Source organism: Ambystoma mexicanum, chromosome 5p (genome assembly GCF_040938575.1).
Source record: "Ambystoma mexicanum isolate Mex_15411 chromosome 5p, UKY_AmexF1_1, whole genome shotgun sequence".
Taxonomy (NCBI): Eukaryota; Metazoa; Chordata; class Amphibia; order Caudata; family Ambystomatidae; genus Ambystoma; species Ambystoma mexicanum.
The window spans coordinates 274,166,807-274,455,164 of NC_090930.1; the positions used below are offsets into that span (position 1 = coordinate 274,166,807).

At 45.8% G+C, this 288,358-nt stretch overlaps 1 protein-coding gene across 1 annotated transcript; it reads right to left on the reverse strand.

The window, feature by feature from the left end:
* Positions 1–39,353: 39,353 nt before the first annotated feature.
* LOC138480898 (putative defense protein Hdd11-like) lies at positions 39,354–183,441 on the reverse strand. The gene is made up of 5 exons (XM_069612692.1): positions 183,185–183,441; positions 115,872–115,984; positions 74,050–74,165; positions 49,642–49,706; positions 39,354–40,693 (listed from the first exon to the last, which is right to left on the reverse strand). Exons 1-5 carry the CDS (start codon positions 183,381–183,383, stop codon positions 40,569–40,571), a joined length of 618 nt encoding a protein of 205 aa, XP_069468793.1. The 5' UTR covers positions 183,384–183,441; the 3' UTR covers positions 39,354–40,568.
* Positions 183,442–288,358: the final 104,917 nt, after the last annotated feature.

The window sequence follows — 288,358 nt, forward strand, 5'->3', positions numbered from 1 at the left end:
AGTGCAAAACCATGCTCACTGTGGATGCCAGTGAGGTGGGGTTAGGTGCAGTTTTGGAGCAATGGAGTGATGGGGAATCCAGACCAATGGCTTTTGCATCCAGGACTTTGAGAGAGGCCGAAAGCAGATATTCTGTGATTGAGCGGGAGGCTTTGGCGGTGACCTGGGCGTCAAAAAACTTTAGAACGTTCCTATGGGGCATTCCATATGTGGTCAGGACAGATCACAAGCCTTTGGTGCATGTGTTCACTACTCGGGGTGCGGTGGCCGTATCTCCAAGGATAGCCAGGTGGTCTGTGGAGTTGCAGGAGTACAACTTTGCTATGGAGTATTTGCCTGGGAGACAAAATGTTGTTGCCGACTGCTATTCACGGTTGCCTACCTCAGAGCCAGTGAATTTTCAAGGTGATGGTGTGGGAGAAGAGGAGGAGTTTCAGATTGTATGTGTCATTCCCGCCATTGATAAGTCTGTTTGGACCACAGAGAGCGAAAGAGATGTTGAACTGTGTTGGGTCAGAGAGGGTCTTAGCAAGGGTTGGGAGGTGGTAAAGGATAGACCAGAGGGTAAAGGTTACTCTCAGGATTTGGATGAGTTGGCGGTTGGTCCCTGGGGTGTGTCTAGAGGCGTGAAATTGGCTCCACCTGTTAGCTTGAGGGATAGGATCATGGCATTGGCCCATGAGGGGCATTTAGGATGATCTTTGACCAAGAGGAGGTTGCAGGAGGAGTATTGGTGGCCTTCCATGGATCGTGGCGTTGAGTTGGCAGTGAAGGATTGTCATGCGTGCGCCATGAGCGACAAGAGTAAGGTGGTTCGCCCTCAGCCTGTCCATGCGGTTGACATTCCCAGGGAAGTGTGGTCAAAGGTAGTCCTGGACATCATGGGTCCCTTTGAATGTTTGCAGCCGGAGTGCAGGCTTTTGTTGTTGCTAGTGGATTACACATCCAGATGGGTGGAAGTGGCGGCGTTTGGCAGGGTGACAACGGAGTGTGTCATAGCTTTCCTAAAAAAAAGTATTTGATAGGGAGGGGATACCTGCCAGTCTGGTCACTGATAATGGTGTCCAATTTACCTCCAGACTTATGAGGGAATTTTTGTGGCAGTGTGGTGTAGAACACCATCACACTGCTATGTACAATCCAAGTGCCAATGGCCTGGTGGAAAGAGTAAATGGTATGATTAAGAATGCGTTTCAGTTGGCTCTGGCCAATGGGCTCGAATGGCAGGAGGTGGTTTCAGAGTATTTGTCAGCCTATCGTAGGACTCCCTCTGTGAGCACGGGTAGGACACCCTTTGAATTGATGAGGGGAAGGAAACCGGGAACAACTTTGAGGTCTCTGGCATTGGGTGATGGTGATCCGTGTGAGTTGGACCTTGATGGTGTCCAACGGAAAATGTTGGCACGTCAGGGGGCTGTAAGGTTGTCCCAAAAGGATAGGAAGGAGTTGCAGGTCAAGGTGGGTGATGTTGTTTGTGTAAAAAATCCCAGATTTGTCCAGAAAAGTGGTAGCGCATTTTTACCTGCTAAGAGAGTTGTCAAATGAGGCAAAGGGTATGTGCAGTTGGAGTACGGCTCAAAATGGAGTAAGAGACGGGTGGTGGTTCTCGAAGAGAGTAGAACGAGTACGGTGATGTTGGGTGGCAATAATGATGTGGGTGATGCGTTAGACTTTGCACCTGAGAGAAAGGATGATCGCATGGTGGAGGAGAATGGTGGACGGACAAGAGAGTTTGCTCCTGAACATGTTACGGAGGGTCAGGATTTGGATGGAGATGTGAGCGAGGTGGATGTGCATATGAGCAAGGGAGGTAACTTGTCTGGGGAAGATGGTGTAGGTGTGGGGCATCCTGTCAGACGCTGTGGGCCTGCCATCAAACTCAGAGATTATGTGCATTAGTGTTTACCACCTTTGGTGGGTAACCATGTGGTGATGAGCAACCATGCGTATGTATTATTAATTGCATTTATTTGCTGTGTTATTGTGAGGCCTGCTTAAGCAACCTTGACAGTCGTTCTCCTTTTCTAAATGTTTTCTGCTCTAATGCTTGTCATTATTTAATGTTATAGTACCTTATGTTGTTTGTGGAGTAAGGGGAGAAGATATGTTGTATCTTGTATTATGGCGCGTGTGGAATGTTGTTCCATGTTCATGGATCAACATTCCCCACAGGCCAGTTCGTTTGCCTTTTCGGTGCCTGGTGGCGGCTTACCTGCTCTGGGTCCAGAATAAAGCTGTAAACTCCTTTACCGTGCCTCAGTTTACTTCACACCCCTTATTTGCTCCAGTGGAGCTTGACATGATATGGCCGTTGCCAGAGGTGTTGCTAGGTCTGGAAAAGATCAGGGGCTAAGCTAATGTCGGGACTGGCAGGATACAGGGATAGCTATAGCCTTTTGGTTGTAGCCCAAGTTTCTATCCGGGGCTACAACCAAAAGACCCAGATCTATAGACCCCTCAGCGCCCCCCCAGCAACGCTTCTGGCCTTTGCGCAAGGGCAGGGTTGCAAATGGCAGAAAAGGCACATCCCTGTGGGACATTCTTCCTTCAGGAGTACGTGTAACTGATGTCACAAAATGATGCGCTCAGTGAGTGGAAGCTGGTCTGTATGGGCTGCCCATGGAGACCAGCTTTCACTCGCTTCCTTCTCTTTCACCAAGTGGGGTAATATCATTGTGTTCTCCCAATGAGATAGTTTGTTTCAGTCTATGAATGCATGTACTTTATTCGGGGCTTTGTTAAATGTCCATATTTCATAGGGCAGTCAGACATGACATCGTGGACGGGCATCAGTGTTCTGTCTGTATGAAGTTGTGCGGTTCACAATGCTCATTTTTACATTGTTTTAAAAGCAGTGTTTTATTCAATGCATAGTACATTAGACAGGGTGGTTTCAGATGTTTTAGAATAATGTAAAGTGTGCATGATTTTTAGCAACTCCTCTTTTGCTGCATTGGTGACATATGCCTTTTGCTCAGCGCATGCGAGAACAACTTATCCCAAGCATCTCAAAATGCTCCTCAGAAATTAGGTCACTGAAACGTCCTGTCTCTATTACCATTGGGAATGAACCTTGTGCATTGCCCCATTTCTATTGTTATGTTAGTGGGCCACAACCCATGTGAGTTGAAGTAGGCATGGCCTCCGGGCACGCGCCATTTCGCATTTGATTGAATAAATGATAGCACGTCTAATTGCCAGGTTCCGCATCTTCATTCGACTCCTGCTTGATTACTTCGCCATAGTTCACTGTTTGTTGGAATATAATGTTGTTTGATCTGCTCCCTGTTCATGTACTTACCTGAAGATTTAACCCAGTAAAGACTTATCAAACCCACGTACGGCTCCACCTGTATATTTTACTCTAAAGCATAGACTTAACATTGGCGACGAGGATTTGTCTTTGGGAACGTCTACTGGAGAGAGTGAGCAGCTGAAGGAAGAAACGCTGTACTACCTCCTCTTTGATAGCTGCCTTGATATTGGGCCGTGGAGTGTGCGGTCCAGGCGGTCGCGCTTTTTGCATGGTCCGTGTGGCGCTGAGTTGGTCCTGGCGAGCTTGTCCAGCCGGGCAGCATGAGGGTGACGGTTGGAGCGGAGATCTCCATCTGCGGCTACTCCCTCTGTCTTAATGATGATGTCAGGAGAATGCTGGCGGTATTGGCGATGGTGGCCAGGCGTAGTTTGTACATGCCGGCATTCCAGGACCCGGCACGGCAGCGTGGTCACCGCATCACAAAGAGATTTATGAAGGTTTGAAAAAATGGACCTTCCAACATGAGATCAACGTGCCCTAGTTCCGTGTCTCAGACGGAAACACAATGTTGGACGATGAACGTTCTGGCAGCCAGTGGGCTGGATAAAGGATTGATTGATGTACTGCATTCATGAGGAATTTTTACCTACCGGAGTTTCCAGGCTGTGCTTTATCGTATGTTTTCTTCTGTGGAATTTGCCGACAAGCTTGAAAAAAAAGACGTCATACAGTGCTTTAAGTGGGGTAAGAAATTGAGGGGGGGGCCCTCGTTTGGGGGGCGTGGCTTCCATTGTGGGCGTGGCCTAAAAGTGCACAAATCATAGTAAGGTGCGCAAACAAATATATAAATGTTTTTGAGCATTTATATATTTGTATGCGTACTACTATGGTTTGTGTATTTTTCAAGCCTTCTTTCATAAACATAGCAATGTTACATATTTCTATGTTTATAAAAGGTGGTTTGAAAGTGCACAAACCATAGTAAATTACGCACACGTGTGTGCTTACCTTACTATGGTTTGTGTACTTTTCAAGCTACCTTTTATAAAACATAGACACTTGTAACATGTTTCTATGTTTATAAAAGATGGCTTGCAACGTACACAATTTAAGCCATCTTTTATAAAGCTTTGAGGACGGATAAACCCAAGGTGGCTTTGTCTGTCAACAAAGCTTTATAAAAGATGCCTTGAATTGTGTACGTTTCAAGCCGTCTGTTATAAACATAGAAATATTTCTACGTTTCTAAAAGATGTCTTGAAACGTAGACAATTCAAGGCATCTTTTATAAAGCTTTGCCTACGGAGAAAGGCGCCTCGGGCTCCAAGATCTCTATCACAGAGCCCGAGGCGTCTTTCACCCTCTGTGAACCCGCGGGCTCCGTGATCTAATCTGCATATTAGATCATGGAGCCCGCGGGTTCACTGAGGCTCAGTGACCTGGCAAATGCAAACAAAGGGGCTAACTTCTTCTGATCACCCCTCAGATGAGGGGTCATCAGAGGAAGTTACAGTGACTGACGGAAGTGCCAGCCTTCACAGCGTTACTGTGACTGGCTGGCACTTCTGTCAGCTCCCTAATGTTAAACTGGCGGGCGCATCTCCTGTCGCGGCTGTGGCCGGTGGGATAATGCGTCCTGCCATGGCGTGGTGGGACCCGGGGGCCCCGGCAGGGCCACGGCTCAGCCCCACTTTTTGGAGACTTGCGGGGCCCGGCCCCGGCAGGCCCCGGCCCACTTAAAGCACTGAAGTCATATCAAATACTCATGTTGGTGCTAGATCCAATACAAAGACACGTTGCAGAGTCATGTGGATTTTCGCCGATGACAATGTTTATAAGGAAGTTAAACGGCGAATCTGGACATGAAGTGATGTGCCACGACTTACTGGAAGAACTGCATATTAAGCCCAAGTACTGGGGAGTTATTTCTGGGTGTCGCTGTGCTTTTGGCAACTGTTCTGGTCAATCCATGAATGGATTGAGTATTTGGCACTGCTGATGATGATTTTGTTTTTGCAACTTTGCTGTATTGATGTAATGCATTCCAGAATTAATTGTTGTGGGTGTGCTTAACCTTGCATTTTTTCCTAGGAACTTTACCAAGAGAACTCTGGGGACTTTAATGCTTGGGTTTGCGAGGCGTTTATTCATACATTGCATTTTTTCCCATTTTTAAGTCTGATTCGTTCTATTGGTATGTTATGGGAAGGGCAGAGTCATTTACTAATTCATGGTTAGCATGCAGATTATTAGTGGCAGTGTCTGTTTTTTTTTGGTAAGTTGTTGGACATAGTCTTGGTACATTAAGTGCCAGTACTCTGGCATATTAGATGCCATTGATTGGGCATAGGTTGTGCCACAGTTTGCATATTAGATGTCATTGGTTTGGCATAGGGTCCCACAGTTTGCGTATGAGATGCCACTGATTTGGCATAGGAGTTACACAGTTTACATTTAGATGCTATTGGTCTGGTGTATGTTGTGCACATGGACGCCACTGGTTCCGGCGTGTGAAGTACATTGGAGGTGTACAAGAGATGCTTTTGGTCTGGCATAGAATGTGCACTAGAGGTGCATGTGAGATGTCTTGGTCCGCCATAGGATGTGCATTAGAGGTGCATGTGAGATGTCTTTGATTAGTAGCTACTTTGGCATACTAGATGCCATTATGGATATGTGCTTAGGTGAAATGTTTTGTTGCCCATACCAATAGTAATATATTGTGTTTTGAGCAGGACAGCTGCTGTTTTACTCAAAGGTATGAATCCACTAAAGAAAAGTAAATGTAAATGTAAATGCATGTGATGTATTGTATGTTCAATCAATGATTTTTTCCACAGGTAGACACAGATGAAATGTATGTTTAACCAATTAATTTTTTCCATGTGTACACACAGTATCTCTCTGCAGGCTTAAACTATGGTTCTAATTCGGGTGTATATTTTCTTGTAAAAATCACCATGTTTAATGCTGAATTCGAGACTGTGTGGCATGTGTGAAGAGTGGCTGGTTATGTGCTGGTGTGTCATGGACAGTGGTCAGCTTTGTGATTAGTGGGTGGAAAATGTTGATGGGGATAGTCCCGTCAGCTGTATTTTTTGTAGGAATTGTTAGTCCTGGCATTTGTGCTAGGTTCGGAAGGTGTTTGTGCACACCTTGTAGTTGGAGGTTTGATGATAAGAGTGTTTGGCATGTTATATGGTGGTCATGGTTGACTGGAGAATGAGGGCTGGTTCCCTGTACTTGATGTCTGTGGTGGGCCCGCTGCAGAGTTGATGCATGTTTATGTTTGGTGCTTAGCTGTTATTAAGCTAGTCTAAGGAATGGTGAGGTCAGCAATTTATTGCTCTGAGCAGTAGCTTGGTTTGTAAGAGTTTGCAATGAGGAGGATTTGACCTGTGTGCTCAGTATTATCTTAGTTCAGAGCAATTGTGCATCTTCTCCTAGTGTTCTTATCCTGCTGTTGTCTGGTTATGTATAGGGGGAAGATGTGTTAAGTTTTGATCTGCTCCCTGTCCATGGTGGGTATGCTTAGGTCATGTCCAGAGTGTTGTTGTGGAATGTTTGGACTGAACTGTGCATGAGTGTTCCAAGAACGGCAGTTGGGACCTGGAACTGAATGGACAAGGGGGCCGCTGGATGTCTCTCCCTGCCTATGCTATTTACTTAATTGTCCTCATGTATTTACCTGAAGATTTAACCCAGTAAAGACTTATAAAACCCACGTATGGCTCCACCTGTATATTTTACTCTAAAACATAGACTTAACATATAACAGTCACCTGTCCCGTGTGTGATGACGACAAGAAAAACTGCTCTGACTGATCCCCGTTTCCTCTAACCCCGCAGATGCAGCAGCGACGTGCGCTTCTAACGGCACCAGCAGCCCTGGAGCCGGCGGTGGCAGTGCTGGCGGCTCCGGCACCTCCGGCGGTTCCGGCACCTCCGGTGGCGAGAAGATCACACGGAAATCAGACATGATCCTGCTCCTGGCCGCAACCCTGCTCTTTCTGCTTTCCCCCCTACAGGAAATGTTCTAATCTTTACCCAGAAGGGTGTCTGACCCGAATTCACTCACGTGACTTCGATCACGTCATCACGGCTTTCCGTGCCTCATGACTGAGCACGTGATCATCACGCCTGGCTTATTTTAAAGAAATGGTGCTGCAAACACACTCAGTGGTTCTATGAATATGGTTTACCTTTAACTGGTCGAAACACATTTTGCCGCGTTATTGTTTTTCAGATTTGTTTTTTACTGCAAATGCAAAAGGGGGACCCGTCCCCTGTATACCGTTTAACAAACCCTTGCCCCTTGTTATCTATATACCCAATCCCAACCCACCATCTATCCTTTTTACCGTAAGAAATGCAGCAAAATATGTTTCAACCAGTTCTAGTCGAATGCATTGGCGAATACCCATTCAGTGACCTGCATCCCCACCCTGGATAACCAAACGCTACCCATGATGCGCAGCTGGCCCCAGCAACGCTCATCAACGGGGAAGTGGTGGCCAGCCAACACCATCAGCCGTGCTCACGGAGGGCCAACCGGCGGAAACGACGAGATGATGAATATGGGCTCTGAAACCTTACTGCATGAACCCCCCGTGGCGAGCATAGTTAGGAGATGCTGGCCCAAAAGCCCAACCCGTTTGACAGTCTTCAGGAGCGCCTAGTCATGAAGCGCTATACATTCGCTGTGTCAATGAATTAAGTGGCAAGGAGGGCCCGGTCTATTGGATGGGTTGGGTGGCCGGTGAACAGATTTAAAGAAAACCTGACTGCCTAATATCAAAGGTAGGCGTGAAGACAGATAAGTGCTGGGTTATTTTGTGAAATAGGAAAAGAACTCCCTGACATGTTTGCGACGACAACCAAATGAAGAGAGATTTAGAAACATGCACTTAATGTACAAAGAGTGCCATCTGCAAACGCATATGTAGATAGTATGAATATATAATAATTACATTGCACCCGTTTAGCTAAGTCTACACTCAACAAATATCATCAGAAAAATATAGCATACAAATCCCTCTTGACTGGCCCATCATCCTCCATTTGATAAACAATAGAAGTACAAAGTGACTTATTATTCATGTGTTAGTGCGAGGGTCTATGTTTTTGCAGTTACTTGAGCAGCCCCTGAAGCAGGAGATGCTTTCAGTGTGGATGTCTTCAAGACAGGTCCCTTGTGCATGTTGTCATGACACACAGATCACAGACCTGCATTTCCACATGTGTGGATTACATTCTCATCAGTAATCAGGAGAACTCAATGTCTTCTTGTCTGCCATCTCACAGTCTCCAGATAGCAAGCTTCAGGTTTCTGGAGACTGTGTGCTTCTTTTGTTTGCCGCTGTGGCATGGATAGACATCACAGCAGAATGCTATTGTCATTTTTCATAATGCAATCTACTTAATGCAAGGTTTGGGCTCATGGATCCACCTAATTCTAAAATCTAGCTAGACTGACAAAACAGGCCAATGTTCTCCATTAAATTTGATTCAGGGTAACTTTTTTCTTATACACATTTGCTGTGGATTCTTGAAAGCCTGGCTGGATATTGTATTTGGTGTGTTGACGAGCCCAGCCCTAGCCTCTATACCAATCACAATTCATTTTTCTCTATTATCGCCCCACATTTCACTTGGGACTGCAACTTCAAAACGCTCAGTTAACAACCGTTATTCAGTGCAAAATCATCTATGATGCCAAATTAAGGACTGACTGAATGGCAACTTCAACGTAGAAGAAAAGCGATAGGAAAAGTGAGAGACCCATCTAGAAAGTGAAACTTCCTGTTTAAAGCTGACTTGCAGCCTTGAAAGCGAGCAGCCAACAATATGATCTAGCCTCATATCTATGACATCATATGCTGTATCGCGTAGCATGGATGATTCCACTGCATGCAGAAAGGGGTGGTCAGCCGTCGCCCCTAAACAGGCCAATAGGTTAGAGCGTACACATTCTAAGGCAGGAGTTTGGCGCTGGTTCCTTGCCATGTGCGGGCAGCGGTTCGGAGCCCTCTTCCCATCACGCTGGCTTTTTAGATCACGGGCCTCCAGACCACGTGGTGACTCAGCGTATCAGCTATGTTATTTGCTGCTCAGGTTGGTGAGGAGAAAACTCCAAGAAACCCATAGTTGGATTTCAACGTAGATGACAGGCATGGTCTGGACTACAAATAAAAGCTCTTTGTGTGCACAAGGTCCAGGTGATGCTTACATTGCTTAACTCAAATCAAATTAATACAAGAATGATTAGAATCATATTGAATTTGTCAAACCTTTCGAAATCTGGTGGTGGGAGGGTGGTTAGAAATCAAGTTGAAAAGTGACCAATTTGCCTCTTTCAAACCATAGACCGAAATTGGTTCTAAGCAGGGTTAAACGCTCAAAACTGAAAAATGTCTGATTCATTGCGAGTTTTGTCTTTGAATGTTTTTAATGGATTGCCTCAAATTCAATGTATTCCAGTTTGCACACGCCTCATTTGGATATTCATTTTTTTCCATTAAGAAACCAAGGCACCGGTGGATATAGCCTGGGATAAAAATAAGACCCCATATAATAGCAGTATACAGAGTGAGGCAGACTACGTGATCCCTACTCAAGACTAGTGCAGGCGTACTCAACTTGCAGCCCTCCATATGTTTTGGCCTACAACTCCCATCAGCCCTGGGGTGCAGAGCAATAAAAGGTGAGAGATTATGGTAGCGTAACCAAAACATCCGGAGAGCTTCAGGTTGCCTCCCCCTGGACTAGACAACTTGAGCAACAGATTGCAAAGGCAGCTACTAACCTGCCTAGGACAACTGTGCCGGCCTATGAAAGTCACTGCAATATCACCGCCTTCCAGAGCTTTCCATGATGCCAGAGGGTTTCCATCAAGTGGCCGCCATTCTGGCAGGGCTGTGACCCTTCTAAAAAGATCTAAAGAACTGATTTGTCTGAGCCCAGCCAGTAAACCTAAAACAGGCAGAGATCTCGACGCTTATGTTATGTTCGTGAAATCTTGACCTATTTAATTGTTTTTCTTCTAATATGTCGCTATGAGCCTCCTTTGCTGCTTCAACTTGTCATTTTATTCCCTGTTATTTTCCTTGAATAGCGAAATAAAGCAAACATGTGCTTTGTGCAACCCAGTATTTTGTAGAAGCGAGTTTGTGTGTATTCTGGCAAACGATGGCACCTATAGGGAAACATATTATAATAAACAGAAGCAAGTTGTCAAGACAAGAGAATTTGTGTCTACGTATACAATTTTGCTGCAACACAGCTATGGTTCACCCCAACACGATTGATATGTTTCTTCCAACTTAAGTGGCAACAATGGCAGAAAATACACAGAGCGTTTTTTTTTAATAAAAAAAGAGAGCACGGAGAAAAACGTGTTGGCCACTTACTTTATGCTTTTTTCATTTAGCCTTCATTTTCCAGGGCATGTTGTTATTTTCATATCTGCAAGATGTTTGTAGCAGTTTAACTGCAGTATTTATTAAAACAGGGCGGCCGAATCTGAAAGAAATGTTAACTGTGTGCAATGTGGAGCAAAGTGCCACATAGACGCAGTGTGTGCACGTGGTGACTCACAAAGATAGTGTTTGAAAACGACATGGCACTGTCTCATTAATAGTCAAGCAAAATAACCGCAGTGTGCTTGTGGGCAGACTGCGCTCTATACACGCAAAGTGCGCATTGCAAAACAGTGGCAATCAAAACATTTAGCACTTCTTATCATCATGTAAAGAACATGGTCTCCAACACACATATTGGGCAATTGCAGAAATCACCCAATACATATAAGAAGTTACAGCAAACAGAGGATAAAGCAAGACACCAATCACCTACAGCGTAGCACGTGTGCAGATTGCAAACAAGAGGCGGCAACTCAACGACAAGCACGCATTCATGCTGAGAAAACACACACATGAACATAAGGTATAAGCTCCACATAGCGGGGATCAACACTGCAGAGAGTGCAGCCACAACTTAAGACATATTGCAATGGCCGTGAACATGCACGACCTGTCTTAGCAGGTGCCCCGCCCAAACAGCCACATTGCCCATTTTCCCCTTGCCCCTTTTCCTGGCAGGCCTCTTTGACTGACCCGTGCCCTGTTGGGATTGCAGCAGGCACTTTTTCCGCATAGATGGGGAGAGGAAGGAAGAGGATGGAATGGACCGGCGGAACAGCAAGAGGTAAGGGGTGGGGCTGAGGGAGAAGTTGGGGCGGGATGGTCACAGGGTACAGATAGATGGGGGACGTGCACTCCTCTGTTGGAAATGAGTGGGGCCTCGTGAGCGATCAGGGACTGAAGGGTGTCTCCGCACAAGAGATGGGAGTAGATGGGGAAAGGAACAAGGGGGTGAATTATTTATTTATTTATGACATGTATATAATGCGCAAACCTATACTTATTCATACTTATTGAAGAGTCATGTTTTTACCAATTTTTGGAATACATGATACGATTGCTCATTTCTGATGCTCATCAGAGCGGTGTTCCAGAGGTTGTGTGCGGTGACCCCAAAACTACAGCCACCAGCCTTTTTGTTTCTGAAGTGGGGGGGGGGTGACCAAGGGGATGCTGGCGTTAGATTTTAGGACTCTAACTACATATTTCTGGGTGAGTGTGTCGTTGAGGTCAGTGGGTGCTGCTTTATAGATTCATTTGTGTGCGAGGGAGACCGTTTTGAACTCGATACGTGCTTTTACTGGCAGCCAGTGTACCTCTTTTTGATGGCAGAGATGTGGTTATTACGCTTGACCCCGAGCACAGCACAGAGCGCTTTATTCTGCAGTTGCTGCAGTTTAGCTAGGTTAGTGGCCGAGGTGCCCATAAGGTGCACATTGCAGTAGTCCAATTTAGAAAGTATTAGCGCACGGGTGAAGCAGTTGGCTGGTGTTAAAAATTGTCTGCTCAGTCAGATGAGCCGAGATGTGTAGGCCGTGGAAGATGACAGCGCATTTCTGTGTTTCGGCATGGTCAGTACGGCTTCAAGATTTACCCCCAGGGTTTTTACTTGTTTCAGGACTGGGATGGTGGTACCATCTATGCAGATGGGTGAGAAGGAGGGGTCTAGGTTATTGGTGGGAGCTGTGGGGTGTCCTCCACACAAGAGCCAAGTTAGGGAGGGGAGCATGGAAATACAACATGTCCTGCAGCTCCAAAACTGGGCCTGGGAAATCCGGTCTGAAAAAAGTGGCCTGCATGAAATTTTCATGGAATCCCAAACAGAAAGTAAATGGTCTCCCGAGACCTCAAGAACAACCACCCTGAATATCATCCCAACTGCGACGGCCCCCAAAAATCATGTAGCCATGATGAACCTGCTTCCTGCTGCCATACAAGGGTGTGACCTGCCAACACAGCCCCCTTGTCAGTCACAGCAATGTGTGAGCATGTGTACCTTCACAGATGCCTGGAGGAGGTGCCTGAATGCCACGCCTTTGGTAGGTGTGGGGCAGGCACTTGTCAGGGCAGAACCGACGGGCCCTATGCACCCTGCCAGAAAAAGTAAACCATGCAAACATTCAAGCAGCCAGCCCTGTCCAGAGACCATGGGTAGTTGGTCACAACAACTCAAGACCAGGTCAAGAAATCCCACACAACGCACACAATTGATAACAAAAGCACTAAGCACACTGACCTACCTACGACACAGGTGTGTGAATGCAAAACACTTGGCAAATAAAACAGCACGTGCTGAACATCAACCTTGAAAGATTGAACCATACAACAGCACCAGCCCACGCACTGCAATATGCATATCAGCCACTCACCAATGGCCTTAACGATCAGCACTCAGTAAGCCATCACTCAGCAACCTACAGCAGGCCAACAACAGAAGTGATGTAACATCTATGGGAAGAGATGTTGAACTCGCCAAGGACAACTTGTAACCAAAGTACAACCGCACACACAATAAATTGACATGTACATCAGCATGGAATGTACCAACTGAACATCAGTCATCTCATGGAGTCATCACCTGCCAGCAGTGCACGCTACGCTGTAATGCAGTTGGTGGGCAAGACGAATGTGAAAACTGTAAGGACCAAGTTGCATCTATCTGAAAGACCGCGCATTCTTTGACTGTGAAGCCTATTTTTTTCAGCGCCATTTCTGTCAACAAGCGGCCTAAATAATAGAAGGTCAGTACATATGCTACATAACTGGTGTTAACTCTATAAATTAGGACATCTATTTTTCAAATTATAAAACCTGATTATACTTATCAATAGGTTTGAAAAGCGGCCTCAAAAGAAACAAATGTTGAGAAATCCACGACAATTACATGGCGGTTGCCTCAAGACGTTGGCCAATTGAAAAAGCAGAACACAAATAGTTCGCCGTGTAATGCAACCCACGAAAAGGACGTGATTTCCTACTCTCCTCATTAAAGAAACTAAGCTTTAGTCCAACCACAAGTGAATATAAAGGTCAGTGAATAAAGGGAAAGAAGGGGGTAACAAAAGCGCCCTAGACACATGAACTTTTACCAAAAGAGCTTTTAACCGTGTACCTGTCCAGACCAGGCATTAACGCAAATTTTTCATTTTTATTCTTTACAGCACTTGAAACACTGTGAAAAAACAGGGGATTTGTGTGTTTGAACTTTGTTGTCAACCTGAAAAAGAATATACTGTCCTGAAGAGGGCTACAACTAAAACAGCAGAACACCAGGAATGGTGTTGATGTAATCTGTGTGCCGAAACATATGTAGACATCCTGCAGACATTTAAATCAATGTGTCTTTTTTGCAGCACTAGTACTCCTTATGCTGTGCATTCACAGTATGTTTCACCCGAAAGGCAAGATAATCAATATTTTGAAGACAATCAAAATTTTTGAATACAGTTTTTTAAGGTGATCTGTTACAACTGTCACTATACTAACCTTAGACACCACTAGTAGAAGATGTGTTTTTGCTGGACTTTTTAGCATTTGTGTTTCCTAATTATGAATTCTTTTTAAGTGTGTGAGGTGCCTTGTGGAAAGCACCCACCTTATAGCCATGTGTAAAAAATGTATTGATTAAAAATGTGTTTTCACTTTGTTTACTCTTTGGAAAAAATGTTGTGTTCTATGTGAATCCTAGATAGATGAAATAGATAATCTATCAATATTCTTTTTCCTTGTTCATGATCTATTTCCAAGGTGGACAAAAAGAGGGGTAATTGAGCTTTCTCGTGCGTGTTTGTTGACAATTTAAAATTAGTCCCTACATTAGCTCAATCCCCCTTTCTTACGCCCATTCCCTGCACAGACTCCTGCACGCTGTATTCAATGGTACACCCTCTTTTACCACCGCCGTTTCACCATGGGCTGGTTCAGCGCAGCCAGTTCGGCGCATCGGGTGATTTGGCGCACCCATTTTGGCGCAGGAGCCTTTCTGGCGTAGGCGATTTGGCGCGAGGGACGTTTGGACGTGGCTGACATTGCAGCCACGTCTAAACTCCCTCACGCCAAATTAAAAAGCATAACTATTTGCAAATGCAGCACCTCAAGAGGTACTGTCCCTGATAGCGTGTTACATTTGCAACGAATGATCCCTGCACTTATCGCACATCACAACATGTTAAACCTTTAAGGCAGGCGACTAAAGATTCGATGACAAGGGGGCATGGCAGCGGGATTAGGAGCCAAACTCCCTGCCTGTCATGCCAGGGCACAGAACAACGGAGTCATGTCGAATTACAGGAGGTGGGGATATTTCAAGAAATTCCACACATGGGAGGGGGTGCTTTGTCCGTAACCCTGAGAAGAGCAGGAGCAATTTCTGCTTTGAGGCCGCCCTTTCTGCCCGAGGCTTCTCTAATTTAAAGCGATGTATTGGCCTGGCGGGTGCATGCGAGATGCGCCTGGTCCTCCCATTAGGGTAGGTGGCGTGTCACTCACTTCTGGCACAGGCAACTGGAGATGGGCACAGTTTAAGCAATGACAACTGTTGTTGATGTGTTGCGGATGCTTATGCAGCAGGCGGTACCTGGGCGCAGGGGTTGCACTTTCTTGCGAGTGAGCAGCATGACATCAATGTGCCGTGGCAACCGCTCTGCAGTAACTCAATCAAGGGCGAAACAATGCACGCTGTTATTCCGAGCTGCTGCTGCTAGACACGCAATTGAGTGCTCAAAATGCATTTGCAGAATTGTACATTTTCGGCATCCCTCGCGCCACAACATACCAGCGGCATAACGGTCCCGCGCCAAAATGTCTGCTGCACCAAAGCGATCACGCCAAATCGGCCCGTGGCGAACTGGCCACTCCAATACGTCCTGCTCCGGTTGATCTACCTGCAAATATTTCAATATTTGAGAGCAAGTTGTGAGGTGGCTGTTGACCCTGGGGTCAATCGATCCCTGCTTTCTGGGATTTACAAGGAGCAGCTGGTGGGAAGAACAAATACAGACACACACACAGGGCCTCATTCCGAGATTGGTGGTAGTCATGGCGCTATTTGCGCCATGACTGCCGCCAATAACGGGACCGAGTCCGGTGTGGTGCCATGGGGACTTACCGGTCTAGTCCGACCCTGGCAGGACAGGTAAATCCACATTGCACCAACCATTCCCCATTCCCATTTGAGCCCCTATAGGGCTCAATGGGAATGGGGAAGGCGCTATTTACGGGCCTGCTATTGGCAGGCCCGTAATTAGCGGCATGGTCCCCTAACGGGACCCGTAAGGGACGTGTGGTCCGACCAGGCATCATATGCCAGGTAAAGCCTCAAATACTGCAGTACTGTCATATACTCACAGTAAGCACTTCAAATACCTTTTACAGTCATTATACGAAAGGCATATTTTTAATATTTTAACATATCATCCATTTTCTGCAATCATGAGCCATACGTGCCCTGAAATGCATGAGTAATTTGATGTCATGCCAGTTCATGCCCCACAGAGCCGGTATAGTCAGGAAATGCACGTTACAGCCTCATATGTCTACGTGACTCCGTCATATGGTAAATGCAGCCGCAAATGATACTGATGCCAGTGATTGCCTCATATGGCCAATGTAGTCATGAATGGAAAGTACTCCCTGACCGGTTCTGGTGCCCCCATCATTGCAGCTACAAGGTGGAGATGGTTGTGGGCCATCCTAGTGGGGCACCGACATCTTCCCTCAGGATAAGGCTCACCATTCAGAAGTCTGCATGCTCGTGGAGACCCGCGCTGCGGTGGCGAAATGTGTCAATCTGAAATGGATGTGGAAGGCTCACCGAGCCTGAGGATCACGCAGGCATATGTCAGTGAGGTGTGCAGCTTGAAGGGTGGGTACAGGGACAATTGGAAGGAAACCGCAAGTGCATGGAGGAAGCGTCTGGTGAACCCATAGAGTAAGACTCACATTTAGGAGTGCTGGGCCCAAAGTTAAAGCACTGCTGTCCAGAGCGGACTGTCCAATGCAGAGTGTGGCACTAACGTTTTACTAGGTGCGCCAAGGTATGTGGTATTTGGCCAGGGTAATCTGCCCTCCCTGGGTCTTGTCTATGGAAAGGACCCTAGAAGACCAGGGGGGCAGAATCTGCCCCATGAATGTTGTTGTGTAGGCCCCCTCAGAATATGCATAACAAGAGATCAGAGATCTAAGATAGAGAGCCTCACCATGCAGTGGCCCTATGCCCCCACTGTGGGTCTCATTGCGCTGCCATCAAGGCATGAACGCGGCTGTGCAGAGGGGGGGATGTAGCAGGGTTTACCAACCTATTGATCAAACTAACAACGGCAGGAGGATGCCGATGACTCGTGGGGAGCGGGAGAGGGGAGGACTGCAAGCGCGACTATGAATTAGTTGTAAGTGGTGGAATAGACCTGCGGCACAACATCTTGGGAATTTTACATCTGTTGAACTATCACTAGAGATACCATTGTGGGTTTAAATTCACTGCCATTTGTGCCTTCTGTACTAATTTCAAGATTCGTGCCATATGCTTCATCTGCCTAGGACTTTAGCCACCATTTAGAAACATGAATGGCCAGCTTAAATGTCCTTGCCATGGAACTCTGAATGGTTGCCCACTTCTGTTAACATCCCATTCTTTTATTGCAGCTTGTCTAATGTACCCTCTCCTTTTGAGCTGGTCTGTGGGAGTAGTATAGGGTGTTCCCCATCCGGCCCGCCAGGCTGGACAAGAGAAAATACATGCTTTTAGCCAACATGCCTATAGATTAGACCAGCCCGTTATGAAATGCTGGACGTCATTTCAGTATCAAGATAACTGGGTAAAAACGCTCCATTTTGTTGTCGGGGACTGACTCTTGAGGGTTGGATCAGATAAACAATAGACACGAATGAGTCAAGGCTACACCTCCCTTAAACACATAGGTAGTGCTAACAACCTACAGAAGGCTAATGTCTATTTTCCTCAGCCATTCGTGATCGAAACTGACAAGCTTGATTACTGTTAAAGCAAAATGTATTCTAAATTAATAATGTTTCTGCATTGAAAGCAATATAAGACAATAATCAAAACAATTAGATGAAGTTGTCATTCACAACACAAGAACATATGACAATTTTATCTCTAAAAGGGTGAGGTTAGTAACTAAAAGTGATTGTATGTGCTGCAAATAGTCACAGCACATTTCATCTGTCGACACTTTTGCGTGTTTCACCGAATGAATTCTGGTTTGCACAGTTTGAAATATCCTCCGAACTTTCCTCAGGACACTGGTGCTACAGGCAGTGTAAAGTGTTAGCTCTAATAGATTTCTCCCACGATTTTGACAGTATAGATCGAGATCTATTATGGGGCAAATTGAAGACGTGGGAATGCCCCGAAAATCTGTTAGCTGCTATTCAAGAGCTCCATACTGGAACTAGTATTCAAATCCCTTTAGACCAAAAGGGTATCTTGTCTGAGGCAATCAACACCTATTGTGGAGTAAAGCAGGGTTGCCCACTGGCCGCAGTTATATTCAACCTATTTCTATCCGACATTGGAAGAACCATTAACAGCATTCAATCTTTCTCGCCGAGAATAAAAGGATCCCAAAAAAGTTGGATGTTATATGCAGATGATTTAATACTACTGGACACCACACCAATAGGCCTGCAGCGAAAGATGGACGCTCTAGACCTGTATGTAAGAGAAAATGGTCTACAAATCAATAAAAGAAAAGTGAGATGTTGACCCTGCAAAACCTGAAAACACTCAAGCAGAAACAATTCAAATGGTACTTAGGGAAAGAATGCCTCAGCAATGTGACAAACACAAGATACCTGGGCATGCAAATTAACGCAAATCTGAACGACAGCCCTTGGGAAGAAATCGCCAAAACAAAATGCCGACAATTTGCATGCCAAGCGAGTGTCTTACACAAGATGCATGGAAAATTTTCCATTAAACCAGTAAGGAATTTCTACTGCCAAAAGGTAGTGCCGGCCCTAATATTCGGTGCGGAAAAGGCATTTGGATGCTCTTCTGATGTATGATCAACCATGGAGAATATTTCCTGGCTAAGAGTCCTGCAATTACCGAAAGGAACAGCTACTGCCTGCATCAGACATGAATTAAATCTAATTTCAATCAATGCATGTGTCAACTGGAACCTTCTGAGTCTGTTCCGGAAGGTGACAATAAAGAAAGTGGCCCAGCAGTTTGAAATATTGCATAACCCAGGCAATGGAAACTCTGAGCGTCTTCTGTCACTCTGGAACAAACGCTGCGAGGAAATCTTGGAGTTTTACGACATAGATCTAAAAACTCTACACGACAATCCAAAGCTAGCTAAAACCAAAGTCTGGAGATTAGATTAGATTCTGACTGGGAGCCAAAGAAACTCTAACATCTTGATGAAAGACGCTCCGAAGGAACCCAGAAACTTAAATACTTTGCTGAATCATATCGATCTGTATCCTGACAACATCAGCAGTCTTCTGTTTATAAAATTTCGTTTACATGTCGTCAAAACCAAGGAGTGGCTAAGAGAACTACGCAAAGCAGAAGCCATCACTGCAGAGTGTAGATTCTGCAAACAAGAGGAAGAAACTTTAAAACATCTGACACTGTTCTGTAAGGGCCTGTGCCCACAAAGATCACTGACTCTGGGGCCACAGTTAAAGAAATATCAAACCCCAAGTGCGGAGGACTGGTGGCAAGCTCAGTTTGACTGCCGAGAGAGACAACTAAATTATGCATTGATCCAATTTTTGTACCTGTTGGAAAAACTGCTTGTTTAAAAACAAAAAACAGGGGATCTTTCTCTGACAGAGCACAACGTTTGGTAATTCATGCTGATGGTATAATAAGGAGCTTGATGCTTTGGTGTTAATGGGATTGTCCTATGCACGCGATTTGAAAACTCGTGTGTACAAATATAATGTGGAAATGCTGAATGATGAACTTGTCTTCTGTTCTTTTTAAAGGCTAATTTAGCCCAAAATAAATAAATAAATAAATAAATAAATAAAGTTGTTATCAAACACGTTTTTTTGAATTCAGGACAATAATAATTGTGTAAGTAGCTATGTTACAATGTATACATTTTGTGTGGATCTGAGTCTGTGTTTGTGTTTGTGTGTTTGCGTGTGCACGCATCTCTGTGTCTGCAGTTTGCTTATTGTATGTTACATGTCTTATGTGCAACACTTCATTATATACTGTTCAAAGCAGTTATTTATATGCACTTTTGCACAAGTAGGAAACTAACCTTTTTATGCAGTATATAGCAATTAATGTGGATAACTCAGAGACAGAAGTGAGTACCACTAGTTATTCTGTCCCGTCTGCAGCCCGTTTTACCTGACAGGTTTCTTGTAAGAGTTTCTGCCTCAATCCCTGCAAAACGGGGACCCCAGCTCCTGACTTCTTACTTCACTCTGGCCTTCTTCCATTCCCTCTCACCCTGCTACCTCTTCTGCAGCCAGAAACCTTGGAGTCATCTTTGACTCCTCTCTCTCCTTCCTTCCACACACTCAGGACATTTTTCAAAGGAATTCTACCTTTTTTCACATTCCCCCAGAAAACTCAATGTAACCCGAGTCCTGGTTCTCTCTAGGCTAGACTATTGCAATAGCCTCCTCCTGAATCTACCTTCTTCCACTCTACGACCCATCCAGCTAATCAAGAATAGGGCAGCAAGACTTAGCCTTAGCCTTGGCCTCGAGCCCACGGACTGCATCTCTCCTGCTCTAAAAAGTCTTCACTGGCTGCTGGTTGCTCCACAGATTAAATTCAAATCCCTCTGTATCATCCACAAGGCTGTCTCGGACCAGAGACCACACTATCTGTAACTCTCCCTTAGTAAATATTCCCCCGCTAGACCTCTGAGTCCTCTCGCACCAACTATTTTTGTGTGAAGCGTTTCCCTAAACAGAGGTGAGGAGGTCGATCGCTTTCCTCAGCTGGCTCCCTTCTTTTGAGCAGCCTCCCCCTCCCTCTTTGTCTTGAGCAGGACTTTCTTAAATTCCGGAAGCTCCTGAAGACTTTCCTCTTTACCTTCTCCTTCCCCCTTCTCTCCTCTGCTAATCTCACAGTTGCTTGTTTGGTGTTCAGGGCCCTTATGCATCCTCGGAGCCCTGACCTCCCACACTGAAATGACCCCAGCTTCTGTCTATCCCCAGCACTTACCTTACCTTACATTGCACTTCACCTTTTGCTCGCCCATGGGCACCCCAGCGCCCATCCCATTCCCCCTCTCTTCTGCACTTGCATGTTCTGAACACTCATAAGGCATAGTAGGTTCCTCCTCTCCCACCCATTGTATTTAATGTTTCTTTATGTATTTTCATTGTTTTGCATCCCCTTGTCCCCGCCCTGTTGCCCTGTGGGCGCATTGAAACAGTATTTACTTCCTGTATAAGTGCCTAACAAGCGGACAATAAATAAATACGATTTCTTTTGCATTTTCAGGTTCTTTTAAGATGTGTTTTGGTGCTTCACATATCCACTTTCTTAAACACCTGTGTCTGCAGTGAAAGCACACATAAATATATCTCCTACCCACGTTTCCTGCCCTGGTTGGTTATAGTGGAGCTCTTGACGCCAAATTGCCTAGCCTTCACCCTCTCCACCTCCTGTTGTTAGCCCCCTGCTCCATTGTATCTCTGCTCCCCTCATGATTTGTAAAGTTCTACGTTGATTCCTGAAGCTAGGTCAACGCTCAAGAAATACCCTATTAATGATGATAATAATAGACCTGTATGCTGGTGGAAAATGGAAGATGGTATGGTAGATGTGGTCTACCCGGTGAATTGGAGACAGTGAAGTAGTGGCTTCTTCACCTGAATGTAACTTCTCAAACTGAGATCATCAAAAATTAGTCAGTTACGTTTGCACTATAAAATAAACAACCTTAATCATTGTATTTGTATTTTTATTGTGCTTTATATAGCGCCTTTTTCCAAAGCGCTTTACATAAGAAGATCAACGGTACATAAAATTAGCAGTGCAAATCATGGTTCAGATACTGCCGGTAACAATCAATCAGGGTACTTAAGCAGGTGAGTTTTTAAAGAGGAACGGAACAAAGAGTAAGAAGTAATAGAACGAAGAGACAGAGGGAGCATGTTCCAGTGAAGAGGAGCGAGGAGCTGAAAATAACAAAAGCAGGATTAAGCACAGGGAGAACGGGCAACGGTCAGCCTAAAAAGACCCAAAGAACAGAGAGTACGAGAAGAGAATAAAATGAAAGAAGAGATGCAAGATAGTCAGGGGCAAGTCCATAAAGAGATTTAAAAACTATGCAAAGAAAATTGTATTTAAGTTGAGAGTAGAAAGACAAACAACCAAATGAGGTGAGAGAAGAAGAGATCGAGTCACGATAAGAAAGAAGACAGAGTGAATGAATAGACGAATGATAGATTGATTTAAGAGGAGCGAGACGTGAACAAGGAAGACAAAAGAACGTGACAGAACAATAGAAAAGTCGAGAAAAAATTAACGAGGAGATAAGAAGTTTCGTAGCATGAAAAGTGAGAAAAGGGTGGACTCTACTAATATTGTAGCAATGAAATCGACAGGCACAGGTTGTAAGAGAGATATGGTGGGCAAAGGAAAGGTTAGCATCGAAGTAGAGACCAAGATTACGAGCAGTGGAAAAGATGGATAGGCTGGAGGGAGGAAAATAAATAAATGGGGGAGGAGACTGTGATAAGAGAGTGTTATCGGGAAGGAATAAGACTTCAGTCTTTCCGGTGTTCAAAGTAAGAAAATGGGAGGACATCTAGGATTTAATGGCAGAAAGACAAATTGAGAGAGCAGAATGAATGTCAGGTGTAAAAGAGTTAAAGGATAGAAAGAGCTGGGTATCATCAGCATAGAAGTGGTGTGATAGTCCAAAAGAAGAAATTATAGGAACAAGAAAAGAAGTATATAAGGAGAATAGAAAAGGACCAAGCACTGACCCTTGAGAAACACCACAATCAAGGGGAAAAAGTGAAGAGGTGTTAGCACCACAGGAGACAGCAAAAGTGTGGTTGAATAAATAAGGTGAAAACCACGATAGAACAGAACCACGAAAGCCAAATGAGGAGAGAGAATCCAGATGCAAAGAGTGATCCACAGTGTCAAAAACAGCAGATAAGTCAAAAAGAATTAGAACAGAGAAGTGTTTAGAATAACGAGCTGTGAGAAGAGAGGTAAGCACATAAGTCAGGGCTGTTTCAGTGGAGTGACAGGAACGAAAGCCAGGCTGAGTGGGAGGAAGAAGAGATAGAACAGACACGTCTGTTGAGTTTTGTGAATAAACAAGACGCTCAAGGAGTTTGGATAAATAAAATGGTAAGAGAGATATAGGACGAAAGTTTGAAACAAGAAGGGGATTGGCTGTAGGTTTTTTTTAGGATAGGTATAATGATCGCATGTTTGAAAGCAGAGGGAAAAGTAGAAGTGGAGAGATAGATGTTGAAAAAGAGGCAAGAAAGGATACCAAAGGAAGATAGATTTTGGGAATGAGTAAAGAAGGAATAGAGTCAGTAGGGGCAGCAGTGGGGTGAGCTTTAGCCAAGAGAAGAGCCACCTCAGAACCATGGCTCTACCATGTCAGTCTTTGCCAAGCATTAGATGGCAATACCTGGGCGACTGAGTCTGCATTTGACAACAATCACAGCTCTGGGGCTTGTGAAGCTGTAGCTCCCGTGTGATAACTACAAATGGTATATGATGATATGATGATGATGATATGATATGTTTATCATCATATGCGCCTATGCACAACGTGTTTCAAAGCGCTTCAAGGCAAGGGAGGGAACAAGGGAAAATACAATGACATTCTTACATGCCATGAACAGAGTAAGGATGTGAAATTAACTATCGTACTCGGCCTGACGACATTCCAGATAGTGCATGAGCTAAGACATAGATAAGGAAGGGAGCGGGAAGGAAATGGAAACAGACAGGTGACTACCGTTCTAGGCCTGACGACATTTCTGTTAGAGCCGGAGAAAAACAAAAGGTGATGGAGAGGGGTGCAGAAGGGGAGGGGGGAACAAAACAAGCGACTATTGTACTAGGCCTGACAACATGAGGCTTAACTTGTTAAAGGATGGCACTACATGAGATATGAGGTTGCACCTAGCATTATATAGCAGTGTCTGGCATGCGAGACAGTAGTTAGCATAGTATGGCTAGCCCTGGCATGTGAAGCTTTAACAGATATAAAATGCTGGACTGGCATAAGAAAGCAGTGTAATGGTGCTGCTGGGTATGCCCCTGGCATATCATGACTGTACCCATTGCATACAGGGACAACACCGTAGTTAGTATATGGTTGAAAGGTAGATAATTGTTTTAGTACTATTTGCAATTTTCTTAATCATATATAGGCACTCCTATATTGACTGCTAATGTTTATATAATTCTGGCTGTGTTTTTCATGGTTTTTCAACAATTTTCAGTCTCTGTTTATCTGTGCTCAGCCATTGTTTCCCTCAAAATCGTGTGTTTTTTCAGTGTAGAGAAAAATGTATTTTTTACATGAACATTATGTACAATTCTCTTGAAGCAGCAAATCCCAGATTATTCTGATGCAGGAAATGTTACTTCCCCATAGTCTTATACTTGTAGTCCTGAATGTATAATGGAAAATAAACTACCCATACAAAAATCCAAAGATTCTAACAAGGATGTGATGGGCTCCAGTTGTCAGGCATGGGGCAAAATAAGAGCTCAAATTAATTGTGCAGTGTACCTTAAGACATGCACTTCCCAAACTTAAAATAAATCATGGCGTACAGGAGAGGAGGGGGGAGGCAAATGAGGGACAGAGGCAGGCTTATCTGTATATTCATTTTCAAAGCTGCATGCTGGACAGAGAACTAAAGTTTGCATATTTACTAAATGGATGGTTCGTTCAATAGTTTCTTGAACTATAATGTTATATAGATATAGAGAAGGATATTTAATTATATGGGAATTAGGGATTCCAAATCACAGGCATAACTGCTTTTTTAACCAAACTTTGCAATCACATTTTGCAGAAATTGTTGCATTCTGGAAATAGAAGTATGTATTCCTTGGTCAATTTCTCCAATTGAACTTGACTGGACTAGTGTTTGATGGAGGGTCATTGGAATGGAAGCCACCATTTGATCAAGTAATGCATTTGGTTCTTCTCTGAAAAGTGGTTAACTGACGTTTGTCAGCCCCCTACCTTGGCAAACCGATAATTAACTCAAAATTTATCTTTTTTTAAATTCATGGTCAACAAAATAAATAATTATTTAGTGGAACATATAACATAGCCTATTTCAGTTTGGATCATCTTCAGGTATTAACATGTCTGGAAATTAGCAAAAGGTAGCAGTGCTGATCTTGCTTTTAATTTTCAATTTAATACAGGAATGAATATGTAGAATGGTCAGTGCTGCCATCTAGTGGACATGTTCGGTTTAACCCTTCGAAGGGCAGTTTTGGGGGGCCACCGAGATTGGCTACAGCCTCATCATACACTTATTGTAGTGTTGGTTGTACTTTTGCAATGTCCCTTCCTTTGATGTCACCTGGGCACAGGGTCATGTGCAGTCACTCCCTGTGATGTTATCGGGTACATGATGTGAAATCTGCTACCCCTGGAGATTTAGTGAACTGACCTCCCTGGCTACACCACTGCTCCCTTTACACAATTGCCATACTCTGTTGATATGTAGTGAAATGAATTCAATGTGGTGCAATAACCATCAGCTTCATTCATCTTCACATGGAAGCAAAGGCCTATTTCCCTTGGTATCTGGTCATTGCATCGACTGCCAAATCATCGAATGCCATATCATTGAAAAAAATGCATCGAGAAAAAGCATTGAATGCATTTTTTTAAATGGTAAAGGGTTTCGTTTAATTATAATGGGTTTTAAAGGTTAAAAAAGGGGAGCATGTGGGGAAACAACCCCTAACATTTTTTTTAAATGCATTCAATGCTTTTTTTTCGATGCATTTTTTTCAACGGTCTGGCATCCGACGTTGGCAGTCGATGCAATGACTAGAAACCTTTTTCTTAGCAACATCAGTCTTTAAGTACTAGCTTTCCCCTCTTCTCCCTTCTGCAGAGAACATGGCTAACACTAGTGCTACTACTTCCTTTGTGGAAATGATCACGTGTTTGCTTATGTTCACGCATTGCTTCATTTCTTATTCCATGGCTATGTGATGTGAGATACATCTCACAAACTGACATTCTGAAGGCAAAAAACCCTCCTTTTCTGGTTTCTGTTGCTGCAGGTTACGTTTCTCCTTATATCTTTTTGTACCAGCCAGCAAAAGGGTCTTCACATGGATGCCAGCCATTGCAAAATAAATATGAACACATCCAACCCACCAGGGCCCTCCTGGCCCCCGAAACAATGCAACGCAAGTATCATTACAGAGAGTATCTGCCCAACAACCCCTAATGCAAGTTACATTGCAGTGCGGTCATTGCTGGGAATGGGCAGCTTTCACCACATCCAGAATCCTTCCCGGATACCGGAACCATGGAAACCACGTGCCCACAAAGCTACCACACAGCACTGCAACCGCACAGTGACCAGCTGTACCATTGCTCAGAGGTGAACCTCTGAGCTCAACTGCACATTCATTGACGCAAGGCCGGGATTGGGTGGGCATCGGTCTCCTCTCACCCAGCGAGCCCTGGTGCATTTGGTCCAAGCAGCCAGGTGCTGGGCTGGCCCCTGCATATAACCGCTGCTGCGAGCTCTGCAACAGCCATGGTCAGGGCCGGTCTTTGTGTCAGGCAGCTCAGGCAGCTGCCTGACGTCAGGCAGCCTCTAGGGGGCGCTGCATGGCGGCGCTCTGCATCAGTGCAAGCCAGTGCAAGCCAGGCCAGGCTGGCCACACACCAGCCAGGCCTTGATTTTGACAACTGTCACCTTAGGAGGAGCAGTGAGCACTGCTTCAGGCTGCAGCATTTGCCCTCAGGCAGGGCAGGGCAGCAGCAATTGACAATAAATTAGCAACATGTTTGTTGCTTTTTCACTTCCCCCCGGCTGGGCCCCGGTGGCGCTGGCGCCAGCCAGGCCCATGGGCGCACGTGCGGCATGCCCTCAGCAGGCTACGTGTGCGTGCGCACTGATAGCTTGATGATTGGGGCTGGCCTGGCTGGCTTTGTCACCTACCATTTGGAAAACAGGAGTGAGTGGATAGGATGCATGCATCATGTATAGCACAATATCAGGTAAGTCAAGTGTACTGTGTTTGGGGGCGAGGGCGACTATACTACATGTTAGATGTTGATGCAGCAACAGGCTCATCCCATCCCGATTCCTTGTGAGCAGCAGCAGCACCAAGCCACGAGACACAGGTCCAGGGTGCTGCTGCTGCATACATGGAACAACATGCCCAAGACCACGCAATCATGCGATGCATAATACATGAAACTGTCAACTTCAAGTGTGTGTGTGTCCACACGTCCGCACATGTATGGCGTGCTTACACATCTTGTCCATGTGATACGTAACATGGACAAGATGTGCAAACACGCCACACATGTGCCGATGTGTGAACACACAAGTTGACAGTTTCATGCATACGTGCAGCGTGATTGCGTCTGGCTACATCGAAGCAGAGTTCTTCCAGTGTTTCTGCCCCCGTTTCGGATAACACCTTTGGCAGTGGGCAGTACGGCGGGGCGGCCCCGTCGCCCTGTTATCAATCTGTGATGGCATGCCATGAACTTAATTGCTGGGCCCGGTCCCATTGAACAAGCACGAGCAGAGCTGGAAAGTGGCACGGGAGACTGGAGGGAGGGCGAGCTGGGCAGGATTATAACCATGTATGAAATATGGTGATGAAGAAAAGTGGGGGCAACAGGAGGAGGACAGGTGGGTGCATGATTGCAGAGTATTGCAGGGACAGCCTGGGCAGAGAGGTGGGTGCATTGCAGGAGGCGGAGAGGTGGTGCATTTGTGAGTATTGCAGGGTCAGACTGCGGCTTCCTGCTTACTATAAATACGTAAATACAAATGAAGGTCTACTGGCTAGGGTGTTTCGCCAGCCTCCGGATTTCCCCAGCATGCATTGCCTGCCATATCCCGCTGTGCTGAAATCTCTCATTTGAGAGCGTGCTGAGTTTCTTCACGGCTCGGCGTGCGGTGGTCAGGTGGTGCAGCAGGGAACTCTTTCGGGCCCAGGCTCTGCGCTTTCAGTGATAGGAAGTCTGCGGCATCCCCTTCCTGCTCGGGGGTCTTCTGCTTAGTTTGCAGCAGGGTCAGCTAGTGTCTCGACTCTCGCCAGATCTAGGAACGTCATCTTCGTCGCCTCTCATCCCCTTCTGGACTCCTCTCTTTTCTCAGCTCGGGGTCTCTGCGGGGTCTCATTCCGTTTCCACTCCGAGGATGTTTCTCCTCACCCCAGTGTTCCTCCAAGCTCTTGCCTGGTTCTCAGAATGAAAAGTTCCTGCCGGGGACAGGTGATGCTGGAAGGCCCGGGCTCTGTGCTGAAGAGGGACGGCTGGCTGTGGCTCATGTTCACTTTGGAAAAGAAACATGTCCAGTTTAGTCAGGCAATAACTTGTCATTATCATGCAAGCATGCCCCTCCAGCACCAGTCTTACAAAGCTTGTTTTTTTACCCTAGGCTTTGCACTTGAAAAAGCACATTTCAGGCACGAAACGTGTATCAGCCAAGACCTTACAAATACAAAGTTTTAGAAGCAAATCTGGAAGGAAAATCAACCAATAAGAAGTGCCCTTGCCTAAAGCAAACCAATACTAGTCATGGCATAGGAGGTACGCCAAGTATCTATTCCTCCAACAATCAATTCAAAGAAATGTTTTGGATTACGTGATGATTTAAAAGCTGGTAAGATAGCTCGGTGGGTTGAGCCCTTGCTGCTGCGATCTGTGTGTGATCCACAGGTAGCAAGGTTCGAATCCCGTCAAGGCCACCTCACCCATCATCCCTTTGAGGTAGATAAATACCAACTTAGGTTGGGAGGACGATTATGTATTTAACTATGTTCTATGAACAGCATTCAGGTATAATCGCTATGTAAATAACAAATCATAACTAAAATGTTCACAGATTACTACTTTAAAATCAACCACACAGAAGAAGACCTCTCAACAATAAACATCCCTTGCACTGACCAGAACACCTCTGGCAAAACATGCAAGTCGAGCAGGTATATAGCGTGGGCCATATTCACCTGCACTTTCTCATCTACACTAAAAATTCACAGCCACTTGTGCCATTAGCACAGACATTGCCCGAGCTGCAGTATATTCAAAAACATATCCAAAAAAGGGTCCTACATGCACCCAGCGAGTAGTAGACATTGGTGCAGTGTATCTTCCAAGGATCCCCACATCCCCTTCCCGAGAGTTGATTTAGTCTACGGTTCCTCGTCTAGCACTGGGTGGGTAGTTGACACAGAATCCCTATTCTTATTGGGGATTTATATATCGCAACCCTAGCAACAGAGCACTGTACATGTCGTTGAGGTTAACATGCGAGCTAAGGAGGGTTTACAATATGTGCAATTATATGATATGATGTGATGCTGAAAGGGAAGGCCCCTACGTTGCACCTAGGTATTGAATGAAGAGTAAGATCCGACGTGAACTGCAAGAAGCCATCTATATTCATATTAAAGAACACAGCAGTGAGTGCTGCCCACAGCTCCCTTCCCCTTAGTGGCACTCACACCGCAATACCACCAAATGGTCAGGCTTTCATTTCTTATAACCTAGAATAGATGCTGGAGCGCGTGTGAGAGTCCTGGGCTTGCGAGACATATATACACTCTGCTGCTGGCTACCGAGGCTCAAGAGGCACAAAGACAACCTCCTGCAGTGATGCACAAGAACCACCACTAATCTACTTGTTGGAGGGGATCCTGCTTCTGTGCCAGATACCCAGGTTTCTAGGTCTTTTCTATGAGTGCTAAGCTGTGCCCTGTGCAGACACAGGTGCATACAGTTCCCTCCCGCCCCCCCAGCCAGCCCCCAGTTGCGTGCACTCCCCTACACGCACTACAAGCTATAGGAATCCTGCTTGCATCCCTTATACGCATGTGAAAGCCCGGCCTAGTACACAGCCAGCCTTTCTTTAACGAACTCTGGCCATCTCTACCCGCTGCAGTGCCATGGTTCCTGCTTCCATTATCCATCCCGTATACCCGGAGCTGTGGAGCAATGGTAAGAGACCATGGATTCAACTGTCGGCACCCAGATAAGGTAGAATGTACCCCCTGCCCCAGGCTGTGGAGGCTTTTGCTTCCATCCCATGCAGACAGAGTGCTGCAGCATGTGTGAGAGGTAGACTGCTCCAACACACACACCCTGCATGGACACTGCAGCCTCTCACTGGAACACAAACCCTTCCACCCGCTCTTTCCTTTCATCTCTCCCCTACGTCCTGTTTCCATCCCATGTACCCAGATAGTATGGGAGGAGCAGGGACAGCAGGGGGCTGGGGGCTGCCCTGTGAACCGCGAGAGAGCCCGGGACTGCTGCTGCTGATGAGAGTTGGGTCTCTTCTGCTTTGAAGCCAGGAGAAGGAGTGCCTCTTCCTGGATCTGTGATGTCAGGGAGACCTCGGCTCTCTATAACACCCCGCCACTCAGCAGAAGCAGGCAAACAGGGGAGGGGCGGTGAGGGGAGATAAAGGGGATACAAGAGGAGAGGGAGGGGGAGAGCAATAGGAATGGAAGGAAAGGCTGGAGAACAGAGTGAGAGAAAGGGGTTAGAGAAAATCGAAAGAGGACAACGGAAGGGGGGAGTGCAATAGGAGAAGCAGAGGGGGGGACAGAAGGGTGAGGAAATAAGAAGTGAAAGCACGAGGGAAAATGGGTGAGGGCTGAAGTGAACAGAAGAGAGATCATCATGGGGGTGGGGAGGACGCGAAGAATTCAGGGTAGGTAAATGGCACAATGGGGTTAAGTGAGAGTGGGCAAAAGCACAGGGTGCGAACAAGGGGAAAGGGGGACAGTGGAGGAAGGAACTAATGAGCAGAAGGAGATGACAAGAGGAGGCAGGTAGAGGGTAGACAGGAAAGGGGTGGCAAGGAGAACAGTGTGTAATTGCATCCACGCACCCCATGGATTTTTATGTGATTAAAATATATACCACACACGGTTGTCATTTGCACTGGATCCAGGTGCAGTAACCGATATGAACGATATGAAAGAGAGAGGTGGGGGGAGAGGGAAAATGCAAGCTAACTTTGCTGATGCCTTCCTAGGTAAACTAAGCAGCTCTGTGTCTTTGTGTGGGTTTCTAGGTGTTTTGCGTCAACAGTGACAAGCTGTTTGTGTCAGTTAAGTAAACTTTTATATCGCACTACATACCAGGGACCAGCCTCTAAGCGCAGCACCAGGAGTTCTAACCCATGAACGCGGTAAGATTGCATTTCAGAGACCATCACTGCAATGCCGCCTGACCTATGAACGCAATAGCTTTGCTGAATGTTTTTGAAATGTGTTAGAGTTCGGAAATTGCAAACATGTGCAGGTCCCCAGGAACAGGAGTGCAACTTTAGGGTTATTCATTTGATTTTTGAAAAGACAACCTTAAATTGAACCAGTAATGAGTTGTGGCCGAGGACTACTGCTTGCGTCCATGGAACAGGGCAATCTAGCACATGGACTGAGAGTAGCAGGGCTGAAGTCGAGGGTACACGTAGGGGAACGGAGTCCACCCACTTTTTTCAGAGGGTAGATTCAGCCACCCCCCCCCCCCCCCAGCTAAAATGAGAAACTTTGAATTTCATCTTTGAATTTATGCATTAAAGCCAACCGTGGGGATCGGACCACAGTCATCAGGTTTGTAGGCCGGACACTTCACCACAATGCATTATATAACCTGATGAAAAATAACAAACAGCTAAAAGTGAAATGTCCCATTTCGGTACTGCAAGTTCCCGGGAAAACATTTGTATTGGTTCTTGGAGTTTGAAACGGGCACACCTTTTAACGTTTTCAAAAACACTATTAGAAGAAAATATCCTCTCTTGGTTTTGTGTGTGTTGATTTTATGAAAAAGCAAATGCCATTCGTCCTGCGCAATTTGGGTAGTTATGCAAAGCCAATTTAATGAAATTATTATGTTATTTTATGTTACTTGGTATTTCTATAGTGCCTTATGTATCATTGGTATGATCTCAAAGAGCTGGTATCCGACGATGTGCTTCAATTCGCAAGGGAAAGTCAAGAAAAGTTGCTTTTTGAACACATAATACAGGTAATATTCTAAGACTGACACCTACTGTCACGTGTATGCATTTTCTATTGAATTTGCATTCCTATCTGGATTTTAACGAAGTGCCCTATTTACAAAATTTGTAACACATTTTTTGGTTGTCCTTTTTAGGGATCGGAATGTGGGGGGCGCCAACGATGCTTCCCGCCTGGGGTGCAATCTGGTGTAAAACTGGCCCTGGTAGCAGATGAATGAAGTCAACTGTTGGGGTTTTCTACCCCATGATGGCGACAGACTATACTTTGTGTAACGGGGGACTGCCACCACAGGCGTTGCCTGTGGCGCCTAACTGCTTCCCCTGGGCAGAGACGGGTACCTCTGTGGCAGGGATGGAAATCTACAGCATCCCTGTAAAACACAACACACTAACATCTTCTGCCCTCAGCTTTGCGATGAAAACAACTCTATGTTTATATTTTCATCTCATGCTGGCATTGTGATTTATCTATCATTCCTTCCCTCATTCCTTCTTCCTTTCTTCCTTTCTTCCTTTCTTTCTTTTCTCTTTCTTTCTTTCCTTCTGTACACGTAGCTCTCCCATTCTTCTTTCCCATAAAAACAGCTGCCAATTCCCAATAACACCTTGATGAAGATGTCTGATTTTTGCTTGTGCAATACCTCCTAGTTTGCTGCCCTGGGGTTGTACCTGTTTCCTCAGTGGCTCTTGTCCCTCTCCCAGCATACCGCCTAGAAAAAGCACCTAGATACCATTACAGAGTCCTAACTGAGAACCCTGGCTTCAATATACATATGACATTAGCCTTGAGCCATAGCACAGCTCTGACCTTCATCAGATCACTGTCCAAGTCACCATCTATTGTTTTCCTACAGCTCACGTCTCTCAGGGCCCTTAATGAGAGGCTGCTGGTAATGCTGGGGTCTGGCGGGAGTATGTCTGCCTGACAGGCACAATGTACTGCAGTGGTGGGCCAATCCCTTGTGTACCGGGACGGGAGTCTGTCCGAATGTGGCCCAAGTCATGAAACCCCCTCTGCAGTCGGGAATGCAGGCTACTTTCAACCAGTTGCCCGCATTCCCTAATGGTCATGATTGATGCACGAGGCAGTTTGGTCTCCAGCTCTGTCTTTCCTTCAGTCTTGATTAGCTTGGCATGTTCTCTCTCTGCGTGTTGTTTTTTTGGGTCATCCAGTAGGCCCAGCGCACATTGGAGAGTGTCTCTGCACTGAGACATTTTCTGGGGGGGACTGAAAGAGTGGAATTGGGAATTCTTTAGAATTGGCGTGCTCTTGGGAAAAGTGCACGTGTAGTATGGGACAGTTTCCATGGACAATGTGAGAGTGACATGGGGACATGTTCTGGAGGTCCCACGCATGTGGTATTGGGCAAGTGTGTGAAGGACAATGTGAACGTAGCACGGCAATACTCTTGGCATTGCTATTGTGGCATGGGGTAATGCTCTGGGATAACGTGACCGACATCAATGTAAACTGCTGCGTGGGAAATGGCCTGGGGCAATGTGGAAGCTAGCATCATAATACACTTCATTGGGGCAATACTAGCAAGGTGACGTGGCAATATGCTTAAATGTAGCAAATCTAATATGACCGTGTTTGAGGACAATGTAGAAGCCGGCGCTGTAATGTGCTTAGTTGGATCAGCACAGGGTGGTACTGTGGAAATTGGCATGGCAATGCGATCATGATCCGAGGCGGGGGCCCTATATTGTAACTCATTTCTCCTGAAGGATAACATGCTCATTCAGACCTGGCTGGCGTGATTAACTCTGCATATCTTCTATGAACACTCATAATTACTAACAATACATAGTTCTTTCAACTTCAGATGGATGAAAGGCTAACTCAATGCTATTCACATTCTAACCTATGACCTGCAGGTTACACACCGGTCATTGCAACAACTCCATTCAAATCTGAGATCTCAAACAGAAGAATTGAATATGCTGGCTTAACTGGATATTATTCACAGATGCACAGAACTCCATTTTCTCTGGTTATCCGCTTCTCCTGGCTCATTCAACACCTTCCTCCTTCCATCACCACTAACTCCTTTCCTGCAGTCTTCAAAGTCTTTTGTCAACACTTTATTTCTAGGAATCAATCTAAATCATCTCCAACCTACCTGACTAAATTTAACATGGGAAAGAACTACAAGTCCCAGAATTCAAAGGTAAAAAACAGGACTCCATGACCACCTTACTCGTGACAAGGGGAAAAGTGAGAGTTCTGCAGATTCCTTTGGCAGGGCTGGCACGCAAGGGTTAACAGTTGCATCGCAGCAAACACCCCAATAGCACCATAGATTTTGAGGATCCATGAACCTTCATAGCATACTGAGCAACCCCTACATTTGAAACAGTAAAGGAAAAGCGTACTCGGCTAGACGCAGTGAAGTACTCTTCTAGCAAGGGGCCCCATTCCCAGGGAAACCGAACAAATAGTCATTTCTGACTGTAAAGCACCTCTAAATGCCCTCGTGGCAAGGAGTGGAGCTAACATGTGCGTGACATGCAAAGGGCCAGACAAGGTTGTCTGTTTTAAGAACATGGATTGACTCACCCACATAGGATAGGGCTGTGGCGAGGAAAATTAATAAAGATCAAATTGTTACTTAAGCAGAGTAACACAAAGATCCAAATACATTCTCATTTATCCATACAGAATTGCAATTGCAAGGAAAATAATTACAGAGAGGGTATGTGTGTTAGCTTTGTGGATCAGTTCACTTCTTAGAGGATGAAACGCGTTCTTGCTCCCAGGAAAACAACTACCACACCTTGTTTGTCCAAACACTTTATTAAACAATGCAGTTTGAATAATTGATTCAAGCCAAGTACCTAGAAATGCATCCAAAAAAATACCTACCATTACAAGAGTGCTATCATATCTTGCTTCATTTCTCTGGACTTCTAGCTGAAGAGCTGTTGGCAAATGAATGCAGAAAGTAGGAAATGTCCCTAAGGAGGGATGGAATCTGGGGTCTGCAAAAAGGTGAAAGGGTCATTCTTATTTTCGATTCTCCTGTCAATTTCTTCTGACATACCCTTAAGATATGATGGGTATCTTTCAGTCCCCTGCATTTATAATACACATTTTACACCTGATCAATGTGCAATGTGGTCAGAGATGGGGGAGGAGGGGTGTATAGAATGAAGGCAGAACCTTGGAAAATGCAGATGAGGTGAAGGGTCCCATTAAATTCAACGCCACACATGACGTTTCCCTGCAGATCTGCACAGATGTCATTATGTAGAAATAAACAGCAAGCCACCATATAGAAGACTCAAGCCATTGAAATAACTTGCCCACAGGCTGAGGTGGCTCCTGCGCTTTTCGTGACTGTGGTTTTCTTTTAAGTTTTATAAGTGATTTAAAGAACACAGCCAATAATATTGATGAGAAACTGTTTTAACCTCTTTATTTGACGTTCTATAAATGGATGCTCTTTTCCTAGACAATGGAGCCAGAGTAGACGGGTTGAAGAAACACTGGTTTGCGGCACAGTGTTTTAGGTTTCACTGCATTCATATGTTATTAGTTTTATTATTAGTTTAAGTATATGTTGCAACTCTATAGTGAATATTTTCCTAGGTTTTGCACTATATGTCAAGAAAGAGTTAGCACAAAGGGAATCATTTGTTAGAAAAAAATTATTTAAAAAACTCATTTACATTTCTGAACCGGCAATACTAGCCAGCACAAAGACAATCAATCATACGTTTGTAAAATGTTTCAAAGCAAATTCATTGAAAGTTCATTAAAATGTAGGGTGATTCGATGGCACAACAACAACTGCCACGGCGGTGCAGTGGGGCAGAGATGGAGGCAGGTTTCTCCACGAGGGGCGTGTCACCATATCATAACACTGAGGTGCCACAGGACGGCCATATTCACTTCAGACAATGGAATTCATTATTTTTTTATTTTTTTTATTGTGTTAACTGAATGAACAGTTTTTACAAAAAGAAGAAAAAAATCCCCTTTTTTTTTTCCAAGTTAGATTTCCAGTTGCTTATCAAAGCATATTAGTTCTCCGGTCTGGAAAAAAATGCTGGTAATTTTGGCACACGCATTTTTTCTGGACCGGGGAAACACAAGTTTGCCGTTGGGAGCAGTGATCTACCGGTAGGCCTGACGTCTACCAGGCCCCTTCCGGCAAATAAATGCCAGAATCACCAGCATCAGTACTACCAGTGCCGGGAATTCCAGCAATCCCAGTCATGGTGTCCTATGGGATACCATGGAACGGGAACTTAAGGGTGTCTCTGCCGCCCATAATAGCCCAGTAATACCAGGATATCCGGCAGTGGAAACGCGAAGGCAGTTTGGCTGGTCTCCTGGGGATATTATGGGGAATTACCAGCGGGATACCAGCAAAACTGTAACGAGGGCCAATGGGTACAATAGAATTGGAAGAATAGAGTAAACACATAGGGACTGATTACAAGTTTGGTATAGTCATAAAACAGTATTTTTGAAAAACCGATGTTTTACCGTACTACAAATTTAAAACTTGAAACTCCTCATCTCCACTGGATGTTGTGCGGCTCAAATAACCACCACACAAACACCTTATCGCAAGAAGTAATTCTAAATCCCCATGGAGTCCCATGCAATTCCAAGAGGGGGAATAGCGTTCTGGTCTGCATAACTGAGAATCATGTGCCCCCGCAAGGTTTCTGCATGCTTGCTGCATGTGGTGAACTGAAACTGCAATAACAGAACAGGTGAGGAACATATAAGATCTTAATAAGTATGAAAAAGCCCCCCTCTGAATTAAGAAGAAATACAAGAACAAATCGATGATGTAAAAAAGGAGTTTTGAGGCATATGCTGGCCTCCCAGAAATTAAAAAAGTACTAACCAGTACAATCTGTTGTTTACCATTCCATAGACTTTTAGTTGGCATTAATTTAAATTAAATGTGTATACCACTTAATATGAATCTTTCGGTTTTACCCAGCAAAACAGATGGAAAGATTTGGAACAAAATTAACAATACTGTCAAAGTCTGATCTGAGCTGAATTCAAATTGGCCGGTAATTAAAAGGTGGGTGAAATGCCTAATTGTATTCCTGTAAAATTCTCACAAAAAAAAAAGAAAAAGAAAAGATTCCTAAGATGGGGGCCTAGGACGGGGAAAGCTGGGGGAAATGTATGCCAAATGTGTAACATGACTACCTCTTGCGAGAATCTCATGCTAGGAGGGCGTTGATCCAAAGTGTTCACCAATTTTTGTAAGATCCCACAACTCTCTCCATTATTGCTGGACTTTCTTCTCTTCTATCTAATGCTTTGAGACTTCACCCCAATTCCTAGAATGCAGCATTTTCAAGTTTTCTATTGCGTAAATGGTTATATCTTAAACTGAATACCTGTGAGTCAACCGCCCAACTTCTCACAATTCTCTATATTCCGCCACTTTATACCTCTCTCAAATCTGTCTCTGTTCCTCCACTCTCACTCTTGGGCTGTCTTCCATTCACAAGCTTCATTCTTTTCCAAACCTTAATTATTTTCATTTACCCTTGACACAACCGTTGTAGTTGTGTCTTTTATTAAGTGTTTCCTGAGCAGATGCGGTGCAACCGTTAACATAAAAGACAGACTTGGAGGATTTTAGTCTGTTTTATATGCAAAACCTATCAGACGAGCAGTCCCATCACAGGTGTGTCCCATCACCCTCAACTTTACCATTGTTTGTTCAAAATTCTTACATTACATTTATAACTATTTAAAAACATAGGTTGCTCAAACCTGATAAATTACTTTTAAGCCTGCACTAACTTTCTACAAGTAAACAAAGTTATTTAAAACGTTTTAGCAAACAATTTCAGCTTTTCAAAACTCCCAAATGTCTTGTCTAACTTTAAAAAAGCTGTATGTTTCATTGTAAAGTGCCCATTTTGTAATAACTAATAAATAACCTTTATGACATGTTAAGAAATAAAATCAATGTTTAAAAGTTGATTAAACTTTTTTAGCAAACAATTAAACTTTTCAAAACTTTATAAAAATACGTTTAGAGGTTTAACAAAGTTTTCTCATTTTAATGTAATTAACTTTATTCCGAAGTGTAAAATATTGTGGATGACTTCATGACACTAGCCAGTGAAAGAAAATCTTCTTTGACCAGAAAAACGCCCACCTACAGGAAGAACTCTTTCCATGGAAAATGGCTTTTTCTTCCTAGGATTGAAAAGTGGCAACACTTTGTGGTGGTTGCATTTTGGTGAGATATTGTGCCCACCCCTAATTCAAAGAACCTGCCCTAATCTCCAAAGAATGGTCCTCAAATTGCACTCCTTGTCATCACAAGTGGGTTCTTGCCTCTTCATTGAAATGTATGCATATCAGTTTACCACTTTTTGCTTTGATCAAATTAAAATTGATGCATACTATTTTTGAACATTGGATTATAAATGTCCAGTAAAAATGTGGATGTTCTATTAGTTAAAAAAAATACAAACTACAACCATAAACCAATAGCCAACATTAGACACCAATAAAAACATTTAAAATGCAACCGGATCAATGTGCCGGTTAAAGGACATGAAAAAGCCACTGTAACCAACCAGAAAAAGTTGTAATTACAACTAAATCAATTTCTAACAAAAAATAAATTAAATGGAAACCATTAGTAACAGGTGAACTGGCATTTCACCAGTATGGACGGAAAATAAATGCATTTGGGTATGGGGTTAATCCAGGTGAGCCTTGCTAATGATCTCAGCACAGAAATTGGATGGAACTATTGAAACTTCTTGACAAACATATCTTCTCTCAGTGAAAAGTGAGGTGTGGACAGAAGTACTTGAAGGCTGTTTACCCAGAGCTGTCCACTACGAGTGAGGTGGCTCTGTTTCATCAGGTAAATATAAATATGTTACTTAACCACTTTGGGGTCAGATAGAGATAGCAAACCTTTCCTTCACTTTTGCTGCTAACAAAATGACAATGGGCCTCATTACCAGTAGGGCGGTAAGGGATACCGGGCACCGTTAAGGAGACCGGTGCCGGTAATCCTTTACCGCCCTACTACGAGTTCCCTTAGCGGGTCCCTCCTTCAACACCTGGTTTTACCAGGCGTTATGGACGGGACCCGCTAAGGGACTTCAGAGCTAATAACGGTAGCGCAAATTGCGGTACCGTTATTAGCTACTTCCCCATTTCCATTGAGCCATATGGGGACTAAAATGGGAATGGGGAATGGTTTTTTCAATGGGGACTTACCGGTCCCGCAAAGGTCGGACTACACAGGTAAGTCCCCATTGAACGAGAGCATTGCCCGTACCGTTATTGGAGGCAGTCATGGCGCAAATAGCGCCATGACTACCTCCAATCTCGGAATGAGGCACAATAACTCAGAACTTGGCAATTTGTAATAGTCTGTTTGATAAATAAGAGGAACAGCGCCCTGTCTAACCACTAATGAACCTGATCCATATTGGAAGCATTACCAAAACGATGGTCATCAAATGGAATTGCCCGTTTTTATTTTTATTTTAAATGCGTTCATTTTGGCTCTTTCAATCCTTGATTGACAGACCTGGACAAATAATTTGTATTTCAATTTATTTTTTCTTTTGCACACCTAAACATTCTACTGGAGAGTGGCCTTTTAAACACAAACGAGATGAGTAAAATATGTTTAATTTTATGTTATTACTGACTCGTGGTCCAGCATAGAGGCTCCATTTTCCCCTCTTCCAATGGTTCCTTCTCAAAGCCGAACCAATCCTGGAAAAGGGGCTGATGCATTTTGACTAACAGAAAATGGCAAATGGCAAGGTCGGTGCAGCTCTTCATAAACTAGAGTTATGGACATATTCTCAATAGCATACTATAACATGAGAACCATCCCAACAAATCCCCTTTCCATTTCCATGAAGAAGAAGCGGTAGTGGAGTGTGATAGGGGGAGGTGAAGTGGTGGTGAAGTACGACACGTGGCCTTCAAGAAGAGGAATGGCCTGCAGAGCGCATGTAAGGTTCGGGAGGTAAGTGGGGTTCGGGTGCTGAATGGCAAAAAGGGGAATGCAGAAGAAGTGTGGAGGACAGAGTGACACCCAGGGAAGTGAGGGAAATTCCACCCAAAAAAGTACACAGCAAGCTGTGAAGGACAGAGCCGGCAGCAGCAGGACGCTTGATGTCCAGGTGATGATCTGAAGGGCCTGCAACCTACAGCAGCTAGTGGAGGCCCCCAAACAGGAGAAGCAGATGTGCAGCCAGCAGCAGCCGAACGACTGATGTCCAGGTGATGATCTGAAGGCCATGCATACTACAGCAGCAGCTAGTGGAGGGCCCCAAACAGGAGAAGCAGATGTGTAGCCAGCAGCAGCAGAACGCTTGATGTCCAGGTGATGGACTGAAGGCCCTGCATACTACAGCAGCTAGAGGAGGCCCCCAAACAGGAGAAGCGGATGTGCAGCCAGCAGCAGAACGCTTGATATCCAGGTGATGTTCTGGAGGCCGTGCATACTACAGCGGCTAGTGGAGGCCCTTACACAGGAGAAGCAGATGTGCAGCCAGCAGCAGCAGAACGCTTGATGTCCAGGTGATGGACTGAAGGCCCTGCATACTACAGCAGCTAGAGGAGGCCCCCAAACAGGAGAAGCAGATGTGCAGCCAGCAGCAGCAGAACGCTTGATATCCAGGTGATGTTCTGGCGGCCGTACATACTACAGCGGCTAGTGGAGGCCCTTACACAGGAGAAGCAGATGTGCAGCCAGCAGCAGCAGAACGCTTGATGTCCAGGTGATGGTCTGAAGGCCTGAGCTGCCCGAATTGACTGAACGACATGTAGCTGTTGCATCTGTTTAGGAAAAAAGATCTCAGGTCATTGCAGCCTTTACTGTAAACCTAGCAAACAAGGCAGCTGGGATCATCATAAAGGCATAATATTCACATGTAATTTCAGACAGTGGCGCTCAAGCAATTAGTGCCTCGAGATGGTTGGCTCCATATGTGACATCTTACACATATGTGTTTTATTACTAAGTATACATGATGCAGCACATGCTTGAGGCCTCATTTTGAGTATTGTGGTAACCGTATTTAAATGACCTTATTTTATGAGTTGAGATCACACATGATATTTACATTATAGGGTACAAAGTACTGACTGGGCTAAATAACTAATTTTCCATAGGAGATACTTCTATGTTCCACATGCAAATACCTCAAGTAATCCCAACTCATGATATGGTATTATTTCAAAAATGCTACATTTGTTTTCTTTTCATGATACCTTTAGACTCGCAATATATTGATCTAAAACGTCTGGTTGAGGCATCACTGAACCTGGATGGATTTATCAGTCAAAGACCAGACCAAAGAAGTCCCATTGCAAGGCTGTAAAGGCACACATGGGAAATGCATTCGTGAACCACCTCTGATCCACAGAGTGGCTGGATACCAGCCCTACAGCCAATTCTACTGCCGATGCCAGCATCTGCACTAGTTATTTGCTGGCCTTACCCATATTGTGCAAATATAACGTCCATTAAGTCTTTGAGCCTCATTCTGAGTTGGCCGGTCCAGAAACAACCGTGCCGGTAAGCTTACCGGCACCGTTGTTTCTGGACCGGCAAACTATGGGTTTGCCTGTCGGAGCCGCTGTGCCAGACAGGCTGACCCTGCTGGGCACAGCAGTCACGGCAGGCAAACCGTCACGGAAACACCCGCACTGTTAACAACGGCGCCAGTGCTTCAGTGTCCCCATTCCCATAGAGTCCTATGGGACACTATGGGAATGGGGATTAACAAATTTTCCGGTGCCTGACTTCCCGGCCACCGGACTTGGATTAGCCGGTGGCACCGGTAATTCTTTAGGGGTCTGACAGCAACCCACCAGTAGCACGGACAGGGTCACCACTGGACCCGTAATGAGGCCCAAATCTCTTGTACAGGATAAGAAGCAGAGTAATAAACTCTGAGGTAAACTAGCTGTAATGGAAACTATAAAACCGTGCACCTTTCTCCAGCATAGGAGCTACAGCACTGCGTAGCGCACCCAAGCAGAATATTACTGACGCAAGGCCCACTATATGTAGTATACACATACTCCGGGAGGCAGTAGCGCTCATTGCACATTTTCAGAGCAAGAAGTTGACTGTATTAGTGCCTATTAGCTTCCGGTCTGTTTCCTCAGACAAGAAGGGAATTGACAGCAGCAAGATAGTTCCCTAATATGATAATAGAGCCACCCTGCACAGTCCACAGAGTGATGGTCATGTGGACATTTTATTACTGCGCATTACTGGACAGAGGAGGTCCAAGTGAGCGGGAACAACAGGAACTGAGTACCACTACTTGTATTCTTTAATGTCAATAGTTCTACTACTTTTTACAACCATCCCAGAGTTGTTTTGCAAATGAGTGTAATACCTGATTTTACTTAATAGGTGCCTTAAAACGGATCCCTTCAATTTGGTTCCTGCTGAGCGGTTAAGCAGCAAAACAACGTGCGCAGCCTTGTTAAGGTCTGCTTTATAGCTTCAGTTTGGGTATAGCAAGACGCGCAGGGAGGTCTTGCTCTGCCTAAAGAGAAGAACTTTTAACAACATTGATGGCCAAAGCAAAGCTTATTTCGCAATTCAATGTATCTTTTTGATATTGATGTATTTCCCCTTTACATTTGTGCAGACTCAATAGTGTGTGCAAATATTGTTCACATAAACAAAAGTACTCCTGGACCACTTTGGGATCTGATTGTGATCTCCGCTAGTATTTCCCAAAGCCTCTACAAAGGAAGAGGGACAGATATGACATATTTTGTTACATTAATGAGTCAGGACTTCCCTTCCGCCCCTTGCATTTAGTTTCTTGGAAAGCACTGTTTGTTGGCTTAAGGAATGCACCTGCTACCTTTCAGGGGTTGGTTGACCATGTCCTGAATATGCTAGATGAATTCTGCATGTCTCACCCGGATGGCATTGCAGTCTTTAGCCCCACTTGGGAAACACACCTTACAATAGTATTGCTGGCCCTTCGACAGCCCCGCTTGACCATAACGGCCACCAAATGCCAGGTTGGTCATGGTTCAGTGACCTACCTAGGGTACATGGCTGGTGAGGGCAAGATTCAGCCTCCACCCAGCAAAGTACAGGTTTTACAAGACTGGAAGACCCATATCACCCAAACCCAGGTGACGGCTTTTCTAGGCCTTGCTGGGTATTACAGGAATTTCATGGCAAACTATGGCACCATAGCTGTCCCTTTAATTGCACTCACAACTCCCAAGAAACCTAAAAGGGTTACTTGGATTGGGGAGCATAAGAAGGCCTTTCAGGGCTTGAAGGATTTCCTATGCCAGGCAACTGTTCTCATGGCACGCTAATCCAAGATTCTTTTTTGAACAGACTGATGCTTTTGCATTGTAATAGGGGCAGTCCCCTCTCAGATGACAAATGCAGGGAACACCCTACATGTTTTAGCAGCCGTCAGCTGTCAGGACAGGCAGTTAAGGTGCAGTAATCAATGTGAGAAAAGACAAGAGAAAAAAAGAGAAATTTCATATTATGAAAAGAGAGATGGGGGCAAGCACGAATAGTGTTGAAAAGTGCATAACAGCAAGAACGAGCAGTAGAAAAGTTGTGAAGTGAGAAGGATCAAAAGTAACTTCCAAGTTACGTGCGGATGGTGTAAAAGGAAGGGCCGGGCAATGTACCCAGCGGCTGCATCGGTGAAACGGTCAAGAAGGAGCCCTTCAGACCCTGAGGAGCAGGAGCATAGGCAGCAGATGGTAGCGGCAGAAGTGTTTGTGCTGCAGATGGTAAACTGCACAGTCAGGAGCAACAACACTGGTGTCCAGGGCACTTCCTATGTAGCCGTCATGTGACAGTCACGTGACTGCTCAGTTCATCCAGGAGGGCAGGGCCAGGCAATTTAACCAGCGGCTGGGGCAGCGAAATGGACAAGAAGGAACCCTTCAGACCCATGGGAGCAGAAGCATAGGCAGTAGATGAAAGTGGCAGAAGGGCAGCAGAGTTTGTGTTGCAGATGGTAAGCTGCACATTCAGGAGCGACTAAGAGAGCAGACTTTATCTCACATGGAAATCAAGCCGCAGAGGCGGAAGCAAAATGAGTTGCATGTTCTGAAGTTATAAAGAATTTTGATACGCCTGATGTGAATGAAAGAATGGTGGTGATGATGAGTGTGAATGACAGTTTTAAGAGTTTGTCTAAAACGCAAGAGATGAAAATTCAAGAGGAAGCACCACAGTATGAGAAAGATCTGTGGACAGGGAGGGGGTGTTCTTTAACTCCTTCTGAAACATTGTGGCAACAGGAAAGCACTGGTAAACCTGTGATGCCTGTAGCCTTATTAAGGGTGGCGTTCGAAGAGCTGCACTACCCTGCACATGTCACTAGAGAAAGCCTCACAGCAGCTATTGCTGAGGACTAGTTTGTTCCAAACCTGTTGGAACACGTTGCATTTTATGTAGTAAACTGCATCGTATGTCAAAAGATTTGTGCTGGGCACACGCTTTATACAGTTAGAGGAGTTATCCCGCAACCCAATGGTCCTTTTCAGCATCTACACATTGACTATGTCGATATGCTGCAGGTCTGTAATGGATGAATATATATGATAGTGGTGGTATGTCCCTTTTCAAGATGGATTGAAGCTGGTCTGTGTACGCATCCAGATTCCACCAGCACAGCAAAGCTTTTAGTATGAGAGGTGTTTCCTAGATGGGGAATATGTGAAGTATTAAGATCAGATAATGGCCCTCATTTTGTCAACGAAGTCTTTGAGTAAATAAGCTTGTTGCTTAGTATAAGCACAAGTTCTCATCGGCTTATCAGCCACAAGTCAATGGGGTCTGTGAGAGACTCAACAACCTGCTTAGAGAAAGGATAGCTAAATTGAAGCTTACATTGAAGAACAGATGGTTACATTGCTTGCCTTTTGCGCTGTATGCATTGAGAAATCAGCCAGGCTCTGACCACCATCTTACGCCCCATGAAATAGTGACAGGACGGCGAATGAGGAGACCCCTCACTCCTATGTAGCGGTCATGTGACAGTCACGTGATTGTTCAGTTCATCCAGGGGTGCAGGGCCAGGCAATGTAACCAGTGGCTGGGGCAGCGAAATGGACAAGAAGGAGCCCTCAGACCCATGGGAACAGAAGCATAGGCAGCAGATGAAAGTGGCAGAAGGGCAGCAGAGTTTGTGTTGCAGATAGTAAGCTGCACATTCAGGAGCGACAACGCTGGTTCCTCGGTCACTTCCTATGTAGCAGTCATGGTGAAATAAACCTTTTACAACGTTTTTCTGTTGCAATATTGTTGTTGAGGTCACAATGTGTCCAGGATGGGCTGGTGGCAGTGGATATATTTTTTACAATATATTTTTTTAAATTGAATTTTGCTGCATAATGCAATTCAGAATACCATATACACTGAAATGGCCATACCACTAAATGTTCACCTGTCCTTTGTCCATTTTATGCCATGGCCTTCTTCCTGCCCTCTTTCCAGGAACTGCCATATATGCGCAGCCCTTTCACAGGCAAAGCCTCTGCTTTCCGGGGCAAAGTGGTGGTATGTGTGTGGCCGGAAGTGGGGGCTAGGTCTGCCTGGACCCAGTTCGCATCCAAGTCAAGAGTGTCTATTGCTGTGCAGATGTGCTGGCCAGAGGCTGTCAATGATTAGACATTCCCTGCCAGTTTGAATGGTGCAGATCCCTACCAGTGTTGAGCTTGGGTTTAACGCCAGTCCAAATTGTGGATGAAAGGAGGACTCATGCATCCTATCGACAGGTTATTGTTGGAGCCAAGACCCCTATGAAGAAGTGTGGCTTGCTGACGACCCGAGGACGACCGTTGCAGCTGACCAGTCAGGTCCCGGTGAAGCCCTGCTCCTCAGCCCTGATCTCAAGAAGGCCTTCATCAGTGCTTTGGCCCCTGGACTGTTGGGGACAACCTGGCCCGAGCCGTGGTCAAGGATGAATGCCTGCTAAGCCTTCTAAAGTGTCCCTGGACCACCTGGTGTACTGGCCATCACTTTCCTGGGCTACCTTGCTGCAGCCATCACTGTTCCAAGTGCATCATTGGACCTCTGCGGATCCTGCAGTTTCAGCCTTCCTGACCAAAAAGAAGCTGTGCAGGGCCTGCTCCATCATTTGCATCACAAGATCCACTGAGGTTGCCCAATCTGTGGAGGTCTTCATCTTGTCATGGCAAGGGTGTCTAGCTGTCCATTCTCCAGAACTGTCTAATCATAGCCTGGAGCCACAGACTAACCAGGCCCAAACCAGACACTGAAAGTGACCTCTGTACTAGCTGCACCTGGGTCTTTCCCGACCAGACAAAGCCTAGCAGTAAGTGGGCCCAAATAATTCAGAAACCCCTGAAGTTGTTGCGGAAGGTATCGGAGTAAGGGGGTGAGTTTACATACCTATTCCTATACCGCGCAAAGGGCTGCATGGGTGTAAAGTCCTAACCCTAGCTCACCTTTGCCTGACTAAGGTCGGAGGTGGTCTAGTCAAGGATCAACCCCTGGGTCATCCCTGGAGTGGTGGGATTGTAGGAGGAACTTCACGTAACTTTTTATTCACCTTCTGGAGCATTTACTCACAACCGTTGGATTTGACAACTCCCGTTTAATCCAGTAGTAATTCTACCTGAGAAGTACACACTGTAGAACTTAAACCTTTTGGGCACTAGACCTCAATCCTCAGCAAGCTGGACATATTACCAATGTACTGACTTGTTTCTAACTGGCCCTACATTTCTAGTTGCTCTGTTTCTCACTTACCTTACCATCCAAAGTTATTTAAAGTGTTGCTCTTAACATTGACTAACTATTGCATAACGGTTTCCAGTGTAAAGTGTAAATGCATATATCTGTATAATAGTAGTTGTGTGACTATACTTACCTGGGGTTTGCGTTGCTTGATGTATATTCAGAGGCCAAATAAATAATTGTATATTTGTGTACATCTTCTGCCTCACTTGAAGTATTGGTGAGCTCTGTGTGTGTCTAATTGTTGCCTTAGACCACTCCTGAGTCTAAGCCTTACTGCTCTGCTACCAAACGTTCATTGGGTTTGGCTAGACATCAGTATCTTTACTATTCCCCATAATAGGTTGGCATCTCAGAATCCACCCCCAGGGTTAATTATGAAAATCAGTCTTATTGACTTATCATAACACATTTACAAAGGGCAAGGGCATTCCCACAAAGGGTGCCTGTAGAATAGCACAAAGATAAGAACAAGTGGGGAGCCAGTTTATGAGGGTGTAAAAGAAGTGGGACATTTATCACGAACAAAAGAAAACAGAACAATTTATCTAAGATAACAGGTGACTTTCAATGGTAACATTACCTAAAAGGGGCAAGAGTTCTAAACTAAAGAGTACTATGCAAATATGCCAAATTACATCATTAAGCATTGTTAGAGGGAGTGGTGGGGTCACGCAGGGGAAAATGGGGGAGAGGGCAGGGGAAGCTCTCTCTTTAGCAAATAAGTGAGGTTTTGATGGGATCCATAATTGGGCTGGTTTTGATTCGGATGGGCTGCGGGTTCCAGTGAAGCAGCGTGAGTAGAGAGAGAGAGAGAGTGGAAGCAACAGGAACCACAGGGAGGGCATGTGACAGTGAGGTTGAGTGCACAGGAGGATCAGAGGGATCAAAATGGTGAGAAAACAGAGATACAATTCCAACAGATAGTGAGGAGTAAAACCTTTGATAGCTTTGAATACTAGGAAAAGGAACTTGAAAAGGGAAAGGGCATTCATGGAGAGCCAACAAGTATATTGTTGGTAGGTAGAAATAGGGGAGGATTTGGGTAGGTTGTAGAGAGTGAGGGTAACAAAGTTGATTACTTTGTCCAAGGGCGGAAGGAGAAGAGAATAAGGCCAAGGAGTACACTTGAACAATAGGTAAGTTTGCTAAGCATTAGGACAGAGATTAGAGTTTTTTTAGACTGGTTAGTAAGAAAGGGATCCATTTTTTGGAATGTCAAGGAGGTTAATACAGGTAGCAGTGACAGTGGTAGTGATTACTTGTTGCAGTCGAAGTTCGCTATCAAAGAGGACACCAAGATTGTGAGCCTTGGGCAACAGAGCAAGAAGGTCAGGAAGTAAGGAGATAGGAGGGCAAGGATGACATTGGAAGCTGCGAGAAATAAGTCCTCCATTTGTTCAGAGTTCAGCATGAGGTGGCAGACGGCCAGCTAGTGACAAATTACAAATAGACAGTCCTTACACATTCTGAGATGGTTTGGGTGAAGGATGGAAAGGAGGAAGAAATTGTACTCATCAGCAAAAAGGTAACAGTGAAAGCCAAAGGACAAGATATGTCTTCCTATGGTAGAGGTATAAAGGGTGAAGAGCAGAGGTCCAAGGACAGGTCCTCGATGGACACAGACCGGGAGAGTGGTGGGGTCAAAGGTTTGTAAGTTCCAGGAGATTTCAAAGGATCAAACTTCCAGGTAAGAGGTGATTCAAACAAGAGCAGATTTGTGAATCCCAAGGTCCTGGAGAGTGAGGAGGAGAGAGGAGTGGTCGACAGTGTCAAAAGTGGCAGAGAGGTACAAACGGAACAGTAAAGAAGAGAGTTTGGAGTAGTGAGCATCAGAGAGAAAAATGGAGACATGCATGGGTGCAGTCTCGGAGGAGTGTTACTATGCAAGCCCGATTGAAGTGGATCTCCAAGGCCATTATCCTCAAGATAGTTAGTGATCCGGTTAAAAAGCACTCGCTCAAGGACCTTTGAATAATGGCAAAGAAGGGAAACTGGACAATAATTTGGTGGAATGTCTGGGCCAGCAGATGGTTTCTTCAATAGGGGTAAGACAGTTGCACATTTCAAGGAGGCAGCGAACAGCCCAGCAGAGAGAGAGAAGTTTAAGTGCTGAGAGAGATAAGGGCAAGCAAGTCAGACCAAGTCTTTGACCATTTGGGGAGCAAAAGGGTCGATACAATCCCAAGATGCGTTGGCTCTATGAAGGATGTCTGCTAATTTAATAGGAGAGGTAGGGGAGAAGTAATCAAGATTAGAAGAGGTAGGGAGGAGAGGTGGTGGACAGAAGGATGATTGGGGAGAGAGGAGTCATAATGTGAAGAGATTTTAGAGGAAAGGTAGTGAGCAAAGTCATTAGCTGAAAGAGAGGAGGTGATGGATATTGGCTTGGAAGGTGCAAGAAACTCTTGGAGGATAGACACATGTTTGTAGGGTTGATTGCAAAGGGAGGAGTTTGGGTTTGTAGAGTAGGAGGATTTGGGAGGGTCCACTGCAGTGGTGAGGGCAGCAGGGGAATTTCTATAGACTACGAGTAAGGTAGGGGGCCGTAATTCCTGCTAGCATCGTAGGTGACGGCCCTTGTTTGTTTATAGGTTCTGCATTTCAGAGGTGATACAAGGATGAGAATGAGGACAGGGACAGAAAGGTGTAAATGTGTGAGGATATTGTTGGTCAAATGGAGTAATAAGTGCATATGAAAGTCAGAAAGAGCACAGGTAATGAGAGGTATGAATAGGGGGGAGAGAAATGGTAGAGGCCCGTCGGCGATGGTTTGCACTTTATAAATACCAATACAATAGGACAATTGCAGCATTATTCGGAAGCAAAAAGACACTGAGTAAATGGGGGCCTGCATCTTACCACCCCAAGCACCGGCGAAAAGCCAGCAGCTGGTACTTGGGAACAGTCTCGAGGGTCCTGCAAGAAACATACTGTTACACTGTGAGATGCGCCCCCATGTTTACTCTTCTTTACAATGGAACAATACATTCATAAATGAGCTCACCTTTCCAGAGAACTGCAGATTGAACGTTAAGCCAGTATATAGCACGAGCCTGTGCAATGGTCGCCCTGAAAAGGAACAAACAGAGCATCAGCTGTCAGCTGGCATTCATTGGAGTGTTACCCTGGACCTCAAGTATGGTACCAGCTGCTAACCCGAGCTTGAGCATGGTACCACTAGAACACTGAAGGCTAGTCAATGAGATTGCAGAACGATGGGCCAAGACAGATTAAACTAGCTCAGCGATTGCATTGTGAGAGCACTTTAAAAGCAAAGCACTGTAAATGTTGCAGTCACGTGTCATTTAATTGCACCAAATCCATTGCACTTCCTGCCTCACACACCACACTAAATATTAAAGTCCATACATGTTTTGAAATATTACATACACCTTGGCTAACAGCAATATCAACTTTCCTTTGTAACACTGCATGCATATCAAAGTGTGGCATGACCAATGGAAACTATGACAAAAAAAGCCCTTCACTTAATTTAGAATCAGAGAATACCTTAGATCCCGACAGTGTTTATTAGAAATCTGCCTTACAAGCTGGCAAAGTTGGAAGCTAAATAAGATATTGTATGTAGAGATATAAGTGTTTCTAGTGTCAACACGTCACACAGGCCGGGATAATGTGTATGAAATTGGCTTTGCCATGACGAACCCTGTACATTCTTTTAGGCGCACGCCACAAGCAAGCACTGTGCATCTGAACTGTATGTTCTAAGATATATGGGAAATACAGAAACTCCCAAAAGGAACAGCATAAGTGACAGGAGAGTGTCCTCTCAGACAGCGACATGTAGAAGCGACAAAGACACACAACATTTAAACTTGAAAGGATATCTATTCAAAGATCAAGATGGACAGAACACAGCGCTTCAGATAAAAGTCTAACTTAAGGAAATTACCCTTTGAGAACGCATCCCAAAAGGTCAATGTTACCATGCAGAGCAACAACCAAGTCCACTTCCAAAAGGCATCAGTTTTACCACGGTGCAATATCCTGGTATTAGGATCAAAGGGTATGTGATGTAATTTCCTTCAGTGCAATCAAGGGAGGGGTTTCAGAGGATGCATGTTGGTACTACCGCTAACCCTGGCATTTAAGTCAACAGATGTCCCCAACTGCTAGGCATCCTGAGTTATAACCAGGCCTTTTGCACAGCACCTTCATAACTGCTGAAAAACTGCTGTAGGCAGAGAATTACTTGGCATTAGGATGAGGGAAAGTATGTTGCGAATCTACAGTCTGCTAAAGCTAAATTCGTTTTGCCAGCAGTGGGGCTACACTTTTAAAAGGTCCCTCTGCCGATTGTTAACTAATAAAGTGGAAAGCAAATCTGTTCCAGAAGTGGAAGTAGACTGGAAATTGGCCACACCAGGAAGGTGCCCTAAAAAGATATTGCTGCCAGAGCTTAAAACGAAGTTAGTCCAAAGTTTGCAATGGACTTTTTTGGAATAAAATGGGAATCCATATAAAGATAAATAAACAAACTGTAATTGTTAATTGGTAACTTCATGAATATGGTGCCAGAGCTGCTGTCCCTCTTAAGCTAGCGACAGTGCTTAAGTCAAGAACAACTTTATCTTTTTAAATCAGCCAAAAAACGAATTTGAGGACAATGCGTAAACCCCCACTTCGGCTTTCCACTTTGGCCTACAGATGAAAGTGGCATCAGCTGTAGGCTTCTGCCTTTAAAGGTGCACCAACAACATTTGTGGCCTCATTATAAGTTGGTGGTGCTACTACAGGTTTGCCCTGGGGGTTGACTGATTTCCCTCCAGCCAAGAGCTGTATGCAAATCAGGCCCCCACTGGCAAAGAACAGTCGGTATTACCGGCACCGTAATACCAGCAATTACCCCCATGGAGTCCTATGGGGCATAACCGCTATTGCCGGCACCTGCAATATCCCGGTAACCCTTCCTCTAATCCTAACCGTAACCATACCCTAACTGCAACTCTAACACTTTGCTCAAACCACTAGGCTGATCCTAACCCCTATACTAACCCAACATCACTAGCAATCCCCAACTTCCTTATATCTTTCTTTAACACTTACCCAGACCATTACTCTATTAGCCTTACCATCACCCCTACCGTAACACTTACCCTGACACTTAAACCACCCTAACAACTAACCAAACCACAATCTCACCAGCCGTGCAGCAACTACCCTGATGCTAACACTTACCCTAATTCTAACCAAAATATTTACCCTAACACTAACCCCTAGCCTCACCCTAACCCCTACCATAGCCCTAAACCAGGAAATCACAAGCCTGCACCTTCCTTAACCCTAACAATTACCCTAGCAGCACAATGTTGGCTACTTTTTAGCTGCATTTCATGACCACGGGCGTATTTTCACCACATTGCTTTCACTGAGTACATTTGCTGGCAACATTTTCACTTGATACCGTTGAACTCCACTGAAGGCGGGGAATTACTTGGCATTACCTTTATTGACACTCTCATCAATGCACATTCCCCCTGTGCAGGGTGAGCTTTGCTAACAAGGGTTTTACAGAAATGCTTGTTTACTTCCTTAAACAGCAGACCGATTTTATTTTTCTATTCATGTGATCAATTTCTAAAGCTAGGGACAGTGTTAAAGTAAAGAGAAAACGGTATCTTATCAAAAGAGAGATATTGGGGCTCATTACAACGTTGCCGGTCCGGAAGCAACGGTGCTGTACCGGCAAAGTACAAGTCTGGTGGGCAGGTGCCATCCCGCCTGGCAGGTCTGACTTGCCGGGCGGACCGGCACCTGCCAACAGACTTCCTCGGAAGCACTGGCACTGTTATTACCAGTGCCAGTGTTTGTGGTCCCCATTCCCATAGAGTCCTTTGGGAATGGGAAACAACATATTACCGGCACCTAGCTCCCGGTCCGCCGCGACTTGTAATGTCCCGGTGGTACCGTGAAGCTAGGTGGCGGTAACTGTTTACGGGTCCAGCAGCTACCTGCCGGTTTTACCGGCGCGGTTACTGCCGGACCCGTAATGAGCCCCATAGTGATTCATGAAGGAATTTAATTACACAGCAAAAAAACATATTTGCTGACAAACATTTTGCCTCCCACCTTTCCTATCCACTTCAGCCAAAAGGGACATCGGCTGAAGGCTTCTGCCTTAGAAGGTGCTCTCATAACACATGGGCCTAGTTCCACCCTGGAACATTATTGTACTCTTAGGGCGGATTCCGACACCTCACCCGGGTGGATAGGCTTGCTGCATCAGGCCCATTTGATCCGGGACACAGTGGGGAGGGGAGGACCAGGGAAGTCAAGAGGCCAGAAACCTAAAGGAAGACAACTTTGTTCAATCCAGGTTTTCCTGCACCTCACTTTCTTCTTATCCCCCCACATCCGAGTTCCTGCAAAGCAAGATCTCTGCATATGGCACAGCAGAGGAGGGAAAATCTGTAACAGCGACATGGATTGGCCTTTCACAGAATGCTCGTATAAGGGCCAATCGTCTATTAGGATTTAACTATAGGTGGGTGTGAACCCCCAATTTGGTGAAACATCGTTTCAACTCATCTTACAATAGAAGAAGGATGCAGAGAGAACTCTTGTTGGAGATACAGCTGCTCAAAATCACTTTGTATATCTTGAAGACAGAATTTTCAGGAGAGCTGGCACCTCTATCTCTAACCATTTCTGGGGACAAGTGAAATGACTGCTGGGAGGAATGCTTGGATCTTTCTGAAGACTGCTGGTCCCAGGAAGGACTACCCAGGACTGTGGCCAAGACCAAGCAAACATTTCTGATGTATTTCTCTGGACTGGGAAAAGCATGGCACGCATAATTTCTCTTCAAGGAGCCTAGTGAAAGGACTCAAAGCATGCTTCAAGCCATATGTGCTCTGGCAATATTGGTTGCAGAATCCAGCATTTCCTGATTCGAGCTGATTGAGCCAACTATATCGAGCTGCTGATGCAAGCAGACTGTCCGATCACCTGTGCTTCAAGCTACAATTTGCCAGTTTGAGCCGGCCAGAGATTCGAATCGGGCCGTGAAGATGAAGCTACTCACAGCTGACTCTGTGCTTTTGAGACCAATGTGCCGAATTCACTACTTATTCACCTTCCAACAACCAGTTATAATAATAATAATTATTCTTTTATAACACGCTTAATACCAGGGACCAGTTTCTACGCGTGAGCCCAGGATTCGTATCTGTGTTGCTATGCATTTTCTTGCTTCCAAGACAAACGTGTTGCCCCTGAGCTATCCTCGAGACCAGTCAAGTCACTGCCACCTGCAAATGGACATTGCTGAGCTCCTCGACATTCCCATGCCCAGCACTACACGCACCGGTTCTTGAATCTAGTTGAGCCACTCACCGCTCTGAACCTCAACTGGCACCATTGAAAAAGCCCTAAAAAGACCAATATGAAACCCCTGCAAAAGACTAATGTAGATTTGTGAATAAACTAGAGGCCCCTAAAACAGCTTCCTCTCTGCCCTGACCCTAAACAAAGTTGGGAGACCATTATCTACTCTAAAAAGACATTATGAGAGTAATCATTATACATTTGTGCATTTCTTCTTGTTTTTCTACTGGGGTGGGATTGTTTAGTGTTTGAGGCACTCATTTTATGGTGGTAATATTGTGCTATTGTTGTTTGGATGCTTCAATACGGGCTAACACATCCCAAAGAGTATTGTCTATCCTTGCTCCCACGCTGCCTTAAGAGTAGAATGAGGCATACATAGAATTTAGAGGCCTGTTTTTGCCTTCCTGGCCGGATCCCATGTGTGCTAGCAATGCTCGGCGGGGAATAAGGCTTAGAAGCTATAGCTCTCTCCTGTGCTATAAATGCAGAGTAGTCATTTCATCACTCAGGTGAAGTTGCTCAAGATATCATAGATGATGAAAGTGAAGGCCTGAAACAGTATATACAGAATGGGTTGGAGCACATTAGGAGCCAGAGGAAAGGTCCCTGAAAGCAGACCTGTCTCCCAAAGCTATTTGGTTGTTTGTGTCCCAGGTCGGCTTTGGAGTTTTTCCTCAACAATGACCTCCCAGATTCATGCGTGACAATGGATTCAAGAAGACCCCAGGCCACTGACTACTGCCTGATGCAGAATGCAGGAGGCAGTCAAAGCTAAAGTGCCTCTGTCTGATACTACAGGGCTGGCCACATCGTTGGGGGGCACAGGAGAAGAAAGAGACACAAGCATCTGCCCGTGGATGAAGAGATGATCTGGCACTCTAATGGGTTCTGAAAGTTCCACAAGAGTTGGCAGTCAGAGGTCAGTATAGGAGAGATATTACTGAGCTCTGGGAGGCCAACTAGAGCAGAGGGCATGCCAAATGACCTACTTACAACTTCAAGGTCGACTATCTGACTTTGGAGAGGAATCTAGACAACCCCTCTGAACATCAAAGGAAAACCACCTATGACTAGAGACCAAGGAGAGTCAAGCACACTGATACTGCTGGGCCTATCAGCAGCTTTTGACTCTATTGACCCCTACAGGTTTGATCAATCACTTTGCCAAATATTTCGTCCCACCTCCCTCCCTAACAAGCCCCAACAAGTCAGGAGAGTTCCCCTCGCTACCGGCAAACAAGACCATTGTAAAGATACCGGTGGGGGGTGTCTGTACTTCTGCTCTCTATATGGTAGAGGAGAGGCACAGAGGACCCCAGCCAAGACTCTCTATAAGGTAGCAATGGACGAGCAATCAAGGCCTAGCTTCTCAGGAGGTGATGCAGGCTGGTTCTTAAGTACAGTGTAGTCCCCAAGCCCCCACAAAGGAATGTCCACACACTGTATTACTGAAAACACAGTCTTTATATAATTAATATTCAAAGGTATGTACACTATCACAATAACACACTTTGTACTCAGAAATCAACAATGGCAAATATATACAATTCTAAAGTGGCACCACCAATATTATCAGATCTCATTAAAGTGCATCAACTATACTGTCAGCATGTCACACAGATCAATAACAAGGAAACCAGCAGTAGAGAAAGGAGGAAAAGCAAGATGGTTGAAACAATAGACAGATTACTGGCCTCTACCGTTAAGCACAGTTCTGTGTGGAGATCCCCCACACCTGGGCAACCTGTAAAATAAAGATATAGCACAAGCCCAGTCCATATATTGATCAATAAGTCTTACTTTATCCTATAATGTTTTTAACCCCCCAATGTACCTGGTGGAGCAGAGTTCTTCGAAGAAAGGTTGATGGATCCTTCTTGTGTGACTCCCTTTAAAGCAGGAGCCACGGATCGTCGAGAGGCGTCGAAGAGGGCGAACTTGGCGTCAACGGTGTTGATGAGAAGTTCAAGGGTGCCGAGACCACAGTGTCGATCCAGGCAGTGCTCTTCGGCGACGTCCTGCCAGGATGAGGTGTGCGGGGCACCTCGGTGATTGATTGTTCAGGACCGCAAATAGTTTCTGAAGAACTGTGGCCCAGCAAGGGCGTCGAGTCGTCAGAGTCTTTGTGGCCTTCAGGTGGCGGGAAACCCACCGGCGGATTCTCCTCGGCGCGTCTGCGTCCTCGACTTTCTCCGGCGGGATAAAGCGGTCGTCGGGGCAGACAAGGGAGTCCTTCGATTCAGTACTTAGGCAAAGGAGCGGGCGGTTCCGATCGTCGGCGGCATGGCGTCAAGCGGTCCCCTCTTCTGGGGCAACACAACTTCGATGGGCCTCCAGCGGTTACACAAACCTGCGAACCCTGGTCGTCGGCAATGGACTTCGACGGCGGCGATGTCCGGGTGCTTCACTCCGTTCTCCTCGGCGGTCCCGTCTCCGGTCGGCAGCCTTTCGAGGGTCTGACTTCCAGGGAGCTTCGGCGAAGGTTAGCGGTGCTCGATGGTCCCTCGGAGCACGGGAAGAGGGTGCCTTACCAGGTCCTCTCTCGGATCAGTCTTCGACGAATTCGGCAGCTTTCAGATCAGGTCGAAACAAATGCAACAGCAAGTCTTATTCTTCCAGCTGGGCATCGAGGATCAGCAGTTCCAGTTACTCTTCAAATGTACACACAGCTTCTGAACAATTTCCAGCGGTGAGAGGTCCCCAGATATACTATTCTGTCTCTCATCCACACTGCTGGGTCACTCTCAGCAGCCAATCATACAGAAGGGCATTCATGCAGTCAATCAGCCAATCAGACAAACAGTGCATTCAGGCCATCCTCCTCCCTCTCAGACACTCACAACAAGGAATGTGGATTGGGACAAGTACCCAGCCATTCAACACTACACACTGCATTAAGGCCAGTTTCGGGCAGGGCTGTCTCAGTCTTTGTCTCTCATGCCAGAAACCAGACAGCCACAACAAGAAGTGCATATTGGTCACACACTCCATTCACCCAGGTCCCACCCACAGGGTGTACCCACAACATACAGTCACTGGGAAGACTCCAGCCAGTCTAGACTGGACTTCACAACAACACCATATACGGAACTTCCACCCAACAGCCAGTCAGGGGGAAGGGACAGAGTCAGGGCATCCCAGGACTTTGGGAAAACAAGGTAACAGGCAATAGAAAGCAAGAGGCCACAGGGGCCATCTTGTTTTCCATCAGTGAGAAAAAAGTTTGTTTATGCCTACACCTCTTTGCGCCAATTTCCTTATGTGGTGACATAAACTCACAGAGCCAAATTTCTTCATAAGAATATTTCTTAATTTATTCAGTGTATGTTCCGCCCTTAATGGATGACACGTGTTTCGGCGTGTAACTAGCGCCTTTTTCAAATCCGGGCTGCCTTGCTTATTAAAGTTGAAGTCCCCCTTCCGGGAAATATTTTTTAGTCGAATTAAGTAACCGTGGTCCTAGGGTTCAATCCCTCCTGCAAATTCTCCTGCTTACGCCTCACGCGTCGAGGGTCCCCTCAGGAATCAACTGATTCCAATGGCAGGGCCTGGGTATCCCACGATGGAGGATACTCAGAGCACCTGTCAAATTCAGCATGGAGCTGCCACCAGCCCATACCCTGCTCTGCGGGCCACCCACAGGTGCCCAAAATCATACACTAGCGGCACAGAGTTGTACCCCCACCCATGGGTGCCATAAGGGTATCTCATGGGGCTGTACACCAAACCAAAAACAGGAAGAGCTGCACTACCAGGAGTCCCACATGGACTCCTGTGCAGAAACAATACAGAACACAATGAAAAAGGACTACAGGACAAGGACAGGGAGGCCCTGTCCCTCCAATGCATTTCCAGCATCACAACCATCACCTGCATTGTGCCACAAGGAGTCATTCTTTTCTTCTTAACATTATTTGGCACTGCTCGCCCGTCTTGTAGGTACCAAATATCACCAGGAGACACTGTGCTCTGCATCAAAGTGACGCAGCAGGGGCACACTAGTGCCTTGCAAACGTCTTATCTCAAGTAGCCTTCTCATGGGCTCTGCAGTCATTTCACTTCTAGCTTGCACGCAGCCCCCTTACCAGTAGGGAAAGTAGGACACTTGGACACTTGCCTCGGCGTCTTCTACCACCCAAGCCTGACAAGAGGGAATCTCTACTCCTTACACTTTTCTCCAAATATTGAACAAAAAAATGAACTGCTTCTTGCAGTGGTAACATCCATATTGAACTACTGCAACGAATTGCCATTGGATGCACCAAAAACACACTGTCAAACCCTCCAAGGGCCAACATCAATAACACAGGCAGGGATTATATTCGACTTGAGATGGCGCCCGCTTTGAAATCCATCAACTGGCTCTCAATAAGTGAATGCACCCATTTCTGTCTAGTCCATTCATGGCAGAAAACCCGGAAAATCTCCATAAATCCCTCAACGTGTAAATCTCCTCCAACTTTACCAACCAATCAGGAACCGCGGATCTGTTATCTGAGTAAAATCATTTCCAGAAATCCGATTTGCCTTTGTATGACACATTTCATTTTACATAATTGCTTCAATTTGGGCTACTTATTGTTTATTAGTTGTATGAGGTGTTCACTGGCTCTGGTTTTATCGGTGGTGGTGAGTTCTATGTCAGGTAGCGCAGCACTTCTTTGAATGACAGCATGTCTGGGGATGACAGTGATTGACAAGAGATGTGCAATGCAATTAGGTCAGGACCACCGGTGTCCCCTTTGACACTATATATATATATATATATATGTATATATATATATGCCCCCGGGTCTTTTCAGATTTGGCAAATGCGTGGCAAATGCCACAAATTAATCATCTGTTGTCATTAGATGGAGAGAAGCAGGGGCAATAATTTGGGATATATACAGTATTGCATTATAAACAAGTTGTGACGTGTATCCTGCAGGGTGGAAAGCAGCAATAGGCAAAAAGGATAGAGTGTATGCTTTAAGAGGAAGGGTGATCGAACCGCACAGAATCGTGGGTGGGCAAATATGTGCCCTCCTTTTGTGGCAATCTTTGACAGCAGTCCATCATTTGTTCTGCTGCCGCATGCCCAGGTAATGCAGCAGTGTGCGGCACTACTGAGCATCAGAAAAGTAAGAGGTGAGGAGGTTGGGGAGATGCGGGTGTGTTGGGAAGTACCAGGGGCCAATAGTTGGTAGGCAGCTGTGGGAAGTGAAACCATCCATTTAGTAACGGCTTGAGGAGAGAGGCAGGCAGGGCGGGCGGGGTGATGGGATTTGTGACTGGAGAACGAAACGGGTTATGAAGAGTGGAGCTCACCATTCAAAAAATGGCACGAAGGGAGAGGTGGGCTGGGTAAAGGGGTGATGGGATTTGAGGAGCAGCATTAGGGGGTTTGGGTAGTGGACTGCATAAGGGAAGCAAAGCACTAGGGAAGGAAGGAGTGCATCAGTGAATGGGCTCACTGAGGGGAGGATCAGTGATTGGGATTCAGTGGTTGGGGGTCAGTGATGAGAAGCATCAGTGGGGTGGGATTGGGCTAGGCGACTGTTAAGGTGGATTTCTAATAGATTCTAGGAAACCACCCTAGTTCTGATGAACAGGGAGCTTTGAGAGGTTAACTAAAACCTATTTCTGACTTATTTCTCTTCTTCCCAATCTTTCTAAACTACATGAACGTCTTGTCTGATCTCAGGTCTACACTTTTGTAATGGATAACTCTATTCTTCCTTGTTCCAGTCTGGATTTCGTCCTCACCATTCAACTGAAACTGCTCTTTTTTCTGCATGTGACTCACTGCTTTCTGCTGAGATTGACGCAGTGGATGATATCCTACTTTTATCTTCTCTCTTTTCTTTTGGTTTCTCTGGTTCTGTTTTATCTTGGTATTATCCCCATCTATCCACCTGTAGATACCCTGCATATTGGGCTGGGTCTTCTTCTGATACTTTACCTCTTCTCACTGTGTTCTTCAAGGCTCTGTCTTAGGCCCTTTTCTTTACACTTCTCTTGCTGCTAATATTTCATCTTTTGGGCTATTGCATCACTAATATGCAGATGATACACAACATTTTCTGTCGTCCTCTTCTTTCTTGCCTTCTATCCATGACAATCTTATTTCCTGTCTCTTAGCCATTAAAGCCTGGATGTCTGAACATTTTCTTGTTTTAAATGTGACCAAAACCAAAGTTCTTTTTTTCCCTGCTAACGCTATTCACCCTCCCCCCTTCTTTTGTCCCTTTTCCTCCTTCTCTACTACCCATCTCGAGCACCGCTCAAAACCTTGGTCTATATCTTGATAATGATTTATCTTTTTCGCATCACATTTCCACCATCTCCCGTTCTTGTCGCTATCATCACTTTAATATTTGTAATTCTCATCCCGTTCTTACTTTAACACCACAAAAGTTTTGATCTCCTCACTTATTTTCTCACGCCTATTCTTTTGCTCTACCACACTCTTTGGTCTTCCTGTTTCTCGCTTAGCTACTTTAAAGTCTGACTTCAATGCTTCTATTCACCTTCTGTATTCACTCTTCTCGTGACTCTATTTCACTGTACCTATCTTCTCTTGGCTGGCTTTCTTTCCATTATCACCTCAAATTAATTTTTCTCTGTATTGTTTTTAAATCTCTTTAAGGCCTTGCGCCTTCTTATCTTTTGCCTCTTGTCTCTTTTTATCTTCCCTCTCATTCTCTTCGCTCTAAGTCTTTATTTTTGTTATCAGTCTCACTCCCCCTGTGCTCAATCACAATTTCGCTCTTTTTCTTTGCTTGCCCCACTCCACTGGAATGCTCCCCCCTTTCTTCTTTCTATTACTTCTTCCTCTCTTTTTCCCACTGCTCTTAAGAGCCATCTCCTCTGCTCTTGATATAGATTTTGTAAATTTCGTACAGCCTAAAAAGCTAATTTAATTATATTGTAAGTGTGTTCTGTGCAGCGCTTTGGAGTAAAGTGCAATATAAATGTAAAACAAATACAAAAATACAAATAAAACCAATCAAGGTAGAGTGGAGAGAGGTCAAGGCTTAGTCTGAGGAGAGTGTAAGCATGGTCAGGGGCCCTCAATGAGTACACACAGTATGACACACAATTATAAAATTTGGGCAGTCAGTTATAAACATATAATTATTTATTTAAGGCCCCATGGATACACTGAAAAATGAATCTAGTAGGTAGTATAATCACACAACACTCCATAATCCAAATATCTACAATCACCATAGGTTCACTTAATAAACATCAGATAACTTAATCAAGAAAAGAAGGTAAGTATGTTAGGTGCAGTAAATGATGGGGACCAATCACAAGAATAATATTCTAAATTGAGAAGTCCAAATCATAAGATGAATAGGGCCTTGTGCCCAAAAGTCACAGGGTTTCTCACCATTATGAGTTCTCTTTAGAAAGGATGCAATGAGCTTGGGGTGGGGCCTCATCATGACACTGCCCACCGCAATTAGTGTTATCGCAATTCGGTCCTGTGAAATTTGAACTGGACTGAGAGTTGCCGGGGGGGGGGGCGGGATAAATTCCCATTCCCATTGGTTCCATTGCAAATAGCGCTGAAAATGACCAAAACATTGTGATATTTACCTCCAACTTAATGCTGGGGGTAAAACTCCCATTTTCCACCCAACTCGTGATTGGGCAGAGCAGTAATGTGGCAGTAATAGCATTATCACTGCATTAACCACTCCGCACAACTTGTGATGAGGCCCAAACTCTTTTAAACGTTCCACAACAATTTACCAACAAAATGGTAAGTGTTTGCCATGCTTCCATACTCAAGGCAGAATACCCAACCCTGGTTTGACGACGAATGGATCGGAATGGTGATAGGAGACTAAGGGACTTTTTCCCAATGTTATCCTACGGAGGACAGATGGGGGAAGGGGGTATGCACACTGATGCTTAAACAACCCCCTGATTCCGGTTTTCCTCAATGTTTTTGCTGATCATCTGGATGTTGTTGGGGGCTTGATCTTCTGCTATTGGTTCCAGTGGGAGGTGCCCAGGAGTTGCAGATTCTTCCGTTCCGCTGGTAATGCAAGATGCAACCCCTGTCTGTGAAGGAATGCAGAATCCAATGATGCAGGAATTCTTAGGACACTTTATGGGATGAGGAAGGCAAGTTCCTGCGACGATCACTGTTTGTAGACAACAAATGGAGTCTTTCCAGTCATGTTCACAGCTGCTACTGCACGACCGGTTCCCTTGAAGGTGAGAAGCTGAAATTCAGGGAAAACTCAACTTGTGGTTGTGATGCTGGAAATGCATCTGAGGGACAGGGCCTCTGAATCCTTGTCCTATTACTGTTTTTATCGTGTGTTCTGTCATGTTTTCTGCCCAGGAGTCCATTTGGGACTCCTGGCAGTGCAGCTCTCTTTTGGTTTGGTGAACAGACCCATGGGATACCCTTATGGCACCCATGGGTGGGGGGGTACAACCCTGTGCCCCTAGTGTATGTTTTTGGGCACCTGTGGGTGGCCCACAGAGCAGGGTATGGGCTGGTGGCAGCTCCATGCTGAACTTGACAGGTGCTCTGGGTGTCCTCCATTTTGGGATACCCAGGCCCTGCCATTGGGATCAGTTGATTCCTGATAGAAAACAAGATGGCCCCTGTGGCCTCTTGCTTTCTATTGCCTGTTGTCTTGTTTTTCCCAAAGTCCTGGGAAGCCCTGACTCTGTCCCTTCCCCCTGACTGGCTGTTGGGTGGAAGTTCCATGTATGGTATTGTGGTGAAGGCCCAGCTAGACTGGCTGGAGCCTTCCCAGTGTCTGTATGTTGTGGGTACCTCCTGTGGGTGGGCCCTGGGTGAATGGAGTGTGTGACCAATATACACTTCTTGTTGTGGTTGTCTGGTTTCTGGCATGTGAGACAAAGACTGAGACAGCCCTGCCCGAAACTGGCCTGAATGCAGTGTGTAGTGTTGAATGGCTGGGTACTTGTCCCAATCCACATTCCTTGTTGTGAGTGTCTGGAAGGGAGGAGTGTGGCCTGAATGCACTGTGTGCCTGATTGGCTGACTGACTGCATGAATGCCCTGCAGTATGATTGGCTGCTGAGTGTGTGCCAGCAGCGTGGATGAGAGTGAGGATAGTATATCTGGGGACCTCTCACCACTGGAAGAGTGTTCAGTTCAGAAGGGACCTTTGGTTGAGAAGCGACCATTGTGCTCCTACAGCAGCCAGGGAGCTGAGTCTCCACTCTACGGGTAACTGGAACTGCTGATCCTCGACGTCCAGCTGGAAGAAGAAGACTTGCTGTGGCATTTGCTTCGACCGATCTGAAGGCTGTCGAATTCGTCGAGGGCTGACCCGAGAGAGGACCTGGTAAGGCGCCCTCTTCCCGTGCTCCGAGGGACCATCGAGCACCGCTCCATCTTCGCCGAAGCGCCCTGGAAGACAGATCCTCGAAAGGCTGTCGACCCGAGACGGGACCGCCGAGGAGATCGAAGTGAAGCACCCGGACATCGACGCCGTCGAAGTCCATTGCCGTCGACCAGGGTTCGCAGGTTTGTGGAACCGCTGGAGGCCCGTCGAAGTTGTGTTGCCCAGCCGTGGGAACCACTTGACGCCGTGCCGCCGACGATCGGAGCCGTCCGCTCCATTGCCTAAGAACATTCAATCGAAGGACTCTCTCGACCGCATCGTCGACCGCTTATCCTGCCGGAGAAAGTCGAGGACGACCAACGCGCCGAGGAGAAACCTGCCGGTGGGTTTCCCGCCACCCGACGACCTCAAAGACTCGGACGACTCGACGCCCTTGCTGGGCTCCCGTCTCTACAATCTTTGCGGTCCAGAACTATTGTCATCGAGGTGCCCCGCACACCTCCGCCTTGCAGGACGCCGACGCCCCGACGCCGACGAGCACCGCTCGGACGAAGCTGCCGCCTCTTCGACATCGTTCCACCTCGTTTGTCGACGGACGTTCGACGCCCCGTGCCTCCCGCTTGAAAGGGAAGGCATTCAAGAAGGGCCGTCGATTCCCCGTCGCCGAACAGCGAGTCCCTCGACGCTTGTCGACGCCTTTTCGAGGAACTCGACTCCACCAGGTACATTGGGGGGGTAAAAACATTATAGGGGAAAATAAGACTTGCAGAGCAATATATGGACTGGGCTTGAGCTATATCTTTCCTTACAGGTTGCCCAGGTGGGGGGATCTCCACACAGAACTGTGCCTAGTGGTAGGGGTCAGTATTCTGCCTATTGCTGAACCATCTTATTTTCTCTCCTCTCTCTATTGCTGGTTTCACTCTACTGGTCTGTGTGACATTGTACAGTATTGTTCATGCACTTCAATAAGATCTAGGGTGGTACCACTTTAGGATTGTAAATATTTGTCATTGTAGATTTTGCCGGAGTACAAAGTGAGTTATCATGATGAATGTACATAACCTTAACTATTGATTATATAAAGACTGTGTTCTAACCAATACAGAGTGTGGATATTCCTTTGTGGGGGCTTGGGGATACACTGTGCTTAAGAACCAGCCTGCATCACCTCCTGAGAAGCTAGGCCTTGATTGCTCGACCATTGCTACCGAATAGAGAATCTTGGCTGGGGTCTCCTGTGCCTCTCCTCCACCATATAGGGAGCGGAAGTACAGACACCCCCCACCGGTCGGTGAGATCCGTTCTCTCACACTGGTGGCAGCGGTGGGATGCTTATGGTTTTAAGAATCAGTGTATAACCGTGCCACTTACAAAGGATATTTGCCCTTTATTGAATTAAGGTTTAGTTGTGTACAAGGTAACTGCATTACAAACAATGGAGTCTATTGCGAATGGCAAATTAACTCGGATGAGCTTGGAGGCTCTCCAGAGTGCTTGTGAAGCTAGGGAGTTAGACTTTGTGGATAAGTCTAGGGCTGAGCTGATAGCTGCCCTGGTGGACTACCAGACTGATAGTGAAACTCTTGATGAGGGGGGGAATGCAACCAATGAAGACTCTGCCCCTGGGGTTTCAGCTGAATCTGTTTCTGGGAATGCCGCCATTCCTGCTGTCTCTATTCCAAACTCCAGCAATTCCTTAGAGCTTGAGTTATTAAGGATGAAATTGGCCTTTGAATATCGCAAGTTGGAAATAGATGCTGAGCTTAAGAAAGAGGAGTTGGCTCAACAAGTGGAGCTCAAGAATAGGGATCTTGAACTCAAAAATAAGGACCTTGAACTCAAGAGCCAGGACACTGAATGTCAGAGGATCCAGCTAGAGAAAGCTAGAGTGGAGACTTCAGCTAGATCCAGTGAGAGTGTCAGGTCCCCAGCCACCAAGTTTATGAAAGATTTGGTTGGTGTATTTGTGGAGGGTTCGGATATCCTCCAATGGATTGAAGCGTTTGAAATGGCTTGTGAGATTCATGATGTGGATAAAAGAGATTGGGTGAAGTGTTTGTTAAGCAGAGTGCCTCCAACCGGGTATGACTGTATTCTAAAGCTGAGTGTGGAAGAAAGGGGTCAGTACGAGTGTATGAAGTCTGCTTTGATTGCCAAGTTCGGCAAGACACCTACCCAATACCTTAGAAGGTTCAGGGATTTTAAGAAAAAGGAGAATATGTCTTGGGTTGACTGGGTGAGTGCTGCGCACATGAACATGATGGGGTGGATCGATGGATACAAGGTTAAGACTTTTGTTGAATTGTCCCATCTCTTGTTTTTTGAGCATTTCTCTGAAGCCTGTTCACCAGAGCTGCGTCAGTATGTGGCTGACCAGAACATTTTGGACCCCTTTAAGCTGGCTAGGTTGGCTGACAAGTGGGTCTCCCACCGGGTGTCCCCTAAGGACTCCAGTGGGAAGGACAAGGACAAAGAGAAGGGGGCCTCTCAGAAAGCTGAGGAGTCCCCCAAGCAATCACAGTCGGGTAAACCAAAACCTTCCTCTCCTAAGACCCAAAAATCTAGTGGGGATAAGTCATCTGGGGGTGGGAATAAGAGTAGTGGTCCACCTGCTGCAAAGCAGGCTCCCAGTGGTTCCAGTACCGTACCCCGCACTCCTGGCGCTTGTTGGGACTGTGGGGCTCTGGATCACAAAAGGGGTGACCCCAAGTGTAAAGGTAAGGCACTTGGAGTACAGGCTGTCAGCCTGACCTACCCTTACCCCGTGTCTGAGGTGGAGGCCACTGTCCTCCCCTCCTCTGCCGGTATCACATTTGGTGCTCCGGTGGAGATTTCCTTAGTGTCCCTTGGGGCCTGGGACCAGTACGCAGAAGTACTGGCGACTATCCCACAGAACACCCGTAGATTTTTGAGAAGTGTCCTCTTGAATGGCCAGCCTTCTACTGGTTTGAGAGACACTGGGGCAAGCATGACAGTGGTGGACAGGACCCTGCTCAGGCCAGAGGACTATGAAGGTGCTCCTCTGCAAACCACCAGGTTAGCTGGTGGGCCTCCCAAATTATCCCCTGTAGCCTTAGTCACACTCATGATTGGCGACAAGACAGCGAAGCTTCCTGTCCTGGTTCAGGACAATGTCCCTGCTAACATTTTGTTAGGGAATGATCTAGTAGAGTTGGGGTTGATCTCGGATGGTCTTCCCATGACTGCTGCTGCCGTCACTAGATCACAGGTGACATCGGGACCGGCTGTGGGTCAGATACCCGAGCCAAAGGCAAGGCCTAAGGCAAGAAGGCGGAAGACCAAGAAGGCCACCTCTGTGGAGGGAGCCCCTTCTCTTCCTGCTGCACCCATTGGGATCCATGCTCAGGACGGGCTGGGTCCAGTGGGAAACCCCAACTCAACTCCTTTGGGAGAAAAGGCAGAAGACTCTCCTGTGGGAGAGGCTCTTAACCCGGAGGATCATCCCGACCTTCAATGCTTGTTAGCTGAAGGGGGACCCTCCCGGGCGGACTTCTGTAAGGGGCAGAGAGAGTGCCACTCTCTCGAGGGACTGAGGAAACAGGCCCTGGCCCAGGCACAAGGAGAGGTGCCTAGGAATTTCCGGATTTATTGGGAGGGTGAGCTCCTTGTTAGTGAGCCCACTAATCCTGAACCTGGTGCCCGCAAGAGGTTGGTGGTACCCCAGGTTTACAGGCCCTTCCTACTGCAGTTGGCGCATGAGGTGCCCTTGGCTAGTCATCTTGGGACCAAGAAGACTAAGCAGAGGCTCTCTGCCCATTTCTACTGGCCACGGATGGGAGTAGAAGTGGAGTCCCACTGCAGGACCTGCCCAACTTGTCAGTTGTCTGGCAAGACTGGAGGCAGTGTCATTGCCCCACTGCAGCCGTTGCCAATGGTTGGCACCCCATTTGAGAGGGTGGGCATCGACATCGTCGGTCCACTTGACCCTCCCACTTCAGGTGGACATCGGTTCATCCTGGTCTTGGTAGATCATGCCACCAGGTACCCTGAGGCGATACCCCTTCGGACGGTTACGGCCAAGGTGGTTGCCAGGGCTCTCCTGGGCATTTTCACCCGTGTTGGATTCCCCAAGGAAGTTGTCTCTGACAGAGGATCCAACTTCATGTCGAGTTACATGAAAACCATGTGGAAAGAGTGCGGGGTAACCTACAAGTTCTCCACCTCTTACCACCCCCAGACCAATGGTCTGGTTGAGAGATTTAACAAAACTCTCAAGGGCATGCTAGGTGCTTTGGAAGAGCCCCTAAGGAGGAAATGGGATCTCCTCCTGCCATGCCTGCTGTTTGCTTACAGAGAGGTACCTCAAGAGGGTGTTGGTTTCAGCCCCTTTGAGTTACTCTTTGGACATCCCGTGAGGGGGCCCCTCGCCTTGATCCGAGAAGGCTGGGAAGCCACCCCTCCAGGTCCCGCCAAGCAAGTGGGGGACTACGTGTTAGGCCTCAGGCGGAGGATGACACAGATGATGGGTCAGGCAACAGCAAATCTCAAGGCCAGCCAGGAATTGAATAAGTACTGGCATGACCTTAAAGCCTCGCAAGTGGATTGGACTCCGGGACAGGAAGTCCTTGTGATGGAGCCTACAAAGCCTAGGGCTTTGGCCGACAAATGGACTGGACCCTTCAGGATAATCTCCAAGATGGGCGAAGTCAATTATCTGGTTGACATGGGTGCCTCTGGGGTAGCCCCTCAGGTATTCCATGTCAACAGGCTCAAGCCTTTCCACAGGCGAGCAGAGGTCTCATGTCTCTTGCTAGCTTCAGGGCAAGAAGAGGATGAGAGTGAGCCCCTTCCTGATTTGCTGCATAGCAACCCTCAGGATGGCTCAGTGGAGGGAGTACATCTCTCTCCAGATTTGACAACAGAGCAACAGAGGGCCTGTAGGGCTTTGCTCCAACAGTACGCCTCTCTGTTTTCACTGACACCAGGCCTTACACCGTGGTGTAAGCACGAAATTGACACTGGTGACAGTGTGCCTGTCAAAAACAGGAGCTATCGGATGTCAGATACCGTCAAAAACCACATCCAGGCTGAGGTCGCCAAGATGTTGGATCTGGGTGTTATTGAACCCTCAACCAGTCCCTGGTCCAGTCCAGTGGTCCTTGTCCCTAAGGCAAGTTCCCAGGCGGGTACCAAGGATTGGAGGTTCTGTGTGGACTACCGAGGAGTCAATGCCGTCACCAAAACTGACGCGCACCCATTGCCCAGGGCTGATGAGCTTGTGGACACTATAGGTGCTGCCAAATTTGTGAGCACCTTTGACCTTACCTCAGGCTATTGGCAAATAGCTCTGACGGACCATGCCAAGGAAAAGACGGCATTCTCCACACCTGAGGGACTCTACCAGTTTAGGGTCATGCCCTTTGGGTTGAAGAATGCCCCTGCCACCTTCCAGAGATTGGTCAACCATGCGCTCAGTGGGCTGGAAGCCTTTTGTGTGGCTTACTTAGACGACATTGCCGTCTACAGTTCCACCTGGGAAGAGCATTTGACACATCTGGATAAGGTGTTGCAGGCCTTGAAAAGGGCTAACCTCACTATCAAGGCCACCAAGTGCCAGATAGCTCAGGGGAAAGTTACCTATCTTGGTCATGAGGTAGGAGGGGGTCAAATCCAACCTCTCTCCAGTAAAGTACAGGATGTACAGAACTGGGAGACTCCCACTACTCAAACCCAGGTGAGAGCCTTTTTGGGCCTCACTGGGTACTATCGCAATTTCATGGCAGACTATGGAACCATAGCTGCACCCCTGACAGCTCTAACATCACCCAAACAGCCTAGGAAGGTTAATTGGACTGAAGACTGTCAGAGGGCCTTTGATGGCTTGAAAGAAAGTCTGTGTAGGGCACCTGTGTTGAGTGCGCCTGACTACAGCCGACCCTTTATCGTCCAGACGGATGCCTGCGACACCGGAATTGGAGCTGTCTTGTCCCAGTTAGATGACAAAGGGAGAGAACACCCTATCATATTCATCAGTAGACAACTCAAGGGTAGAGAACTCAGGTGGGCTACTGTTGAAAAGGAGTGTTTTAGCATAGTTTGGAGCCTTAGGCGTTTTAGGCCCTACCTTACGGGGTCTACCTTCAAGGTCCAAACAGATCATAAGCCCCTGAAGTGGCTTATGCAGATGAAGGGTGAGAACCCGAAATTGCTCAGGTGGTCCATTAGCCTGCAAGGGCTAGACTTCACCATAGAGCACAGACCAGGGAAGAGTCACGATAATGCAGATGGCCTTTCCAGAAGGTATGTTGACCGTCTGGATGAGGGTGTCTATCCCGTGGGAGATTAGACACCCTCCACCTCAGTCTGGGGGGGGGGCGACTGTGATGCTGGAAATGCATCTGAGGGACAGGGCCTCTGAATCCTTGTCCTATTACTGTTTTTATCGTGTGTTCTGTCATGTTTTCTGCCCAGGAGTCCATTTGGGACTCCTGGCAGTGCAGCTCTCTTTTGGTTTGGTGAACAGACCCATGGGATACCCTTATGGCACCCATGGGTGGGGGGGTACAACCCTGTGCCCCTAGTGTATGTTTTTGGGCACCTGTGGGTGGCCCACAGAGCAGGGTATGGGCTGGTGGCAGCTCCATGCTGAACTTGACAGGTGCTCTGGGTGTCCTCCATTTTGGGATACCCAGGCCCTGCCATTGGGATCTGTTGATTCCTGATAGAAAACAAGATGGCCCCTGTGGCCTCTTGCTTTCTATTGCCTGTTGTCTTGTTTTTCCCAAAGTCCTGGGAAGCCCTGACTCTGTCCCTTCCCCCTGACTGGCTGTTGGGTGGAAGTTCCATGTATGGTATTGTGGTGAAGGCCCAGCTAGACTGGCTGGAGCCTTCCCAGTGTCTGTATGTTGTGGGTACCTCCTGTGGGTGGGACCTGGGTGAATGGAGTGTGTGACCAATATACACTTCTTGTTGTGGTTGTCTGGTTTCTGGCATGTGAGACAAAGACTGAGACAGCCCTGCCCGAAACTGGCCTGAATGCAGTGTGTAGTGTTGAATGGCTGGGTACTTGTCCCAATCCACATTCCTTGTTGTGAGTGTCTGGAAGGGAGGAGTGTGGCCTGAATGCACTGTGTGCCTGATTGGCTGACTGACTGCATGAATGCCCTGCAGTATGATTGGCTGCTGAGTGTGTGCCAGCAGCGTGGATGAGAGTGAGGATAGTATATCTGGGGACCTCTCACCACTGGAAGAGTGTTCAGTTCAGAAGGGACCTTTGGTTGAGAAGCGACCATTGTGCTCCTACAGCAGCCAGGGAGCGGAGTCTCCACTCTACGAGTAACTGGAACTGCTGATCCTCGACGTCCAGCTGGAAGAAGAAGACTTGCTGTGGCATTTGCTTCGACCGATCCGAAGGCTGTCGAATTCGTCGAGGGCTGACCCGAGAGAGGACCTGGTAAGGCGCCCTCTTCCCGTGCTCCGAGGGACCATCGAGCACCGCTCCATCTTCGCCGAAGCGCCCTGGAAGACAGATCCTCGAAAGGCTGTCGACCCGAGACGGGACTGCCGAGGAGATCGAAGTGAAGCACCCGGACATCGACGCCGTCGAAGTCCATTGCCGTCGACCAGGGTTCGCAGGTTTGTGGAACCGCTGGAGGCCCGTCGAAGTTGTGTTGCCCAGCCGTGGGAATCACTTGACGCCGTGCCGCCGACGATCGGAGCCGTCCGCTCCATTGCCTAAGAACATTCAATCGAAGGACTCTCTCGACCGCATCGTCGACCGCTTATCCTGCCGGAGAAAGTCGAGGACGACCAACGCGCCGAGGAGAAACCTGCCGGTGGGTTTCCCGCCACCCGATGACCTCAAAGACTCGGACGACTCGACGCCCTTGCTGGGCTCCCGTCTCTACAATCTTTGCGGTCCAGAACTATTGTCATCGAGGTGCCCCGCACACCTCCGCCTTGCAGGACGCCGACGCCCCGACGCCGACGAGCACCGCTCGGACGAAGCTGCCGCCTCTTCGACATCGTTCCACCTCGTTTGTCGACGGACGTTCGACGCCCCGTGCCTCCCGCTTGAAAGGGAAGGCATTCAAGAAGGGCCGTCGATTCCCCGTCGCCGAACAGCGAGTCCCTCGACGCTTGTCGACGCCTTTTCGAGGAACTCGACTCCACCAGGTACATTGGGGGGGTAAAAACATTATAGGGGAAAATAAGACTTGCAGAGCAATATATGGACTGGGCTTGAGCTATATCTTTCCTTACAGGTTGCCCAGGTGGGGGGATCTCCACACAGAACTGTGCCTAGTGGTAGGGGTCAGTATTCTGCCTATTGCTGAACCATCTTATTTTCTCTCCTCTCTCTATTGCTGGTTTCACTCTACTGGTCTGTGTGACATTGTACAGTATTGTTCATGCACTTCAATAAGATCTAGGGTGGTACCACTTTAGGATTGTAAATATTTGTCATTGTAGATTTTGCCGGAGTACAAAGTGAGTTATCATGATGAATGTACATAACCTTAACTATTGATTATATAAAGACTGTGTTCTAACCAATACAGAGTGTGGATATTCCTTTGTGGGGGCTTGGGGATACACTGTACTTAAGAACCAGCCTGCATCACCTCCTGAGAAGCTAGGCCTTGATTGCTCGACCATTGCTACCGAATAGAGAATCTTGGCTGGGGTCTCCTGTGCCTCTCCTCCACCATATAGGGAGCGGAAGTACAGACACCCCCCACCGGTCGTTGAGATCCGTTCTCTCACAGTGGTTACCACTAAATTTACAGACTTCAATTTGGAATAGTGATGGTTCTGGGGAGGCAGCCTACGAGAGAGCTGGTCAGTGTACCTGGCAGTCCAGGGACACTTCCAAAGGCTCAGAAGGGCAGGATCCTCGAGGAGGCATCAAGTCTAATTGGTCCCACTAGTCCAAGGGCTGAAGCACCACTCAGGGTCTTTGGAGATCAGGCAGAGGAGCAGGGATTCACCGGGCCGGACACAGGAAGGGATGCTGGGCCACTGCAGGCGTCGTCTTCGGATCTTCAGCATGCTGCACTTCTTCAAGAGATTCTTTGCTCCTATATAGATCCCACCTAGATCTCCCCAATAGCTGCAGAGGTCTTCCTTTTATCCAAGATTCAAGCTGGACGCAACTGCAAGCCAATTAATGGTAAGGATCTGCACCATTCAAACCACCAATAGTTGTCCAATCAGGGCCAGCTATGGGTTTCACATCCGACCCCAGTAGCAGACTCTCTGGCACCAAGGATGTGGACTTGAACTAGATAGCCCCATCTCCCTTCCTGGCCCACACACACAATGGCTCCCTAGCCTGTGAGTGCTGCAGCTTTACAGTGCACAATCTTATAACGACTTTCATGATGTGGGCAGGCAGAAAACCAAACTACACTATTGCCAAAGAACAAGCAAAAATCTCATGGCACTGCATTGTAGGGCTTTAGACACTTTTAGTAACCATAGGCGGTAAATGCGAAAGTGTGCATAAAAACTAATGCAAAAACTGTAAAAATGTAACTGCAGCCACCAGCTTATCATATATATATATTTTTTTTTCTCCTTTTTTGAAAATATATATATATATATAAAAAAGTAAACATAAAGCCTCTGTGTAAAAGGCTAGGGTGATACAAAAGTATCCCCCTAGCCCTGCATTGTAAGATGCTGTGTGCAATATTAAAAATACAAGAATTCAAAAGGCAAACAGTACTGATAGTCTGTAAGACTGATCAGATTCCCCATAACAGGGGAGCAAAAGGCAAGGGTAGTGAAACTGAAGGCTTTGCTTCCCTTCAAAAAGTCATGACAGGATCAAAAACAGAGCAAAAAGAATGGGGTTTCATACAATATTATGTAGGAAAAGTTGCAAAAAAGAAAATCTTTCCTAACAGCAACACATTTATAGATGCCATGCCTGCCTCCTGCTGAAAGTAGCTGCAAGCCTATCTCCCACTTCTCAGGAATCAGACTGACTACGTTGCCAGATGTACACTGCGGGCCAGTACAGTACTTTAGCTGACAGCACCTAAACAATTGCCAAATCGTTTGGCTCCGTCAGTGCTTGTATTCGTTCTTTCTAATATTTATGTAGGGATGAGAACTGAATGACAAGCACAGTCCCCCTCAGAACTCCATGGTCCCTTGGTAACCATTGGCAATAGACGTTCTGTTTCTAGCCTTAGGGCTTCCTGAATGAAGAGAAGGGGTTGAGGGGCCTGAGTCCCAAATAGCCAAGTGTAGACTAGAATGAAACATTCAGATCCCCCATCCTAACAGTATACAGAATAGTTTCATGAGAAGACGTCTTGTGGGGGACTGCTAGCCTTTGCCAGAAACACTACCTCTGAAGAGAGGAGACAATCCTCAGCAATTACATTAGAGCAAGGAGTTATGGATATTTCAAAGGTGTGGAGTGCCTAATGCAAGTGAATAGACCTTTATACAATACCAGCAACATTTAAAACAAGCACGTGATCCCTACGAATGTGCATGTGCAGACCAATAGATTCCAGAGATGTCATATCAGGAGTCATACACAAAATCCCCCCAAACGGTTGCAGGATCTCTTAAAGTTTAGGGAGATAACAACCAAGAAGCATCTGGTAATTAGGTTTTCTTCTGCAAAGCATAGTCATGGGGGCCTTAATCCAGAGCGTAAAGATGACAAATTCTCCAAAATGAACCTGCATATTCATAAAAACATCTGCATCAATTACACCAATGTATGTTTTCCTACTCCGAGAAACACTTACTTGAACATGATGACGTTTGGACAATTGGAATCCGGAGGAAGCCAGGTGTAGGTTGTGGAATTTGTCTTCACGTTCGTGTTGGCGTGAGTAATCGCACCTCTTACGTTTAGTGGACACTAAGAGAAAATATGTTGCTTATAAGATTGCGGTATATAGAAGAAGTCCTTTTTTGTCATAAAAGTACCTGTGCAAATACTGTTGCCTTACTACCAAGCAAACATCCCATTTTAAAGAGAGAAGAAAATGTAATTTACTTTTCAAAGTACAGATACATGCGTGCAGGAAGCAACGAATCAAGAAAACTCAGCATCGAAATATAATCCCATTCTGCCTGTTTATGTTTTTCAACGAAATCTGTGTTCTTTTACTAATTGAGACATTATATAGTTCCAATTCCAGGGAATAGGCCCTTGAGAATAATTTCTTGAGTGTAGCTAAAAGTTGAGGCTCTTGGTGGTGGCCCTGGTGCTTCAGAGGCATGAATAGCGACACAACATATTTTTAGATTCTGGGTTCAATGCGCTAAGCTTTGTTACTGGAGTAAACGAAAGAGAGAAGATAGTGCGGTCATGGCCACTTAGCAGGGCATCAGGGGTGCTTCCCCTGAAGTAGGTATTGCAGCCCTTGATTTGCTGACAAAAGGCTTTGTTAATTGAGTAAATGCATATGTGCACAGATCTCTGCAGGTGCCGGCTACCCAGATCTGGTGATCAGTGCGTACCAAGACATGGGCAACAAGAGGTTGTGACGTTATGGCTCCCTCTGTATACCCAGCAGAGTGTTCCATTGCTTGGTATCAGGCAGCAGGTCAACTGTCGCATACTGTGTGCCAGGCTCCACTGATGATGTATCGGAAGGGCCTGGTTCTGATGTCACCGGAGAAGGAAGAGCAAAGAGTCTGCTGGGTGGGTCATTCATCGTTGAGTAAAACATTCCCCAGAAGTAGCGCAAAGATAATTCTAAACTGTAAATCCCAGACTCCTACAAAGAACACAAGCAGTGGCGGCCAAATGGACAGCCACATGGATGGACATACCAACTAACCACAGGATTGAAGGCCTGAATAACAAACATACTGACAGATGTATAAACAGTCATTTTTTCTTACCCATGTTAATCTGCCACACATTTCACTGGGACCGCACTGTATTTGATGAATAGGTTTTAGGAGGGAGTGTTCAAGTCGGGGTCCGGTCCATGGGAACAGGAGGGCATTTGGGCCATGCTATTGTTTTCAGACAGGCCAAGAAAGTGCACTTTTGAGGACTTACAAATAAATGAAGGTGGTGTGAGACAGGCATGGTATTAAGAGATGACACAGACAAATGGATAGATTTGGAAAACCTTTATTTCTGGTGGTCAGGATGGAATAATACCTATCTTTACTTAACTCTAAGGAGGGAAGGTTCCCTAATGAAAAGAAAACTAAGGGAAGTCTAAGAAAACTACTGCCTGTGCCAAAACGTATGCCTGCCCTCACTTCAACAAAGTAATCGGGTGTGTGGGATTTGGCCAACTTAACAGTGTTCAAAACAAAGTCAATGTGAAAATGGTGCTCTTCCAAAGCCCCCTTCCGCAAGTTGAAGACACAGAGGTTAAGAAAGTTGCACAAGTTCTTAGGATTCACTTGGCAAAAATCACAGTACCTTTCCTTATCTGGATTTACTTTTTCACAGGGTCTCTCAGGCTTCCCTTGTCTTGAGCTTGGACCCTCCTGGTTAACCTTCAATATGCCAATGTTAAAGGTTACTTTATTTTCAAACACAAAAGTATATTTCGCAACAGTTCCTTTGGAAAATATCACTCTTATCTTATTGCTTGCGGGACTCCCTTCCACAAGCAAAACCAAGTCCTTCTGACTTTCAACTTCAGTAGCTCAAATGAGACCTTAATTCACAACGGTTCCTTTGGAAAATATAACTCTTCACTTCTTGCTTACGAGACTCCCTTCCCCGTGCAAAACCAAGTCCTTCTTATACTTAGGCCTCCCCTGGTCATGGCGCAGTTCGCAGACCACACAATCCACCCATTACAGGTTGTCTCACAGTGTATTAGGGTGGGGTCTCTTCGGCTCTCCTTGATCAGCCTCCTGCCTGCGGCCACCCCAATGCTTTTCAACACTCTTGGTGAACTGATGAACAGTTTTGCTCTTACTTCAATTTTCATGTAGCCTTCTTTTTTCTACTGCCACTTTGCACTTTACATCAATTTTAATCCCGCTCCCCTCCCAACGATGAGCTCCTGTCAGGATTTCTATTTTGCTCCGTTTTCAGCCACACACAGCTCCCCTGCCATCGCAGCGCTTTCCTTTGCTTCCACAGAGACTTTCAAATATATATATACTTATACGTGACAAATCTGTGATACTGTTTCTTTCCAAATTAATATTGTCCTCTTATTAGTGGTATCCTTTTCGCATTGTTCATTGGTTAAACTGGCTACTGAAGACTTTCAATGAAGCGTACTTTCACTCGTGCTTCACTCTGATAGAATGTATACCATCTTTTCTTTACCGGCAAAGGAGTTAACAGCCTCCTTCAGTTTTCCTTTCGTGACAGTCCTTTTGTCTGAGGTCAGGGTCTTCCCCCTACCCCTCTGACCCTCCTGGGCTATTATTCTTACACAGGGGGGCGAGCATTGACTGGGCAGCATGCAACAAGGGATAAGCATGCCCCTCAGCTTCCTCCTGCAGACACCTCCGGCTCCATGGAGCCAAGCTTTCCTCGGGTTCACCAACAGCCCTCAGCATTTCGGCAACCCGTTCTCCTTGGACTGGTTCCTGGTTCTGCTGCAATATGCCCTCCAACTCACGCTCTTTGGAAAGTATGTGTGTTCCTTTTATATCTAAATGGTTAACGGCTGCAAGTGGGCATAGATGAAGCCTGTCTGGCCTCGTTAGTGAGACATGTCCATTGTGAATGTTGGTGTGCCTGGATCTGCATCTTCCTCATCCCAGTACCATAGTGGTGTCTTTCATGGGAAATCTGTACTCCTCTTGATTTCCTCTTCGTCTCAGTATTTGAATAGTGTTTAGGGAAAGGAGTAGTGTTTGCTTGAATATACCCTATAAAGACTGTGGGGGGGGGGGGGTTGGAAAGGTCATTATCAGGAAGGGGGATACCATGTCTCCGCCTCAGATGCCCTCTTTCCAATCCCCAAGGACACCTCCACTCAGGTGGTCCTCCCTCACTTGTTCACCCCCAGGGTCCGGATCCAAAAGCAATGGCACTTCCCCGGCCACCTGAACAGAGGATCCCAGGGGAGTAAATGTGAGTGTAGCCTCAGGTTTCTCGTGGTATGTGCCCTGTGAGGTCTGAGTCTGTGTTTGTTCCATATGAACTTGAATTGGTGGACTAAATGGCATTCTGTGGGCCTGGTGCAATGGGGCCCCGTGTCTGGCGATACCCTGGGCATTTGACACAGATGCCAATGCAATGCTGTCTTTGCAGTTTAGAGCACAACATTGAGCCTCAGTCCTGAATGCTTTGCACTATTTGGATTTGGTTTTTTATGTCCATATAAATGAGGAAGTAGCAATTCAAGAATGTGAGTTTGTTGGTTTCATGTCGGTGTTTCTGAGGCAATAGAATATTTTCCAGCATGGAAATTAAACTGGCTGTTCCCTGGGATGCCCTGTTTATAAAAATGGATAAGGAGAGCTTGGAGATGTAACAGAAGGGCATTGTAATTTTGACTTTTGTGTACAAGAAATTAAGCTTCCATCAGTTAATGTGATACTAGAGTAGGCACCACTCAGTGGAGGGTTGTTCTCGATCGGAGCCATCAATAACAAGTGGAGTGTCCATAGATGAAGTCTTCCAAGGGATATGGGAAAAAAGCAATAGGGAGTTCTGCTTCCCCAATCATTCAAAATGTGAGAAATTCCTGATGGTGACCTTGTAGGTCCTGCAAGCTGGGATCATGGCCCCCATCACGTCATATATGCTTTCATTTTTTCCTCTGATGTGCACCTTCTGCATGTCGCAATTATTTCACGTCCCTTGGAGCCTGAGAATGATCAGACAAATATGGAATATGGGTTCTCACAACTTGTCTGGGTCGCAAAGGCCATCTGTTTGCATTACCATCAGGTGTGTTCTGGTAGCTCCTTAAAATTGACACAGTCCATGACTGAGGGATCTGCACCATCTTCTTTAACTTTCCCTTAAATCGTTCCACTGCACTTGTTACTTAAATCTACATCCACACAGCATCCAAAGTAATTTGCCAACAGCTTAATGCCAGGCCCATTGAACAGGACACCATCGTCAGACTTCACAATGTTGGCACCCCACATGCTGAAATGATGTTGTCTTGTGCTGGCATGGCAGACACAGCTGCTGTGCAGGAGATGACGTGAAGTTCGGAGCACCCTGGAATATTCATCGATGTCCACTCATATGCATAATGCTGTAGCTAGCAGCCTATAGAAATCAATAGCAGCTTCTTCCCATAGACCTTGCCAGAATGCTGACATTTGGAAGGGCTCATGCTTAACCTGCTGCATAACACTTGACAGGTCCGGTATAATTTGAGAGTCTTGTCAACTTGATTCTCGTGTGTCGCAATCCACACCTTTTGCCTCATCAAGCACTTTGTTGCCACAATTCCACGCGGTCTTTCATGAGGCACATCGACCAGGCATCAACATAATTTGGTCTCTCAGCAAAAGACCATTTAAAGTGGTCAATAAACGAGACGTAATCAACTTCAAAATGTTCATCTCTTGAATATTTACATCAGGCATACTACTCCCCATTTTGTAAGTGTGGAGCCATCTCTACATGCGTAACAGAGGCATATTTAGTCGGAGAGTGGGGTATTGCTTGGATATTTCAGTCAGTTCCTCCAGTGAGGTAGTGTGATGTCTCCTATTGTGAACAACGTATCTGATGTGCTCCCCTGCCACAGATGGCACACTCTCGGAATTTCTTGGGGGACGTGCAGGAAATAATCAGCAGGGTTGTGGGGTTGCCCAGCCTGGAGCATACCTTACCATTCAATCCATGAGGACATTTTCAAACACGAATTTCAGTAAATGGTGGGGCGTGCCTGGTGACCCACCACAGTAGTAAATGCTTTGCCATACAAAAACAAAGGTTTTTGACAAAGTAATACAGAAAGAGGGAGAATTCACACGTATTTGAAGAAATATGGTCAGCATTCAATGAACCGTATGGTCTCTTCGGTTTGTTCTGAGTCGTGTGCTGTTCTGTTTTTGAGTATGATGTGGCAACTTCGTTTTTTTGTATGAGTTCAGTGTTTGTTTGTCTGGTACATGTTTGATTCTGTGGATTGTGCTCATCTGTAGCTCGGGTATTTTAAAACTCCATTTGACTATGTTTTAGATAGAGTTGGAAGTTTGACATGGCTTTTGTTTTTCCTTCTTAAACCAGAACTATGTTAACTATATTGATCTATGTTATATCTATGAACTGGTTTATGGTACTTTGAAAGACTATGAGTTGTATACATCGTTATTACATTGGTTACAGCACTTGCTGTAAACGGAAGTTATAAATACAAATTTATTTAAAAAAAAAAGGTTGATGATCAGATGCACAGAAAATCACTAGGCACCCCTTTTTTGCTTGGGAGTATACTCTTTCTGTGTCTGTCAGATTCCTCTTGGCATGGGAGACATTCTTCCTTGGTGTGTTCTGGACTTCACACTCTTCAAGCCGTGCTAAAATCACCCCAAACTCACGGCCTGGAACAACAATTCATTCAGTGCACAATTCAAAGTAAGCATTGTATTCAGCTAACATAATCTTTTGCTTTATGTTTAGCTGGCCAGACACAGTCTGCACCTAATTTCATGACGAGGGAAGCTAGCATAAGGGTGAGCGTCTGGTCAACCTCACCAGCACCCTGCCATCTGGCAGTTTTTCGCCACATGATGCTGAGAGGTGGTGATGTCCCTTTAAGTAGTACAAGTACAAAACCAAAGGTAAAACCATGTGCTCCCTTACAGGAGATGAGATTACCAGAAACCATCATAATAACTCCCTCCCAATTTGACATAGTCCCAGATGAGCATAATAATTCAGCTGAAAAGGAAATTGAAATCTGAAAGTATTCTCCTACCTGCTCCCCTGGGATCTTCCATTCGGTGGCCAGGGAACGGCCATCACTTTTGGATCCCGACCCTGGGGGTGAACAAGCGAGGGAGGATCACCCAAGTGGAGGGTCAAGGGGGATTGGGAGGAGAATGCCTAAAGGCAAGACATGGTATTCCCCCTTTCCCAATTGTACAACAGCACACTCTCCCTCAGCCTTTATGGGGTATTTTCAGTCTCATTACACCCCACCCCCATTTCCAACATGTACTGGGACGAGGAAGAGGCAACCGAGAGCTATGCAGATTACCCATAGGAACAACACTGTAAAGGGAGAGGCCTACTACATTCCACCACTAGGCTGTCCCGTTAATAGAGTCAGACAAGGTCAAGCAGAGGACATTAATCATACACACCTGACTCCACTTGACTCCCAGTTAGGGTATAAAAGGTGTGGTTCTGCCAAGAGAAATGAGCAAGCTGGGGTTGCTGGATAGACAGTGGAAGCCAGGAGACAGGCGGCTGCAGCTGTTGGAGCCTGGAGGATCTGGAGGAGAAACGAACGCCAGGACGCTGACCCAGTGTGTAGAAAGGGCTGCATTGTGGCGAGGGAAGCGTGTCGTCAAGGAGCCGGATTGGGAAGGAGTGCATCCTGCTAGCCATGTCCAGACCAGTGCTTGTTCCCCTCGGACGACTCCAAGGGGTATCGGAGGGGCAGGTAGTGAGACCCTGGCCTCAATCCACATATCCCGATGAAACTGCCTGCCAGTACCACGCTACTCAGTGAGTTTCATGAGAGAGAGAGAGAGAGAGAGAGAGAGAGAGAGATACTCAGAAGTGTGCAGGTGGCGGAGCCAGAGCAGTAGCAGCAGCAGCGGAAGGTTCAAGTGGCATGATAATCGAAAAATCAAAAGAAACCAAGAGAAAGAAAATGTGCTACTGGCGAACAAGCAGGATAAGCAAAAATGGTGAATTGTGAAACGGAAAGAAAAGAAAGGGTGCAAGCAACCCGACAGAGAAAGAACGGTGAGAAAGGTGCGGGCAGCACAAAGCAAACAAAGAGAACGCGTGCAAGGCAAAGTAAAAGGAGTGTGCAAGAGGCACGGCAAAGCAATAGAAGTGTGCAAGAGGTACAGCAAAGTGGAAAGTGTGCAAGAGGCACAGACAGGCGAAAAGTGGAAGAAAAACAAGGACAGAGTGAAAGAGGCACAGGAAGGAAAAGGTGCCAGAAGAAAAGTACAGAGTGTAAGATGGACATCCTGAAAAGGTGAACCTTTGTGTGAACTTTTGTTTGAAACAAGAGAGGCCTAGGCTTGGGGATCGGAACCCTGAGAGGCCCACAGAAAATTGTGAAAGACAGGAGAGGCGTAGAACAGTGTCTTCATTTGGAACCAGAGGGGTCAGACTTTGGGGAAGGGAACCCCAGGAGACGCAGAGACATTGTGAGCTATATTCTTTTGGAACCAGAAGGATCAGAGTCTGGGGAAGGGAACCCCAAGAGACATTGTGAATTATATTGATTTGCTGCAAGAGCCCTACCTGAAAAGATCCCGAGGGCACCCCTTTTGCGTTGAACTATTTTTAAACTGGCAGAACTAAGCCTGACGGTATAGCTACCTGAAACCAGCCTTGGTTTGCATTTCTTTTTGACCCACCATTTTTCTATAAGAAGTACCAACATCACATTTGTTTTAAGAGTGAGGGCAAGCATAGGTTTTGACACAGACAGACTTTAGTTTTGAACTTACGGACATTGACGGGCCTTCGAGTTAGGCATTACACCAACCCTACAAAGTTTTATAATAAAGGTTTTCAAACTCTTTCTTTTGAGTCTGTGTTTCTCTTTATAACATGCTTGCCTCACAAAATGCACACATTTGAGCGAACCCCTTCTCTTGCTGTCACCTCACAGCCATCTGGAATTTTTGAACGGTTGAGATGCTGTAAAGTTGCAAAGAGCCAGCGCAACTGAGCAGCTCTGCACAATGGAACACAGGTACTGGGTATTCAAGATGGATGCGCCCATTGGCAGTTCCTCTGCCCATGATTCGAACATGTGGACGGCCATGGAAGCATGCACACCTGCAGGTAGAAAAGGAACACTATCCTTCTTAACCAATCATTTTCCTAACCTGTGGAAACTAGTGGTGATGCCCACCAGCCTGCTCTCGCTTCCCTGCTCGATAACTGGCTCTTTACGTGCTCGTTCCTCATCCCATCTCGGTTTTACCCCTCACAGACTTGAGGTTCACCTCTCTGTCTACAACATTGCCATCTCACATCCCCTTAACTCTTTATTTGGTGTACTCATCCACCCCCTTCGTAACCTACTCACCATTCTCACTTTTACTGTTTTTGACAACCTCCCCCTCAAAGTACTCCTCACTCTTTTCACTTACTTTGCAAATCGCCTCCTCTTCTGCACCATTCCTTAATTTCTCCAGTGTTTGCATCCCTCCTCTCCAGACATTCTCTGCTATAACCACGCTTACATTTCCTACGTTTCTGCCAACACTCTCTCCCTCCTGCTCGCCTGGTGGATCTTGTTTTTCTATTCCCCATTTACTGGCTACCTCTTACTTTGCCTCCACATCAAGCATAATATTCTTCCTGCCCCCCCTCTCCTAGTCCCGTTTCATGCTCTAATTTGAATTCTCAATACTCTCCTGAAGTTTATTTTTCGACCAAGTTAGGTACACGGGTGTTTGACCGGTTGCAAATATATAGTGCTTCCTGTTCAAAGGTTTCCAAAGTTTAATCTCTTCTCCGTCCAACAGACTTTTTAAAATTATAAAGCAGTTTTTATCTTAGCACTGGAAAACAACTTATGCTTTTTGAAATATAGGAAGGCACACCAATATTACAGAAGCACCCTTTGATGTGAATCAGCCAAGGAATTGAGGTGAAGTTTACTTTGGATGCTATGATATGGTTCAAAATTATTTTGGTGAGGATTGGCTTTTCATTTGACCATATTCCTAGCCACTCCATCGCAGGCTCTAATGCTAGTTCATCTTCAATAAAATGCTTAATGAGTTCCGAATTAACTGCAAAACGTGGTGCTGAGGGAAGAAGGCCTGAAATATGCATGAACCTTTTCCAAAATACCCAATATCAATGTTTTAATGAATACCCAAATTCCTGCACCAAACCTAGCTACTGCTTTCGGTTTAGTCTTAAAAGTTCTCAAACACATCTTCACCGGTTAAACCTGAATGGCCTCCTCCATTCTCGTTGCTTGCTTTTCGTCTGGGCTTCTACTGTTTAAACCACTAGTAAAAAGTACTCCCAGGTGGTACTTCTTAGACTCCATAACATGTATTGTTTCCTTATTAATCCGGAAAGCGGGGGGTTTCTTTAGATTGAGATTCCGGGCTGAGGTGGAAACCACAGTTGCAGAGTTTGAAACATTCACTGCAGGGTCGAGTCTTCACATGAATTCTGAATAAGCATTAACGCGCCTCTGCAGGGGCCCCTCTGCAGGGGCCATGGGGTCTGGGCAAGCAACACAGTGTCATCGGCGTAAGCCAGTACTGGGATGGGCTTACAACAGAAACAAAGGACATCTGCATTAAGATGTTTAGTTAGGTCATTGGTGTAAAATGAGAATAATAAAAGGGAGCTAAAACACAGCCTTGCCTTACACTGCTTTTTACTAAGACCCAAGATGTGCAATGACCATGAGAGCCGGAATGAAAACAGGCCTCATTACCTTTATGCAAATTAACTAATAAGGGACCAAATTCGTGTGGGCAATTCATGTCCGTTAGCAACTGCCACAACTTTATTCCATTTACCTTGTCAAAAGCAGTGCAAAGGTCCATGAATGCTAAATAGATTTTCTCTTTTTTAAGATGGATCGGAATTTTATATAATTAAGTTTACAACTAAAGATAGTTCACTTGTGACTTAACTAGCCCTAAATCTTAACTGGATATCGGAAAGGATGTTAGCAGGCCAACGCTATTCTGCCAAAAAATGTTAAATTGATAATCCAGTCAAGATATCGGCCTATAGGCAGTGGGTGAATCTCTACTTCCCTTCTTAAAAATTGGAAATAAAATGGCTTGTTGCCATGAACTAGGAAAACTGCTTTGAATTAGCATGTTGTTAAACACGAGCCAGAAGCGGGACCCAACATTCTTTAATGTCTACTGGAATGAGATCAGGAACAGGATGTTTTCCTAAACTGTGTTTAGGCAAGGCATTAAGAGTCTCTGTATACGTGAACCTAGTTTCCAACTTGTACATTCAAGATGTTGCAGGTTTCCCAGCATCATTCTCATCATGCTGGAAGCCATAACATGCTGAACATTTTTCAATCCAGACTGAATCGGATTGGAATTGGATTTAAATGTTGGTCCCCTATTTACTAATTCAGAAAAAATCGGCAAATTTGGTTTAACCACAGCATTAATTAGCTCTTCCCACTCTTCCTTTACTAGTTCAGTCTTACGTTCCATCAGTACCGGGCTTTCACTATCTCAGTTCACTCGCTGGTCCTCGGCTGTTCTACATCGATTATTAAACCAGCCAACCCTTTTTGTGGATTTACGATGATTATCTTTAAAAATGAGGTAGGAGAATGGCCTGTATCAGAGCATGATATGCTTCCAGTATTGTTTCTGAGTTTTCTGTGGCATCGAGTATTATGACAATCAGATCTTTTTTAGACCTAATTATCTTTCCTGTGGTGTCCACACTAAGCTTGAAATCCCATTTCAATCATCCTTTAGAAGGTGTTAGCAGGATGCTTTAAGTAGACAGAATGTTTTTGCTAATAGCAGCTTTGTTGGAACTGATTGCTTTCAAGCCTATAGAGTGATGATCACTGAACAGGCGGCCCAGAATCATCCGAAAATCAAATACAAGGCCACATTTTATAACTGAAATACAAATGTAATCTATTTTTGATTTTTCTTGATGGCTGATGAAGGTGTGCTTCCCAGCAATGTCTTTGGCATATCTGTCATTTATGGAATGGACAAATTAACCACAAATACACTGTAAGGCAGTTTTCACAAGACCTAGGATGTAGCATGTTTGGTACTTGAATTTCTATAGGCAAGTCTACAGGGATCTAATAAGTCTAACACTGGTCCATAGCCTAACTTGGCATTTAAATCACCACCAATGATACACCATGATAATCACCCTCTTTTAAAACCTCTAAAAGTCTCTCCATTGTTTCCTTCAGTTCCATTAGAGGGGGAACTTGTAAGTCTCTATTTAAATTATTATAAACATTTCCAAGTTATAGTACGGACCCACCTTCTTTTGTCATGAAAATTAGAAACTGCAAATTACACGAGTCACTGGGAACAACAGGAATAGATAGTCCTTGCAAGACTTTGATAAAAATCGACAGCCCTCCCATAGGTCTGACTTTGTTCTTCTTGGTAGCCAAAATCTGGTAGGAGAGGTAACCATCTATAAATGATTAAGTAAAATCCCAAGTTTACTGGAGCCTAATAATATCATAATCTCCCAGTCTAACCACAATTTTGGGATTAATGAGTCTATTGGAATAACCTGCTACGTTCCATGACACAATTGCCAAAGTGTTTAGTTTCCTAAGTTTGTTGCTAATCATTATAGATTGTGCTTCCAGGTCAGATGCGTTTCAGATGGCGACCTATATGTAGTCAATCAATTTCCTCCACAGAGGCCAAAACCTCAAACCGATTTTCACTAATGGTTACCCCACACCAGTTCCTAGTCTATTGTCTATCCCTAACTAGCAAAAAGTACCTGTACTCCGCAAGGGTTCTGTAGACCGGCATGATAATTCTCTAATCAATTGTTGAAAATCAATGATCTTGTAGGTCGATGTTCCGAGCCTCTTACCACTTGATGTGATTTGCACTGCGAAGTAAACTGCACTGAGAATGGGCGTGTGTGGCTGGCTGACATACCCCAAAGCAGATGTGGAGGGGAGGTGAGAGTTGGCTCTCCCCACTTGTTGCCACACGCTGGTGCAGTGCTGTGTGTTGCGGTGCGTTGCAGTGCGTTGCAGTGCAAATATCTCAGGAACGGTGCGTCCTAGGGCCTTGAAATATTGTTTACCCGGTTCCACGGGGACCTTTCATCGTTTGATGTGCTTTGCACTCTGAAATAAACTGCACTGAGAATGGGCGCATGTGGCTGGCTTACATACCCTGGAGCAGACCTGGAGGGGAGGCGAGAGTTGGCGTGCTGCAGCATACATTGACCTCTCTACACTGTCCCCACCTGTCGCCTCACCCTAGCGCGGTGCAGTGCGTTGCAGTGCAAATATCTTGGAAATGGTGCGTCCTAGGGCCTTGAAACGTGGTTTTCGAGTATTGTTCCTGGCAGCGAGATGCTTAAAATCCGGTCCTTCTACGATCACATGGGTGTTTTGCCAATTTCGTGCATTGCGGTGCAAATATCTGAAACGGTGCTTCCTATGGCCTTGAAATGTAGTTTTCAAGGTCCCACAGGAGCTTTGAGTTTTGTTCCTCGCATCGAGCCGCTTAAAATGATGCTCACCTTGATGTTTTGCTGCTTCCAGGCAACCATCTAATTTATGCAGGGGCTGAAATCCGGGGAATGGGTTGGGGTCTCCACGTGCAACATAGCCAGTGACGTCCGGAGGGTCCTCACACGTAACTATGCCAAATTTGATGCAGATTGTTGTAACGGTGTGGAATTGTATAAGGAACAAACAAACAAATTAACAGATTTTCTGTTTTATATATATATATATATATATATATATATATATATATATATATATATATATATATATATATATATATATTATATATATCCTGCAAGTATCATTACTGGGTGGCTGCAGTAGTTGACTGCCGGTACTCTGGGGCCCAGCTCTGTCCTCCATACCCAGGGGCTCCCTGTCACTGCTGCCGGCGACTGGCGTTTGTGGCGAAGGTGGAAACAGGGACACCATTGAAGTGTTCTGTTACTTCTTTCTCCGTCTATCAGACATGGTCTAGTTGTTTCCAAGATGGCCGCCGCCGTTTGTTTATCTCACTCGGCTGCCGGCGGCTCTGCGCGTTGCAACTGAGTTCATTCTCGCCCCGTTGCTTGCGCTAGTTTTTCCCTGTGACAGTCTTGTCCTTCTATCACGCCTTGTTCAGCGTCTGTTTTGCTTCCTTCTCCTCCCGTTCCGTTTGGCTTCCCCCTCTCTCTGTTTTCCACTTGCCTTCTCCCCTTGCCTCCCGTGCTACTTTCCCCCGCTGCCATTCTTCGCTCTTGGATTCCCTCTGACTCCCGGATTCCCCCGTTCTCGCTTTTCCTCCCCGCTGTGGGGTACTTACCTGTATCCAGCCACCTCCAACTACCGGTCTGCATAGACACGCCGACCTCGCTGTTCCTGGGTAATCGGCGGAGGACTCATCCTACCTACTACGGATCCGACGACTTCCATTGCCTTAACGACTACACCGGATCCAGGGGTTTTTTGCCATCCAGTGGCTTTTTCCCCTTTGGCTGTCGCGGAGGGGAGTCACCGACGGTTTTCTCTGTCTCAGAGTCACAGTGGTTTCCTTCCGAGGTAGACCTTATCTTCAAAAAAAGAAGAAGCCTTACATTGGACTCACCCGCAGAAAGAAACTGGACTATTCAGGTGAGGAGGAGGTGATTGAGGAATGTAGAAACTCGAGTGAAGACGAAGACATTGCTGACCTTCTAGCTGATCCCGTAGCCCATAGCGCCAGTTCTGATACTCCCATACAGGACTCTCGCAGATCCTGTGCCTCATTGAGCAGACCTTTTGTGGCGAGTCTTCTGAAGGCAGTCTGCTCGTTGTAGCGCTGGCTGCTCCAGCTGCTGCACAACCCACTCTTCAAAGTACTGGAGCCTGCATACAGAAACTGCCGAAACCTCACATACAGTTTTGCAGCTGTTCAAACTAGTATAAATGTCCTGCATTTTACATACATCTGTTTATTAGGGTGAATATTGTGACCAACAAAAATAGGCGAGTCCATTATTTTCTTAAAAGGTTTTCTTGATGAAACACTATAAGACATGTTTAACATTTAAAATTGTGGACATTATGTTGTTCCCATACTGCTCTTTGCTTTTATGCAAATCGCCAGGACTGGGTTCTATATAGAGATACTGTGTTGTGCAACCTGGCCAGGGGCCATGCCCCTTGGCCCCGCCCCTCCTTCCCAAAGCCCTGCACCTCCTAAGAAGTGACCGTCTCCCCAATAAATGTTTTCCATTTCCAGCATTGCTGTTACTTGACTTAAATAGCACTCAATTGTCTATTGTATTTCTGGGTTTTGATCTGAAGGTTGTATTTGTGTATATAGGCCAGCTTGTGATATGCTGCGTTGCTTATTTTGATCAAAGTAAGGCAGAGGGACAATCTGACTTGCTACATCTGGACTGGTAAACGTTAAGACTACACAATTACCACTTACATGTTTTCCCTTCTAGTGCCTACCCATTTATATCAGCTGTGGGTCTACGGAGTGTCCAATTAGTCTTATGTTCAGCCAGTGACATACTTAGTTTACAAGGGAGATGATTGATTTCTCCCTGTTTATCTGAGATGGTACAACATCCATTAGGACTCCTACTGAAGGTTCAGCCTCATGGGGTAACAGAAGTATGGATAAAGCAGATGGAATATCTGGTATAACTGCAGATCGAATATGCATTATATTATCTACAGGGTGGACAAGAGGATTATTTGTGTGAGTCTCATGGGCAGACTGGACCCGGGTGCCCATACCCAGCTCCTCAGCTCTATCCACCACCACAGGAACCCTCCCTTTTGACTTCTTTGAAGGCAATACTGTTAAGGTCACTGCTAATTGGTAGGTCTTGAGTTTATTTAAAGAGTGAAACATGTCATCAAAAACGTTCAAAAAACCAGAACTGATTGCCTAAAATTCATAAGATAATCAAAAATTGTGTAAACCGATTGCAAATCGGCGAGTTCAGGTTGTATACCTTTGTGCCAAGCAGCATGATGGCCTGGGCAGCATTCGGCCAGTTTATCCCCTTGGCTAGTTTCAGGCTGGGGAAACGAATCTTCAAATGGCCTTGCATTCCCACTGGTCGGTCCCTTAACTGTACTTACGATGTGTCACAGGTAGTGAAGAGGGTGCTTCTAAAGTTTTATTAAGTATACCAGAATTCCCTTTGTGTGCATTGATCAGATTTGGCTTCTAGCTTTTAAAGGCCTGTTGCTTGCCCAATATATAACTGTTTCCCCAGTAATATTCACCACTGTGTCTACCGAAGGTCGAGTGGGCTCCGCAATCAAAGGATGGATTGGGAAACTGCCTGACTCGTTTACAGGACTCATAATGCCTCTTAATATTGCCTTTTCAACCCGCAGGATTCTTTCCTCCAGTTTGTCTGATATTTCTCTCAGGAAAGCATCCAATGTACGCTCTGTTATTTGTATGCTCTTTATGATAACATTGTTGAACTTTCTAAAGGTTTGCCGTTGCAGTGGGTCCATCTGACGTTTATCCATCACCATAATATACAATCAAACTCTAAAGCAAAAAACAATAAAAACATCAACAAAAACCCTACATAATGGGGAACATAAAATATAAGCATTCTGTATCAAATTACAATATACAAAAAATAACACTAGGGTTCAAAGACTGGGACCACAGTCACCCTCTTTTGCAACTATCAGCATCAATTGGCACTTAAAATGTATATCGGAGGAGATTTTGTTGCTCCTTCCTTTCCTTGATAGCAGAGTAGCCACTTTAGAGTTGTTGGTATTAGTGTTAGCACTGCTGGACTTTAGTTATGGGGGTTCCAAGGTCCTCAACCAGCAGTCAGCCCAACACATTAGCCGATATGGAATCAGAAACAGCACCATAGCGCAAACCCTGTTTGGTACTAAATCAGTGCCAGACTGGGGCAATCATCCAAAAGCAAAGTAATATGACAACGTTTAGCGTACTTACTATGTGCAACCAAGGCATGAGAGCTCAAAAGCAAAGCCCACAGTCACTCATCACCAAGTTCAGGTACTGTGATCAGCGTGGTCAGCTTCTCAATATTTCTTAGATTTTGGGCGGGAGATTCCGTAACTGAGAACCAACAGTTGTTCACTGTTCACAGCAAGGAGGCACAATAAATTGATTGATTGAAATAATATATTAAAAGTCCAGCTCTAAATAAAATAAATGTAAAAACTACCCACCTCTTACAATTAAAATGAATCCAGTTCAGACGGATATACTGTGCTCTAGTGGTTAGGCACAAAATGTCAAACATCAATGGCAGTGCTATAAAAGGTCACAGATCATAAACACTTGCAAGGTAACTGGATCATGGGAACTGCTGAAAAGGCCCTAAGAGAACATGCAGACTATATCAAGTATGTTCAGAGTTTATCCAAGCATAGACCAAAGCGTAGGCTGCGTCGAATCAACAGGATGTCAATCCATCAGAAAGGTTTTGGATCAGTGATGTCAGTACAAGAAACAAAGGGAGGAACAGTTTGCTGCCAGACCCGCTCTACTCAGCGACTACGGCAGATTTTTTTTAATGATTCAGGCCATCCTCTCTCCATCACTGGCTGCAACATCCTAGTGCCTGGAACAGACAACAGTGGGGTACAGACCGCTGCTAGACCTACTCCGCTGAGTGACTGTGGCAGCTTTGTTAATGCTTCAGGGTGTTGTCTCCCCATCACGGGCAGAAGGATCCTAGAGCCTGAAGCAAATAGCAGTGGGAAATAACCCACTGCCAGCCCTGCTCCACTCCATTGAGCAACTGCAGCAGCTTTTTTAATGTGTCATGGTATTCTCTCCCCAACACTGGCTGCAGGATCCTAGTGCCTGAAACAAACAAAAGCGGGGAACAGCCCGCTGCCAGCCTTGTTCCGGTGAGCAACTGCAGCAGCTTTTTTTATTGCATCAGAGCATTCTCTCCCCATCATGGGCTGCAGGATCCTAGTGCTCGAAACAAACGCAGAGGAATAGCCAACTGCCAGCCACATTACTGTCTCTTCTCCACCTCCTTCTCGCCCCCTTCAATCGGCCCACCCTCCATCTGGTTACGTTCACTTTGTCAGCCGCATCTCTCCAACTCCCTGCATCTTCCTCTTAGCAGGGACATCCCACAACTGCGCCTCCCCTGGTTGTAACATCTCTCACCACATTCAGCGTCCTAACCCTCCCCCCAACCTGCCAAGTCCTCCCAAGGGATCCCTGCAATAAAGAGGCAAGACCGGTTTTCAAAGGTGGAAGTCACAAATGCTGCAGCAAGCTTTATTGCATTAAGCCAGGAGTTATTTTACAGGTGATTGATTTCTCCACCACACCTCAGGATTATTCTATGCTGGGTGCGGCTTCTTAAGCATCTCTCCCCCTCTCAGTCAGTGTCCAGAGGACACTGCCGGGTAGGCCCGTCCCTCCATAACCATTCCCTCTCTACCCATTGCCATTTCTTTGTTTTACTTTTCATTTTTTTTTATTTCATTATTTCATTTCAATTCATGTTCTTTTCTTTAATTCTGTTTCTATTCACTTGTTCTAACATTCTAACATCTAATTCTAAAACTTAGTGTTCATGAGCTTTTCTCAATCCACTTTCTATTCAATTGTTCTTTCTAACATTCTAATATTCTTATTCTCCATTCTACCCGTCGTCATTGTTCTCTTACTTTCTTTCTAATTGCAAAGCCTTTCATTCTACCTGCGCCCCCTTCTTCCGTCTAAACACCCACTTCATTCCCAGGTCTCTTCTTCCTCCCACAGTTCTTCTGACCCCACTTTAGCTTTATTCAATTTCTACCGCCCCTTGTTTCCATATTAAGTTCTATCTATTCCCCAAATTGCCTGCCCAGTCCCCCCTCCCCGGGTTCACAGCCATCACCCCCCCCAGCAAGTTTTTTCCCCAACCGCCTAATTCCTCCCAGACCTATCAAACTTTACCCCCGAGCCCTTTCAGTCCCCCACTCTTCACATTCCCCTAGATACTTCCCCTTCCTCTACTTCTTCCTTACCCCACTCTCCTTATCCATTCCCCAAATTCTTCCTTTACCCAAACCTTCCTGAAACCACATTCTTCTCATTGCCCCACAACTTCCCCTCACTTTCTGCCCAGTTCCCATTCTCCCTTCCCCACACCCCCTGCGTTTGGAGTTGGAAAGATTTCCAAGCCCTTTAACCCCTCCCCTGAGTCGAGTACTCCTGGGCACAGTTACTTCTAAGCTATTGTCTGCGCAGTCCCCTTTGGTATCTGTCAGTACTGGTTCTCGGGATCACCATGTAACTCCGCTGGGCGCTCCGGAAGAGAAAACAACCTTTATTTCATGACAGTAACATGACCATATAACTGCAGTTGGATGGGTGGGTGGGATTTCCACTAGGATGTGAGGGGGAGCAGGACCGAGAGGGCGGCCCAGGAAGGTCAAAGGCCTTATATAGTCCCCCACCTCTCCTGGTCCTGCTCCCCCTCCCTCCGTCGCCCTCTTCATGAGGTGCTTCTGCCCCCCACCCCCTCCCGTGGATAGGGCCCAAATCCTAGTCCCTTGTTCTTTTCTTCCTTTCTGCCTGTGTCATCTGGGTGGGTGCCCCCACTAAGGGTGGCATCTGCCATTTGCCGCCCGGAGGTCCGCGCCTTCATCTGCCAAATTCCTCTTGATTCTTTCCCCAGCCTCCTAGAGCTCTCTTAAAGCCGATGGCACCGTTCTCTAGCTCCTTTAGTTCTCTTCCCCAGCCCGCTCCAAGTTAACTCTTAACTCCTGCAACATTTGTCAAAATACTTACCCTTTTTATAGTAGACTGACTCCTCCCCTTGTGCGGTCTCTTTCCTGATTGGGAACTTCTGTTCTTGACTATTGAGGCTGTGCAGGGATTGGTGATTTCTCTTCAAACCTGGTATTTCTGTTGCCCTCTTGGTTCAGTCCTTCCAACCTCCCTCTCTCTAACTGGCTTTAGGTGCGTCTGTTTGAGGTTTAGAAAATATGATTGGTTAAGAGGGACAGTGTTCCTTTTCTTCCTGCAGGTGTGCATGCTTCCATGGACGTCCACGTGTTCGAATCATGGGCAGAGGAACTAACAATGGGCGCATCCATCTTGAATACCCAGTCCCTGTGTTCCATTGTGCAGAGCTGCTCAATTGCGCTGGCTCTTTGCACCTTTACAGCATCTCAACCATTCCCAAATGCCAGATGGCTGTAAGGTGACAAAAAGAGAAGGGGTTCGCTCAAATTTGTGCATTTTGTGAGACACACATGGTATAGAGAGAAACACAGACTCAAAAGTAACAGTTTGGAAACCTATATTAGGAGGTAGAGCTAGCTTAGTAGGCCAACAAAGTGATCTGCGATGTCTACCTAGCTCTCACTGGAGACCTTTGAAGTTGGCATTTCAAACCTGAGCCTTATCCTCTATTTTACATTACTGGACTGATTTTGCAATAATCTGAAGAGGAGACCCACTCGGACATTTTATTGAAAGAGGAACACTTAGCAGAGTAAAAACAGGACAATGAAGAGGAAGGACTCAGAGAGAAAATCAAGGAGGTCCCCAAGAGTCTTTGAGTTGTTTATTAATACTTCCCATGTATAGTTCGAGGGCCCTACAGACCTATGTCCTATATTATGACGTCCTCTGGAAGGCTAAGGACTGGGGTTTCTGGGATTGGCAGTTGTATGAAGTGTGATGAATAGCGGGAATTGGTCCCTTCTCCCCAAAGGGGAGACCCCTGGGGGTCTAGGGAGCTGAGCACACTCTGCAACACCCTCCCAAGGGATTTAGGCAAGTGGGACCTCACCGGGAGAGACTCCCCACTTTGGGGACAAGGACTCCCGTTCCTGTGAGGAACTTCCTAGAGAACATTCTAACAATACCTCTGTAAACCTATATCAAAGATTTATATGAAGAAAATACCAGTATATGTTATTGTTAACAAGAAACTGGGAATATTCCTTTAAATGAAAAATCCCCTTTAACTGAGACGAGGATGATGAGAGGCAGAGGAGAAGAGAAGCCGCTGGAGACAGAGAAAAAGGAACAACGCTGCACCGGTGAAGTCCCCGGGCTACCGAATATATCAAAGGGGAGGAGACTAGAGATGAGAGAAGCCAGCGAGTTACAAATTGGCTCGCATGCTGAAACGGGGAGATGCTGATTGCGCAGTGTCCTGCTATTGTGAGAAAGCAAGAAACAGACAGACTCACTGTCTCTTGTGACACAGAGAGAGAGAAACAACTGGAGGTGTGGAATCCCAACACCCCAAGAGAGAGAGAAAGAGAGAGTGGTGGCGTGACCACAATAAAGTCGTGGTGGACTTGTTGTCTCGAAAACAACACTGATACCACTTAGCAACTACCAAAGTGGAACGGGTTAGTAGCCGAAGTATCGAGGAGCCATCCTATGGAAGGCCACGAATGGGAAGAGATTGAATGAACCCAAGAAGCCAACCTGAGCAAACAAAGAGATGATCTCGAACTAACAAGAATCCTATGATGTTATCCCTAACAGCCAGAAATAAAAGGGAAAAAGGGGGACCTGGCAGGGGGATGAAGAATCATTATTTGAATGCTCATACTCGTCCCAGTCAAGATAAAGTAATGACATATACAAGTGTCAATGAAAATCATTATTGAGTACTCATACTCTTCCCAGTCAACAAGAAAAATGTATCAGACCATTTCATAAAGAGTGAATGAGAATCCTTGTTGGAATGATAACATTGATATCTGTCAAGTCAAAGGAAGTCTAGTTTATGGAGAGAGTCCAGATATACAAGAAAAGCCTGAAGATATGTGTGAAGATTCACACGTTCTTGTCACTTCTTCCCAGAGGGTAGCCCTTCCCTATGAGGCTATGGAGATGAGGCTGCTACCCAGTAGTCCCCCTAAGGGTGGTAATATGCGGGTGGCCTCATAGGAGAGCACTCCCCTCCTGGGGATAAGGATGTCCACCTGGAGAAAACCCTCTACAGCCCTGTCACAGAACCCACTACCATCATGGTCACCCTTTTCTCCCACCATTGATCATGGAACAACGTGTTACTGTAAAGCCATGACTATGACAAATGTAGATCATACTGAGGTGAAGAAGAACATGAGAAGTCATATGCAAAACCAGCCAAGTAATGCAACAAGGTGGTTCACTGTAGGCATGAAGAGTGCCAAAGAGACTTTCCAAGATGGTGTCCACGTTACGCAAGGGCAGAGGCAACACTATAAAGAAGAAAGCAAGAACTGACTACAGATCTCTCATCATGGAAGCCAGCAGCATGCAAGTCCTGCCCGTGAGATTCAAACCGGGAGGACCAGAGTGGGGGAGAAGCTGTTTCTCCAGACTGAGGCTGCAAAGAACGGGACACTGCTACAATGTCCCAGGACCTGGCTGGTAGCAGACTCGCCAAAAGGAAGAAGCAATCGTGGTGGTGGTGCCACTGCAAAAAGGTGGACCGTGAGGTCTGGAAACAGTGCCAAGACCACATGATGGAGCCTGCCATGGAGACTCGCAGGTGTCAGAAATCGCAGAGGAAGGAGCCTGCGACCCCGGTAAAAACCTGAGCCATGTCTCAGCAGAGAACAAGGTATCAGGAATGGCAGGAAGACCAGGGAGGGTCCAGGAAGCCAACCAATGAGCCAGAGTGCATCAGGAGTTACCTACCTCATCAAAGTGGTGAAAACCCGAACCATACCATTGAGCCAGAGTGCATATCAGGAGTTATCGCACTCGTTGCAGTGGTCAGTGCGATGAATCCTGCAGAGTTATATTAGAATCCCAACCTAAAGTCTACTCTCCCATATGGCCAGGGAAAGGCAGCCACTACCTGAGCCTGACCCTGGGGGAGGTCTTAGGAGGGAGAATCACATGGGAGGAGAAGGCTATCAAGGGAATGTGGTGACTCCGTAAGGAGGGACGCGGTATTCATCCTCTTCTGAGGATGAGGTTTCCCCAATGCCTAATAGTCAATGGCATGTTGTCACAGCAGGGTCTCCACTCCCTGATTTACCCAAGGTATGAAGCAGGAAAACCTTTTGTGTGTACAAGAAAACGATGTACATAAGGGACAGGCAATTAATACAACTACTTTTAGTAGTGGTGATTCTCCATTGCATTATAGACCCAAGAGAAAAATCAGTATTCCCTTTAAAATCCTCCCCTAAACATACATCATGTAAATCCCCTAAACACAGTGGATTAAATAATGGAAAAACAGATAAGAACATTATGGACTTCAAGACCCATAATGCTCTTAGTTTTGAGATGAGGAGGAGGGGTCCAGAGTTGCTAAACCGTAGTGAGCTGTCTTGTTGTTGCAATGACTCACACCTGAGCGGGACCTTCAAAGGCCTTTCAGGTGCGGGTCAAGAGAGAGCAGCAGCAGGAGAAAGCAGGAGTTGGAGCCACCGCTGTACTGACAGCGGTACGCCATGCAGAGAACGCAGTGGAGGTCGGGATTCCTCACACATGCAGAGTATGTGCAGTGGGAAGCAGGATTGGGGCCAGCTACCCCGTAAGAGAGAGAAGCTCTCCAAGTTTGGTAATACACTCCAGCAGGAGGTCTTCACCGTTGAGCGTTTGGAGCTGTAGCAGCTCCAGTGACTGTCAACGCGAGCAAGCTGGTGGGAGCTGTCAAATGCTGTGGGAGTCCCCAGGAGTGAGAAAGCAGTACCGGCGAGTCCGAAGGAGACGCCAGGAGAGGCCAGTGACTTGGCCTACTGTAGGTTACCCCGGAGCTTTCTGTGAGAGACCACTGTGTAAGAACAAATATTTTCGAAAAGTTAAACAAACTGGGTGCAACTCTCCTATTAGGAGATGTCGAATAGGGGAAAATAGTAACCCGCATTGCCAAAGCCAAAAAGGAACAATATTAAAGCAAAATATATGACACTTGCGAAAAGGGAAATATCCAATAAGGGAATACTTTAACCTGCATTGCCCAAGCCAAAGAGGGACAACAGTAAACAGTAAAACCCACGGACTACAACTTTCCTAAAGAGGGATATCTTAAAAGGGGACATTATAACCTGCATTGCCAAAGCCAAAGAAAGCTGCAAGCGACACCAAGGCAATTTGAGCATTTTAGGCCCAGAACAAGATACCTCGAGGGAAGACGTTTTAAAACACATTTCCAACATCCAAAAGGTTGTTTAAGCAGAAATCAAAGACTGCAGGAGAAAAGCCCTTCTTGTAGAAAGGATCAATGGGGAGAGAAGTGTAACCAGCCTTGCTCATGGCAAACAGATGATTGTGAGAACTATTGTCTGTCTGTACAATATGGTTGTGAAAGAAGCTGAAAGCCAATTGTGTTAAAAGTGAAGAGACTAAATCAAGAAGCGGTTGTTGATTCAACTTTCCCCATTGAGGATTTAAGTGTGGAAAGTTTGGAACAAGCCTTACTACAGTGTACAAGCTATGGTAGTAGGAGTTTTATCCTGGCAGGAAAGTAAACCAGGAAAGGGACAAATAGTGGTTAGTCCTGGCAGGCGAGTGGGCTAGGAAGAAGATAACATGAAGTACTGTGAATGTGGTATAAAGTTGTGGTGAAAAAGAAGCAGGCATTCCACTAGTATGTTTGATTAAATGTTGTGGTGGGAAAGAAGTGGCAATTCCACTACAGTGGTTGATGAGCTGTTATATACCCACCCTAAGATGTTTTTTCTAAAAAAAAATGTGATGTGATAAAAAAGTGATTGATCTTCAAAGAACATTTACCTTGACTGCTGATGTGTGAAGAGAAAGTCTTTTTGGTTCATCAAGCAGAAGGTTGTGGAAACTTAACCATTGTTTGCAAGTGTGGAAAAGAACCTTTGGCACTGAAATGCTCTCTTTGCCAAGTGAAGGACATATTGGGCCTCATTGCAACCTTGGTGCTAAGTGCACCAACTTTACCACCATGGTGTAAACTCTGTTTACACCATGGTGGATGGCGGATTTACCGCCCCATTCCAAGGTGAGTGGGGCGGTAAATCCCCATTTCCCATTTTCCCTTCCCCATTCCCATTTTTGCCCCATAGGGCATAATGGGAGTGGGGAAGGCGCTAATTACGCCGCCGTAAATTACGGCGGCGTAATTAGCACCATGGCAGGTTAGCGCCATGGATTTTAACGCCTGCTAAAAGCAGGCGTTAAAATCAGAATCAGGCGTTAAGGGTTAACGGTGGCGTTAACCCTTAACGCCTGAGTTGTAATGAGGCCAATTGAGTGAAAAGAACTCTATATTCTACTTGGAGTGGAACCTGGCTTGTGAACTTGGCTTATATTCTACGTAGAAAGAAACTTAGCTTGTGAAAAGAACTTCAGTGAAATTGAACTTTGATTTGATACATCATGAGTTGATCCAGGGCAAGGGGGCTCTAACCCTGGTCACAAGGATTCCTGTTTATATCTTTTGTGTTTGAATCAATATGTTATTGTTGTAAAGTTTAAACCATCAAATAATTCCTGCATGATTTTGTTGTATGTATTAGTGTGAGGTACAGATACTTTTGGACGTTAGGTCAGTTTCTTTTAGCCTTACTTTGTTAGTTAGGGAAATCCTTGTTATGCTAGGTAAAGATAGGCATTTACCTCAACCCTTATCTTTTAATAAAATGGTGACTTATGAGAAAACTCTACCTAAGTGTCTGTCTCGCATTTCGGACCTTCCACATCAGCCACACACCACTACTCAAGCAGAGTGTATCGGGAGTGTATCAGGAATCCTCTCCCTTGTCACAGTGGCCAGCCAAACACCATTGCCCAAGCAGATAGCATAGGGAGTCATCTCCCTCATCACAGTGGTCCACCCAAAGCCACTGAGCAAGTGACTGTGTCGGTAATCATTATATGATATGATATTTTATTTATATCGCGCTCTTACACGTGTTTCAGAGCGCAGTAAGGCAAGGAAGGGGAACAAGGGAGTACAAAAACAACGATCTTACTAGGCCCATTGACACTGAGAACGCGCAAGTGCTTGGGAGAGGGGAAAGTGCATGAAAGGGGGCAGAGGTGGAAAGTGCTAAGCAAAGGACTACAGATAAATAAATAAATATTAGTAAGCAATAACAGTGATAGTGCAGTCAGCAAATGGCAAGTGCTAGGTAAAGGGCAACAAACGGGTGTGTCTGATAAGTGCAGAAGGAGGTGGGGCGGCTGTATGGTTACAGATACAGACCCCAGTGCAGGGGATCGCCAGAAGTCAGTGAGGGTGAGTAGGTACCTGGGCCCGAAAGTCAAAGGGTAAGCCAGGTGCACGGCACCAAGACAGAGCAGATCAGCAGGGCAGAGGAGGAGCGAAGGCAGAAGCAAAGAGGAAGGCCTTGAGGTGCTTCCAGAACCGGAGATGGTTCTCCTCAAGTTTCAGTCATCTCCCTCATTGCACTGGTCTACCAAATATTGCTGCCCCAGTAGAATGGAACGGAATTCATTTCCCTCATCCGAGTGGTAAATGGAAGCCAAAGGAGGCTATGATTTTTTTAATTCCTAGAAGGAGCTTAAGAGACGAATCCAAGTTTTCTGCAAGAATGCTTAAAGACCACTCTGGAGAACCTTGATAGAAGGACTAGGAGATGAGCGTCATTCCCCTGGTCCTTTGTGATGGTTCATTGGCGGAATTACTTCTACTATAAAACGAAAGCAAGACACCAGAAGAAGGGCCTCATTCTGTTGGTGAAGGAAACACAAACTTCATTTTAGTTAAATACTTCTATTTCTAATGTTAGGGTTAGATTAGTTGGTTTCTGACAGAGGTCAGAGAACATTTAATTTTGACGGACATCCTGACAATTTTTTCTATGTTGAGGCAGGGCAAGCCCCTTAGAAGTAGGGAGCGATAGGTTTCTTTAATGATTTAATAAACGTATGAAGCCCACAAGAGGACCCCTTCTTGTCAGTCTCCTTCTTCTACACCCTCACATAAGGTTGAAACAGAGAATAGGATCAAGGACAAGTCTCAGAGAGAGGCCAGAGACTGAACCGTATAAAGAAGAGAAGATTGGCAAAGTAGAGAATCATAAGTATTGGATAATTTTACCACGGGAAAAGAAACAAACGATTAATAAGAAAGAAAGCCAAACGGAAAACAAAACAGTAACGGAAATCCATTACCAAAGAAAGCAGGAATCAAAGTCTCAAAGTCATGAAAGAACTACACATATTAAGGGCCTCATTACGAGTTTGGTGTAATTTTTCATTAATGCCAAATTTTTTCATTCCTGCACCGCCAAACTACAAGTTTGGCGGAATCACTGGATGATAATACTGCAGATTTTTGGAGGATAAGTGGAGGAGTTAAGATGGCGGTAATACCGCCAAAAGTCCCCAATAAAGCCCTAAAATAGGGATTTACACCCCCAACGCTGGACCATGTGGTTGTAACGGTAATACCATTTGGTGGGATTTCAGTGGTATTACCTCCAAGATACCACCAAACTCGTAATGAGCTTGAAAGTATTGAACAGAAGTTTGCAAAAAGAAAAATCCTCAGGAGAAGGGAGTAATTCTCTCATCTTTAGTTATTATTTATTTGTTATTTATAATGCGCCTATACAGTAAATGGTTGAAGAATAACAAAAAATGATCCTACTAGGCTTTGTGTCATTTGGATCGTGCAAGTGCAATAACAAGAAGTGCAAGGGAGTGGGGAAGGGAGGGGAGTGCCAGTCAGAGTGTAATGTGCTAATGCTAAGGTGGGAAGGGACGAATGGAGATCATGCAAGTGCTGGGGGGGGGGCTGGACTAGGCGAGTGCTAAGGGGAAGCCAGGTGGAAAAGTGCCAGGGGAAAGCAGGGAGTGAAGGGAATGAGGGTCCACATTCTAAGTGCGAGGACAGGACTGGATGGGGCTCGGTAAGTGCAGGTTTGGAGGGTGGGTCAGGGGAGAACGAAGTGCTAGGCTAGACTGGGCAAGGAGGGCCTGGTGCCCTGTATGACTCAGAAGGAGCCAGTCAGCATGCAGCAGAGGGGGACATTAGCAGGGGGTGGAGGGAAGGAAGAAGAGAAAAAGAGGGTCTTGAGAAGCTTCCGGAACTTAAGAACATCTGACTCAAGCCTGATAGGGTAAGGGAGGTCATTCAGAGGGAGGCACCTGTGGAAGAGAGAGAGATCTACCCACCACTCTCTGGTTGGAAAAGCGTCTGATCTTCAGAGAGCTGGCGCTAGAAGATCAAAGGGCTCTAGCATGGAGGTATTTAGGAGGAGGGAGTTTGAAGCAGCAGGGTCCCAGGACCCAGAAAGCCTTGTGGATGATACAGAGGCTCTTGAACTTGATCCTCGCAACAACCGGGTGGCAGTGGAGAGATTGTAGGGCTGGAGAGATGCAGTACCTGGGCTTGAGGCCAAGGCTAAGTCTTGCAGTCCTATTTTGTATTAGTTGAAGGGGCGAAGGGAAGATTAAGGCAGACTGAAGAACAGGCTGTTGCAGTAGTCCAGCCTATAAAGGACCAGAGCTCTGCAGACAATGAGTTTTTGGGGGAAGGTGAGCAAAGGGAGAATGCCCCTGTGGAGGTGTAGCTGATATTGGGCCATCTTGGCAAGGTCATGATGTGAGGAGAGAAGGAGAGAAAGGAGTCCAAGATGACACCAAGGTTTCTTTCCTCAGAAGAGGGTGAGGGGAGGGCACCTCTGGAGGGCGGCCAGAGAGTAGGAAGGAAGGAGGAAGTAGGGGTCCCTATGAGAAGGTTCTCAGTCTTACTGGCATTGAGGCAGAGATTGTTAGCAGCGCCCCATGCCTGAATAGCAGTCAGACAGTCAGGAATGAGAGGAAGAGGAGGAAATGGAGGGGAGCTTGCAGGAGAGCTGCGTGCAGTCTGCATAACACTGGAAGTGAAGAGAGAAGGCAGAGATCAAATGGGCCAGATGGGCATGGCAGATGATGAAGAGCCACAGCGAGAGGATAGAGCCCAGAGGGATGCCACAGGTAGAGAGGGTGATGGGGGAGAGGGTCAGTCAGAGTGGAAGGAGGTCAACCAGTACATTGCCAGGTCCGTGATGCCAAGAGTATCACAGAGCCAATTTATAAGGATGATATGATTAACAGTATCAAAGGCAGAGGAAAGGTCAAGAAGGATGAGAAGGGAAGGAGAGCTGGAGTCGAGATTTGAGAGCATGTTTTCACTGGTGTTCAGGAGTGCAGTTTCTGTGCCTCTGACTGCTCTGAAGCCAAACTGGTGTTCGTGAAGACAACAAAGAGATTCTGTGTGGTGGATCAGCTGGGAGATGACCAGATTCTCCAAGAATTTGCCCAGTAGTGGGGTAATCGAGATTGGGTGGTAGTTAGCCGTTCCGGAGGGGTCGGCAGAAGGCTTTTTGAGGGGAGGTTGCACAAGGGAGTGCTTGAGGGATAGCGGGAAGGAGGCAGTGGCAAAGGAGTGATTGCAGAAATCAGCCAAGGCTGGAGCAAGAAATTAAATGTTGTCCTTGATAGTTCTGGAGGAGCAGGGGAGCACCTGTTTGGAGGAGACCATCATAGAAAGGACTTGTCTAGAGATCACATCCGGTGGTATGGGTGAGAAAGAGGAGAGTAGGAGGGAAGGGTAAAGGGGGGCCAAGGTAGGCCTGAGAGCAGGTGAGGGAGAATGGAGGGGTGAAGAGGAGAGAGAGGACAGGTTATCCTGTGTTTTGGATATGAAGTGAGAGGCCAGTGCAGTGAAGAGGGTCAGGGATGGCAGAGGAGAATTGGAGACTGCAGTAGGATTGGCGAGTTCCTTGCAGACTTTGAACAGGTCAGCCGTGTTGTTCATGGCCCCAGAGATGTGGGGCTTGGATATGGGCCTTCTTCGAGCGGATGTAGTGTCTGTACTCCCTTTGGAGCATGCAACAGGCCAGTCTGTCAGAGGATGTGCTCAACACCTGCCACTTTCACTCAGCAACTCTGCACTTGCGTTTCAGAGAGGCAAGGTCGGAATCATACCAGGTGCTGCACTTGGAGGCAGGCTTCATGCAGATCCTCATGATAGGGCAAGGATGTCCAGAGTGTTGGAGATGGAGAGGTGAAGGTGCTCAAGGACTGTGTCAGTGTTAGAGTCAGTGGCTGGAGTTGGAGGGGGAATGAAAGTGCCGGCAAAAGCAGCAACTGACACTCACTTTATTGGTCGAATGACAGAGAAGGAGACTGGCTTTGCTGGCAGAGGCTTAGCCAGGGGACCCAAGAGATCCAGGTTAGCGGACAGGAGGGCATGGTCAGACCAGGAGAGGGGTAGTGAGAGGGTTGGAGATGGCTATGGCTGCTGAGATGAGAGCATCCAAGGTGTGTCCAGCTCAGTGTGTTGGACTGGAGCAAAGAATGGTGAGGCAAAGGGAGTCACAGAGGTTGCAGAAGAGTCCAGAGGCCGCATCAGGAGAGTCAAGGTGAATATTGAAGTCTCAGAGGAAGAGAAACTTGGAGGTGGAGGACAGGTGAGAAGAGTTGAGTTCAGACCACTCTGAAAGGAAGAGGGGGAACGGACCAGGGGTCCTGTGGAGGGTGGCAAGTGTCAGCGAGAGACACCACGCCTGCAGACAAGGCATTTGAAGGAAGAGTAGGTCTGAGCGGGTATGATAATAGCAGGGACCCATTCAGGAAATAATGAGGGCCACGCCACCACAAGCCACTTAGGCCTGGGCTTAGAGAGGTTCTTGTAGCCATCTGGGAGTAGTGTGTCAAAAATAGTGACAGAGCTGGGAGTGAGCCATATCTTGGTGAGAGCGAGGATGTCAAGGTTGACGTCTTCCAAGGAGGTGGCAGATGTCAGATGAGTGTTCAACTGCAGAGCGAGAGTTGAGGGTAGCTAAGTGGAACTGGTTGCCACCTTTGAAGGTCTTCCGGGGAGGGCTATAGGAATGTGCTACGCCTATCAGTGGTAGTAAAGGGGCCAGAGGGGTGGCAGAAGGAGTGGCAGGAAGAGGGGGGAGTTAAAGAGAGATGGAAGACGCCCATCAAGAAGGAGGAGGCTGATCTGAGAGCCCTGGGCCAAGACAGTGGCATTCTGGTAGACATTAATGATACACCTAGGGGATGGGAAGTGTGCCAAGAGTACTTCCCATTGGGTTCCACCATTAATGGGCGAAGAAGAGAAAGGGGATGAACTGAGGCCATATAGGGAATCCAAAGGACTGGAGGGGGAACAACATAGAGGATGACAGTGACAGTCAGCCTGGAAGAAGCATTGACGTAGGTGCCAGTGATGGGCAGGCCTGAATTGGAGACTAGGAGATCTTTCTTTAACTTTTTCCTTCCAGACTTCGAACGAGAGATAGGGTAGGTGATAGAGTAGCAGTTAGAGTAGATGGGGGAGATTGAGAGCACCATCGAGGGAGAGAGCAGAGAGATGAAGAGGGGGGAAAGTGAGAGGGATGGAGAAACTGCACAATGCACAGCAAACTCACCAGGCAGGCTAGCAGCAAGATAGGCGCAGATGTATCAGGTGCACAGGAAAGGAAGTCGAGACCAGTGAAGAGAGTCCTGAGGCAGGAGGCGGGCGAGCTTGGCAAAGGGGCTAAGAGACTTGATCCTTTGCCAGCCTTAATACGCAGAGCCTCTGAAGGAAGTGAGGGGCGGGGGGCACTGCTCTGCATCAGGGTGCTGGGCTTCTGGCACACAAGCTGTAGGATTTGCAGATGGCTGTTGTAGAGTGTGTACAGCTTTTGTTAGACTCAAGTATGGTTACAGATGGCAAATGACTGTGCGCCCTATCATCAGGAACCTAAATATGTGGCGATTAGTTCCTGCTCTCTTCCGACCGCTATAACCCTGCAGGGCCTCTTGTTTCTACACCATTCATCAGAGTCCTTCCGTGTTTCCCCAGAGCTGTCCGCCACCTCCCAGGCCCCGGCTCACCTTTTGATATTTACAGCTGCGGCCCGCTAGCTGCTCTCCCACCCAACGCTGTTTACCGCAGGCCCTTCCCTTCCAGGCCGGGAGCACCACCCCACCACGCTCGGAGAAGGTAGTTTGCTGGCTCCAATGATCGGGACCCCTATGGGATCTATTGAGCACAAGTGTTTGGCAATGCACCAGCAGAGTATATCGTGCGCTGAGGTTCCAGCAGGCCGATAGACTGCCAGGTATCCACGCAGTCACCAACAACTACTGTGTATTTACTCATAGTGTGGGGCCTGGTTAGATATTACAGGACGTAAAAAGGAAAAGTGTAGCAGGAGGCACAGCTAAATAAGTAGTATTTTTAACACAGTGAGCCTCATTAAGAGGTTGGAGGTAGTCATGGCGCTATTAGTGCCATGGCTGCCTCGAAACTCGTTCCGACTGCGCCCTGGTGAGTGGAGCAATTACCGGTCCATTCCAATGTTGGCGGGACCGGTAATTCCCCATTCACCAGGGCCATTCCCCATTCTCATTTGAGCCCACATAGGGCTCAATGGGAATGGGGAAGGCACTAATAACGGTACCACAAATTGCGGTACCGTTATTAGCTCTAGAGTCCCTTTGCGGGTCCAGTCCTTAACGCCTGAAAAAAAACAGGCGTTAAGGAAGGACCCGCAAAGGGAACTCGTAGTAGGGCGGTAAGGTATTACCGGCACCGGTGCCCTTACCGGTGCCGGTAATCCCTTACCGCCCACCTCGTCATGAGGCCCAGTGTACAGTGATTAGTGGGTGTTTCAGAGAATCAGAAGTAGTAAAGTAAAGACGTTTCTGGTGCAAGAGGGTAAGTCTCAAGGCCACTCGAGACCCAAAAATAAACTGCACAAAACAAAAACGCTGATTGTTACCAATCGGTGACCCTATAATGCTCTCTTAGTGGGACACTGTGTCCCAGGGTTATACAAGGTCTTTACGAGGTAGATGCCCTCCTGTAAAGGAGGAATCCTCTCAAAGGACCAGAAAAGTAAGTCTTTCACAGTCGCAACTTAAATTATTTCTTAGTCAACATTAGAAATAACATTAAAAATGACATGCATTTCCATGCGTAGTACTCTTGCTTTTCTTACTAATCAAAGGTAATCAAGGAAACTCTAGACAGAAACTTTCCAAAGAGAAATAAATATATATTAGGTTTTATCCTATCGAAGGCTTTAATCTCATTAAAGTATCTCTGAACAAATATATCAGTACCTAAATGGTATATATTTCCTACCCCTTAGTAGGAACTTAGGTTAGAATATGAACACCTATTTGAACATTTTACAGAACTAACGCTCCTTGTACTGAAGATGGATTCAGCTGAATCCGAAACGCATCGGCATGAATAAACTCTGAGACTAGTGTATTAGATTATCTGTCCCATGAATAATCATCTTGATATGAATACTACAATATCTTGTGCCACTGTATATTTGTATTGTTGACCTATTCTTAGGTTTGGATGTAAAGACAAACTTGACTATATATTTGGGAATGTGTTACTAAAATACAGAATGGCTTGTTTGACAATAACATAAAACTTAATATATATTTATTTCTTTTTGGAAAGTTTCTATCTAGAGTTTCCTTGATTGCCTTTGATTAGTAACAAAAGCAACAATACTACTCATGGAAAACGCATGGAAATGCATGTTATTTTTAATGATATTGTCAGGAAGGGCCTGAGGATAGAGGCGTGCCTGCTAAGCTAAAGGGTGAAAGGCACACAAGAAGCTGGACTACAAGGAGTCCTGTAGACGAGAAAGGATAGGCAACAGAGGCTGTGAACAAAAAGGGGCAGGGAATACAAAGATACAAACACGCTGGGTTCTCTCTTGGTGTGTATGCAGAATGGGGAAAGAGTGTTCTACAGACCTTTGTAAACTCCAGCCTTCTTCACAGATTGCTATTACAGGGGCCGACTCTGAATGCTCATGGCTGGGAGCAACAGCAGTGGGTGTCTTTACCTGAATCCTAAGGCTCGAACAAGGTAACAGTACTCACAAGACTGAAGCCTGTACAGGTCCAGCAGGAACCGAACAATGACTGCTTCCTGAAACAGGAACCAGTACACTGTAAACAATGGCACAAAATACAACACTGAAACGCGACAAGGGAAGGGGTAGAGTTTGCCTGCTGGAAACCAACAGTCAAACTCTGTACATAGGATTTACATAAAACACAAATGAAGACAAGAACAGAAATATCCTGGGAAAAGGAAGTCAAAGGGAGCAAGGTTCAGAACAGAGAACCGGAAGAAAGGAAGGGCAGAAACCTAGTATCTAAATGCAGGGAATGGCGACCAGAAATTGTACACGGGAATCAAGAACAGTAACTCAGGGCTGGAAAGGCAAGAGAAAGCTAGCAGAGGGCAAATTAAGGAAACAGTATAACTGAAGCGGATAACCAAAGGGGAAGACTGAAGACTCAAGGTAGACAAGGACAGGAATCATGAACAGAGGACTGCAGAAACGCGTCTCCCCAGCATGGGACATAGGCAGGGCTGCCCGCTATTGCCCATGCTTTATATACTGGGGCTAGAACCCATTGCGATCTTCAGGAAGCAATTCTTTGATGCGGGCATAAGGGTAGGGGGGCTGGATCATGTAATCTCCCTATATGCAGAAGACGTCCTCCTGTATGTCAGAGATCCGCAAATGAATGTGCCAACCATGTTAGAGATCCTGGATAACTACTCCAAAGTCTCTGGGATACAGTTCAGCAAGCAAAAATCCTGCCTGTTTCCCCTAGCAGGTCTGAGGGGCAGGAATGTAGAATACCTCCCTTCGGTGGGAATACAGTGGCAAACAAACTCATTTAGATATCTCGGGATCAACATCATGCACACCCCTACACTGATGCACGAGCACAATACTAAAGCAGCGATCCCCGCTCTGCGTAAATCGATAGTCTTTTGGTCAAGGCTTCCCCCATCCATGATGGGCAGAGCATCAATTATTAAAATGATCGTTCTTCCTAGATTCCTATAGGGGTTTCAGAACGTGCACTACTACATCAATGCCCCCTTCTTTCGCCTGCTTGACACACTGCTTTGGGAATTCCTACGGGGGGAAAAACAGACACAGGCTGGCATACTCCACACCGGTCCTTCCTTACAGAAATGGTGGCATACAGCTCCCGAACCGGGAGAAAAACTACTTAGCGGCACAACTTAGCTTCATAACCAAGTGGCTGGCGGATGATACCACGTCAGAAACATTACTGCGCCAAATGGTTTCCCCAATACAACTGAAGGAACTTATTTGGGTACCCCGACAGCTTCTGAGGGAGGAGCCATTACTAGTTGGGCTGGGCAGGAAAATATGGAACAGGTCCAAAACACTCCTACAAGTGAAACACCCATACTCGCCGGAAATTCCACTGATCTCAGGCCTATGCAACAATAATGCAGACCTGAGGAACATCAGACTCTGGGAAAGAAGTGGAATCTACGCCTGGGGAGACATATATGCAGGGGGTACCTTCCGAGAGTTCACCACGTTACAGGAGATGGATGGCATATCCAGCGGCCAGTTCCTATGGTACCAAAGGATTCACAGCATAGCACGGGCTAAGTGGAAGCCCTGGCCTGAGGAACCAGAAGAAGACCCCTCCTGACACTGCTGTATAACCTCGGGGAGGGAGGGAAACCGATATCCCAAATATATGGCCAGCTAAGCGACATCCCAACCCCCAAAGTGCCACACTGAGATCCAAGTGGAAGGGAGATCTGGGGACGGCAATAACCGACAAAGAATGGGACAGAGCCCTTAATTACTCCAAAGAAGTACCTAGGAATTCTAGGTTCCGCCTCATACAGCTCAACGTGTTATACCGCATGTACTTAATCCCGCACAAGATAGCAAAGTTCAACCCACAGACCGTGTCCAACTACGTCTGGTGCAACACAGATGAAGCAGACCTCTTCCACATGCTGTTGAGATGCACAAAGGTGCAGAGCCTCTGGGTGAGAGTGGAGCAAGCATGCAAAAGGGCAGGCTTGACACGATACGCATGGTCTCCCAGCGAATGTCTACTGGGAACATACCCCAGGCTAGCTAAATCCAAGCATATCATGAAACATATGGACATAGCCTGTGTGCTAACCAAGAGAACAATCGCAATGGCCTGGAAAAGACCTGCTGGCCCACAATACAACACATGGTGCAGAGAACTGGAACGATGGGTTAACGCGGAAACTAAAGCCTGAGAAAATAGCGTGGCCAGATCGACAGATGGTGCAAGTGAGGCACTAGAGGCCTGGAAAGAACTAACATGGAGCATGTTTCACCCCTCGGAGGATATGCCCCATGAATGCGTCCGCATAAATGCCACAGAGACTTACCACCCACGGTGGTACCTAAACTGGAACACTTCCGGAAAACGACAGAAGCCCACTTGCCCCCTCCCACCCCCACCGCTCTCCTAAACAACCCCTCTAAATTGGAACTGCTCACATTGCAATACATTGTCAACAAATGGAGACAGTTAATGTAGTTAATGTTCTCCTTTTCCTTTCTTTTGAGTTCTTCCTATTCTTTCCTTTCTTAGAAGTAACAGAATTGTCATGTAACCATAACGAAATGCCAATAAAGAAATTTAAAAATAAATGAACAGAGGGCCGCAGGCAAGGAAGAGAGCAAGGGAGCAGTAGCCAGGAAGCAGAGGGCTTTAAATAAGAAAGGAGGCAAGTGGGCTGTAGCCAGGAAACAGAGGGCTGCAAACAAGTAAGACAGCAAGGGGGCTGTAGCCAGGGAACAGAGGGCTGCAAACAAGGAAGCAGGGCTGCAGTATGGAATGCACAGAGGTGCAGACAAAAGGCAGGAGAGAGAGGGCTGAGAAGCAGGGCAGCAAGGCAGGAAGCACAGGGCTCTGGAACAAGAGCAGGAACTGGAAGCCACAGGACACAGCAAATATCCAAGGAACACGGCAACAAAGGGCTGGTAGAAAGCTCAATGCAAGAGGCCTGTGCTCCTGCAGGCAGCTGCTTAAATACTGAGCTGCCCTGTGCTGAAGTAGGCTAATTAGCAGCACCCACCTGGAGCAGCACACCTGAATGTAATTGGCCTCTGCCCTCTCTAGTCCTGGGAAAAGTGAAAGCTGAACTGTTCTCTAAGGCTTCTGGGATTGTAGTGCTAGAACTGCTGTATAGGAATAGCCAGGAAATGGGAACTGCCACAAGGTGCATTATGGGACATGTAGTTTGTAAAAGTAAATACGAACGTTCCAAAGCCTTGTAAACGGAAAGCAAAGACACTAATATGAATAGGTGTTGTCCAGGGAGTATTAAGGAAACAATTGCGTCCCAAATAGTCAACGATGGGTGCCAATTGGTGCTCCAGTGGCACAATCGTGACAGTTATTTCTAATGTTGACTAAGAAAGAATTTAAGTTGCGACTGTGAAAGACTTACTTTTGTGGTCCTTCGAGAGGATTCATCCTTTACAGGAGGGCATCTACCTCGTACGTAAAGACCTTGTATAACCCTGGGACAGAGTGACACACTTAGAGTGCATTATAGGGCCACTGATTGCTAAACAATCAGCTTTTTTTGTGTAGATATTACAGGACCCGACTTCACATACCAAGGAGTGCCCAGTTAGCGGTAAGGTCAGAAAGGTTTAGTTCGGATGATGGACCAATTCACTGACAACATACGACCTTAGGTAGTTTCTTTAGGTAGGTACGCCTCATAGCACGAAAAGATAGGCTCTTACCTTTTTCTTTAAATAAATACTTCAGTGAAATGGATTATCAGAGTCTGCATCCTTCTTCTTACCCGCCACAGAAGGTGCTCGACAAAGCAAGGCTCCTGATGCTGTTTGTGCAGGACCTTTTCCCTCATCATGACACCTGGTGTTAACGTGGAACTACTTTGCAACATACACTATTTCCCCAAACCATGGGAAGGAGACATGATCCAGGGGTATTGAGAAAAGGGAATACTTTCTGCAAAGACTGTTGTCAAGGAACCTGTAACAGGAAAATCCCCAGAGGGAAACTTCAGAGTGAGGAGTTCAGAACATCCCCATTTGTTAGTCTGACCAAGTTTTTAGAATATCCCAAATGAACAAATGAACTCAATCCATATTCACAAGGATCGTCTATGTATAGCTTGATGAGGAATCTGCACAGCTTTTCCAGGCTCTTGAACAAAGCTGGACAGAGTCCCTCAATGGGAGCTTGGCTTATCTCAGTTTTGGTTATATTGAGTGCACAGATGATCAATACTTAGGACTGAATACAAACTTTTCAACTACCCTTATAAGCTCTTTGTATTGAATGGTTGCCTTAACATCCCTTTGCTGATCTCAGGCATCTGTCACAATTCAGCAGGCAGCCTCCTCTATGACATTCACAGTGACCTTTTAGTCTATGAAGAATTATGCAGGGGAGCCATTCATGTGTAACGATATAATCAAACTGCTGTCACTAGTCAGCTTATTTGCCCGCATATAAACGTACACACTGGACTCAGAATCACCTAATGGTGAACAAGAGTCCACTGGTCCTTCCATTTAAGGTACCTCACTCAGTGCTTTGATTGTGTGTCTCTGTTGCATGAAGCAGCAGGTATCACATCCTCTGGTCCAAAACAATGGTTAACATTATACTTTTTGAATCCTTTATTCTTGGATACTCAATCAATGGACTGGAAATTATTAGCCTGACCACAAACAGGACTTGTTTAGTCTATGTAGTGCAGTCTCCCTGATGTGGAAGGTCATAGCCACAATGGTAGCATTCACGTACAGTGGTCGGGAAAACGGCATTCAACTTGCAGATTGTGCCAGACAAAGTATGCCATAACGTCTGCCTGAAAACAAGCAGGGAGAGGGGTCCTCGTAGTTGAATGGATTCAGGCCAATGAACAGGGTTTCCAAAGTAGTTTTCCTTTTGAAGGACAAGGACTTATGCCCCCCAGTTACGTGCAAATGTATAGCTTTAAAATTACAATAATTGTGAAAACAGTGGTGTTTGATGTGTTTCATAAGCCTTATGATGAATCTATCTATGGTGCTTTTCCCCGAGCAGTGGCTTGAAATGCATGGTACATAATGTTTTTGGTGTGATTTTCTAGGGGCATGCCTCATCTCCCATGTATATGGGCTAGTTGATGCTGCTGGTGAGGCTTGATCTGCCGTGGTGTTTGACATGGTGAACAATGCGTTCTGCCTCAATGCGCTTGAGTCAGTCTTACGCTTGTCTAACCAAATCTATAACTGGTTTCCGTCCTTTCTCAAGAAAGATTAGATGGGCACTTTCTGCTGCACCACCGCCAATGTCACCTCCGAAGTGCCTCAGGGATCTCCACTGTCCAAGTATCTCAACAACCGTTACCTGATCCCGCAATTTAAAATCCTTAACCCGTTACCTCTGCTTGTACAATCTTACACAGATGACAGGCAGAACTATGTAGAGGTGTCAGGGTTAGAGGATGAATTTGCCTCTTACAAGAATGTCTGAATATAATCTCGGGTTGGACTAGACACCACCAACTCCAATTTAATGGTGCTAAATCTGAACTCATAATATTTGGAACCTTCCTGCAGGGTATCACAATTCCACCTTTGTTTAGCCATCCCCTCCCCACAAGCACTAAAGTAGAAAATCAGGGAGCGACTTTTGGTGCCCGTATGGCAGTCAATTTTCTGATAAGCAGTAGCTTCTTTCAGCTTTAACTACTGAAAAAGGTATGGCTCTGTTCACGAATGGCACTCTTGTACTTGTGTCCCTCTAAGAAATGAGACTCACTAATATTACCTGTCAGTTCGCAGTCAGGGTCTGAGATTGTCTCTCTCTGCGTTTTTATGATTGCTTTTCATGGACCCATGGTATACTTCTTGGACCATAATGTGGGTCGTGGCACTGTGATATGAAATTTGATGTTCTCAACATGGCTCAAGGCTGAGGATAGGAGGTGGTCCTGGTGTTCCCCATATGTTGCCTCCATGGACAGCATCACTGAACCGCGGACCCCAGGCTCATCTAGTCCTCATCCCCTAGACTTCTGCATTTGACTTCAACAGAGTGTATATTTCACTTTTCGTGGCAGATGCTCAACTAATTTGCAATGTGTTCATCATGTTTACCAAGCACCAGCAATGTTATGGTGGTTTAAAACATGTTGACCCCTTCTCCCTGAAATCTGAGAGTAGAATGGGCAGTTCCAGTTAACGTGAACAATTGCACATATGCCACAGTGCCATCCAGTAGCGTCCCTAGAACTCCCCCCTCAGTTCTGAACCAATGAGCAATGCATTGTGGGAATGCAAATCTACTAAAAAATGATACATTTTTGCTCCATGCGAGATAGGTATATTTGTATGATAAAGCATTGTGATGTATCCTGACTCCTGCAGGTGGTACCCTGGGCCAGTGATGTACAAGGAGCAGGAACCAGGCTGACCCAGGTAAGTGGAAAAAGGAACATGCTTTATTGCTTCTTTGTTGCAAATTACAAGTAAGTAAATAGGAGAGAAGATCACAGGCCTCCACCCTGGTTCCCTGCCCAGCTCTAAGTCCCCACTGTAACATGCGGAACTCCCAGGTGCCCCAACACTCCAAGCTCCACAGGAGCATTCCACAAGGCCCCAGCACTCACACAGACCTCAAACATAACATCCAGAATACTACACATTGCACCAAATAGTGCTTCTCTATCAAATCAAGATAGACAGCACTCATACCAGTAAGAATAAAAAAACATATCACTTTCCATGCTAATCAATATTTTCTTGCCAAGTTAAATGGGAATTGTTAATGGATTCAAAATATATGGGGAAATTAAAAGGTGGTTTAAACGTAGTTTGCAAACAGGCTGTGCAAATAGGCAACAGGCTGTGTACATGTACAGAAAAGCCAAACATGCTGTTTTTCCTTTAATGTCTACATACCCACAGTACTTGCCTCTGTGACTCTGAATTGCAGGTGAACTTCCAGAGGTGACTACTAGGTGGTGCTGTGATATGTCTGGCTTTTTAACTGAAACGGCCTATTCACTGTCACATTACATGGTATACGGTTTATTTTATGGAACGTTCTAAACCCCCACAATATTGCTGGTGTTTGGTATACATGTATATACAGCTAGACCACTGAAATCAGCAGAGTCAGTTTTCATGGTTGCTGAAACGTCTTCATTCGGAACTGCAACCCGTGTTTTGTAGGTTTTATAAGTGTACACAGATGTGTGCAAATTTGTATGGGGGTTGAGGGATAACTCCCATATGTATGTATATCATCTGTGTATGGCCTGAAAAAGCAGCAAGCATGTAGACTTGAAGGGACACAATACAGTCTTTGTGCATCACAATAACAATGGCACTGGTTGTCATGAACCATGGACATAGCCCCTTCTGGTCTTCCTGGTCCTGGTCCATACGGAGAGTGTGCTCCTTGATACTTCCAACATGGCCGGGCCCAGTGCCGTGGTCCGTACTAGCCTGTACGTCGGACACGGCACGTTCTATAAATGGGCCACGCCCCCCCGCGCGTCTCAACGCTATCTCTAGGTAGTGTCTCGACGTGTGTGTGCTGCTCGGCGTTACCCTTCCAAGTTCCTGGCCAACTCCCTTATTCTTCTTCCCTTTTCCCCTGTTCCAGTATCTTTTACCTTTCTTCGATCCTCATCCTGGATGTCCTGGAATACGTGACTTCCTGGAACTTTGAACGCTCACGCTGGAGTCAGACTTGACTTGCGCGCACTTATACAAGTCCCGGTCCGGCCGGGAGAAGGAGTCCTCCGCGGAACGCCACAAGAAGAGAACTCAGGTGAGCCGGGGGGAAACCTTTGACACTGGTCTCAAAGGGGTCACCGTCCTATTAAACACACATGGAGAACCCGGAATATGGATGAAATGCAGCTCAGGCCACATGGATGCAACATTTGACAAATGGGTTTGGAGAGCCCCCGTACAACCGCGTGGAATGAGCAGATAACCCCCACCACTGTGCTATAAGTTATCTGCTAAGTGTAGCTTGTCATAGATTGACTTAGTAAATGCCCATATGTGCACATTAAGTTTGTGCAAACCTTTAGTACACATAGGCACACAAGTACATTATTTGGACTAGGTGGTGCGTGCAACATGTGACGCTCCAGATGTTTTGGTGTACCACTGCCATCAGCCCAAGTCAACATACTCAGCAGAGGCGGATCATGGGAGTCATTGGCCAAAGCATCTAGAGGGCTGCAGGTTGCAGACCCCTGGACCAGCATCTCACAGCCCCATCACAGGATTCACAATCTACCAGATTCATGCCATGTCTAATAAACAATGCTGAATCTCTGTCTACAAATCCAGCATCATACATGCCATGAGGACAGGACATGCTACATGTAATCAGAAATACTCGAAGCTGCATTCACGCCCTGGGCAGTTGAAGGTCTTGCATGATAAATGTATTGATTGCTTGATTGGTGAGGGCCACATGCTGGCAAAACGGTAGCTGCAGCTTTCTTAAGAGTACTTTAAATGTAGTGGATTCATACTTTTGTATGGGCTGGATGGTGGTCTTCCAGCAAGAGTATAATTGCTGCCACAAAGGAATGGTTTTGGCCAAGCGTAGGCATCGGCATCAGTGATGGCAGAGCTTGGCAGTTTTCTGTATTGGTGCAGCGGGTTTGAGGACAGGTGGGCTCGGCCATAATGTTGGTGAAGAGACAGGAGGCAGTAAGACTTGCGATTAAACAGTTTGACAACAACGTTGGACGCAGAGAGAAGCCAAAGCAGTCAATCATTCAGTCCATGGCAGCAGGTGGCAGTGGAAGAAAATCAAGGCTATTCCTTGGGAGATTAATGACCTAGGCTCAGATCCTCTTCAGCCAATCAGGGTGTGCGACAGTGCCTTCTGGTGGTCACAGTATGTGGCGTCTACACGTTGTCCAGTGATCCCTGTAATGTTACATCATGCCTACGCCACATGCATTCATTTACAGTGAGCCCTTTATCATGGAGCATAGAAGCAACAAACCCTAAAGCATGAAACCTACCAGCAAGTTCTTGGTGTTGTTCGGTGGGTTGATCCATGAGCCAAGTGGTGTGGGGCTGGCAAACGTGCGAGCCTGCAGCAGCAGCCCCCGGTAGTCAGGACCCATTATTTGAACTGCAAAAGGATGACATGGCACATATTAGGACTTGTGTTCCCATTATTAGGACTTCAACTACCTTGGAGTAGCCGTAGTCTATACAGTACTGCAAGGTAAAGGTGGTAATAGTTTCACTGGCAAGACAAGGCTATTAGGTTATTTAAATCCAAGAAAGGCAATATCAGAAATTGATATGAAGTACAAAGTTAACTGTGAGAAATATATGTGATATTTTTTTAACCCACCAAACACCCTGTTAAGAGGCTTTTGCCTCTTGGAAATAAGGAGGCGCACACCAACAAGGAAAGTTGGAACCATCTTTATTCAATTACAAACTGGAAGTGAAGTTTACTTCCTGGCTCTTCCCACAAACCCCTTTTCCCACTGCCTCACGTCCTGCCGTGACTCACATTGTGGGGTCTGTCTTAAAGAGGCAGCCCCTGCAACAACACCCCCAGACAAATGTCCTTACAAGTATTTAACTGAAACATTTAACTCTTCTCTAACATTCTTCCACCAGTCTTGGCGGTTTCTTAATAACCCTTTGAGGTCGTTCTCGTGACTCTGTGTGTGAGTCACCACCAGGCTGATCCTGTGGGTTCAGCTGGCGCAGAACCTGAGGGTCGAGGTGGACCCACTCTTCATCCTGTGGGTTGTCGAATTGACAGTCCAGACCAGGGTCTGGGTCATCTGGCGGCAGTCTCTCCTTCTCCTCTCGAGACATGCTTGAGACATGCTTGAAGAGGCAGTCTCTCCTTCTCCTCTCGAGACATGCTTGAGACATGCTTGAAGAGCGAGCTGTTCCTGGTTACTTCTCTCGACCCACTTGCTGCCGTTATCATTGAATGATATTTTCTTACTTGTTTGTCATTTTTTGCACTAACAGCTTTTCTAGATCATTTGACTGAAATTTAACATAGGAGTATTTTATTTACTCCTAACAATTATGAACATTAGAGATGTTGTCCCTTTTGAATTATCATTAACAATATATCATCGTGATATATCCTGTATGGAGGTCGACTCTGTGACACTCTTGACAATGCTACTTGAGTCCGCTCCTTACGCGGTCCTTCTTTAGCTACACTAGCATTCCGATCCCTTGTTTATACATTTTTCTCGTTGTTGTTTCACGTCTGATTCACCATTTGGTTTTATCTTTATATTAGGTTATGTGCCTTTTCTCTTAGGTTATTTTTATTATTATTCTTTTACCTCTATGTCCTATAGTTTAATGGTATTATGCCGTTTCTCACTAAATACCTTTATTGTCATCCTGTTTGGATGATACGCTATTTTCCCTGCATTAGAGATACACTACAATATGGCCCCTGTGTTATATTGAGGAGGACATTGTTTGTCCCTTATTTTCACTAGGCCTTGCATCTTCACCAGATACCACGTGGTATGTGCTTTTCTATTTTACCTTCTTAAAATGGCGAACGGCGTCACCATGGTGATTTACGCCAATGCCTTTCTGTGAGCTCCTGACTGCACTCCAGAGTAATCTGTCTCAGGTAGGCTCCCTCGCGTTTACATTGGTACGCTAGGGACCCTCTACAAAGTGGTGTATTACCACAATTAATTACGTGTCTCTCTGACTTTTTGCAGCCTCTGCGCTGGCTAAACGATCCTAGATTCTGCTGCACAGTGGAATCTTCGGCATAGCAACCGACACAGAGCCCGTGGCTTTCCGTGTCTTGATGACTGGCATGAATGATTGAATTTATGCTTTGACATACCGTCACTTAGGTATGTTATTACTCTCCTTGTTTTTAACTTTTTCACACCTGTGGATCTATTCTACACCAATAGGATGATTATCTCTTTTTTCCCTTGTTTTTCCTTTATAGACCTTTACTCTCTTGACTCGTGGAACGAATGATGGGCTACCCTGACTATTTCCTACAGACATGTTATGATTAAGACACTTCACTAATAAATTACTGGGTACTTACCCACTTTTGGAGCAGTGTAAGTCATGTTTAGTTTTTCTATCATACATACTATATCTTGTTTTCCTTCTTTTTCAAGATCTGCGGTGTCTGTATTTCACTGTCTATTTTTTATACTTACCTTTTGTTATATATATACTATGACCTCTATGGACCACCACACCTCTGTGTATAATGCGGAGGTACTCAACTATTTGACTATTCTATTAGATAACTTGTCTCTCCCTTTATTCGGGGTACATGCTTAAGTCTAGCTTTTGCATACACAGTGATTGGTGCTTTAAACTAGTTTTTCAGACATTTGGTATTTTGTTCGTAATAACATATTCATTTTGAAGTCTTATCATTTATTTTAGGTGTTTTATGGTTACCATTGGTTCTTCCATGGTAACCGTGCCTTTCTACAACTTTGTCTTACAATATACTTGACATTAGTGTCCTCTCTACCCCATCTTTTTCCAGATTTAGCTGGTCTCTTTATCTATACCCACATTCGAAAATTGGTACAACTCGGCTGTTCCCCAGCTCTCACTTTTAAGCAGCATTTCACAGAATCTACATTCACACCTGTCTGTGATGGTGTGCACTTTTTCACTTCTCCATTCTTGCGCCATCAGGTAATCTTTACCTTTCTGAATCCAATGACCGTATGGTTTGAACTCTTGTTGGATTGTCGGGGTGTTCACGGGACCCCTAACCATTTAAGTTAAACGTCCCTTTGGGGCATTATACAATTGGTCACATTAGAATATAGAATGAACTCAGTTGCTCTATCGAAAATATGATTGTACTTATGTTTTACGTGTTGAGAATTTAGCTTGATGGAATCATACTAGAATCAGTCTTGTATATAATTTAAAGGTTAAAAACTTGTATAGTTTATTTTACTTGATGTATAACTAACTCAGCATTTATGGACCAATGTACAACAAAATTTTACAGTTTTTGTAATACATATTCAAGACTATTGTTATGCCTATGAAGGTCTTTCTCCTCGAAACACGTCGCCATTTGAAAATGGACTACTGTCAACATCTCTTCAATTTATCTTTTTTCAGTAAATATATTGTCACTATCTTTGTATGCAATTTGTACTCTGTAAAAATATATACACACAACTTTGTCTTATTTTTTTTATACAGTTGAAAAAAATCAACTTTTCAATACTTTTATAAGATAAAAAGGACATAAAAAAAGAGACCCAACAATTATACATACCTAAAATTCAAAAACAGGAAAAGAAATCAAACTTATGCATACATACAATCCAAAATGAGAGATACTAAAGTTGTTACACATTATTTCGGATCTTATGTTAAATGTTAAATGTTAAAGGTATTTGTACCCCGCACCGTCACCAACGGAATTGGTCCCCAGGCGCTCTGGCAGATCTGCAAACGATAAGGTGGGATGGGTTAGTAAGGTCAAGGGGGAGTAGGATAGTGAGAGGAGTGGTGTTCTGTTGGCAGCTTCAACTCAGTATACACCGAGTGCTGGGTTTTGGTGCAGGTATTGGATCGGTATCAGTCCGCGTGTGCTGTTGCTCCGGCTTATGTGTTGTTGCAGTGTTGTGAAGTGCGTGTGGCTTGTGGTGCGAGAGATGGTTGTGTGAGTTTTTGGGTGAGATAAGTATGCAGAGTTTGAGGTTGTATTGGTTAGTGGGTTACCTGACCTTTAGCATGCTAACATTCACAGTTTTGTCTAAGTGTGGCACTTGTTGGCCTTCACAATCCTATCTAGAAGCGGCGCAGGCCAATGTTCAGAATTCTATCTAGGTGTGGGCATGTGGAAAATTAAACATGATTTTTAAATTTAAACATTAAAAAACATTGCATTTGTTATATATATTTATTTTTGCCTTTGGTCTTGTTAAAAATAATCTAATCATTTTTTCATACAACCCATAAGGTTGTAGAGATATATTCAACCTAGTTAAAAACGAAATTTTATTCTACTACAGATTTCATTTATATTTCTCTGAAGTTTTCCTTTAGCTTTAGAGCCTTCAAGTAATTCAAAATTGCTATTCTTATAGTTGTTATTTGAGTGTTGAAAATCCGATACCAAAAAAGTTCAGTTGTTAATGGCATATAAGTTTCAAAATGTTTCTTGAAGAACTCTATTTGCATATGCAATAGCATAGGGCATTCCGCAACTAAATGATATAAGGTTTCGGAAATATTTGTAACTTTGCAAAAACAGCAGAAATCCTCCTTTTTAGATATGATGTTCCATTTGGCCAGAGTGTTTCTTGTAAACCACGAATTAATTCTAAATCTTAAAAAAGAATTTCTCACTTCAGCACCAGGGAATTTTAACAGGTAACTCTCAGTTGTCCTAATTCTTTTGGTAGTTAACTTATGTGATATTGCATGTTTAGTTTTCTGACATTGCTCGTAAATATTTATCCAGTCCCAAGTCATGATTTTTTGTTTAGCTCTATTGGGGTTTGTCATCAATACTTCCTCTCAAACCTCAGTTTTTATCAAAAATTGTTTCACTTGAAAGCGCCATGTACCCATTACTTTGTAGTCGCTTGTTCTCATGTAGCTGGACAAGACATACTATAGAGAGTTCTCATGTTGAGCCATTATGCACTTGCGATATAAACTACATAGTTTCCACATATACATACAGTTCAATGAGGATAATCCCAATTCATATCGCAACAAGCACATCTGCGTAGCCTTTGGAACGTGCAAAACCTTTTTCCAAAATTGGCCTTCCAATCTTAACCAGACCATCTTTTTTCTCCACGATCTAGTCTCAGTGCCGTAGAGAACCGTCGGCACTACCTTCTGGCAATAAAACATGATTATCGGTTTCACAGAAAAGGTGCAGTATTTATAGTTAATGATGGAGGCCTGTGAGATAGAGGTGCTGATTTTCTTTTTCAGTTCGTCCCAATAGGGAAAACCAGCCTTGGATGTGTTGACATTCATCCCCAAATATTTGTACTGAGTCACATTTTCCAATGGTTCGGTCATGAGGGACCACGGGAAGCGACATGCTCTGGTTTTCCTATTGGGTACATTCTTCAAGGTTTTTGTTTCTGAAACATTTATGACCAAATCATTTTGTTTGACATATTCCCCCAATTGGTCGAGTAAATTTTGCAGACCTCTCGCCGTTTTTGCTAGTAGAACCAGATCATCTGCATAAAACATCCACGGGACTGGATATTTCCCAAGCTGAGGAGCGTCAGACTTAGCCCTCCTGAAATCTTCCACAACATCTGCTATGAAGTAGTTAAAGAAGGTTGACGCCAGAAGACACCCCTGTTTTAGTCCCTTATGTGTATTGATGGATCTCGATAGGGTGCCATCCATAGTCAGGCGAATTTGTATTGAAGTTTCTGTATGGAATTGAATTAACCAATGTAATAAGTACTCTGGACAAGCATTATTAATCAATTTGTTAAAAAGTAATTTCCTTGAATCAGAATCAAAAGCGGTTTCAAAATCGATAAATGCCATAAAGACTACTTGATTAACCTGCAGCTCATGGTGTTTGATGGCATTCAGCACTTTTAGATTTATGGAAGTGCCAAGACCTGCGGTGAAGCCCGTTTGAAAAGGGAAATTAACTCTCGCCTCCTTGGACCATTTGTTAAAATCTCTCAGTATCAGGCGGGCAAACATTTTCCTTGGTGCATCAAGAAGTGCAATAGGTCTATAGTTTTTGGGATTCAACCTGTCCCCTTTTTTATAAATGGGGACAATTATTGACTTCTGCCAAGATGGGATTTTTTTTCTGATAATTATTTGATTAAAAACTGAGCCCAAAATGGCAGCCCGCGCCTCTGGGTTTTCCCTTAGCATAGCATTAGAAAGACCGTCTGGTCCAGGGGCTCTCGACTTGCTCAATTTTTTAATATACATTTCGATGTCCAAGTTGTCATAAATCAGGTCTTCTTTCCCACATTGGCCAAGCTCTAGCTTTCTTGCCGGAATATGGGTTTCAGCATACAGGGAGGTGTAATATTGTACCCATACTTCCTCTGGGACTAAATGTATTTGTTTTATGGATTGCTTACCTCCATAAGTGGTTTTAATCAGACCCCATACTAAAGCCGAATTCTTGGAAGCTATTGAATGAAGCATGGAGTGTGCATCCTGCAATATCATTTTTGCTTTCCGCTGCTTTATCCAATTTCTGTATCTATTTTTACATTTGGATATCATATATGCTTTGTTAATGAGGTTCTGTTGACTTATGTACCGCACCTCCCTTCTAAGGTCAGCTTTTCCTGTTCTGACCTCCTCGTCGTGTACGTGTACATGAAATCTCTGATCATTAGTAAACATCCGGGTTGGTTTTTTGAATAACTGAAGCGTTCCCACATAGTCTCCTTGAACATACTGCAAATCTGGTTTTAGGATGTCTTATGGATATGACACTGCTAGAAGTAATTCATTTAAATTTGCAGGTGTCCACTTGAAACAATTACCATTAGTGGAGACCCCTAGTTTGGGCATATATTTCAACCTAGATCTTGGATGAGTTTCAACAGGCCAGGACCAAGTAAGATGAAGCAGGTTGTAAACACTTTTAGTTTGATGTAACACTTCAAAGGAGGAGACAATAGAAAAAAGTTTACTATTAGTGTATACGTAATCAATAGTTGAGGAAACATTTCCTTGCTGCCATGTGGCCTTTGGTGGAGCATCACCCCCTATTGAACCATTTAACTTATTAAGACCCCTTTCTTTCATCAAGGATTTCCACTTTTCTTTAGTTTCTTTTAATTCCCCCCCCTTTACATTTATGCAATCCATATTTAAATCACCTGCAATGATAATGAATTTCACCAGTGGATCTTTATCAATCATGTTTAAGCATTTTGTCAAATCCTTAAAAAAAATCAATTGTCCAGGATATCTATATGGTTCCAATACAGGTTAATGTAGGCAATGATGTAATTGTTGGAAGTAATTCGAACCATCTGCATATAACTATTCGGGGAAGCCCATGCTTCAGCTTTCCAACCATAATTTAATTTTATGGCTGTAAGGAGACCAGCTTTTGGGCAACCTCTAGCAAGTTTGATTGCTGGTTCCAAAATAACCTGGTGGTTCTCCCAGACTGGTGTAGAGGTTAACCATACTTCTTGTAGCAATATTATGTCATACACACCCAATATAGACATTGAGGATGAAGCAAGATGAGTATGGCCTCTAGTATTCCAGGAAGCTAGGTGAAAGTCTATTCTATTTTCATTACATAGTAGCTAACATTGATTTGACACTCAATTTTGTACTGTGCTCATTACCATTCGTGACTGATTTTCACCAGCCGTGAAGAACTTTATCATCAATGGATCTGATGGTTTACCACCAAGTCGTACCTTTCCGCTTACACCATTTATGTGTGAATTGTTAGAGCTTGAGGGGTATATGTTAGCTACGGTTGCCAGTCATTTCGTCGAAAAAAAATGGTCGAAAAACAAACTGATCGAATGAAACTGATCGAAAACCAAATGGTCGACAACAGATATAAATAATGGGTTGCCAGTCATTTGGTCGAAATCAATTGGTCGACTGGACAACTGGTCGAATCAATTTGGTCGAAAACCAAATGGTCGAATTTTTTTTTTTTTTTTTTTTTACCCCTTTTTTTTTTTTTTTGGGGGGGGTCCCCCCCCCAACCCCCTTTTTTTTCTTTCTTTTTTTTTTTTTAACACGAAAACCCACAAAACACATATATAAATAAAAAAAAAAAAATTCGACCATTTGGTTTTCGACCAAATGACGTCGACCAAATTGCAGTCGACCAGTTTGTAGTCGACCAAATGACTGGACACCTAAATAATGTAAATAGGTCAATAGGTCGAAAACAAATTATCGAAAATGAAATGGTCGACAAACGAGTGACTAATATGAGAAGCATATGCGCGAGCTACAGATGGCATGAACATAGAAAAGGTTCACAGGAAAAAAAATAGACACACGAGTAAAGAACCTCATGTTACACCGGTGACCACAGATGACGGTTAAAAACAAACTGTCAGTACTTCATGAAGGTGACAGAGAGCACAGCTGATAAAAACGTTCGCTGGTACAACGTATACGTACATAAAACAGCGGTGAGTTACACACGTTAAATAAACAAATTGCATAGTGGTTCACACAATTTCATATTACTAATGGGGGGGTTCCCCCCCCCAACCCCCTGTTTTTTTAATACATTTTTTTATAGAAATACGAACCTTCCGACCAATTGAATAAGTAATCACACATTTTTTTCGGCACATATATATATTCGATTTTGCATTTTTGACGTGGCAAAGTTATAATTACAAACTCATGTACCGAAAAACAAGTGAATTATTTAAAATCATTTTAATATTTTGCTATTTCAGATACTACTTGCGAGAGAAAAATGGAATTCGTAAAATCACAAAGAGGCGCCGATCAGTTAACACATGAAGGCTACATATACAATAAAGAAAGCACAAAGCAGGAAAGAAACTACTGGAAATGTAAAGAGTACAGAAAAAATAACTGCAAAGGAAGGGCGATTACGGTTGGCGAAAACATACATTTAACGTGCGAACATAACCACATGCCGGACAATACGGAGGTTTTCATAAAGAAAACACTGAACATATTGAAAGAAAATGTTGAGAAAAATACAAATGAAGCATCGACTTCTCAGGTTAACAAGGCGTATGAAAGTTTGCCACTACATATAACGGCACAGATGCCAAACACGACAACTATAAAACGCACTATAAATCGCCAAAAACAACAGAAGGAAAACTTACCCATGGCACCAGTAAGTTATGAAAATATGGTTATACCAGAGGTATTACAGATAACTGAAAGGGGAGAGCATTTTTTATGGAAAACTTTGGAATTTAAAAAGGAAAAAATGTTAGTTTTTACTACTTTTCAAAACTTAACACATTTAGGCAATTCGAAGACTTGGCATGGGGACGCTACATTCAAAACCTGCCCAACTCCATTTCAACAATTTTATAGCGTCCACGGCACAGTAAATGAAACCGTAACACCTCTAATCTACGTTTTAATGCCAGGAAAAACCGAAGAAATGTACAGCTGTTTATATAAATTAATACACGAATCAATGCCTGAAAAATACCCGGAAACTATGATCATGGACTATGAACAGGGACAAATGAACGCTTTTGCTAAAGTATATAATGAGACACATATTCAAGGGTGCTTTTTTCATTTTAGTCAATCAGTGTGGAAAAGAATTCAAAAATTAGGGTTAAGAACATTGTACATAAGTGATACCGAATTTCAGCACCAAATCAAACGATTATACGCATTAGCATTTGTAAGAGAGGACATGGTTTCTACGTATTATGACACTTTGATTGCTTCTAGTTACTATACTAATCATGACGAACAGTTAAGCACATTACTAGACTACATGGAAAACACATGGATTGGGCAACTTACACGACATGGAACAAGGCGCAAAGGGAAATATGAAATTAAAAATTGGAATTGCTACACATCGGTCATTAAGAAAACCCCAAGAACGAACAACGTACAGGAGGGATGGCACAGCAGGATAAATAAAGAATTTAATTCACACAACCCAACATTATGGCACTTCCTTAAAAGTCTGAAAAAAGAACAAAATTTACAAGAAATAAAGGTGTCCCAGACACTGTCACTCGAAAACCGACAAATGGCAAAAAGAAAATACAGAGACCATGAAGAGAGGATATCGAGCATAGTTCAAAATTTTGATAAAACTGAGCCAATACAATATCTTGAAACAGTAGCATATAATCTAAAATGTTAAAGAAAAATTGAATGAACTCACCAAACAGAGAACTCCGGTTCAATGCAAGAAAGCATACATCCAGAAAGCAAAAAATCCATATAAAATCCACCGAATCCGCTGATGCATCACTCCATCGAAAAAAAATCCATGAAAAAAGTACAAAAAGACGGCAAAAATCCAATGTAAAATCCACCAAGTCCTTTTGAACATCCATCCAGGAAACGAAACGAAAGGATGCATCCAGAAAGTGAAAATCGCATTTAAAATCCAAATAAACACTGTGATCCGGAACTTGCAAAAAAAAAACATCAGTTGGTGAAAAAAGCAGATCCATTAAAAAACCCATCAAAAAGACGATCCGACGCAATAAAATCCAACCAGGAGAAAAAAAAACCATTGAAATCCATCCAGTAAAAAAAAATAATAATCCATAAGCAGGTCCGGAGCGCGGGCAGCATGCATCCAACAGGAACGAAGGAACTTCTAAAATGGCGTCTACGTCGCGTACGTACGACGTCATGCGTTACAAAGTTTAGGAAAGTTGAATTTACAATAGCAGTAAATAATAGTGAAATAGCCCCATCTAGCGGTAAAAGTTGGAAACACAGTTATACCTAGTTCATTTTAAATTACATTGCAAATATTTATTTATTTATCAAATATCACTAAAGAATTGTATTAAGAAATAAAAATAAATAAAAAATTTACAAATACACATTGTATTGGAGTACAATATTTTAATTACAATGTACAATGTTTAACGCAATTAGACAAGCACAATACATATATATAATTACATATTTAGTTTACTGCATTTCGACCAAAAAAAATACTAACGACCAAAATGCATTTCGAGATAATTGTAATTCGACCATATTTTTTCGACCAAATTAATTTCGACCAGTTTTTATTCGACCATTTGTCTGGACACCGTTAGCTACATTCAAGGGAAAGGCATTATCTACATTTGGTGTTACAGTGGGATTATGCAACAAAAAACCCAGTTGAAAACTTTCATCTCTTGCCGGCCAGATCGTCTATTTAACAATTGCTGAGGACATCCATATTTTCACAACAGCTCTATCCTGGTCATTAATGAACTCTATTTGAGCCATATCATCGGATTTAAATCCTTGTAAAGCCGGAATGCTCCGCAAGATGTTTAATACAGAGGATCGGTTTAAATCATATAAGCCATACTCACCGCCTCGACATTGTAAGATTAGGCTCACATGTGTAAGGTCATTACATCTGTTATGTCTGTTACCCGGTGCTATTTTTACTTCTTTTTGCTTGTGTGTCATCATCATATTTGCATTGGCTGACTCAGCTTTTGGTCTATCATAGATGTTAGTCTGAGAGACTGTTGTTTCATGAGCCTTAGGTGTATATCTCCCAGACTGGTTTAGTTCCATTTCAAAAGGTCTATCTATAATTACCTTAGAATTCTGTGTGTTTCGCGAGAAGAAGACGCCCATTGACGTCATGATCTCCTCGCGTCTATCTTCTAAAGTTAGAAAAGGGTAGTTTTGCGATGATTTGTCAGGTTCAACTCTCTGATCTTTTGTTTGGGTCACTTGCAAAAGAGGGAAGGACCTCAGTGTGTCCGTGGCAAGCTCATTTTTATTAACTTCAGTCACTAAATTGTCAAGAGGTTGATATCTCGGTACATTACTCACTGAGTTTTTATTGCCTCCTGTTACCAGTTTAATAGGTGGTTGAGTAGCTTTATTCCTACTGATGGCAGTGTATTTTCTAACAATTGCTGCACTTTTTTCTTGACATCTCTTGTCAGGTAAAGACAAACGTTTTATAAATTGTCAGGAATTTTTATTCTTTTGCATTTTAGTTAACTTCTGATTCTTTATCTTTTTCAACAAATGGTTGCAAAGTAGCCATTTGTTTTTTCCCTTTTTTGGTGACTCTAAATATATTGTAGGTTTCGGTGTCAATGGAGGGAGGCAAGATAGACTCATTCACCTTTTTGACAATTATTTTTTCTGTTTTTTTTCTCATCCTTCATTGGTTTTTGATCGATTATTTCAATTGTACTCATATCATGCATCAGGCATCCAGTGCCAATTTATTTTTTTCCTTTCCACTCAGAGTGTTCGCATTTTCTTCCTGCTGACTCTCTATGTTGTTTGACATTCTCGCAGCCACTTCAATATCAGTTGTCGGAGAGATGGACCATATTATCTGAGTATTTGGATTTCAGAGACTGAGATGATGGCAGGCAAAGGGCAAAGGGACAGCATTCTTACTTTCCAACAACTCTTTAAGTAGAAAGTTTTGGTCTAATAACCTTGCAGCTAAAGTTTCATAAAGCTTGGCTAAGGTGAACAGAGCCGTATTCATAGCCTGTAAAGTTATTTCATTGGGAATCAAACATGCAGGTTTTTGGGGACAATGAAAACCATCCTTGAAGTATTCAGCGCGCTTGGGAGATTGTTGCGTAAAAGAGATTGATAAAATGGAAGAATCCTGAGAACATTCAGGAAACATAACAGGGGATTGCAACAGATGCTCCACATCGTCTTCAACACAAGGTTGTTCTATGACGTCATCAGTTGGTGAAACAATACCCGCTGGTGAGTCCTCAATAGATTGTCCATTATCAATTTTTCCATCATGCACATTATTTTCGGGAGATATAATATCAGTAGAGTGTATTGGCACGGGATATATGACAATTTCTGCGACAGATTTGATGTTTGTTGGGAGTGCAAAATCCCCCAGCAGGTTTTCTTCAGAAAAGGCAGCTAAGAGGGAATCAGACGGCGTGCACTATTCTATCGCAGCAGTTCTTACAGTAGGCTTTTCGCTGCATACCGATACTCCTTGTGCACCTTCACTACTATTTTTACAATTTATTTCTTTCTCACATGGAATAGAGTTAGCAGCACCAGATGAACTATCCGAGTAGAATTTCTTAATATCACTGGTATGAGATAGAGACCGTCCCTGCGCTGAGCCGCAGGAAGGAGGACCATTCACATTACGTTTAGGAGTGGTATGGAAGTCATAATGTTTATCAGCCAGAGGTTCAATATTAGGCGTATTAGATCGCAATGAATACAATTTAACCATTGAATTAGCTATTTAATACCAAGGTTGTATTCGCTAGGTATCTCGCTCCCTTAAGCTCTATCAGGCTCAAAAGAGCGAAAACAAAATAGTGAGTAGTTATCCTACCTGAAACGCCTCTGCTTAAAAATGGATAACTATCTCGAAAAGGCAAGTAATATTGGCAGGTAAAAATGATTTGGAAGTACCTAGACTAGACAGGTCAAGGGACCACTCACCGCTCACTGTTAACAGTAAACAGTGTACTCCGCAGTACTTCCCGTGTGCGCACGCGGGTGCGCTGTGCACACGGAATTTAAAGTAACTGTGGGGTGGGATTGGAGGAGTGGCACAGACAGCTAGGCAAATCACAGGAGAGCTGCAGAGGGGTGGAGCAAGAGAAAGAAAGGGAAGGATTTCAGATTTCATTGAAAGACTGTCCTCTGCATAGCAGAGGACTACGAGTAGAGATCTTATTTTCACAATTAAAAAAAAAGAAAGTTACTGGTAAGTCCAAGTCAGGCAACTTCCGTGTTGCTCTTCTCGTCCTCTCGTGGGGCGCGATTGCAGGAGTGGCACAGACAGCTAGGAAAATCACAGGAGAGTGCTAAATCCAAGTCAGCAGGGCTCGACCACGGCAAAGTCCTTGCAGAGGGAATTTCTCCGAGCAATTAACGCTGATAAAAAAACACTGCTCCAGTAAACAGTGTACTTCGCAGTACTTCCTGTGTGCGCTGTGCACACAGAATTTAAAGTAACTGTGGGGCGGGATTGGAGGAGTGGCACAGACAGCTAGGCAAATCACAGGAGAGTGCTAAATCCAAGTCAGGCAACTTCCGTGTTGCTCTTCAAGACGTCCTCTGTTCAGCAGGGCTCGACCACGGCAAAGTCCTTGCAGAGGGAATTACTCCGAGCAATTAACGCTGATAAAAAAAACACTGCTCCAGTAAACAGCGTACTTCGCAGTACTTCCTCTGTGTCTTACAAAAACTCGCTTTGTTTGAAAATTATTATTTACACTTGAACTTTCAAAATCATTATGTTTAGACTATAGTAGTTGGTTTGTCCAACACAGAATAGTGTGCAGGGGACTGGAGGATTCAAAGTTTGAATCTTCTCCTCTTTTTTTGCCGTTATTGTCCCATTAACTGCAATCATGTGGAGGGGCTCTGGCGCCTACAGCGAGTCTGTTTCTTGACCACGGTTTGTTGGACCCAGTCTTCGTCACCTACTTGAAACTCCTTTTCCTGGGCTTTCCTTCTCACATCCGTCTGGACCCTGGCTTTCTCTTTCTGTTAAGCGTCCCATCTGATGACTTTGTGGTCTGGTTCAGGCCCCATTGCTGGGTTTTTGACGAGTCTGCTTCTGACCTGGTATTTCATCATTTGTTGGTGACCTCATGGGGGGTGTTCCGATAGTCTCTCAGCATTCTGCATAGTGTTTGGTGTGGGTCAGCTCCTTCTACTCTTGCTCTTTGCATGGTCTTCTTAATTGAGGCCATGAACCTTTCTGCCATCCCATTGGCTTGGGGCCAGCAAGGTGTGATCTTTTGGTGTCTGAAACCCATGTGCTTTGCAAACACCCCAAACTCGTGACCGCTGAATGGCGGGCCATTGTCTGATTTGATTGTGATTGGGATCCCCATTCACTGACAACTTCATCGAATGTGGCGGCTATGTGGGCAAATGCTGTGGACTTTACTTTCTTCATTATGGGGAACCTGTAGTGTTCATCAATGAATAGTAGCAGGTACTCGCCAGTTTAGAGTGGGCTATAGAAGTCGACAGCGACTCGTTCCCATGGGTGATCTGGGATAGTGGTCACTCGGAGCGGCACTGGTGGTTCTTCTTTTGCGGTGCACTGGCAGTCTGCGCAGTTCTTCACCCACCTGTCGACCATATCGTCCATGACTGGGAACCAGACGTGGCATCTGAGCTGCCTTTATGTGTTCTCTGCGCCTCTGTGGCCCTCATGTGCTGTCTTGATGACCTCCGACCTGAGTGCTGCTGGTATCACTATTCGGCATCCTCCGAGTAGGATCGGCTTGTCTTGTACTGCTAACTCGGTGTGTATTTTGGCGAGCCTTTCAAGTTTGTCTCTGTACGTGCCAGGGTGTCTCTGAACTGCTCGGCATCGAAGGGGTTCAGTAATCGTGGCAAAGTGGGGTACATAGCGGGAGCAATAGCCAGCCATCCCTGGGAACAACCTCACATTGGCGGTCTGTTCAGGCCTTTGCAGGTGATAAATGGTTAAGACTTTGTCCGGATCAGCTGAGAAAATGTGCACGAAGAATTTGAGCTTGGACTTGCTGAATCAACACTTCTCCAGGTTCAAGGGCAGACCCACTTCTTGTACAGCCGTGCATGCGGCACAAAGTGCCACGTCATGTTCCTTCTGGGTCTTCCCAAATACGAGGATGTCATCGCTGTAGTTTAAGGTTCCTTTTATGGGGCGGATGACTTGTCTGATGGTCTCACAAAATATTTCCGCCGTTAACGATATCCCAAAGTTTTGTCGCTTGTAACGGAATAGTCCATCATGGGATGCGAATATGGTGATCGGTCTCGACTCTGGATGGAGTTCCAGCTGATGGTACCCCTGATTAAAGTCCAGCTTTGAGAAGAGGACTGCCTTGTTCAATTGGACAATCATGTCTTCGATCTTGGGGCCCGGGTGGCGTTCCCTTTGGATGGCTTTATTGGCCACCCTCATGTTGACACATAACCGCAACCGACCTCCCTCCTTTGGAGCGATCACGAGTGGGGAGACCCACGGGGTTGGGTCAGTGGCTGGCTCTATGATGTCATTACGTAGGAGTTGATTAAGTTCCCTTGATACAGCCTCCTGAAGGTGGAACACCACCCTGCGTGGGTGTTGTGGGACTGGGCGAATCGCTGGGTCAATGTGCAGCTTGACCGGTGGGCCATTTAGTTTGCCTAGTCCTTGGCAGAGCGATGGAATTTCTTTCAGGATGTCCACCTTTGTGATGACTGGGCCACTGTGCGGCATGTGATTCATGTTGTAACTTGGTTCTGGAGTTTGTTTCCTGGCGCTGTCGAGCTAATAATGTCACCTTCCAGCACATTTATGTTGATGAGAGCTAGCGAGGAAGCCGTTTTGTAGCTCAGGAGGCATCGTCCTTTCGTAGGGCTTCTTATGACGTGAATTACAGTGGTTGTCGATTTGCCTCTGTGAATGAGTCGTCGTTTGAGGGACCCAATACTGTGTAGGGGGATGTCACACCCCATTGAAATATTCAGGATGACGTCTGCGTCAGTGGTGGTGCGTCTTGAATTTGATGAAATTCTCTCTCACCCATAATGTTTACGGTGGCCCCAGAGTCGATAAGGAAGTAAAACTGTTTGTTGCAAATGTCCACAGGTATACGTGGTGCTTCACGTGCCTCCTCCCAGTCCATGATGAGATTTATGAACTCATCTTGCGCATACAAGTCTAAGTGGTCACCTTCATAGTCCTGAGCGGTTTGAGGTATGATGTGATAGCTTGGCCTCTGCGTAGGTGGATTATCATATTCGTCTCGGATGCGTGAGCTGAGCTCATGTGTATCATAGTCTTGAATCTCATCTTCAGCGTATAGTTCTTCTACTACCCTGACGTATCTTCTTGACCCTTGTTGGTACAGGCGTGATTGATATGGTTAATTTGATATGGGCCCTAGATATGATCTGTATTGTGGGGAGGATGTTGGTCGTGGCGTGGGGGAAAGGTTTCCCTTCTCTGCAAACAGACTGGAAGTGGCCCTCTCTACCACAGTTCCCACACTTTTGGGTGAGTGCGGGGCATGAACCTGCATGGGGGAAAGCTATTCCACATCTATAGCACTGTCTTTGCAATCTTGGGGTTGATGGGTTGTTTGGGTTGGTGGGCCTCTCACTTAGTCTGACGTTGGGGGTTTGGAATGCCGCTATCATTTCATGTTTTTCTTGCTTGAGAGTCGTTGTGCTGGTCATCTGTGTGGCTTGTTTGTCAACTCTTTTGAGGATCCTGGCCATTTCACTTACTTTCTTGATGGTGAGGGGTTTCTTGAGTAGCTTCTTTTTCAGGGTCAGCAATAGACACCCCTCTATTACTCTTAGGCGAATTGCCTCTTCGAGAGATAAAGCGTGGAATTGACAATGGGCTCCTTTCATTTGGAGTCTGGTGATGAACTCATCCACCGTTTCATCATTGCGTTGGTGGACTAAAAAAATATATAGAGTGTCCCCTGATGTTTTTTTCAGAAATGAAATCAATGACTATTAATTTTTGCTAATGTATAATATTCATGGTTGCAATGTGAAAACATATTTTACAACTGTGCAATAATAATGTTAAATGGCTTCTGTGGTTTGCGACAGGCCACAGCTTATAAAAAAAAACCTGTCTGGCTCCCTGGCCTTACAGACTACAGTCAATTAACAATCACCAAAACAATTAATTAACTAAACAATTAAACAATTCATCACCTCCGACCCCTTGCTACCTCCATACCCCCTCAATCCTTTCAACAGCAATTCCCGGTTTCTCCCCTCTTATACATACAGGCCTCACATGCCATCTAACTTGATATCAAAAGCTCATTAACCACACAACTGATCCCATATGAGAACATAATATGTTATTAGCCAAGCATCTATGCAATAATAAAGAAACTTTATGCTATCGGTAGAAGAGCGTCTTGAGATACAGAAAAAACGTTTGTCATGCAAAAGAGCTCTCTCAGCAGCAGATTCCAACGCCAACCAAAACGCCACGGTACCTTGGAAAGTTGCGAATCCATTCAGCGCAACTACATGGAAGTCCCGCTCTTAAATGGAGCACTGTGCTCCTTGAACTGAAATGCCAGCAGAACTTAAACTCGGGGTCCTTGCTGTGCTTGGCCTCGAACACAAGCAGTACCTCCTCAACTTCAACATTTCTAGCGGTGGTGGCCACTCCGTGTTGAGCCATTTTTTAAAATTATTTTTCTTTTTTTTCTTTTCAATACCGAGTGACACCAGCAGCGCCAGAATTTTTTGCTCCACATCGCTGCCGCCGGCAAACAGTCACTGCTAATTAGTGATGCCAAATGACCTCATAGGGAGAGGAAGAACTAACGAACCCTGACCGACGTAGTAACGTTGGAAGGTTCTCTTTTCAAAACCCAGCGAAGTGTTCACACTATACGAACAGGTGCTGTCAATGAAATCTCCTGCGAGCACAAAACGTCCCAACATTCGCCGGCATCACCATTATCACACGCAGCTCTCCTGACAACACCATTGTCATGGAGCCTGCAGGGGGCATGGAGCTCCCAACGAACTCTGAGTCTCCATTTGCTCCGAACCCTGCAGCGTTGTTCTCACCTCTCAGGCATCCCACAACCAGCTCTCTGGCTCCTTCACCACACTTCACCCTGGTAAGGCCCACGCACAGGGAAAATGCTCCAGATAGTACCCGGATCACCCATAAGCAAACAGGTGCCCTAACCTTCATGGCCCACAGTGTTAACTGCTGGCTGTCACGGCAGCACTTATCACATCTCTGAGGCACAAGTCGCCTTCATTGTTCACTCCCAGACTCTTTCTGTGCCAGTGGCCAGGTGCTGTAAGGTGGCCCCACTGATGCCAGATCTTCTAACTACTACCAGCAGTTCACTCAAATGGCCAAAAAACTTTCAAGGCAGCCCACTGTGCAATACTATTCCAGTGGCCAAATAACTGTAAGGTGGCCCCGCTGGGAAATGCTGCTTCAGTGGCCAATTAACTGTAAGGTGGCCCAACTGATACTCAAACTGTTACAGTGGCCAATAGGCGCAAAGATGACCCCACTGATGCTCCAAACTGCCACTTACAGTCAATTCCCGCCCCCAGCTGTCCCCTTCCTGCCTTGCAACTGCTGTTGGGCCATGAGACAGGAGTCAGCTCACCTTTGGGGGTAGTGGGCCGGTGGATGTCCCCTCCTGGTCTCAACTTCTTCCCTTTAGGCACTGCTCAGTCTGGACAGCGGTGGGTTCCTGGCCCTTCCCTCAAGCCAACTCGTCACCAGTGTTGCGGGGTGAAATGAAAGTCTGATACTGCAGGTAAGGGAAGTGAACTTCTTTACTAAGTTCCAGTGACAAGGTATATACATCAGGTAAGTCCAAGGGTAAGTAAGTAGGAAGGTACACAGGAGACATCCACAGGCCTGCTCTCTCACAGGCTGCTTCACTCCAACTGACATTCAGGGAACTTGCAGGGGCACTCGCACCATAACATTTCACAGGCATAACATTCCATCAGGCATTCTCTCAGGCAAGCATTCATGCAGGACCAATGCAGGGAACACAAGACACAACACTCTCTCATACATGCCAGCCTAGGCAACAGTTGGTCCCACCTGAGCCCCCACACACTCCAGACCATCTCAACAACACCACATAATAACTACACAGGGTACCTAAAACCCATTTTGCTGAATCTTTCCCCGCCCATTTCACTATGGAGTGTCTGCATATCTATATCTGAGGCAACTCACCACTCCTCCGTGCCAAATCTGAAAAAGAAATGATGATCCCCTTCTCATCCCAGCCTTTTGTTTTCTAAGAGACCCCCTTTCCCAGATCTCTGATGTACCCTTTGTACTTTGCCTATTTCCAGTACCCCAGGCTCTTTAGATAAACCCAACCTTTTCCCTTCGGATGCCTCCCCTATCCTGAAAGAATGAGTCGTGAAATCCTTTGCTTTCTCACCCACTGACAACAGAGACCTCCTCATCACCCCCAAAACCTGAGTAGTCGTCACCCCTTCCCTGTTTCTGTGGTGAAAAACCAAACCCTCCCTTCTCCTACTTCTCTCCCGCCACAGTACTCCTCCCTTCACTGGACACAGCTTCCTACTACCCCTATCTCAATGCACCCAAAAACCCCTGCCCAACTGATCTATCTTTGATTTACACAATTTTATAGCCACGCTGCCCTCCGACAGACAGTCATCCTTTCACATCAAACCTCCCTCTCCTCTCCTCTTGAGTACCAGCTCTGACACCCACAATGCCCCCAATAATCAACCACATAAAACATGCCAAAAGCATGTCTCTTTCCCATGGCGACCAGCATACACTGTCAAGAACCTGGGACAACCTCCTTAACAGGGCCACTGACACTGGCTCCTGCCGTCCTTCCGCTTCCCCTTTTCCGTTGCCCATCCTTCCAACATCATATGTGCCAGTTCATCCCCACTAGGCTGAAATCCCCAGAACCACTTACCATAAAAAGCAGTGGCCGCCAGCTTCCCCACTATCATTGCCCTAGACCAACCCCTACCCACACATCTCAATATAAAGTCGATCACATCCTCTCTCCTTCTGTCCTGCGCATCCTCATCCCCTTCCGACTGCACGCTCCCCCCTTCAGAAACACCAACCATGTTCTCCTGTATGCAGCCTGCGATACTGGGGCCAGTAAACCCTTTACTAAATACAGGGCTCTCAATCGCCTAGCTGCCACAAATCCTCTGGGATCCGATGCCCCTCCACCTCTGCTTCAGGGTGCCAGCCCACAGAGTCTCTGCCACTGAAAATGAGAATGAATCAGTGATGCCGTTATCCTTCCCTGGCACATGCGTCACCCTAAACACCACATTCCATTTCAGGCACCGCAGCACATTCGATTTCACTCATTACCCAGGCCAACCTCTGGTCCCTGGCTGACTGCTTGTTCACAACGTTGACCACTGCTTCGTTGTCCACGTTGAAATTCACTTTGCTATTCCGCAACTCTCTGCCCCACAAATCAAATGCCACTGGCAACAGGAAACATTCCAGGAAAGCTATTACTCAACCCCCCCCCCTATTCCACCGCTCAGGCCACCTCTCTGTGCAGCATCAATCCCTCCGGTACACGCCAAATCCTCTAGCACGCACTGTATCACAGAAAACGTTCACCTCCTACGCCACTGGGTCCCCTTGCAGCCACATAGATACACCATTAAATTCCTCCAGAAATCTCAGCCGTACCCTACAATCCTCTCTGACAGCCCCTGAAACCATCATCCTGTGATGTGGGTGCCTCGCTACTACCATAGAATGTGCCATATTCCTGCAAAAAGTGTGACCAGGAGCCCCAACCCGCCATGCAAGATTGAGATGCCCTACCAGTCTATGCATGTCCATCAGCTGCCTCCTGGGCAGCTACTGCCCTCTCCAGCATGTGTACCAGCTTGCTCACCTTTTCGTCCGGCAAGCGTGAGGTCATGGCCACTGAATCCAGCCCAATTCCCAGAAAAGAGAGAACCACCGCCGGCCCGGCGATCTTATCCTCTGCCAATGGAACTCCCAATTCGAGCATCAACAACTGAAAAACCTACAGCATTCGCTAGAACTGCTGCTCTTCACCCCCCTCACTGATGAACAAGAAATCATCCAGGGCAAAACTCCCCCAAAACTAGAACTGCAAGTAAAAGCCCACTGCTGAAAAGAGCTAAAATGCTCAAGCAATGCATTTGACACTGTGTGTCCCATCGGCAATGTTTGTCAATGTAAACTTGACCCTCAAACTGCATCCCCAGCAACCAAAAATCCTCTAGATGCACTGGCAACACACAAAATTCCGATTTGAAGTCACACTTGGCCATAAAAGCACCACACCCCTTCTTCCTCACCAAACCTACTGCCTGATCTACACTTGCATAGGACACCCTGCAATCCTCCAGGGCAATGAAATCATTCACGGACATGCCCTGTGGCCATGAAAAGTGGAAAATCAACCTGAACTCACCAGCTGGTTTTTTAGGTACATCCCCCCAAAGGGGACACCACCAGATCACCCGGCAAATCTGGAAATGGGCCAACCACTCTTCCCACAGCCACCTCCTTCTGCAGCTTCACCCTTACCACCTCTGAATTCTCCCGGGCCGACTTCAGGTTTTCTGCCCACTGCCACATCTTCAGGCCCTGGTACCCCAACTCTAAGCCCTCCTGGAAAAACTGCACCCAAAATCCTGGCCCCTTCCCTATCTGGGTAAAAACAAAGCCATTCCTTCACCATGACAACCTTAACTGGAGTACAGGCCTTTCCCCACAACCCCTTGCCCCGCCCCATGCCTCTCCCTCTCTCCTATCACAAAACATTGCATGACGGGATGCTATCCTGCGCAACTGCTGCACTCATGTCTGAATGTGCACACCGGCCTAGAAAAACCCCCCTGATTAAAGGCCTAGCATGCTGCTGATGGCTGGCACCTGCCTCCTCCCTGCCCCATTGAGGGCAGGGTGACCAGGAACGGGCTGGTAAGGCACGGGTAAACCGCTCGCTTTATGAAGTGTTGGGGCTGGGCATGTGGGCTCCATCTACTGCAACCATAAGTCCATATCAATCTCCCCCCACACAGCCTGCTTGTCCTCACCCATCCTTGCCCTGAACTCCTTGTCATACCTCACACAAGCAAAACCTCAGAAACTTGGAAATGCTCTCCTAATCACATCCATATATTTTAGAAAAGCTACACACCTCTCAGGGTACTTCTCACAGTAGACGTTAGCGTATATTAAAAATGCTGACATCCAATTTTCAATCGTAACCGGTAACCGCTGTCTTCCTGCCAGCTCCCACTCTTCCTCCTTCGACCCCTCTTTAGCTCTCACTTCTCTATGTAAGAGCTTGAACACATCTACAAACTCTCTGGACCACATTTTGTCCTTTGTAGCCACCATGGAATATGTGCCAAGCGGCTTTGTAATACCCATATAGGGTAGCTCCTTAGTCTTCTCTGCGCTCTCTCTCATACTTACAGTAGGCACCTCCACCACCCCCTGCGCCACCGGATCCGGGACATTATCCATCTGCACTTCCATCGAGGCTACACCTCTCCCATCCGGCCTCACCAAGGCCCCTGCCGTCACACCCCTTTCTCCCCCACCCCAGGCACCCAAGGCCCCCCTTTTTGTGCCACCCAGCCCCTAATCTGATCCATGCCGCAGACCACTCTTTGCCCTGCTCACCTCTTGGTGCCCTGTCATCACCTAGCCACGTCATCCTGGCCTCCACTCCTCATTTCTTTTATCAGCTGGCTCCTACTGCAGGGCCAAAAAACATCAGCAGTCTCCAGCCCATCTTCCCTGCAGTCTCCCCCTACTCCTGCTACCCCCAGCTGCGCCCTCACCTTCAAGCCTCTCACCACGTCATCCCCTACCTCTTCCAACCCTCTTCCCTTGGTCCCTCTCCTCCCACAGTAGCCAATCCTCCTTCCCACCTTCATCTTCCCCAGCCATATACCATTCATGTTATGTATGCATGCTAGGGCCGAGCAGATCCTCCCCAGGCCAGCATGAGACATCCACCCCGATGCTCTTGTGTAGTCTTCTCAGCGGGATCGCACCAGCCCTTACCTGCTCCTCTTCTCTTCTCAGGCGAGGCGCTCCCTCCTCCACCCTGCGTTCCGTCATGCTAAGGCCTGTACTGCACCCGCTAGGCTTCCCACTTCTTGTAACCGGAAGGACCATTCTAAAGTTCTCTCCTTCCTCCACCTCTGCTGTAACGGGGGCCGTACCATACCCTCTGCATTCAAAACCATTGTGCTGGGAGGTCATCCCGTACCTTCTCCTGTCACTGCTATCTACCGGGGGGAGTGTCCTCCTCCTCCCACTTACGCTCTTCTGCAGGCATTTACCACCTCGCCCCCTCAGAACCACCACCCCCACTTGATCCATCCATTCCCTACCGTCCTCACCGACGCACTCCACGCCTGCTACTGCCCCAACCCCCTTTTCATTTGCACTCCCCTCCGCACCCGCTGCTCCAGGCACAAACCCTGACCCACCACCATCCGCTCCCCTGCTCCTCGCCAGCCTCCTAGGTATATCCACCCTGCTACTCCTGGCCCCTTTTCCCCATACCTCTCCTTTGCCCACCAACGAGCTGCAAGCCACCACTGCTGTGAGGGCCCTGTCAAAGCCGCTCTCTGCTGTGGTCTCCCACCACCGGGCCCCATGTTCACCATAACTTCCTGTACCGTCCGTTCTAGCTGGGCTTTAGATGCCCTGCTAATAATGCTCAGAGCCTCCCGCAAGGCCCGAGCGTCCACCACACTCCCCAACATACTCCCCTAACCTGCCCTCCTGCCGCAAAACCCAGACCCCAAAAATGCCGGCCCGATCCGCTCCCAGAAGGGTGTAATGTATATCTAAGTGTTATTGTTATTTGTTTCCCCCTTTTTTCATACTCCTATATGTTTTCCATTACCCTTTTTTTAATTTATTTATATATCCCCTTTTGTTACCCAAGGAGCACCACCTGTTCCTCCAAACCAACTGCTGGGCCTATCTCCCCCACAGCTGGGGCCAAAAACAGGGCTTGCCAACAATATGTCCCTTTCAGCCTTTGCCTTCCCTCTGCTCTCCATTGTTTTTATTTTTCACCCCCACCGTGGTTCCTAGCAGCTCTCCCCGTTATGTTCCTGCAGCGACGCACACTGAAGGCTGCGCACCGCACTGCACCCTGGCGGACGCTCTGAGCACCGCACTCTGAGCCCTCCCGTTCATTCCTGAACAGCGTGGGCTCCTCGTCACCGCACGCCTGACCGAAGCACTCCGCCTGCCACCCGCAGGTCCACCTAAAGGCCGTGCCCTAGGACAGGATGAACGGCTGCCCCTCCTGCCCAGAGACCCGAGCAAAGACACCCAAGAACACAAACTGCTCCACTGCCCACAGCCTGAGACACACAGTCAGGAGGAGGCACAGCTCCTGGGGACAACCCGACCCACCGAAAATGTAATAAGGTTGGTGGAGATTTATTTACAAATCCACCTGATATATTAAAGTTTCAGAACTTAATTTCTTTTTTTCTTTCTTTTTGGAACGCCCGCACCGAACTGCCTACTAACCTTGCCCCCAGGGGCCTGACTCGACAAACAACACCAGGTCCACGCAACAGGGAAGGATCGGGAGCAGCGACCGGACGCTCGTAACACCACAAACCGTTGCCTGCTCCCAAACCTTCCCTGTCCCTTTTAAACCTCCAGGAAGAGGGGCACGCTATTGGCGCCCAAAAACACCCCAGGGGGAAACGCTTGCCCGTACCCCCGGGAACCCACCCATCTAGAAAAGGAAACATGAATGTGGTTCTATGTAATGTGAATTTGATAAATGATGATAATTAAATCAGTACTTAATTGTTTTTAAATGGTTAATATTGTAGCTTGGTGATACTTTCAGCTGATGAATAAAGATTCAAAAAGTGTATGAATTAGAAAATAAATATAAACTCATATTTATATTTAACGAATGTGAATTCAATGATTACTATCATTTAGGAATTAAAGTCACTACTGACGAATGAAGGCTATTCCTCGGACAGAAAACAGGTGGAGCAAGTCTCTCTAGCATGGGCAATTATCTTTTCTGTTAAGTAGCAATGTATAGAAGTACCAACAAATCATTTTGAGGATCCTTTTCCAAGGATGGTCTTCTGTAAGTGTTGTGATTATTGCTTGATTTTGTGTATGGAGTATTCAGCACTGGGGTGTTGGACTGCTGTAAAATGACTAGTCTGGCCCATTTTACTAACTCTGAAAGTGTGTCATGTACAGGCCCATTTTCCTTATTGACTGAGAGTTGCCGTGGCAACAGCCACCTGTATGAGAATAAAAATTGGTTGAGAAAGTATATGTGGGCTTGGTTCAATTTAGTACAGTGCCCTGAATTATATTTAGCTTTTCTCATTGTCTTTCTTTTCATAAGCACAGTGTTAACATGCTTAGAATGCTTTCTTTGCAAGCGTAATATCTCTTACATTATATTAATGCTAGAGATGAGGTGTCAAATGGAATTACAGGGTGTGGCCATGTATTATAAGGAATAGAATACCCCCTACAACACATAAAAGGGATATTGCAAGTCACCTTGGAGTTTTGTGACCTTTTGAAGGAACTGGGCCTCCGGCCTCGTTCCTGTATTTCGTCACAAACTCCTCTTTGACTTGAAATATCCTTATAATATAGGGTAGGGAGTACATTATCCCATATATCATATTCTTTGTAAATCAAAAGCCATCGCTCACAAAGCAACCTGGGAAGAAATCCCTGTGTATCTTAAGAACAAAACAATCCTCTTATGTTGTTGCTCAACATAGAAAAATGCTGAGCACATGTTTTTCAAATAGGAGCAGTTTTCTCTAGCACATATGTTAATTATTTGAGGAAACAGTAAAGTGGGAAAATAGTACATTTGACATCATGAAAAATAGGGCCTTCTCTTAGAAAAGTCTGAGAATATATCTCATCATAAAGCAAATGGTTTGGATAATACTTTGCAATTAATTTCTTTTTCTTTCTGTCTATTATATAGGACAGAGTTTCAAATGGTGGGTTGATATTGCTGTGACCACTCAGACCCCAACCACCCCATTCAAGCAGTAGCCCAGAAAAACACGCCAAGTTGCCCATAAAGCGTCTTTAATCACCAAAATGCCAGCCACAAAAACTAAAGAGAGGAACTTCATTAGGTAAGACTCCTACAGCGGGAAACGATATATATATATATATATATATATATATGGGATTTTAAAAGCTTAAACCTAACTGGGATGCATCAGAGCGCTTTACATAGGGAACACACCCAGGGGTTAAAGGAAACATGCAGAGGTAGCTGGGATGGGGAGGGTGGAGCCCGGGAGTGCAGAAGTAGGGCTGAGTGTAGCAATCAGCTGGCCAGATGTTGCTGGAAGAGGACGTTCCTCAGGTCCTCCTTGATGTGTAGGATGGAGGGGGCCAATTGGAGTTGTATTGGTAACTAATTCCAGAGACAGGGTGCATAACAGTAAAAGTAATGTTTCCTAGTTTGTTCCCTATTGAATTTCTTTGCTTCCAGTCTGGCATTCCCATGGTTTCTGGTGATGCATTGGCCTCAAGCGATGGCAGGTTTCTCAGATAGCTAGAATGTTGCTGTGGTTGTGTCTGCTTTGCAGTTGATTCAGGACGTCTTGAACAGAGCTGCGTATTCCAACAGAATAACGACACCCATCATACGCAAAGTGTGGGCGGGTGGCACTAGCTTCCCGACTATGGCTGCTACCTTCTGGAACTCTCTACCCCCGGAACTCCGACAGATTGACTCTCACTCAGCTTTCAGGAAAGCTATCAAAACCAGTCTCTTTGTATGAAATGTTCCTCATGTTCAAGTTGTAAGCTTCTGTACACATTGTCTGTTTTCCTGTAAATGTAACTTCTCGGGCAGCATTCATGTAACCCTGAATCATGCCTCCATTCATGTCCTTCATAGCGCCTCGATGCCTGTGGGCTGTAGTGTGCTTTATACATTTAAATAAATAAATAAAGTGGGCTTGAAGGAGGAGCCGTCGCAGCTCCTTGCCGCTGGGGGTGACATGACTGAATTTTCTTAGGCCTGTGATGAAGCATGCCTGAGCATGCTCGATGGCTTTCAGAGGGTCCAAGGTAGCATCCTGTGCAGGGTAATATCAGAAAAGCACCATACCATACAGACTATATAAAAAGAATTCCTAAAATAAATCCCTTTGGTGGGTCTATATGCAGGGGCTAAGTGGAAATACCATCTTACTGCTGGTGGGAATTAAATGTCCAGGTACTCGTATATGAAAGATTTGCTGTTGACAAGGACTTTAAGTACCACACGACTAGAACCAACCCCCAACTCGCCCCGTCAACGTACACCACCTACGTTAGCTTTTTCAGTATTTGATTACAGCCACTTTTCATTAAATCAGCTATCGTGTGTGATCTGTGTGTATAAAACTAATCTCTTCAGTTGTAGGTGAAAAACAGTAGACCGCCATTAGCTTTGCTGGCAGGTCTGTCAGATAAACAACAGTATATATGGTACAAAGTCCTTTCATCGCGGGACATTTTTTTGCAGGGTTTTTTTACAGCAAATCTTTTAACAAAAAAAACATCGAATTTTTTGGGGTGTTTAGAAAATTATATATATGGGATGTGGGTGTTTGGGAATAGATTAAAAAAATGTAAGGGAATGGGGATTTGGGGGGAACCACCCCCGAAAAAATAATTTTTAAAAAATTTGATGGGTTTTTTCGTTAAACAATTTGCTGTAAAAAAAACCTGTGAAAAATCATGCTATGAAATGACATGGAAAGTATATATCTGGGCTAATATACGTTTACACGTATGTTTGTGTGCTCTGATGTGACGTAAGTGATCACTTCAATGTTTGTACCCACTTCAAGACTTGGGTAGTTCATCCTGCTTTCTTCTCTTTTCATTCTAGGGCTTAAAGGATAGTTCCGGGACTTTTTTTTTATTGTCCCTACGGGTCGGCCATGTGTTTGTAAGCATAAATCGGTAGATCGTAGGAAACTTTCCTATGGACCTTACCCGACTTTTCGCCCATTATCGCACTCGAAATCAGCCTCCATTTTGTGATAATCCTATCATTCCGCCGCATCGACCTGGCTCACCTGCCTTTGCGGCACTAAATCAAATCCCCCGCCCCTGAGCCTGACATCAGCAGACGCGTACTGCCCATTTCAAGCACGTCTCGTGTCAAGAAAGCAAAAGAAGGTTAGTGTCCTGTTCACTATTTTATGTTGTCTTTCACTGTCAATAGTTCAATACTGTAAGTTGTGTTTAAACTGAACATCCCTTTTCTAATCTGTCCTCTAGTTGCGAGTGGGTGTAAGAACTAGATCTACACAGACAGTGAAGCGAACGAGAGATGTTGCTTGTCAAACCTTTTGGCAGGGACTTGAGACTGGAGATGCATCGTGCCAATGGGAAGAATATGAAGTGATTGACAACGGAGCTATACCACCACCAGCCATTGATAGTGAATGTCCTCCTGGTAGTTTGGATGCAGTCGGAGATCAATTCACAGAATCCACACCCGCAAAAAATAAGAGCGCGCGAAAGTTGAAGACATTGTTTTTTTCTCCCATCTCCGGACAAGGAACAGATGTTGCAATGGAAGAGAATGAAGTGGACGACAATGAAACACCATCAATATCACTCAGCATAGCGGAAGACGATATCAGAGATTGTACCTTCCATGCGAGTGACATGTCCTCAACGTTACAGGCCGAACCAGCTGGGATGCAGAGTGACAGTATAAGGAAAGAGGCCAAATTCATTGTATTCGATAGCTGTTTGATGGATATTATTATGATGATGAAATGTGGGCATTGGGTTGGTGGGGAAGTATGTGGGGAGCCATTGATTAATGTGACTCGTGCAATTCGAGGCACTAACCTTAAAATACATGCCACCTGTACACAATATCATCCGTTCGCATGGTCTGCACAACCCATGCTGGGGCAACTGCCAGCAGGCAATCTACTTTGTGCAGCGGCCGCACTTTTTAGTGGTTCAAGTTTTAAAAAGTTACAGTATTTCTTTCAGTTTGTGGGAATCCATTTCATTGCGAAAAGTCAGTTCTACAAATACCAAACCGATTATCTATTTCCAGCCATCAGCGAAGCTTGGAGAATGGAAAAAATGTCAATGGAAAGTACATTCGCGGGCAAACGCTTCAGGCTAGCCGGTGATGGACAGTGCGACAGCCCAGGATTTTCAGCCAAGTACTGCACCTACCACTTTCAGGACATGGAAAGTAAGAAAATTGTGAGTTCGGTGGTCGTGCAGGTGTCACAAAGTACATCCTCAGTGGCCATGGAGAAAATTGGCTTTGTAGCATCATTGCAAGAACTACAATCGCGGGGAATGGTGATCGACCTGATAGCCACGGACAGACACGTTTCAATTGCCAAGACAATGAGAGAACAGTACAAAAATATAAATCACCAATTTGACGTTTGGCATCTTGCAAAATCAATCAATAAAAAATTGTCGGCTGCAGGTAAAAAAAAGGAATTGCAAGGTATTTCACAGTGGTCCAAGTCAATCAGCAACCATCTTTGGTGGAGTTCAAAAACATGTGAAGGGTCGTTGGAAATTCTACTGGAAAAATGGCGGTCAGTAATTTTGCACTGTAGCAACGTACATCGATGGTCGACAAATGAACATTTCCACAAATGTGAACATGGCCATTTGTCCACAGAGGAGGCACGGAAGAAGAAGTGGTTGATTCCTTCATCACCCACTCACAAAGCCATTGAAAAGATTGTATTTGATAAAACTATAACAAAAGCTTTGAGGGGACTCACGGAATTCTGCCACACAGGAGATTTGGAGGTGTTCCACAATATGTGCCTCAAGTACAGGCCAAAACGATTGCATTTTGGCATGGAGGGCATGATAAATCGGACTCTTTTAGCGGTCTTGGCACATAACCATAATGTTGGCCGTCAACAAAGTAGGACGACCGGAACTTTAGGGACGCTTCGCTACAATAAGGCCTTCACTAAAAGAAGTAAACAATGGGTGATCAAACCAGTGTTTGAGGATATGCAATATGAGTTTATTGAGAAACTTATCGTTGACGTCCTAGATAGGCACATACATGGAGTGGTGAACGAACCTATGCAGGGGACAACTGCATTGCCACCCAACATTGCCTCTGTTCCATGTCCACCTAAAGCAGAGCTCATTGAGAAATACACATCACGGTTTAAATGATTGTAATTTGATTCTGTTCTCTCGAGTCTCCTCATGTTGCAGGCCCATTGCAATTAAACCAAACAGTAATATAAATCATTTTTACAAAAATTATAGAATGTTTCCGTATTACAAACACATGGCCGACCCATAGGGACAATAAAAAAAAAGGCACGCAGACAAGATGTCCCTAAAACTAACCGCAGCTAACTAGAAATGTGTGCTCGCTCAAAGTGAAGGTCAGCTGCTTTGATGTTTTGCTTGGGTGGCGGAACGGCCCACGACCCAATATAAGGTTCTATTGTGATTTGACCTTGACAGGCCGGGACCATCCTGAAAGACTAAGAAAAGATAATGAATAAAATTTCAGAAACGAAACGATGAGCCACGTTCATTAGAAGAAGTAACGTCGGCAAAGAAGGAGTGGTGTTTCGGGTCTGCCCTACACAGAGACACAATGGAAAATGCAAATATAATGTAAGTAACTTTTGATGAGTTTATACCGCAATTTCATTACTATACAGTGGCTTTAAAGACGGGTTCAGTTGTACTTGTTCGTTCTATGTGGCATATTGTTTTCTACCGCGCACTATCTTGAGGAGAAACATCTGCTTTTACTGAAGCACCTCAAAACCTTCCTCTTTGCTTCTGCTTTCTCTCTCCCTCTCCCCTGCTACAACTGGTCCACTGTCTGCGACCTCGGTCCTGGGCCCTTCCACTCTCCACCTGCACTGCCTCCCTGTCAACCCCTGCACTGGGGGACTGTCTCAGTATCCTACAGCCCCCCCTTCCCAGCACTTGTTCTGCACTTACCTTGCACTTGCCACCAGCTGGCCCTATTTATTTATTATTTTATGCTACTTACCTTGTACTCCACTCCCCCCCCCTCCCTGCCTCGCCACGCCTTTAAACACTTGTGTACACCCAGTAGCGCTGTCCTCGCTATGATTTTAATAAGGATCTGATGGTGAGACTAATTTCATTTTTTATGTTTTTAGGTACATCATTCACTACTGTCTGTGTCACGAGTACCAGACACCGGCGGACGGCTTCTACAGCCGCCAGTTGCTTCTCCGCGTGAACAACGTTACCACCCTGACCATTTTATGGGACGATCGCTAAGTACAAGTATGCCCTTACGCGGTACTAACGGTTAGATGCAACATACCTACCGTTGTGGTGGCCTAGTGCCTCGTTGTTGGAACAGCCATGCGATTATCAGTGCGACCGAAGAGCTTATTTTTATCGTAAACCAACACCCTGTGTACTGCACACGAACATCGCTTCCCTCAAGACGAACTAATTTGGATCGAGAGCAAATAAAAATGCAAATCGCTGAATATTCTCTAAACATTTGATGTCCAATAAACGTACTTTGCCAAATGTACAATCTTGCCGTTTGCTTTTAAACCACGGTTTCACATTCCGAATTGTGGTGCTGTATTGTGAGATGCTCTAAGACCCTGTGTACAGGAAAGGACCATCGCGTTCCTCAATACGAACTTTTTGGAACATGAGCAAATAAAAATGCAAATCGCTGAATATTCTCAAAACATTTGATGTCCAATAAATGTACTTTACCACATTTACAATCTTGCGGTTTGATTTCAAAGTACAGTTTCATATTCCGAATTGTGGCGCGCTGTGTTGTGAGCTGATCTGTGTTGGTTTCCGGGTTCTGTGTGGAGTCGCGTAGAAGACGCCTGGGCGCGTTTGCCTACGCAGCACAGTCACGTCACGGATAGAGGCGGGGAATATGAATGTTTTGATAAAGTCTGTTTCAGGGGCGGGGGATTTGATTTAGTGCCGCAAAGGCAGGTGAGCCAGGTCGATGCGGCGGAATGATAGGATTATCACAAAATGGAGGCTGATTTCGAGTGCGATAATGGGCGAAAAGTCGGGTAAGGTCCATAGGAAAGTTTCCTACGATCTACCGATTTATGCTTACAAACACATGGCCGACCCGTAGGGACAATAAAAAAAAAGTCCCGGAACTATCCTTTAAACTCCTGCGTTATGGTGGCAAAAGTTCAACAACAAGCCGTGGCTGACCGATGATTGTTCCCCTGCCTCAGCTCACCTTGCGCCAAGCATTTATGCAATTAAGCCACTTCAAGAGAAAAGCCAGCATTGACAAAGTCAATTAGTTTTGGTTAATGTGAAGGCTTTTTACTGGCATTTTGGGCCTCAGGAACACCGGGGTCATAATATCCCAGTGTTTCCGTCAAGCCAGGCGCCGGAAAAATGCACACGTTCTTCGGCAGCCTTCCTTTTTTACTGGCACGACTCCCGCCAGACTCGTAATAAAGCCCAGTGTATTCTTTTCCAGCTCTGGCTGCCTAATTCCCAGAATGCACCATTATTCTTCAGTTATTGCTATGATACGCTCTGATTCTCACATCACAAGGCAGTTATTGCTACTATTTAACAGGCATTACCAAAAAAACACCAAACCCCGAATCAGGCCTCAAAAGCAGTGGTCGAAGTGAGTGGGAACGGTCGGGAGTGATGTTCCACTTTTATTTTTTACTGTTTACAGCACCACTACTTTTTGCAAGCATTTTTACCATTCCAGAACTGCTTTTTGTGAGGTTAAAGTACACTTCTCCATTTTACCACCAGATATCAGGTGCAGCTAAACTGCAATAAGTTTCAACTCAATTGGCTGTCAACCAACATGACTGCAACCCTTGAAAAATGTGTTTCACGTTGCTCCCTTCCTTCCTACTCTGTCCCCCCACTGGTGTCACAGTTCTACTACTTTTCTGATAAACTTCTATCACTGAAAAAGAGTAGGAGTACCATGCTCCATAGACACAAACACCCAACATGTGTCTGGCTGATAGCTTTGTAATGGGTAAGGCATGGTTTGGAGTGACAGCCTACAGAATTACATTAACCCAGGGCAAGTCATTTGTTCAGCTGTCCCAGTAGCCATCTGCTGAAACCCTTCCCAATGCCTTCTTGCAAGAGAATATAGGGAGCCAAAACGTTCTTGCTCTCTGTTTTGTGAAGAGGAGCAGTTGATGGGGTCTTGTATTAGAGGTGGTCCTCCTCCTCCTCCTCCTCCTCTTCCTCCTCTTCCTCCTCTTCTTCCTCCTCCTCCTCCTCCTCCTCCTCCTCCTCCTCCTCCTCCTCCTCCTCCTCTCCCTCCTCTCCTCATATTGCTGACCTTGCCAAGAAGGCCCCTTATCAGCTTCACCTTCTCAGAGGCATTCTCCCCTTTCTCACCTTCCCCCAAAAACTCAATGGGCCTCATTACAAATCGCCCAGTATGGAAACAACGGTGGCGGTAAACCCGCCGCCACCGTTGTTTCCATGCCGGGCGATCACAACCCCTGCAGGTGGGAGGTGATGTTCCCACCAGGTCTGACCTGCCGGGTTTAACACTGCACGCCTGCAGGCGGACGAGGAAACACCAGCAGCATTACGAGATGCTGCCGGTGTTTCCATGATCCCCATTCCCATTGAGCCCCATCGACTCAATGGGAATGGGGATTAACACCATTCCGCCTCTGTGATTCCCGGGAAACGGGTTGTAATGCCCCGGTAATTCCGGGAATCACGGAGGCGGAATGGTAATACGAGTCCGGCGGTAACCAGGCGGTTTTACCGCCTCGGTTACCGCCGGACTCGTAATGAGGCCCAATGTCTCTAGAGCTCTGGTTCTCTCCAGGCTGGACTACTGCAACATCTTCCTCAACCTGCTTCTTTCCTCCCCCCGCCCTCTTCAACCAATCCAGAATAAGACTGCAAGACTTATCCTTGGCCTCAAGCCCAGGGACTGCATTTCTCCAGCCTTAAAGTCTCACAAGTGAATGCGAGGATGAAGTTCAAACCCCCTACATCATCCACAAGGCTTTCTGGGGTCTAGGACCCCACTCCAACCAACTTTTTCTGCCTAAATTCCTCCCTGCTAGAGTCCTCCGGTCCTCTAGCTCCAACTCTCTGCAGATCAGCCGTTTCTCCAAGCAGAGAGTGGGGTAGATCTCTCTCTTTGGCAGGGACCTCCCACTGGAATGGTCTCCCAGCCCCTGTCAGACTTGAGCCGGATCCTCTTAAGTTCCGGAAACTTCTCACGACCTTCCTTTTGTCCTCCCTCCTCCTTCCACCTCCCCCGCTAATTACCCCCTGCCATTGCAACCGGTTGCTCAATTTCCTAGGGGCAAGGCTCTCCTCGACCAGTCCCCCTCAACCACCTCTTCAACCAGCAATTGCCCTCGGGCACCCTTCACCGACTAGGTTACTGAGTCTGGTCCACCCTACTCTCACTAGTCTACCCCTTCGTCTTTCCCTGGGACTTGCCTTCTGACTCCCTTAGCACTTGCCTAGACCCTGGGACCCCCTGCACTTCCCCCTTTCCCTCCTTTCCCCCATTAGCACTTCCTGGTCTGCACTTGCACGATCTGAATGTCACAATCCTAGTAGGACCGTTATTTTTTTCTCTCCTTGTTCCCCCTACACCGCTTGTGGTGCCTGGAAACACCATGGCTGTACAGGCGCCTTATAAATGTACAACAAAAAATACAAAAATGTCCCTAAAATTTGGACTACAGGAGCACCTGTGTCGTAGAACAGTCTTGGATATGGCACCTGGGCCAGATGCTTGGCTCCATTGGGAAGACCGCCTAATTTCCTCCTTGCAGTCAGACCCAACCCTGGAAAGCATTTGGCCCGTCAATCTAGATTGCATTAACCTGCTGCCTGGAGTACAGCTTGTCATGGGAATCTGTCCATTTCCCTCCTGCGATCTATGTGAAAGGGGCAAATGGAATGTTCAGTCCCTCTGGCCACCGGGCTCCAGATGTGCTGCGATTACAGGTGTCCTGCAGTAAACCACCCACAGACAAGTTACATTCCGTTGGTGCGGGTCAACATAAGACTAAGATTGACGAGGAGTAGCACGCAAATGTAGACATTGCGGCAAGTTACATTTTAACTTCTGCAGACAATCACATTTAAGTAATCACCAGTTGGACACTAGTGAACAGCAAGAAATGTGCCCTTCTTTTGGCTTCTGTGGGAAGGCATTTTACAGAGCATCTTTTCCACTACCTGTTTTGTTCCCTGCCAGAAAGGATCAATAAAATAATTAACTTGGAGGAAACACATTCATCAACTTTAAAGTGCAGTGAAGTCAAGTAAGTTATTGATACTGTGCCACTGCCTTAACATTTGCTTTTAAAATAAATTATTATCTGTAAAATTGGGGCTATTAAAATATGTATATATATATATTTGTGAAAGTGTGTTTGTATGTTCAGGGTTGGCTCCAGCCCCATAACAGTTGGTGGCCCAAGGTCGGCGTGCCAGTCTTGGGCGTACTGTTGATTGTGAAATTTGACCAACCCCACCAATGCCCCCCGCACAGGGCAGGGTGTTGGCCCTGTGGTATCAGTATAGGCAGTTTCATGTAATTGCCGATTTTTCGATTGTTGGCTCCAGCCCCACAACAGTTGGTGGGTTTACATTTTGGCCTGAGGTCGGCATAGCAGTCTGGGGTGTATTGGTGATAGTGAAATTTGACCAACCCCACCGATTCACCCTGCACAGGACGGGACCGGCCCTGTGCAATCATTATAGGCAATTTTGGGAGATTGCTGATGTTACAATTTTTCAAAAATAGGAAATATTACACATTAAACCATAAACAAGGCATAGCAGACCCCCACGTGCATGTCAGCTACAGACCCAGGCAATGCCGACTGATACCGCTAGTATCTTATATTTACTATACAAGAGATTATAATAACCCTTACTGAAATGGCCCATTCGCCTTGGACTGGATATTAACCCAGAATTACTACCTAGCCTATTATCTTGGACAATAGTTGAGCGGTAAATTGTATTACATTAATGTTTCAATTTTTTATTTCATAAATGCAAAAAGAACACAAGCTACAATGTTCAAAACAACACATGTAGTCATTCAACAGTCTGAAAGAGCAAAGGTGCAACATATGAGAAACTTATTCCAGAAACGTTAGTTGCTCGGTCTAAGCGTCGGAACAATAAAGAGAGAAGGGAAAATAAAATCAAAACACAGTGGAATCTGTGAATGCACAGGAGATATAGCAACTTGTGCACCAAACACAAGTGCAGGGAGTGGTGCCCTCAGCTCTTGTCCATGTCAGCACGACATATCCAGGAACAGTGCCCAGATTTCATCAACCTTGTCCAAGTCACCTTTATGCCTTTAAAAGGCCTTCTCAAAGGTCGAGAGTGTTAGCAGTTCTTCGACCCAGTCTTAAATTGGTGGTGATGATTCTTCTACGAACCTTATTAGCTCCACAGCTTAACCTGTGGGTTCCCTCACTGTTCAGGGATCCAATATGTTCATCTGAACATCTAGTGAACAGTGATTTTGTTCATCAGCTGTTCTGATCTCTTTACCCTCATATATTGCAGAAAACTCCTGCATTGTGGATGTGTGCATCACAGCAGCCTCCTATTTTCACTGGTGTTACCAATGTGTTGCTCAGCAACAGCATACCTAATCTGTTTGCCACTGCTTAACAAGCCCACTTTAGACCCAAACATGTTAAATAAGTTGTGTCCAATAGCAGGGCATTCTTTGCTCCCAGTAGTTTTGGGGTGAGTGTGAGAGTCAGGTACAGTGCTTTATGGAGATATGGCCTTCTCCTATGTACTAAAAGAGCACAAGAGTATGAACCAGCTACCTCTCCCTTCTAGCACCATATTGTTTGCAACATGGACAGAAGACACTGATGCACAAATTAAATATACATGAACTGGTCCAGATTCACAGATGTCATGGATTTCAATTATTTTAATAGTTTTTCTATTCAAAACATATTTCAAACCTAAAATGGATCGTGTGAGGTAGACATGATCTTGTAAGCAATAGTGATAGGAGGTTAAAACAGGTGCCCAAACAATGAGTACATACAACAAATATATAACAAGAACCAGATATCCTATTGAACACAAGACAATGTGAGTGTCTCTACTCCTCTGGAAACTCAGTTTACCGCATAATTCATTACATATTATATATTAGTTTGTCCACTTGTATGTTCCAAATATATTTCTATACATAAGAGTAGGACTCCCAAATTACATGTAATTTCATACATTCAGTAACAAAGAAACAATGGACAGTGATCCCATAGAACTTGGCCACATCACAACTGGTTGACATTATGTGTTTCGTCCGTTTCTATGAGATACAGGCATCCAAACGGTCTGAGGAAGAAATACGGTCATCACATTGGGAGGTCCTCACTTTAAAGGAAAGTATTTCTGGTGTGGCAGCCGCCCCTTGAGCCCTTGATTCTGCAAGGAACACAGTAGGGGGAGGGGGCAGGGGTCCTCCATCCATGGGGTCTGTAAATAAGTGTATGGTTTCAGAAAGTAGGGATGTAAAGCCTGAGAGGGCAACAATTCTGAAAGCAACTGCATATAGTTTTCGCACAGCATGCAGTAAGAGCTGAATCATGTCTTTTGTATTCTAATTGTTTGTATAGCGCCTTGTACCGCACATAGGCCAGGAAAATGCTATCTCAGTCAGATACTGGGCCATTTCTAAGCCATGGCACATTTGATTCACAGTCGTTATTGGCCGGGGTAACCTCCTGGAGCCTGTATCTCCAAGAGAAAACAAAATCAGGTGACAGGTCGCGTCCCCTGATGTAACAGGAAAGTAATAGTAATGGAAATGTTGACCCAATCCAAAATAAATGTGTTCTGATGTGTAAAGGCTTTACTTGAGAATATTTTCTCTGGCAATTATGTGCATGTCGAACTGTTGGACGAGGAACTGTACAAATTAGAATAAGCAGATTAACAACCTCCTATCCAGTTGCGCAGCTAATATTTATCATTAAACAACACATTAGTCACTTAGGCTTTTTTTACGACAATGGAATTAAACTCAACTTTCAACAGAACCCCACATGGTTCAGGACATCTTTGAAAGAAATTGCTATAGTGGACACAAATCAACCCTAGAAGTTTCCTTTAACAGGAACAAATTGTTAGATGTTGTCTTATGCGAATTTGATACATTATGTGAAAAACAACATAATCTGTATGAATTCATCAAATGAACTGTTATGACATTGTGTTATATTATATGAAATATGCACAAAAATTACATTTTGTATTAGTTGTTATATCTTACTTCATTCTGAACCCGGATAGAATTAATTAAATCAGTTATACCGTTTACTACAATTCAGAAATTGTTCATTAATTGTGCCTTTTAATATGCACTCCCAAGAGCCATTAGCAACTCGTAAATCTTAATCATCACCTACCTAAGGTGATTGTTGACAACAAAAGGAGAGTGATAACAGGTAGGACAAGTGTGATGAATTTGTCTGCATACACTGAGATGTTGCACTGTAAGAGGGTCCCCACTTGGCTACCTGGCAATTAAGTTGTTACACTTTTTTTAAACACTTAAAGACATCATGATAATGCATAGTGTGCTGATGAGGTATTGCAGCCAAGTTCATACCAGATCAACTGACCTTCTAAATGCCCAGTGTGTGCATTCACTACAACGCAACCTTTGTGTCAATTCCATATATATAATATATTAATAAAATGCAATAATCAAAGATTAAATGAATATTGATAAGTTTGAGTTCCACCATGGGGAAGACGATAGCTCAGTGAGTTAAGCCTTATAATTGCCACCTTCATATCTTCTTCGCTTTAATTTGCGCTTTCTTTGAGACTTATTTTTCATATTATGGATCTCCTTTGATCATGTCGCGTTTTCCTTTTAATCAATTGTTGAGCATGATGTGTCACATTTTAGAATGTACACAATGTGAAGAATTGCCATTTGGCAAGGGTGCAAAGCCCTGGCTTTTTTTATTTTCATAAATACATGAAATAATGCGGGTAATTTGATCTCCGAAAGGGTAATCTGCCCTCCATATACCCCTTTTCGTCACAGTGTCCTTGTGCCCTGCTGCATCAATAGCCTGATCTACCACTGTGCACCGCAGTGCTTAATTTGTGGGGGTGGTTGCCGGTGCCCAACACTGGCACTCTTCTTTGGGCACCGGAACTCATGGGGGGCCAGCGCACGTGCAATTGCTTTCTTTGTTCTTCCACTTCGCTTCGATTATAAATCATTGGGATTTGTCATTCTGATCTCGATCTCTCTCGTGCTTGCAGGTTGCAGGCAATGGCTGGCTGGGCCTGGGAGGGGCCAGCAATAGCAATGAACAACAAACTGTTACAAACAACAGCCAATGAAAACTACCATTGTGTTGTTACTATGCAGTGTTTGATACATTCTGTATAGTGACACAGAATGTGCAGTTTTCATTGGCTGTTCTTCTGAGCCAATGAAATTACATGGTGACGTGTTGTTTTTGCCAAAGGAGGCAGCGCGGCGCCTCCTTCATTTCACGTGTTACTGTGAAGTGAAGGTGTCGAGGCGTGGCGTCCTCGGTCCTGACTTGTGAGGGAGAGAGGCTCTCCTGCTGCACGGCGTGGTGCGGCCTAGCTACTTCCTGGGGCCCCTCTGCCTGCTTTTTCATTTGTGCGGGTGCCAGTGTGTGCACCCAGCCCCCCCCCACCCTGAGGCCCCGACAGGAGACCAAGTCCCAGCCGGCAAAGCAGGTAAGTCACTTGTTGCGTGCGGTGCAGCCTGAGCCTGTCACATTCAAGTGATCAGGCAAGGAAGGCCCAGGTCGGAGTCCGGGCGGCGGCAGGATCCCCTGGTGGTGTCCTGACTGCCCAAAAGTGATGGGCCCCAGCCGCCCAAATATACATTTTTTCTATTAAAATCTTACCTTCCATGGGGCCGCTGCACCGCACACCTATTTTTGTCATCATCAGGCTCAGCATGGCCGTGGCGGTGGTGGCCCCACGGAATGTAGCCTAAGTGATTGAGGCAAGGCAGGGCAAAGCCCAGGACCGGGCAGGGCACGGGCGGCAGCGTGGTCCCACTAGTGTGTCACAAAAGGAATGAATTGTCGTTTGCAACTTTGCCCACATTTTCATTGGTGCCGAACCGACTCCAGACAATTATATGCCCCAGTCCGACCCTGGATAGCATTCATCTAAGCGAAACATGAACTGTGAATTTTTGCCTGGCTGTTTCCGTTCTTTCTTTTAATGTTATCGGTCTCATAAGTTTACAAACGAGCTTCAGCGAGGGGACCCAGAACGGTGCACTTATTGGGCCAAAACTGAACCGGCTGCACTTCGCAAGAAAAGGCCATTCAAAGACGAACTTCTGAAATGCCATTTCAGGCTTAAAGATACACACATGGAAACTAGATGGGGATAAACATGGTGCACGTGCCCACTAATCTGTCGTCATAAATAAAAGCACTAGTTGAGTATTCATGTATAATTCTCAACCGTCTTTTGCTGTAATTTTTTTTACATAATTCCAGCACATGTTTTCTATCCTGATGTGTGGTTTATGCACCAGATGTGACCCCTTAACCTGGATACAGCACGCTCCGAGCATGTGCTCCAAATGAGAGCACATGCAATCCTCAGATAGGAATCCTCAGATAGGGAGGTGGGTGTTTGTTACACCCCGCAGTTTAGTGAAGTATGTCAAGAACATGTCAGTGGGAAGGTGATATCCGAATTTGCATTCTCCTCTGGCTCCTGAATATCGGGTGACAAAACATATTTAGTTTTTTAATATGTGTTAAGGTGGAAAGAGGCCCTAAAGCAGAAGTAGCACAGGCTGTTGATTTCACAACAATGTCTTGCAGAAATGACTTACGCTATACAACACCATGCTCATGCTTGAAGGAAAGGTGAAGGGGAATGCATTTATGAGATGTGATGACTGATAAGGGCATGATAGTAAATTGATTACACAAAACACCTGGATGAGGTGACTGAAGAACGGGCTGAGGGGAGGGTGCTCTTCCTGGAGGTAACCGATTAACAATACTTGGTGTACTTTAACAGACTGTCAGATGGGGCAGAAGGGGTAGAGGCAAATACAGTGTAACAGTGACTGAAACAGAATGCTTTTTTATTTATTTGCATTTTTAAAGCGCTCACACAGCCCGGGGGCATCGAGGAGCAGTTACAGGAGGAGCATATCTTAGTTGCGTATTTACCACTAGCCTATGCCAGCAGTTGCTGCAGTGCCAAACGTGTGACATGGAGCAGCAGCAGTGTGATGGGCTGGTGGTGGGCCGATCTAGGTAGGTCGAGCACTAAAGTGGCGTGGCTGGCGCGCCCGCGCTGAGGGTGGCGCCACGCCCGCACTGAGGGCCACGCCCGACATTATGGGGCCAATAAATTTTGGGCACTGGCACTTATTTATTTACAAATTAAGCACTGTGCACCAGAATCTCCTTAAGCTAGCACAGCAGACCCTGAAAGGAAACATTCTGTCCTCGAGTCTCCCCGAGTGGGCTTCACAGCAGCCGGAGTACCAGACCAGCAAAGCGCTTTATTCTACTGAACGGGCACCTCTTTATTTATTGCACGGTGAACGAGAGAGAAGGTGCCAGCGATGGCTTTTGTGCTTCTTCACCAAGTTGACACCAGCTTGACACTGCCTCCTCCCTAGCTAAGTCCGTCACCTGCTAGGCCCGAATCGACTGCTCAGCGCCGGAACTCGATTCAAATCACTGGTGAGTCACACACTGACTCTGGCCAGGAGTTACAACCAGTACAAACAGCTAGCCCCCAAACCTGCACATTGATGTCCCCAAAGTCACCTTTTCCATGACCGTTGCCTGCCTACTCGAACCGCTAAAGTGTCACTCATCAACTCCTCCCAGCAGCTAAAACCTGACTCAGCGTGGCTCAACTGCGAAGCAATCCTGGGACTGCCCCGACTGACATCATTGGAAGCATCCCTTCTGCTGCACAGATTGACCACATTCACTCCTTCTTGGCGCCACCAAGAACTGAACCCAGGTACTGTTGACCCAAAACTGCCCCATCGGTCCACTTGAGCCCCAGAGACTGGTTAGGTCACAATCACACCTGTTTTCAACATCAACATATCCTTTTTGAGGCTAGTAATTCACCTAGCACCCCTGGAACCATGCTCAGAGTGCTAGTTTCTTCTTACATCTTCTCGGTTCTTCCTTCGGGGTGGGTTTTTGTACACTATTTTCTATACGTTCTATTGCAGATGGTGTGTTTAATTAAAGTATATATATTTTTATAGAACCTTGATTCGACATTCCCTTTATTTTGGACTGTGATCCTGTGTTGTTTGGGTCACTACTGGTTCAACTTCACACCACTCTTAAGAGCATAGCCTTCCTTCGGCCCATGTTACCACGAATGGGGGAGGAGGTATATCTCTTAACTGTCCCTGTTTCACCTTTATGATTGAAGCCAGAGTGAATTATTTGGCTCCGTTAAGCATGGAGTCTGGAATGGTTCAATATGTGGACATTTCTAACACAATTAATGATTTTGAAATTTGCAAATTTGGAAGGAAATATATACTTTAATCTTGGCAGCGTTTCAGGCACATCAGCCTTGGGCAGTAGAAAGCGTATACTCACTGGATGCGTCTCATTTAATTCTTTCTACGATTACTTGAATTTGTTTGTCTGCCGAGTGGGCATGAACTGAAATGCTAAGTGAATTGTGATGTTAGTTACATGCCTTTTTGTTTTCTTTGCTGCCTATTCGTGTAATGTTTTTCCAACGGCATGTCCTTAGGACACATTCATACAGAGACATATGGTCAGGTTTAACTGTTAGGGTATCGTTTTATTAAATAAATATTTGCATAAAAATAGTTTTCCTTTAAATTCTTTCACAATTAATATATTATTCAAAAAACTAAGTGACAATGTCTTCAATGTAGCATCCTCTTGGGGAAACGGGTCACAGACATGGCTTCCGTTTATACTGTATTAACAACTAGATAATCCATTTCAAGCCTAGCAACTTTGTTGAATTTTACTCAAGTTATGTAATCCCATCATTCTACGGATTGGGAGGGGGCATGAGTTTCAGGAGGGAGAAGTGGTGCATGGTTTTCAAGGGGGGCACACAGCGGCAAGGTTGTGTGTTCCCCAGGCCCCAGAAACTTTCAAGATGGCCCTGCTCCTCCTACCTCTTCAAGTCATTTCAGCCCCATGAGGCCATTGTAATGGTGGCTGTACTCTGAGAAAATATTAATACAATTAGAGCTATATGCTTTTTGAATGCTGTAAAATATCTCTTTCTGGAATGGGATTTGGTTGTTCATTTGAGACATTTGAATGATTCAACGTAGCCTGCCATACTCATTTCCTACGTAGTGTCCGCTGACTGAACACAGAGGTTATGCCTTCTACAGCAAGAAAATGCATGCCATCTGGAAATCAACACCCTTATTATCAGTCCACACATGGTAGACATGGATATGGTTTGCACGGCAATAAGCTGAGGCAGGACCATTCTTCTGACCAGCGATTGGACGTCGTCAGGTCTTATCTTGTCTCTGCAGACACCGACTCTGTGTCCCCCCCACCCCCCCCATTCGCCAAGATCTGTAAAGTAAACTGCAGCTATGGCTCAAGCATTGTTGAGCCCTACTCCATAGCCATATGTTTCCCTTATATCATAGGTCCATTGCCAAGCATGGATCCTATTCTATAACACTTTGTCATGTTACAGTCGCATATTGGCTTGGATTGCCATGGGCCCCATTTTTGTCCTTAGCACTCCAGCCAAAACCTCACTTAATTAATGAATTTAGTTCTTGCATCTTTGCATTGCAGGTCTTGTAGCATAAACACATTTCAAAGTTCAAAAAGAAAGAGTTGAAGATTCTTAAAGTCACAAAAATCATCTTGCTATAAAAGTAAACCCACAGTGCCATGCAAAGTTAGTTAAATCAGAAATCCTGTTTCAACCCTGGTGAGAACTTTACGTGATCGGTCACAAATGGTTTCTCATTTTACCTCCCCTGATGTTTTGGACTACAACTCCCATCAGCTCTAAGCCACTTTATTCGATGATGAGGGATCATGGGAGTCCTAGTCCAAAAGATCTGTCGAGTGGATACAATTGCAGTGGATGTTTATTTGGATATTTGGCTAAACGGAACCTATTCAGGGCATGAAATCAGGACTTGGATGTCTAATCGTGGGACTGATTCACAAAAGTTCTTCTCAATGTGAAACATTTTCAATTCTGTTGTCGTTTAGGAATTCGGTGCATTTTCCGGATGTGTAAATTAGCTGAACCCATCAGCATGTGAGAAATAGCGCAACATAGGAAATGACGCTGCCTGCTTTCACGCCTTGCAAGTCTCGAGGCGTAGCCCTTAAAGCGAATCGTGAAATGAACACACCAGTTAACTATCCAGGTTCGGCTACTGGGTGCTGAGCGTGACTCTTATTGGACACGGTGATTAGACACGGCTGTGCCGAGGAGGACTGACCGTCACATGCTTGCCTTACAAAGTCATGCCACTTTGTGAAGACACACAGCTCAAACTGAATATCACATCACTTATGTCTTGGGTGGGTCGCCTCACCCCATGATAGATGTCTGTAAAGTGCAGAACATAGCATTAGAATGACTCATCAATAACTTCGCTTCTCCTTAAGTACAATGACAAAGCGTTTGGAACAGAGGCAGATTAGGCAGTGACTTCGTTTAATTGTATTCTTTTCTTTTTTTACCCGGGTCCTTTTTTCTTCTTCTTTGCAGTAAATAGACAGAAGGTATGCCATGCAGAATGCACTTATCATGGCATGCACTGGGCTACTTTAGTACTGAGCAAAAATATTCTTCTTTTATGTTATGTTGATGATTTGTTGTGATACTTAACAGAGAATAAATGAATAACATTATTAACACTCCGTTTTCTCTTTCATATTTGTGAGCCAACCATATTTGCCATGCCACTACCCAGATTGCCTTCATATTTTATCAGTAGATTACTTTCTTACTTTTTTTGCCTTAATGATAATGATGTGTTATTTATATAGCGCCTTAATCCAAAGCGCTTTACAGAGCACATATTTACATACAATATCACTCAACCGAAATTGGTACTCATTTATCGACCTCGAAAGGATGAAAGCCTGAGTTGGCCTTGCTGGGATTCGAACCTGCGACCTGCCGATCACGCTCCCATCACAGCAGCGAGCGCTCAACCCGCTGAGCTATCTTGGGCAATTAAATATGCATAACAGAATCTGTAGTCTTAAACCAATCCCTGCAGCCATGCCCAGCTGCCACCTTTCTCAGTACATGGTCTAAGACCATGCTGCGGGCCCTGCCAAGTTATCTGATCTATCCATTGGACAAGACTTGCAGTCATGCCATGTGGCCACTTTGGCCAAAGTCCACGTCTTGGGCACCCCCAAGCCATCGGCAGTAGGCACTTGGCATGGCTGTAGGCCATACCTAGTTGCCGCTTTGCTCAGGGCATGAACCAAGTCCATGCCCTGGGCCCCCCAAACCACCCACTACTGCCATGGCCAGTTGCCACTTTGCCCAGGGGCTGGCCTTCCATCATGATCAAGGCACGCCCCTCCCCACCCCCAAAAATTGCGATCTGCCCAATGGGTTGGCATGTGGTAATTCCCACTGGTCAGTTAATTTGGTACATGGCCTTTGCAAATGACAGCCCCAAGTGATCCACTTAGGCAAAGCACAGTGGCCATTTTATCTGAGACATAGCTCCCCGCAAGACTCTCGATCTGCCCAGTAGATAATGGACAATAGAAGCACCTAGATGTCACTTTGGAGGTCACCCCCCTACGCCACTCAATCGGTCTGCCGGGCATGGCCTGCGTTTTGCTATATCTCGGCAAGCCATAGCCACCCTCTCTGCCATGCCCAGTGGCCACTTTATCGCCTGAAGCTTATCACTGTGGTCTACAGCGATTTCCAGTGGCCCCTTTACCCGTGAATGATAGGACCGCGTGCTGCAAACATTTCCAAAAGGGGGCTCCCCTGACTCTATGGAAGGTTCCCCTCTGTGGCCATGCCTCATGGCCACCAAGTCTGGGCCATGTACTTTGGGCTTTGGTAATGCCCCGGGATCCCCATGCCACCCTAGCAGCATTGTGGGCAAGGCCTTATAGCCATGCCACTTTGCCCAGGTCCTCAGAACTGGCTGCTGAATGGCCCTGTGCACAGAGGTGAGTGGATAAGGCCCACAAAGCCCTTTTAAAGTAAGAGCAGCGGGGGGAGGTGGAGGGGGTGGGGGGTTGGGGGGACGCGGTATGATTGGCAGCACCTGGATGTGACACTGTAGTTTAAACCATGACCATACACGGCTAATGATGTTTTGCATGTCAGTATATCACCATTTGAGGCTGCATTTATTAGGATTGGAAATGCTAGAAGATGCATTTTGCAGATCAATATTTGGTGAATAAACCATCAACCCCGGAAGCACAAATCCACCAGAGGGAGCTAATTGGCACCGGTATTAAAGATCAAGATTTCTACGGCTTATGTCCACATTTAACATCTGGGGCCAGACTAAGGCTTGCACCGACCGGTGCTAAAACTGAGCTCATCTATTTAGCACCAGATTTGCTGATGGCGTATTATGGAATGAAGCAAAAGGTTTTGCTCCAATCCCTATTACATAGCGAGGCTCCTGCACTGGGCCAAAAAAGAAGCAGCCAGACCTGCTTCAATAATTGCTATGCGACACAAAAAGGAAACAAAAACCCACCTCTCCCCCATTGGAGAAGTGGAGCAAGATTTACTTTCTTTTGCTTGAATAAATGGTAAACAAATAAAATCAGTTTTTTTGACTCTGTGTGTTCAATGGTTTTGCCTTGGGTCAAAATACTATATAATAGGGACCTTGCTACATTCAGAGCAAGCAATATTTGCTCTATTCCCGTCATGTTGACAGACAAAATAGGCACAACCATCCCCTCCCCCCCTCTGTAGTTTTGCTCCATTCCATATCACCGAGCTAACAAAACAAACGCTGAGTGTATTTGCTCACATTTTAACACTTGTGTCAATGTTAGACAATCTGGTCAAAGTTCTCCCGAAAATAACAGAGCATGCCAAAATGTCTAACATGAATGTCACGAAACTGATCATTGCACATTTGTACAGGTTGAGCCAAATACTTAATGAAAACTAACGAAAGACTGAAATGATGGATGTTACAACTCCCTTGCGAGAGAGGGGGTCTCGGGATCCCAGATTTTGCTTTATATCATCTATCATCTTTTTTCATACACCATTCCTGAAGAATTCGCCTGATTGGACAAGGGCGCAGATGGAACTGAACACACTGCTGTCCCCTGAGGCACGATTGTCCTCCATGAACATGAGGGGGGGTCAGTCGGCGACAGATTTATTTAGGAGAACGTGGCAGAAGTTGGAGGAGATAACTGGGGAACGGGACAGTGTTCGGGCAAGGTCATCGGTTTGGTTAAATCGATGCGTCAAGATCGAAGGGAAACCAGTTTTCTGGCCCGACTGGTTCTTGAGTAGGGTGCAGTGGATCGGAAACCTGATCGAGGGAGGAATGTGGTTGCCGTAAATGGACTAAAAGGATGCACATACAGTGAATATCGACAATGAAGGCAAGCATTGAGCGAGCTGAAAGTATCAGATGATGTTTTTAGGAGACATCCATTGACACTAAAAGCAAAGGGTCACTGTGCTTCTAATATGTGCAAATTCCTGATGAGTTTCAGGGGCCCGAATGAGCAACTTCTCAGGGTCTGGTCTGAATGCCTGTGCTCAGAGGGGACAGTTGGGAGATGGAAAAAGATGTGTTAGAATTTTGCCTTGACATCGCTGAATCTAGGCGACAAGGGCCGCCAAGTAAAAATACTGAATAGTGTATATTGGAAACCAGTCAAAATGAATATGAGAGCTTTACGTGACTCAGATGTGTGTTGGGGTTGTGGCCACATGGAAGGATCATTTGCACATATGATCCGGGATTGTTCAAATGTGAGGTCGTTTTGGCTGGTAGTCACAAGAACAATGAATAATGTTTTAATAACTGATATGGATTTTGACTTTCATACTGTAATATTGGGGAGGATTACCTACTGGAAGATCTGAGATACTCACGGAGGTGTTGGTTTTTAGAGCTGCCTTTTCAGCAAAAAAGGTCATTTTGAGAGATGGGAAAAGTGTCACAATGCCTAGCAGGTCTGCATCACTTGGTGATTTATGCAGAATGTCTCCAGTGGAAAGGATCATTTTGAACAAAAGTAAGAAATTAAACCTGTATGGAGAAATATGGGGGAGGTTCTTGGAGGCAATGTAAATATTGGACTTGTGCTTGCTCTGCCCGTGCTGTGTTTGTGAAAACTTGTATGTATTGTTGTCAAATAGAAAATCTAATAAAAATGGAGAGGAGCAGCTCCATTCCTCTGCAGGAACGCCTGCCTCCTACCCCCCAACCTCCCATATGTTGGAGACCTCAGGTCATGCCGTGTTTGACACCTGCAGTTGTTCCAATACCGCAGCGTGTGTTCGAGAAAAGATACCCATTGAGACAACCCTACCAAATGTATCCCCGAAGACATGTCAACTTGAGGGATGAACTCTCTGAAGGAAAATGAGAAGGAGCAGAGAAAAGAAGCCAGTGACGTCACAAAATAGTATGTACAACGTTCCGGGATACTGGTTGAAGAAGATGCATAGATCCTGAAGAGACTAATGACGAAGTAAAGAATCAAGTGAGCTTTAAATATGAAAAAGGAGTATTGCAGAAAATTAACCGTTCAATTATTGTACAGATGCTGAAACGCAAGGTAGACAGTCATCATAGAAGCTAGCTATACGTAGTGAATAGGGCGCAGGCAAAGCTGCCATTGTATAGAAGCTGGACATTGGTATCATGAATTTAGTAAGCCAAGACCCATGAAGCGGGAAGGCAGAACTGTGTCGTAGCAAGAATAAGCTGAATCGTGGAGCTGCATGGCGAGGTTGTCTGGCCTGGAGTCAAGACGGAAGCAGCCAAGGTCAGCTATCTATTCTGGAAAGGAGTGAACGTGCAAATGATGAGTCATCTATTGTTAAGGTGCATAGAAAGAACACCAAGAGTGCCATGTTTAATTCATTTATTGCATTTAAAACCTGCAAAATGGACCAAATCGTCATCTCCTGTCACGTGAGCCAAGGATGAAAAGAGTCCCAGAACACGATAGTGAGTGCTCTCACTCCCATGTATTCTCAAAGACCAGGATACTTTGCTAAGCCAAGTTCAAAGACATTCTTCATGGCAGAAGGCATGGGCGATGAGAGATGTTGGGCTAATTGAGTGGGGAGGTAGTGTCATGCCCCATCTCCTTGCACCTAGGTCTGGGCTTACGTGCTGCTAAGTGAACGGAATATTCCAGACCTGGCACAAGCATGCCAACCAATTGTAGTGGTCCATTTAACAAAGGACCTTATCATTTGAAAACCAATGAGGAACCGTGTATCTAATGTTTCTGGAGATGACATGTTTTAGAGGTAGGCATATGTTGTCCATCTAATAGTGGGCACAATCCTAGTTCCTATAGAAAGTATATTTAGATGTTCCCCTTAAGCCAATCCCGAAGCTTGGTAGTTTTTCATTATTGTCACGTAGTATGATGTCACCTCAGACGCATTTTTTATATAAACGCTATGATTTGTGTGAAGATTGCTGAGAGAACCTGAGCGTATGTGCGCTGATGTCCATTGTAAACTCCCTGTTTTAGATAATTGTTAATAAAACAGTACTTTGCCATCTTTCTGAGTTGGTTCGGTTATTTGGATTTGGAGTTATTCTGTGTGATCCCATCCTTTACATATGCACGTTACTAAAGGGCCCTAAGCTCAAAAACATGAATATAAACACACAAAAAAGAAAACTAACTGAAGATTCCAAGATGGCGCTTGGAAGACGGAGGACGCAAGCCCCACGTTCCGTGCCCGGTGCCTCCAGGAAATAGGAGCCCAAACCTCCTGATGTCACCCTACACCAGGCGATTGTGAGTGGATACTCAGAGCAAGACGGACTGTCAGATATGCAGTCAGGGTGATCGCATTCACAGTGGGGAGTGCTCCGAGCAGGGGGGCTGTGACATCGGGAACATGGATGGCAGCCCAGCGCGGCACCAGGTTTACAGTGTTTGGGGCAACTGGGGAAGGTTAGAGCAGACCCCTGAAGTGCTGGAAGCAAGAGCGGAGTCCCGTGGCGGTCGTTGAGACGCTGGTCAGTCCTTGACCCTCCTACAGGAGGCCAGGAGGGGCATGCCGGCAATGGCAGCAATGTGAGGAGTGAAAGCCTGGTGCCGAGCGCTGAGACAGGAGAGGACCTGCAGGGACCATTGAGCTTCCCAGGCTTGCTAGCAAGAAGTACAGCGGCAGTTCCTGCGTACAGCAAACCAGTGGTAAGAAGAATCCTGATGGCCTGGGCGCGGGCCATGCAGTAGCGAGTGCTTTCCACAAAACAAGGGCTGTGTGGGCCCCAGCATGGCTGATGGGGCCCTGGGAAGTCCTTGAGAGGCAGCAGAGTCGGCCGGTGGAGGGTTGTTCACTCAGCCCGAGGGAGCGGTGCAGACCCAACTGCAGTACGGTGGGCGTAGGCCTTGGAGATGTTAATTTAAGCGAGTACAGACCCGGATAGGGCGATGGCCCCATCTAAGGTAACGAGAGAAGTGCAGGGAATCCATAAGGGCCCGTCAGAGCAGTGCAAACCGTTTAAGGTCCCCAGGGTGCTGCAGCACTCAATGGGCGAAATCAAAGTGGCCCCGATGCCAAGGTTGAAAGCCAAAGAAACCATGGGGCGCTCAACCCCCCAATGCCTGTCAGCAGAGGGAGGTGTGCAATGCTGCTGGCGACAGAGCACTGCATAGGAGGCAGTCCAGGGGGGTTGGAGGGACCCAGGGGGAACTGAATAGAGATCCACACACCATCAACATGGCAGTGAATAAGAAGTATCTCATTGAATGCCTGCAGGAAGTCGAGGGCAAGATCACAGGCTCCTTCCAGATTGTTTCCAAAATTTCAAGAAGACATAAAACAGTCACTGAAAGATTTGAAAGCCGACATGGGGAAATAAGAAGAACAGATGGATATGATGGAGTGCACCCTCCAAGAGGTTGTAGGGGACTCTAAACAGAATGATGAAGTTTTAATACACATATCAAGATTGTCACAGAACTTAGAACTACAATATGAGAACCTGGAAAACAGATTGTGTACGTCCAGTAAGCGCATTAAGGGGCTGCCAGAAAGTATAAAGGACAAGGACCTAAAATACACTATACAATATTGTTTTGGAGACTTAGTACAGGATCTGGCACTGGGAAACATAGGCATAGACAAGAACCACAGGGTTGGCCTGTGAAGGTAGAACCATTTTCAAGGCCAAGAGATGTATTGGTGGCCCCAAGATCATATGGACAAAAGGAAATAATATTATGAGTAAAACGTTCTGTGGAGCACATCAGGTTCAACGGATCAAAAATGTTCCTCTACCAAGACCTTGCACATGCCACACTCCAGAAAAGGAGACCAATGGGGCCAGTAATCAAGATCTGCAACAGAAGACAGTTAGGTGTCGGGTACAGGTGGACGTTTCAGTTTTGGATGATCTTCACCTGGGACGATAAACAGAGGAGGATAATGACCTGTGAAGGACTAATCATCATACAGATCATGAAGGAAGCGGAAGGGTCAAAGCCAACGTGGGAGAGGGGCAGATGCTGTTAGTAATGGGAACCGGCATCAAAGAAAGAAGAAAAGGGGGAAAGGTGATCACCCCTGACAGATGCCAAAGGGAATCCAGCTCAGGAACCTCAGGAACGCATGAATTTGGATGTTCTGACATCTCCAGCAGGCATGAAATCAATACAAGCAGCACAGATACTGTTTAGTATGCTACAAATGGGAGAGTGCTCCACAACACTAGAACGACAGCTGTGGGTGGAGGATGCTGATGTCTACAGAAGTACATGAATAGGGGATGAGCACATGGGTATTATTTGAGTGCATTCAGGGCTCCTGAGAAACAAACAAAGGGTTTTAGTTCACCCTCAAAAGTTGTAACCCTTGGAATCGGTTTGGGTCACATCTCCAGGATCTGTAGGAACTATGGTCTGACCCGGGAAGTTGGCATTTTAGCAGGGGGGGTAAGAGTGGGGAAGGGTAGGGCAGAAGGGTATTGGGGCATTCCAGACATCTGCAGAAGATGGAAAAAGGTCGGACACAGGAGGAGGGGTGTAAAGATGCATCCACAGACATGAAACACCTGCACACTCAAAACATAATAGGAGGAGGATGAACTCCACAACCAACAAAAGGAAATTAGATGCGGGTTTGAAAAAGGAAAGACGAGATGTTTTGCTGTTTCCGGAGAGACACGTTAAGAAAAGGGATAAAGTGGGGGTCAAGCTGGGGCAGGGGGTATACATATTACTCCCCAGTACACCGGTCGTTTTTCAGAACAGCCTACATCTGGGTATCAACAAGCCTGATGGGAATGGTAACATCCAATGGCTTAAGGAGGCGAAGGTTCCCTTCAGACATGATCAAATACCCTCTGCTAGTAGAGTCCATAGAGAATAAGATCGATAAGTTTTTGCCGATAATTTCCTGGAAGTGACGAGCTGGGAGACCTTATGGGATACTTTCAAAGTAATAATCAGGGGAGAATTAATCGTGACCAAAGCTCTGAGAGAAAAACAATGGGGGTAGCTTGAAAGGGACTTGGACCAGCAGCTGAAGGGATTAATGCAGGAAATGGCGGTGCACCAGAATGAGTCAGTCCAGAAATCATTCAAGCATGTTAAAAGTCAACCAGACCTACTCTGCACTAGACAAGTGGAAAAAGCCTTACTGTTCGCCAAGCAGAGGTATTATGCCGCAGCAAATAAATCTGACCGCTTGCTAGCGAGCCAACTTAGACATCAGAATGAAGCCCAGACGATCATTACAGTGCAAAAGAGGAGGGTGAATAATGTTGCAGAAAACTCTGCGATTATGGATGTTTTTGCAGACTATTATACCTCACTATATTCTTTGGGCCTCACCACCGGTGATAAGCAAAAGGAATATTTAAATTCAATCCGGATTTCAAAAATTACTAAGATGGAGAGGGAAGACCTTGAGAGGGGTATTCAGGAAAAATAAGTGGCAGATGCAATTGCATCTCTCCCGCTTAATAAAGTCCCATGTCCACATGACTACACAGCCATCTTTTATAAGATGTAAAACACCAAATTGGTCCCTTGGTTAAGGAAATTGTTCACGACCTTCCATTCCTTCGATGGACGAGGCAACAGTAATATTATTCCCAAAACCGTGTAAGGATCCCACGGTGTGCCGAATCGTATGGACCCATTGCACTGATCAATCTGGATGCTAAGATTTACACCAGGATCTTGGCAGGGAGGCTGACCATGCTACTGACGGAACTAATCGCCCCAGACCAATCAGGGTTCATTCCAGGCAAACAAACGTTTGATAATATCAGGTGGCTATGTCACCTGATTCAAAAGACTGCGCTTACAGGACACTCAGCATTGTCGGTTTCCCTAGACGCTGAGAAAGCTTTCGATTGGGTCGAATGGTCTTTCCTCTTTCATGCTCTTTAATACTGATTCAAAATTCACCCAAATGATTCAAGCAAATGATTGCTCTCCCTCCACATGATTGTCAATAAATGGGAAGCTTACCAGGCAAATACCCATTACCTGAGGAACTAAAACAGGCTGCGCTCTATCGCCATTGCTGTTCGCATTATAGTTAGATCACCTTTTAATCAAAATTCGAACTATACGAGAGATAAAGGGTATACGCTTTGGAGGGGAGCAGCATAAAATGATGGTCTTTGCTGTTGATATTTTGCTGGATTTAACAGACCCAGGTAACTCACTAAACATATTAGAACAGGATCTGAAGAACTTTGGAGAGGGGGCTAGGCTCAAGATAAATATGCAAACATCTAAGATCCCAAATCTATCAGTTCAGACTGCGCAGATACAACAGCTAAAGCAGGAGTCTCACTTTAGCTGGGCGCAGGAAGGATCACATACCTAGGGGTAACCCTTACGAGAACACTAGATCAAATGTATGACGCCAACTACCCAAAAGGTACTACTGAAAGTTAGGATCGACTTACAAAGAAGGCACCCTGTTTCTATTTCTTGGCTTGGATGGATCGCGGCTGTAAAGATGGTTATCCACCCGAGGGTTCTATATTTCTTCCAGGCTCTTGCCATTCCATTCCCAAAAACCTTTTTTAGAACTCTATTTAAAATGTTAAATTCATTTATCTGGTGATCTAAAACCCCAGAAATAGCCTTAAAAACCCAGATGGCTGCAAGAAATAAGGGAGGATTGGCCCTTGCAAACTTTCTCAAATACTATGAAGTAGCACAGCTGAGAGTAATCAGGAAGTGGTTCTCAGGAGATACCTCCAGGATCTGGGCCAGAATGGACATGGCGGTGGCAGGAACGTCCTTGGCTGGGGTCCTTTGGCTAGAAAAAGCACACTGACCAGCTAATGTATGCATTAGATGCATCAAAGCGGTGATTGTGAATATTTGGGACTTCCTCCTCGCGAGAGATATACCATCTATTAATCCCTTGCCGTTTACACCATTGTTTGGCAATCCAAAGCTTCTCGCGCCGGGATGGAGGAAGAGCCTTTAAGCAGTGGGGTAGCTGGAGGAGTGCGTGAAGGTGGGGGACATGATGCAGGGGGAGGTTGGATCGTTTGAGGAATGCAAACGGCAAATTGGAGTGGGAGAGGGTGAGAGGCTGAGGTACTGTCAGCTTAGACATTGCTGAACGCAACCGCAGATTAAGGAGGCAGCAGGCAGACCACTGACGCCCTTTGAAAAATTCCTTACAACTCATTTAAGTTCAAGGGACCTAGTCGCTTCTCTCTACAAGATCCTCACAATGGCCGTATATGAGGAAATGGGAAGCACTACTAGGCTGCACTATTCCGATGGATGGTTGGGAGTTACTGTGGAGGAACGTTCTAAGATTAACTTGCTCCATCCAGTTTAGGAAAATGTGGTAAAAAATATGAATGCAATGGAACTATTCCCCAGAAACATTACTTGCTATGTATCCCAAAATGCCTCTCAAATGCTGGAGAGTGCACTCTGGAAGAGGGGCCCACGCCCATATATGGTGGGGATGTCCGGCGATCAGGCCGTTCTGGGACAAAATAACTAAAAAGCTTGAAGGGATGTTCCCTACAGATAAGAAAGCAGAAAGAAATCAGGAATGAAAGAATGGTTGTGTGGCTTATGGGACCCTGAGAACACCCTTCGTTCTAAGGCACAAATGAAGGCAAGCATGGTTCTTCATGGTTCTAGCGGCGTGGTTGACTGTGGCGCAGAGATGGAAACAGCAACTGGCTCCGACAGAGTTTGAATGGTTAGAGAAAGTCTGGAAATGTCTGGCCCTCGAATGGGTGACACAGTATACAGGGGACCAGGCAGCTATTATACAAGACTGGGGCAAATCTTGACATTCCTTCAGAATGATTATGGACTGCAATGGCACCCCCACAGATTAAAAATGTCGGACGTCATATTAACTGCATGTTGCAGAAAGAGCACAGAGTGATCATTTGCTTGAGGAGACAAGACCTCAGGGAAGTAGAGGGCAGCAGAGATATGAAAACACTCTTAACTAACACAACATAGAAGATGACAGGCTTAAATTAATAGAGAGGACGCAATAACTTTCTAATCCCTGCAACCTTAAAAACCTATAATGTTATGGATCCAAAATGGGGGGGATATGGGGGTCAAAGGGCACAGTTTGGAAAATGTGCACAGTTTGTTGAAGGGGCGGAATCTGGTGCAGTTGCAGAGTCTAGTAGAGGTGGAACAAATTGGCATTGGGGTGGCGCATGCACTTATTTTAGCCTAGGGCAGCAGAAGCCTAAATACGCCACTGGGTGAGGGGTGGATCAGACAGGGACAGGATACTATAATGAAGTAGTGTTTATTATGAATTAGGAGCAGCATTAGATTGAAAGCGGAGGACCTTTTATAGCTTCTAATGTCCACACAGAGGCTATGGAGTTCGAGGCTTTTATTGGGTTCCAGCCACTCCCTCTAGGCCATGTTTGTATTAAGGCGCACCTGCATTTTGTCGAGATGTGTAAGCTGTCACACTCCAAAATAAGACACGGACGCGGAGTCTTCATTAACACATCCTTTATTTTCCACACGATACCCAGAAGTGCTTAACCCACGTCATATCCCGTCCCTCCCCTTCCTGCTGCCCCGTGTTCTTTCCCACGTGACTAGGGAGTTATGTGACGACATCACACCCCCCCCCCCGATACTAAACATTAAGCTCGTTATCAGGGCATCTCCTCAATGAGACGCGGTGGTCGTCTTCGAGTTCTCTTTGGTCTCCAGCTATTTCTTTCGCTCGATTCCTGAGGTAGCCAACGGGGCTCATCAGTGTCGGAATCTTCTTGGTCTCCTTCATAGGGTGCATCCCGCACCAGAGTGTCCCTTGGCATGTGATGTTCGACTAGGGGTATGATCCCTGGCATTTTCTTGAAGTGAGAGCTGTTTCTTGTCATCGTATGCGTTGTTCCTTCAGCCGTGATGAGAGAGCCTTTCCTCTGTGTGATGGTGAGGGGTTCTTCATTGAATGATGTCATGTTTTTGCGATTTTGTGGCTGTCTCGCAACGACAATGTCTCCCGGCTCCAAATTATTCTCCTCGGCCCTCCTTTTCTTATCCGCTGTGGTTTTCATATTCATTTTTTGGGACGCGTCTTGTTGTCTCATTTCAGCGTCACCTTTGTACCGTTCTTCCTCCAGTTCTATGTGGGGTAGTCTAGTTCGCACATTTCTACCAAACATGACTTCTGATGGTGATTTGCCAGTGGTACTGTGTGGGGTATTGCGATAGTCTCTCATTAGCTTACACAGTAATTTTTCCACCGGTTCTCCAGTCAGGCAAGCTATCTGCTTGGTGCGTTTAATACTTCCCATGAATCGTTCAACTGTACCGTTCGCTTGAGGCCACAACGGTGTTACTTTTCTGTGATGGAAACCCATGTATTCTGCGAAGGTTTTGAAATCTTGTCCGGTGAATGGGGGTCCATTATCTGATTTCACTACTTTTGGAATTCCGTATATAGCAAACATTCTATCCAATGCAGGGATGGTGTGATATGCTGCTGTTGACGGTACAACTTGTACATCTGGGAATCTTGAATACTCATCGATTGCCACAAGGACATATTCACCCCCTTCCAAAGGACCATAGTGATCTATGGCAATTTCTTCCCAGGTTCCGTTTGGCAATTCAGTCATTCTGAGCGGTTCAGGTCTAGTTTGAGGGTTAAGGACCACACACGTGGGACAGTTTTTGAGCAGTTCTTCCACTTGTGTGTCCATTTGAGGGAACCATACTCTTTGTCGCAACATCCTGTTTGTGGACATTATTCCCCGGTGTCCTTCATGCGCAAGCTCAAGGACCTTTTTTCTCAACGAATGAGGAATCACTAGTTTTGTCCCTTTCAGTAAGAGTCCTTCTGTTTCCGCAAGCTCTTCCTTTACTGTGAGCAGACAGGTGATGTCTTGTCTGGTTTCTTCTTCTGCACCTTCTTTGAGTTGCTTTGCCTGTTTCCAGTGCCCTGTCTCAAGACATCTCATAATGATCTGCATTGCATGGTCCGAGTTGGTTTCTCTGGCTATTTGTTCCATGTCCAAACCTTGTGGTGTACTTTCTTGGACCACATACATGATGTATTGATCTGCAATGGATGGATCGGAGTTGCAATCTTGACTGGGATGACGCGAAAGGAAGTCTGCTGGATTTTGTTCTTTTCCTGTTCGATGAATGATGTTGAATTGATAGTCTTGTAGCCTTAAAGCCCATCGAGCTATTCTGGGAGGCATTTTGGCTTGCGCATTGCCATAGATGAATAGTAGTGCCTGGTGGTCTGTGACTATAGTGAAAGGTTTCCCGTAAAGGAAAAGATGAAAGTGCTTGCATGCCCACACAACCGCCAAGCCTTCCCTCTCCGCTTGTGAATATGCTTGTTCAGTTTTTGAGAGGCTGCGACTGGCATAGGATACTATGTGTATGGACTGGCCATCTTTGTGATCAAGTTGAGTCAGAATGGCTCCTAGGCCAACTGGACTAGCATCCACTATTAATTCTGTGTGCTTCCGTGGGTCAAAATATGCCATGTTTTTGGCATCTGCGATGCGATCTTTGATGATTTGGAACGCTTGTTGGCATTCATCCGTCCATCGGAAATCGGCGTTAAGTTTGGTGAGGGCTCTCAAGGGTGCACTGACCGATGCAAAGTCCTTAATGTATCTCGTGCAATAACTTGCTAGACCTAGAAACGATCGTAGATCGGTGACGGAGGTTGGTGGTGTCGTGCTTGTGAGTGCGCTGACCTTCTCAGGATCCGGTGTCATTCCATTTTTAGAGAAGATGTGGCCGAAAAATCGTAGGGTTGGTTTTCTAAATTCACATTTGTCCTTGTTCAGGGTGAGGTGTGCTTCCTCCAGTGCCATGCACACACGCATAAGGGTGTCATCGTGCTGCTCTTGATTTTGTCCAAATACTAAGATGTCATCACTATAGTTCAAACAATTTGGTACGTGTTTTATTATGTTATGAATTTCCGATTGAAATATTTCTGCCGCTGAAGAAACTCCAAAACTGAGCCGCTTGTATCTGTAGAGGCCCAGGTGAGTAGCAAAAGTGGTGATGTATCTGGACTTTTTGTGAAGTTCCAATTGATGGTACCCCTTATTGAGGTCCAGTTTTGAAAACACTGTGGCTCCATTGAGCAGATGCACCATGTCCGTTATCCTAGGAGATTGATGACGTTCTCTCAAGATTGCTTCATTAGGTCTTCGCATGTCCACGCAAATGCGAATGTCATCAGAGTCTCTTTTCGGGACTGGCACAATGGGGGATACCCAAGGAGTGGGGCCTTCAGCAGGTTCAATTATGTCCGCTTCTAAGAGTTTCATTAGTTCGGTTTCCACTTGTTTTTGTATATTAATGGGAATACCGCGGTAGTGTTGCGCTACAGGAGGAATGTTGTTGTCTATATGTAGTTCAATTTGTCTGTCCTTCAATTTTCCGAGTCCTCTGAACAGTGCAGGGAAAATTTTGTCAATGTTGGCGGTGGGGTCCAGGTGCTTGTGCATCATGAGTCTATACAGAACATGAATTAGACCCATGTCGACCGCAGATTTGTAGCTAAGAATGCATCCACTGTCAGTGGCAGCTTCAAGAACATGCATGGGTATTTCCTTTACGTGATCTTTGTACCGACATGATGCCGTGAAGAAACCTTTACACGGTAGCGGCGTCTTGGAGCCATATAGAAAAATGAGTGCTCTAGCTGGTTGCAAAAGTGGTGCATTTGGCATGTTGTTGTACACTTCCTCACTCACCACATTTACCGTGGCTCCTGTGTCCACCAGAAATTCGGCAGCCACTTGGTTGACATTGATGATGAGAGTAGGGCTATTTTCTTTTGCAGTGGGGTTTCCAAGTGCATATAAGTAGCCTTTTATTCGTGGTTCTCCTCTCCGTAGATGTAATTCCTTCTTGGGTTTGTCCTCTGAGGAGGTGCTAGCTGTCAGAATGTGATTGTTCTACCAGACACCTGACATATCTCCGGGGACGTCTTCTCCGTCCGGAGGATGTAGATTTGTTGTCACGCCATTCCTGTGAGATCTTTGATTGTCTTCTATCTGACGGTTCTTTTCGTTGTCGGTGGCGTGTCGCGTCATTCTGGTAGTGTGATTCACGATTGGGACTCAAACGCCTCAGTTCTCTTTCTGGTGTGGAGCGTCTATTTCTTCCACTTCCTCGCATTTTGCTACGATAGATGAAACACACAGCCTTGTAATGATTTTCTCCCCCGCAGGCAGAACAAACTTGACCCATGGCAGGGCATGTACCTTCATGAGGATATTCATGTCCACAACAATAACAAAATGGATCTGTGTTTCCTTTGGTAGTGCTCTCAAGTTTCTGCAGATTTTCATGCTTCCCATGAATGATGGTGATGCCATCAAGACCTTCTACCTGTGCTGTTAGCGCCGCCTCGGATCGAGCCAGGCGTAGAATCTCTTCCAGATTTCGAGCCTTTTGTAGAAGCCGTTTTCTGAAATCACTGCTCTCACACCCTACAATTATCTGTGAGCGAAGGGCTTCCTCATTTGAGTAGTTGTTAAAATCGCAGTGTTTCATCTTTATTCTTAATCTCATCATAAACGCATCCATTGTTTCACCTTTTAGTTGTTTAGTGGTGTGAAAAATGTGACGCTCATTGTCCACGTTTGTGTGTGGCATGAAATAATTGGTTAGGGTTGTCTTCAATTTGGTGTAGGTGTCTATGTCATCTTCAGGAATCTCATCTAGAATGTCTCTCACATTTGATCCTATGGCATGGGTGAGCAGGCTGTGTTTCCTTTCATCCTCCAAAGGACCTACCGCCTTGAGACACACTTCAAAATCCCTCACCCACTTTTTCCACCTTGGTCCCAGTGTGCTGGCGTCGCTCAGGTCAAAATTGGGGGGTAGCTGTGTTATCAGGCCGTCCGTCATGCTTGTGCGTGTTGTTTTAGCAGGAGTTACTTATACTGTTAGTGATTCCTCAGACGAGTCATCAAGCATGACAGACAATATATAACTGCGCACTCACTAAGTGTAGTGGATGACAAACTGCTACGTTTTCACTTGAAAGCCTGAAGATGGTGGATGTTCCGTGTGACGTGAAAGGTGTTTGTGCGGGGAGCCGATGCGCTCCACCCACGTGGCTTCCTCAATTATTATTTTTTTTTTCAAAAGAGAAGGTCTCTGTGTGGAGCCGATGTGCTCCACTCGCGTGTGCTAGATTCGAGCGTACCTGTGTGAGCGTGGGGAGCCGATGCGCTCCACCTACTGGTGTCACTGCCTTTTGGCGGGAAACGCTGTGAGGAGCCGACACGCTCCACTCACACGCTTCAGCGCGAGGAGCCGATGCGCTCCACTCACGGGCCAAATCCCTTCCACGAAAGTGAGACGTCGCGGGGAGCCGACGTGCTCCACCCGCGAACTTTCTGCACGCTGTTGCCGAGGAAAGCGCTGTGAGGAGCCGACACGCTCCACTCACGCGCTTCTGTGTGAGAAGCCGATGCGCTTCACTCACGGATGAATTTGCCACTCTGGAGCAGTCGCAAGGAGCCGATGCGCTCCACTTGCGAAACGTACGTGACAATTGCAGGGAGCTGCCGCGCTCTACCCGCTAATCTACCGGTCGGCGTTGACAGGTGCTTGCGAGACCTCGCTCGGACTCCTGGGGAGAGTCTCAGCTGGCGGGGAGTATACCCACTCCCACCCGCCGTATGCCGTACACTGCCGTGTGTTTGCTGCGTGAGATCCTTCGTCGCCAGTGTCGAGATGTGTAAGCTGTCACACTCCAAAATAAGGCACGACGCGGAGTCTTCATTAACACATCCTTTATTTTCCACACGATACCCAGAAGTGCTTAACCCACGTCATATCCCGTCCCTCCCCTTCCTGCTGCCCCGTGTTCTTTCCCACGTGACTAGGGAGTTATGTGATGACATCACACGTTTGTTTTTGGGTTTGAGGGATTGGTCTGTTAAGCAATTCATTTTCAGTGCACCTGATTTAAGAGTCACCACACAGGGCTAGTGTGGAATGTGGGCCAAGCTAACCAAAGGCTTGTCCGCCATCTTGAATTGGTCATGTGCATTCTGCCTGCTGCTAGGAGAGCAGCTCTTGCACAGCACTCCAGTGTTCTTATGCTGAACCACCCCTGCCCCCCTGTACACCCCTAAGCCAGGTATAGAACCTGTTTAGTAAAATAAAGTCTTGTACTCCATGCATGTTCCACGGTGTGATCTGGGGCACAATATCAATGCGGTGAAGTAAGGAATTCTACTTTGGGCCATGCCTTAAAGGGGTTGGTGCAGCACGTACAAGCACCGTTTTCAGTCCTCCGCCACATAGCTGGAGTTTTGGTGGGGTGGTCCAAGGGAGTCCCCCCCACACACTGCCAGGGAGCCCAGCATCGCGCTATGCGAGTTGACACCCAGACCTTCTATTCAACACCCCAGTCGAAGTCAGGGCACTGTCAGATGGCACATATGGCTCATGCAGTAAACTCCTAGGAAGTTAAATTGGTAATATGGCGGGGGTTCTGGGAATTATGGCACTATGACGAGTTGATTAGTTGGAAGGGGCTATGTAAGGGAAACTGGATAATCAGGGTCTCGGGGTGAATAGGGGAATCTCTGTCCTGATGCTACTGACAGGCACATGGCGATGACGTTATCGACCTCATACTCACGAGTGCGCCCCCTGGTGTTGGCCATGTGACCTCTATGAGGTGATTTCCGCTTGACCCCTCCCCCACGCCACATGCACACGCGCTCCCTAACACCTTTCCGGTTGGCGCCATGAATGCAATTCAGTGATTTTCGATAACGTTAAAAATTGAATTTTCGGGAACATGTATTCAGAAAATGCAATTTGTTTACACGAGGGAGGAAATCCACAGAATCCCAAATATGGCACCCATGGCAGTCGCTGCTGTTCGGTCTATTCAGTCTCCAACCCCTCGCGTGCGGCACGTAAGAAAATGCCAACCAATAGAGTACAGTAATAAACCCAATGCCCCTTGGCGTCTGGCCTCGGCTCAGGTGACGCGCCCCTCTGGGTCTCTCTCCGTATACAGGTATACAGTTCTTACACTTGAAGTAACATATATGTTATTTACTCGTGTTTTTAATAATATTAGGGCGATGATGTGTATTGTAGTTGGGAGCAGTTAACCAGGACATCCAATGCTTGCTTCTCGTCATTATGTGTTTTTACACCATTTCAAAAAGCCCTTCACAGAATATTTATATTTCCAGTAGAAGAAAAGGACAAATATGCATTGGAAAAGCCAACAGTTTAGACTTTTGTGTAGGTATGGGATAGTCGTATGCCAGGCACTGCTATAATTGTGCCACCTGGCTTTCAGAAGACAATAGGTGGCAAATGGTGTGACTGCTTGGGCATTTGGCGGCAGTGCCTGGAAAATGCTAATATAATACCTATTGACAAGCCAAAGACTTTTACAGTGTTTGTTTTTAACAGGAATTCGGTGTAAATAACAGACTTGGGGATGCACATATTGTTTATAAGGGGATAATGGCAGACTTGGTTAAGACGTTTTAATTACGCCAGGAGCTCATTTACAGTTGCAATTAAGCCTTTAACTCTTAGAAGACTGCTTAAAAACAACCGTGGCAGCCCATAAAAGCACAACGTTCAATTTTGCTGCACATGGAACTAGCTCCAACAGATCCCAGAATGGTGTGTTTTGAGCAGGGAGGGGCGGGTAGTGGGTTTCAATGGCCCTAGGGATTAGCATGGTCATGGGGAGTCATTTGCCCAACACACGAAAGCTGTTCCTCGCTGCTCACATCCCAGCTCTTCCTACCTGTATTCATATGCCAATAGTTTTGGCTTATTGGTGGTGCCAACACGCGACCTATAAAACTAAACTAAAAAGTGAAAACTACCTAAAGTTCTTCACTTCATAAAATATTTAAATGACCATAGGCCTGATTTGCAAAGTGTTTTTCAATGGGATTTTCCCATTGAAAACACGCTTTTGTAAATCAAGCGCCATATAACAATGTGTTCTTAGAGCATGCACGTTATGTTGGCACTATTACTGCACCCAACATTTACCACATTACCCCATTATTTTTACTGAACTGCAATAACATCGCATGAATCGCCTTCAAGTCTTGCTGCATCATCTATAAAGCAGTCGCCCTCAAGTCACCGAGCTACCTGGCAGAGAAACTCAGCATCTCCGGTGGACAGTGCACCACCAGAAGCCAGGACACGTACAGACTTGAAATCCGCATCTGCTAAAAGGAAAGGACCAATAAACAACCCTTCTCTGACTATCCCCCAAGACTATATTATCTTCTTATCTTAAAAGCACTTATCAAGCCCACATACGCCCAAATGCGTCTAGGCTATAGGAACCTCCTCCCAGTCGGCGTTAGACTTGCCCCCACGCTCCTACAATTCAGAAAATAACTAAAGACCCGCCTCTTCAAGGAGTCTCTCCTCAACACCTAGGCTATGACTGAACCACCCGACTCGCTAGACGCCGCCTGCCTCTCTTCTCCCTGCCACCCGGTACCTCTGTGCCCCTCTGTATCCCCCCTGCTGTATATCTGTTCTACTACCTCTGAAAAGCACTCTGTTATGCATCTGCAATGTTGTATACCTCTGTAAAGCGCTAAGAATAACAATTTCAACAAGTTGCACGGTCATTAACTTTCATCTGCAAAAGATGAGTTTTACAATTTTCAGGGACGTCATTTCACCAAAATGCCAGGGGTAGCAGAAGTGACATCACATGACCTTTGTCCTCTGATGACATCAGGAAGTGATGCCCACACTGAAGTGACATCATGGGAAGCAATAGAACATGACCTTTCACCCCTTTAATGAGTCTAGCAATTATTGTATAAAATTCCGGAATGATAAATTATTTGTTATTCATATTCTTTCTTATTTAGGTTCATTACTCAAAGTGTTACACTTTGTGGAACCACCTGTTTTTTTTTTTTTTTTAAAGAGGCCTTAACATAAATTCCAGCCACTCCAAAAACAAAGAGCCACATGGCACTGGCCACAGCCCAGGAGCTTCAATGTAAAAATCATTTTTTTAAAAAAGGATTGTTTAGGGGTAGCAAGGGAGAGCACAGGGGTCACAGTTGCGACCCCTGGTGACTCCCAAATGACGTCCCTAATACTGCTGTTTTGACCGCATCATGAACACGCTTGATTTCTTGTACTGCTCAAGCCGCACAGAAGAAAACGCGACAGGAGCATACACTATCACCTGTATGCATATCCTGCCCTGTATATACAGGTAAGCACAAACCTTGCCTTGAGCTTGTCACTAAGTAATGACGTCCCGACATGAGGCTGGTCTCTATAACTTGCGCCCTTTGCATGTTATGTGTTCAGATCCACCAGTGCTCCGGCACACTTGGGAACACAGAAGTCCAAACGCTCCACTGGGGCCAGAAATACTCCCATGAATACGGTCCGGATACACTTGAAACCTCACTGTGAGGTGTTCCATTTTTGCCTGCACATTGGCTTCAACACAGTCCCGACACCCAGCATCTCATCTGCTTTTTGCTTGCACATAATGGGGGGTCACTAACGATTGTGAAATAAAATCCTCCAGTCCCGATTCAGTTTGAAACAATATGAGGAACACTTTTGGGAACATCTGTCTCTAGGTTCCCCACGCACCATTACATCGCTCGCATGTGGCTCTACATCTTTTACTCTCTGCCTGTTTTTATTTACAACTGCATGCCCGCTTGTCCCACTCTGGGCTCGCATGCAACCCATGAAAGTGCATTTAATTAAGGCACTGTTTTCATCTTTTGTTGGGCCCAGTCCAGCACACCTGGTATCCAGCCCGATTAGGGTTTTTAATGCACCTATTATGTCTGATTGAAATTCAATCGCGAAACATGGCATAATATTACCTAAAATTAGGTTTTTGTACCTTTCTTTCCTTAGGGCTCAGCTTAATACATCTTTCCCCTTTGGTCCTGAGGAAGGCGGATACTACCCTCTACCGCCGAAACGTAATTACCCTTGCCTTCCGACTTATAGACGCAAGAAGTGTGCGCAGACTTGGATTTGCACCAGCCCCATACGTAGACCCCTAATCTACCCAACTAAGCTGAGACTCCAAACACACACACAATCATCTCATTAAGAACAGCAACAGCTTCCCATTGTTCTAATTGGTTTAATAGGACATGGTGTTTGTGTGTTTGTTACAGCTTCAATGATTCAATAATGTGCTTCACGCTGTGAATATTCAAGGCTTTGGTTAAAAGGTCCAGCTTATAAGATGTGAAGACATTGTTTTACATGTACTGTTGTTGAAATACCCATTCTGAATGCTAGCAGTTATCATTCATTATTGTTTATTTACTTGTGTACTTATAATTTTTTATACTTTTTTTTCTTCTCTCTTGCCTGTGCAGCAATTTTCCTAAACTTCAGTCGCTGTATTACTACTTTTATGTTTGATTTAAAGTTGTTAAACAGTACATTTTTGTCACTTCTAAACTCTGTAACTTAATATTGAAAAGTTGAATTATTCAGCTACATCAATACAAAAAAGTTAAAAAAGAATGCCAACACATGCTGTCAGGAATGTAGCTGCCATAGGCATACTTTCTTTCTATGTTCTTTCTACGTATTTGTCCTTTTGGCATGCGCCTTCTTTTTTGGCATACATTTGCATAGTATCCCGGCAAGGCCAACGCAGCCTTTCATCCTTCCGAGGTCGATAAATAAGTACCAATTTCGGTTGGGTGATATTGTATGTAAATATGTGCTCTGTAAAGCGCTTTGGATTAAGGCGCTATATAAATAACACAACATTATCCTTACTTATTGAATATTTCAATCAATGATCAAACACAAGTGCTCGGATTCTGCGCAGTGTGTTGTTGCTCTGATCGAATAGAGGACCAACATTAGGACACTACAGAATGTGTTCATCACTAACACAATGCACGTAGCTTCCTTGAGACAGCCACAGTGATGTAATTCACTGCTCTAGCACATGGTTTTTCCTGTTGGGACACTTTCCTTTTGCTTTGACCGCATCATGAGGCCTGTTTTACACTATGAACAAATTAGTTTGCTAAGACTGATGTTAAAAATAACACAATGATGCACTCGCATTCTGAATTAACAAAGCTGTTGCCTTCTTTGATATTCAATCAAGAACTGCATATCAATACCTAGTACTAGTTGTTATTCTTTTGGTGTCTCTTGGCGTCATAAAATACTGAATCTGTCAAGTTAGGTTGGAACTTGCGGCCGGCCATTATGCATGTCTTCTTTATGACCTGAACCTACACCACCTCCGATAAATAGCTATCCGTCAATGGCCCCACACCCCAGCTGAAAGACAGAGAAAGTGGGGTAAGGCTTTTACCTGATATGGCCTGCCCATTCCTGAAGGAGCTGGAGGACAGAGTGAAGGTGTAGGGCGCTGGGCCTGTCTGCGGCTCGACCCCCGTGTGCACGGGTTCCATGTCCTCGCAGGCTGAGACGGGGGCGCCGTTGGGCAGGGCAGCCGAGAGCTGGGGCAGGCAGAGGGCTATGAAGGCGGCCACAGGGAAATGGCCGGCCATGGCTAGGGGACGTCTGGTGCAGCCTTAACTCCGAGCCGCAACTGAGACCAGCCCTGGGCGCTGGAACATGTGAGCCCTGTAGAAGGGAGGCGCTGATAAGCTGGCAGACCTGGGGGGAGTGTCCTGCCGAGTCACTCTCACATGAAACGTCCCTCTTTTCTTACTTTGAACATCTAATGGGTCTTTCCTTTAGAATAAATCAGACCTTCGAAACTACACCACGAGGACAATTAGATGTATCTTGAGGTCACAACCCCCCCGAAGGAACAGACATATGCATCTACTTTGCCCACGTCAATTTGGGAAAAGCATACACATTGCCCTTTTATAGGCAGCCCCCTACTTTTTTCTGTGGCCCCCTCTGTGCCCCTCCCTAAATTTGATTCCTGGAGACGCCACTGGCTTGCAGTACCGTATTTTTCAGCTAGTGTTACCACATAGGATGCCCAGGCCAGGTGCTCGTGCCATAAATAGTAAAATAATGAACGGGGCGGGGTTCAATATGGTTTTCCATGTGTCAGTTACCTGTTGTCATTGGCTTGTAGTACCAGTTCACTCCTGGTTTCGGCCTCCATAGGCAATTTCTTCAGATGTTGCCTGTTGTCATTGGCTGGAAATGGACCCCTGCCATGTTATGCACTTTGAAATGATACAGTGTACAAGTAGGGGGCCGTTCACAAGTGTGCCATTAATACCCACGGTTCACGATGCCTTTTTGTGCATCTCGCATCTGGCTGAGGGTGCTTTTCTGGAAGGTCTATGCAGATCGAAATTGGGGCTGTGGTTCCTTTCTCAACAGTGTCTCTGTGTGGCAATGTTTTAGTGCAGATGTAACAAGAGCACTGAGAATTTCCAGAGCGGGTATGTGAACTAGAGGAGCACAGTGTGCGTCAGTGTGTGCGCTATAACAGCAGTCAACCAGCGCCAAGATATGATCCTTTAAAGCAGAGTCTTCTGCAGAGAGATGGATACACTGCCTTTAAAGCAGTGTCTTCTGCAGAGAGATGATACACTGCCTTTAAAGCAGTGTCTTCTGCAGAGATGAAGCCACTCTGATGTCTCGAGGGCAGTGTATCCCCCGTTCAGGCCATAAGAAAGTAAACAGGCTGGGCAAAAGCCTGCAAAACGCGCACTGCTGGGGAAAGGAGGACAGCAGAATAGATCACAGCGCCCCCTTCTTCCATCAGCAAAGCTGGGGGCTCGGCCAGGAAACCCTGGTCAGGGGGCGAGCTACACACTAAGACCCCAATTGAATTTCAACAATCAGCGGACACGCCAGCCCGATTGTCGAAATTCTAATTGGTGCCTTTTTTTCACTGTGCCCTCACTCCCTCAGGCAGGGCATGGGGCAGGGCTTGCCTTTTCACCTAGCTGTGCATGCATGCGCACGCATGCAGTGCAACGGCAGGCCCTCGACCCAGACTGCTGACCCGCACCCATGTGTCGCTGTTCTGTGTGCACCTTATGGTTCGTTCTTCACTGCCTTTGCCGTGGACATAGCCAATCCCGGCGGCAGCATTGCGGCCCTGTGTATTGCAGCCCTGGTTGTGTGTGGTGCAGGCGGACCCCAGGTAGGGGGCAAGGGAGTATTCAGCATTGCAAGCGTGGGGGGGGGGGTGAGCCACAAAAAGTCCTGCTGCGACCCCCCCCAATACAGTGTTTGCAATTCCATACGGTCGCATTCGCGCCCCCAAAACGCCCAACCCAGCACCAATCTACCTTTTTGGTAACATTAGTGGCAGATGGGTTCCCTGCACCTGTAATGATTCCTGTCGTGTTAAAATGCCATCTATTACAGCTCTTTCCAGTTGCTCTGGGGCAAAATACATACAAACCTCCTAATTTGCATATGGAATGCACCAACAGAAATGGCTTCACAGAAAGGGACATCACAAGGAGCGTCATCAGTCTTTGATACTTGGCGGCACCATGGAAGTGACTTTAGAATAAATTGCCATAAGTAAGCCAAGTGGCAAATAACTCTGTGGTGCAAAATACCTAAATTGCACTATTATATATGGAGCAAGATTATAGTCATTAGGCTTTTTTTTTTTTCAAATGACAGTAGGATATATTAACGTAAGCTATGTAGCAAATCACTGACAGTGCTGCAGATACAGTGCAGTTAAATGATTTGCCAAGATCACACACTGTGGTTAAATGGTGATACCGGGATGTGGACAATTTAAGCAAGTGAGCACATCTGCCCAGGTTTAGTTGATATAGATACTTATTAAGGTTTTGCTTTGCATTTCATGTGCTTAAATAATGCTTCATTTATAGCAATGTCTTGGAAGAAAACCACATTGCATAATAAACTATCCTTTCATAGTAAACTAACTATACACTGTATACATGGTCATAGAAATATGTTGAGCAATAAGAGTATGACTTTAGTTTTATTCTCCCCATCCAGCATGCAAAGTCACAATAGTATCATGTGGATTATTTGTTGCTTGTAACGTGCCGCAGGAGGCTGGCATCAGGGCGCACCTAGAACATAAAGTACAAAGGCAACTCACAACACTGACACACAGTTGGTTAGAAGATCAGCAGAGGGGACAGTACATCTAATTGGATAATAAGGTCTTAAACCGTTTGCGAAACAGTAACTCTAATATGAACAAATCCCCCTTTGCTTTTAAAGCCATAGTGGTTTCATAAAGCATGCAGCATTCTCACTTCTGATCACTGCCTCACACATTTCTAAAGGGACAAAAGTCCCTGCTAATAGACCCCCCTCTCATCAGTGTCTAATGGCTCACATTGAAAAGCTCTGTTGACACAGAGCAACATGAGAGCCTCTCTGATGCCTGGAGCTCTTCCAGACATTGTCCTGGCAGTGGGACACCGCTCCTGCTCGGCAAGGGAAAGGTGTCCTGCTGCCAGGACAATGAGTGTGCTGAGCAGGAATTGCTCAGCACACATTGTCCTGCCACTGTGACACATTCCCATTGGGCATCCTCATTTAGGTGCCTAACGAGAGAGGTGTCCCACTGACAAATATCCTGGTCTGGCTCTAGAAAGAGCCTAAGGGGGTGAGGGCAGCTTGCCCTCCCTGCATGGTACACCACGGGGGGGGGGGGGGCAAGGAGGGGCACAGGATTTCAGAGTAGGGCCCTGGCTCCAGCCTAGCAACGCCACTGCTACAAATTCCACCATTCAAAGATAAAAGGTGGCCTGAATGTGGGACAGGTATGCCCAGACGTGGGTCCCAAGCCTGCTGGGCCTAGAGGCCCAAGCTACTCCTCACTGATGATGCCCAATGAGGCGATGCATGTCTGGGGATGCTTGTGGTCTCATGCAGAAGGGATGTGACCTAGCAGTTTAGGCTGGACTGCCCCTATTGGGGTGGGACCAAGTCCAATTTTCATATGGTTTTTCCCCTTCAGTAATGGCTCGGCAGGCTGAAGAGCGATGCCAGAGGTTAGGAGTCATTCCAAATATTCCACCCATCACATCTTTTGTGTTGCATAGGCCTGAATGAGCATTCATACTTTACAACAGCATTATTTCTGCAAATGGTCCAACTGGTTCAGCCAAACTCTGTACCTATGCTGAGTTCTAAGATCAATCCCAGAATAGATCATCTTGTGGGTAATGGGCTAAAGCTCTGGCTATAGAGATCTGTGGTTAGACTTTAGGTCACAGGTTCAGAACTTCATGGGGCAGACTAAGCCTTTCATCTGTCTGTGCAGGAATGCCATCAGAGCCTTTCAACCTTTGCAGTGTAAATGGGCTCCAGGGGTGGACTCGCCTATAGGGAACTCTGGAGATTTACCACTAGGCCTTTGCACCCCGGGCCTCTTTTGTGTTGTATTTCCAATTTACCCATAGTCAAAGGGTCTGGCTAGCTGAAAATGTGTGATATGGGGAGACTTTTAAAATTATTTCCAGGTCCTCTTTTGGTCCCCAGTTCACTCCTGCCCGGGGCTCAGGTCGGGGAGGGGGTGAACAGCTGCCCCATGATGTCAGCCTTTGACACAGAACCATAGGTCTTTCATTCGGGAGATTAAACGTGTTCAAGTGCATGTTCCCGGCTGCCTTTTGTAGGCGCCCTCAGGACGAGGACGTCCTCATTGACTTTACACTCTGACAGCAGGATGCTAATGTTGGGAAAACCAAAGAGCGATTAATAGCTTTTCAGCAGGCATTTAGTGTTTCAGCTCCACGCTGGCAGCCCTGTTTTAATCTGCAGCTATTCTTATGATTAAATAATGGAATGATCCCGAGGAAGGGGGTTGGGGCAGGTTCAGAATGTTTTAAGGCAAGCCCCGCTCCCTGAAGCCCCCTGTTGAAATGGGCCCCCACCAGCCCTGACACATCCTCTGCTGATCCTGCATATGCGATGGGTAAAATTGGTGTCACATAACTGGGTAAGAAGCGCATCTAACATTCAGAGTGGAAACACAGTTAGGTCGATTGCATTCCTGGTCAGGTCCACCAGTTCCGGATTGGCCTTCACCTTCTGCCTCTAATTTTATTGCCACACAAGCACAACATGCAGTTTCTCTGTAGATCACGTCGGTTGTGCCCCAGGATTTTTAGATGGCTTAGTTCCAAAAATAAAAATACAACCTTCAGGGTTCAGATCTGGAATGACACCAAGCCAAGAAAAAGTTCCAATAGCTGCCATTGAACCACTTTTGGGAGGCAGTGGCTGATAAGCCAAGGCTGTGGAAGGTACCACTGCCTCCATCAGCTTCCCCAAAAACACAGTAAATAAAATATACATATAGCCGTTTTAGTCTTGCAGAAAAGGACACTCAGAACTCCTAGACAATACGACTTGCAGGGGGTGAATCACTGATTAAGTCTGTTCTTAAACAGTTAAATTCACAATGCAGAAAAAAAACGTTATGTATTTTTCTTGTTGCAGTTATAACATGTTTTTTCTGCCGTTGTCTCTGTTACAATCATCACAGGTCATTCCATCTCTGTGTCATCAATCACTTGACACAAAATAGCTTGTGCACAGTGTAGAAATGTTTGACCATAGCACATCAAGTTGCCCTTGATTTCATGGTGCCACAATTAATACTTTGTTGTAATGTGTCTATCTTTCCTATCTCCCTGGCATGCTGTTCAGGGTGGGTGTTTGCATGTATGAGGTAACACGTACGGGATGCCGTGTGAGTGCGCAGCTTTCGCCGCGCTACTCTAAATTCTTTAATACACAGTTATGAGCCCTCCAAATGGTATGTATTTTGCCAATCTCCGAAGCCTGAAGAGTTTATCTACGCAGGCTTGACATGTGGCTAACTTTGCACCAGACCTGCAGATGAACTGGCCTACTGTTAGATCTCAGTTACCAGTTTATTGGTATGCCCTACAAAGTGTAATTTGCTTTCTTAACATTGAGAACATTCAGGCATGTATTTGCGCAGTTCAGCGTTCGCTGCTGCAATATGTGTGTGATCTGCAGGTTCCAGGTTCGAATCCCGGGAAGGTCAACTCAGCCTTTTTATCCTTCTGAGATCTACAAATGAGTACCAACACAGGTTTGGTGATACGCTTTATATATAACAAATATAAATAATAAGTGATATATAATAACACATCATTATCATTTGGCCTTGGACGTCTGCTTGCTTTCACAGGAATTTGGTAACATGGGCATATACACACTGATATTAACGATATGTATGGTATTTCATTCTTGTATGAAGTGTTTATCACATTACAGTAATATCATAACCATATTTATTGTAGTGTACGTAGGAACAATGCTACGTGATACCACTTCCTGTTTTTGTCAAGGGGTAAAAGGTGGAGTCAAATGACATCACTCTCTGATATCAGAGGTCAAGGGTTGTGTGATATCACTTCCGCTACCCCTGGCACTTTGGTGAAATGTCGTCCCTGATTAGGATGCATCTATTGCACATTTAAACATAAAGGATCTTAGATAATGTGCAAAAAGTAAAAGTTTGCCTCTCGGGTAGATTTGTGATGTGCTCTGTACTCACTCCTGGTTCCCCAGCAGAAGCTTCTGGCTGCTGGATGATGTCCAACACCAAGGAGCGGGTTTTAGCTACTGCTCATTGTCTCTTGTTAAGACTGATGTTCTATACTCTGGTGGACAGATGTATAGAAGGCCAAACTAGTATTGTGACAGGGACAACTCTGGGAGCTGTAGCCAAACCAGTTCAAGGTAGGTGGACAAGTGGCGTAGGCTAAGTCTCAAGAGGTGGTGAGCTTGTAAGGGGTTCCAATGAGCACACAGTGAAAAGTCAGGGATTATACTTAGTCAGTTCTAAAAATACTCACTTATTTATGGCCATATAACACTGAGAAAAAGGATTACTAACAGGCAATATCACGCAACGCTAATACAAGATGCATATATACAATCATTGGAGTAGGGCAAAATACATATCAAACCCCTGAAAAGGAAGGCATAGATTAATATAAGCACTACAGGTCCACAGAGAGGCAATACTAGCTTCCGATTTCCTTCCCTAAAATGTATGGGACCTTGTGCCCAAACATTTACCAACATTGCATACAGTTTTGTGATGCTTGGAAAATATAGGTAGGGTCTCTGGGGTTCCATGAACAGTTCCAAATGGTGGGGGACAAGTTGTTCTAACTAACAAAAGTGTCCCCAACATTCATAGTACAAGCAAGCAATGGCAACGCCAAACCATTTCAAAAGTTTATAAAAGTCATCAAAACCTTTAAGAAAGAGTTAGGGGTTCAGGTGAGTATCGCTACAACTCACCCCATACTCTGATTCTTCATAGGACTTGGCAGGTCTTCTGAAGAGGGACTGAGGTTGCTTTTGACACCTTCAGCCCCAACTCTTGATTCTCAGGGGTTGCAGGTTCGAGCACTTCTCCGGGCGGTGGCTAATAATGGTGCAAGGTCTTCCAGTTGAAAAATGCAAAAGAACTTGATACAAAGCCCCTCGGAGGACAGGATTGGATGCAGGTAAGTAGTTTCAGATGAAGGACACTGCTGCACAGCGACGCAAAGGGATTCACTTGCTGCGGTCAGACTTCGCCTCCTATCTTGGATCCCCTTGATGCTAGGACCACAAGATTTCGCAGAGGTGAGTCACAAGCTGGCGATCCCCCCAAGTTCCAGGCCTTAACTTGGAACAGCAAAGTCTGCAGCACGGTCACCCAAACTCTGAGCTGGTCAGCCACTGGGCGGTCCAGGGGCACTTCCGAAGGCTCTTCTTCATAGGACTCTGAGCTGACATTGAGAATGGATGTTCGCTCCACTCCAAAGGTCGCAGCTCCTTTGCAGGACTGCTGGAGCTCTTCCACAAGACATGGCTCTACCAGGACAGAAGCAGAAGTTGGTCGCCAGGCCTCCTTCCAATGGATTTCCAGTCTCCTCGCAGGTTTTTACAGATGGACAGGATTCCTGGATCCTTCAGTTCCTTCCAGGATCTCTCTAGAGCAGGTGCAGCGGTCCTTCTCGTCAAAAAAGCCAGGTAAGAGCTGAAACTTCCACTTGCCAACAAGAGATCTGGCTCACGCAGACACCCCAGCAGTGGTCCTAAGAGGACCACTGGTGGCACAACTCATGAATACCACTTGGACACACTGTAACCAGTTTGTGTATTGGGACCAGCCATTCCATTCCTGGCAGCAAACACCCATTGCCTTGCAGTAGACCGCCAAAAGCCTCTGCTTTCCCGGGAACTAAATGTCCATATAAGGATTTTCCTGGCCTCGCAGGCCAAGAAGAATGGCTAAAGACAAGATGGCCAAGGGACAAATGAAAAACCATGTAGCACACCCATGTTTGGACACTAGCCACAGTTAGTAGCCAAACGTGGTAAGGCTAAAATAAATTTGCACTAAAAAAATAGCAAAAGTAACTGCTGTCACCAGCTTGTCCCTTTAGCACACTTAAAGTAACCAAACATCCCCTAAGCGTTAGTCTAGGTCAAAGCAAGTGTACCCCATTGTGCTGCATTCTAAGATGCATTGTACAATGATAAAAAAAAAAGTTATCAAAGTGATAAGTTACCAAAAGTGGGAACAAAGTAACAATGTTTACCAGTACTGACAGCCTGAAGAACATGTCAATTTCCCCCATGACAAATGAGCAAAATCCATTGTAGTGAAGCTTAAGGCTTCACTGCACTGTAAAAGAGCAGGTCAGATACAAAAATAAAGCAAAACGTTTGGGAGTCCATAGACATGGATGGAAAGGTGCTGTAAAGATAAATCTTTCTCAACAACTCCTAATTTCGAAAGTGTGTGTGTGTGTGTGTGTGTGTGTGTGTGTGTGTGTGTGTGTGTGTGTGTGTGTGTGTGTGTGTGTGTGTGTGTGTGTGTGTGTGTGTGTGTGTGTGTGTGTGTGTGTGTGTGTGTGTGTGTGTGTGTGTGTGTGTGTGTGTGTGTGTGTGTGTGTGTGTGTGTGTGTGTGTGTGTGTGTGTGTGTGTGTGTGTGTGTGTGTGTGTGTGTGTGTGTGTGTGTGTGTGTGTGTGTGTGTGTGTGTGTGTGTGTGTGTGTGTGTGTGTGTGTGTGTGTGTGTGTGTGTGTGTGTGTGTGTGTGTGTGTGTGTGTGTGTGTGTGTGTGTGTGTGTGTGTGTGTGTGTGTGTGTGTGTGTGTGTGTGTGTGTGTGTGTGTGTGTGTGTGTGTGTGTGTGTGTGTCAGTCAGTCATCGGGGGAGTAGTGAGGTGCAACCCTACAGGACCCCACTATATATAAATAAAAAAAAATAAAAAAAAAAAAAGGTTGAGGCCTGGTCGATCAAATTCAGTGAACCAAAATGCAAACTAGTTTGCCAAACATAGAACCCAAAGATTTGCTCCAACTCTACATACCCTTAAGCGAATTGAGCGCATCCACGGTGGGGAGTGGGAGCTCACCCGATTAGCCCTGGATCGGATTATGAGAAGCCTCAGTTTGGCCCTGCAAGACTTTGTAAGCTTAGACACAGTTCAAATGTAGACCAAAAATAAACTAGTGATATCTGGGTCCAGCCTCGGACTCACTTCCCTGTTCGGTCTGTGGACGGGCCTCCAATTAGACTAGAGGGAGACGCGAGGTCTGTGGACATCAGATGTGTTCACTGATTGGATGGTGAAGACCATGAGGTGCATCAGATATTTGGAAACACCCGCCATGTTGGATCCATGGACAGTCGCAGCTGACCGCAGACAGCACAGTGGGGATAAGGTCTGGAAAACATATTTTGGGTCATTTAGTGGCGGAAAGAGGGGTTGTGAAGAGTGTGGGCGTGGAAAAAAGATTATATGGGGCTGTTTTTGTAGGTTGAAAAAGGCCGGGCAGGTGCCATAGTTGTCCACAGACATTGGGGTAGTTCACAAGCGGCGCAGTGAACAGACAGCTAGGGAAAGACAATTGTGGTTATTTGAGATTTGGAAGAGGGCATAGAAATGGCTGGGAAGTGGAATGATGGCAAAGTAGAGCTGTTTTCATAGGTGAAAGAGGGGTTTGGAAACGCCGCCAGGCCAGCGGTCAATGTTGGTGTCCGCGGACATCATTTCGATTGAAGGGGGGTGGGAGTCAGTTTTATTGGTTGATCTTGTCTGATGATGTTCTTGTTCTAGTTAATTGTGTTGTGGTCAGTGGCCAGATTCTGGGGGGGCATGGCCAAAGGCCATGCCCCCCAGAATACATGCACTGGGTAAAATCACCACCGTCCTAAATGTGTATTGTATTTACAGGTAATGTAATAGGAGTATGGCCAAAATAACCATAGTAGAAATATGTGTACAGTAATTGTACATAATGTAGTGGGAGTACAAAGTGTTTGTAATATGAAGGTATTATGTAATTAAATTGTATATGGTACTTATGATTGCAGTACAATTTAGGAGAGTGCTCACGGAATATACAGTTTATTAAGATTGCTGTGGCTACTTAGTGTTGTAGCGTCATGCAGCTGCCTTCTGTGGTTTGTTTTCTATAGGGGAAAAAAAAGTACAATTGGTTAAGCATGATAGTTTAAAAGCTGCACTGATATTAAAAACTGTATATACTTTTTCTTTTTTAAGACCCTCATAAACAGTACATTTTAAGTACTATGTTGGCAACACTGTATGACACACTGCTGTTGTTTTTACTTTATATAATTATTGGGTCGTTAGGAATAAAAATCTGTACTGGATTTTTCAAAAAACTGATTACAGTTATGTGAGTGTAAGGGCGATAGTATGTTTGAAGTATTTTGTAATGGGGGGGTGTGGCTAACTAGCCATGGAGTAGGATGTGCTCCGGTGCAGCAGATCCTGACGATCCGACGGCGATCCGTGATCACGCGCTTAAATTGACTTCAAAGTCCCTGGAAATATTAGCAAATGCGTCGGAATGTGTGCCCCACGACATCCACAAACTACTAGCCTACCGGTGTAGGCATGCCGAAGATATAGACTTGTGTGTGTGTGGGACCTGGTGGGCATGTATTCCCACAAAATGGCGGACAAAGGCATTGAGACCCCGTCCTCTGTAATCACGGAGTTGGGCTGGGAGCAGTGAGCAAAGAGCTGGCTCCAGACGGGGTACCCAGTGAAGCACATATTTGATACAGTATCAGCTGGCGTTGAGCAGCAGGGGGCGGCAAGCCTGCAGCGGAGGATCGAAGAGTTACAGTAGTCACCGGTGGAACTCCTCGAGCGTTCCATCGAAGGGAGCGGGCTGCGTGTAGCTGATGTGACCGGGCGCCGAGAGACAAAGAATATCAGGAGCGGCTACCCGAACGCTTCCCCGTGCGGAGAACAGATGCTGCGTACCAGAACTGGAAGAAACGTAGCGGAGGCAGCGGGTGCACTGCAGTAACATGTTGCAACAATTGTAGCGGATGCCTAGACTAGGAACAAGGAGTTCGCGACGGTTGCGCAGAGGACGAAGGCGCGCAAGAGTCGGCTGGGGGACAAATTATTGAGACTCCAGCAGACAGGTCAGCTGGTGCAAAGGCGGCTGCTCCTTAATAACATAAGCAGCTGATCACTGGAGAAACGGACACCTTGCAGCAACGGCTACGGGTGAACACACTAACATACCACTGGCCTGGCACGGATGGAGGTGATCCTGTGCTCCTAAAGATAAACAGGAGCACAATATTGGGAGCTGCGGGCACTCTGTGGGGCTGAGGACAAGCAGACGACCCCGAGGAGCAGGAGAGTCAGAAAGTGGACACCGCCATAGTAAGGCACGGCATACAGGGTGGGCCCAAGCTGATGAGGGTATAAGAGCGACCGCTGCGGATACAGGCAGTGCTTGGAAGAGCGTACAGAGCCCAAAAACTGGGGGATCACGATAAGGGATAAAAGCAGACTCCAAGATGCAGCAAGGCAATCTGAAACGTGGGAGGACACAGCCCACTCGATGAAACAGCCCAACAAACACAAGCCTATACAGGTGCTCCTCTAGGATAATTGCCCCAGACTCGGAGGGATACGCTGGTGCCGCATCGAAAGGAGCAGGATTGATACACCAGAGACTAAGCAACCTCAGATACATAACTGAGGCTGCAAGATGGCAGGTAGAGGGGCCGTAAGCAAGAACAAGAACAAACAATCCACAATGAAAGCATTCGTAAAAACGCAGCAATCTCCTACGACCACAGCTCCCAAAGGCGCAACAGCACCAGCGGAAAGCACCGTAGCGACTGAAAATCACCACATACTAGCGGCCATTACAGAGCTGAGAGACTCATGGGGGATAGCGATATCGGACTTGCGCACTTCCCTGGAGGCTAAAATAGACGCAGTAGGCATAGAAGTCACCCTGCTGCGACAAGATGTTAGGGCGTTGGCAGAGAGAACGAGCAGCCTGGAGAGTGAAGTGAAAACCAACACGGACACTAGCACCAACAATGCAAAGGAGGTTCACGTACTGAAGCAACAGGTAGCTATCCTGGAGAATCGTGCGGAGGAGGCGGAAGGGAGAGCAAGAAGGAATAATATCCGGGTGGTCGGCCTGCCAGAGGTTGAGGAAGTCCAGGACCCTACAGACTACGTTGAGAACCTAATCTTACAAGGATTAGGGCCCGAAAAACTCTCGCAGGGATTTGCAGTGGAGCGCACACACAGAGCTCTTATGAGGAAGCCGAAGCCTGTTGCCCCACCCCGGGTTATAATCGCCAAGATACTGATCTACAAAGATTGCGAGAAGATTGGAGTACTTTCGTAAAGGGGGAACAATTGAAAGGGCTTCAAGCACCATCACAGCGTATCCTGACTATACAATGTTGGTCCAGAGACAACGGTATACCTATGTGGCAATCAAAAGGAGGTTACGTATGGCCAGAATCAAATATATGCTTCTATACCCAGCAAAGCTGAAAGTGTTGCACAAAAGCAGGCTGTACTTTTTTGACACCCCGGAAGAAGCAAGGACAAGGCTGGCCCTTCAGGGTTGCCCGGAACGAGATACAGAGCAGGCTCAAGAAGAACACGATAAGTGATTGGGATATTGCATGTATATTGATATGACACAGTGCGGGTACCCCAGCAGTGACCATGATAGAGATTAAGAAAAAGGGGTGCCACCAAGTAAAGTTGATATTTGGCAGTGATGCCTTTGACTGCGTCGAACTTAAGGGACTGGAATATTGCAGTTTGTATATATACGTAAACTGAGTAGCAATGTACGGGTGAACTGAAACAAACAGGAGCGGCGGGACGAAAGCACTCTACCCCCCCGCATAATAGTGGTAGTAGCAGTAGGTTAGCCAATAGGGCGACCTCAACCTGCGGAGCTTCGAGTACAGGCAATTGCCAGAAAGAGCAAGATGCGGGGGTGCCTGAGATCCAGGGATGGAGCTGGGCAACAGTTGAGGGGGGTCATGTTGGGGATGGGAGGGGGGGTTGGAACGGGAAGTTTGGTGTGTTTTTGGATAAGGGGAGTTTAAATCAGGGAACAAGCCTATGCAGAAGGGAAAGGAACTTAGATTTAGACTGCACCTGTGGGGGGTGGAATGGAACTCAGAGAAGCCATGGGGGACCTTAAAATAGTTACATGGAATGCAAGGGGGCTAAATAGTTACCTAAAGAGAAATAAGGTCATGTTGTACCTGCGCAGGCAAAAAAATAGACATTGCACTGCTACAAGACTCGCCTGACACGATAGAAAATGGATACGATTTCTCGGAAGTGGAAGGGGGTGATGGTTGGCTCATCATATTCTGCTTATGTGGATGGGAGGATGGTTATATTGAGGGGACTGGTGGAAAATAGGGAGATAAGCATAGTAAATACATACGCCCCGAACCAGAACACAGTGGCATACATCAGAACATTGTGTACTAATCTAAGCACATGTGTGGGGAGCGCAGTGATTTGGTGAGGGGACTTTAACTGTGTACTTAACCCAAGGGTGGATAGATCGAATGGGAAGATGGATAGACCCGCCCCTGCTGCTAAAGCGCTGCAGACATTGCTGAGTGACTGGTCTAGAAGACACATGGAGAATGAGACACCCCCAGGAGAGGCAATATTTGCATTATTCTGCCCCGCAGCAATTACACACGAGGTTGGACTACGTCTTTACTACACCTGAAGTGTTAACGGAGATTACACAAATAGAATATAAAGCAAGGGTTCTTTCGGACCACTCACCCCTGATTCTCGGATGGCAATGCTGCCCCGAGAGCGAGGATTCTGACATGGTGCCTACGAGCGGAAGCACTGAGAGACCCCTACGAGTACTGGGAGTGTGGATTCGGCAGGAACACTGTGGGAGGCCTTCAAAGTCATGATGAGAGGGGTAGCCATAGCAAAATCTAGAGGACAAGGTGGGATTCTAGCTGACCTACGATAGACGGAGGAGAAACTGGAAGAGGCTTTAAGGGGCGAAGACTAAAGAGAAATTAGAACTGATACTCATGCTACAGCAAAAATGCAGAGCACTGGGATAGATTGTGTAACCTCAATTATAAAAAATATGTAGAGAGACAACACGCGGGTGGGTTAAACCAGGACGACTCTTGGCGTGGTTATATAAGAGCGAGACCCCCAGAGTCACGATCAGGGCCATAACAAGGGAAGACGGTAGTGTAGCAGACACCCAAGAGGGAGTTAACCAAGAATTTGCAGACTATTATAAGATATTATATGGAGACCATGGTAAGAGCAGTCGTGCTACGATAATAGAAACATTGGAGGATATAGGGTTGCCAAAGATAAGTGCAGAGGCGAAAGAGGAGTTAGATGCACCAATTACTCTAGAAGAACTGGGGGAGGTGGTGAGACAGTTGCCTACTAGCAAGACCCCGGGGGCGGATGGACTCCCAAGCGAATTTTATAAAAATATATATGGTAGAGGTTCTCCCCCTACTGTTAGAAATGTTAAATAAAGCGTTTGAGACGGGAAGTTTGCCAGAGTCACAGAGAAGCGATTATAATACCGCTTCCCAAACCTAATAAGCCTGGGCACGGCTGCAGCTCCCATCGTCCTTTGTCGATGCTGAATCAAGACAGCAAGATACTGATGGCTGTCTTGGCAAACAGATTGAAGAGGGTTATTGGTAGACTAATACACCCTGATCAGACGGGTTACGTCCCAAACAGGAACATCTCTAATAATCATATACAACTCCAACGAATCATTGAGAGTAGTAGCGAAAATGCAGGTGAGATGGCAATTGTGTCCTTGGACGCAATAAAGGCCTTCGATTCAGTCAAGTGGCCATGGCTGATGGCGGCCCTGGAGGGTTATGGGTTGGGGCCTGGATATGTATGGTGGGCGAAAATACTGTATAGTGAAGCGCTGGCTAGAGTTAAGACAGGATCCATGATATCGGAAAGGTGGCATCTTAGCAGGGGCACCAGACAGGGATGTCTGTGGTCTCCAATGCTCTACATACTGGCCCTGGAACCTCTAGCAATATACTTCAGACAACAATATGATACCATAGGCATTGAGGTGAAAGGGGAACAACATCTGATCTCCCTATACGCAGATGATATGCTGCTGTACTTGAGGCACCCGGAGGAAAATCTCCAATATATTCTAGAAGTAATGGAGAGATATGCGGGGCAGTCTGGTATAGTGGTGAACCCCCAGAAGTCTAGCATGTTCCCACTAGGGGGGTACAAAGGGATCCCAGTGGAGCAGTTACCCGTATTGCAGGAACCATGGGCGGTCAGTACATTTCCGTACTTAGGGATAGACATACCACACAGTGGAAGAGGAGCATAGGTGCAAAACAGAGGTGGCCATTAAAAAAATTGAAAATTGCATGCGATTTTGGGTGAGGTTGCCCTTAGCAATAATGGGGCGGGGAGCAATGCTCAAGATGGTGGTCTTGCCTAGGCTCCTGCACTTCTTTGGGAACATACCATATCTGATACCTAAGAAGTTCTTCATCAAACTGAACAGTATGTGCAGGGATTTCCTGTGGCATGGCACGCGGAACAGAGTGGCACTATGGAAGCTACAGAATTTCTATGAAAGAGGGGGAAGGTTTATTATGTGGCGAGCCAACTGCAGTATGTTGCCAAATGGCTCTCCGATGAAGAGACCACTGAATCCAGGCTGTTTGGGCAATATTGCACACCTTTTTATTTGAAAGAGATGATGTGGGTACCCAAGGCAGAAATGAAAGGGCGCCCCAGGTTCATGTTACTAGGGTGGAAGATGTGGCGTAGGGCATGTCAGATGATGGAGAACCCATCTCCATGCTCTCCGCAGGTGCCACTGGTTGCATTAACAGGGGCAGATGAACAGCTAAGAATGATTATTAGAAACCACTGGGAACCGGTTGGGCTAGTAACAATGGGTGATATTTGGCGGGCGGGAGGGTTCTATTAATACCTTTGAGGGGCTGCGGGATGAAACTGGGTTGCACGCGGGCCAGTATATTACATACCACAGAATGGTGCAGAGAGTTAAGAGAATATGGCCCGAAACTGTGCTGGAGGAAGAACCAGATGCCATCATAGATATGATCTATGATATAGCGGAAGGGGGACATAAGATATCCAGATTATATGAGATGCTGATGCTTAAAGTGGGGAAGGAGGTCACACAGTTGAGACTAGATTGGGAAACGGAAGTAGGAGCCCCGATGGAGGATGGGATGTGGGAACGGGCTCAGGGGTATCAAAAGAAGGTATCTAGAAATGCGAGATTGAAACAGATACAACTGTATATCAAGCACAGGGCATACATGACACCCCAGAGTATATCGAGGTTTGAGAATGCAGGACGGCAAGCATGCCCCAAGTGTGATGAGGAGAATGCGGGCATGGTGCATATGGTTCTGGTCATGCCCGGTCATTGAACGCTTTTGGAGCGACGTGGAGCGGAAACTGGCAGAGAAGGGGGTCAAGATTGTAGTGGACACAGTGTGGGCCTGTTTCTTGGGGGGGTTCCCCCCATCAAGATCACAGAAGCTCAGGCATGTGAGTAAACTGAGAGATCTGGCATATGTGCTTGCAAAGAGGAGAATCGCCATGGGGTGGAAGACATGCCATAGACCCAGAGTGGAGGTGTGGTGGAAAGATTTTCAGAAATGGGCGGAGGCAGAAACCATGGTATGGCAAGAAACGAGCAATGCTGGGGGGAGGAGGAGAAAGAGTCCCTGATGGCCTGGACATCATTGATAGCAGAGCTGTTTGGGTCAATCCGAGACCCAGCTGAACCCATGGAAGGAGAGACCCTGCCAGAGGACGCAGATACGGAATGTGTAAAGTGATGGGCTCGAAATTGGGGGTGGGATAGGGGAAGCAGTGACTTGAAGTAAGCAATGTATAATGGAAATGTTGATATTTGCACTGCCTGTTTGGTTTGTATTGTTTGGTTGAAATGTAATAAAAAACGTAAAAAATAAAATAAAAAATAAAGTATGTTGTAATGGAGGGAATGCATGAAATAGTTGATACCTGTTGGCGTATTCCTACTACATTAAAGGTTAGAAGAGGTTTTGTTAAATAGCAATTCACATAGTATTTGAAGTGCTTTCCAATGAAGGGTGTTTTTGAAGTAGTTCGATGCCTGAAGGTGTATTCTAACTGTTAATTGTGCTATAGTTTAGTGACAATGTTTTGGTTGAATAAATATTAAGCAGGCATTTGCTAAATTTGCTGGTAACCTATGTTTTGGGGTAACAGAGGTATTGTCACATTGAAACCAACAACTTTATTTTTCTAACATATGCAGCGTAGTGCCCTGAAGTAGTTGTGGAACAGGCGTGGTATATTATACCTACTGTTGTGAAGGTTTTCTTTCCAAGAGATACTTGGCCATGTGTGAAGCCTCTAAGCTTACAATTGTTTCTGGTGCCATCTCTATTGTAACTTAGAAGCATTAGTATTCCATATTTGTTATTTGAGTTTATTTGTATGGTGGAATGATTGTCTGAATTGCAAACCAGGCATAGTATGGCGTGAGTTGCATTCTGTAGAGGCTGGTGAAATGGAATTGATTCACAATTTGGGATGGATTCATATAGAGATCGTTCATTAGGGATGTAGTCTTGTGAAACATGGTTGCATAGAGTGCATGTATGTTTCCATATGTATAAAATCTGGAAGATTTCATTTGTAGTGATATTTTGGGGTTCCAGTACTTGTAGTAAGTACATTAGGAATTCTTGTAGATCTTCTTGTGTGTTTATGATAAATTGTACCATTCCTGCACAGTTGTCCAATTCTTGCCTTATACCTGAGACACTAAGAAAGTCATTACGAGGTAGGTGGTAAGGGGTTAATGGCACCGGTAAATTTCGAGAGCTGTCAACCCCTTACCGCCTCATTACGAGTTCTGCTCGCAGGACCCACTAAGGATGCCTTGTAAAACCAGGCGTCCTTAGCGGGTCCCGCAAGCAGACAAGGGTGCTAAGAACAGGCCTGTTATTAAATGGTCCGTTCTTAGCACCCTCCCAATTCCCATTGAGCCCTATCGGGGCTCAAATGGGAATGGGGGATGGGTTCCATGAATGAGGAATTACCAGGCCCTCCAAGGTCGGAATGGCCCTGTAATTCCTCATTCAAGGAACTCGGACCCGGTACCCGGTAAGGGGGTAGCCATGCCGCTAATAGCGGCATGGTTACCTCCTACCTCGTAATGACCCCCTAAGTGTTGTCAGGATTATTTGTGGCGTTTTCTGTGAAGGACAAGCAATTGCAAACATAACTGGTCCCAGCCGTTTAAGTAAATGTTCTGAACAATTGGCGGCAATTGAAAGAGAAGATGAATTGTCACATTAACATAACAATTGGGTCCAATGAAATTCACAAATACAACTGGAGTAGAGAGTTCTGTTTGTGGATCGTTAGATGGGCCTATACATCTTTGTGGCAAAGAGATATTTGTGTCTTTAGTTTGTGATGGATGTGACCTTGACTTTGCACTAGATAGTTTTGTGGTTGTACTGTTTGATGCAAGAGTTGGTAATTTTTTTATAGTGGTATTGTAGGGAAATCTGCCATAGCTTCTGTTTCTATTATTTGTCTTTTAAAAGGTTTCTTTTTTTTTTTGAGGTACAAGGTGCATATTTAAACAGTGGGTATATAGTGCCCGTAGCCTGTTGTATTCCAGGATGCAAGGAATGTCAGCATTGACTTTGCATCAAAGTTAACTAGGAATAGGCCATTGAGTGTACGCAGACGTTAAAGTGCTACGTAACTCATACCATCTTTAAAGACTGTGCTGCCAATGTCAACCAATGCTTGATCTAGGGTTAGACAGCATATGCAAGTGACAGAGAAAATTGCTCGCTGCGTACGTACATGTCCTTGAAAAGAAGGAAACGTCCTATTGTTCAGCCAATTGGTTTAACCTCTGCAAGTTTGTCAAATTGGATATGGACAAACTGAATATTGTTGTCATGCAGATGTGTCTGGAAGCCAACAACTGTACCAATTGCTCCATTGACTAAGCCTTGCTCTTCGACAAGATCATGTTTTAGATTTACTCTGCAGTGTAGACACAAAGTTAATGTTTTCTCCAATCCAACTGTGTTGTAGATGCATTTTTCTAAGCTATATAGTCATGCTATTGCTTGTTGAGACATAGGAGGTGTCATGCCGTGCACTTCTAGTTTGGCTGTGGAGCTGATATGCAGTATAGGGTGCATTTCTTTTTTCAACATTGTTTCATTGAATTGACCACAGCTTGCAAGCATTGGCATAAAGGATATACCTTTCAGATTTTGTTGTGTTAATTGTTGCATGACTTCAGGGGAAAATGGGTTTCGCCAAAACAGCTGATGGATTAGTCTACTATTTAAGATGGATTTTGCATCTTTAGTAAGCAGCCCAGTTCTAATGCTTTTCAAAAATGTTAGTATATGTGAGGTCTCAGGCTGGTGCATGTTTTGAGTTAGTTCTTTGTAGTGAAAGTGTTTCTTGAGAGTTACATTTCTAATGGAAAGTTTTAATAACACACCTTTTGTAATTATGCTGGATGAGGGCTGATGGCTCTGTTTCAGGCCTCTCCTCCTCTCTTCAGTGCCATAATGCCTGTAGGTGACCGTGCGCTTTACAAGAAACCTTAACATAACATAGCAATGCTGCTGAGAATATGGCAGCATTCTTTGTGTTCTAATGTTTTGAAAATAGGTTGCCCTTTCACTGGCATCAACTGTAGGAGGTATCCGAAAACAATAACATGTTTTCCTCCAAACAGTTCCTCATTGTTGTTTTTGAGGACATCTTGCATTCTGAGAAGAATTAAATCCAAGATCAGGTTGGACACCATGCTTACTTCATCTATCAAGAGCACTTTCATTTGTTTTAGAATTCTGTGTACCTCAGTTGCAGACTATGCTGACAATTTGTGGTATTCTAATTTGCATTGGCGTTCTATGCGGAGGAGTAGTAGTCGGTGTAAAGTGACACCTATGTTGTAATCAGCTAAACCAGTGGGGGCTGTTACTACAGCCGAAAGGTTGTTTGATAGGTTTTGAAGAAATGTGGTGATTATTTTAATTAGGGAAGCTATGCCAGAACTCGATACACCATTTACATAAAGGAGCAGAGGTTTAAAACATTTACAGGTATAGGTTTAACTTTCATGCTTAAAACTATGTTCACTTTCTTGAGTGTCTTTCAGATAAATGGCGAGTTGTTCATCATTTAGCTGAGATTGTAGAACTGAAAAGTTCTCCTCAGATTATTTATACCGGTACATGGTATTTTATACCTCATCCATGACCATTTCTGCTTCATTTAGAATGAGTGGTTCTACAAGTGGGTCTTGGCTTCCTGTAAGGGAAGGATGACTGCCCTCAGGAGTGTCGGTGTAGTTGAGCTTCAATTTCTTCTTCTTGTTGGCATTCATTGTCCAACATTTTCTTGTATTGTTCAAAGTGGTCATTTGTTATACTGCTTTCATCTGCTTTAAATGCAGCTTCAAATGAGTCAGTGTCACCTAATCAACTTTTTAAACCTTGGAGAAAAGAAAAAGAATTGAGTAGGGCCATCTAATATAGTTCTCTATGTTGTTGAGTTTTAAATGATAATTTAATATGATTAATTAGACTGGGTTTAGTTAGTTTCACTAGGCTTCCTTCACATGTTGAAACTGAATATTTGCCAGTAGTCTCATGTGGTGTGACATTGTTTTTGTAGGTGTAGTTTTGGGCAATGTCATAGAGATACGTGTTTTCCAAAGTAGTACTTCTGTTTGGGTAGTATGCATCAAGTAAATTGTTTTTTTAAAATGTCCTGGCTGTTGGGATCATTTGTGGCTATGTTTTATATCTCTTGGTAGGATTTTAGTACTCTTTTTTGGGATGTGGCTGGTCCAAGGTTCAGCCAGACAATGTGCTCAGAATTGCCTATAAATCTGTTCGTTAAACGGTCTGAAGATTTGTAGGACCCATATTCTCTATGAGAGAGCATTTTTATACTGAAGCTGTACAATTTCTGTAATAGTGTTTTGTCAGATATGTCATCCCAGAGGTCCTTTAGCTCGGTTTTCTCAGTTTTGATGAGATAGTGAACTCGTAGGCCCTTTTAAATGAGGTAGCGCCATCTAGGATGGATGGTGATGCAGACTCTTGCACCAAAAATCAGGCCGACTCAGGAAGTTGGCAAAGCTGTAGCTGTTTTATTAACAATTATCTAAAACAGGGAGTACAACGGGCATCAACGCCGCACAAGCATTCTCAACGCGTTACATGAAAAAACACAACTTTATACAAAACATTTGTCATCACTGATGTCATACTACATGGCAAAATAAGAAAAACCTACGGGGGTTTGTGATAGGCTTAAAAGGGAACATCCAAGTATACTTTCGATGGGGGCTGGACTGCGATTGGATCTCAAAGGTCAGGTGGACAGCTATGCCCACCCCTAGTGCAAGTCATCTTCTGCATCATGAAAATACACGTTTCATAGGCCCTCATTACACGTTGTGTGGTAAAAATCTCAAATTACCGGCATGGCGCTCTTAACGTGTCCGCCCTCGCAAGAGGGCGCTAATAGCGTACCATTACGAGTACGCGGACACAAGCATAGCGTCATGCCGGTAATGACCCTATCGCCATGCCGCTAAAGACCCCAAAAAGTCACTTACCGCCCTCGACAAAAGTGCAGATAGCACCTCCGCCCTCACACTGCATGCAAATAGCAGTCACCGCTATTAGCGGTGACCGTTAAATTGCGGAACCGGAAATAGCGTCATCGCACAGGAACAGGAAAGAGCACGGTGGCCATCTTTAAAAACACAATCCATTGCCATCCTCTGCCCCCTGGACCTGTTTGGAGTAGCTTGCAGTTTGAAATCATCAGGGACACCCTCAACATGCCCAAGGCATTAAAAAAAACCACCGACCGGCAGCGGAAAGAAATATTCACCTCAAAGGAGCTAATCATGCTGACCCAGACCCTAGCCGACAATGCTGCCGTTGTCTTTGCCAACGACATGCGGCGGGAGACACTCATTAAAAAAAGAGGCAACCTGGGCTAATGTTGCGGGGAAAGTTAGTGCAGTGGGCACCACCACCCGCAATGTGCGTGAGTGCAGGAAGAGGTGGGACGACCTCAGACTCCGGATGAGAACCATCCTGGCCGAAAAACGCAAAATAGCCACTTCAGGTGGATCCGGTTCACCCATCAAACTAAAAGGAATGGGAGGAGACCTGTGCAAACCTAATTGGAGTGGAATCCATTGCGGGAGTCGGCACTATGGAGCATGGCGTGGCAACCACTTCAGATGGAGGCGAGTGTACACATGACAGGATGCTATGTGAATGTAAGGTCCCCCCAAATGTGAGCCCAGAATCATCTCATGGATGGACAAACATCCACACATGCATCCATCCCTGCCCATGTCAGTGTCAGACCCAACCACACACACATGCACACATCACCAGAGACAAGTGCCAAACACAACCATGCATGGATGAGGCACTGAACTGACACATCACCTGCATCCCCAACAATGAAGTCTCAATGGCCACAACTGCATTATTGATGTATTCTGCATAAAGTACATAGAAACGTAACCAATGCCATCCCCCTTCTTGTCCCTGACAGGCTCACATACAGACAGTGAGGATGCCAGAAATGCCTCCCAGGCACCCCCTGCAAGTAAGAGAACAAGAGCACAGGACTCTGAGGACACCCCCACGACATCAAGGGGCAAGGGGGGAAGGTTCCACATGATGAGTGTCAAGCATCGGAGGAGTGCCACTGCCAGGATAGAAGTAGCCACACCACCAACTACAGCCCCACCACCGGAGGTGAACCTACCACCACCAATCCCAGCCACGGAGGGCCCACCATCAGCTGCACCAAGCTCCGCAGGAGAGGCAGCAGCCACTGCTCCACTATCTGATGTTGAGGACACAACAGATGTCACAATGGAGATGCACACCCCAACCCCCCCCGGAACCCCTGAGTCATCACCACTCCAGACACCTGGGTCTGATGCCACTGGCGAGGACAACATTCTAGGTTCTATGACCCCCCCCAGTGGCTTCACCTGCTGACATGGATTCATCAGAGGGCACAGCAGCCACTCAGCAAGCACCCAGCACTGCCCTCGACCTGGCCACCATCAGCCAGCGGCAACAGGAACTAACTGTGCTGGTTGGCCAGCATGTGGAGGAGGCTGCCCGTCTCAGGGCGGAGATTGGGGAGACAACAAGGCACTCCAGGGAGGGGATGGAGGCCTGTACAGACAGGCTGTGTGAGGAGATAGGCAGACTTAGGGAGGTCCTCACTCGAATAGCAGACACAATGGACCGCCACTTCACACCACCAGGACAGTCAGCCACGTCGTCATCCGCCGGTTCAACGCAGACGAGCCCCCTCCGCCGCTCCACACGCATCCCCAGGCACAAGTCTAGCCAGCCTCCAAATGCTGCTGCAGACAATGGCCCATAGGGAGTTCATGGTGAAGCTTCTGCGTGCATGGCCGAACGGAAACATAGTGGCAGACACATGAGGAACTGTTGTGGGGTGTGGGGAAAAGGGTGTTATGGGTCTGTTGTGGGGGAAAGGGTGTTACGGGTCTGTTGTGGGGGGTGGGTGGAAGGGTGGTGGGATGTTTGGGGACATGCACTTTTTCATCTTTCCGTTACTTAATACACTGGTGTCTGATCAAAACACAGGCTTGGACATCTTCATTGTGTTTGTGTACTTTATTGGCGACAGGGTCCATTGCGTGCTTCCAAACATACACCAGTGCATTCATGCCCATATCCATGTGACAGTAAAAAACCACGTAACTCAGAATATTTGGTTGATCAGATGTTGTCTCACAGCACATCCATCCTGACCATCCCCTCTTGCATGTCCTGCATCCCCTTCACCTCCGTCCTCATCACCATCATCATCCTCATCAGGTGCTTCCATTTCAACGTCAGGGGGCAGTGGTACATTCCGTCTGATACACATATTGTGCAGCATGACACATGCCATGTTGATCTTGGCCACCTTCTCATGGCCATACAGGAGAGCGCCACCAGACCTGCTAATGCACCTAAACCGTGTCTTCAAAAGGCCAAAAGTCTGCTCAATCACGTTGCGGGTACGGGTATGTGCACGATTGTATTCCTCCTCGTGCCTGTTCTGTGGGTTCCATACAGGCGTAAGGAGCCACCTCTTCAGGGGATAGCCAGCATCACCTGTATGGGGGGACAAATGGGGACCTGTTACTGTTCAGCTCAAGTACGGCCAGTTCATTTCAGGCTTTTTTAATTTGCATTGTGATTGAAGTGCACAATTAACAGCATACATGCAGACTGTCTGTGTGACTGGAATGTGCAAAGGTAAGGGCGACCCTGCAAGTGCACATGCCCCGTCAATGCCTACAACAGTAATTGACATGTCCTGGCTGAAGCCGTGTGTTAGGGGTTCCTTGGTCCTAGGCAGATTTGGTATCACACTGCTGGTGTAATGCCATTCTAACATTGATGTTGCCATGCTGAGAGGCATCACTTGAGATGTGCTATAAGTGCGTGGTGTAATGCTATGGCTAGGGGTGACCCCTTTGCATGCATTCAAGGCCACAATGCATTATTGATGTTGTGCTGCGGTCATTTTGTATGACTATGTTGGTGGCATGTATGAGATTTGTGTATTTTGTGGTGTGGAATGTTGTGCAATGGGGATGTGGATGGATGTTTGATTTGTCTAGAACTGGATTGTCATCTATGTTATGTAGCTCACACTTGCATGTCCATTCATCTCTGGTACATTTTGGGCCTACCCAGATGGATATTCCAACGGACAACAAGCTACACCCAATCCGAGTATGTATCTCCCCCCCCCCCAATCACACTGCCATGTGCTAGCCCTGCTACTCACCAAGTAGCCACAAACGTTGTCCGGCTTGTCGCTCCATGTAGCGTGGGATAGTTGAGTTCCGCAGGACCATGGAATCATGGGTTGATCCAGGAAATCGGGCACAGCAATGAGTGATTATCTTGTTGGCGTCACATACCAATTGGAAATTGATGGAGTGGAATTGCTTCCTGTTTCGGTACACTACTTCATTGTGATGTGGGACCACCAATTCCACAGGGGTACAGTCGATTGCCCCGATGCAACTTTGGTGTTTGCAATCTCCTGGGCAGTCCGTGGCATGAATATGTTTTCAGGTGCATGCTTCAGGAGGGCATCGAGTACCTGGGTCAGCGTGCGTGAGAATACTGGTTGTGAGATGCCATGCATCTGCCCCACCGTATGCTGGTAAGTGCTTGTGGCCAGGAAGTGGAGCACAGTCACCACCTTGAGTAAAGGGGGGAAGGCAGTTCAGATGTCTATGAGGCTCACAATGTCGTGTATCATGTCTACAATGCTGGTGATGGTATCCCGGTCCAGACGGTACAGGGTGTGTATCTGCTCCAGGGTTAGGTTAAATGGAATGGCTCTGATCCTGGGGATTGGTGGGTGCCTCTGTGGTATGATTAGGTGCCGTGGTGGTGCTTGCTGTGCCCGTCTTACCCTCCTCCTCCTCCTCCTGCGTCTCCACTGTGCTGCCTGCTGCTGCTGCGCTGCGATCATGTCCTCCAGCCCATGTAATGCTGCTAGTATTGGAACCATATTGGTGTGGGAAGGGGTGTGGTGTGCTCCTTTTGTGCTGCCTGAGTCTCCATTGCCTCCACCTGTGCTGATTGTGTCCACCTGTGGCAGGTGGGAACACTGCTCAGTTTTCTTAACGGGTGGTTCGCCATGGCGGTAAGGGGTTTTGGGTGCTTTTCCATGCCGCTATTGGCACGTCCGCCTGGCTTGTGATGATGTGCTAATAGCGGCATGGCGTAAATTACGGACTCGAGGGTTGCGCGCCCGCGGACTGTCCGCTATTAGTGGCACCGTACTTAGCGGTGCCGCAAATAGCGGTGAGCCAGGTCGTAATTTGGATGGGGATTTAACGTTACCGGTATTCCATTACCGGTAACGTTAAATCCCTACCGCCTAGCGTGTAATGAGGCCCATAGGCTTTCAAACTATAGGGCTCATTGCTACGTGGCCCTCTGATTGATTGGCATGCTTGTACCCTTCTAGAATATTCCACTCGCTAGCAGCACGCAAGCTGGTACCCCAGGTACTGGAGGGGTTGACCGGACTAAGCCTCCCACCCAATAAGCCCAGCATCCATCATCACTCCTGCTGTCTGCATTCAATTAGTCCTTTGAACTCAGCCTTGCAAAGGATCACTGTGCCTGAGAATAAAAGGGAGTGCAAGCATGGCCTTATCCTCCGGCCTCGGTGTAGCTCGCCCCAAGTCTATTTCCAACTTGAGACAGGAGACCATGTTTTGAGCTCCTTTGTTGTATTTAATACTATAAAATGAATAAAACATGGCACTTTCAGCGTTTTTCCATTACACCTCAACAGGAGTTGGTCTTGCTTCTCACGTTTAATGCATCTCCTCAAATAGATAACCAGGTTCTTGGCGGCCCCACCTTTTGACACTGGGCCAGGCAAGCCTTCTCGAATCTTCCTTCGCCATCAGCTGTTTTCTTTTACTGCATCACACTTTCAGCCCTTGTATTCATGGGGTCTTAGTTTGCTAAAATGCTTTGTGGAACATCCAGATTCTATACAAGCATATATATATATTCAGTGAAAAAACTTTGTTAAAAGGGGCGTTATGGTTAAGTTGCACTACGAAAAACCTATGAAATTCAGTAAAAAAAACGTTGTTAAAGGGACGTTATGGTTCAAAGTAAAACCAAAAAACCCCTGAAATTCGGCAGTTATGGTAAGATAAGCAACCATAACTTGCGCCACCGTGCACTGCTAACACTAACAGGACATCAAAGATGACATCACAAATGTCAAATTGTGGCGCGGGTTCTGTGTAAAGTCGCGTAGGACTGGAGACGACTGGGCGCGTTTGGTGACGCGCCCTGTAACTTCACGGAGAGAGACGGGGAATATGAATGCTTTCCTAATGTAAGGCTTAGGGGCGGGAGATACGATTTAGTGTCGCAAAAGTCAGTCAGCCAGGTCAATAGCGCCAGTCATAGGATTATCACATAATGTCGGTGCACACCAGCCTGATTTATCGTTTCTTTAGTGGACAAAAAGTCGGGTGAGGCCCATAGGAAATTGTACTATCAGCGGACAAAAGGAGGCTTCGTAGGACACTTTCAACCTGACAACGAACAATACAAACAACGTTCTCAGAACACCCCCATTTTGTGTAATTGCAACCATTTCGGGACACCGCGAGTGTTCTTAGAACACATTCAACTTGACAGATTACAATACGGACAGCGTCCTCAGGACACCCCCAGTTTGTGTATTTACGAACATTTAAATACACCGCGAGTGTTTTTAGCTCAATTTTACCTTCCTTGCGAACAAAAAGGACACATACTCCGTCCTCTGAACACCCCACCATTTAGTTTATTTAATGTCAGAGCAGCCGTGTTCTCCACGGACAAATCAAACACAACAAAAGCGTATAGCACATAAAAAAACAAAACATTGAACCTATCTCATACTCCCTCACCCTCCCCAAACACTCTTACACACCAACACACTCCACTAAATACAATTTTTAATCCAAGTTTCACCGCGCTGTACGCAGTCGACGGCGAATACAAGATGGCGGGCGCGACAGAAAATCTGACGCGTATCACGCCCCACACCGCCCAATCAGCGAACACGTCGGATGTCCGCGGACATGACGCAAGCCCATGGGCCAATCGGGGTGCTGTCTGCAGAGCGAACAGGGAAGTCCGTCCGCGAAGCGAACACAGAAATCACTAATGTTTTTGCCTTACATTTTGGTCATTTTTTAAAAAACTACTGGACTGATTTACACCAAATTTGCAAAAGCACGCTTTCTGGACCAGGCCACCGCTCCTGCCGCAAATTTGGTATAAATCCGTCCAGTGGTTCGGGCTGTAGCCGTGCGCAAAGTTTTTTCCCATTAGGTCTATAGGAAAAACAAAAGTTTTGGGACTCTCCTATAACTTTGGATTTTTGTGCAAAGTTTGGAGAGGTTTGGTCCAGGGGGGGCAGAGTGGGCCATATACTTTTTTTGCAAAGTTTGGTGAGGATTCGTCCAGAGGGAGCGAAGTTATAAGCCACCCAAAAAGTGCTCCCTATGGAAACACCAACTTAACCATAACTACATGGACGCTACCGCGTCCATGTAATGTTGGTGGCACCGCCTGAAGTCTATTGACTACGTATAGCCAGCCTCATGATTACGTAGTCTACTTGCGTTACAGCATCTGTACAATTGTAAAAATGGCTTGCATTTTCTTTTGTGCTCTCCACACGTGCAATCTTCATTTTGCTCCCAAAATGTTACTCGATTCTTTACTTCATCATCAGGATCTATAAGGTTTATATACCCTCTTCATTGTCACCTCTTCTCAGTGCGTCATTTCTGCTTCATTGTGACGTCACTAGTCTTCCCTTTCATTCATCTTCACACTTCTTCCGGAACTTCCCTCAGAAGACCGTCACTTCTCAGCGGACACATCATATGGGGTTTTCTCAAAGGATACCTTGCTTCAAGGACTCTTCGCGGTATAGGTACCATTACTGGCGTTGCTCATGTCGCAATTTCCAGTTTCCAACATATAGGCAGAATGGGGGCAGGAATTTCAGTAGAGGCACTTGGCTCCTCCACACACACCCCCCCCTCTGGTGGAATCATCAACCACTCTCCCATCAGTCTTCACATCTAGACATCCTCATCTGAAAAAGTTCTACTTTGGAGTCCATATCTTCATTACTCCTTTCAGAGATCCTGCTGATTTCACATGCTCATCAACACTCTAGGTCATGAGACTACATTGTCCATTTAGACTGCCGTAGATCCATCTTCCCACATAGTGTACATGGCTCTTCAGATACAGGAACGTTGTTCCCTCAGGTGCAAAGATACTGGCCTTTACATAATCTCCGATTTCTTCATCCGTCAGCTCTTTGGGCCGAAACCCTGACTCGACATTGATCATGATCTTCATTCATACTGCTTTCTTTGCTGTCTTCTTGCACTGTGTGATTATTCGGATCACATAGAATCCAAACATGATCATCACCAGCAATGCTCTGAGGAACTTAAAAATATTTGCCATCCATTGCGGAACCCAGGAGAAGATTGACACAAACCAGCTGTCATCTGCAATTTCTTGTACTTTGTCTTCCATCTTGATGTGCAAGTTTGACAGTATCGTTATGGCCTCTGTCAAGGTCCCATTCTCTTCATCATGAGAAGGTATGAATGTGCAACATGATTCTCCGATTTTGCCACAAACACCACCATCCATAGCTGTAATCATGTCCAAGACATATCTGTTCTGAAGAGTTATCTGTCTTATGGCTCTCAGTTCTTCTTTGATAGCATTGAATACCTTTATGGTAGTGGTTATTGTCTGCAGGAGCTCCCATCTGGTAATCTGTAACCATTTGACATTCACCATCATCTGGATGCCTTGCATGAAGATTGTTGTGAATACTGCTGAAGTCTGACTGAACAATCTGTTCATATGGAATAGCATTGATGGCTTCTATCGATTTGGCTGAGAAATAGTTCTCCCTCTCGGTTCGATTGAGAAATTCAACTGATCTCCTCTTTCTTAGGTGAGCATCTGCTTTTGGAAACTCTCCCATGGTCAGGTCACTTTTTGGAATTGCCAACACCGGAACATGGACAATTACTGTATATTGAACACAGCCCTCCTCAGTCCTTGGGCAACTTTGTGTATGCTCTGGATCCTGGTACATCAAAGATTCAGCCGCACTGCCGATTGTCTCCAACTTTTCTTGTACCATTGTTTCGGAAGCATATCTCTGCACTAGCCAGAGGCACTATCTGCAACGGGCCTCCTTTTTCCTCGACCCATGTCAGCAACTTTGCAAGCTTCAGCCAGAGAGGTTTGCATCCCTTTTCCACACGATTTAGAACTGGTTTGTGATGTCCTGTCACTGCCACCGCTCTGCATACAACTATGCCTTCTTCCCAGCCATCTGGAGAAAGTATTGTTCCCCAGATCTGCATCAGGCCTCTCTTCTTGCATCTTCATATTTTTTCATCAGTCTTTCCTTGACAATTGAGCTTTTTCCATTTATTTCCCATCGGATTCCTGCTCCCTTCATTCCAGGCTGTTCATATCTTCACACCCCAGAGATCACGTGTTGTATTGCTCTTGTCTTTCAATCTTGCACACAATCATCTTCTTCTGGAGCTGTCCATTCAGTCACCCATACCAAGGATGCTGTTCGACCCTGGAACAGACTCTTGTATGGCAGAGTGCAAGGCGAGTCGGGCAATGGGCTGTCTGGACTTCTATTTCTATAGCTATGAATATCTTGGACTTCCCCATAGCATAAGGTAGGAGAGCACAAGCATAACAACTCTCCTTAGAGGTTCATTTTCCCACCTCTTTCATGTGCTGATAAAGCGTTATTCCCCAAATGTACTGTGCTGTGCAGATAATTATTTAACTCATAATCATCTTCCCTTGTACTTCTGTTTAGGTCTCTTTCTTGCAAGGTGAGCCCTACATAATGATCATGAAGTATACCAAAAACAGACCATCCTGTGGAGGAGGTGGCCTAGCAGGAACTTAATAGAGGTGTAATCTCTGAGGCTCTGCAGCTCTATACTGTTCACCAACCAGCTGTACGCCAAAATAGTTAATATTGAGCTTTCTTTTTGCTGAATTCCACAATCGGAAGGTGTCGAGCAGCAGTATACGGAGTTTGGGAACCAGAAGCGCCGGAATCATCTGTAATATTTTCACGCTGTTGTTGGAGCTGAGCCGATATCTGAAAATAAAGATGCCCGCCATATCACAAGGTGACATTAAGGAGAAAGAGCCACCTACCTGGGAGTGAGAGCCGCTCGAGAAGGAGCCGAAAAGACCTTGCGCCTGCCTGGAGACCTGTGCTGGAGCACCAATAAAACTGGTTTACACCTGTGCTTCTGACTTAGGCTCCTTTATTTAGAATAGTGACTGTCCCCCCCCCTTCTATCCCTCCTCCTCCGGAGAGCGGTTGGCAAGAGATGGCACGGCAGTGCCACCTGAGCTACGTGTCCCCTGCATCCAGTGAGGCACCAGCAGGATCTTGCTGGGTCTACCGTGGCAGGGATCTGCCTTCAAGGAACATCGCAGCGGAGGATCGGGAGACAGCCACATCATCCAACTCCCAAGTTAAGGCTGCAGTTGGGTGTCGGGAGTGGGAAATCAATTGGTGGGTGTATCCCTCATCCCCCGGACAGTCCTGAGGAACGGAGTGCTCATCTCAGAACATAGTGAAGCCCAGCGGGAGTGGTACAAAGGAGGGAAAAATCAAGCAAAGACAAGTGGCTACCTAACCCACCCAGAACTCACCGCTCATATATTTATGACACTAGGGGGCACCGAGGCGGGTTGTTGCAGCGGCTACTGGAGCCCCTCACAAACAAAACAGAGGTGGCATATAACACCAAACTGCTGAGAGGCACCCATGAGACCAATACCCATACAGATTGAAAAGACAAACAAATTGGTTACTGGACAACATCAGGCATACCTAAACACCTCCCTGGAGGTGGAGAAGGCGAAGGCCAAGGGACCCTACTATCTCAGGAGAGTATCACCAAAGACACTAAGACACATAGGTGATCAGGTTGGCAATCATATAATTTCAATAAAGGCAGAATACATAGTGGCCCTCCCAGAAAGAGCAAGGCGGGGTGAGAGCCCATATTAAGAGTTTGCTTCAGAGGGGGAGGCCAGAATCAGGAGGTACCAGTGAACAATCACATGCGAGAAACAATCCCACCCCACGCAGTTGGGGAAATCCTTGATACTCGCCCCACTTGGAAATCCTGCATATGGGCAGGATGAAGGCTAGCAAGACAAAGGAAAAACAAGGTGCATCAATTAGGGAACAAAGGGTAAAAGCACTAGAATCCTATAGGCGTACGGCAGAGGAAAAGCTTGAGGATACCAGAAACCATTCCCGCAGGAACAATGTAAGAATAAGAGGTGCTGAGAGAAGTCTTGGACCGGAGTCTGGAAGGATAAGTCCACGATCTATTCCTAGAGATACTAGGAGATGAGGTCACAGATCTCAAGCTGGATCGCACACAGTATTCTCTAACTTTCAGACAAGATCAAATTTTTTCCCAGACGTCTTAGTATGGGTCCATGTCTTCAAAACCAAATATCTCATCTTTCAAAAGGCCAGAACGAAGGGCGACATATTATTCAGAGAATTGACGATGCGCCCGTTTCAAGATCTCTCCCAGGGAACAATACAGCGCTGCAGACAAATGAAGCCATTGACAACGTGGCTTATTGAAAGGGGGATCCGCTATTAATGGGGTTAACCGTTCCAGATCTTGTTCCAAATAGATGGGTCTCAACACCAATATACATTGCGAAGGGCAGCGGTTGAAACATTAAAGATCCCGGAGGCGGAGATACACGTATCGGACGAGCAGGCATCAGAAGCATCAGCACTTCTATGGACACAATCAAAATCAAGGAAGAGTAGGTGCCACGACTGTAGGAGACCATCAATGAACCAAAGAAAGAGGAGCAGAGATGAAGAAGCTCCAGATTGAAAAACAGGCGAAGAGAGCTCATCTTATTTACTGTTGCTCTTTTGAGGGAGACTTTGCAACTTTGAGGACTAGGGTGTCTTGGAACTGAGAAACCAAAGAGCTGCATATCAATAATGTTAATTGTGATGGCAGCAGCAGTATGTTGGTTATTTAGCAATTTGTTCATAGTTTTAAGGGCAACAGGAACACAAGCCCTTGTTCAAGCAGAGTGCTTGATGATGGCCTCATATATAACTGTATTAGTTTGGGTTTTTGCTTTAATTTTGTATTTTTAATACTCTTTTTTTCTTCCTTTTCCATTTTCATTATGGGTATGTGGACACATGTTAAGAAAAGAGGTGGGAAATATAGTCCAATGGGGAGATGGAATGAGGTGCAGTATTCTAAATAAAAGGAGCCTAAGTCAGAAGCACAGGTGTAAACCAGTTTTATTGGTGCAGCTAGCCTCAACATATGGAATAGACCACCGGGCAGGTACCATATGTTTGTAGATGATGGCTGATTTAAAAATAGTGTACATAAATGTCCAGGCCTCAATTCACCTAGAAAGAGGAAAAGTGTTCTATCGAAATTAATAGAGCTCAAAACGGACATTGCTCTTCTTCAAGAGACCCATTTTCTTAACTGAGATTAAATTAGAATTGAGATCAAGCTGGTTGCCACATCAGTATTTTGCCTCCTCAAATACCAAGAAGGCTGGACTTGCTATCTTAATAGTGCGATCTCTACAGTTTGAGCGTGTGAAGGTGGAAAAGGATGCCAAGGGGAGATATGTAGGGGTTATCTTGAGTATAGCAGGAAAATGCCTTACAATGGTGTACGTATATGGACCCAATCAACAGCAAGCACAGTTTCAACAAGGGGAGTTAGTGATGCAAGGATATGTTAATGTGGCATTGGAGGGGAGGATAGATCGATAAAGTCGGGCCCAGAGTCCTCTGATGAGTCAGTGAAGGCTGCTCCCCTCAAAAGGGCCATGCTGACATATAACTAGTTGATGCTTGGCGGAACCTTTACCCTCAATGCTGAGACTATTCTCATTACTCGCATGTGTGCCGCACCTATTCCAGAATTGCTCATTTCCTGGTGTCCCAATCCCTAGTACCAGGTATTGTGGCAGTCACCATAGAAGTAGATTTACTATCAGACCATTCTCCCATCCCAATGCATTTAGAAGGATACCGCCTGTGAGGTAGAAAGTCTGTGGGGTGGAGAAATAATTACTCACTTTTCACTGATTTGGCCGTGTGCACAGATATCACTAAACGCATCACTCAGTATTTTCAAGAAAATCTTAAAGGTGAGGTGCCTATCTCTGGGGCACGGGAGGCTCTCAAGCCCACATTATGATGAGAACTAATTTGTATAGCTATGGGCCAGAAAAAGCTTCTATCCGCCCAGAGAGAGCAGGCAGAGGAGAGAGTAACCAAATGGGAGACTCAGTATAAATGGGATGGGGCCAGGAAAACATAGACAACTCCAAGTAGCCAGAGCGGAGTTTAAGACATTGTGGCTCGACTACTAGCTTATAAACTTCAGGCTCAGCAGAGCAGTACTACGATAGGTGCTTTACAAGATAGCAGCGGATAGCAGCGGTTCTCTGAGGAATCAGAGAACATAAGGATCCTGTGGTCATCCACAGACCAGCAACAAGAAACCTTTATCTTCGAGGCCCATCTCCCACAAATCACTGATGAACAGAGGCAAACTCTCGATTGCACCAATTACATCAGAGGACATTGCATGGGTCATTCGTTCCCTCCCTGAAAATAAGGCACCAGGCCCAGGTGGCTTAACGGCCATCTTTAAGAAATTGTCTCCAGTTCTCACCCCTCGCATTGCAACGTTGTGCTATTCCTTTGCCGAAGCAGGCTGTTTACACCCACTATGGGGCAGTTGCACTTAGCCCTATTGGCTAAACCGGACAAAGACACCACCATGTGCTCGTCCTATCAGCCAATCTGAATTTACTCAAAGGTGTTGACTACAAGATTAGCCTGTCTGTTACCGGCCCTGGTGCTGCCAGATCAAACAGGGTTTATACCTGGGCGCCAAGCACACGACAACATCCGTCGAACAATAGATATATCGGCCTGGGCACATAAACACAAGCGAGAAATGGACTCACTCTCAATTGACATGAAGAAAGTGTTTGACCATGTGGATTGGTCATATTTATCCAAAGTTTGAGGGATTTGGGCTTGGTCAGCGTTTTCACAAACTACTACTAGCTAACCTTGTGTTGCCATCTTCAAAGATTAAAGTAAATGGGATACTCTCCGGCCCAGTGCACCTATACAGAGGAACTCGCCAAGGGTGCCCACTATCCCCATTGTTGTTCACCCTATCTATTGAGCCATTGGCCTGTTTGGTACACTCTTCAGGGGGTATTAAAGGGTTTGAAATAGCAGGCTACCATCACAAACTAGCTGTGTATGCGGATGACCTCCTCTTCTATAGGCAAAACTCCAGAACCACTTTACCACTTATTGCGCTACTGGAAAGATTATGAGAGGTCTCAGGCTTTAAAATCAATTTAACAAAATCAACTATAATTAACATTACGGAGCCACCGGATCCGGTAGCACAGCTGAAGAGAGATCTCCTCTTTTCTTGGGCCCTGCACACCTTGAAATACCTAGGGGTGTACCTAAGGGCGAAGTATGAAGACCTTTACGCAGCTACTATTGTTCCATTGTTCAGTAGATTTAAGCAAGACCTAATTAGACGGGAGAGTTTGGAAATATCCAGGTTAGGGAAAATGACAGCAGTGAAGATAACCATTACCACGCTTGCTGTATGCCTTCCAGGTGTTGCCAGTCTCGAAAGCCCCCCCTTGAAAGACCTTGAATCGCAGATATTTAATTAAGTAATAAATCCTGAGCCGCGGGCCATTACCGAGTCAGGTAATGCCCCGGGGCCCATAGTTACACAGGGACTTATTGCTATTAGTACCCTGGCCCGCAAGATCGGGGTACTAATAACAATCTTTTTCTGTTCTGAAACGCTGCAGCATTTCAGAACAGAAAAAGAAAATACGTTAACAAAAAAAAAAAAATGCCCGCCAGCGCAGGGAAAACAGTCTGTTTTCCCTTTCCATGGTGGCCATCGGGAGCGGACGCGCTGGGGACAGAAGTGTTCCCAATACGTACGCTCTCGAAAATGGATGAAACAGAAGGTAAATCGGGTTGGGAGGGGGGTTATTGAACGAATGGATGCGGGGCGGGGTGTGGAAACTATTTACCTGATTCCCCGGCGGGGGGAGGATGGCATCCTACAGCACTGTGGAGGCTCGGAATGGGGCACTCCAGAGCCCCTTATGGTGCACATCATGGAGCCAGGTGGGTTTTGTCCTGCTGCCTGTGGGGCGCCGGGCTCATGAAGAAGACCGGATCATTGGGAACATTACAGGCCCACTCCGCATGTGCATCTAGTATTAGGTGTGGCAGGGCATGCCCAGCCAGGCTGCTCGAGGGCATGGCTAAACAGCCCGGGGCTATATAAATCCCACCCTCACACTGATCCATGCTTCGCTTTACTTTGCATCTTCATGCAACGTGAAGCTCATCGCCGCTTGGACCAGCTTACTTACCTTCTGGAAGCCAGCGTTCACCATCTCATTGCATCAGCATACTCACCTCCTGAAAGCCAGCATTCATCATCGCATCAACATACTCACCTTCAGGAAACCAGCGAGCCTGATTGCGGTGCTGCGCTCATCATCCAATGCCGCACCCATCGTCCACGGAGTCGGGCCCTGTAAAGAAGCAGAAAGACAAGGTTAGACAATTGAAACTCAGCAGCAGGGGGGGGGAAGGTCATTGGGAACACGCGCGCATCCTCAGAAGTCACTCACCTGTTGCCGGGACATTGTGAACTCGTTCCCTGTTCGCTCCGGCTGCCATCTTCATCTTCGCAGCTGCCGGGTCGCAACATTACCTACACTGGGAAAGAGCAAAAGAGACATTAAGGAAAGAACGAACAACATTGCCGGAACAGACGAAACAAACACTGTAAAGCAGGTTGAAAGCAAAACGGACTATACAAACAAAAACACTCACTTGGAGAGAAGTGGATTAGTCGCAGCTGGAATGGACAGCCACACAGAGGGACCAGTGAAGGAACGCGGCCCTAGTTAAGCAAGCGCCCCTGCCGGAAGTAGCAGGACGGAGAGCTCATCATTCAAGAGAAGCAGGTGAGTCTTCTATGGGCAGCGCAACCTACGGGAAGTACACCCTGGGTGGAAGGGGTCTGGAAGGGAACTCGGGTCACAGACTGGCATACCTACGCCTACTTTAAATTTACATAGGAGCAGTCTTCAGAAGCACTACCGCAGTAACTGTACAAGCGCAGAGGGAGAAGAAAGATGAGGGCGAACTAATCCCTAGGAGGGCTGCAACCGTGCCCCAACTCCCCCGCAGAGACCAGGGGAGCGTAACAGCCCCTCTGCATGAAGCATGCTGGAATTCCCCCAAGATTCGTAGGGTCGGGATGGGGGGGGGCTTCCGTCCTCTACAGGCAGATCAGAATGCTGGGACAAAACAGCACATAAATACAAGGTAACCACATTTCCCTCACCTACAACAGGATTGTGGGGCAATAGAGAATTGCTCCTGGGGCTCAATAGGGGTAGATTCACTCACTGGAAAGGAGGTTTACATACATTGGGTCAGATGTTTAAAGACCATCGTCCTCTCACATTTGAGGAGTGCAAACAGGCTCACGTGGTGGAAGAGAGATAGATTTGAGCATTTGCCGTTACATCACTCGGTCATCCATCCGCAAGTAGCACCTCATGGGAATTGGGAAACTACTATATTTGAGGATTTGTTTTTTTGGTGATCTCCCAAGGCTAAACTCGCAACTCTCTACAAGGTGCTTAACAAAATCAGGTTCAAGCCCCCACACACGTATATGGCCGGATGGGAAAGAGATATAGGAAGGCTTATAGATGACGAACATGGTTCAACACATGGACAAGGGTTAATAAGACGTCTCAAGCGGTACACTTAAGGGAAAATAGCTACACATTAATATTCTGATGGTACCTCATCCCGGAGCGTTTACACAGAGTCACCCCGACTCTCCCCAACTGTTGGTGGTGTAACGCATCAGTGGGCTCATTTTACCCCATGTGGTGGGATTGCCCTCAAGTGCAGGTTTTCTGGTGGATAGTAGTCACCCATGTCAAAGACATATCTGGGTTTGAACTTGAAATGCATCAGCTGATTTTACTTTTAGGTAATGAAGACACACAAGGACACTACAAACTAACGGCCAGAAGCTCCAGATTAGTCACTTATTTTCTAGGTGCCGCACGTTTGATAATTGCACAACACTGGAAATCACAGGACACATTGGGCATAAAGGAATGTTGGGCAAGAGTATGGTATGTGGCAGCTATGTCTAAAATTGAAGCAGCAATATGTGGAACATTGGCGAAGTTTCAGTCGGACTGGGCCCCACTGTTCATGTTTGTAAATGCATTTGATAATCCTAGTGTCCATCACACACCTCATGAGATGTCTTCCTTTTCATTACTGTAGAGTAGGCCAGCACTTGCCCTGCTCCAACTTAGGTAAAGGACCAAAAACAGAACACTTCCTCACTGATCAATTGCCAATAATGCATGATAAAATAACACAGTTTCTGTGGCTCTATCTACTTTGAGTTTTGCATTATTTGATGTTTTTATTTTTGTATTTTTATCGGTATTCATTTTCTTACTTTTCCTGTCCTTCTTATTGGAGATTGGTCTGTGAATAAGCGGATATGGAGAGATTGTAATGAATATACAGAGTATAATAGCTTGAAAAAGGTCATGTACGGCGCATAACGTCATATTAGCCAAGACTAGAGACGAAAGGAATGTTGGTACTATAAACTGTAAGTTTGATTGTATCTTGGACTATATTTGTACTGAAATGTTTATTACGTGCCGATGGTTGAAAATGGTGCAATAAACCTTAAATAAATTTTAAAAAAAGAAAAGGAGGAGGGGATATGCATGTTCCCTGAGGCACCCAGCATAGAATTCGGGCAGGTTTTGATGAGGCATAACGCCAGAAGACCGTTGATTTCCTGTCTGATAGAAAGGACTAGATCCATTTGGTTGATTTCACAGAGCAGTTCCCTAGGTCAGCAAGAGTGTAGAGCAAGCCTTTGTGGTCGAGTAAATCGAACGCTGCTGACATGTCTAACAGGACTAATAGTGCCGTTTTTCCTCTGTTCATAAGTTCAGGCATATGTGTCTGGAGGCCTAATAAGGCAGCCTTCGTACTGTGGTCCGATCTAAAACCTGATTGCATTATATGCAGTTTGGTAATCGCCTTGAGGTACCCCCGAAATGGTGAAGTTGCTACTTTATCCAAGACCTTTAATAAAAAGTTGGAATTGGTGATGGGTCTCAGATTATTAGCATCCGTTGGGTCCAATCCTGCTTTGTTCAGCAGTGGAGTGATGGTGACCACTTTGATAGTTTCTGGGACATGGTCGTGTGCGAAGGATGAATTAAATATGGTCAAAAACGGGGCACAGATAGCTTTATTATTCAAGATGATGTTGGCTGAGATGATATTTTCAGGGCATGATGTGGTGATGTGGGGTGCACACTCTGTGCAGGACAAGAGAGAAGGAACCCATGGAACATTGAACTGGAATCACCGCGCAGTGAGAAAAAACTGGGGGGACCAGATTAGAACATTTCTGGACTCGGCCACATGAGGCGAGAACAGGGATTTTTCCTCTTTGGATTTATTGACTAAAGACGCAAGACACCCCCATATCTGAATCTTTGATCAGTATAGATAGAGTTATCTAGCACCACTGCAGGATTTAGTCCATCGTTGAGACACGTCTCCATTATTTCCATTGGAGATTGAGGTTTGATGACATCCTCCACCTTTTGACATTTCGGAGTGGTTGCAACAGAACCATCCGTCTCCTGAAGAAGGTCGCTTATATTTACCGGCTTAAATTAGGGGCCTATTGTGACGACCGAAACATATGTTGAGTTACAGCAAATAAGCAGGATGCTATTTGTTTTTGTATTAACACTTACTGTAATCACCAAGAGGTGTTGAAATTTATGTTAATATATTGGTTCTAGGTGGTCTGAGTACCACAAGTGTGGAATATTGACATGTATAGTGAGAGTGTGAATGAATGATGGAATGAATGGTGGTGTTTAAATGGGGATGTTGAGAACAATAAATGTGTGTAAATTGTTTATAAATAAATATATATATTTTTTGACAAGACCTGGTATTTTTTAAATGTGTACAGATGTTCTGATCTCATTTCGCCCAGGTTCATTTTTGTTGTTCCTGCTGGAGAAGGCCTGACCGTCGATGCGCCGAGGAGCATCCACTGGTGGGTTTCCCGCCAACCAGAGACTACAGAGACTCCGACGACTCGACGCGCTTGCTGGACCACAGTTCTTCCAACTCGTTGCGGTCCAGAACTAGCAACACTGAGGTGGCCTGCACGCCTCTTCCTTGCAGGACGTTTACGCTTCCCCGTCAACAAGCACCGCTAGGAACGACGTGGCCACTTCACCGTCGTAGCTCAACCTGTTCTCCGGACGTACGACGACCCGTGACTCCTGCCTGAAAGGGAGGACACTTGAGAAGGGCCGTCGATTCCCCGACAAGGAACGCTACAACGCCGGGTACTTTGGGGTTGCAGAACTATTGGAAAGTCTAGTGTGAACAATATATGGCCTGGGCTTGTATCTTTCTTCTACAGGTTGCCCAGGTGGGGGATCTAGGTAAACGTATGAGCATTCCAAGGTCTTCCAGGTGGCTTTATTTGGGCCAGTCCGGTCTTTTAACTAGCGATACTCTGTGCATCTTTTTTCAGATTTGTGAGATCTAAAGTGAACCACTTATTTTGGTCAGGATTTTCCTTGAACAATTTTCTTTTCAAAGGGGCGATGTATTTTAGCATGGCTGTCAATGCGCTATTATATGTTTCAACCAACATCTCCGGTGTATCTAAGCAAGTTGTGGAGCAAAAACTGTTATTTATTTAGGCAGCTCTGAAGAGCAGATGCTTTAACTTTTAAGATTACGACTTGTGGCATATTTGGGGGCATTAATAAGTTTTTTTGGCATATCCTGGTGCTGGAAGGTAAATGGGATAGTCTAATGAACAGACCAGATACAGGGAATGGTATTCTTAATGATATCGAGATTTCTAAATGTAACCCAGTCTAGTATGTTACCTTTATCAGCTAACAAACCAGCCAGGGCTTTTATGGCCTGGTAGTATCGCAAAGGCAGATGTAATCTTATTTAAGTGCATGGGAGCGTGCAAAGGGATCCCAACATTTGCTTTTGACCAACAAATGTTGCATGAAGGACGTCTGAGGCCAGGGTTGATAGATAGTCCCTGTGTTTCGATTGTTTTCCGGATGTACCGTGCATGCCGAATTCATAGTCGTTAGATTAGAATTTTCCAATGACGCCAGTAAGCACGGTGGGTAAGATGGTCATCAAAAGTTCAGAAGGAACCCATTTATTCTGCTCTGTCGCGTTGTTTGAAGTATCTATGCAAACCATGTGAAAATTACATTTTGGAATAAGGGGTCTCAGACCAGCTGGGACTTGTAATACATTCTTTTTGTATGTGAATGTAAAACTGTATGATCATGTCTACACATGAGCTGAAGATGGTAGTTAAGATAACGCCTACCAATGAGAATGGGGGAATTGGAGAAAGATGGTATTTCTTTGTATAGGTTTTAACCAATCACATGTGGGGGAGTGGAGCGTTTTAACTGTTGGAAAAATGTATCTAATGTGTCAACTTGTGTGATACAGGCAGACTTGGGTTAGTTTATCTCAACAGGGTCATCTAAATCCTACCGGCTGTTTGTACAATAAACTTGCTTTACATACAAAACATGCACTTGCTTCCTAGATGGTGGGCCCGCTTTGGGTTAAGGTGATTAGGGACCTAACCCGACAATGTCAGTAGCTTTTATGAATGATGTGACCTGACCATTAGCAACCACCTCTGGTGCACTGCTGAATATATTGCTTATTCCAACATTTGACAATGTTATTTAATGTTAAGTCACCTTCGGTAAGATATCTCAGCAGGTTGAGCACTCGCTGCTGCGATCTATGTTTGATCTGCAGGTTCGAATTCTGGCAAGACAAACTCCGCTTTCATCCTCACGATGTTGATAAATGAGTGCCAACCTCGGTTAGGATGATAAATGTATGCAAATATGTTCTATGTACAGCGCTTTGGCGAAAGCGATCTATAAATAAACAAATCATTATGTTCTAAATAAAGACTTGACATGAAAAGAACTGGCTGACAAAAAAAGAAAATAATCCAACTTGACGTCATCCCTCCTCCTCACATCCAGTGCTAAATGTAAAATATTCCTTGCATCTACTACTCTTAGCATTTGCAAAGAATCTAACAACATTTAGATGATTTGCAAACAGAGATGGCCTGGGCAGTCTGTGTGGTGGCCCTGGGCCCTGCTGTCAGGGGAGCCGGCAGGCACCAGTACCTACCTTGGCTATGCCAAGAACATTGTTTTAAAGTGGTACTGTGTGGCTTCCATGTATAAGGCTTGTGTGAGGCCACAGCGTCCCGGTCACCTCCCAACCTCCTGTTGCTCTCTAGAGCCCCCAGTCCAGCGTTCCATCAGAAGCTGCAGCCCCCTTAATTGCTGCTTATTTTGTATTTTTTATTTATTGAGCATTTTTTAGGCACTTATACAACTGAATTAACACAATTCAGTTGTATAAGCACCTAACAAATGCTTAATAAAAAATAAAAGCACCACATGACTAAATGGGAAGGGAACTGGGGAAACAATGCCAAAAACAGTAAATACAGTCATGGTCCTACAAGGCCTTGTGGTATTAGGACATGCAAGTGCAGTGAGGAGAAGTGCAGGGAGGGAGGCAGAGGATTGGGCAAGTGCTGGAGGAGGGCCCAAGAGGGAAGTGCTAAGGGGAGCCAAGGATGAGAAGCTCAGGCAGATTAGTGGAGGCTACTCCCAATGGTGGGATGCTGAGCCACCAAGCAGGTCGCCCGCAGGGGCAGTGTAGTGGGGAGGGTGCTATATCGACTGGGAAGAAGGACCTGGCTATCAGGAATGGCACTCTGTCAAGAGTGGCACAGGGTACCCAGGTAGATTTTGGGTGGCTGTGCCGAAGTAAGGTAGCAGATAAGCACACACAGCAGGGAGTTAAACAAGAAAGAAGAATAGGAAACTGTAGTTGTGAGCCAAAAGGGGCAAAAGATATAAAGGTACAAACAAACTGGATTCCCTCTTGGGGTGTATGCTGAAATGGGAAAGAGTGTTCCAAGAACCTTAGGAAACTCCAGCCTTCTGCACAGATTGCTATAACAGAGGCCCACGCTGTATGCTCATGGCTGGGAACAACAGTAGTGGGTGTCTGTAACACTGAAAACGCGACAAGGGAAGGGGCAGAGGTTGCCTGCCGGAAACCAACAGGCAAGCTCTGTACAAAGGGATTACATAAGACACATGAGAAGACAAGAACAGATATATCCAGCGAAAAGGAAGTCAATGAGCAATCTAGCAGAAGGAAATGAAGGAAAGGCAGTTAGACTGAAGTAGATAACCTAAGGTGGAGTACAGAGGACTCAAGGAAGAGAACAAGGGAGCAGCAGTCAGGAAAACAGAAGGGCTGCAAAGTAGGAAGCAGGTCTGCAGTCAAGAGTGGGACTGGGTGCAGGCAAACTGTAGTGGACTGCAGAGGACTGTAGTAGGCTGCAAGGCAGAGAGTCCAGAAGAACAGGACAGAGAGAGATTAGTAAGAGGCGACAGACAAGAGCCCAAAAGAAAAGGGCCGCGAGGTAGGGAGTCCAGAGGAGCAGGGCTGTAGACAGCTAAGTGTAAAACAGGAGCAGAGGAGTGTAGCAAGCCGCAAGGCAGGGAGTCCAGAGGACACGGGCTTGGAGACGGCAGAGGGTTGCAGGCTGTAGGGCAGGGAGCCCAGAGGACAAGGACTGTAGGCAGCCAGAGTGAGGCAGACTGTAGGGCAGGAAGCCCAGAGGACAAGGAGTGTAGGCAGCCGGAGTGAGGCAGGCTGCAGGGCAGGAAGCCCAGAGGACAAGGACTGTAGGCAGCCGGAGTGAGGCAGGCTGCAAGGCAAGGAGCCCAGAAGAGCAGGGCAGCAAGGGGTGAGCCCAGAGGAGCAGGGCCGCTGGCTGTAGAGGGCTGCAGAGGACTGTAGTAGGTTGCCAGGCTGAGAACCCAGCGGAAAAAGGTAGGTAGCAAGCAGCGGAGCGGGATCGGCTGCAAGGTATAAAACCCTGAAGGGTACAGGCGAGGCCTGGAAAACAGCAGAACGTGATCAGCTTCAATGTAGAGAGCCCGGCAGGGCAAGGGCGGTGGCTGGAAGGCAGCAGAGCGTGATCAGCTGCAAAGTAGAGAGCCCGGCAGGGCACTGGATCCAAAACAGGGAAATGCAGCAACAGAAACAGCAAACAAAGTAGCGGGTCAAGGCAAACAGGAGCTGGGAGATCTCAAGATGCAAGACACTGTGCTCCTGCAGGCAGCTGCTTATATAAAGCCCTGCCTTGTTCTGAGGCAGGCTAATTGACAGCACCTGGAGCCGCACACCTGAAGACAATCTGCCTCCTCCCTCTCTGGCCCTGAGCAGGTGGAAGCAGCACTGGCTGCTAGGGCTTCTGGGGATTGTGGTCCCAATAACGAGGAATGAGAATAGCCAGGAATTGAGGACTGTGGCCAGGTGCATTATGGGAAATGTAGTTAATTGAATAAAACAAGAAAGAACCAAAGTTGAGCAAATGAAAAAAAAGACCAAGGCGTGAATAGGAGTTGTTCACAGAGGATTAGGAGGATAAATGAGTACCAAGTGGTCCATGATGGTTGCCAATGCGTGCGCCAGCGGCGCGGGCATGACACTGGCATCCTGTGAGATTCATGAGGATCAGGCCACCAGTCACTGTGGAAGTGGGGTGATTAGCAGGGAAGGGCAAGAGGTAGAGAACAGCAGAGTTTTGAGCAGTTTCCGGAACATGATGAGGTCTGGCTCAAGTCTGAGAGGGACAGGAAGGCTGTTCCCTCTCCTGGGCTGGCACCTCCCTTTGGACCTGCCCCCCACTCTCTGCTTGGAGAAGCATTTGACAGTCAAGGAGTTCGAGTAAGAGGAGCATATTGAGGGAGGAAAAGTTGGAGATGGCATGGCCCTTAGCCACAAAAAGCCTGGTGGATGATGCAGGGGGTCTTGAATTTGATCCTTGCAGCCACCGGGAGCCGGTAGAGTGATTTTGGGCTGGAGAGATACGGCTCCTGGGATTGAGCCCAAGGACAAGTCTTCCAGCCCTATCCTGGATTAGCTGGAGGAGGCGTATGGAGGAAAGAGGAAGATTGAGAAAGAGGCTGTTGCAGTAGTCCAGCCTGGAGAGGACCAAAGCTCTGGAGACATTGAGATTCTGTGGGCAGGTGAGGATGGGAAGAATGCCTCTGAGGAGGTGGAGCTGGAAGTGGGATTTCATAGTAAGGTCCATGATTTGAGGGATGAAGGAGCGAGAGGAATCGAAGATGACCCCCAAGGTTTTTGACATTGCAGGATGGCGAGGGTGGAGGACCCAAAAAAGGGTGGCCAGGGGATAGGAGGAAAACAGGGTGCAGTTGTCCCAATTAGAAGGATGGGATCTCCGTCTTACTGTCATTAAGGCAGAATCCTTAGCTCCACACCATGCTTGAATGGTGGACAGACAGTCAGGGATCAGAGAGGAAGTAGCAGAGGGAGGTTTCAAGGAAAGTGGTGCGTCATCAGCATAACACTGGAAATGAGGAGAGGAGGAGGATATCAGGTGAGCAAGAGGAGCAAAATAGATATTGAGGAGCCATGGAGATAGGATAGAGCCCTGGGGACACCACAGGTAAGAGTGAGGTGGTGGAGGAGCAAGAGCCCAATTGCAATTGGGAAGAGCGGTTAGGGAGTGAAGAGGTTAGCCAATCCAGTGACGGGTCAGTGATGCAGAGGGTGTCAGAGTCATTTTAGGAGGATGGAATGGTTGACCGTTTAAAAGGCAGAGGAAAGATCAAGGAGAATCAGAACAGCAGGAGAGTTGGAGTCGAGGTTTGCGAGCATGGTTTCACAGGTGTTCAGTGTGGAGGGTCAGTTGGGGAGGGCCAGCTTCTCCAAGAGTTTACCCAGGAAGGGGGTAGTGGAAATATGGTGATAGTTAGCCGACAGGAGGAGTCTGCATATGGCTTTTTTAAGAGAGGTGCACAAGGGAGTGCTTGATGGACAGAGGGAAAGAGCCAGTGACGAAGGGGTGGTTACAGAAGTCAGCAAGAGCTAGGGCAAGAGAGGAGTTGTTGTCCTTAATGGTTCTGCAGGAGCAGGGGAGCACCTATTTGGAGGAGACCTTCATAGAGCAGACCACTTTAGAGACCTCATCCGGTGCTATAGGGAGGAGGGAGGAGAGTGAGGGGCGGGAAGGAGAGGAGCTAAGGGAGGCAGGTGAGCAGGCACAGGAGTGAAGATGAGAGTGGAGGAGAGTGAGGACAAGATGTCCTGAGATTTTGATGTGCAATGGGAGGCCAAAGCTGTGCAGAGAGCCTGGGAATGGAGGAGAGAGGTGGAGACCGCAGCTGGATTGGCGAGTTCCTTGCAGATTTTGAAAGGTTTGCCCATGTTGTTAGTCGCTTCAGAGATGCAGGCTTGGATGTGAGCCTGCTTCTTGGAGTGGATAGAAAAATAATATTGCCTTTGGAACATGTGGTAGGCCAGTTTGACAGAGGGTAAACCCAAGGTCTGCCACTTCCGTTCAGCAACTCTGCACTTGCGTTTCAGAGATGCTAGATAGGAGTCATACCAGTTCTTCGAGGCGGGTTTTAGGCAGAGCCTCATGACAGGGGCAAGAATGTCAAGGGTGTCAGAGATGGAGAGGTACAGGTTAGAAAGGAGAGGTAGAGGGAGATTCAGAAGTGGGGGTGGGAGGAGGGATGAAGGTGGAGGCGAAGGCAATGACTGACACTCGCTTCACAAGTCAGATGACGGCAAAGGAGGCTGGTAGTGCTGGGGTGGCTCTGATAGAGGGCCAAGGGGCCCCAGGCAGGAGGAGAGAGTGGTCAGAGCAGGAGAGAGGGGTGGTGACCAGGTTAGAGATATGGATGTCACCAGAAATTATGACGTCCACGGTGTGACTGGCAGAGTTGGTCGGGCCAGAAGGTTGAATAGAGAGAGAGAGAGTCACAGAGGACACAGAACTGAGAGGTGGATGATTCAAGGTGAATGTTATAGTCAACAAGGAGAAGGAGTTTGGAAGAGGAGGTTGAAAGGCAGGAGGCAAGGTCGGCCCATACAGAGAGAAAGAGAGGAATAGGGCCTGTACATGGTGCCGAGGGTGAGAGAGAGTAAGTGAGACCCCAGGCCTACAGATGAGGCATTCAAGAGAGGAGTAGGATTGAGTAGGTATGATGAGTCAGGGACCCACTCACGGAAGATCAGGGCCACTCCACCTCCAGGCCTGTTGAGTCTTGGTTTGGAGAGGATTTTGTAGCCCTCAGGAAAAGGAATGTCAAGAGCAGTTGCAGCGCAAGCATTGAAACACGTCCTGGTAGGAGCGAGGACATCTAGGTTGAAATCTTTGAGACAGAGAGACACATGTCAGAGGCGTGTTTGACAGGAGTGTGGGCATTCAGAGTAGCTAAGGGAAGCTGGTTACCACCTTTTAAGGTTTTCCAAGGAGGAGTACAGGTGGGTGGTACTCCTGTCGGTGGCGGTGAGAGGCGAGGAAGGAGGAGTGGCAGAAGGGAGGAAGTTTAAGGGAGAGGGCAGGCACCGGTCAAGAAGAGTAGTTTCAAAACCTTGGGCTATGATAGTGCCATTATGATAATGGAGTAGGGGTACAGGGTGCACAGCTACTTTTGATTTATCGATAGTATGTGTCAAACTTTTTGATGTATATCTTTTCTTAAGTATGATGAGATTCTAATTGCTATTTCAGGTGCAAACGGGGAAAACATCACAAGGCCACTTGGGATATGGAAATGGTCACAGAACAGCATTGTGTATTTCTAAACAGTAGGCCCAAATGCACTCATGGAACCTAAGGTCCCAATATTAGTTCAATAAGACTGTAGTAGACTTTTAGCCTGTGGAGGCTTGAAATTATAACTTTATACTCGCAGGTTATCAGGTTGTATACAGAAGGTTAGTGTTAGAGCTTTGTCGCAAATCTTTAAATAGAAAGGTGTATATAATTCAATAGACCCACTCTCTGACTTGCTTATTAGAAAAGCTTTTCCTTCTTTTTAATTCTCTGGTTTTCATCAAAAACAAATTATAATTTTAAGCAAAAACAAATTGTGAATTCCAACATAGTTGTGTTTCATGACAATTTTCACAAAACATTGACATTTCAAACAGAAGGTGAACATTTTGATAGACATCAATGATGCACTTCGAGGGTATGCCAAGAGTACTTTGCACCTGGTGCCACCATTAATGGGCGAGGAGGCGAAAGGGGAGAGAGTGGAGACCAGATGGGGGGGCCATAGTGGAGGGGACAGAGAAGAGGATATCGTAATAGTCTGCCTGGAAGTGGCATTGACATAGGTGTCAGTAATAGGTAGGTCTGGATTAGAGTCCAGGAGAGCTTTTTTCTACCATACGTCCAGAGAGAGGTAGGATAGGTGATAGAATAGCAGTTAGAATAGATAAGAGATGGAGAGTACCATGGGAGTAGTGGAGGAGAGCGATATGAACAGGAGAGCTGCACAATGCACGGAAACTCACCAAGTGGCCTAGCAGCAACGCAGGTGGAGAAGGAGGTGTGCAATGGAAGACAATCAGTACACAGATTTAAAAGCCCACCTAAATTCGAATTTTCACAAAAAGCACTAAAATACAGCACTGAATGGTTGACGGTGTTGGGGCTAACCCTATGGTGGTCTCTGGTGTGCTTGGGATTGGTTGGCATTACTAAAGTATATATATTTTACACAGCCACAGTAGTGGCTGTGTAGTTATGGTTAAGTTGCTAATCCCAGAGGAAGAGCACTTTTTGGGCAGCTTAGAACTTTGCTCTCCTGGATGAATCCTCACCAAACTTTGCAAAAGTAGTATATGGCCCACTCTGAATTTGTATGCAAAGTTTGGTGAGGTTTGATCAAGGGGGGGCAGGGGGGGAGGGGGGGCAAAGTTATAGGGGGGGTCCCAAAATTTCTTTTTTTCCCATAAACATAATGGGGAAAAAACTTTGCTCACGCCTACAGCCCAAACCGCTGAACGGATTTTCACCAAATTTGCAGCAGGAGCGGCGGCTTGGTCCCGAAAGCGTGTTTCTTTATTTGGTGTAAATCCGTCCAATTTTCTTTTTTTAAACAACAAAAATGTAAGTAAAAAAAATGTGTGAAATCTATGTCCGCTCGGTGGACTCCCTTCCCTGTTCGGTCCGCGGACTGGCAGCATTTCACTTGTCAAACTCAACAAACAATCTCTGGGGAGGTGGTGGGGATGAGGATGGGATATGGCCATAAGAAGCCAACAAACGGGTTGTTTCACGCCCCCAAAAGTCAGCGAACACTCCAGATGTCCTGGGGCAGTCCTGCGGTGTTCACGCACACTTCAAATGTCCTAGGACATCTGTACCTATTTCTGCATTACAGGGTTGGGGAAAAGCAGTTTTTGGATGGCTTATAACTTTTGTGCCATCCAATGAAACTGCATGTAATTTTGCAATTGTATTCTAGAACTAATCCTGAATGGTTCTGCAACGTTTTGTGGGATTCTGTCAAGAGGGGTCAAAATTAGAGGGGTGGGGGGTCCCAAAATATTGTGAAGGCATATAAATGTGGTGTCATTTGACGAATCTGCACAACATTTGGCAAAACGATTTTGGATCTAGATATAGATGGTTTTCTAAAGTTTGGTGTGATTTTCTCAAGAGGAGGCAAAATTAGAGGGGGGTCTTAACATTTTAAGATGGCTTATAACTTTGTTGCTATTTGACGAATGTGGACAAAAGTTGAGAGAAAGATTGTAGACCCAACCTTCAATGTTTGTGTAAAGACTGAATGGATTTTGTCAAGTGGGGGCTAAGTTATAGGACTATTGTATGTACATACATTTTGACACTTAAAAAAATAAAACATGGGCAGGTTTCGAGCAAACTCATGAAGAGTATTTGGACCGTGCTGAATTTATTCCTCAAATTTGGTAAGGTTTTGTGAAGGGGAGCAAAGTTATAGGGGGGTCCCTAGACTGAATGGAAAAAAAACTTTGCTCACGCCTACAGCCCAAACCGCTGGACGGATTTTCACCAAATTTGCGGCGGGAACGGCTGCTTGGTCCCGAAAGCGTGCTTTTGTGAATTTGGTGAACATCCATCCAGTAGTTTTCTTTTTAAAATAGGCAAAATGTAGGTGCCCAAAAATGTGTGATATCTGGCTCCGATCCGCAGACCCATTTCCTGTTCGCTGCGCGGACAGAACTCCAATTGGTCCGGAGGCAAACGTGATGTTCACAGACATACGACGTGCCCGGTGATTGACTGGACGGAAGCGTGATAAGCGTCAAATTTTTCTGAAATGCCTGCCATATTGTTTCTGTGGCTATTCGCAGAAAGCCGGAGGCCATGAACCCAAGAGTCTGGCCACAGGTTGAAGTACTGTAATAGTATGTGTAGGGAAGTGTACAGGGATGCAGGGTGGGGGAGTTGAATGTGAATGGTTTCAAGTACTCTGCGGCACTTCGTGGGTAGGTCCTCAGGCGAGTAGCTTATGTGGTGACTGTAGGCAGGCTTCATTGATGCACTCAAGAGTAAAGTGTGTGTCCACTGGTTGAAGTACTGTAATGGTATGTGTAGGAAAGTGGACAGGGCCTCTGGCGGCTGGCTTATTTGAGTCAAGAGTGTCCGGACTGGTTGCACGTACTGTAATACTATGTGTACAGAAGTGGACAGGGCCTCAGGTGGCTGCGTGTTTGGGTTGTGGCCACTGCACATATTTTTGGGTACTTTACTAACTACCCACAGCCAATACAGCATAATACAGTAGAGTCTTGGGTGCAGAGGGTATGCATCCAAGAGTCTGTCCATTGGTTGGAAGTACTGTAATAGTATGTCAACTGAAGTGGATAGGGCCTCAGGCGGTTGTGTTATGTGTGTGGGTTTTAGTAAGTGGGCAAATGTTTGCATGCATGGCTGTATTATGCTGCAGTATTATTGTGGCCAGGGCCCAGACTCTTGCATGCATGGCCGGCCCTGGCTACAACCACTGTGTAATATAGCCATGTACTCAACATTTTGACAATGTTATATGGATTGTATAGGAGGCAATGCACCCAAGAGTTTGTCTACTGGCTGTAAGTGTACAAAAGTGGACAGGGTGTGTGGCAGGTGGCTTGTTGGACTGTCCTGAGATTATTGGGTGTATGATAGCCTAAGCAGTGGGAGGTGATTGTGGCCAGTTACTACAGTCTTGGGTGCATGCACCCAAGAGTCTGTCCACTGCTTGAAGTACTGCAATAGTATGTCTAGAAAAGAAAGTGCACATGGTCTTAGTTGGCTGGTTTATTGGATTCAAGAGTGTGCTGACTGTTTGTACGTACTGGAATACTATGTGTAGAGAAGTGGACAGGGCCTCATGTGGTTGGCTTATGTGTGTGGGTTGTGGCAGTTTATAGATTGTTGGGTGCATGGCTATATTATTCTGTGGGGATTGTGACCAGCTACTAGACTCTTGGGTGTATGGCAGGAGGCCATGCACCCAAGAGTCTGGCCACTGGCTGCAAGTAGTGTAATCGTATGTGTACATAGGTGGACGGGGTGTGTGTCAGGTGGTTTGTTGGACTGTCAATATGTTTGGGTGTATGATACTGTATGCAGTGGGAGGTAATTTTGGCTAGCACCTATAGTCTTGGGTGCATGGCCGAGGGGATGCACTCAAGAGTCCAAGAGTGTGGCCACTGGTCGAAGTACTGTAATGGTATGTGTAGAAAAGTGGACATGGCCTCAGTCAGCTGGCTTTTTAGACTCAAGACTGTGTTGAGTGGTCGCCCGTGCTGGAATACTATCTGTATAGAGGTGGACAGGACTTCAAGTGGCTGGCTTATGTGTGTGGGTTGTGGCCAGTGTATAGATTGTTGGGTGCATGGTTGTATTATGCTGAAGTGATTGGCACTAGGTGCTAGAGACTTGGGTGCATAGCCAGAGGGGATGCACTCAAGAGTCCAAGAGTGGGCCCACTGGTTGAAGTACTGCAAGGAACAAGTTACTTACCTGTAACTGTTGTTCTCCAGCATGGGTCTGGCATGGATTCACATGTTCATGAATATTCCCCGTCGTCAGGCTGGGAATCCTCGGTAAAGAAAAAAATCAGTATCAGTTTTGTTTCTGATCTGTATTTCTTAGTAGTAACCAATCACCGATTTCTGGGTCATACTGCCTCCAGCCAATGACTGCCCTCTCCCTAAGCCCCGCCTCTGGCAGTCATCCTCAGATTTGGTAGCACGCCAAGTGGCAGTATGACCAAGTGAAGAGCCGCAGAGAGGTAGGTGGGAGGGTTTGCATGTGAATCCATGCCAGACCCATGCTGGAGAACAACAGTTACAGGTAAGTAACTTGTTCCTTCTCCAGCATAGGGTCTGGCATGGATTCACATGCTCATGAATAAAAGAATACATAGCAGTATACACATGCACAACCAGGGGAGGTGGCAACAGGCTCAACATTAAGCAATACAACAACTCAACATTAAGCATCCCTTACCTCCTCACCAGGCTCACCTTAAGCGAACAGGTTGCGCAGCACTGCTTGGCCGACCCTGGAGTCCCGATCGACGCAGTAGAATCTTGTGAAGGTGTGCGTCGACCTCCACGTAGCAGCCCTGCAGATGTCCAGCAGGGGCACACCAGACAAGAACGCCGTGGTATCAGTGATCGCTCTGGTCGAATGGGCTCTCGGACGTCCAGGCAGCGGTCGGTTTGCCAACCGGTGACAATGCATGATGCAGCTGGAGAGCCATCTGGAGATGGAAGTCTTCGAGAGAGCCTTCCCTTGATTCACAGACCCAGAGTTCACAAACAGTTGTGACGTCTTCCAAAAACTCTTTGCGCGTTCCACTTAGAACTTCAGCGCTCTAGCTACATCCAGCGAGTGCAAAGTCCTCTCGGCCGGCGACGGAAAGAAAACTGGTAACACCAAGGGCTCATTGAGGTGTAAGTCCAACGGCACCTTGGGCATGAAGGAGGGGTGCGTCCTCAGCACCACCCTCGTGTCATGAAAATTCAAGTATGGAGGCTTGCAAGATAGGGCCTGAATCTCTCCCACTAGTCGTGCAGAGGTGATGGCCACGAGTAACTCGGTCTTCCATGACAGGAACTTCAAAGGCGCCGAATGCATAGGCTCGAATGGGGCCCCCTTGAGCCTGGTCAGCACCACATTAAGTTCCCACGCCGGGGCAGGAACCTTCACCGGCGGGAATGATCGGAATAGTCCCTTCATAAATTCCTTCACCAGGCGATGGGACCACAAGGACGCCCGTCCTGTCGTCCTGGTATATCGGGAGATGGCAGCCAGATGTATTTTTATGGAGGCGTGAGCCGGTCCAGCCTTGGCCAGCGACAGCAGGTACGGCAGCACTTGAGGGTCCGTAATTCGCAGAGGGTTAATCCTCTGTGCACGGCACCAGACAGAACCTCTTCCATTTATGACCATAACACTTGAGTTGAGGACGCCCTGGCCTTTGCAAGAACCTCCCTGCAATCAGCCGGGATATCGTACCCTCCAAACTCTAGTGCTGCAGGAGCCAGGCCTGCAAGTTCAGCGACTGTGGGTCATGGTGGAGAATGGTGCCTCCTTCTCTGGAGAGAAGATCCGTGTCTGCCGGAAGCCTGACTGGCGGGGACGTTGACAAGTCCAGAAGGTCCGGGAACCAGACCTGCCTCGGCCACGCCAGTGCGACGAGGATCATCCTGCACCTGGACTTCTTGAGCTGGTTGATGAGGCGGAGCAGCAACGGCAATGGAGGGAACGCGTATAGAAACAGGCCGTCCCAAGGGAACGAGAAAGCATCGCCCATGCTCCTCGGCTGTGGGAACCTGCTGGCAAACCTCTGGCACTTGGAGTTTGTCGCCGTCGTGAACAGGTCGATCTGGGGTTTGCCCCATCGTTGGAAGAGTCGATCCACTTGATCCTGTCGCAGTTCCCACTCGTGGCACGAGTGCAGCTCCCTGCTGAGTGAGTCGGCGATGGAGTTTTTTTATTCCTGCCAGGTGGAAGGGAACCAGAAACATCCCCTGAGCGACAGCCCAGTGCCACAGATCCTGGGCCTCCTTGGATAGGGCTGGGGATCTGGTGCCCCCCTGCTTCCGTATGTAGAACATCGTGGTGGTGTTGTCAGTGAAGATCCTCACAACTTTGTCCTTGAGGGATGGGAGGAATGACTTGAGCGCCCAGAACACTGCTTGGAGCTCCAAGATGTTGATCTGAAGAGACCTCTCCTCTGGGAGCAAAAGGCCTCTTGCATGGAGATCTCCGGTGTGGGCCCCCCAACCCTCCAGAGAGGCGTCCGTAGTCACAGTCTCCTGAAACGCTGGGGTTTGAAAGTCCCTGCCCGTCATGAGGTGAGCCCGGGTGCCCCACCATAGGATCGCCCGACGGAACTCCTCGTTGAGGGGGGTCCGGTCCTCGAAGCAGCCCTTCACCTGAAACCAACAGGCGTCAAGGAACTCCTGTAGCTGACGCATCCGAAGTCTGCAAAGGGGCACAAGGTAGATGCATGAGGACATCATCCCGAGAAGGGACTTGATGGACCTCACCCTGGCCACGTCCATGGCTAACAGGTGCCGCACCTTGCCCAGGATGGTCTTGGTGCTCTCCTCTAAAGGGGAGGCCAATTGCTCCACTGTATCGAGCTTCGCCCCCAAAAACAGTGCTACTTGCGATGGAACCAGGTGGGATTTGGGGTAGTTGATGGCGAACCCCAGCTCCGTGAGCAACCGGACGGTCCTCGCCGAATGATCGACGGCGAGTTCCCTTGACCTTGACCTTACCCGGATTAGCCAGTCGTCCAGGTAGGGGCAGACGTGGATCCCCTGCAGGCGCAGCCACGCCGCCACTGGTGGCAGGCACTTGGTGAAAACCCTGGGTGCCGACTTTAATCCGAATGGTAGGGCTCTGAATTGGTAGTGGTGTCCCTGAACCACGAACCTGAGGAACTTCCTGTGCCTTTTTAGAATGGGGATGTGGAAGTAAGCATCCTCCAGGTCCAACGACGATAGGAAGTCACCTTCCTCCAGCTGTCCCAGCACGTGCTGGAGGGTGACCATCCTGAATTTCTGCGCCTAGATGCATTTGTTTAACCGACGCAGGTCCAGGATGGGGCGCCAACCGCCTGTCTTCTTTCTGACGAGGAAGTATCTCGAGTACACTCCGGAGCCCCGGAGCCTCTTGGGGACGAGCTTGATGGCACCTTTCTTGAGCATCACCTTTACTTCCAACAGCAGTTGAGGGACGTGATTCTCCTTCCTGGCCACGGGAGGAATGTAAGGGCACTTCTTTAGGAATTCCAGAGAGTGCCCGTTGGCCAGGGTGTCCAACACCCAACGATCAGTGGAGATGGACTCCCACACTCTGACGAACTTCGTCCGCTGGCCTCCCACCAGGGTGCTTCAGTGGGGGCCCGACAACCCGGCCGGGTCAGTCTTGCTTGGAAGCGGCCTTGCCGCCTTGGCCTCCTTGGCGCCGACGGCGGGAACCCCCTTGCTTGCCGCAACCTCTGTAGGCCTCCTGGGAAGAGGAGCAGGCCGCCTGGCGGTCAGTGGAGGAGCCACCGCTGGATCCTTTGGAGGCACCCTGTCTGCCGCCGGGGCTCCGAAAGGGCCGTCGCTGCTGAAGCACCCCAAGGGCCCGGGCCGTCTCAGAGTCAGTCTTGATGGCCTGTAGAGACTCATCCACAGCCTTACCAAAGAGGTTGTTGCCGTCGAACGGCATGTCCAACTCTCTGGTCTGGACGTCCTGCTGAAAGTCTGTCACCTTGAGACATCCTCGTCGTCGGAGGCAAACTCTGTTGCCCAGTTGGCGAAATCCGGTATCGGCAATGTCAGTCGCCACCGTTATGGTGTGATCCAACGCCACCTCGCCCTCCTGCAGAATTTCTAGGGCCTCCGCCCTTTTGTCATCAGGCAGGAAATCTAGCAGGGGAGCCATCTTGAACCAGAGCTCCCTGTCGTAGCAAGCCACGATCGCTAAGGCATTGGCCGCCTTAATCGTCGTCACCGCCGCCGACGACAAGATGACTCGTCGCCCCATAGAGTCCAACTTCTTGCCCTCTCTGTCCGGCGGGGAAGTGGAAGTTGAAGCCGCCGCGCCCGCTGCCTTCGTCTTAGCCGCTGCTGAGACGACCAAGTCCGGCGTCCGCTGGGCCCTGAGGCACAAGGGGGCGCATCGGGGACTCGCTACTTCTTCTCGTACTTGTCCCTCTTGGCGGGTGTCGTGGCAGGGTTCTTGAGCACAGCAAGCCCCTCGTCCCAGATGTCATCGAGTAAAGGCACCGCAAGGACTGACTTCCTCTTAGCCTCTCGTCGTTGGTACAGAAACCCCTCCTTTTTCTGTTCTTCAGGGCAGAGCTGGAAGAGCTCAGATGCCCTGGTTATCATCGTCGGCTGGGGACGCCCACGGGGGGGTGACAACGGGATGTCCGCTGTGTCATCGCCACAGTCATCGTCCGTCCCCGTCGCCGTATCCTCTCCCGGCGAGGGATGAGGGGTCCACTGGTCTCGCAGGCACGAAGAGCAGAGCCGGGTGGACTCTCCTCCGCTTGTTCAGAGGGCTTCACAATGGGTCTGGTTCTGGCTCCTCCGTCGGGTGCTTGGTAATCTTGTCCTTATCTCGGTACATAAGGATTGGATTGCCAACAAAATGGCCACCGAGCTATCCTGGGGCTCAGGCAATGGCTGCGACAGACGGGATGGCCACTCCACTGGGCCCTGTTCGTCGTTGCTATCTTCGATCACGTCCGCAGGGACCATCCCCTGGGATCGAACCTTCTCGAACCTCTCGTTGAGGCCCTTCTCGGTCTCCACCAGTTCCTCCTCAGAGGCTGATTCCAAGTCTGTAATGGCTGCCGCCGCCGCCGCCCCCCTCCTCCTCCTCTTTTTCAGCCGGGGGCTTCATTGGGGTCTCAACGATGGGCTGGAAAGAGGATTCCCTCCGCGGCAGCAGGGATACTCTGGGCCCAGAGGCCATTTCCATTGGCGTAGTCAGCCGGCTGCGCCAGGGACGCAGCGACCACTTCGGTAGAGGCCTTAACTGGGTGGATCAAAGCCCTCACCACCTTAGGTGCGTCCTGGGCCTTCGCCTTGGGGGGAGGGTCAGTGCCTCGCTCCCCCTTCGAGACCGACCGGGTCCGCTCCAGCGGCCTACCCGGGTTCTCGGACTTCCTCTTCCCTGAACCAGAGCGCTGGCTCGTGGGCGAACGTGCCGGGGAAGTAACGCCCTGCTTGGCAACCGAAGAGCCCGACCTTTCGCCGCTCCCGGAGCCAGCGGGCTCGCAGTGCTTGGCCTTCTGTTGGGCCCCCGTCGCCGGGACGCCCTCAAAGGACTTAGAAGCCTGCTCAGACTTCTTCTTTGCCTTCTCCTTGCTGTGCCCTTCTCCAGCCAGGTGGCGAGGCGGGAACAACGATATTGTTTGGTCCGTTCCGAAAGGTTCTTGCAGAACGCACAGTCCTTCTCCACGTGCGTCTTGTCCCCATGGAGACAGTAGAGCCATCGCGAATGCTCGCCCTGAATGTTATATAATCCGCATCCAGGGCAGTTCCTGAACAGCTTGGATCCGGGTGTCGAACTCCCCTTGTCCTGGGCCATGTCCGTTGAGGTAGGTCGCAGATCTTCCGGAATCTTCCAAGAAGTGTAAACTCGACGAAAACTTCACACTTGAGGGGCGTAGAAGAATTCCGAAACGGGTCCTCGTTATCGGAAGTAGAAACAGTGGAGCTGGAGGCTCGATTAAACCGAAAAAATTAGAAATTCTCCTGAAAAAGTGTGAAAACGCAGTAAAAAAAAAAAAAACTCGAGCGCTAACCACGAGGACTCCCAACACTTGAGCGTGCGGTAAAAATCTGGGGATGGTTGCCAGAGGCGGGGCTTAGGGAGAGGGCAGTCATTGGCTGGGGGCAGTATGACCCAGAGACCAGCGATTGGTTACTACTAAGAAAGACAGATCAGAAACGAAACTGATACTGATTTTTTCTTTACCGAGGATTCCCAGCCTGACGACGGGGAATATTCATGAGCATGTGAATCCATGCCAGATCCCATGCTGGAGAATGGTATGTGTAGAAAAGTGGACACGGTTTCTGGTGGCTCGCTTATTGGCGTTAAAAGTGTACTGACTGGATGGCATACTGGAATAATGTGTGTAAAGAAGTGGACAGAGCTTCAGGTGGATGCCTGATGTGTTTGGGTTGTGGCCACTGGGCAAATTTCTGTGTACTTGATTGTATTATGCTCCATTATTTGTGGGCAGTTAGAGTCTTGGGTGCAGATGCCATGTATACAAGAGTCTGCCCATTGGCTGAAGTACTGTAATAGTATGTCAACTGAAGTAGATATGGCCTCAGGTGGTTGTGTTATGTGTGTAGTTTGTGTTAAGTGGGCAGATGTTTGCATGCATAGCTGTATTATGCTGGGTGGTTGTGGCCAAGGTCATGCACTCAAGAGTCTAGGCCCTGGCCACAAGCACTGCAGCATAATACAGCCATGCACTCAACTTTTTGACAGTAGCATATGGATTGTATAAATGTGTACAGAATGCAATTTGCAAATTAGAAAGAAGTATGACACCAATAATTGTATACTCACTGTATGTATTGTTAAGGCCCTGCGCATCTTTTTTGCATGCATTGCAGAATACTGTTCAAGCAGCAATAGCAGATTTGCCTAATGTGGTATGTGGAAATGCAGGAGAAATCATTGTTTCATTGTCTGTGATAAAAGAAAACATAACATGTTAAAGTAAGTACTTCGTAATGTCATATTGCATGGCAGACATTTGTGCACTTTGTGGGCCCTCATAATTAGTACTTCACAAGTACTATGCTTTAAACACGTGTATTGTGCAATGTGCTCAGTTCCTGTCTTTTTTCACATAATCAGTGGGTCTGTGGGGAAAATAATCCATGCAGGATTTTAAAAAACCATGTACATTAATTTGTTATGTGGAACACTCTGTTTCAGTGACGTGTGCACTGCTTACAGTAATTTAAGGTGTATATGTGGTATTGTGGTTATAGGCACTCGCAGTAGAAGACATTGAAATGGTGTACGAATTTCCTTTTGAAAGTGGTGGTACTATGGTTGCAGTTAGATACCAGTTGGTGTATTCTAACTTTTTTTTTCATTTTAGCAGTATTTGTTTATGCATTTGCTTGCTGTTGATGTTTTCTAAGTACTGTGGTAACGCAGAATAATATTGCAGGATTGTGGGGTCAGTTAGATACCTGTTGATGTATTCTAACTGTTGATAGTTTGAAAGTTGTTGAGTGTATGTTTATAGCTGGTTGCTTATACTTAAAAAGTGTTGAAGGTTTTCCTCGGAAGAACTTTCATTTTTGCTGGTGGATTAATGGAAAGTAACACTGCAGTATCATGGTTGTAGTTTGATACCAATTTGCGTATTCTAACTGTTTACAGTTTCTCATATGTGATGGTGGGTATTGGGGATTTGTAGATCAGCGAGTACATTTTGGTTTCAAGAATATTAAGTAGGCATTTGCAAGAATTGCTGGTATCTCTGCTTCAGAGTAATGGAAGTATCATTGCATTCAAACATCCACATCTCTTTTTAATGTACGCAGTATAGTGACCTGCACTGGTTGTGGCGCCTGTGTGGTAGATTATGCCTACTGTTGTGAAGGTTTTCTTGCCAAGTGATACTTGTCCGTGTGTAGAGCTAGTAAGCTTTCAGTTGTTTTTGGTAACATCTGCATTGTATTGTAAAAGCATTACAGATACAATCACATATCCAATACGTAATAGTAAGGTGGAATGATTGTCGGAATTGCAAGTAGTACATAATATGCCATGGTTTGCATTTTGTACAAGCTGCTGAAATGGAATGGATTCACAGTTAGGTCTAGATGCATACGCAAAGTGCTCATTAGGGACTTGTTCCTGCACCACACGGCTTCTGAGAGTGCACGCATGTTTCCACATGTATGAAATCTGTAAAATTTCATTCATAGGTATGTTTTTACTTTCCAGTACTTCTAGTAAATACATTAGAAATTCTTGTGGATCTTCTTGTGTCTTTATAGTGAATCTCACCATGCCCGCACAGTAGTCCAATTCTTGCCTTATTCCTGAGACACTAAGTGTTCTCGGGATTGTTTGCTGCATTTCTGTGAAGGAGTAGCATTTGCAAACACAACTGGTCTGTGCCGTTTAAGTAAATGTTTTCAACAATTGGTGCCAATTGGAATAGAACATTGATTGCTGCATTTGCATAGCAATTTACACCAGTTGTGTTGGAAAATTTGAATGGGCCCAACAGTTCTGTGTCTGACTCATTTGATGGAAGTCCATGCAGTTTCTTTGAAGAGGCAGTTCTTTGTTTGTGTATGCATTTGCCTTTTTAGGACACCTTCTGTGGTTGTGGTTACTGATGGAGTACTAACGGTTTTCAATTTCTTTGGTGCTACTGTTGGGAGATCATGTATAAGTTATGTTTGCTCTAGTTTTCGTTTACAAAGTTTGCCTTTTTGAGGAACAGGGTACATTTTGAGATGGGGTGTGTAGAGTGCACATTTTCTGTTGTACTGTACGATGCAAGGAATGTTAGCTTTGACTTTATTTGCATCAAAATTGACTAGAAACAAGTATACATAGGCGTGACAGTGCCATGTAACTCGTGCCTTCTTCAAAGACTGTGCTGCCAATGTCAATCAATGCCTGATCTAGGGTTAGACATTGAGATTTGTGAATAGTGACTGCGTATGCGAGAGACAGAGAAAACTTCTCTGCATACATATATGTCTTTGATTGAAAAAAAAACGAATCAGGCTATCCTTTTAATTTCTGAAAGTTTGTCAAACTGAATATTGAAAAACAATGCTGTTGTCACGTGGTTATGTCTGGAAGCCAACTGTACCAAGTGCTCCATTAACTAAACCTTGTTCGACATCAAGTTTACCCTTTAGCATCAGTGTACAGTTTAAACACAATGTTAAAAGAAAATTCAAACCAGCTGTGTTAGAGATCAAGTTCTCTAAGGTATTTAGTCGTGCTGTGGCTTGGTGACACATAGGTAATGTTATACCATGCACATCCAGTTTGTCTGTGGAGTAAATTTGCACTAGTGGTTGCATTTCTTTTTTCAACATTGTTTCATTGAATTGTCCACCGCTTGCTAGGGTTGGCATTAATGACATACAATTTAAATGTGTGTGTGCTAATTGTTCCATGACATCAGTAGGACATGTGTTATGCCCGTATAGCTCATGGATGCATCTGCTATTTAAGATGGACAGCTTCCTTAGAAAGCACACCAATGCAAATGTTTTTCAAAATTTTGGCATAGGTGAGGTCTGCAGATTGACACATGTTTTCAGTTAGTTCTCTGTACTGGAAATGTTGCCAGAGATTTACATTTCCTATGCTGCCTAGTGTCTTACGGCACAGTGTGTGCCCTAAGGTTTTAAACATAGGTTCACCTTTTACTGGTGTTAATTGAAGAAGATCTCCGAAAACAATAATGTGTTTTCCTCCAAAGAGTTCTTCATCATCTATTTTTAAGACCTCTTGCAATCAGAGGTGAATTAAAGCCAACATTAGGTTAGAGACCATGCTCACCTTATCTATTAGTAGCATTTTTATTTGTTTCAAAACTGTGTAGCTCCATTGCAGCTTCTGCTGAGAGTTTGTAGTAGTCCAATTTGTTTTGGGGCTCTACTGGAAGGTGTAGCAATCGGTGTAAAGTAACACCACCTATGTTGTAGGCAGCTAAACCTGTGGGGGCAGTTACAACAGCTGAAAGCCTGTTGTTTGTCAATTGTTGGAGGAACTTGCTCATCATTTTTATCAAGAATGTTTTGCCTGAACCAGCATGACCACTTACATAAAGCAGCACAGGTTTATAGTTTTGACAGGTACAGGTTTTAGTTTTGTGCTGCATACCAATTTCTTTAGTTACTTCTAGGAAAATGCTATGCTGCTCATTGTTCAGTTGTGATTTTAGTAGAGCAAAGTTTTCTGCAGATTTCTCATACTGACACATGGTGTTTTCTACTTCTGTCCTGGCTAATTCTGCCTCATTTGCTATGAGTGGCTGGCCAAGTGGTTCTTGGCTTTCTCTAAGAAAAGGTTGGCTGCTCTCAGGAGTGTCTACATTTAGTTGTGCTTGGAGTTTTTCTTCTTGTTGGAGTTCATTGTCCAACATGGTTTTGTACTGTGTAAAGTTTTTATCTGTTATAGTGCTTTCAGTTGCATTGAAAGTGCCTTCATAGGTGATATGGGTGTCCAATAAATCTTTTCTCCATGGTTTAAAAAGTTGTAGTAGGGACATGTAGTACAGTTCTCTATGTTGAGCAGTTCTTAATGATCGCTTCATACGATTAATCAGGCTGCGTTTGGTAAGTTAAACCAGGCTGCCCTCACATCTTTTGACTATGTATTTACTTTTTTGCTCATCTGGTTTAATATTTTTGTATGAGAAGTTTTGGGCTATGATAGGCACATGGTTTCCAAAGCAGTACTCGTGTTTGGGTAGTATGTGTCCAATAAGTGATTTTTCAAAATGTCCTTGCTCTTGGGATCGTTTTTGTCTATTGTTTCTATGTCTACTCTTTTTCTGGATGCAGCATGACAAAGGCTTAGCCAAACTATGCTTTCAGTTTTGCCATACAAGGTGGTGCCGGTTAAGCATCTGCATCTTCATAGCAGCCACATTCTCTATGGGAGACCATTTTTATGCCAAAGCTGTACAAAGTTTGTGACAGTGTTTTGTCAGATGATATGTCATCCCAGTGGTCCTTCAGCTCCGTTTTCTCTGCTTTGGTTAGGGAGGCTGTGACATAACGTGCAACTGCAGTGGAATGGTCTGCAATGTACTGCACATCCAAGTTTGCATTCCATAGGAGGGTAATGATTGCATTGTAATCATTGATGTACTTTGATGCTTCGGTTCTTTTTATGTAGTATGTGTTCTTAAGTGATTTGACTTTCACACTGTGTTTAACAAAAGAGACAAAAAAGTTTACTTGTCCTTTTTCCGTCAACAGGTCTAGGGTAACCAAAGCGGCATTTGGTGTAGTATTTGCCTTTCTTTTTATATTTGCGCCGACAATACTTGCCACACTTGTGTCTTCGAAATTGCAAAATATTTGCATGTAGGTCACTATGTGTACTTTCTGAAGGGATTTCGCAAGTGACATTTATGAATGAACTACAAAACAGTGGCATCACTGTCCAGACCAAATTTAGGAGCATTTTTAATCCACAAAAGCATGTGGATGTGAGGTGCTCCTCTGGCTTGTATTCCACATCTCCAAGGGGAGGAATTGTTTTATTAAAAATGAAGTACAGCATGTTAATAAAGCGATGATGGAGGTATCTTGACACATTTACAGGGTCGAGAGAGTAGAGTTCCCTTGGTGTTTTCATGTGTATTCCGGATTTGTTTTCGTTTGCTATCCTTGGGAAATCGTTCAAGTCTTCCCATGCACAACTTAAAGTGACAGACCATGTGGGTGGGCCAAGGTTGCATAGCATACACCATATGTCTGCGCAACATCGGAACCAGTATTCTTTCGTACCACGCATGTTTGCCAAGAGATTTGTAACACTTGACTGTAAAACTTCATCTTTCTCTTGCACCTTTTGAAGTAGCTGTGTAGCAGACAGGTTTAAAAATTGGAACCTGGTTTCAATGTGTGTCCAACTCTAACAGATTTGCTAGTTCACTTTCAAAGAGGAGGTGGAATATGCATTCCACGTTTTGTCTGAATCTGGGGTCTTCAGAATGCATTTGTGAAGAGCTGTATTCTGATGCTGTTATTTGTGTGCATCTTTCATCGTATCTTCCACCTTTTCCAGTACTAAACAGTAGAGGAAAGGCGCGTGCTTCTACACTTTTGTCCCGTATGCCGATTTGAGATCCTTTGGCTTGGCACATTCGATATGTTTCTAATGCATCGTCTATGGTGTCATTGGAGTGTAGTGGGTGAATTGTATACTGGTCTAAAATGTTGGAGGCTGTAGTAGGATCTAGAAGTTGAAATTATTCAGTTGATGAGGAATCCTGAATTATTTTGGCGGTTTCTCTCCTAGGTTTTCCTCAATGTTTTTTTCTCTGTAATATTCATTGTTGCCTTTAAGATATTGCTGGGCTTCTCTAACTTTGTTTAAGTCTGCCAGTTGCTGCCACATTGTTTTGTCTTTTATAGGTACACCATTCACTAGGATAATCAAAGATTGATCTATTGGCCATCTTTCAGCAATTCAGAGGGGGGCAGTTGTGCTGTTTTCGGCTGAAGGTGTATTATCACTTGAAATGGCTGCACTGTTTGGATTATAATGCTCTCATACAAGTTAGGTTGTTGGAAATATTCCCACTGCCAAAACCACTCCAAGTTATTAGTGATAGCCTGTGAAGGCATTTGGTTATTGTCAAGTTTTGTAGTGCAGTTTGTGCAAACTATTGAGGGATTCATTATTTCGTTTTTGTTTTCTGCTATAGGATAGAGAGCTAATTGGAGCCACTGGGATTGCTCATTATCTTCTATTTTGTATGTTATATCTACAGTTTTGGTGCTCTTAGTATAAAACATTCTGCAGCAACAGAATGTTTGCTACTACATCAGATGTGCTTTTAAACGTTGCTATTTCTTTTTTGTACATGTTTAAGAAGGTTGACATCTGCAAGGTTGTCGGTACTCATTTCTAAGGTTACAGAATTTAGTAAGTGCTCTTCAGTTCTGAAATATTTGTTTTGGATGTGTTCAATTTCTTTAAGCAGTTCTTTGGCTGTACCATGTAGGAAAATGCAACTTAAATGCTCCAGTGCTAAAGCAGGATTCTTTGCTTAGTATAGTCTCTGAACGAGATTTTGTACAGTAGAATGGTGTGTTGCTAACATGTTGATGTGATAGAAGGTGCTTTTGCAAGCAGGTCCAGAAATGCAGGCTAATGAATATCCTCGTAGTGCTGTGTATTTGCGCACTGGACAGGAGTCCATAGTTTGTAATATTTTAATTTGTCTTTGGCTTTCACATACTAATTGAGGAACTGCTGCAAAGATTGTTTGCGCACGTTACACATTGATTTCCACAGCCATTTGTACACAGGACGTATTGGTATGGTGAAATGGAAAGTTCATTGTAAGTTTGTTGGGGAATATTCTTGCAAGCAGCGTTTCCTCTTCCATAATGGTATTGTCTACCTTTTCATACCCTCGCCCACTATGTATAGCAATTGGTTTGTTTACTCTTGTTTGTATGCCTCGTCATTGAAATATGGCTCAGTGCTTTGTAGTTTACTAATTAATTTTGTTAGTGGTTTCATTCTGTTTAAATCAAATAAAAATAATTTCCTTTTGAGGAGCATTGCATTGTCTATGAGAGCTTCCAAGATCAGTTTTCTGCTGCAAGTTAAGGGTGGAGCGTGATTTCTCCCCTGTTTTTATAAGGTTCTGAAGGATTCTATGGTAGAAATATTTTTGTAAAATTGTTTTTTGCAATGCTTACTTGTGGCTAAGTTACTGTTGGTATATTTAGCGTTTGCACTAATGGTAGTTACATTCTTGTTAATACATTAATTTTTTAAAGAGAAGTTGCACTTTTTCCTGCTACCCGGTTCCTTTTTTCTTAGTGACTGTATTAGCTGTTTTGTTTGAACTTTTTGTACAAAGTTTGCTAGAGGTGGATGGGTATTTTGATTGGCTTGAGTTTTATCTACTCGGTTTCTGGGTTGTTTTTTTATGGAGTTGCGTTTTGGTAGGCATTGTCTTATGTCTGTTGGAGAAAAAAGGAAAGTGTGGGTTTGGGAGTTGTGCAAAGTATTTGTGTGTACTGTGGATGAGTGTTTGAATACGAGTATAGGTATATATATATATAGAGGAGTGTAATTGTGCATAGGGTTGTTAGTATTGGTTGGGAAGGTTGTAGTGCTATGTGCATGTGTTCTTGTAGGAAAGGTTTGCTTTAGTGTGCATGGCGTTCTGATGACAATAGAAACAGTGCACCTGGCAAGATGCAATGAGTAAGGGTGAAATGACTGCTGTGGGCTTACATAACATTGTCTAGGCTACAATACAAGAACACTGCACTGTGAGAGACAGGCAGAACAATACTACAGTACTGCACTTACTTTTTGGGATGTGAAGAGTAGTTTACTTCTGGGTATTATCTTCTAGCAGAGAAGTCACTGGCTTTCAGCAGGCGGTTCTTCACTGCAATTGCAAAAGAAGGAAGTTAGTGGGTATGTGTGTTAATTGTATACAAATGGCAGTAGTAGAACACTGTTGTAGGAGGATTTGGTGGCTGGAAGTGTGTGTGTGTGTGCGTGCGTGTGTGCGTGCGTGCGTGCGTGCGTGCATACATATGACTGGGGACTTGGAAGTATTAACATTGTTGGTATGGGGGCCAGTGCAGCAGTGATTACTGTGGCCTATGGGGTTTCATATTTCAAGTGCGTGAAAGGTTTTTGTAATGGATTAGTGGAAGTTATAGTACAGTGAGGAAAAGGGCAGAAAGATGTAGAGATTTGAAAGGAGAATGTTATCGTATGTGGAATTTTGTTAGTTTCTGACAGATAGATGCTCTCTATATGAGTGCAGAAATTCTTTTCAGTTGTATTTATGCATGCAAATTTACAGATAGCAGTGTTTCCATGTAAATATGCATGTCTTTGCTTTCTTTCCAATGGTGCATTTTGTCAATTGTGCAATGCATGTGCTTACTGTATGTGGAATTTTGTTAGTTTCTGACAGATAGATGCTCTCTATATGAGTGCAGAAATTCTTTTCAGTTGTTGTATTTATGCATGCAAATTTACAGATAGCAGTGTTTCCAATGTACATATGCATGTCTTTGCTTTCTTTCCAATGGTGCATTTTGTCAATTGTGCAATGCATGTGCTTGGCATGCTATCCTAATGTACATGTAGTTTTCTTTTTTTTGTGTGCATATTCTGGCCATTTGACATAGTATCTGGCTCTTGCATGTGGTATGGAAATGTTCTCAATGTGATGTTCTAGAAAGATATCAGAGGCAGTGGTGGTGAAAATGAAATATGTGGCTTGCAGCTGTTATGCTGGTGGGCAGTACAAGAAAACTGTGAAAGCAAACAGCATTGTAAGTAACTGAGCTGATGGGAGGGGATGGTACAAACCCTGCTTGCATGAATACAATATATGTACTTGCTATGCTTTGGTAACATACATGCAGTTTTCATTTTCTGTATGCATTACAAAATATATGCATACCTGTAGTTTGTGTTGATGGATGTAGATGTGGACGAATCTGGAAGTAGAAATCTTGGAGAGTTTTACAGTACTTTTGGATGCAAGTGCTTGGTAATCACAGGAGACCTGTACATGTGAGTGTTGAACAGTACATCTTCAGTGTTGAACTGAGATGGTAGAGTTAGATGTAGAGACCTTGGATGTGATTGGTGGATGGGCGTTTGACTGCTTACCAGTAGCCAGTGAGTGTTAGGCAAAATTGCGTGCAGTACGCTCGGGGACCACCACATACAATTAAGACTACAGGTGTAAGCAAAACCTACCTTTGGTATAAGTCTGTACTACACAGTTTTGTGGTAGCGAGCTGAACGGCCAGGCTTATCTCAAGAGGGAATGTGAGCAGTAAAAGGATGTTACACAGAGGTCTTACAATCACAGTGGTTCAAGTTGACACTTGCACTCAAGGATTCTTGGTAAACTAACTATTAATTCATTACACAATCATTTAGAAAACATTCACTAGCATGAGGCAACTTAATATTATACACAAACACACTTCAATACCAAACCAATGCGTTTCTGAGCAAATCAGGCTCCCCTGAAATAGGAGCAAAATGGCATTTAAGTTACTTTCAAAGGGAGTAAAAAGGCACAAGTTAGCAGAATAGAACACAAATACGTTCTTAGGCAGTGCAAATAGTTTTAGTTCACTAGAATACTCGATTCAGTGTAATAGGCCTAGGCCAAAGTCAATGGACTAGTGTCTTAGATAGGAAAGAGCAGTTCTTGAAGTAAACAGTAAAGTCTTTGCCAAAGTTCTCAGAAGTAGCTTGTAGGAAAAAGAATCATATGTTGGGTCACGCGCTGATTAGGCCTACAAGTTGGGAAAGTTACACAAACTTTCACCGCAAGAGGCAAGTTCTCTCAATCAAGTTGGCACAGTCCCTTAATATGAAGAACAAGAGGCAGCAGAAGATGTTGGTTACTGGCAGTTCCTGCAGATCTCGCTGTTCCTGAGCCTCAGTCGTGGGGACAAGAGGTAGGACATCGGGGGACTCCAGCACTGCACGGGATAGTCGTAAAACGCGGACAAAATGAAGTCACTTCAGTTCCAATAGCTGTAATTCAAGCACACAAACTGGTGTCCCTCTCCCTGGTTAATCCTAACCAGCTTCGAGAATGGTATCCAGGTGGCTTACGAGTTGATTGGTCCCATCAACTCAAAGGAAGAAGTCGTCCTTGAAGGGGCTTCTCTGTCGAGATGAACTTGGCAATTTGGACTTGCAGCAGGGCTTCACCGGGCAAACCAACGGTCCTGGAGTTGCAGCAGCCATCTGTGAAGAAAGACCGGTGGGGGGCGTCTGTACTTCTGCTCTCTATATGGTAGAGGAGAGGCACAGAAGACCCCAGCCAAGATTCTCTATTACGGTAGCAATGGTCGAGCAATCAAGGCCTAGCTTCTCAGGAGGTGATGCAGGCTGGTTCTTAAGTACAGTGTACCCCAAGCCCCCACAAAGGAATGTCCACACACTGTATTGGTTAGAACACAGTCTTTATATAATCAATATTCAAGGTTATGTACACTTATCATAGTAACTCACTTTGTACTCTGGAAAATCAACAATGGCAAATATATACAATCCTAAAGTGGTACCACCCTTTGTATTAGATCTCATTAAAGTGTATGAACAATACTGTAACAATGTCACACAGGTCAATAGAGTGAAACCAGCAATAGAGAGAGGAGAGAGAATAAGATGGTTGAGCAATAGGCAGAATACTGGCCCCTACCACTAGACACAGTTCTGTGTGGAGATCCCCCCACCTGGGCAACCTGTAAAATAAAGATAGAGCACAAGCCCAGTCCATATATTGTTCTGCAAGTCTTATTCCCTCCTATAATGTTTTTACCCCCCCAATGTACCTGGTGGAGTCGAGTTCTTCGAAGAGGCGTCGACAGATCCTTCTTGAGCGACCCCCTTTCAAGCGGGAGTCACGGATCATCGAGAAACATCGAGGAACTCGGCGTTCGGCGACGGGGGATCGACGGCCCTTCTTGAATGCCTTCCCTTTCAAGCGGGAGGCACGGGGCGTCGAACGTCCGTCGACAAACAGGGTAAAACGGCGTCGATGAGGCGGCAGCTTCGTCCGAGCGGTGCTCGTCGGCGTCGGAGCGTCGGCGTCCTGCAAGGCAGAGGCGTGCGGGGCACCTCGGTGACAATAGTTCTGGACCGCAAAGATTGTGGAGACGGAGGCCCAGTAAGGGCGTCGAGTCGTTCGAGTCTTTGTGATCTTCGGGTGGCGGGAAACCCACCGGCAGGTTTCTCCTCGGCGCGTTGGTCGTCCTCAACTTCCTCCGGCAGGATAAAGCGGTCGACGGTGCGGACGAGAGCGTCCTTCGATTCGAATGTTCTTAGGCAAAGGAGCGGACGGCTCTGGTCGTCGGCGGCACGGCGTCAAGTGGTTCCCACGGCTGGGCAACACAACTTCGACGGGCCTCCAGCGGTTACACAAACCTGCGAACCCTGGTCGACGGCAATGGACTTCAACGGCGGCGATGTCCGGGTGCTTCACTTCGATCTCCTCGGCGGTCCCGTCTCGGGTCGACAGCTTTTCGAGGGTCTGTCTTCCAGGGCGCTTCGGCGAAGATGGAGCGGCGCTCGATTGTCCTCGGAGCACGGGAAGAGGGCGCCTTACCAGGTCCTCTCTCGGGTCAGCCTTCGACGATTTCGGCAGCCTTCGGATCGGTCGAAGCAAATGCCACAGCAAGTCTTCTTCTTCCAGCTGGACGTCGAGGATCAGCAGTTCCAGTTACTCTAGAGTGGAGACTCAGCTCCAGGATGCTTCTGAACGTTCCTGAACGTTCCTGAACCATTACCAGTGGTGAGAGGTCCCCAGATATACTATTCTGCCTCTCATCCACACTGCTGGCCACACTCAGCAGCCAATCATACAGAAGGGCATTCATGCAGCCAGTCAGCCAATCAGGCACACAGTGCATTCAGGCCACACTCCTCCCTTTCAGACACTCACAACAAGGAATGTGGATTGGGACAAGTACCCAGCCATTCAACACTACACACTGCATTCAGGCCAGTTTCGGGCAGGGCTGTCTCAGTCTTTGTCTCTCATGCCAGAAACCAGACAACCACAACAAGGAGTGCATATTGGTCTCACACTCCATTCACCCAGGTCCCACCCACAGGAGGTACCCACAACATACAGTCACTGGGAAGGCTCCAGTCAGTCTAGCTGGGCCTTCACAACAACACCATATATGGAACTTCCACCCAACAGCCAGTCAGGGGGAAGGGACAGAGTCAGGGCTTCCCAGGACTTTGGGAAAACAAGATAACAGGCAATAGAAAGCAAGAGGCCAAAGGGGCCATCTTGTTTTCTATCAGGAATCAACTGATCCCAATGGCAGGGCCTGGGTATCCCAAAATGGAGGACACCCAGAGCACCTGTCAGATTCAGCATGGAGCTGCCACCAGCCCATACCCTGCTCTGTGGGTCACCCACAGGTGCCCAAAAACATACACTAGGGGCACAGGGTTGTACCCCTACCCATGGGTGCCATAAGGGTATCCCATGGGTCTGTTCACCAAACCAAAAGAGAGAGCTGCACTGCCAGGAGTCCCACATGGACTCCTGGGCAGAAAACATGACAGAACACACGATAAAAAGCAGTAAAGGACAAGGATTCAGAGGCCCTGTCCTTCTGATGCATTTCCAGCATCACACCATCCTCTTCCAGCTCGTCTTTGGTGCTTTCGTTCCAGTGGTTCACTCTGCTTTCCAGTCCAAGAGACTCACCTTTTAAACAGTAATCTCCCTTTCATTCCAGCCTAGCTGCCACTCACCCAGCAGGGTGGCTTTCCTTGCTGGAGAGTCAGCCAGCCAATCACGCCAGAGTGGATTTGGGTCTCCTAGGAGACTAAGCACAGGGAGTTTCGGGCACCTCCCTCACTGCCTGCCCACTCCAGACACTCAGACGTCAGAGGCGGTCTTCAGTCCTGAAGCCCGCCAAGGCATAGAAACAAAGGGACCAAACCTGGTTTGGTGCGCAGAGAAACACTAGAAGGACCTTTCCAAAAAGAAATGGCAAAAAAAGAAGACTTGGACCTGTTTAAACAAAGGGGCTAAAGGCGCCAGCTTGAAAAACATGGCTCCAGCAATTTTTACCTACCAGTGTTCGCGATCATGAAAAATCATGGTAGTTCATTGTAAAACCACTGCCACCAGCCATTTTGATAGGAAAGGGTAGCATTTGACTGCTACATGAGTTTCTAGACACAGGGGATACTAGCTAACCCCTGTAGCACTCTAATGGAAGATAGTGTGTGCTGGGTCTAGGAATTTAAAAAGACTAGTAAAGTCAATTTTACTTTACATTCTCTGGGAAACAGTAGTTAATCCCAGAGAAGGTATTTAAACCTTGGGACAGCCTAAAAGACTTCCCTGGGTCACTGCACTGAGGGTGCTGTGTGACACCCCTAAAAAAGGTTATGCCTACGGAGTGGTCTAAAAATCCATAACCAAAAGAAATTAACACAGAAAACAAGCAGGATAAAAAAGTTCAGAGTCCCAAAGTTCAGCAAAAGAACTGAAGGTCTCTAAGGTAGACTGAATTAGCACATTCATGAGAATTCTCCCTAACAATGAGAGAGTTCTGTAAAGTAGGAAGTGGAAAGGGAAGAAAGGTTGCCCCTGCTTTACGAGATCCATAGACACTGCGGTTGTCCACGGATTCGACGTGCTGCATTCGTGGCTTGTCAGTATGCTTGGCATGGAAATGGGAGTGTACTACGGGGATTATCCAATCAGGTGTTAAGGGTGTGCTTTACAGGAAGGGAGGGTTATACTTTCATTGCTGTGCTAGTTGTATGGTGAAGATGGCAGTATTTTGTATCGGGGTACTTGGTGATAGGTTTGTTGCTGATCTGGAGATGTATGCAAAATCAAGTGGTGTTTCTGCAGATTTTGGGTTTACAGGTATGGAGGGTTTGTGGTGGAGTGTGCCTGGATACAATTTGGAGGAACTGGTTTCTCTTTCTAGAAACATGTCTACTTTTGCTAGTCCAGACATCTTGTTGGTCCACTGTGGAAGAGAATATTTGGGGTACATCGGTGCCCCAAGTTTGCTTCCTGCGTTGAAATCCTTTGTGGAGAGACTAATGCAAATGTTCCCATGTTCAAAGGTGGTGTTTTCAGAAATATTACCAAGAACACTATGGAACCAGCCAAATGTGTTCAATCCCCAGCAAAATCTTAGAAGGTTGGGTGTGAATAAAAGGCATGGGTATATGATATTTTATTTGTATCGAGCTCGTACACAAGTGTTTCATAGCACAGAGCAAGGGTGTAGTTCTGCAGTGTGCAAATTATTTTTTTTTTTCAAATGACGACATCGACTGCCTTAATGTGCAGTTTTTTGAATGCCGATGGAGTTTTGTTGTTCATTCTGGGGAATGCTATTTTTTCCAGGATCTGAGGGATGCTGTTAAGAGGCTGATATGAGGAAGATACAAAAAAAAAAAGAAAAAAAATACAAAATAAAAAGACGGAGAACCTTTAAAAAAAATAAAAAAATAAAAAAGAAAAAGGATCTTTTCAGAGCCACCTCCAAAGAGGAAATCCCCTACCCTGGTTGAAATGTGTTCCCCAAACCCTGTGCAATGCACAATATAGTCCATGGAACGCAACTGCCACATCCGTGCCTTTTGAGGATGGCAGGCATGGAAATGGGACTGTGGAGGTCAGGGGATTGGTCAATAAGGTTTCCTGGGTGTGGTGGGCAAGGAGAGAGTATGACAGAAGGTCTGTTTGCTGAGAGGAGTGCAGATGGCTATGGCCATAGCTGCGTTTTTTCCAGGAGGCCGAGTGTATCGATTTTGGGGGACTCGTGGATACATTGGTTGCAGGTGCATCCAAAGCACTGTGGAGTGGTTGCACATCTTGGATTCCCTCATGTGGATGTGCACTGGAATGGGGCACATGGCATAAGGTGGCTGGATTTGCTTCCTCTTTGTGCCACTTTGTTGTTGCAGCATTATCCAGCCATTATTATTGTCCATTGTGGAGGGAACAGTTTAGGATATGTTACCGGAATCTCATTGCAGTTTGCGATGAAGGAGGCACTTGGGAAAGTCATGGACATGTTTCCAAACTCCAGAGTAATTTTCTCTCGCATTACCCAGAGACAAATGTGGCTGCACTCTTCTTCATTTGGTCCGCAAATGGAGAAAACTAGGTGCAATGTCAACAAGACTGTTTGCGCCTTTTTGAGAGATGTTGGCATGACCTCCGACCACAATTAAAAAAGTACATTTCATAGCAACAACATTTTTTGCAGAGATGGAGTCCATCTTACTGATGCTAGAAATCAGCTTTTTTTGCGAAATATCCAGAATGCATTGCAGCCTTTTTTGCAACGATAGCAAGTATTTTCACAGTTGGTGTTGTGCAGTTGAAACATTTAACAAAGAACAGAGAAAACCCAAAAAAGGCTCTTTTCAGAGCCACCACTTTCTCCCGAAAAAGAATGCCATGTTTTTGATAGCACCACCCCTTACATGTTTTGGAAGTCCGCAGACTACCGCGCGGTCTTCAGACTTTTCAGAATGCCTGGGGCACTGCACCATATCATTGGTGCTTCAATTTTAAACTGTGAAAGGTGGCTCTGAAAAGAGCCTTTTTTGTATTTTTGGGGATTTTTTAAACACGACACACAAGGGTGGGAATGGTAGGGAAGAGGCACCAACCACAGGGATAAGAAAGGTCAGATGGAGAGAGGAAGATGTTGGGTGCCCCTCACTGAAGGTATGGTGCAATTCCCTTTGTGGTCCCGGACCACAGCATCGAAATCACTTTGGAACTGCTCACCCTTGCAGAGTACTGCGTCATAGTACATACACAAAACAGTGACCTTGGAAAGGTAAGGACCCACTGTGGTGTGTATGGCCTGTGAGGCTGCTTGAGGAATCCTCTCTCACACAGGAGTGTCCCTTAAGGTGACCGGAGTGGATGTTGAGGATGCTGCAGAGGAACTCAACCTACTACCCTGTTCAAAGGGGACGACCCTCCGAACTGCTGCTTTGCGATTAGATCTTATGTGTCGCCGCATGGAAGTAGTCCCATAAATGTACAGCCCAGGTTTGCCATGACAGAGTATGAAGCCACACTCAGTGCAGCAAACCTTGGCCACACTAGCCTTGGGCATATTTCCAACGGCAGTAAAGAGCCTCCACACCCAAGACTCACGCTGGGAGCTGGTAGTGAGGACTTCCACTACCTCATTCTCTTGTTCCTCTTCTGCATCGTCATGCCCGTTCCCCTCTCCAGGCCCTTGGGGAGTTGGCGATGGTGGTGGGGGTGCTGAGGCAGAGGCAGTAGCAGCAGGAGCAGCCTTGGATAACAACAAAGGTATCAGAAACCAGGAAGACAGCAATCTGCAAAACAGGAAATAGCAAACAGCAAGCTGCCGCAGTGCTGGTCACCAAAAAGTAGCCAAAAGTAATTCCTGCTAGTAGTCAAAAGCAATTAAGCCAGGAGCAGAAGCAGTTCCAGCAAGGAGCCAAAAGCAAAGATGCAAAAGCACAAATGTGGAGTAATGCTCTGTCCTGGTCAGCCAAAACAGAATGAGGATCAGCACTGCGGTGTGGCCTTCTATAGCGCGCTGTGGCACGCTCTGCGGGCCATTCGAATCCCAAGCTGGGCTCAAAAAGTTCCAAAAAGTGTCCAGATCATCAGGGCCATGGTCTGGGACCTCTGCAAGGGTGAAGTTTCACAGTTAAATGCCTTGGATTGCTCAGAAAAGCACTTTTTTTCTGTCCAGGTGCCTGGACCCTGTCCGCGGATAAGGGCCGATGCTCAGCGTGGGTGCGGTCACATGGTGACATTGTGGACATTCACGAACGGTACCGTTGTCCGCTGGACACCTATTGCACGGGATCCGTTGTGTGGATAGGTGTCCAACAGACAGTATTGGGCTCCCCAAACTAATTAAAACTGTGACAAACATGCGGCAGACAGTTCTGAACAGGGGCGGTGTTCATAGGACCCAGGGAATGAGATGCACATGCGCTCAGGTGTCGACGGACAGGGTCAGGGTCCCCAAACTAATTAAAAGTATGTCACAACTTTGCGGACATGTGGACAGATGCAGGATCCTACGGACACCTCCATTTTGAATACGGATCTTCCGAACCGGCATGGTGTCCGCAGGACACCTCCATTTTGATTAATACTGAACATCCCGGATAGTACCGCGCTCCGCGGACTCATAACAGGGATTTGTACACATAGGAACATTACACCCATAGCACTTTATTGTACACATATATAGACAAAATTAGGAAAGAGACGGAGTAGCAGAAATGGAAACATATGCAGGGGAATTATGGTTTTCCACAGGTGGGGCTCCAGGGGAGGAAGGGAGTAAAGTCTCAGCATAACATATTTGTTTACAGGGAATTTGTGAGGATGGTTGGCTGGGATAGGGGAAAGAGGTACAGGTGCAGGTGGGGCAGTGGTATTTAATTTTCTATTGTTTCTAGTATTGTACACTGAACAAACTTTGCAGTTATAGGAATACATGCAGTGTACTTATCACATAGTAGTACAGTTCCACTAACAGTTGCTTCTGAGTTGGTATGTAAAGTAGCACTGAGGTAATATTGTTGGAAGCACAGGTTATTTTTCTTGTTGGTGCATTCCATTATGTTGTATACCATATGCAATTGCTCTGTTGCTTTCATAAGTACAGACTTTGCAGACATACTTAATTGTTCCTTCTAATTCACTTATGTATTGTTCTTTCTACATGTTCAGTGTCTTTACTGCATGGTACAAGAATGTAAGAACACCTGACTTTTTGAGCAGTTTGGATGCTACCCGAGGTACGCGAACAGTCGCATAGTCCGCGGACCCAGTGATTATCTGCATGGGACTAGGGGGTTCAGTATGTTTTATGGTACATCTACACAAATTAAGGGTATGCTGGTAAAAACCTATGATTTTGATAGGTTGTTAGTAGCGCAACTTAACCATAACATCCCTTTTAACAAAGCTTTTTTCACTGAATTTCAGTGTAAAAACTCTGTCAAAGGGACGTTATAGTTACTTTGCACCAATAACAACCGATCCATATTATGGCTAAAGGAAAATAAATATTAAAACATCGTCGGCGAGAAAAGAGAAAAATATATTTTCAAATTCTTGTACTCACATGCACACCGTCCTTAATGAACATTCCTCACCAAAATGAAGTGTGAGCTTTACTGTGACATTTAACAAAGTTTAGAGAAGCTGTTTATCTGCACTTTCCAGTGAATCATGCATAATTGGGCAATAGGATTGGTACCTTAGGATAACCCATTCACTATTAAGGCCGATTCCTTTCTCAGTTGAGTCTTGTATGCAATTTCCACTCAATCTTTATTCAAATTACCCAAGTATGTGTTTATTCATGCCGAATGTGAATCACTCTGATATACCATTCTACCTAATTACTTATCTCATCCAATCATATAGGTGTGGTTTACTCAACCTATGTATTTCGTTGATGCATTCAGTAAAGCATTTAAGAAACGTCCTAAGTATCCATGGTATCTATCATTTTTAATCTTGGTTTACTATTCGAGTTGAATGGTCGCAATATTTAAATGATAATGGCTTCATTACGATACTGGCTGTAGCTCTTCCGTTAAAACAGGCACGGCTGCCGCCAGTATCTTTTTTCCGGCATCCAGGAATGGGCAATTACCAACTCATTACGGCCCCACCAGACCCGGTAAATGCCCATTCCTGGGTGGCAGAAAAAAAATGCTCCCCATTCAAGCCCCATAGGGCTCAATGGGAATGGGCAGGTTGGGTGCACCGGCACCATTCTTGAATGATGGCAGTGAATTCGACATGCCCTGCTCGCGGGTGCCACCACCCTGAGAGCAGAACTCGTAGTTTGCAGGTCCGGTAACAAATGTACCAATAGCTTACCGGTACCGCTGTTATTGGACCGGCAAACTTATGGGACCAATGTCTTAATGGGCATTGTATAATTCCAGGCCTCCACTTTATAATTAATGATAAATTAATAGCTCACCAAGTCTCATCAGCATGATAACTTAGCTTCTTGTGTTAATCCAATATATCTGCTTCTGCATTATCAATCTTCTTCTCCATCTGGTAAAAATATATGTATGCCCCATTAGATATTTATAAAGTGTCATAGATTTACCTGAGTTAAAGGATATAAATATCTCCATATAGATTTTCCGGACCAGGCGTCCTGTCTGTAATCTCCTACAAGCAAAACAGCATTCTGCGTGCAAAGGCAGACGCCATTTTGTTTTTTGTTTGTATTAGCATGATGACATAACGCGTCTGCGACGTGTGACGTCATCGCGGCTCCATCGGGAGCAATATCCTTGATGCTCGGTTTCCTATGCTTGCCCTCTCTAATCTGCGTTACTTTTATGAATACATATTATGGAATTATTCTTGCCCTGAGATTGAAGGTAGACAAAATAGTGTTTCAGAACATAAATGGCACTAAACATTTTCTCAATTGCTCCAAGCTACTAGTCCTAGTCCAACAACCTTATTGCAATACTTAAGCAATATGACACGAGCGGCGGGGCCATTACCCACTCTTGTAATGCCCCGGGGCCCATAGTTATAGGCCTGAGCGAAGTGCGTGCCTTAACGAAGGCCCCGGGGCATTACCCGAGTCGGTAATGACCACGCCGCGAGGGCCACCATATTGCTATTAGTACCCCAGCCCGCATTATGTGCGTGACCGGGGCACTAAAAGCATCTGCAGCGTTTCGTGACAGAAAAGAAAAATTTTTAAGAAACGACCCAGAAAATGGCTGCCATGGAACCGGGAAAACAGAGTCAGTTTTCCCTTTCCATGGCAGCCATCGGGAGCGGACGCGCTGGGTGTTCCCAGCGCGCCCGCTCACGGAAAAAGGATCAAAAAGAAGGTAAGTGGAGTTGGGAGGGTGGGAGTGGGACGGGAATAAAATATAAAAAGTTTTAAAAAAAAAAAAATAATAAAAAATAAAAAACCTTCCTGCGTCCCCGGAAAGGGACAAAGGAAGCCTACAGCCGGGTGGGGGGGCGCGGAGGGGGGATGGGCCCGCTCCGAGTCTCCACATGGCTGGAGGCTTCCCTCATCCCTCGGCGGGGAAGCAGGAACAAGAAGGTAAGTGGGGGTGGGGGGGGGAGGAGGGAGGAAAGGAAAAAAAATAAAAATGCCTTACCCGAGTCCCCGGCGGGGGGCGATGGCAGCCTCTCAGCCGCGGGGAGGCTCGGAGCAGGGATGGCCCCGCTTCCAGCCTCCTCATTGGCTGAGGGGCTCCCACGCCCCCCACCGAGGACAAGATGTCACGCAATCTGCTGTCACACGCTATGCAAACCCTGCACTTACCACCACTAACACCCTTAGGGTTCCCTTAGCCCGACCATGTCCCTCGATCTCTCCTCATTCCCCTCATCAGGTTTGGGACTCACGTTTACAGCTGGTTGTCCCTCAAGGACGTCCGCAGCATGCCACCGGCATTGCACGGTCCCGATTGCGCCCAGTTTTCCATTGACAGTTGCCTTGGCACTTGAGAGATGGAAGAATCAGACGAATGCTTCCGTGTCACGGGACCGCCGGCTTGCGCTCATGTGATCCGGGATCCCGTTCACATGATGCGGTTCCGCGTTACGTGTCCAGGAAGCGGTGAGTACTAAAGCACTGACTTCCCGTATGAATACCACTTCACAGCTGTTCTTTGAATCTCTGTTTGGTGCCACATACCTGTTTATGCTCTTCTGGAAAACTCGACCCTGGAACTGTTTTCACAGACTCCTTTGGATTGCCCTTATTGGTTGTTGGTACTTTGATGTTTCCAGTGGTAACTGACCTCGGATTGCTTACGGACTTCTTCGGATACACCTCTTGTTTTGGCATCTAGTTATCCTGACCTTCTAGGAACTATTCCACAGATACCTGGCCCTTGGATTCTCTTCAGGTGGGCCTTTTCACCACAACACCTCAGTGGGCTTTTCCATTTGTCATCTGGGGCTGCTGCCCACGTGAGTCCCGGAATCTCCCGATCCCAACCATAAAGGGTTAGTGTCCTTTCTGCCCTTCCCTGGCAAGCCATTTCTGCTTCTTCCATAATAGTGGTAACTGTTATTGCCTGGTACTTATTGCTGTTTCCTTTGCAGTAGTTTTGGGGTCTCCAGGAGTTCCATGGTTCCGGAGTTCAACATCTCCCACCTGTGGCCTCAAGGGCTGCGCAGAGAGTGGCTTTGGTTTCTTTCTGTGCGGCACTTGGGGACGGAGGTCTCTCATATCTTCACGACACTCGAGTCACGACAGACTGTGAAGCCTTTGTCGTGTTGATTATGGAGGGAGCCACGGACGACCCTATGGCCGCTATGGTTCAGGCAATCACAGTACTACGGGCTGACATGGCCGCTGCCAACACAGCTATCCATCAGCACCTTGACACTATACAAACTGTTCGACATCCCCTACCCGCAGATCCAGAATTTGGGGGCACCACGCCTGAACGACCACCCTGTCCACCCCCTGTTCCCCACACCCAAAATCCCATTCCCGTGGTACTCCCTCTCCATTCCCATTAGCGGCCCCCGAGAGGTATGGTGATCCTAGAAAATTCAGAACTTTCCCAACCAATGTAAATTGCACTTTTTGTGCAGGCCACTGGCCTTTCCTGATTCCACCACCAAGGCGGCTTTCACGTTATCACATTTAGCTGGCGCAGCCGCAGCATGGGCCAATTCTCTATTAGAGAACGACAGCCCCACCCTATACGATTTTGATCTGCTCGTGGTTGAAATGTCACATGTTTCACACTAGGCACAAAGTTCAATCCCAAGACCTAGAGCTGTTAGATTTGAACCAGGGTAGGGGGTCCCTTATCAAATACATCACCCGGTTCAATCAACTGTCGGCAGAAACGTCCTGGCCCGAATGCAAGAAGGCGGGAGTGTTCTATAGAGGGTTAAATAATTCCATGAAGGATGCCCTCTCAGTTGTACCCTCGTTGCCAACTCAGTTCCAGGATCTGGTGGATTTGGCCCTTCACGTGGATGCTCGACGCTCCTAACGCCGAGCTGAAGCCGGATTTACCCAATCAACAGCCTTGTCTGCTCCTTCGTCTTCCTCTGAATCCTCTGGAGAACCCTTGCAGATCGGGGGTATAAGGAGTCCGATCACCTCAATGGAAAGAGAACGAAGAAGGTGTCATGATGCCCGCTCCCGAGGAGCCGGTTCAAGCCCTGCATCCCCAAAAGCGGACATCCAGTCCCCAAGGAAGGACCCAGCAACCCCATATAGGGGCCCTTTGGACAGTGTCCTGGCGCCTATGGCGCCAGGCTCATTATGGAAATGCTTGGGTGCACTTACCTGATGCAGACCATGCTGCAGGATCCCAGCCTCCTTGAGGCCTGAAAGGAACTACTTTACCTGTGGGACTAATTCACCATCCGGGCGTGGTCGGGGAAGGATACATACCTGGAACTTCTTCCAAGGCTATTTAAACCCCACCCGAACAGCCACACGTGCTTTGCGTTGTTCTGCATCTAGCAGCTGGACGCTCACCGTGTCTGCTCCTGCATCCTGACTTCTGCCACGCCTGCCAGCATCCTGGATCACCTGCAAAGGAAGAGAAGAAGAGAACAGAAGAAGGAAAAGTCCTTACCTGCTAAATCCGCAGCCCGGAGACATCTCGCCGACAATCCTGAAAAGGAAGACTTATTTAAAAGCTCATCGCGTCGATCGCTGCAGCGCCGCATTCCACTCGCCTTTACAGGGCGCCTCCATGTTCAGCAGTGATCATACGGATTCGCAGTCATGCCCCAGCGCCTAGGGAGAAAAAGACGCGAACAAAAGGTGAGAGAGAGAAGGGAATAAGGAAAGCTAAATCTCCATGTTAAGACTTACCTGTTGATTCATTCCCTCTTCATTTCGGGTCCGCGCCGCATCCTGGCATTTCCGGACCCCGGCCCCTAAGGGGGGAAAAAAAGACATCAGCGTTAATGAGCGAATGAAAAGACATTACCAAAAAACGCTCATTAAAGACTTACCTGATTTCTACAAGGATTTCATCTCTCATCTCGGGTCGATGCCTGTTCCCCGGCATTCCGTACCCTGGCCCCTATGGGGAAAAATACACTAGCATTAGTACATTAATGCATGGACACAAGGGGAACCTCTTATCAAAAAACTTACCTGGAAGCCAAGCAAGTTTGGTTCTCACCAATCCGAAAATCCAGTGAAGTAACTGGATACCAACGCGCCCCTGCATCAGAAGCAGGATGGAGAGTTTGTCCTTCCAGACCCTAAGGTGAGACGCTACGAGGAATCACAGAAGGGTTTCGAGGAGGGTGAGAGGGGAAAGTGGGAGGCTGATTGCATTACCCCGCAGACAGTTAATCCCCTATTTCCGCCTACAGAAGGATACTTCTGCGAGCCAGACAAGCCAGATTTGGGGGCCCGGTCCAGTCCGTCTTCCGAACCCTGTGCATCACCTTAGAAGAGGTCACAGCAGCGCGAACCAGGCCAGCGCCTCCGTGGGAGTCAGGTGAGTGTTACAGAAGGGCAGACAACTCCTGTTTTTATTGTGGGTTAAGTGGCCATTTCGTTAAGGAGTGTCCTCGTCGCCCAAAACCCAAGAATCAGGTTTTTCAGACTGCTCGATCATAGAACCGGGGGCTGGATCAAGCACTTCTTGTTTTTTCCCGGGAACATGTTCCCGCTTTTGGGCGCATAAGACCCATCCATGTACAGGCTATCCTGCAACCCACCCAAGAACAACACACCCAGTCACCATTATCATTGACTCAGGGGCCACAGGCAATTACATTGACATTACATTGGCCCATACTCTGAACCTACTTCTAGTAAACAAGACACGGCCAGAACCCATACAGGCGGTGGACGGTTCTGCTTTAGTCTCTGGTCCCGTTAAGCATCAGACAGCACCATTACTCCTGACCATCCAGTCCATTCACAAAGAAACAATCAGCTTTGATCTAATATCTATGCCACAGTTCGGTCTTATATTGGGGATACCCTGGTTGCAGGAACACAATCCGCTTATCGATTGGAAGTTGGGTCGGGTACATTTTGAGTCGGACGTTTGTCAGAACTTCTGCCTTCCCACGACTAGATGGGACGAGACACCAGCACAGGCCTTGGGGACTACCGCTCACCTTACTTTGGATAACGTTGAGACCCCGTTAGTTCATTCCCATGTAGTAGGGATGGTAGCCACAAGCGTCCCTGCAGAATACCAAGAGTATGCAAAGGTGTTTGATCGTGGCTCTTCTGAGGTTCTTCCACCACACCGCCCCTACGACTGTCCCAACGACCCGATTCCTGAATCCGTTGTACCTACAGGCCGTATCCATTATCTCTCCCCTTCCGAAGAACAAGCCTTGAAAGAATACGTACAGAAATCTCTACGATTAGGGCACATACGTCCATCCACCTCACCAGCTGCTAGCCCCATTTTCTTTGTCCCCAAAAAAGAGGGAGATCTCCGTCCCTGTGTGGACTATCGCCGACTCAATGCAATCACCAAAAAGAATCGATATCCCATACCTCTCATAACACCACTACTCGATCGTTTGACACACGCCTCCATCTACTCTAAACTAGACCTACGGGGCGCGTACAATCTAGTCCGCGTCTGCAAAGGGGGACGAGTGGAAGACTGCGTTCTGTACCCGTTATGGTCTTTACGAGTATGCAGTATACTGCATATTCGGATCATCAAAACCTGCAGGATCTGGCCTCCCTCAAATGTGTCAACAGTAGACAGGTTAGGTGGTACCTGTTCTTTGCAACATTTGACTTCCAAATCAAGCACCGCTCGGGTACGGCACACGGTAAGGCTGACGCCTTATCCCGTTCTCCTGTGGGTGTTACCTTGCCGGTCTTTCCTGACACCCTTTTAGAGAAGGGTAAAGTAATCTGCCTCTGTATACCATCCTTGCCACTATTGGACGCTGTCCATCACTGGGTAAAACTCCATCCCGATCAACTGTCAGACTGGGACCCGGTATATCATGATGGCTTGCCATTCGTGCAAAACCGCTTAGTTCTGCCCACCGCCAACACCCATAATCTGGCCCTAGAATGGTCTCACAATGCCGCCATCAATGGTCACCCCGGTCAGAGACGGACCCTGGCCCTACTACAACGTTGGGCTGGTGGCCTTCCATGAAGTGGGACGTCAACTGTTACGTAAACAACTGTTCGGTTTGTGCCCAATGTAAACACCGCAGGGGACGCCCGGTAGGCCTATTACAACCATTGCCTGTGCCCCCGAAGCCTTGGCACACTCTGACCATGGACTTCATGACAGACCTGCCCCGGGTGCAGGGTTTCGATACTATATGGGTGGTAGTTTACTCCTTCACCAAAATGGCTCGCTTCATTCCATGTAAAGGGATCCCTTCTGCTCCTGTGTTGGCCAGGTTGTTCTTGGAGTCAATTTTCTGCTTGTTTGGGTTGCCTTCCATTCTTGTCTCTGATGGGGGATCTCAATTCACATCCGGGTGAATAGTACCCCTAGGCCTATCACCCGGAAACGGATGGTCAGACCGAGAGAGTCAACCAAACAATGGAAGAGTATCTATGCTGCTTCACGCTACAGCAACAGGCAACCTGGCTATGCGTCTTGCACCTCGCTGAGTTCGCCTATAACAACGCTGCACATTTTGTACATGCTTCCACTGGGTTCTCTCCTTTCTATGCTCTATATGGTCAGCACCCCCGTGTCCTGCTCATCCCTGACCTTTCTCTTCCTGTGAACCCGGCTGCGGATGCCTGTCTCAGGGACCTGTTCTCTGTCCATGCCCAAACCACCGCTCACCTTCGTGAGGCCCAGGCGTCCATGAAGTCCCTGGCAGATAACAAGCGGGTGGCGGCCCCGATCCATTCTGCGGGTTCCCGGGTCTGGTTGTCCACCAGTCATCTTTGTTTGGTGGGTTGTCGCAAACTGCTGCCAGTTTTGTTGGTCCCTATGTGGTTTCCCAAGTGGTCAACCTGGTGGCTTATCGCCTCGTGCTCTTGGCGGGTTCACCCAGTCTTCCACACCTCCCTGCTCAAGCCATGTCCCGGCCCCTCCCGTTTCTGTGCCCCGGGCCACCACGGTTTCCCTGGATGCCCCCGATGTGTATGAGGTTTCTGGTATTTTGGGCTCTGTGTCTGTAGGGGTCGGTTGCAGTATTTGGTGGATTGGTCGGGATACGGTCCGGAGGAGCGCTCTTGGGTTCCTGCTGTGGATGGTCACACTCCCCGGTTGGAGGCCCGTTTTCATCAACAGTTAATGAAATCATGAATTTTGATTTCCATTCCTCATTACAGTTACATGTGTCACACTCAGGATTCACAAACCTGCACATGTTGCAGGTGCCACATTTAAAGTGGCCCTGCTTCAGTGGTCTCAACCAAACATCCTATTCTAGCATCTTCATAAGGTCTAAAAATATGAAGGGCTCACTTATGTTTTTAATAGTAGGTGCACTTGTGTAATAAATATGCCAATGCTTGTGTACCATTTTGAATAAATCTTGAGTGTCCTTGGAATATTTAGTGATAATATTCACCATCAGTTTGAGGTAGGCTGCGGTTTAGACCTTTTCTACAGCTCATCCACATTTTTATATCCTTTCTGGGAGGATTCAACATTGTCTTCCTTTATATTAAATTGGTTTTGCTCTGTGGCCCTGCAATACCGTCTCTCAAATATTCCCTTTCCCAAAATCTTTTAGAAAGAAGATCACATTCTTGCTTATATATAGTATGATCATTGCAATACCTACGTGCCCTATACAATTCCCCCAACAGGTACGTTGGTGACAGATTTCTTGTGGCAACTTGTAGCATACAGATTTGAGTTTACTTCAGTAGGCTTCCTATAGGTTCTTGTCTGTACTTTGTCTTGGCCTGCATAAATATGCAGATCTAGAAAGCCTTCTGCTGTACTGTCAGTTTGCCTTGTCAGTTCTATGCCAAATGAATTGCTATTCAGGCAACCAACAAAATCAATAAATGTATTCTTAGGACCATTCCAGATGACAAGAATGCCATCTATATATCGTTTCCATGAAATGATTCTTTCAGCATAGACCATATTACTAAGTGTGTGCGTTTGTTCTAATTGCCCCATAAAGAGATTGGCTAACGATGGGCCACAGAATGGGGATGCACAGATTTAAAAGCACACCTAAATTCGACTTAAGTAAGGTGATAACATGCAACAGAAAGCGAGCAATGTGCGAGTTTAAAACAGATAGTGGTCAAGAGATTACAAAATGCAGTAAGGCTGCAGGGCAGGCATGATTCAGCAAGCAACCAAGCATATGGTTATAGTCTAGGACAGGGCGAGCTGGGGTGCTTACCAGTGCAGTGTAGAAGCAGATTTTTCATGGTCACTAAATGCAGGGATGGCTGCAAGTTTGTTGGGCAGACTGGGCTGGGTCCAAATTGCTGAAGCAGCGGCATGGGGAGGGGCTCCCTCCAGCTCCAGACAGGGCCAGACAGGGGGCCTTGATTGGTGGGCCGCTCTCTCCTGCCAGCTCACGGATTGCCTGTAAGAAAATCGAAGCAGCCAATCACTGCCGCTGATGGTGAAGATGCAGAGGCACTCTTGTGCCTGGATGTAAAAAGGTGGTGGCGGCCATCTTGGAGAAGGTTCACGGCCTATTCAGTTTAGCAGCCCGACTGGGAAATGGATTTCAATGAGAGACTGGCACTGCTTCCACGAATGAGACAACACTTGTATAAAAATGCCCACATAGGCAAATTAAGCTCACAAGTGTGAGCGATCAGATAAAGGAGATGCAGAAGCCTGCAGCTCATGCCCAGAACTAACTTTCTTCAAGGAGAGTTTTTAAATTAGGAGTGATTTACAAATTATGGCTCATTTCATTTTTTTTGGACAAGACCCTCAAACCTTCCATTTGAAGAAATGCAAATGTGCATTTTCATTCTGAAAACACAAGTTAGCTGCCTAAATCTACTCCCTCCTCCAGGCCAATTAATTTAAAACTGTTCTGTGTGACATGATTGAACTACATTATTTTCAGATGTTCATATTTAACAGTAAAAAGTCTTCATTTTTGGTAGAATGTGATATTTTTATCACATCATAGATGAACCCTGCATTTGTCAAACACTGAAACACAAACGGATAACCTTTTCACACATTGTATTTTCAAGCTTTAGAACAAAATGTATTTTCAAAACCCAAAGGCCTCTTTGTTTTTAACCTTTTGCTGAACTGCATTCTGCTATTTGTAATCTCCGTGCCAAGATGGGGATGGGCGGAATAATGCCACAATTGCACACTTTTTTCCCCAACATAGTTCTAGAAGGATTTGTATATTTGAGTCAGTACCATACTATGGTATGTGTACTTTTCATGTCATCTTAATAAAGCAGAGTATTGTTGAAAGCCAGACATGGGGATGAGGGGACATGACAAGAGTCTAGAATATTTGCCCATGATGAGGCAAGAGAGGTTGCAATCCTGGAGACTGGTGCAGGTATGTTTCCCTGATTGTGGCTGCTTTTCAGGCCACAAGTATAGGATGCATGTGCATGTGGGTGGACAGTATAACCTTTTTCAGAAGTGGAAGCAAGCCCCTTGGGGGTTTTTTGAGGTTGGCAAGCTTGCTCAAGTATTTGGCTACCAAGAGTTTACCCAGGTTGTCATGTTCCCAGTGCAGACACTTGCCCACAAGAACACATAAAATTGTCATCAAAGCACTTGTTTTGTATAGGGATTTTTTTTCAGGTTATATTTAACTACGGATTTCTGTGTTTAAAGGGTGAGCACCATTTATACTTTTCCAGCATATTTATTGGAACATTTCCTTTCAGGTTTTTTTTCCAGGTGGTCATGCCTTTTTGTTAAAAGGCCAACGCTCTTGTCTTGTGCACTTTCTTCTAGGGGGAAAGGTCAATTGAACTAGATTTGTATATTGCACTTTAAGATATGTACACTTACTATGCATATATTCATGGGTACCAGCTTTTGATTTTCGCTATGGGGGCAAAAGTTAACAGAGTTAAACGAGAGAGACTTACTTATCCCCACGTCAAAATAGCACACGTTACTGCACATGTTGCAGCAGGAACAGGAAAAAGCCATATGATTTACAGGGAGGTATAAACATAACAATTCAGCAACAGTCACCTAAGCTGCTGGGTTGCCTTTGCATCATTCTGCTATAGGATCTGGCCTGCTCACCCCCTCCAATCAAGGCTCAGGGGGGTACATTAGACTCCCGTCTCATTGAGCAGCACTTCATAAACATACTTAGTATTTGCTGTTTCTTTTGACAAACAAAATAATCCTTATCTGGGGCTTCTGAAATAAAGGCATATTGCTAATCTGGACACTATGACCAAATATGCAAACAATAAAAGTAAAAACAAATTGTGAAATTTCTGCAAAAAAGCAGTTAGTTTGTTTCAAAACACAATTACCATATTTTTGCAATGCTTTCCACAGTCATAGTGTTTTCAAAACAAAGTTTCAAAAACAACTTTTGCTAAAAGTATTTGTACCAGTTACATACGGGAAGAAATGTGTTCAAGTGCCTGAATTGAAGACTTTCAAATCCTGGCTTCGCCACTTAATCAAAGTTAGTGCTCCCTGGCAAATCCTTTCATCATATTAAAAGTCTCTACAAGGTATTCAGATTGCAAAATCTGCTCCGATAAAAAAATAAAAAGCCTCACTCCTAACAGTGTCACATAGGTCAATATTAATAGTGACAATTCATATACTGAAGGTCAGTCTATTTGTCTACTGCCTTACGCACGGCAACATGTTTTTAATTGAACTTTCAACAATACCTTTGCGTACTAAAGACTCATTCTATGATATCACTGATGTCACAATGTATGCAAATTAAGGGGGCCCACACATCTTTTGCCGCCCAGGGTCCCACAAATCCTAGGGCCAGCCCGGTTTGCAAATGTAAAGATTGGTAAGCGCCATCACCCTGCACTGTGCTGAGAATGGGCATGGGTTGATTACAAACATGGCCGACCTTGATCAATGAGCAGCTCTGTGCTGGACATCAGAGAGTACTGAAAGCCTGTCACAGTGATGTCATACTCTTCCTTGAGGCCAGTGGGCACTACGGTCCTCCTGTCCTACTTAGGCCAGGGATGCGTTCAAAATGCTCACTCCAACAAGATTTTGAAGCAGGGAGAGGAAAGGGTGAAGGACGGCTGGGGGCCTGTGACATGTTGCTTTCACAGTCTGTCTGCCTTAATACTAGCAACCACGAGCTGTGAGGGGTCAGAAATGCAAGGCGAACGACTTTGTGAAGGCTTTTTCGAAAGATGCAATTTCATTAACTTAAAAGGTTGGACCAACGCCTTACTATCCCCACCCTGACGAAGATTTCACTACCTCAAATAAACTAAAGGAAACACTAAGAAAAGGATTCTGTCCCTCACACTTAAACATACACAACTTAACAAGGCAACATATTACAGTTCAGTAATAACTAATGCAATAGTTAACTTGAGATCACAGACAATATTTTCTTCTTCTAAACCGGGTGAATTCCTGTTCCCCAGATTTAAGCAGGATCCTTTTAAAATGTTTCAAACAAAAGTTCATGAAATCCTGTCTATTAAAATAGTTCCAGTTCAAGTCCCTTTGTTCCACTTTGATGGTTGAAAGTTCCACGATAGTGTTCAACCATCCGTTAAAATGTTCAACAAAGTTCACTCCTTCTCTTTGCAGCAAAAACCTTTAACCAACTTCTCTTCAGTTTATAAGAATTCCTTGTTTCATTGATTGATTTTAAATAGGAAAAAAGGTATTTGTTATCATATTTCCGCCATAGTACACAAAATCACTTAGTTGACCATGTTAAACACCAATGCCGCAGTTAATATAACTTGTCTCAATATTATCAACTTGTCAGGATGTTTCTGCTTATTTGTCGATTTCAATTTTGTGAACCACACCACATTAGTTCAATGCTTTCCACACTGGTCCAATCATCTACCAGGATTGGACAACAAAGTTTTCTCTATTCTTCAACTTCATCAATATTGTTAACCACACCACAGTGCTTCAATGCTTTTCACCTGGTCCACTCATCTGCCAGGATTGTCACAGCAATGTTCTCTGTACTGGTATACTCTCCTGCTAGCACAGATCAAAGTACTACAACACTTCCCGACCTGGTGTAAACTCCTGCCAGGCCCAAACCAACTACGACTTGGTCCGAGGATGCAGCAGTGGGTGGAAAATGTGAAGTCTGCTAGGGAAAATTTGGAAGTGGTGAGAGTGAAGCTGCACAAGGAGGTGGCAGCGGGGAGAGTGGTAGCGCCATTTACGGATCTGTGGGGTGACTTGGTGGTGTCTCCTCTGGGGCTCATGTCTAATAAGGCAGCAGGAGAATTTGGCCATGACAAATGGTGAATTAGCCTGGAGGGCATGTCAGTGAATGACTTCATTACGCCGGAACACTGCGGGTGTCCTATGCCAGTGTAGACCAGGCAGCGGGCTTGGTGAGGAAGGAAGGTTGTGGAGCGTTCATGGCCAAGTGCGATATCAAGGCGTTTTGTTTGTTACCGGTGCATCCGGAAGATTTTTGGCTGCTGGGGATGCAGTTTGAAGGCCACATTAAGATGACAAAGTGTTGCCAATGGGCTGTGCAATTTCATGCGCATTGTTTAAACGTTTTAGCTCTTTTTTGCAGTGGGTTTTTACTTACAGTTTGGGTTGTGAGGGAGTGTTGCATTATTTGGACGATTTTCTTTTCATCAGTGGGGCGGGCAAAGAACAGGAATGTCAGAGGATGCTAGAGGTCTTTCAGACATTGATGCAGGAATTGGGAGTGCCATTAGCGGAGGATAAAAATGAAGGGCCGGAGGGGACGTTGACCTTTTTAGGGATAGAGTTGGATTCAGTGGCCATGACCACACGTTTGCCGCACAACAAGGTGAGCTGGCTTGTAGGATTTATTGATTGAGAAGGAGACAGCGGCCCAGAAAATGGCACTGGTGGACATGCAGAGGTTAGGGGTGCATCTCCATTTTGCCTGTCGGGTAGTGTCCCCGGGTCGCACTTTTTGTAGAAACATGGCACGGTCTATGGCGGGGATAAGTACCCAAATCACAGGGTGAGGTTGTCAGGAGTGGTCAGGGAGAATTGCAAGATTTGGCCAAGATTCCTGGAAGAATTTAATGGGGTGCATGTGGATGCACGGGGTCCCAGTTTCATGGGAAGTTTTTCCAGATACTCAGGAGTTTTTGGAGTGTTCGGTGGGGGGTGGGGGGGTAAAGTGGTGTGCCGAAAAGTTGCCTGAGCATTGGCAGAAAGGAAGAAGGAGCATAGCCTTTTTGGAGTTTTACCCATTGTTAGTGGCAATGGAGTTGTGGGGCGGAGCGTTGCAGAATAAGAAAGTACATTTTAACATCGACAATGAGGCAGTGGTCAATGTTGTGAACAGGCAGTCAGCTAAGGACCAGAGGGTAGCCAGGTTAATGAGAGAATTTGTACTGCTATCTATGAAGTTGAATGTGGTGTTTAGAGTAATGCATGTGTAGGGGAAGAATAATGGCATCGCTGATGCATTATCTCGTTTTCAGTGGCAGAGATTCTGTGGAATGGCACCCGAAGCGGATGTGAGCGGGCATCGGATCCCAGAGGAGCTGTGGTGGCTAGGAAACAGAGCAGTGTGCTTAGTAGAGGGTTTTCTAGCCCCGGCGTCTAGGACTGCATATAAGAGGGCATGGTTGGACTTTATAAAAGGGGGAGAACACAGTTGGAAGGGCATGGAAGACAGAAGAGAAAAAGGGATGATGTGGTTGATTTTATACTATGGTGTATGGACAAGGGTTGGCCCAGAGCAACGATAGCGAGGAAATTGGCAGGCACTGCTTTTTATGGGAAAGGGTTTTGGGGCTTTCATCCCAGTGGCGGTGAAATGGCACGTAGGATGTTGGAAGGATGGGTAATGGAAAGAAGCATGGAAGAGTAATGATAGCAGGAGACCAGTTTCAGCTGCCGTTATTGGAGTTGTCCAAGGTTTTTGGGGGGGGTGTGCGGTCATCATGGGAGAGGGACATATTTTTAACCTGTTTTATTTGGTTGTTCTTTGGGGCATTTAGGGTGTTGCAACTAGGGGCGGGAGAAGAGGTCAAGGAGGTCTACGGTGGGAAGATTTACATTTATCAGAAATAGGCATAGCTATAAAGATTTGCAGGTCAAAGACGGACCAGAAAGGAAATGGCTGTTGGGTTCTTCTGGATAGAAGTAGTGAAGAGTTGTGTCCAGTAAGGGCGGGGGTATCGTGGTGGGAAACATGTAAGGGAAGAGAGGGTTTGGTTTTCCAGCATGAAAATGGGTCTGTGGTGATGGCAGCTCAAATTCTGGGGTTCATGAAGAGGGCTCTGTATGCTTTGCGGGAGAGTGCTGAAGATTCTGGAACTCATTCATTTAGGATGGGGTGGCATCGTAAGGTAGTAGGATGGGTCTATCTGAAGAGAAGTCTAAGAGTTTGGGGCAATGGAAATCGGCAAAATATAAGGGGTACATATGTACATTAGGGAGCTGGGTAATGGGGCTGGTTAATAAAGTAAGGAGTAGGGGACGGGGAGGGGGTAAGGCAGTTGGTGGATAGATGACTCATACAATTTTTTCCTTTTTCATATGTGGCACGGAGGAGTGGCGAGTTGCCGCAGATCAGGATATGTGGACACTCCACAGTGAAATGGGCAGAGAAAGATGCAGCAAAAAGAATTTTCGGGACCCAATTGGGATGTAGCTATAACGTTGCTAAAGTGAGATGTTTGGATAGGGGGGCATAGGTAGGACCAACTGCTGCCTTTGCTAGCGGGTTTGAGGGAGCATCATGGGGTTCTGCTTGCAAAAATTTTGCATGCAGGTGAGAACAATCTAGGATCCAAGGGCGTCACTGCTAAAAAAAAGATGAAAAGGGACCCCAGTTGGTTAAAAGAGATATGGCCCAACGTGGGGTGGGGTTGGTTTGGACCAAGTTATTGCCAATAAGAGTATGGCGGGGGGCAGTGAACGAAGGTGCAGTAGAAAGGACAAGGAAAAGTTTAGCGGATCCTGGGGGGGTGCAAACGGTGGTGCACCAGGAGATCATTTACGAGGATTTTTCATTTTTTCGGGAGGATGGGGTGCCTTTGTCATTATTGGGGATCATATATTACCATGGGGATGTTAGGCTGGCAGTGGAGGATATTGTAATGAGTTGGAAGTGGAGGAGAAGTTGGGTAAGGAGGGGGTGGGGCAAAAAGAACACCTCAGGGGAGGGTTTTTCTGGTGGCAGGGTCATGGCCCTTTGGAGGAGGAGTGGGGGAAGCACAATGGGGTACTAGCATGATAAAGGAGGGGGGTGGTGCTGTTTGCACAAACGGGATACCCCGGGGGTACAAAGAGGGGGAAGAGGTATTGAAGGAGGGGCGCGGCCTCGGGGAGGAGAAAGGAGGAATAAAGGTTGACAGGAATTTGAGGGAAGTGGAGGGAGTAAGGGAGGAATTTTTATTGTTTATCCATTTATTTGCTGGGGAATTGTTAAAATGAATATGTTAGTCTGTAAGGCCAGTCAGCCACGTTAGTGGTTTTTGCAAGCATTAAAGCAACGTTTTCCACTTAAAAGCAAGTCTGGGTAATTTTGTGCAATACGCCCAAATGGAGCTTCCTACTTTTAGAATACATCCGCTCAATGACTGCAGTGTTGTTCTCCACTTTGTGTGCACGTGGCAATATTTGTAAATCTACCCGTATGTGGCAAATCTGAGATGATGAAGAACTGAAAGGTTTTGTCAGCCAATCCTTTGAGAAGTTGTCAAAGAACATGTTGCTTTGCACGGATTGTTTAAATTTGGCAATGGTCAGGCGCATCCCCACTGTTCCTAAACAGGTGATGGAGACATCTGATAACAGCAATGTCAGAGGAGATACCGATGCAAGGTCATCCTACCTGCCACAAGGAATATTGTAACACTTTAGTGCGCTTGGGTGCCATGGAACGGTCAGCCTAGGTTAGCAGTGACATGTTGTGTCGCGAGACGCTGCTTTCCAGGGATGTTCCTGGAAAGTTAGAGAAGTCACATGACCAGTGTGCGTTAGGCAGGACTCAAGTCGAGGGGACACGTGGGTGGACAGGGTCCACCCACTTTTTTCAGATGGTGGACTCCGTCCCACCCAGCTAAAATGAGAACATTGCATGTCTTCTTTCAAATTTATGAATTAACTCCGACCCAGGGCTCGAACCGTGGTCATCGGGTTTGCAGGCGGACACTTCATCAGTAGATGTCTGCAGTGGTGAAGAAAGAAAAAAAACTAAAAAGGTGATCTGTCCCATTACGGTACTGCATGTCGCAGGGAAAACATTGGTATTGGTTCTTGGAGTTTATAACATGCACACCTTTAAACGTTTTCAAAAACACTATTTGAAGAAAATATCCTCTTTGTTTGGTGTGTGTGTTGATTGCATGAAAGGCAAATGCCATTGGTCCTGTGAAATGTGGGTGGTTATGCAAAGCCAATTCAATGAATTGTGCATATTTCACCTATTTATGTTAATTTCTGGTGACGTCACATCCCATTGCGTTGGTTAATGAGTCCCCCTCCCCACTTCTTTTTTTAGGACTGGACCCCTGGTGTTAGCAGCCAGGCAGTGGAAAGCTGTGAATGACTACTCTGAGGAGAAGGTAAGGAACTGCCGTCAGGGCGGAAGATGAGGGGGCCAGAAAAGGTGTCAGAGAGGCGTTGCTCAGCAAGGCGGCAGCTGCACTGACAGAGTAGAGTCCTTTAAACGGCATGCTGGTACAGGAGGACTAAAACACTACGGCATGCCATCATGTGGGGTCCAAAGAGCCAGCAACACTAGCTGAAGGACTGAAAGATTGAATTTCACAATGGCAATACTGACTGTGTGTGGTCTTCTAGTGGCAATACTAGCATAGATTTGCACAGCAGTATCTTACAGTTGCATTATTAGGCACTGCCAACATGTGTGGTTTGGGATGACATTACTGTCATAACTTGTGATATATTCTATGTGCAGAAAGCCAAAAACCAGAGGACAGTCCTTCTCCATCTATGATACTAGACTCTGGAACCTCCTCCCGGTCAACACCAGACCCACCCCTTGTTTCTACATTTCAGGAAGGACTCAAGACCTTCATCTGTAAGGAATGGCTCCTCCCTAACACACACCCTCCACTCCCCCACCTAATCTGAGACTGGGTGATCAGCTTCCCTTGGTTGCCTCCCCTGGTTGCTTGTAGATCCTTTGCTGCCAAATTGCCCCCGCCCCATTGTTAGCTCCCCCGCTCCAGTGTATCTCTGCTTTCCCCACCATATCCTTCCCCAATGCTTTGTAAAGCTCCCAGTTGCTTCCCCGAGATAATGATCATCTGATATTAATGTTTAAAAAGCCCAACCTGTTCCACTCTGCAGAGTTTGATAAACTGGGGTGATTTTCATGGTTCTCTGGTTTTGAATATAATAAATAACCATTATATTTCTGCTGCAGATAATCACACAGACATTCTCAAAAGCAATTGTAGACTGATAGGACAGCACTTCTTAAAGGAACAAATGGGGGGCTGCCGATTAAATACACATTGTATAAGCTAGAATAGAGTCTGTAATCTTATGCCGAATGGAAACGACGGTACAACTGCAAATCCGGCCCAGCATCTATAAACTAGAACAGTCTCAGCTCTCTCCCCCACCTTTAGAAATCTTTTAGGGGTCTTAGCCGACCACTCAGTCATTGGGTCATAGGTGGTTCTCTATATAATCTGTATGTCGTTAAGGACTTAAGTACAGTGCTGGTTTGGAGAATTGCTGTCCAATTGGACTATGCACGATGGTAGGTTTCCGAGTGCTGAGAATGGAGAAGTTAAGAAATGGCTATATTGGGTTCTGTACTAGGCCTCATCTATCTCTGATGATCTAGGTGTAGTGGGAGTAGGATAGAAACACAAAACCATTGGACAGGTACAAGAGAGAAGATTGGGTGGGTATCAGATCGTGGTAGTAGGGGGAGCATGTGTAATCCTTGGTAATGGAACGCCGATAATGAACATTGGGAATAAAACCCACCTTTTAATACTGAGCATTTTTTTATGAGGGCATGTTCTAGTAGGTGGTACTAGAACTCTTCAGCGCAAGATCTTTAATGGGCTTGAGATGTGCTCAAACTTGCCTTTAATATGTAATTGCTCAATCAGCAGGTGAAGCTTTAAACACCCTTCCCGCCCAGTCTCCAAAGGGATAACCTGGGAGTTCCAAGCCAAGAGATAGACATGCCAAAACCGAGAGTTGACCATGAACAAGGAACACATCATAGAAAGTTGGAAGGGAAAACCCAGTTCCTCTGAGCCATTCTGGCCTGGCCACTTGATGAGAGAGACGATTAAATAATTCCTGCGAGCTGCGGTGTGACAATGATGGAACAAACTGAGTAGGCAGTCAGATCATGGTAATCCATACTAGTGAATAAGACCGCGAAATCTTCATCCTTCGTGAGGACCAAGGGGATCAGAAAGTGTGAGATTTATATACAAGTGCACATTTGATTATCCCTTTAGTCTGTTCAAACGGTTACATGTGATTTCATCACAGGAAATAAACATCGAGGGAGAAAAGATATTTATTTCAACCCACTAAAACACCCTTTCCCAACATATTTTAGAAGTGGTACAATTGTAAAAACAAAATCCAGCCCTAGAATATTTGGGGAAAGTGTTGGATAATGGTTTAAAAAAAATATCGCTTCCTCCTCGATGTTTATTTCCAGCGATGTAATCACTGGGTACCATTCAAACAGATGAAACAAAAACATCTGCACTCAAAGCTCAGTAGCTACAACAAACTTTATTAAGTGTTAAAGAAATGCCATATTTAGAGGAGTAAAGCATCCCCAGGTTCTATTACAATGGATTTCCTCTCTACCAGAGAATTGGTCCCGTGATATGTAGTTGGCCAACAAGGTAATGCCCAGAAAAACCGAATTAGAAAACAACGAGGCTGAAAAGGTAGGGTATTTTTAGTCTACTTTTTGCTGGATTTTTGCACATTTTTATTGAAAGATTAATGGGGGTGGGGTAAGGCTATACATTAATCTAGGGGAAGTGGCAGTGATGTTGGGCTCCCCCTGCATCATTTAAAAAATGTGCGAAAAAACACATTTTTTTGTCGCAATCGTTTTTCTCACGTAGATCCATCCAACAATGCGCATTTTGCCCAAAGAAACCTGAAGAAAAACGAATGGAATGCAATGTAATATACTAGGACCTGTTAAAGCCCTTTTATACAACAAATAAGGACTATCGTCTTGGTATTAAAGTGCAGGCGCTTGTTTGGAATTTGGTGTTTTGTACCCCTGCCTGGGGTGTCCAGAACATAGTCTGCGGAGGAAAGGCAAAGCAAAGGGGAGAAGCGGTGGGGGAAAGTGGGTTCAGATAAAACAACCCGGGTGTTCACACAAGGGGCAGGTAAAAGAAATATGGATCGTGTTTGTAATAGCTTGGATGAATGTCTATGCAGCCAGAGTAGATCTTGGATCAGGATTGCAGAAATCAGGAGGCTAAAGTCGAATAGGTCTGAAGAAGGATGAATAGTTACAGGAGGGTATTTTCAGAGGGCAAAGAGCTTTTACTGAAATGTGTGTGTGGCTATGTGATGGACTCAAGATGTGCTTAAGCGAACCCTTGAAGAGGGGCAGCATTTACTGGCCCGAAGCATGTTTAATCTCTCCCTCAAAATACACTCCAGAGTAGTGATTATGTAGCTGCCAAACCAAGTGGCCAAGTCAGGAATAGGTTGTGTGAAAGGCGTATGTGGACAGATACTAACATGGTAAGTTGAGAGGGGTCTTCCTTTCCTGGATGCAGTGGCTGTCTGGCATCTTTGCCTTCTAGTGATGCAAGTATGTTTTTGACTCGGGAGTGGTCTAGCTTTGCGGCCTTTCGAAATGCAGGGGTGTCATTGCTAGCCTGTGTGCTGAAACGTTGCACAAGGACACTGCAAATCAAATGACATTCTACTAACCCCTTAGACTCCAGATGGCCATGGAAAGCTGGCAGGAACTGCTGATACATTTAAAGTAGGGTGGGATTTTAAATGTGGCTCATTGTTGAACTCACACAATAGGAACGTTGAGGCGCGGGGAGAGCGCATGAAAGACGGAATACAGCAACTTGATTCCGATTACACTCGCATGTTCCTTCACATACCGACTTCCTTTAAAGTTCCCTAAAGCGGACACCCAAGATGACCACCGAGGCCACGTCCTACACAGGGACCTTAAAACCTATAAAAGCCTCGGACCATACTTGTGCCTTCCAGTTTTGAGGTCTGCTTCTCTGCAGTTTAGCTGGAAACATAGGAGCTGGAGTGCAATTCAAGGACAGGCGTACTCTTCCCTTCGCACCTCGGCTTCATTCTGCCTGGAGGCACATTTCTTTTCCTTTTCATGTAGGAGTGTTATGTCCAGTTTTCAGAAAAAGCACAAAAAAAACATAGGCACCTTTTTTTACTCTAAAATAAAACTAAGCTGGCAACTGAGGAATGTCTCATCTTGAAAGATTATCGAATTATTTATTTGCTTTGTATAGCACCAACAAATCGCTCGATACTTGATTTCTAGTGCTTGGAGACACTGCAGCATGGTAAAAAGCCCTAAGAAAATAAAAAAATAAAAATAAACATAATTTAAAAAGCTACACCAATGAAGAGAAGAGTGCACTCAGCGGGGCCCATCTTGATATTAGATGTGCTTCCATAATCCCTGGTAATGGACCCTAATCCTTGGTTATCTCGGGAGGATAGCTCATGAGCAACGTGCTCGCCTTGGATAGAAGACGACATGGAGCAACACAGTTTCGATCCCCGGGTCCGCGCTTAGAAAAGCGCGTTATAAAATAAGATATCATTGTTAATGGATCAAATGAAGCACTGGTCATGTAAAGGGGGAATAAAAGTCACCCATTATAACGAATATTTCGGAGAACACATCATCTAGTCCACTGTTGCGTGGCCCTAGAATAAGTCGGCACATAGAATGGGAGATGGACTCCAGATGTGCTTAAAAATGCTCTTGAAATGTGGATACCAGATGCAATCCCCTGGGAGCACAAAGCTGACCAACTGCAGTGTCAGAACGAAGAGTTGGGTGGGTACAGGTGAATTCCGAGAACACACAAGGGGCCTGGGGAAAAGAAAAAATCTGGAGCCAAGAGCTCTCCCTGCCTGGCCACTTGGTGACAGAGATTAATAAGTGATAAATGGTCACCAGTGGATTGTCAGATGGCATCACACAACATATTTTCACGGTACAAAAAAATCAAAAAGGATTGGTTTTGCCAGTGCTAGTTTTCTGTAACATGCCCTTATGTGGTTTGATCCTCTGGGTGAAGGAGATACGGAAAGCATAGGTTTCATGGACGAGAATAGACGTGGAAATGCATGGGCGTAGGACATGGGGGGGGGAGTGAGAACAAATTCCCCCACAATTTTAAGTGGGCGGGTAATAATGGCATTTATCCCCCCAGAATATGTCTGTGTTGTGCACCGTACAGTGTCTCTGCCACGGTCTGCTGCGAAGTCCAGTTGCATGCAGCGTGTAAAAATACTTTTGTAGCGTGCATCAGCGTGTAAAAGTACAGTTCGGCAGGCTAAAAGACAAACTACCATATATACCCTCAATGTATGACCCGGATAGAACTATTTATATAAGCTGATAAAGCGATCAGGGAAGCCAAATGCCATTAGAAACCTGTGAGAGTACTGGCATGCTAACCTGCTAGGTGCTGTCTTTCCATCAAGGCTGAAAGACACTCTTTTTAGTTTGTAGAATGCAGCAAAGATGTAATTGAGCTTTCTATTAATTTGATTACTAGACTACTTTCCGTTATTCCTCAAGTTAACAATCTAAAACTTGAGTTTTTTTAGCCCGATATGGCAGACATTTGCCTTTTCACTGAAATCTCAGTATCTGCTTGGCGCAATGTATGCTTTCTGGTTTAAGATGTAGTGGAGTACCTAGATGTTGTACATTTTATCCTAACAGCTTCACCTTGTGTAGCTCAATGTTTTCTTTCCTTACTTGTTTCTTAAGTCATTACATGAGCTCGTTCTGCAGTTGTTTTTGCCTTGATTTGTGAGTAACGGCTTATGATTTGCCCATCAGAAAAGCTTTAATAGCATCACACACCATCACAAACCTGTCCACTGAATTGGCATTTCTATTTAAGAAGATTCTACATGTCTGACACATAATATTCATCAAATCTTTATCTAACAATACAATTATGTTTAACCTTCAATTCCTGGTGTTCAAGCTTAGTAGTGAGATCTGCTAATTAGGATACAATGGCCCCGATTTACAAAAGCTTTTTCGAATGGGGAAAACACCATTGAAAAATGCTTTGTAAATCAGGTCCTATACTGGAGGATGGTAATCTTTATACTAATTAGATCTGCGTATATGGGCAGATGTACGATATCTGGTGACTGGGCAAAGCCAGAGTTGGCGATACATATGAAGGAATGAGAGTCACTGAATAAGGGACAATAAAGAGATCTTGTGGTTTAACCCATATTTGTGTCCAGACATCTGCACCCAACCAAATAGGGGCCTCAGAATGTGGGCATTACCCATTGTTCACGGTGTGCAGTGTTCTGTGACATCTGATTAGCTTGTCATGCTACCCCTCCACACCTCACGCCCCCCCCAAAGGTCACTGCATATGACCACTTTTCACCTAAGCCATTTACCTACGTTGGTAACTAACCCCTTCGCCTTCATTAGTGTAGTCCTCCCACCATCTGACACCAAGGGAATTTGACAAAGTATGGTGAGTAGTTCCCTCCACCATATCCATGGTGTCCATCTTGTCTTGCATTTTGTTTTATTAAGAAACAGACAGGACACGCTCCACAACCCAATACGCAAATACAACACCAGCCCTATTAGCACAGTACTTCAGATGTATTCCCTGGAGAGGTGGCTATGGAGGGGGGTGGGTGGGCGGGGGGGGGGGGGTGTAGCTGCAATACCCTTGCTGGAATGCTTTCCTAGTAGATAGCTCCAGCGTACTCGTAATAAAAGCCCCTACATTTCCTGGCTCCTTTCACTTAATTTCGAGCTATTGCCAACCAGGAAACTACCCTGCACACACATTATTCCTTAGGTATTCAGGTATTAATCATCTAGTGATATGAATTAAGAATTGTGAACTGCAGATTACTCATACATAAATCTCTGAAGACTCCACATAAATATTTTAATGGATCTGATGAATCATTGATTTAAATGCTACATACATATATGTAAGCCTATTAACCCCTTGGCCTACCCTTCTGAGATTGCAGCAGGTCAACTTCAGGTTAGATACAGAGAACTGAAATGAGGCAGCAAGGGTGAATTTGGGGAGCCAGTACACTTTGTACTTTTTCATCACTCATTGTCCCAGAGAACTCTAAAGGGTGCAACCACACAGGATATCTATGTTTCACAGGACACATATAATGGGTGGAGATGTGACTGAGTCTAATAGTGATTTCTTGAGAGATGGTGTGTTCCCAATTATTGATCAAACACCTTTAAATGTGCATGTAGTGTACACAATACAGACATTCTGCATGCAGACGGTATGCATTGTCTGACAAATATTCATACTCAGAAGTTCACAAAAGTTCACGGAGCAAAATATTGATGTTATTACAAAGAGGGGATTACTAGTTATCACGTTACATTGCCGTTAACAAATCCATTGACAATGACCAAGATAGAGACTGATCCCCAGCGTGCAACACGCAAAGTGTCTTTGCAAAGGGACACTATGCTCCATTCAGCTCCACTCCCAACCAATAAAGCTACTAATGAGGAACAGCTCTCAGATCATGTTCTGCGGACTCTGACATGTGTAGCTCATGTCATTCAGCATCTCTGCACTATACATGGAAGACTTCAGGTACCACAATGCAATACAATGTTAACTTAAAAGCAGTGACATGTTTATGATTTTACACTTTACATTGGGCAACTTGGGATCTGAGCATGCTGCCCTATTGGTTGTGCTACCTTCAAGACATACACATCCTGGAAGGGAGTGTGATAAAGTCACTTGCCTGAGAGCATTGTTTGGCACAGACATGTATCTTGCAGATATGCATAATGTGCAAAACATTTCATTTACACAAAAAAGTGAGCATGGTTTATGCTCGTCAAAGAAGCAAACATGAACCAGTCCATGCTTTAAATCATTTAAAAATAGGTTTATTTTGTGATTCTGATTACTTAGGCACGGACAGAGAATTAAACGTGGGGCTTTGAAAAGCAAATTGCCATTTGAAGTGCTAATGACCCAGACTTCAACCTAGGAAGTGGTAACATTTTTACGCAAACTGAGCTTTCTGAAGTGAGACGCCAAATTGAAGGATTTTGTACTCTGAACTGCTATTCTTTTTCTTAATTTTCTTCTGTTTTCTTTCATTTTATACAGTGATGTATGTAATTTAATACGTACTGCCATTTTAATTTTGTGAAAAGTCGAGTTCTTTGACTAAAACATAATAAATAAATTAAAAAAGCAAAGTCCCAAAGATGTCCCCTGTCCCTCCCAGATTGTATGCGTCTCCTACGCCCCTGTGGAACTGTGTGTAAGAAGGCGCTTTAAACAAGCTGGACTCCATTTTATTGAAGGTATAAATCAGTTTACCAATAGTGTTACCCTGCCTTCAGATTTAAAGTCGATGGACAACCATTGACGATTAGAACGAAGGAGAAACAACCAGACTTAATTTAAGATATTCCAAAGGAGCATTCTCCAAACCAACTATATTTTCTTCAGCTAAAAAAACACTAATTTTTTCAAAATGACATTTTCCATAAAAGAGAAAGGGTATGTATGCAATTACGCAGCTATGTGTGAAAAGACACAGATATGCAAGTGCTGTCTTTGTTCAGGATGCGGCTTCAAGTCATGAGATGGAGGCTGCCCTGGCTATGACCAAAACTCATCGGTCATGCTTTTGCAGTTCTTTCAAAGGAACAAAAGGAGCACATTTATAGCGGAAGAATCGATTAACCATTGAGTCAGTTTCCTATCACAAGCCAATTGGCATGAAGCCTCACATGACAAAGGGGTTAATGTGGAACACAGGCTCGAGGAAGAAAGGACCTCAGAGAGAGGACGACAATCGGGCGAGTTAAAGAAAAAAACACAAGCGAGCCTGGGTATCGAGTGGAGGTAAGTGGGTGAGGATGCCCATGCAGGACAGAGCCAGAGTACTCAGGGAGGGGCCAATCAGTGGCAGGCGCAGACAGCAAAGGGATCCTCTGAGACACCTAGAGCCTGCAACTGGTCTCCATCTACTTCAAAGGTCTTTCTTTGATCAATAAATAGAGGTTTTGATGATTGATAAACTGACAGATCTAGGATTGCTAGATTAAAAAGCGATCTTTATAATCAGAGATTTCTATTGGACGTCATGTAGACTCACTTGCTTCCAACACAAACTGACAGACCACCTTTAGGAAAAGGACACACAAGAGATTGTGCATGAGAGTATAGCAAGAGGACAATATTTTGTACAGGCTCTTTTGTGGTGTCAAAATGTTCCCCCACCTTGGAGGTTTCAGGACACTTGATAATGGAATTTGGAAATGGTGCAAAACATTTCTCCTCTTGCTAAAGCAAAGACTAGTTTACTTATTTGTTTTTCCTTTTATGATTTCGAACTTGGTGTGGTTTGGACCTAATTGACTTCAACCCAATGAGGGAGACTGTGCTTTGAGATGTAGGACGAAAATCCAATAAGCAAGACTGCTCAGAAGTCTGAAACTCACTCGTCAAGTGAGACTGTGCTCCGATTTATGGGACTCTAGCAAATGAACTGTGGTGCAGGGGGTAAGGCTAAAAAATGGAGACTGTTTCCAAGGAAGTGTTACTGCCACCCAATGTGTGCACGAGCTGCGAGACTGGCAAGTTACAATTAGTGAGACCACACTGAGGGGTGATACACACACACGCAGTGAGTGATCCCATTCTCCAGGGTTTGATTCCCATGCTGGTGATATCCTCCCAGGTGTGAGACTGATCCAGTTAGGAAAAATCTGGTCCCCCACCCGAGGCTTGATTGGGCTAGCATCCCAGACTGTTCCTCTCGTGGGAGGCTCTGTACATCTTGCTTTTATCAGATTTACCACCCATATATTTCCCCCTAAGGAGTCCCATTACGAGACTAATTAGGGACACGACCATGATGAACACTTGAACGTCCAGGTTAGGGTGTCCCCAAACAGGACACTGTCCCTGTACGAGTTCCAGTGTACATAGGGCAAGCTCGGGGGGGGGGGGGGGGTGTTAGAAATCCAGTATCTATGTCTCAACAGACTCAGAAATTCAGAGGATGGTTCTGCCACCCAATGAATGAAACGGATCAAAGATCCATTGAGTGAGACCCAAGTGGGGGGATTGTGAGACCTTCACTTAATGAGTAGCCCTCTGTTGTGCAGTGTGACTCCTTCACTTACAGAGTGAGACGAACACTAATTGAGACAGTTCTCCCAGAAGTGAGATTTGTACCCAATGTGACAACGATGCATTGTTTGAGCCTTGCACCCAATCAGACTGTCCTATAAGGCGATACAATTACACCCAGTAAGTAAGACATTAAGTGTCACATCCAATCATTAGCAATGACTAGCAGCCTTTACATAGGATATAGGAGGGGAGCGAGCACTAGGAGAAAGCATAACACTACACTTGTGAAATGACACATGCAATCTAAGGGCTGAATGGCTGCCACAATTCTGGCATTCATGACCCGTGAAGAACTATCAACTGAGCCACTTTATTATAGAGCAACTGATGAGCAAGAAGTTACAGAAAGACTGTCTTCACAGTTACAAGGAGCCTCACCAGGGATTCACTAGAATTGCCTCTCTGATGTCAACTGCAACCTCACCCCATCCAGCCATCCAGCCATTTGAAGATGAGAGCTATATGACTGAAGTGATGCATTTCTCTTAGGATTAGCTTTCTACCATATTCAAAAAATTTAAATATACTCCTCTACTTTCTTTTACTAATCCTACTCTGGCACATATTACATCATTCACATTGAAACCAATGTTACCTTCCGGTGAACTGCCGAGTATAATCACGTTTGATTATTCTCTTCACAGGCGTTTCATTTTATACATGTTCTTACATTGAATGGTTGCTTTTCAGCTGTTAAAAAATAAAACATGGAAAGGCTTTTAGCTAAGATTACATTTTTTAAGAAAAACATTTGCTTCCTAATATGGTTGTATCCTGACTATTTTTCAGGGCCATCTTACCCTGAGAGTTTATTTCATTCAACATCTGGACTTTCAGCTTCACAAGAGCTTTCGGTTTTCATTTTGCTGTTTAAATATCCTCTGTGCACGTAATCATAACTGGCTTCTACCACGTGTGTCTCTTATGCACAGTGACGTAATCTCACGTTAACTGACATGTCCTCGTTTTCACACAACTGAAATTATGATATCAGATGCACACATACATCTCATTTATGTGAATGAATTCACTAAATTGACATTAATGGGTGGCATTTCTAGTGTGGCCCTTTCTCGCCTACCCACATAAATGCGTATTATCATATATGGCATCTACCTCTCGTATACTTGGAGCGTAATGTCATCGCACATTGTGATGTGACGTCATCCTATCCCATTATCACACGCCAAGGGAAATAGTGTCTCAAACCCGCATACATTAGTTCTGATTACTGAATCACACTTTTACATACATTATCACCATCCAGTGTGTTATTTTTGTACCATCATTTCCAGTTGTTTTGTCTTTTTTTCAGTAGCTTCTTCACTTTGGGTACTCACAATTTGCAATAGAAACTTTATATCTCGTCTTAGACTGATTTCTAAATGTCTCTTTTGTTCCACTATTCACCTTCAATTATTCTCATTAATGTGCAAAGTTACAAATGGCACATCTCATGTTTCATTCCCAACAATATTCTATATGACAGATATCACATCACAAATGTATCC

Bases quoted from the DNA above. Each gene is read 5' to 3' on its own strand.
- LOC138480898 (XM_069612692.1), bottom strand. From the start codon at position 183,383: ATGGCCGGCCATTTCCCTGTGGCCGCCTTCATAGCCCTCTGCCTGCCC. The intron at 115,985-183,184 runs GTAAAAGCCTTA...ATCCTTTTGCAG, and splicing joins GAATGGGCAGGCCATATCAG to TTCAAATAATGGGTCCTGAC. The intron at 74,166-115,871 runs GTAGGTTTCATG...ATTTTCTCTTAG, and splicing joins ACAACACCAAGAACTTGCTG to TGTCCACTAAACGTAAGAGG.